Source organism: Marmota flaviventris, chromosome 14 (genome assembly GCF_047511675.1).
Source record: "Marmota flaviventris isolate mMarFla1 chromosome 14, mMarFla1.hap1, whole genome shotgun sequence".
NCBI classification, from domain to species: Eukaryota; Metazoa; Chordata; class Mammalia; order Rodentia; family Sciuridae; genus Marmota; species Marmota flaviventris.
Genome location: NC_092511.1, coordinates 53,396,434 through 53,684,791, shown reverse-complemented (window position 1 = coordinate 53,684,791; position 288,358 = coordinate 53,396,434). Strand labels below are relative to the sequence as shown.

Below are 288,358 nucleotides of genomic sequence, written 5' to 3'. Positions count from 1 at the left end.
CTTTGGGGAAGCACTTTGGACTCCATCTGTCCAGAGAAAGCAAAAATTTCCCTAGTTTACCTTGTCAGCAAAGAGATATGCTTAATGAAATTCTGCAGTGTTAAAGAATGAAATACGGTGGCATTGGGTGGCTGAGGCAGGAGGATCACAAGTTCAAAGCCAGCCTCAGCAACTTAGTGAGGCCCTGTCTCAAAGTAAACAAACAAACAAAAAGGGCAAGGGATGTGACTCAGCAGTTAAGTGCCCCTGGGTTCAATCCCTGATACCAAAAAAAAAAAAAAAAAAGAATAAAATGAAATTCTTCAGTGTAAGACCCAGATTTGGGTGCTCCAAAAGAGATTCAAAACCATCCCAGTTTAAATAAGATAGAATGTAATTTTCCTTTTACAAAACTGATTTTAAACAATTCTAGGGCTGACACAATGGCACCTTGGTTTAGGATCCAAGCTCTTTCTATTTTGTGTATCTGCCATCTAGGGGCATAGTTATTACCAAACCAGGCCTGTTTTGCCCAATGTACACTATGCCAATTACTGAAAAACCACATTTGCAAAAGAGAGAGTTTATTCATGAAGTGACCATGTATGGATATGGAAAAACAAGTCTCAAATCTGCCTCCCCAGGGATAGGGTTTGTGGACTGAGGTGATTGGGGGTGAGCTGAGAGCAGGAAAAGCAGGTTACATCTAGAGGGCTTACTGAGGTTTTCCCTTGGTTTTGAAGTCCTCATCTCCATGGTCCAAGATACCTTGTGATGAAGTCCATGCTTTGGTCACTAGCAGCAGAACAGAGGACAGGAGAAGTTCAGCACAATCTCCCTCCCTTTAAAGGCAAGAAGATCTGGAAATCACACTCATCACTTCTGCCTGTTCTCTTGCCAGTACCTAGACCTGGCCTGGGACAGATAGTTTTCCAGTAGGCTTTAGCTGGGCACCTTGTGCTCAGCTGAAAATTCTAATTCTTCCATAAAAATGGAAGAGTAGATATGGTCTCTGCCCAGGTTTTATTGTTTCTCCTCTCCCTATTTCCCAATTTTTCCTTTTCTTATTCCCAGTAATAGAAACAGGGAAATTCAGGTTGAGAACAATGATCACCTCATGTATAAAATTAACTTAGGTAATGCATTCTGCTGTCATATATAACAAATTAGAAAAAAAATAAATTAGGAATATTCTGAATTATTGAGAGTAAAGATGTCACATGGATTCAAATATGCAACATTCACACAATATCTTTCTAAAATTCAAGACTTAGAGCATTCTTCCATTAATTAAAGAACACCAGTGGAAAGCAAGTCTACTTGAGAAATGGTTTTGCGAAGGAGGAAAGTGGTAAATAGAATAGGAAAGAGTTGGAGGTCCCATTGGACAGACAAGAGGAGAATGTTCTTTCTCTCTTCATGCTGGATTTATTTTCTGTTTACATATTCAGGTACATAGAAATTATGGTCTTTCTAGCCAGGTGTGATGGTACATGCTGTAATTCCAGCCACTCAGGAGGCTGAAGCTGGAGGATTGCAAGACCAAGGCCAGCCTCAGCAATTTAGCAAGAACTTATCTCAAAATTAAAAAGGGGAGGCATGCTGGAGATGTAGCTCAGGGGTAGAGCACCCCTGGGTTTAATCCCTAATACTGTAATGAAAAAAGAAAAGAAAAAAAATTATTGTCTTTTCCATAAATAGCTAAGGGATACATATATAGTATTGGGTTTTCTTAGACTCTTTAGACTGTCTGTTTCTGAGCAGGGGTCAGTTCTATGCTCAGCTGCCATGGACTTAAGGGTTCATTCTGAATGCCTATGACCAAGCAACTCCATTGTCATTCATCCTCTGGCCCTCCCCAAGTCATCCATGAAATGCCCTCTACTGTTTTTAGCTGAAAGGAAAATCTCTGAGCTCTTTAAAAATAAATGAAATGAAAATGAGACATAATTATCTACAGTTGCAACCATAACCATAGGGTTGGTTGGTATAAATGTTGCAATATTTTATTGGTCAGCTTCTGATCTACCACATGAAACATTTAATTTTTTTTTTAATTTCAAACCCTTCTCACTCTCATTGACAACATAATCATTTCAACCACTGATCCCATTGGACAAAAGGGGGATCCTGGCAGCATCTAGGTAGAAGGGGGTGGGGAAGGTAAGTCACATATCATTGTGTTTTGTGGAGGGAGAAGGGGACTTAATAATTGACTATTTTAATATTAGTTCCAATTCATTTTTTCCTGATTAGAATCACTCAGTTAATTTAGTTCAACTCTCTGTGGCTTTGCACAGGAACACACCAGATTTCAAAACACGTGAAACAGAGGGAAGGAAGTATCTGTTTAGTTTGAGAAAACTGAATTCCCAAGTTTCACTCCCTTAGTCTGATTGGATGCCATCAGACTGAGATGTTCTTTCAACAACAAAAAAAAAGTATTTATCCTTCCCCATTGTAAAATCTATCCAATAAAAATGTTTAACCAAAGAACAGAAGAAACTAGAAGAAAGATTAAAAACGTAGGGGGAGGGAAGAAAGAAGAAAAGAAACATGCACAGTTCCCCACAAAAACCCAGAGTGTAGACCCCACATGTTGAAGCAAAGGTTACAGACCCTCCCCAGAATCTTCTGAAAATAATATTCCTCTCTTCCAAATGGAAACTGTGTAGCCTTTAAAATAAAAAAAAAATTAAAAAAAAAACCTACCATGAAAGAACATATGTGTTTGGAGTTGGTCAATAAAAAGGACCATTTCTGGGTTAGTCAGCCCTTGTTTGAAGATTGCAAGCTGGAAAGACCTTGGAGGCCTGAATGGGGGAACTTCTGCCCCCAAGGAAAGACCGAATTCAAGCCAGGGATTCTTTGGCCCCGTTTTAATAGCTCGCAGAAACCTCGGAGTGTTGGGAAAGGGAAAAAAAAAAAAACAACAACAACAAACTGAAAAATCAGCTTTTTCTTTCTCCTTCAGACTTTTTTGAGTTACAAAAGAAAAAGGAGGAAAAAAAAAAAACTCCTCCAGCATTTTATAAGGTCTCCACAAATACCAATTAATAATTTTACAAGCAAATCAACTTGTTTGTCACACAGTAATATATTCCTAAACTAACAATGACATTTTGGAGCTATAAAGATAAGTCATCAGGCTTTTTTTAAAAATTGCTTTTCATGTTGTACACATTTAGATTTTCCCAACATTGACGCACTAGCAATATCCAACATTGTCTTCTTATGTCAATTCACTCAAAAAAAAAAAAAAAAATTACTGAGTTTCTGTTATGTGCCAGGCACCACCCAGCAGCCAGGTAAAAAACAGGGATCAGATAAAGACATAGCCTCTGCCCTCCTAAAGCCTACATTCAAGCAGAAGAGATGAGTTTTTAAGCAATAATTATTCAAATTCATTTTTTTTTTAATTCTCACATTGATCTTAAACCTGGAATCAATTTGAATCTACTCTGATACAAACATGTCGCTGTCATGTGATGCTTCTATGATAGAAGGAGTCCCTGCACAGTCTTGCATTCAGGGAAAGGTATAATAACTGATCTGGCAGAAGCTCTCCAAGCCATGCCCACCCCACCCCCTTTTCAGGGCAGCTGCCCAACTTCCAATTGCCAACCTGCATCCCTTTGCCTGTGGGTTTGTATTGCCTACTGGACCCACTCTTCCAGATAATTAACACCCACCAGGAAGGAGCAGCCCTGAGTGAATAGGCCTGATGGGAGTTGGTGCTCCCTCATCTCTTGGATAGCATAGGAATATGTTTCCTATTATACTCTATTTTTCTGTTATGAAGTGTTTTCTATTATACTCTGCAAAATTCCCAAATGAGAATAAGCTTCAGTTACACATTCTGGTAACTTGCTTGATAAAGCGCTCTTCATTGGCTACCTTCCCTCCATATCTATCTTCCTTACTATCCCACAGTTGTTTTCCTCAAATAAATCTTTACTAAATCAATCATCATTTAACAACAGCTACTGAGCCCTAACAAATGGAGCTGGGGGGAAAAAAAATCCTCAACCCTTAACTCACACCATATACAAAAAGTAAAACAGATTGGATCATAGCCCTACACAGAAGAGATGAAACTCCAAAACTACTAGGATAAAATCTTGTAGTCTTGGATTAGGTGAGGTCTTCTTAAATAGGACATACAACGAAATGGGCACATTGAGCGTCATCAAAAATTTTAATTTTACTTTTGAAAAGACACAGTTTAGAAACAAACCAACAAAGACAATTAATTAAAGTAGCTAGAAACCAGCAAAAAATATCTACAAAATAAATATCTGACAAAAGGCTTGTATCCAGGGTACACACCAAGTTCTCTTATAACACAATAAGAAAAAAAATGGGCAAATATTTTGCATAAATTCTTCATAAATGAAAAATAAGCATTTGCAAAGATGCATTAGTCATTAGGGAGATGCAAATAAGAGCAATAACGAGAAGCCACTATACACATCCATTAAAATGGTTAAAATTAAAAAGACTGATAATTCTAAACATCGATAAGGATGTGGAGTGCCTGGAATTCTCATACTTGCTGGTGGGAGAACAGATACCTTAAAAAATCAATAAGGTAGGCTGGGGTTGTGGCTCGGAGATAGGGCGCTCACCTAGCATGTGTGAGGCCCTGGGTTCGATCCTCAGCACCACATAAAAATAAATAAATAAATAGAATAAAGGTATTGTGTCCATCTACAACTAAAAAAATAAAATATTTTTTTAAAAAAGCAATTAGGCTCTTTCTTATAAATTCAAATAAACTCAAAAAATTCTTATAAATTTAAATATACACTTATCATATATCCTAGAGCTTCTGCTCCTAGATATTTACTCAATAAAAAATGAAAGCATATATCCATACAAAGTGTCCATATGGATATTCATAACTGGAAAGAACCCACCTGTCTATCAGCTGGCAAAACACTAAAAAAAAAAACTGTGCCATATCCATCAGTGAGTCACTACTCAACAATAAAAAGGAGTGAACTCAAATCTCAAATCCATTATGCCTAGCAAAAGAAGCCAGATTCAAAAGGTTTAAAATTGCATGATTAATTTGTATGAACTTCTTTTCTAACAGCAAAAAAAAAAAAACTAGGATGATAGAACTAGATCAGTGGTAGTCAGGGGCCAGCAGGGGAGGGGTAGGGAAGGACTGAATGGGAAGAAAGAAACTTCTATGGGTAATAGGCATATTCTAACATACACATCTGTCAAGGCTCATCAAGCTGTAGTCTGACATCAGGGAGTTTGACACCTCAATTAACCTGACAAAAATAAAGGGGGATAAAGAAAATAAATCCCTGCCAATCCTTTCCTGCCCTTCCTGAAGTCTTCCAGTTCTTCCTGGTGTATTGTATGCAGCCTGGGTGGTTGTCTCAGAGGTGTGGGGTTTTTTCCCAAATGTAATTCCAGCTGCTAATCTTTCTAGATAAACTGCAGATTCTCTGAGGGGAGGAAATTATGGAGGACAGACTTGAGCCCATTCTGGTTTATGTTACATTGAATCTAATTGGTGCAAACAGGAGCCGCTGCAGATGTTGGAAATGGGTGAGGATCAGCCAAGTCCCACACACTCCCTGTCCCAAGACATCGAAGGGAAATCTCAAGCCAAATCTTGCCACATATAAATTTAAAAAAAAAAAAAAACTTATGAACAAGCAAATCAAGACAGTTTATAAAACTCTGTGTATATGCCCCATGAAGTCCAAGCTCTCTATCCTTTGAAGTATCTTGACCAACACCTTGTAAGAAGGGTTTATCTGAAACAGACTTGACAACATTCCAGAAATGAGATCCTGTTACCATGATGAGTGGCATTAGGCAACCAAACATGGTCCTAAACCAGTGGCCTAATTTAGGTATATTTAGAGACCAAGTCTCTGGTATTTTCCCTAAGGGTGCAGGCCACAGACTTTCTAAATTCTTTTACCAGTTAGGCAAGTGGCTCTAAAATATTTTATCACATTCACACTTTTCAAATACCTTCAGTTTTACCCAAGTGGGTGCCTATATTCATCATACAAGCTACTAACTGTGACTTTCACTAATAAAACCCTTTTCCGACATTCACTATGCTAAGCATAAATAAGGTACCAAACAGGATGGATTGCAATGTGGACAGCATTGGTGCTTACAGTAGCTGTCTGAACTTCCTCATTAGAATGGAGCTGGCCACACCGATTGAGCATTTTTGGCAAAATCTACTACCCTCCACGTTATTGCTTAAACCTAATAGCACAAACTTCATATTCTCTGTCTATCCTGAACTTTTGGAAAGTAAATTATTAACATCTTACCAAGAACATACCCTCTCTTCTTTTATATCCTTCACAAAATGTTGACTTCTAATAGATGCTTAATAACTGATGATGACTATAAGCTGAACAAATTAAGAACAGAGAGCTTTTAGAAAGGAAGGAGAAGCAGGGCATGGTGGCACATGTCTGTAATCCCAGTGGCTTGTGGGGGCTGAGGCAGGAGGATCACAAGTTCAAAGCCAGCCTCAGCTAAGTAAGTTCAAAGACAGTCTCCGCAACAGAGCGAAGCCCTAAGCAACTCAGTGAGATCCTGTCTTTAAATAAAATACAAAAAAGGGTCAGGGACGTGGCTCAGTGGTTAAATGCTCCTGGCTTCAATCCCCAGTGCAAAAAAAAAAATAGGAAGGAAGAACAGGTGGATTGGTTTAAAATTCTTCAGATTTTTGCTAGGTGGCTTCCAATCCTCCTTGCATATGAAGATATGGACACTCCACCCTGAGCTAAGTCCTGGATTCCAGACCAGCTCTTTGGGAGGCCTTGGGGGCTGGAGAGGTTTTTCAACAGATCCAAAAATAAGGAAATGGTCTGGCTGTGAAAAGGCTAAATCACTCTGTGTAAATACAACTGGGGAATTTCTGGAATGAGAAATAATTGCCCAAAGCTGAGGAATAGCCTCAAATGAGCATGACTGGTCCTGAGAAATAAGGTTCCTCTAGGTCTGAGCTGGCCATTTCCAGGAAGCTCCACATACCACCAGCTAGCCACTTCCCGGATCTTTACTTCTGCAAGTTGTCTGAGTGGTCCCGGGTTGGAATTGCTCAGTGTTGAGCCCAAAGACAAAAAGGGGAGGTAATGTGAATAGACAGAGCACCAGGCAGCCTCCAGTCTCTAAAATCGGCCTGCCACCTGACATTTGGGTCATTTTGACTTGGATCTTTTTTATGGCAGCATGACACAAGCTTTGGAATTCAAATCCTGGGCCAGTTGCTGTGTAGGTCTGTGATCTCAGGCAGATCGTTTGGTCTTCATGAATCCTAGGTTCCTTGTTTGTTAAAAAAGAAAGAAAGAAAAACAGCAAGAACAAACATTAGCAAACAAAAAAGGCAAGTACCTACCTATTGTGGCCATCCAAAATTGTTCTTTGTCCAAATCCATCTTCCTGCTTAGAATGGCACCCCATTAATTTTAAGTGGTGGTTTTAAGTGATCCAAAATGAAGGAAACGCCACCATCTGGGAAAAGGCTAAATCACTCAGTGTAAATTAGACCAGGGAATTTTATTTCCACAGTTCTGGTGAGGCAAACTCAACACCACCCCCAACCCTTAACTGGACAGGCTGCCACAGGACCGAGATCTGCTAATTAGTATGTCTTATCCTGGCACCAAAGTGAAACATTCAGGTGTAAGTCCATCACCCAGCTGGGCTCGTGGAGACTCTGTCCTGATGGCCTCTGTTGGAACTGTCAGAAGATTTTCTCTCTCTTTAAATTTGAAGCTGATAATGACCTAGATCTGGTGTTGCCAGAGTCAGCACACACACACACACACACACGACTGCCTGAGAATGAAGCTGAGATGAGAAGAGAAGCACCAAATCCTGATCCGTGAGCGCTTGGTTCAAGCTTGGCAAGAGCCACCCAAGGACGAGAGGTTGGAGTGGGGAATAAGTTCCACTTTTGACATAAGCTGGTTTGAGATGAGCTGGGTTTGTGTGTGTGTGTGTTGTTGTTGTTGTTATTCTTTTTATCATCTAAAAATGCAAATATGATGAACTCTGGAATCACAATATCTGAGTTTAAATTGTGGCTCCATCATCTATTAGCTATGAGAACTTGAGCAGTTTACTGAAGATCTCTGTGCCTCAGTTTCCTCATCGGAAAAATTAGATAATAATAGCACTGACTCCACAGCATTGTTGTGAGGTTTACAGAAATACCTCACACACAGAAAATTCTCCTTGGGCTAGGCGTGGTGGCACATGCCTATAATCCAAGCAACTTGGGAGGCTGAGGCAGGAGGATAGAGAGTTCAAAGCTAGCTTCAGCAGATTAGAAAGGCATTTAGCAACTCAGCGAGACCGTGTCACTAAATAAAATATAAAAAAAGGACTGGGGATGTTGCTCAGTGGTTAAGCACCCTAGACTCAATCCCCTGTACAAAAATAAAATAAAATTCTCTTTCTTATTAGCTATTGTATTGTTGTTATCAACATGACTTTTAGCATTAATATATAATAATGACAATTATTATTGTTATTTCTACCTCATAGGTTTATATGATTTGGGGGAATACAGCCAATGAGCTTCAGTGAGATTAAGAATTGTACAGGAGGGCTGGGGTTGTGGCTCAATGGAAGAGTACTTGCCTAGCATGTGTGAGGCACTGAGTTCGATTCTCAGCACCACATACAAATATATGAATAAAATAAAAGTCCACTGATATTTTTAAAAAAATCAAAAAAAAAAAAAGAATTGTACAGGATAGAGTAGGATGTTTAATTTTCCCAGAAGGAGGAAATCTTGAATTTTACCTCATCCAACCTAAGGTTCAATCAGGCTTATTGTCTTTTTTGATCTATTGATCAGATTTGCTGAACAAGGACATGCATAGATGTATTTAGGATATACCTTAATAAAAGACAGAACTTTGTTAGGATCTCAATAATATCTACATGGACGTAATCCAAAACTGTGGTTAGCATATTTGGCTAACCAACTAAACCAAGCCTCAACTGAAAAAGGTAAGATTTAAGTATGCTTTGGAGGAATAGAGGACATTAATCTTGAAGACACCTGGTAGAACAGTATTCTGGTGACAGGGACCAACCAGTGCAAAGCCCCTGCCAGGCATTTTGGAGGAAGAGCTGGATCAGATAGAGCAAGGGGGAGGACATCAGGATATGAAGGCAGAGAGGTCGAGGGGACCTTGCTACTTGGGGGATCTACCACAGGGCAAAGACATCCATTTTTACTCTGCTTGAGACAGGCATGCAAAGCCCGGGTTTTGAACAAAGGAGTGACACTGACTTTTGTTTTTAAAGATCCCTTCAGTCCCTGTTGAAAGCAGCAAGAATAGAAGCAGGAAAATAAAGTGAGGAAACTGTTGCCACATCCGTGTGAGAGAGAATGCGTCTCCCAGCGCGCTACCTTTATTCTCCAAGACAAGCTTTCTCCTGATAAATTTAGGAGCCATTTCTGCTGGTTGCTTCTACACAGCTTAACCGAAAGGCAAAGTCTTTCTTCCCTTTCATTCAAATTTTAAAAACAAGTAAGTATGGTCCAGAGGAAGGCTCACACCCACTCTAGACCCACACTGTACACCTCCCTCCCACAGGCCTTGCACATCATCGGGGCTCATTGGATGGAAGATGAACAAGTTGCACCTAAGCACACAGACTTCTATTTGATGGATTTTGTGGGATGGATTGTAGTACCTCATTTCATCCTTTTGCTTTTTCTATTATCTATCTATCTATCTATCTAGGCACCAGGGATTGAGCCTAGGGGCACTTAACCACTGAGCCACATCCCCAGCCCTTCTTCATATTTTATTTAGAGACAGGGTTTTACTGAGTTGCTTAGGGTCTCACTAAGTTGCTGAGGCTGGCTTTGAACCCGTGATTCTCCTGTCTCAGCCTCCCGAGCCACTGGGAATACAGGCGTGCGCCACCTCACACCGCTGCCTCTTCTACTTTATGACCAGTGACCATATGTGCAAAGAAATTAAATGAATTTCACAGGAGTGGTCAGTAGCTTCAAGGAAAGCACATGGTCATACCCCGAGAATTGAGTTCCCAGTCTCATTACCATCATCTTCTCCTGGACTTCTACTTTCCTAGAGAATCAGAAGATATGTATTGCTTGAATCTTAGGCAATATATTTGCAATCAAAGACAATGCTATATCACTGAAAGGAAGAAGTCATATTTCAATTATTTTATCAACATTTTGCCCCAAAAATCCCAGTAACTCAAGAGGCTGAGGCAGGAGAATCGCAAGTTCAAAGCCAGCCTCAGCAACTTAGCAAGAACTTTGAGGATATTAAGCAACTTAACAAGACCTATCTCTAAATAAAATTTTAAAAGGAGACCAGCCCCAGCCCAATGCTTGGAGGAGGCAGAGCAGATTGACCCCAGTCCAATGCACAGAGGAGGAAACCAACCATGCTGTAGCCTCCCATTTACCAACACATGGCTGTTCTGGCCCGCTTACATCTAGAAGTATCAGCCAGGACCAGGAAGACCATCACCAAGGTTCCTGCAAGCCTGGTTACACCAGAGGCAGGTATTGGTAATCTGCAGGAACATTACAAGATTACAAGGTAGAAACTGTAGTACCTCAGATCTGCCCTGGTAGAGGGGAAGACACACAAACAACATGAAAAAACAAGGGAAGAAAATGCTCCAAACAAAACAAGATGCTACAATAATAGAATCCATGGACAACACAGTAGATGAAATGTCAGAGAAGGAGTTCAGAACATACATGATTAGAATGATTCTGCAGCACAGAATAATATAAGAGAGCAATAACAGGCAACAATTGATCACTCCAACAAAGAGATTAGAGAGCAAATACAGGTGGCAAAAGATTATTTCAAGTAACAGAGATTCTGAAAAAAAAAATAGAAATCCTTGAAATGAAGGAAATGATAAGCCAAATTTTAAAAAATTCAATAGAAAGCATCACCAACAGACTAAATCATTAGTTACTTTGCACATATGGTCACTGGTTATAAAGTAGAAGAGGCAGCTGTGTGAGGTTTCACACGCCTGTAATCCCGGTGGCTCGGGAGGCTGAGATGGGAGAATCATGGGTTCAAAGCCAGCCTCAGCAACGAAGACACCAACAATTTCTAGAAGCACATGATCTGCCCAAACTGAATCAGGAGGACATACACAATTTAAACAGATCAATTTCAAGCAAGGAAATAAAAGACACCATCAAAAGCTTACCAACCAGGGCTGGGGCTGGGGCTCAGTGGTAGCGCACTTGCCTGGCATGAGTGAGGGACTGGGTTTGATTCTCAGCACCGCATGTAAATAAATAAAGGCCTATCAACAACTAAAAAAATATTAAAAAAAAAAAAAAGGCTCACCAACCAAGAAAAGCACAGGACCTATAAGATCTTCAAAGAAGAATTAATATCAATACTTCTCAAATTATTCCATGAAATAGAAGAGAAGGGAACCCTACCAAACTCATTATATGAGGCTAGTATCACTCTGATTCCAAAACCAGACAAAGACACATTAAGGAAAGAAAACTTCAGACCAATATCACTGGTGAACATAGATACAAAAATTCTGACAAATTCCATTCAAAAACATATTAAAAAGATAGTGCACATGATCAAGTAGAGTTCATCCCAGGTATGCAAGGTTGGTTCAATATATGGAAATCAATAAACATAATTCATTACATCAATAGACTTAAAGACAAGAATCATATGATTCTCTCAATAGATGCTGAGAAAGCATTTGACAAAATACAGTACCTCTTCATGTTCAAAACATTAGAAAAACTAGGGATAGTAGGAATATAACTCAATATTGTAAAAGCTATCTATGCTAAGCCCAAGGCTAACATCATTCTAAATGGAGAAAAACTGAAAGCATTCCCTCTAAAAACTGGAACAAGATAAGGATATCCTCTTTCACCACTTCTATTTAACATAATTCTTGAAACTCTAGCTAGAGCAATCAGATGAAGGAAATTAAAAGAAGATGCATAGGAAAAGAAGAACTCAAACTATCACTGTTTGCTGATGACATGATTCTAATTTTAGAAGATCCAAAATATTCCACCAGAAAACTTCTAGAACTCATAAATTAATTCAGCAAAGTAGCAGGATATAAAATCAATACCCATAAATCAAATACATTTCTATACATAAGCAATGAATCCACTGCAAGAGAAATTAGAAATATCAACCCATTCACAATACCCTTAAAAAATAAAATAAAATAAAATAATTGGGAATCAATCTAACAAAAGATGTGAAAGAACTATACAATGAAAACTACTAAAAAAAGAAGTTGAAGAACACTTTAAAAAGAAGAAATTGAAGAAGACTTCAGAAGATGGAAAGATCTCCCATGCTCTTGGATAGGCAGAATTAACATAGTCAAAATGGCCAAACTGTTATATATATTTAATGCAATTCCTATAAAAATTCCAATTACTTTCTTCATAGAACTAGAAAAAGCAATCATGAAATTTATTTGGAAAAATAAGAGATCCAGAATAGCCAAGGCAGTCGTTAGCAAGAAGAGTGAAACAAGAGGCATCATAATACCAAACTTTAAACTATATTACAGAACAATAGTAACAAAAATGGCAGGGTATTGGTACCAAAATAGACATGTAGATCAATGGACACAATAGAAGACACAGAGACAAACCCACATAAATCTGGCTATCTCATATTAGACAAAGGCACCAAAAACATACATTGGAGAACAGGTAGCATACTCAACAAATGGTGCTGAGAAAACTGGAAATCCATATGTAGCAGAATGAAATTGAACATCTATCTCTCACCCTGCACAAAAATCAACTCAAAGTGGATCAAAGACTTAGGTACTAGACCAGAGACCCTGCGCCTAATAGAAGAAAAAGTAGGCCCAAATCTTCATCATGTTGGCTTAGGCCCCAACTTCCTGAAAAAGACTCCTAAAGCACAGAAGTAAAATCAAGAATCAATAAATGGAATGGATTCAAACTAAAAAGCTTCTTCTCAGCAAAGGAAACAATCAAGAACGAGATAAGAGAGCCTACAGAATGGGAAAAAAATCTTTACCACTCACACCTCAGACAGAGCACTAATCTCCAGCATATATAAAGAATTCAAAAAACTGAACACCAAAAAAACAAATAACCCAATCAATAAATGGACTAAGAATCTGAACACACACTTTACAGAAGAAGAAATATAATCGATGAACAAACATATGAAAAAATGTTCATAATCTCTAATAATTAGAGAAATGCAAATCAAAACTACTCTAAGATTTTGGGCTGGGGATATAGCTCAGTTGGTAGAGTGTTTAGCTCACATGCACAAGGCCCTGGGTTCAATCCCCAGCATCACCACCCAGCACACACACACATAAAGGACAAAACCAGTCTAATATTTCATCTTACTCTAGTCAGAATGGCAATTATCAAGAATACAAGGGCTGGGATTGTAGCTCGGTGGTAAAGAGCTTGCCCGGCATGGCTTGCCTGGCATGCATGAGGCACTGGCTTCAGCATCATATAAAAATAAATATTGTGCCCATCTACAACTAAAAAGAAAAGACAAGCAACAATAACTGTTGGCAAGGATATGGGGGAAAAGGTACACTTGTACATTGCTTTGGGACTGAAAATTGATGCAACCACTATGGAAGGCAGTATGGAGATTCCTCAGAAAACTTGGAATGGAACCATTTGACCCAGCTATCCCACTCCTCAGTTTATACCCAAAGGACTTAAAATCAGCATACTACAATGACACAGCTACATCAATGTTTATAGCAGCTCAATTCACAATAGCTAAACTATGGAACCAACCCAAATGTCTTTCAACAGAGGAATGGATAAATAAAATGTGGTACATATACACAATGGAATATTACTCAGCCTTAAAGAAGAATGAAATTATGGCATTTGCAGGTAAATAGATGGAACTAGAGAATATCATGCTAAGTGAAATAACCAATCCCCCAAAACCAAAAGCCAAATGTTTTCTCTGATAAGCAAATGCTAATCCATAGTGGGGCTTTGGTATAGGGAAGAAAGAAGGAACTTTGGTTTGTATGTGGAGGGGAGTCAGGGGAGGGGTGGGGTTGTGAAGATGGGAAAGATGGTAGAAATAGGGAGACATTATTACCTTATATATGTGTATGATTATACTACTGTAGTAACTCTGAATCATGTACAGCCAGAGGAATGAGAAGTTGCGCTCCTTTTGTGTGCTATATCAAAATGCATTCTACTGTAAAATAAATAAATTAATTAATAATATATAAAAAGGGCTGAGGATGTGGCTCAGCCACCCCTAGGTTTAATGTCAATATCAAAAAAAAAAAAAAAAATAGAACCTTTGACCATACCAGATCAGAGAGATAAATTTAGACTTATTTTAAAGTCATTAGAATTATTAGCTCCTGTATAAGAAAGGCAGATTTATAAAATCCTCCTGCCTCTGTTCTTTACCTCAAGTCTGCCCTTCTAAACCTTAATTAGAAAATGCCCCGTGTGAACACATCAGAACCAGGAATTCGAGTTGACCCAAACTCTGGACAAAAAATTGGAAAGGATCATACTCATTTGGGAAATGCAGTACCAAACCGAAACAAAACATTTTTTTCTTCATTATGGATTCATCCAAAAATATTTCTATGAAAATTAATAAAAACCTGAACTCATCTGAACTACAATTGAACCAATGTTTTCTAAAATAACTGAACAAAACATTAAAATATTATCTGAACAAACCAATGCTCTTTTCTATATGCATCTCTTCTGATAAATATTTTTAAATGTCTCCATATTTTTGCTCTGGTTACTGTACATATCAAAATTGCAGAAAACATAACATTGCAATCCATTATTAACTCTTAAATTCTGACAGATACTGCTAATTGCCTATTAAATAACTATTTCATCTTATTTCTTAAAAAAAACAAAACTCAGATTTGATTAAGAAAACAATGTATCCAACTTTACTTATCTAACATCCTTTGGAACCAGGTGTGATGACATGTCTAAATTTCCAAGTATGAAATTTAAGTAAAAGTGAGGAAGAACTTCCAGGAAACATTTTTTGCTATGGACTCGTTCTATACTCTTCCATCTTGGAATTCAGACCTGTGGCTACAGCTACAGTATCATAAGATAAATTTAAGGATGGAAGCCATGAACCAGGGGTGGCAAAACAGAAACCCAGGCGGTGAGAACATGGTTGATACCCTAAACGTCCTTCCCAGCTCCAAACTCCTTTCACGTGAGAGATGAATAGACTCTTATTATGTGGGAGCCATTATTTTGGGGGCTTTCTATTATACATAGCCACATGTTTCCAAACTGATTTTTTTTAAGTTTTATATTAACATTGTAGAAAACAACTCCCTGACTGTAATCCCAGCTGTTCACAAGGCTGAGGCAGGAGGATCACAAGGTGGAGGCCAACCTGAGCAATTTAGGGAGGGCTAGTCTCAAAATTAAAAAATAAAAAAGGACTGGGGGTATAGCTCAGTGGTTCAATCCCCAGGAGAAAGAAAGAAAGATAGAAAGAAAGAGGTGGGAAGGAAGGAAGGAAGGAAGGAAGGAAGGAAGGAAGGAAGGAAGGAAGGAAGGAAGGAAGGAAGGAAGGAAGGAAGGAAGGAAGGAAGGAAGGAAGGAAGGAAGGAAGGAAGGAAGGAAGGAAGGAAGGAAGGAAGGAAGGAAGGAAGGAAGGAAGGAAGGAAGGAAGGAAGGAAGGAAGGAAGGAAGGAAGGAAGGAAGGAAGGAAGGAGAGAGAGCCAGGAAGGAGGGAAAGAAGGAAAAAGGAGAGAATGTCTGCTTTTCACTTATACATTGTATCATACATATATATACACACATTTTACTTTTTTATATTATGTTGTTAATTTTTATATTAACAATATGAATGTGTTTTTTAGTTGAAAAGCTAATTTGATAATTAATTTGGAAATGCAAAAGACCTAGAATAGCCTATTTAAGAGAAATAAATATGAAAATCTGGTTTGGTGCAGTAGTGCATGCCTATAATCCCAGTAACTTGGGAGTCCAAGGCAGGAGAACTGCATGTTCAAGACCAGCCTGTCTCAAAAGCAAATAATTAAAGAAATAAAAGGTGCTGGGGATATAGCTCTGTGCAAGAGACCCTGGATTCAATCCTCAGTGCCCCCCCCACACCAACACATACACACACACACAAACACACACACACTCACACACACACACACACTCACACACACACACATCCATATATTGAATGTTGGGACTCAACCCTTTTGCCATGCTTGCCTCCCAGAACCCTGGAAGACTCTTCTGTGGGCAATCTTACTGGACCAAGAGGAAATACTTAAACTTTTTTTTTTTTTTTTGTACAGGGGATTGCACCTAAGGTACTTAACCACTGAGTCACATTCCCAGCCCTTTTTCCTTTTCATTTTTTATTTTGAGACAAGGTCTCACTAAGTTGCTCAGGGTTTCTCTAAATTGCTGAGAGTGGCCTCAAATCCTGCCTCAGCCTCCCAAGACACTGGGATTACAGGTAAGCACCTCCAAACCCCAGGAAATACTTAAACATTCTGTGGAGGGTTAGCATAGCCAGATAACTCTGTGGTGAAGACTGCAGTCAACAAGCCCCACTTATGAAGCCAGAACTTCTAATTGGCTTATTATTATTATTATTATTATTATTATTATTATTAGGTACCAGGGATTGAACTCAGGAGCACTCAATCACTAAGCCACATCCCCAGCCCTATTTGAATTTTATTTAGAGACAGGGTCTCACTGAGTTTCATAGCACTTCATCTTTGCTGAGGCTGGCTTTGAACTCGCAATCCTCCTGCCTCAGCCTCCCAAGCCGCTGGGATTACAGGCAGGGGCCACCCAGCTCTAACTGGCCTTTAACTATTCCACTGTTAAACAAGAGCAGATGCTAAAAATTAGTATTAAAGTATTCTGAGAACATGGAAGAACAAGAAACATGCTCATACGAAGGCAGGGAGCATTACTGAAATGGTCAGATATCATATCCTTTAGAGAGCAGTCCTTAGAGAAGATGCCCAAACGGGAAAAACAACTATGCATATCTATCCATTCAGATATGTAAAGATAAATATTAAAAAACCAACTGAAAGAATTGAAAGTGGTTGCCTCCTGGGAAAGTGAGCAGGGACGAGGAAATTGCTGTAGCAACATGAGGATAAGAATCATGTGACTCTCTATTTTTTTAGTTGTAGATGGACACAATACCTTTATTTGATTTATTTATTTTTATGTGGTGCTGAGAATCAAACCCAGTGCCTCACATATGCTAGGCAAGTGCTCTAACATAGAGCCACAACCCCAGCCCTCATGTGACTCTTTAAATTTTGTGCCTGTGCAAGTTGGATAAAAACTGAAAAGAAAAAGTGAAAGAAAATCAACTAGAGATAAAGACAGCTCTCACAAAATCAATGAAGAGCCAGGAGCAGTGGCTCATGCCTGTAATCCCAGCAGTTTGGGAGAATAAGGTAAGAGGATCCCAAGTTTGAGGCTAGCCTCAGCAATTTAGTCAACTCTATTTTAAAATAAAAAATAAAAGGGGCTGGCAATTGGCAATGTATCTCAGTGGTTAAGGGCTCCTAGGTTAAATCCCCAATACAAAAAAAAAAAAAAAAAGAGGAAGAAGTCAATAGATAGGATGATCACATATCCTTGTTAGCCAGATATTCCCAATTTTCCTCTGTTAAGAGCATTTCCTGAGGCTGGGGTTGTGGCTCAGCAGTAGAGCGCTCGCCTAGGACAGGCGAGACCCTGGGTTCCATCCTCAGCATCACATAAAAATAAATGAATTAATTAAAGATATTGTATCCAACTACAACTAAAAAGTAAATATTTTTTTAAAAAGAGCATTCTCTTGTACTCTCAAAATGTCCCAGTTTGACAACTTTACAAAGAACATGTCCTTCCAAATCCTTAACGTCACCTTTTTTTCTGACATGTTGTCCTCCTGAGGTGACATACCCTGAAACACACAGTGCCACCTGTGGAACATCCTTGCAAAAAATAACAACAGCAAAAAAGGAACTTGAATCTAATCAAGTATCCTGGTGAGGTTTCCCAACCTCTGCCCTGTTGACATTGGAGGACATACTTCTTCACTCTAGGGCGCTGGTCTGTGTTCAGAGATGTTCAGCAGCATCTCCAGCCTCCACCCAGTAGAGGCCAGTAGAACCCCAACCCACAGCTGTGACAACCAAAAATGTCTTCAGATATTGCCAAACGTCCCCTGGGAGGTGAGGGGAATAAAACTGCCCTCAAACGAGATCCACTGCTCCACATCTTAAGGAGAGGAAACAGTATAGAGAGAAAGGTTCAAGGACATTAGCAAGATACATCAGCCAAATTGAGAATGTGGGACCTTCTAAAGGACAAATGACCTAGTTTCTTCATCAAGCATATGGGGGGGCTGGGGATGTGGCTCAGACGGTAGTGTGCTCGCCTGGCATGCGCGGGGCGCTGGGTTCGATCCTCAACGCCACATAAAAATAAAATAAAGATGTTGTGTCCACCGAAAACTAAAAAATAAATATTAAAAAAAATTAAAATTTTTTTAATTTTTTAAAAAATTTTTAATTTTTTTAAAAGGCTTCTTAAAAAAAAAATCAACAGAGCTGGGGTTGTGGCTCAGCTGTAGAGCGCTCACCTAGCACAGGTGGGACCCAGATTCGATCCTCAGCACCACATAAAAATAAAGGCATTGTGTTGTGTCCATCTACACCTAAAACATAAATATTAAAAAAAATTACGCCAGGAATAAGTTTTTTTAAAAATCAACAAATAATAGTTAGGTGTGGTGGCTGGCACATGCCTATAGTCCCAGTGACTAGGGAGGCTGAGAGAAGGATCACAAGTTTGGGGCCAGCCTCAGCAACTTAGTGAGACCGTGTCTCAAAAGAAAAATCAACAAATGTAATGTATGGACCTTGTTTGGATCCTGATTTAAACCAATTGCAAAAGACATTTTCCTTTCCTTTTTTTTTTTTTTTTAAACCACCTTTTTGCACACCTGGTTGCAAAAGACATTTTGACACAATAGGAGAAAATCAGGTATGAACTGGGTATTAGGACACTAAGAATCATCATCAGTTTTATGTGTGTGATAATGGTACTATGGTGACATTATTTTTTAAAGCTTTCTGTTAGAAATACATCTACCTGGTTGGGGATAAAGTAGTATGAAATCTCTCTGGTTGCAGAGGGATAAATATTAAAGCAGCAATGATTGTTAGAATTGACGGATGGGACCAACCATGGTCATGCACCATAGTCTTCTCTATATTATTGTGCATGTTTGAAATTTTCCATAATAAAAACTTTAAGTCAAAAAATGAAATTTAAGAAATTAACAAAACAGAGCTTAATGAGGAACCCGGGGACTTCCAGAATTTGTGGCTGCGATCCTGGGTCCTCCACATTCTGGGTCCTGGGTCCTCTTGCCATTTTAAGCCAAAAAGTGACCCCTCTGAAACATCAGAAGAAAGATCTTGAATTAACAGATTTCCTGGTGAGGGTTTCAATGACTCTATGACATCATCTGCAAAGTCCCCAGCAGTCAGTGCCATGGTGCACACCTATAATCCCCAGTGGCTCCAGAGGCTGAGGCAGGAGGATCTTGAGTTCAAAGCCAGCCTCAGCAACTTAGGGAGGCCCTAGCTTACTCTGCAAGACCCTGTCTCTAAATAAAATATTTAAAAAAAAAAAAAAGGACTGGGGATGTGGCTTAGTGTAAGCACCCTGGGCTCAATCCCTGGTACAAAAAAAAAAAAAAAAAGTCACCAGTCACTAGCAGACCTGGAGTTTCAAAAGCCTTGGATTTGTGGTGGAGATCCTGGTGGTAAATTCTGGCCCAGATAAATCGTGCCCCTCCTTGGCCCCTCAACTAGTTTAGGAGTCACAAGATCAACTGCTCCGGACATTCCGAATTAGGAAGCAAGTGTCTGCAGAATAAGGCTTGCGTCAAACCCCTCTTTAAGTGGCTGTGGCTTTGAGTAACTTGTCAGGAAAGTGTGAATTACAAGTCAGTATTACAAAAGTGTTTCTTTTCAGCCTTCCCAAAAACAGCCAGAAGGAGGGAAGTTCTGCATAATAAAGCAGCCGGGCATCTGAGGCAAAAGTTTGCTGGTCCTAATCCTCTCCCTCCCGCCTCCCACCTAAGTCCCTTTCCTGGGAAACCAGACGCAGCCTCCCACAGGTTCAGGAGGAAGAGCAGCAGGAAGGGGGCAGGTGCAAAGGGACAGAGGAGGGGACATCACACCTAGGTGAGGGTGCAGAGCGTGACACTGAGCAAGTGGAGTCCTGGGTTCCCACACCCCTGCTGAGTCCTGCTGCAGGGGAAGTGGAGATCTTGGTGGGGCTGCCAAGTGCCACAAAGTAACCCTTATTACAGAGAGCACTCTGGAATGCGCCCCTGTCCCCCACCAACATCCAAAAGGTCTCTGCCCTTGTTTTGGAGGATGCAGAAAACTTGCTTTGCCGCCATATGTAGATCATCACCCAGGGTGAGGGGAAGAGGAAACTCCCCTTCACTCCCACCCCTGGGCCCTACTAAGACCTCAGGTTCACTCCCTCAGCCCATGGCAAAGGATGGTCTGGCCATGAGGGTGGCCTTCCACAGAGGCCAACCTGCCCAAGTCACTGGCTCTCTTCTTTAAGGTATTGTCACAAGCCCTCATAGCTGTGGGAATAAAATCCAGTGTGCAGGACTTCCAGGAGAGGCCGTGAAAATAAGTGGCTTAAAAGGACCCTCAGAAATCACAGGAGATACAAGACCCTCTCCACCCCCAACTGATGATTCTAGAATGGACTTCTTTACAATATTCCAGGCCTAGTGTCAGAACCAAAGGAATGTGGCCTGGACCCTGGGGATTTGGGGCTTTAGGCCTGCTCCCCTGGGTTCTCCCACCCCATACCTATCCAATCCTCCCAGACCTTCTTCTGTTACCAAACGACACGCCTCTTCCTGTAAAAAAAAAAAAAAAAAAGTGTGTGGAAAAGGCAGCTCCAAATAGTGGGTCCCCCTGCCTGAGAGGAGCAGAGGATGGAGCAGCCCCAAGAGTGTGCATTCCAAAAATCCTGTTCACCTGAGTCATCAATTGAAGCAATTCAGAGGCTAGAGGCAGGGGCCAAAGAGAACCCTAGAGGGTCTAGAGTCTCAGGGAGTCTGCATTAGGTAGATGGGGTCAATTCTGGAGGTAAAATTCACATGTCTGAGGTGACCTGAACAAACTGGGGCCGGGGGTGTAACTCAGTGGTAGAACACGTGCTTGGCATGTGCAAAGTCCTGTGTTCAGTCCCCAGCATCCCCCACCACCAAGTGTTTAATTACACATACAATTAGTTTATGAATAAATTCCCCTGAGAAAATATGTATACCATTTCAGATTAAGTTATTGATTCAGATGTATTTAATTGTAACTGAATGCCTGGCTAACCATGGTTCAAGTAATAAAGGCATTTAAGTATCTCGGGTAACAAAAAGTTTGGAGAATAGTTTCTGCTTTGAAACAGAAACTGTCTTTGAAACTTTGAAATAGATCTGTCTCTGCAGTACTCCTGGCCCTTCCCTCGTAGTCACAATGGGGTCGCCATATCTCCAAGAATCACATTTGCAAACTTCACAATCCCAAGGCACAAAGGAAAGGGAGAGGCAGAACTCTTCATCAATGTATTGGGAAGAACATTTTGTTAGGAGAACAAAAATGTACTTCCCCCCCAAAAAAAAATGTACTTCCCAATAGTCACCTACAGGCTGAGTCACATGCCTACTCCTAGATAATCACAAGCAAAGAGGAGCTACATAAGCACATTTGGCTTAGAGCTGCATGATGTGACACCTGTACCCTGAGCCTATTCTCCCTGAACACAAAGCTGTTCTTCAACACCTGAACAAAACTGGGATTGCTAGCATTGAAGAAGGGGAAGGGGTGGGAAATGGCTCCTCTTAGGTGGTCGAACAACTGAAGTCACCTATGATCACCCCCACCATCACCTCCCCAGAGCAAACTATTATTTCTAATTTGAAGTATATTATTCCAGGCTTTATACCATACACATACACATACACACCAAAGGCCATAATAGATTCGGGATATTTAATAGATTCATGTGGCTTGTGGGGAGGGGGTTCTATAATTCCAGCAACTCAGGAAGCTGAGGCAGGAGGATCACAAGTTTGAGGCCAGCCTGAGCAATTTAACAAAACCCTACCACAAAATAAAATTTAAAAATCAAAAGGATTGGGGCTGTAACTCAGTGCTAGAGCACCATTGGCTTCAATCCCTAGTACCACAAAGAAAAAAGTAAATTTTGAAAGATTCATGATAGGGCTGGGGTTGTGGCTCAGTGGTAGAGTGCTTGCCTAGCACACGGGAAGCACTGGGTTCAAACCTCAGCACCACATAAAAATGAAATAAAGATATTGTGCCCACCTGTAACAAAAAAATAAATATATATATTAAAAAAAGATTCATGATAGTTTGTGTGTGTGCATGTGTGTGTTATAAACATGCCCTCCTCCTCTAGCCATTGTTCTGTAATTTGCTTCACCACTCAACAAACAGTAGTTCTCTGCAATCTACCCACATCAGTACTTACAGATCTATTCCATCTGTGTGTGTGTGTGTGCGTGCGTGTGTGTATGTGTGTGTGTGTTTTACCGGGGTTGAACCCAGGGTGCTTTGCCACCGAGCTACATCTTAGCCCACCCCTCCCTCACTCCCTCCATTCCTTTCTTCTTTTCTACCTTCCTTCCTTCTTTTCCCTTTTTAAAATTTTGCAATAGGGTCTCACTAAGTTGCCCTGGCTGGCCTTAAACTTGCCAACCTCCTGCCTCAGACTTCTGAGTTGCTGGGATTACAGGCATGCATCACCTAGTTCATTTTCTATGGCTGCATAGTGTTCCATAGCATGACCACATCACAGTGTATTTAGATACTTTCCTCTTGAAGGTCTATTGGATTGTGTTTATAGGAGTTTCTAAGCACTCCGTTTTTGCCCCTCTAGCTCCATCTCCAGATTGCTAACTGCTACAGATAACATTATATGTTCTATTACAGGGTTCTTTCAAAAAAATTATGTAAGAAAACATATCTGAAAGATCTTAACCTCAAGCCTAGTCCATAGAGAGTCTTCCATAAATAATAATAGATATAATTTTCTCAACTCCATACAAGTCACTGTGGGAGGGAAAAAAAAGACATAGACCCTACTCTCAAGGAACCTACAATCTACTTTGGAAGATGGCAAGAACATTTTTGTAATAATGAGCAACACAGATGGCTGCATATTTTTAAAATGATAAGTTATATGGTATAAATTCCAGGGTGACCGTATTGAAATTATCCTTCCAAATATCTGTCTTTTCAAATTGCCTGTGAATTTTTTGAGGGTAAGCAGCAGGCATCATTTTATAGAATAATCATGTTCTCGTTTGTATAATAATATATTTGTTTTGTATAGCTGGTGTGGGTGTGTGTGTGTAGGGGTGTGTGTGTGTGTGTGTGTGTTTGTGTGTGTTCTACTGGGGATTGAACCCAGGGGCATTTTACTACAGAGCTGAGTCTCCAGCCCTTTATTATTTTGAGACAGAATCCCACTAATCACTTAGGCTGTCCTTGGACTTGCAATCCTCCTGCCTCAGCCTCCAGAATAGCTGGGATTACAGGTGTGTGCCATCATGCATGGCTTTAGTTGGTGCTCTCTGTATACTGTTGCTTAGCACACAGTATGCATTCGATCACAATTTCTTACAAGTTCTCAGTTATTTTCAAAGCACTTGTTATGCTCGAATTCAGGACTCCCAAAAGACCACCAGAGACCAAGATCGATGTAAGCAGCAAAGAGGTGTTTATTGAGAGCTAGCTCGGTCCTCCGCGCGCACACACAGCAACTGGTGATGCTGAGAGGTCCCGAGCCCAGAGTTTGCAGCAGTTTTATACACTCTTTGGGGGAAGGCAGGGACTTCACATACATCATAGCACCTCTTAGCAAATCATCACACACTGCGGGAAAATCAAATTCTAAAACATGATTAGCACATTCACTGGCGGGAACAAGTTGGGTAGGGGTGATTAGTTACTATAAGAGGGGGATTCATTTGAACTGATTGGTTTAAGCCAAGAGGGGTGTTTAAGCTGACCTACATGGTTTCCCAACACCATAAACTACTGGGAGGGTCATCTGGCATCCCAGGTATTTCCCTGTCTCATGCTGATTGGTGGCTGCTAGGGGGTTGTTATGGATCCCCACCTAGCCTGACTGAGTCAGGGACACCTGGTGCAGCAGATCTCTCCTGTTATTTGTAGATAAACAACTTAGCAGGGTGGGAATGTGCCTAGGAGTGCTCTGTGGGTTTCCAAGGACAAAGGTCATGTCCCTTCCTTGGACAGGCTTTGCTCTGAGGTAGAGGCTGTTTTTTCACACTGTGAAAGTCAAGCATCATTTAATTCTCATAACAATCCTGTGAGATAGTTATTAAATTTTTCTTGATATCCCAAATGTGGAAATTGTGGTTCAAAATCAACAATGTTAAACACAGGGCAGGTGCAGTGGTGGCATACACCTGAAATCCCAGCTATTTGGGAGGCTGAGGCAGGAGGACCACAAATTCAAGGCCAGCCTCAGCAATTTAACTAGACCCTGTCTCAAAATAAAAAAGAAAGGGGGATGTAGCTCAGTGTAGAGAGCCCCTGGGTTCTATCCCCAGTACAAAAAAAAAAAAAAAAAATTATCCACAGTAATGGTGGGGCTGGTCTGGGACACAAGACCTTGGACCATAAAGGTGGAACCTCTTCCTATGAGGGCCACAGAAGCCCAAAAGCTGAAGAAGTTCCAACCCTGCCAAATGTCTTTTTCTGGCTCCAATTATACTCTTTCCTAACCTTCTCTTTGCTTTTCCCAACTGAGACAACTGGCTCCAATGTTTTCTTTTAGCCAAAGGGAATCCAATTCATTAGGATTTCTCTGAAGGAAGACAGAGGCTCTCCTGTTTATCCTAGCCTCTATCAGACATATAAATGTATAATATAGTCATTAAACCCAGAAATACATGATACAGTCATAACCACACACCAGCTATTAAAAAGTTCGTTACCTCCAATAAGAGACAGTCACTATACTTAGTGTTCTCTCCTCTTGGCAGGACCAGCAGAGAACATGAGCTCTCTAGTTGGAGGAGATCTTTTATTTTTGTTAAGAATCCTCATAAAAGCAGTTATATTGCTGATAAATCCTGGTATATTTATATGCTTCTGAATATGCTGGAAGGCAACCGCAAAAAAAAAAAAATGTACTGCATGCTCTTTGAGGGGAGGCAAATCAAACAATTCTCAAATATGTAAAGTAAAAACTGAAAGTCCTCAAGAGAATGAGAAGACAAGAGAGACTTGGAGAAATTATTCACAAAGGACATATCTGATAAAGGACCATTACCCCCAAATACACAAAGAACTCTTAAAAGTCACCAAGGAGAAAATGACACCTCAGCAAAGAAGATGTATAAGAGGGAAAATGAGCATAAAAAAAAAAAAAGATATTCAACATCATATGTCATTAGGGAATTGCAAATTTAATAAACAATGGACAAGCCCGGTGGCCCACGCCTATAATCCCAGCAGCTTTTGAGGCTGAGGCAGGAGGATCAAGAATTCAAAGCCAGCGTCAGCAACTTAGCGAGGCGCTGAGCAACTCAGTGAGACCCTGTCTCTAAAATACAAAATAGGGTTGAGGGTGTGGCTCAGTGGTGGGGTGCCCCTGCATTCAATCCCCAGTACAAAAAAAAAAAAATGAGATACCACTACATGCCTATCAAATGGTGAAAACCCATAACACCAATACCACCAAATACTGACAGGAATGTGAAACTACAAGAGCTGTCACTCCTTGCTTTGTTATGCAAATGTGAAATGGCACAGCCACTTTGGAAACTAGTTTGGAACTTTGTTACAAAACTAATTATATTTTTAAATTCTGATCCAGTGATTGCATTCCTTGGTATTCACCCAAATGAGATGAAAACATGTTCATGCAAAAACCTATGTTACAAAAGTTTATAATAGTTTTATTCATAATTGTCAAAGCTTGGGGAGCAACTAAGATGTCCTTAAGTAGATGAGTGGATAAATAAACCATGCCAAAATGTCGCTCGGTACTAAAAAGAAATGAGCTGGCCAGGTGTAGTGGTTTACACCATAACCCCAGCTACTGGGGAGGCTGATGCAGGAGGATTACAAGTTCAAGGCCAGCCTCAGCAAATTAGGAAAACCCTGTCTCAAAAACACAAAAAATAAAAACGGGGATGTAGCTTAGTGAGAAAGCTCTCCTGGGTGTAATCCCCAGTACTGGAATAAAACAAAACAAAAACATTAGTTTTATCTTCCTTTAGGTCTTTTCCTACATTTACCTTACATATGCCATACATATGAAATGTTATGTGTGTATTCATGTTCTCCCTGCATGATATCCTTTTATCATGTCAATAAACAATCATCCATGACATCATTTTTAATGGCTGAATAGAATTCCAGTGTCTGGCTAAACCATACTTTATCTAACCAATCATCTATTGTCAGACATTTGGGCCATTTCCAAAATCTCGCTACTATAAACAGAGCTACCAGGAACTTCCTTAGAACCATGCCCTGAACTTCTGATCCTCTTTCACAGAAGGGTGGAAAAGAACAATGAGCTATTTGCTTAGTTCAACTTTAACGCCAAATAGCCACCCCCTCCTCCCCACCCCTGATGATATTTGGTCTTCTGGAGCCCAGCTGGAGGAATCCACGGTCAGGACCTTGGATTCTTGAGGATTTGCCCCACTCCCAGAAGGAGCTTCCGAGTCTTTCCAAATCCACATAATTAGAAACAAGGGCCTAAAATCCAGGCCAGTCCTAGCCAAAACTGGGAGGAAACGAAGCAGGTCTTGGCTCCCTCTCAGCTCCCTCTCTGCTCCCTCCTGGGTGTTTCTCTTCCCCAGTACTGTCCTGTCCTCCAGAGAGGCAAACGCCCAGTGCCCCCAGCCCTGCTAACAGTTCTGAGGCCCTAATTTCAACAGTTGTGATGTCAGGCTAGGAAAGGCAAAGCTTCCAGTAACACAAACTTTCCTTTTCCTTCTCCTCTTCCTCCTTCTCTTTCTTCTTCTTCTTAATATTTATTTTTTAGTTGTAGTTGGACACAATACCTTTATTTTATTTATTTATTTGTATGTGGTGCTGAGAATGGAACCCAGGGCCTTGCATGTGCCACAACCCCAGCCTTCTTCTTTCTTTCTTTCTTTTGTAAGGGTAAAAGAAATTGAAGTTAAAGCGTAAAAGTTAAAGGGTAAAAGACCGGGTGTTGTAAAAGTTTCTAAGCTGCAAGGTCTGAGTTAAAATGTAAAGGAGGTATTGTTAGGTTTCTATGCTACCTGCAAAACCCGAAATTTCTGTAGCTGTTAAGACAATGCTTAGAACCGCCCAGTAAATATTTCCCCTGACTATTTGGATTGTTTAATAAGGGCTCTGTGTGGTCGCACATAGGCATTGCAGGGCCTGAACCAATCAGTTTGAATGTGTACTCTCCTTAGGAATGACCTATCACTCCAGCCTGACCTGTTCCCGCCAATGAATGAACCAATCATGTTTAGGAGTTGTTATTCAATTTTCCCGCGCCTCATGATGATTTGTTCTGATGTATACAAAGCCCTCCGCCCTCCCCAAAAAGTGTACTTAAGCAGTGCTCAGCCCCTGCTCGGGGCTCTGGCTGCTTTCCCTTCTTGAGTGGGCACAGAGCCCCAGCATGCTGGTTCAATAAATCCCCCTTCTGCCAATTGCATGAGTGGTCACTTGGTGGTCTCTTTCTCCGCGCGGGAACCTTACTCTTTTTCTTTCTTTCTTTCTTTCTTTCTTTCTTTCTTTCTTTCTTTCTTTCTGTTTTGTTACTGGGAATTGAACCCAGGGGCTATCTACCTACCACTCTGTACTTAGTGAGACCCTGTTTCTGCTTCAAAATAAAATTTTAAAAAGCTGGGAATGTAGCTCAGTGATAGAGTACCTTGAACTCCAGTACCAGGGGGAAAAATAAAGAAGGAAATAAAGAAAGATGTTGCTATCATGGCTTTAAATGAACCAGGAGAGATAAGAGGTGGGAGTGAATATGGGGTGGGGGCACTTTTGAGCCTGGGGGTGTCCCATAAGCACCTTAAAGTCATTTTGTCTTACACCTCCCAGCCTGGCTCTGCCTACAAGCTAGACTATTGATGTGAGACCCCAGTGGCCCCCCTAAAAGTTCCTGTGGAATACGGAATACTACTTGAATTCTCTCCAGCTCGATTTGCAACCCTGTTCCCTTTCAAATGTAGGTTCTAGAGAAAAATCATGGCAGAGAGAAGGCAGCCCTCAATGCTGTCTAGACCAAAACTGCAACAGCTTTCCCCCTAATTGGCTGTGCTTTTCGCACATTTTCCCCCTTTGCCGATGCTATGTCAAGTTTTAGAAAGTGGGGGTGTTGCAGGAAGTAGCACTATCCTTTTTGAATCCACGAGGTTGCTCTTTCCCGCCCCAGCTGTGCCCCTGTCCCTCACATAGCAAAAGACAAACTACAATTAGGGTGAAGCCTTTCTCCCAGAGCAGCAATCTGGATTTTCAGAGCTGACCTCTGGAGCTGGGAGTTTGGCAAGTGCTGAGATTTGAGAGCCGATACATCCCAACCAAGCCTTTACAGAGGGAGCAGAGTGCGCTTCAGAAGCCTATGCCCCCCCATACCTAAACCATCCCTCGAACAACCTCAAAAACGTTTTATTTTCCCCCTCCACTAATTCTTAGGGATGGCAGGAATAACTCATGATAAATGCTGTCACAGTCAATGCCTCCCACATAGGCCCCTAGTACCTTGTCTGGTGGGAAGTATGGCCTTGATTCTCTGGTTCTCTTCTTCTGTAAGCATCTTAGGCTCTTGGAACATTCCTTGGTTGCCGGTAGAGAATGTGCTGACATACAGGGAGGAAGGTTTAGGGAGTAGCCCTGAAGTAAGGAGTAACAGGAGGAGGTGGAAAGTATCCCAGTCTTCTCACCCTCTGGCAGGGGGACAACTCTGAATTTGGCTCTCCACAGCCTCCCAGAGGTCACCAGCAGGACTGAGCCCCAGCTGCCCAAAGCAGCAACCTGCTCCCACTTGTCTCTCTTCCCTACTCCTTACCTGGGCTTCCTGGGGTCACCTCCCAAATAAACTTCTTAGACTCAAACCTGTGTCTTTAGGTCAGCTTGTGAAGCCACCCAAGTTAAGTAGTGTTCTTATGCCAAAGTGCATGTTGGTAATGAGTTCCCCGGGGAGTATTCCTGTCAATACCTACCACTTGCCAAGTGCTTCCACATCACACCTGCATGGCAACTCCAAGGCCACCACCATGGTGACTATTCCCATTTTACAAATGAGTTAAGTTATTTGCCCAAGGTGAAACAGAGCTTTGAACCAAAGTGGCTTTTCTGAAGCCTATACTACCAGTAACTACTGTTACGGTCTGGATGTGAGTTGTCCCCTAAAAGCTCTTGTTAATACAGGAAGATTCAGAGGTGAAAAGACTCGACTATGGGGTGTAACCTAATCAGTCTGTCCTACTTTGAATGGTGGTAACTGTAGGCAGGTGGGACATGGCTGGAAGAGGTGAGTCACTAGGGGCCTATCCTGAAAGGGTACATCTGTGCTCTCTCTCTCTCTCTCTCTCTCTCTCTCTCTCCCCCCCCCCCCCCGCCCTTCCTGGCTACCATAAGCTGAGTCATGCATCCTCTACCATGATGCATGACCTCACCTTGGGCCCAGAGCAATGGAGTCGGCCACCCCTCTGAGCCCCAAATGAACTTTCCTCCTCTAAGTCGTTTTTGTTAGGTGTTTTGATTACAGCGATGGAAAAAACTGACTAAAACAGTCTATGCTGTCAATAGCTGCTTTAGTCAATTAATATTTGTGGAAGGAAGGGAGATGGCAGCAAGCAAACTGGACAAGCACTGGTACAAAGTGTTCATTATTTGGATACTGGAGATGGAGTCTGAGATCAGCCAAGGGAAAGGTGTCAGCATCCCCCCCAGAACCCTCATGAATCCTTTATTTCTATTCAGTTATGGATTCAAGAGGCATTATTGACCCTTACTATGTCTAAGACACTAGAATAGGCCCTAAAGAAATTACAAAGATATTTAAAGCAAATTCAAGGAGCTCAAAGCTGGGCATGGTAGTATACGCTTGTAATCCAGCGTATCCTGAGGCAGGAGGATCACAAGTTTGAGACCAGTCTGGTTAACCTAGTGAGACCCTGTCTCAAAATAAAGTAAAAAGGGTTGGGGCATGTAGCTCAGTGGTAGAACACTTGCCTAACACGTGTAAGACCCTGGATTCAATCCCAGTACTGGGGTCCAGGGGAGAAATTTACAGTCTACTGAGGGTGTGTGGGAGAGGCATATGGATAAGGTAGAAGAACCCGAAAAAATAAATTATAGGACCAGAGCTGTCATCAGGCAAAACTGATTTGTGGCCAAGTGAATTGAGCAGAGGAGTAACGTGTTTTTAGAAGACAAAGTGACCCTTGGGGACTGGAGTGGACAGCTGCTCCGGAGGCAGAGAGGCTTAAAGAAAGGGGAGAGCATGCTGGCTGGAAACAGAGATGGGAGGGAGAAAGAAAGACAAGAAACAGAACCAAGCCATAAAGCGCGGGAATGCAGGTGATTCTCTCCCTCCTCTCCTGGAGTCAAAAGGAAGGGGAAGGAAAAGGGGGCCATTGGACAAGATGGGAACCAGGAGCAAAGCAGGTTTAAAGAGACAATGACTGAGGATTATAGATACACGGTAATTGCAACTGTTTTTCAAGCCAAGACAGGCAGAGAATACAAACCACAGGCTGAGAAGGTCACCTTTCCTTCAGCTCTAAGAGGACCGATTGAGTAAGAAGACACACGTGACCACAGTGGCTCCCCCACTTGGAAAACTTGGCATCAGGAGACACTGAGTAACTGCCAGCTCCCACTGTTGCACTTGGAACTCAGCCGGGAATCAGGAGCCCCAAACTTAGGGTGTTGAAGACATTTTCCTGAAGACTTGGCAGTGGAGACCTCGCTTACAGCCCTTGTGCCAGGACAGGATTTCTTCTTCCCTCGCTTTCACCCTTCTCTCCAGTGAGGGAGTGGGCAGGCCGGACTGGTACACTGCATTAGAAGGAGAAAAAGGCCAGCCCAGTTGCACAAGGGAGATCAGGTCTGGGAAGCCCTGAGGTCTCTTTGCTCAAGAAGACCTTCCCTCTGCCAGGCACATCTGTAATCCCAGCAGCTCAGGAGGCTGAGGCAGGAGGATCGCGAGTTCAAAACCAGCCTCAGCAATAGCGAGGTGTAAGCAACTCAGTGAGACCTGTCTCTAAATAAAATACAAAATAGAACTGGGGATGTGACTCAGTGGTCGTGTCTTCCTGAATTCCATTCCCGGTACCCCCCCCCAAAAAAAAAGCCTCCCTCCCGACACTGTCAGAGATAACAGCCCTGCCACATCCCTCCAGCATGCCCCAAATACACCTGCAATCCAAACACCAAGAACATCTGCTCTGCAAACATAACTTCTAGACCTTTCCTGAGTCCCAATCAAATGGCAGCTTCAGGGCTCTCCAAATAGAAATTCCCCAGCACCATGCTTGGCAGCTTCCATTGGGCACCCAGAATTTTAGAGCTTGGGCTACAGGAAGTAGTCAAGTCCCAGGGGGTCCCAAATAGTTTTGTCATTTATTCAGTAAGACTCCGTGAACTGTTGAAGTGATGTTGTGTACCAAGAGGCCTAGGTAAGGGTCACCACGTCCCTGCCTTTCCCCACATCCCGGTCCCTAGAGCAGATGAATGTGGATATATTGATGCCGGTGGCTCTCCTTGCCCACTGTGGGGTGGGAGCAGAAGGACAGATGCTGCCCCATTTCCTCTCCCCATATCTGAGGATGTTCCTGAGATGCATGTTGTAAAGCTTCTCAGATGGTCCAATTCAGTGTTGGCCAACTTAATAACTCATTGCTTCATTGAACTCACTGTGATGGGGTTTAGGACGGGTGACCCTAAAATATGGCAACTTAGCATTTGAGAAACAGCAGAAGCAGGAAGTCTATTAACCTTCTTCTTCCCCTCTCCTATGAAACAGGCCATAAAAGAATTCTCTTTCCTGCCAGGCGTGATGGTCCATGCCTCTTATTCCAGCAGCTCGGGAGGCTGAGGCAGGAGGATCGAGAGTTCAAAGCCAGCCTCAGCAACTTAGACTCTGTCTGTAAATAAAATATAAAAAGGAGTGGGGATGTGGTTCAGTGGTTAAGTGCCCCCTGGGTTCAATGTTCAGTAGCAAAAAAAAAAAAAAAAAAGAATTATCTGACCTTCCCAATGAGGTCATCAGATCCTCATTCCAGAGGTGCCTTCCCTATGCCCAGAGGAAAGGAATGTCCTTATCTCTGAAGACACAGGGACACAGGAGAATCCAAACTTGCAGGCTTGCCATGATTAGTCCCATTTTGTCTAATTACCCTTCCCCACTACTATCACTCTTTATCAAATCTTAGCATAAAAATAGACAGGTGTGCTGGGCGTGGTGAGGCACACCGGTAATCTCAGTGACTCAGGGAGCTGAGACAGGAGGATCGCAAGTTCCTCTCACGGCACTAAACAACTCAGTGAGACCCTGTCTCTAAATAAAATACAAAAAATAGGACTGGGGATGTAGCTCAGTGGTCGAGTGCTCCTGAGTTCAATTCCCGTTACACCCCCCTCCAAAAAAAAATTACACAGGTGTCCCTGTTTCCTTGGGTGCGCATTTCTAAAGGCTCCCAGATCACATACAACTTTTTATTTTCTTTCCCCCAGTATTAGGGATTGAACCCAAGGCCTTGTGATTGCTACCCAGTATTCTACCACCTGTAGGAGTGTACCACCATATTCCAGAGACACAAAACTTACATTAGATTAGTTTGTATAGTTTTCTCTTGTTAATCTGTCTTTTGTTATGGGTGCCCCAGCCATGAACTAGCTGTGGATTAGAAATCTCTTCTCCCCTACAAATGGCTCTCGATTCTTCACCCTTTCACTCATAAATATACCACTCACACAGAAGCCTTCCTATCAGGCTGAGCTTTCAGGAGAACCCAGGCTAAGGCATTCAGGAATTTCAAAAGCTTTTGGGGGGGCTGGGTAGAGTGGTGCACACCTGTAATCCCATCAGCTCTGGAGGGAGGGGGATCACGAGTTCAAAACCAGCACCAGTAAGATCGAGGTGCTAAGCAATTCTGTAAGACCCTGTCTCTAAATAAAATACAAAAATAGGGCTGTGGGTGAGGTTCACTGGTCAAATGCCTCTGAGCTCAATCCCAAGTACCCTTAAAAAAGGGGGGAGAGGGAGCTGGGGATGCGGCTCACTGGTTAAGCACACCTGGGTTCAATCCCTGGTACCCAAAAAATTTTTTTTCCTGGATCCCGTGCTCATGCTGGTGTGGAAGGTGAACCAACCACGCTGTTGTGACCAGGCATTAACCCTGAGGTTCTCAGTACACTCAGACCAAAGGAAAAGAAGATGATCCCTTTACCTAGAGTAGACAGGCCTGGCAGGTGGGTTCTCTCCACCAAGCCCTGTTCCATTTGTTGATTCACTAGATCTCGACCTGTGGGAGGGCTACTGACTCACCAGGCAAAAATGGGAAGCAGTTTCACTAGAAGTGGGATGCTTCACACTCTTCTCACATCCACACATCAGGGCACCGAGCGGGGTGACGTGGGTTGGCTGATGTCTAAGTACCCTCGACTCAATATAGAGATCTTCAACCAAATATAGCAGGAGGCTTCAATTCCAGGCTTCAGCTCCCTCTTCCGAAGCAGATGACAGGTGAGAAAAAGAGAGGGGGTTGGGGAAGCAGGGGAGGACAAGATTGGAGTTAAAATAAACCTGAGGGGAAGGAACAGCGTTCTACAGAGGGAAAGGAAAGAAAACCTCGCCTGCACCTTCCTCTGTCTGAGGGTCTAGGTCTGACCATAAATGACTTTCAAAGTGACATAGAAAACATTCAGAAATATATACATCATGAGAGGGAAGTTGGGCTTTGTTTGGGGTAGAAGAACTAAGTTCACAATTAGGAAAAAAAATAAGAGTAGTGTTTAGTTTTTAGCACAGATAAAAAATATACCATTTTAAGTTTAAGATTTTAAACTGATTACAAAATTATTAATATTCTCTCTCTTTTTTTTTTTTTTTTTTTGATGGTACTGAGGATCAAATCCAGAGTTTCAAACATGTAGGCAGACCGAGTCACATCCCCAGTTTTTATTTTATTTTGACATGTGGGCCTCACTAAGTTGTTGAGGCTGGTCTTGAATTTGTGATCCTGCTGCATCAGCCTCCCAAGTAACTGGGACTAGAGGTGTGCACCAGGATACCTGGCATATTATCATTTTTGATATATTAAAAATGTAAGAACTAGCCAGGGGCCGTGGTGCAAGCTTGTAATACCAGCGGCTTGGGAATCTGAGGCAGAAGGATCACGAGTTCAAAGCCAGCCTCAGCAATGGTGAGGCGCTAAGCAACTCAGTGAGACCCTGTCTCTAAATAAAATACAAAATAGGGCTGGAGATGTGGCTCAGTGGCTGAGTGCCTCTGAGTTTGATCCCCAGTATCCCCCCAAAAAAATATAAGAACTATCCAGGCGTTGGAGGCACATGCCTGGTAAGCAACTTAGGAAGCTGAGACTTGCAAGTTCGAGACCAGCCTGAGCAACTTAGTGAGTCCCTAAGCCACTTTGCAAGAGACTCTGTCTCACAATAAAAAATAAAAAGAACTTGGGATGTGGCTCAGTGGTTAAGCACCTTGGGTTCAATCCCCAATACCTAAATAAATAAATAATAAAAATAAAAAATAAGAACTGGGGATGTAGCTGAGTGGAATTATGCCCCTAGATTCATTCCCCAATACTCTCCCCAGCTCCCCCGCAAAAAAAGTGAAAACTAAAACCAAAAATATATATATTTTGAGGGTTTTATTTTTAAGTGTATAAATTAAAACTCTTCCTTTTCCCCCCACTCTCCCCTGGCAGTACAGTGCTACAGATGTCTACCTGAGTGTGCAGCTAACATCTTGATTTGTGTCTAGTTACACAGCATCTTGGAGCCTGGTCAGAAGCATGAACCATGTAATCCTAAGAAATGAAATTCTACATTCACACAAAAGCCTGTTCATAATGTTTATGAACCTTTATTCACAATTCCCCAAAACTGGATACAACCCAATGTCCTTCAAGTGATGAATGGATAAATAAACAGCAGTACAGTCATGTGATGTTTCTCTGCACAGGCGATTTAAGGATGAATCTCAGATGCCTTTTGCTAAGTGAAAGAAGTCTCAAAAGGCCATCTGATTTCATTTGTATGACATTCTAGAAAGACCAAACAAACCAAAAATGGATCGCTGGATGAAGAGGGCCAGGGCCAAACGGAAGGAGGGGATTAAGGGAAAGGGGTGTGAGGGAGTTTTGTAGGGTGTTGGAACTGTGCTGTAACTGGTCTGTGGTGCAGGCTACACAACTGTGTGCATTTGTCCATGCTCATAGAATTATACACCATGAAAAGGGGTAAATTCTACTGTATACAAATTACACTTCAACCAGAAAGGGGGGGGGGGGGCTGGGGTCGTGGCTCAGTGGTAGCATGTGTGAGGCACTGGGTTCGACTCTCAGCACCACATACAAATAAATAAAATAAAGGTCCATCAACAACTAAAAAATATTTTTAAAAAAAGAAAAGAAAAGAAAGACACAGTCTGTGGAGTCATCAGTCTCAGACAGAACCTCAGCCCTACCAATTCCTTAGCTATGTGACCTTGGATAAGTGACTTAAGCTTTTTGAGCCTTGGTTTCCTCATCTGGACCTGGAGACAGTATCTCCTACTTGGCAGGTTTGTTACAGGATTCAGTGAGTAAAATATGTAATGAAGCCTGGCCTCCCACCCTGGGCATTAGATCTCATGATGACCATCCAGCCAAAGGGAACAGCATGAATGAAGTCCTTTCCCAAGAAGGATTGTGTCTGTCTGCCCTGCACTCTACCAACCCAGGACTCCCTCCATTAGCCATCTGCTCAGACTGGTTTCCTGGGGAGAAACTGATGCCATCCCCTGAGGATTCTGGGAAGCAGTCTGGGACTGGAACTTGGTGTTACTGAAACCTGACTTAAAGTCCCAACTGTTTTAGGATAGGAGACCTATATCTCTCTTCCACAGTCAGTGGCTGTGCCCCACAGCCAAACCAGTCAGCTCTCAAGTGCTACATTTTGTTTGCAAAAGGTATGCTGTCCTGCTTCCATAGACTATGATTTTATATTCTTCTTTATTTCATGGAACATAGTAGATGTTCAATAAAGGAACAAGATGTTCCGCCCTTGGGCAACTAATCTCTTGGCATTTTATTGGACTTTACATTGTTTTGATTGCAGTTTCCAATATTTTTCTTTCTTTAGTTTTGGGTGTATAGGTCACATACACTAGCTAACGTTTTGTTTTATTTTTGGTTTTTTAATTACTAGGGATAGAACCCAGAGGCACTCTACCACCAAGCTATACCCCAGCCTTTTTCTTTTTTGTTGTTGAAGCTGAACTTGAACTTGCGATCCTCCTTCCTCATCCTCCAGAGTAGATGAGATCAACAGGCATGCACAAAATGAACTGCTTAGACTTCTCCACAGACTTTTCTGTCTTTAGGAAGTTATGTGGACATATTCCTTGATTTTATTAAATAACCAAGCAAACCCCTCCTAATATTCTTGTGAAACATGATGAAGTCTAAGGCACTAACCATGTGTCTGTAGACCATGAGCAAGACTTCACTGCACTTTCATTCACTAGCAGGGTCAAGTGTGCAACGAGCATTTACAGAGCCCCTCTGCCTTGCCCAGGTCTGTGCTGGTGGGAAGGCAGGGTGCTGGGTGTGAATTTGCAAAGTACAGACACCTTTCTCCCTTGGGGCTCCATTTTCTCAGTGAATCCCAGACTCACCCATTCCAGGACCAACAACCTATGAACTTGGAAATTACATTGCAAACGGTGGTAAATAGTGCTTTATGGGGACCGAAGATAGTGGTGGCAAAGGTGACAATATGGTTGACCTGAAGAAGAGGAAGAGTTAAAGGAATGTTTTCAATGGAAGTAGCTAATGGACAAATTTCCATTTCTTTTGCTGCTTTGAGACTGTGAGGGAGTAAAAAGATACCAGGCCTCAGGATAGAGCAGGGAAACTGGGGGGAGGGGGGGCTCAACTAATATTTGTAATGGCTTAATCTTTAAATTTTCTTTAAAAATGGAATTCAATGAGACTAAAAGTTAAACTGGGGCATTAGAAGTTCATATTCATGGGTTATATTGTACTCTGTACTCTTTCATATATATTCTAAACACATGAAATTTGTTTCTTGATAATTTTTTAAGCTTTTTTTTTTTTTTTTTCAAACTGGGGATTGAACCCAGTGGTTCTCTCTCCCTGAGCTACAGCCCCAACCTTTTTGTTTTTTATTTTGAGACAAGGTCTTGCTAAGTGGCCCAGGCTGACCTCAAGCTTGTGATCCTCCTGCCTCAGCCTCCTGAGTTGCTGGGATTACAGGTGTCTGCCACCATGCCTGGCTCTCTCTTTTCTTTTTTAAGTAAACTAAACCATGATGTGGGCATTTTCCATCCTAGAAAGGGTCTTGGTGTGTTTACCTGAGTGATCGGGTTTGTCCTTGGAAATGACACTCTGCTGATTCATCCTAAGGGCTGCTGCCTATCCTGATGCTTGAATGAACAAAGAGACTGACAGTGAGATCCTGACAGCCGGAAGCTCGGGTACTTAAGCCGCCCCAAACCTTTCCTGACGGCAGGTCAGTTCCACCTCCACACCCCTGACAGAAGGCCGGACATCCTGCTGATGAAGCAGCTTTGAGCAAGTCTTACTCAAGGACAGCTCCCCTGAGAACTCTTGCCCTGGCCGAGCTGGGGAACAAAAAGGACTCCACATTTCAAAGGAAGGGGTGAGGGGAGGGGTGAATCAGCCTGCCTTTAAGGCTAAAAATAATCGGGCTTTGTAGATTTCTTCCTCCAACTAGTCTAGGCCGGAAAAAGGGAGGAGGGATGAGAGATGGGAGGATATCTGCCTCAATCTTGACAGTTAGTATGTTAAGTATGTTCTGGTCAAAACAGAGTTAAATGGGGGCCTCCACCCCAGGCTCTCTCCCAAGTCAATTTTTTTTTCTTTTTTGGCATTGGGGATTGGACCTAGGGGTTCTTTACCACTGAGCTACATCCTTAGCCCTTTTCATTTTTATTTTGAGACAGGGTCTTGCTAAATTGCTGAGGCTGGCCTCAAACTTGTGATCCTCCTGCCTCAGCCTCCCTCTAGTCATTGGGATTACAGGCATGTGCCACCACATCTCTCTCCTAAATTCAACTTCTTATAGCTAGGTCTCATCATTCCCTTCATATACATAAAATGCAATTGGGAGGAACTAGGTGGTTTCTCTTGTTCTGTCTCACAGTTTAGAGAAGAGCCCCAGCAAGCACAAGATCAAGGCAGCTTGTATCCTCAGGTGCACCTGAGCCTGGGCATGTGGCCTCTCTGTGTGCAGAATGTGTCTGCTAAAGTGGTGGGAGCCTGTGAATAACTCCATCTTCCCCTAGAAGCTTTCATAACAAAGAAGATAATGGCAGGAGGTGCTTTTAGCCTCCTTGAAGAAATCCAAGTGATGTTGCAGGCTCTTATGATCAGATACAAGCTGCCCCTGCATGCCAGGGATGGATTTTTCTCTTTCCTGGGTCTCTTTTATTTCTAGCCTGCAAATTATCTTAGTAAGGCAAAGACTCCTTGCTGCCAGGATAATTCTCCTTCCCCTCCTCCCCCCCCAAATTGGGTGTTTATAAACCTGTTGAAAGTTCTAGAAGAATGGTTTCTCTTACAAATAAAACAGAGCAGTCCAGGAAGCCTGCTCATTGGCCAGCACTTGAGCAGGATGACAGAGCTACAGCCTCCCCATGGGTCCCTAGATTGGGCATTCTTCCCTGAAGCAGTAAGAAAAATGGTGGATCTGGTCCTTTGGTCTAGTGATTAAACCTTTTCCCTACAAACTACTTTGTTTGTTTGTTTGTTTTTAATAATACCAGGGATTTAACTCAGCAGCACTCAACCACTGAGCCACATCCCCAGCCCTATTTTTTTTGTTTTATTTAGAGACAGGGTCTCACTGAGTTGCTTAGCGCTTCATTTTTGCTGAGGCTGGCTCTGAACTCCTGCCTCAGCCTCCCTAGCTGCTGGGATTACAGCCATGCGACATGGCACCCAGCCAAACTAGTTCTTCCTAAGTGTTGAAGCCCACACCATGACTGGTTCTGGTCAGTTCACCTGTAACACGGAGCTCTTGTTCAGCAGGACACAAAACTGTCACATAACCAGTTTCCCTTTTCTGGAAGCATATTCCATCCCCACTGGTTTTAAAGAAATATCACGGTCTCCAGCTTTCTCAAACTAATTGCTATCGTGAAATATCTACCCAGACCTCTGGTATGCTGCAGAAACACCTCAGCTTTTACGGAGGAGAGTTCTGAGTCAGGAAAGTTCCACGCTGGTTCCACATGAGTGAAGAAGGCACCCAATCCCCAAATGTGGACTTGGAAAGCCTTCAGGTTCCATACCCTTAAGTCTCAAAATTCACTTCTTTGAATTACAAAAAATATAAACAGCTAACACCTCCTGAGGGCATACTCTGTGAGGCCCTATGTTAAAACTTTACAGGATAGTCCCCTATAATGCAAAGTTTAGGGAACAGTAAAGCCTCAGTTTTACTTTCCTCAGTTTCTCTATGGTCAACTGAGGTCCAAAAAATATTAAGTGGAAAATTCCAGAAATAAACTCTTCATAATTTTTAAATTGTATACCATTCTGAATAGCATCATGAAAACTCTTGCTGTACTGCTCTGGCCTGCCCAAGATGTGAATCATCCATTTGTCCAGTGTATCCATGTGTTATAGGCTACCTATCCATTAGGCATCTAAGCCATCTCAGTTACCAATCAACTGTCTGGTTGACTAGGGCTTAGACCCTTCACTTTTGCCTTCAAATGTCTGATGCATGGCTAAAGGTAAGATTAAAGACTTGGCATCTCTGCCTCCATTGTGCATCTGACTCCTTTGTCCTTGAGTCACCTTGGATTCCAAGAACAACAGATCTGATTGATAAGTATTTTGCAGTGAGTTGGAAGCTGCACCCCACCCTCCTCCCCCAAGCAAGAGCAACTTTCTTAGGGAACAAGACCTTGCCTAACCAATCCTGAGACACTGATAGACCAGATCACACCTGACCAAGATCACCTGCTTTGGCAATTGTGAAAACCCTCCAGCTACAAAACCCCCATCACTTGCCCTCATTATGCTTCTATAAAACCTCAAAGACATTGTCATCCATGGAAGATAGGGCCAAGGACATAAGTCCCGTGTCTTCCCAGTAATACCCCTCTCATGATTTTCAAAGTTGGGTTTTTTTTTTTTTTTGGTAGGGGCGGGGCGGGGCGGGGGTTTGAACCCAGGGGTGCTCAACCACTGAGCCACATCCCCAGCCCTTTTTGGTATTTCATTTAGAGACAGGATCTCACTGAATTGCTTAGGGCTGCGCTAAATTGCTGAGGCTGGCTCTGAATTTGCAATCTTCCTGCCCTGGAGCCGCTGGGATTACAGGCATGTACCATCGCACCTGGCCCACTGTTACCTTTTCTGTCTCTCTCTCTTTTTTTTGGTGTGGGGGGGGGTGACTGGCCAGACCTGATTTATTGGATCCCTAGAGTCAGGCCACTGACCTAGAACTCTAGTACGAAAATGACAGCGCTTGTATTCACATAACCCTTATTTTCCTTTATAAAGGCTCCAAAGCCATTATGAAGAGGAAGAGGCTGCCCATATCCCCTTAGAAAGCATCCAGGGGTAGGAGAAGGCATTTTCTAGATTGTATCTGTAAGGTGGGTCCCTCCCCCAGCCTCCCCTCACCCTTCCAGTAGACAAGGTTGCCAGGAATCCACAGACTTGAAATAGGCCTGGTTACATTCCCTGCCTTGACACCTCAAGGAAAGTAGGACTCTTTTCTAGTTGCTGGAGGCTTTAAACACAGAAAAGGATCTTTTAAGACCTAGCAATTTAGGCAGGCCTTAAAGAATAGTTATCAAAATATGCCCAAGAGGGTGGGGGAGTGGCACAGGCCTTATAATCCCAGGGGCTAAGGAGGCTGAGGCAGGAAGATGGAGAGCCCAAAGCCAGCCTCAGCGAAAGCGAGGTGCTAAGTAACTCAGTGTGATCCTATCTCTAAATAAAATACAAAATAGGGCTGGGGATGTGGCTCAGTGGTCGGGTGCTCCTGAGTTCAATCCCTAGCCACCTCCCCCAGCAAAAAAAAAAAAAACAAAAGAGAGAGAGAGAGTTGTGGGGGGAGGTGGAGATGGGAAGCAGATCTTAAAGAGGCCCCTCAACAGGCATCATATGTCTTGAAGTTTGATTCATATGTTTAAAAATATACGCAGGGCTGGGTTTTTGGCTCAGTGGTAGAGCACTTACCTAGCATGTGTGAGGCACTGGGTCAATTCTCAGCACCACACCAAAAAATAAATAAAATAAAGGTATTATGTCCATCTATAACTAATAAAAATATTTCATGCATATATTTAAAGTTTGCATTCCAGGAGTATCCATACCCATTTGTTCTAATAATCTTTTTTTTTATTACTTAGTCAACTTGCTTATTGATTTCCCTAAATCTTTGAATAATCAGTACTATTTATTGAACACAGTGCAGGAAATTTACAGGCATCATCTCATTTAACCCACATGACCCACATGGGTAGGTGCCGCTACTCCTTCCTGTTTATAGTTGGGGAAATGATTCTCCTCTCCACTGCCGCCTCCCCTTTCCCTACACAAAGGGATGCCTTGGGTTTAGTGGTAGCTTCTCCTCCTGGGGAGTTATGGCTAAGTGCCTTCCCTTAATTAGGGTTGAATGAAAGAGTATTATTGTCACTTTTAAATATAAAAGTATAAAATAAATATTATGGTAAACATAATTTCCTTAAATTACACACTTCTGTAAGACTGAGATGGGGGAGGGAAGAAGGCAAGAAAGGAGAAATATTAGGGAGTGATATTGGCCAAATTATATTGTAAAATCATATGCATGTATAAATATGTAATTACAAATCCCACCATTATATACAATTGTAATGCACCAGTAAAAAATATAAAAAAGAAGAAAAAAGACTGAGATGCAGGAAAAAAAGACTTGAAGCAGAAATTTGCCTTAAGTGTTACATCGTTTCAGGTGAAGATCCCTTTTTTTCCCATTTTTTTATTTGTTCTTTTTAGATACACATGACAGTAGAGTTATTTTGATGTATTATACACACATGGAATATAACTTATTCTAATTAGGACCCCATTCTTGTGGTTGTACATGATGTGGAGATTTGCTGGTCATGTATTCATATGTACACATAGGACAGTTATGTCCCATTCATTCTCCTGTCTTTCCTATTCCCATAAAGACGCTATTTAATGTGGTGATTAAGCTGTTTGGACTCAAAGCATGCACTCAGGAGTTGGAACCCCACTTCTCCTCTTCCTGGTTGTGTGATATTATTAGTCACTTACACTCTTGGCCTCTGTTACTCACCTGTAAAACAGGAATAATGTTAGGATCTATCCCACAGGGATGTTGGGAGAATGAAGCGAGCTGATGCATACATAGTGACTGTCACAGAAGAAGTGACCAATACATATCATCTGCTTTTCTTTAAAAAGACAATGGAGCTGCATGTGGTGGCACACACCTATAATCGAGCTACTCAGGAGGCTGAGGCAGGAGATTGCAAATTCAAGGCCAGGCTGGGCTATTTATTTATTTATTATTGGGGATTAAACCCAGGGGTGCTCTACCCCAGAGCTACATCCCAGTCCTTTTTTATTTTATTTTATTTATTTTTTGAGACAGGGTCTTGATAGATTTGCTTAGGGCCTTGTTAAGTTGTTGAGGCTGGCCAGCCTGGGCAATTTGGTGAGACCCTGTCTCAAAATAAAAAATAAAAAAGGCTGGGGATGTAGATTCATGGCAGAGCGCCCTTGGGGGTTTAATCCTCAGTAATGTACACACACACGCACACACACACACACATACCAAAAAAAAAAAAACTACAACAAAATGCCTTCCAGCTCTTAACTACCCTTCTTTTCCTAGATTGATACTAATCAAGATTCTATGCTTGATCAAACTTTAACCAGGCTCCCATACCTTCTCCTAAGCCTATCTGTATACATTCTTATAAAATCCAGTTTGAGCCAGGTGCAGTGGTGCACACCTATAATCCCAGTGGCTTGGGAGGCTGAGACAGGAGAATTGTGAGTTCAAAGCCAGCCTCAGCAACTGCAAGGCACTAAGCAACTCAGTGAGACCTATCTCTAAATAAAATACAAAATAGGCCTGGGGATGTGGCTCAGTGGTCAAGTGCCCCTGAGTTCAATCTCTGGTACTAAAAAAATAAAAAACTCAGTTTGAGACTCTGCTGGATTTGTTCACCCATAATCTCCCATCCTTTGATGATCATTGATAGGGCTCCTCATCCTCTAGCAGCCCCAGGTGATGGCCCATCACTCTGGCCTATCTTCAGTAAGAATCCTGTTGGGTCAGTTTAGCCAGAATCCCTCCTTACTCCTGGATTTTCCTCTCAGTCATTTCCATGTACCAATCCCATTCGGCTCCTTAGTTATAAACTCCCAGTTGCCCATTCGGCATTCTGAATGGAACCCCATCCTCTTTGGAGATCTCTTCTTTCCCACTATTGCAATAGGCCTGAATGAAATTTCTATTTACCACTTTACTGTCCAGCTCTGGGTTTTCTTTCTCAGTACATACAGCTACCCTTTATCTAATAATCAGCTCAAAGACTCGGGTCATACAGTCACAATCATTATATTCTTTATATTTTAATTGCTTGAGTAGGTTATCTCCCTGGTATCTTCTTTCCCAAACATTTCTTCAGCTGAACCACTTAGGCCAATAAAAGAGCTAATCTATTTTGTGTTAATTATATCAGTTTTGGTTTCTTGACCCAGCTTCCATATTGGGGGAAAGATGGGGAAGGAAGGCCCTGTCCATAGGTCTCAGGAGCTGTGACTGTTCTCTCACACTCTCATTTGAGCCTGTCCTTCTCACCTGCGTAAACTTGATAAGAGCCTCTCTCTGCAAACCGAGTGGAGCCTGACTCTCCTATCCATAAAAAGATTGGTCTGGCATCCTGGCAAAGACCCTAAATTTATAATCATGGGCCCTGCCTCTTGTTGTGACATTTTGGATGGGTAATCACTTAACTCTCTCAGATTCCATTTTTCATTTATAAAAGCAGAATCAGCCTAGAATATTCTTCATGTTCTCTATAATGTTGAAGACTGAAAAGCACTATACCAACATGAAAAATGATTAGTCTCCTTACAAAATGCCTTCCTTCACCCCAAACGCAAGCTGGTAGGAGGGTCTGAGAGCAAAAGTCCCTAGCAAAAGAGAACAGGCCAGATGATCACAGATCAAGTTCAGAATAAAAGCGGCTGCAGAAATCCCCAGACACATTTGTTTGGGCAGAATTTTCTCCTAGAATCTTGTGGAGATGTGAGAATCCCCCAGAGTTACCTTCCCATGGGACTACACATAGGCATCCATTGTCTTCAGGTCATATAAATGGGAATCTTTGGCTCAAACCAAAAGCTTCTAATATATTAACTGATTTGTAAACTGGCCCTTTAAGAGGGCAGGATATGTCAAATGTTGCCTAAAGAACTAATAGTGCAATGTGTGTTCTATTTTCCGTGGTTATTTTGGGTCTTTTAAACCATAAGTGCAATTAAAAAAAAATCAATGCTCTCAACAAATGAAAGTCAATCCAGTTACTTAAGCTTTCCTCTGACATATATGAGCGTGGACTCTCTGGGAGTCTGGCTATAACACTGGGGCCTTAGGCAGACTCCAAGTTACTTAGCCAGCAGGTGGAAAAAAGTAGGTATCTCCAATCGTCCAATCAAGAGACTATTAAAATGTGGTTCATAAATCTCCAGTTGATGACAGCCTGACAATCCTCCGTCCTCATTGGGGCCACTCTGTGGAGCAGGGGTGGCCAGGGTCTGTCTTCTCCTCTTATTTGTAGCCCAAGATTATAATACACAAGTATCATCACAGGTCTTTTGTTTTCTTACCTGAAAAGGAGTCTGTTTCCCCTCAAAGTATGTTTGCCAGTGTACCCCTTAGCCTCAGCCTTAATCCTTTGTTCCCCTCTAGAATTCCTATGCTACTGGTCATAAGCAGGCTTCTAAGGTCTCTCCCATGAATCCTGTCTCTGCCTTCCCAAGTTGGTGTGTCAGAGGACAGAGAAGTACTGTCCACCTTTGGATCTGAGCTCTTTGAGGGTCTGTCCTGTTGCCAGGGTACCTGGGAGTAAACTGATGGTGTGGGGGGAGTCTTCTCAGGAGGTGACTGACAAAGAGCTCCCGGATCCTGGCGTCCCATCCCAGCACTACTATTGCTGAGGGGATCCGTAGCTCAGCATCCGTCACCCGCTCAGAGCACCCAGTGGGAAACTTTGCTGCCAACTCTTGGTCCTCTAAGTCACAGCTGCAGTCGACTCCTTTGCAAAATGAGAGACTAATATCAACATTATTGGGTGGTTGACTCCCTGTGAGACAATTATGGAGGCCAAGGGCCAGGTGCAGTGGCTGTCTCAGCAACATGGGAGGCTGAGGTAGGAGAGGGCAATTTGGAGGACAGCCTGGGCAATTTAGAGAGATCCAGTCTCAAAGTAAAAATATAAAGGGCTGAGGAGGTAAAGCATCCCCGGGTTCAATCCCCAGTACCCCCCAAAAATCTTATATTCTGATGTTCCAGTTCTTTCATGGTGTGACCCATACATATCCACCCCTTGTTGGAGACATGGAAATGGTTATAAAGGGTTCATTTCAGCCTTTCGTATATTAAGAAAAGTTATTTAACTAGACAATAAGGTGAAAAAGATTACAGCTGGCCTTCCTTATCCTTAGGTTCTGTGCGGGAAGCCATCCGTGAATTACTTGAGAGTCTTCTCTCAGTATGGTAGCCAGGGAGATTTAGGTTTGCATCGTGAACTATCCATGGCTCTCCCACAGCAATAGATTGCCCAATGCACGTGACCTTCATCTCTCCTCTACTAGGAAGATACCTCATAATAGCTCTGGAGATGGGCATGACCCATTGGGAACTAGACAGTCCACCTTTAACCTTTTTTTAGTGAAGAACATTCTATGGAAGGCCTTTGATGCTTCCCCATATAAATAAAGCAGACATGGGCTCCATTTTGCCATAGTGTAGAAGCTCGATCTGTATGATCAGTTTGTCCATCCTTCCCCCGCTTTTTTGAAATTATTTTTCTTAGCTTTTATTTCTCAGCCAGCCCATTCCACCAAGGGGAACCCCATTTTCACTGCCTGCATGGACACGGGTGAGAATTATGCATCCATAGATTTAACCAGTCGTAGATCAAAAATCCTTTTTGAAGCTGGGTTAAGCAGGGCACAGTGGCACATACCTGTAATCTCAGGAGTTCAGGAGGCTGAGGCAGGAGGATCTCAAGTTCAAAGCCAGCCTCAGTAACTTAGCGAGGCCCTAAGCAACTCAGGGAGACCCTGTCTCTAAATAAAATACAAAAAAGGGCTGGGGATGTGGCTCAGTGGTTAAATGAACCTGAGTTCATTCCCTGGTATCAAAAAAAAAAAAAAAAAAAAGATTTTTTAAGCTGGGTGCAGTGGCACATGCTTGCAATCCCAGACACTTCGGAGGCTGAGGCAGGAGATTCACAAGTTCAAGGCCAGCCTAGGCAGTTCAGCAAGACCCTGTCAAAATAAAAAAGAATAAAAAATCTGTAGCTCAGTGGTAAAACATCCTTGGGTTCAATCCCTAAAACTAGAAATAAAATTATTTTAAGTTTCTGTGCTAAATACATACAGACTTTTTTCCTTGCCATTATTCCCTAAACAATTCAGTTTAGCAACTATTTACATTGTGTTAAGTATTATAAATAATCTAGAGATGAGTTAAAGCTTACAGGATATACAGGAGGATGTGCAAATAACAGGCTTGAGCATCTGCAGAATTTTGGTATCAGCAGTGGTGTCCTGCAACCAATTCTCTGCAGATACCACAGGACAGTTGTATTGCATGTTCTTCCAATATCATCCTGGAGCATTTTCTAACAAATCCACTTAAAGGTTCTACAACAGAAATTCTCAAAGCATAGTGTCTGGACCAGAAGCATCAGCATTTGTTAGAAATGGTAATTCTTGGGCCCCATCCTAGATCTATTGAATTAGTAACTCTGGGGTTAGGTCCTGCAATCTGTGTTTTACTAGTGATCCGAGACTGATACACTGGTCACGAGGAAACATGACTCTGTTTGTAAAAGTGCTGTTGCAAAGTAAATGCTGTATCAGTGTTTAGCTGTCATCATAAATTAGCATAGGTACATATTAAATCATGATGCTACGTGCATTGGATCAAAGGCATAGTCAGAGGACTGGAGAACTCTGAGTGGACACTGTCAGGCCAGGCCAAGAGCAGAGGCTGCCACAAAAGAGGCAGGCAGAAATGAGGGAGGCAGGGGGCAGTGCAGCCATGTGGTTGACCAGAAGAGGGACATTAGTGTCAGGGTCTGGATGGAATAGACAGAGCTGGGATGAAGCCCTCTCAGACATACCTGAGATGGCTCCAAGCTGTCTGGGGACAACTCAGGCTTTTAGCTGAGAAGACTCTGGTCTCTGCGGGCTGACACTTCGAGTCATGAAGATTCCAGACCCAGCTGCGGGTCCTCGCTGTCCCAAGTTACTATCTGTGTTCCTTTTCTTGAAGCTAAGAGCCTCTGACGGTGGCGCTGTCATCTCTGGAGCAGGAGCAGACAGCCCAGAGCAATGAGGCCTCGTCCTGGATCCTACCCATCTTAATTTTTTCAGGCTGCTGGAACCAAATACCTCACACTGGGTGATGTGTACCTAAATAACAAAAGTTAATTTCTCAGAATCCTGGGGACTAGAAGTCCAAAATGAAGATACCAGCAGATTCAATGACTGACCCCATTTCCTGATTCTGTGTCCTCCCATGGCAGTAGGGATGAGTTAACTCTCTGGGGTCTCTTTTATAAGGGCACTAATCCCTTCACAAGGCTCTACCCCTCAATCACCTTCCAGAGGTGCCATCTTCTAAAACCAACACCTTAGGGGTTAGGATTTCAACATAAGAATGGGGAGTGGGGGGCACACAAACATTCAGACTGTAGCCCCACTCACGATCCTTCTCAGATGAACCTTCCCAGCTCTCCCAGCTTCATAGGAGTGAGGTCAGTTTCTTCTTGGAGCCAGAGGCCAAAGGACTGAGTTTTCAATCAGGGCACTGATATTTATATAAAAGGTGACTGATTAAAAATATTATTCCAAATCGGACAAGTGGCCAATGTCTATAATCCCAGCTACTCAGGAGGCTGAGGTAGGAAGATTTCAAGTTTAGGCAAATTTGCAAGATCCTGCCTTAAAATTTTTAAAATGCTGGGGATGTAGCCTAGTGACAGAGTGCTTGCCTAACCTGTGTGAAGCCTTGGGTTTGATTCCCTGTATTACAAAAACAAAAACCAAGTACTGTCTTGGGTGCTGGGGCTGGGGCTTAGTGGTAGGGCTCTCACCTCCCATGCATGAGGCACTGGGTTCGATCCTCAGCACCACGTTAGGAAAAAAATAGATAAAATTAAAATATTGTGTCCATCTACAACTTAAAAAAAAAAAAAAACTGTCTTGGTCCCAATTTCTGGTGCTTGCTAGCTTTGTGATGCTGGATACATAATTTAAGGTCTCTCTGCCTTAATCTGTGTAAAGGGAAAGTACTGCTACTGACCTTAGAAGGCAGTTATAAGAATTAAATGAGTTAGCAATGTAATAATAATATATAAAGCCCTTTGAAGAAATCTTGATACATAGTAAGCATTATAAGTTTCCTATTACTATTTTTATTTAAATTTTATGTAATATCTTCTCATTGATTAGAGAGGATATTTCATTCATTCCTAGTTGATGGAAAGACATGGCAAAAAAAAAAAAAGAAAAGAAAAAGAAACAGAGGGGCTAGGATTGTGGCTCAGTGGTAGAGTACTCACCTGGCATGTTTGAGGCACTGGGGTCAATCCTCAGCACCACATAAAAATAAATAAGTAAAATAAAGGTATTGTGTCCATCTAGAACTTAAAAAAATATATTTTTTTAAAAAACCGGAAACAGGCCGGGCACAGTGACTCATGCCTATAATCCCAGTGGGAGGCTGAAGCAGGAGGATCCCGAGTTCAAAGCCAGCCTGGGGATGTGGGTCAGTGGTTGAGTGCCCCTGAGTTCAATCCCTGGTACCTGCCTCCCCCCCCCAAAAAAAAAAGAAAGAAAAAACTGGAAACAAAAAAAAACTGAAAATAGGTTTGCAAGGTCTTTTGATCAATTCCTTGCCCTAAAAGCATATACACGCCTCTTCAGGGATCCTTCAGCATCATTTCTTAGTGAGTCAGTAGAAAGTGGTCTTGGCTGGCACCATTCACAAGCTTATATTCTGGCATGGCACTTACATCTTTACCCCCAGGTGGTCTAATACCCCAGAGAGCAATGGGTGGATGCCTTTAGCAAGGCCAACCAAACCAGTTAATAGCCATGAGAGGAACACACACACACACACACTGAAGGGGGAGACCTGCAAACTTTTGACCTTGAGAGCCATGAGCCATCCAGGGTAAGTGAGTTTCATGGCTGGAAGCCATCAATCCATCTGTCTGATAAGCCATTCAGAACAGTTTGCCATCTTCAGGTCTTTAAAGATAAATGCCTAATGGCCGGAGCTGTGTGCGGAAGCCAGGAGTCCCTGACTTCCCTTCTTGGCTCAGATGCCCCTGCTAAAAAGCCATCCAAGGAAGTCACTTAACTACTCAGTTTCCTTATCTGCAAAAAGGAAAAAGCATTTGGTGCCCTTTGTTCCTACTTATCTCCCTAGAGGTTTCTGCTATCTGTGTAATAGTGCTCAGAGGATGTCAAGAATCCTATCAAAAGCATCCAAGAGTGCAGAGACTTGAAAAATGCCTGGTGAATTTATTTTGGATTCATTGATGTTTCCGAAATTTGAATGACTGGGTGATGTGAAAGCAGACGTCAGGTCTGGCCCTGTGTATCATGTCTCTGGAAATCTGGCTGTTTAAAGAAGAGAGAACATCCTGAACACATCCTTTCTAGAAAAGAATTCTCTCAAGTATTCATACTGTCTTTTCATGGGCTTATTCCTGGCCTATTCTTGCTCACTCACAGATTAAAATAATTTATTTCATCTTCTCTGCCCCCTTGTGCACAATCAACTCGAAGTGGTGCTGCTGAAAGTGTTGCTTAGAGACTCTTGCATGATACATGGGTCTTCCAAGTTGGGTTTTTGGGGTTTGTTTTTTGTTTTTTCTGTTTTCATTTTGCAGTACGGGAGGGGGGTGTGTTGAACCCCCAGGGTGCTTTATCACTGAGCTACATCCCCAGCCCTTTTTATTTTATTTACAGGTTCTTACTCAATTGCTGAGACTGGTCTTAAACTTGAGATCCTCTGCCTCAGCCTCCCGAGTACCTAGTTACAGTGTGTGCCACTAGGCCTGGCTCTTTCTAGTTTTGAAGCCACAGGATGTGTTAGGGGTTTCCCTCCCCAGCCTTCTTTACTACTTCCATTGGAGTAGCTAGGCCCAAATTAGAGGACTGAAGGTCAACCCATAAAATTAAAGCTAAAGAAGAGTTGAAATGAGATCATTGTAGGGGTCTGGCATTTGGGATTTATCTATTCACTTTCTGTTTTATCAGACAATGACCAGGTTGACTACCATTCTCATCTTATCATGCAGCATTTATGTGTAGTGCAGGGACTGCCTTGGTGACTTGGTGCATAGATGTGCAGGCATGCTAGGACATGAAATGTCCACCCAAATCATGCCATCTCCTGCTATAGACAACTTAGTGGTTTCCCCAGCTCTGAGAATATGTAGAAAATAAACCTCAGCTAATAATTGTCAACCCTGCATGGTTTACTTCTGGAGAATGTTTTAAAAACACCTACCTCTAGTCCTCCTTCTTCCAAGTGAATCAGAATCTTTCAGGGTGGGGCCAGAGTAATGAATTTTGTAAAAGTGTCATGGTCTGACACTTCTTGCCTCCCTAATCTCTTCTCCACCACTGTTTAGTCAGCTCTTTCGGTGCTGTGACTTAAGGATCTGACCAGAACCATCATAGAGTAGAAAAAGTTTATTTGGGGGCTCATGGTTTCAGAGGTTCCACAGACAGCAGGCTCCATTCCTCGGGGCTCAAGGTGAGGCAGAACATCATGGCGGAAGAGGGTGGTGGAGGGAAGCAGCTCACATGATGAGGAGGAAACAGAGAGAGATCGCCACTCACCCGATATAAATATATACCCCAAAGTCAAGCCCCCAATGTCCCACCTCTCCCAGCCACACCCTACCACTTCACATATCCCTCAGTTAATCCCTATCAGGGGATGATGAATTCACCAATTGGGTTAAGGCTCTCATTGTCTCACACATGAGCTTTTGGGGAACACCTCACATCCAAACCATAATAACTATTCTCTCATCCCTCGATCTGCTCACTTTCACTGCCCAAGTCTCTGATTCCAGACATGGCCCAGGGCATTTGCATACGTTGTTCCCCCTATTGGCTTAAGCATTCCTTCCTTCCCTGACATATCAAATTGGAGAGCGCTCCAATGCACACCCACCTGGCACCAGCCCCGCCCCCCCCCAGCACATCTCACAACTGCATTGTACATTTATTTGTGAGATCCTTAAATTAAGGATGTGGTGGAGATTTTTTTTTTTTTTTTTGGCATTACTGTGCATTGAACCCAGGGCCTCACCAATGCTTGACAAGTGCTCTATTGCTAAGCTACACCCTTAGGATACCTACATTTTTTCTTTCTTTTTTAAGACAGGATTTTGTTAAATTGCCCAGGCTGGCCTTGAACATTTTGCCTCAGCCTCCTAAATTGCTGGGATTACAGGTGTGTACCATTGAATTATCATTATTATTATTATTATTATTATTTTGGTACCAGAGATTGAACCCAGTAGCATTAACCACTGAGCCGCATCCCCAGCCCTTTTTATTTTTTATTTTGAGACAGGATCTTGCTAAGTTCCTTAACCTTGCTAAGTTGCTGAGGCTGGCTTTGAATTTGTGATCCTCCTGCATCCGCCTCCTGAGCGGCTAGGATTACCCAGCTAGACAGTGAATTATTTATGATCAGAAATCAGTTGCTTTTTGCTCACTATTATGTCTTCCCCAACCCCAGCAAAGGGCCTGACAAATAAAAGACGCTCAACATTGGTATCAAATGTGGGAAGTGAATGGCAGGATGGAAGATGATCCAAATTTCTGTGTCACAGGTTTTAAGAGATCCAAAAAATGTATTTCTTAAAACCATGTGTCACCAAGGAAGTACTGTCACAAAACACTGAACCCCATTTAATCTTAGCCACAGCTCCCCTAGCCAAGCTTCAAAGACAAGCATCATTTGGAAAATAAAATGACAGAACTAATATAACGAGCCATATCCTGTTGAGAGTTATTTTGGGAGGTGCCGACAAAAGGAGAGTTGTATGCTGCCTTCTCAATGCTTGGACAGGGACCCACAGTTGGAGGCCTCTCCTTCACAGCAACAATGTTCTAAAAGAAGAGTCAGGTCAAATGGTACCAGCAACTCCTCTTGACTGGGGCCTCTCTGTCCATAACCAATATCTGTTTCTAAATCTAGAAGGGGACATTGACCTCGAGTTTGGTTCCCATTGTTCGTAGGCCTGTTGGAGCCGCCCCTTCTCCAGGCCTCTGACGAAAGTCAAAGCTGGTGATCCTGAGCATAGAGGTTTCCAGACTAAGCTGAAATGCACAGCAGATGAAGTGGATTTCCAAAACAAAGAAGAATCCGTATAAGGCGTGGTGGGCCTTAGATTTCAGATTCTAGATGAATAGAAACGGATTCATCTAGGGTATTTATATTTGAAAGATGGGAAGCAAATATTTTAAAACTATAAACTAGCTCTAAATTCCCTCTTTATCTGTCCTCGGCTATAAAAATGTCCTTTCCTGGGCTGGGGATACAGCTCAGTTGATAAAGTGCTTGCCTTGCATGCACAAGGCCCTGGGTTCAATCCCCAGCACCACAAAATAGTCCCTTCTTGAGAGGTAGAGGGTTCCAATGGCTTGAGCACTAAACTGCTGGAGAGTGCATTGTTATGTACTGATCTCTCACCCTGCCACAAAAGCCCCTGAGGAGGTACCTGCCTGACCCATTTATTATCACTCAATAAACCAGCTGTGTTTCCTGGACCCAAAGCTGCATGAAACTTTTTTTTTTTAATGAAACATCTACTATATATTTTTTTAATATTTATTTTTTAGTTGTACACAATATTTTTATGTGGTGTTGAGGATCGAACCCAGAGCCTCACGCATGCCAGGCAAGCGCTCTACCGCTGAGCCACAACCCCAGCCCCTGCATGAAACTTTGATGTTTGGCTTTAAGCATCCTTCCTTCCCCTCCAAAAAACTTCATTTTCATTCCATCCAGCAGCCAGCTGCAAGTGTCCCTGGGCATCTTGTGGCTACTAGGAACACCCAGGAAACAGACTTGAGCTCTGGGACCCCCACTTTACCCAAATGTGAAAGGCAGAGGACCATAGGGAAGGCTTTATAAAACACATGCCAAATCCCAGTTGGTGTCCAGTAAATGTTAACTCCATATGTGAAAGACTTCCTCCACAATGTCAAAACTTCCAGTGTTTGGGTGATCTGCTGTCAAGTGGGCAGGAAATCATCTGAGAATCTAATTTACACAGTAGTGTGAACAACTAAAATGGATTTCCTATCAGCTTCTCAGTGTATATGGTAGCACTTTCATATACTTTTTTTTTTTCCATTACTGGGAATCAAATCCAGAGACTCACATGTGCTACGCAAGTGCTGTACCACTGAGCTACATTCCCAGCCCTTTTTATTTTTTATTTTATTGTGTATGTGGTATTGGGGATCAAACCCAGGGTGAGCTTTACCACTGAACCACATTCCCAGCCCTATTTTGTATTTTATTTAGAGACAGGGTCTCACTGAGTTGCTTAGTGCCTTGCTTTTGCTGAGGCTGGCTTTGAACTTGCCATCCTCCTGTCTCAGCCTCCCAAGCCACTGGTATTATAAGCGTGACCACTTCGACCAGCCCCCAGCCCTTTTAATTTTTTATTTTAAGACAGAGACTTGTTAAATTGCTAAGGCTGGCTACAAATTTACATTCCTCCCGCCTCAACCTCCTCAGTAGCTGGGATTGCAGGCAAGCATCTATGGCTACATGTAAAAAAGAAAAAGAAAAGACAAAAATTATAGAAATTATTAACATAGAAATATTAGTGGCTACCAGGGGTAGGGATGAAGGGGTATGATAATATAATGGCAAAGTGAAGGCTCCGTGTGGTGATGGCAATGATATTGTGGTCTGACTTGATGTGTGACTGGTTGTGATATTTGACTGTTGCTTCAGTTACCACTGAGGGAACCTGACGGAGTACACATTATGACTTTGGCTTATTTTTTATAACTGCATGTGAATATACGTTCCTATCAAATAGTCAGAAAATAAAACACAGTTGGTGCTGGGGTTGTGGCTCAGCGGTAGAGCACTCACCTAGCACGTGCGAGGCCCTGGGTTTGATCCTCAGCATCATATAAAAATAAATAAATAAAATAAAGATATTGAATCCAACTACAACTAAAATATAAATATTAAAATAAATAAATAAAACACATTTGTGGGGACAGGGGAGACATTTACAGAAGTAAATCCCCAGTGCAGTATCTAAACACCAGTGACACATAGCCTGAGCCCAGATCCTGACATCTGGGTTCAGACCCTGCTTTCCTCACCTGATTCCCAACAAGAGACCTTAGGAGAGCATTTATCTCTTCTGCACCTAGTTTTCCTTATCCTTAAAAAGGGTTTGATACTATTAGTACCATATCCCATGGGATGGTTGGTGGGCTAACTGAATTACCATAATACATGGGATGTATTTAGAACAGTGCCTGCTACATAGTAAGTGCTCAATAAATATTAGCTGTTATTAATGATGATGGCATTTTGAACAGAAGGTGGGATTCTTAGGTGGTTGATTCTTTCCCCAAGCCCAAGCCCAATGCTCCCTTACCAGATGGCCTTGTGCTTACAGGGAGGGAGAATCATCTGCTGTGCTTGGAGTGTCAGGGCCAAACTGAATGAGAAGACCCCCCAACGTTTAACAAGGAGAGAATAGGTGCCAGAAGAAAAAGTATTATTGCCATCAGAAAAAAGAGGGAAGAGGAATTAGATGACCTCCTTAGTCAAAGGGAACTTAGAAGAAAAGTAGGAAATAACTTTCCAGAGTTCCTCATACCACTGATACCTGACATTTGCATCCCAGGCCACACAGAGCCCTTCTGTATCCTTTAAGCTCTTTTATGTTGGGTTTACTTCACCACCAGCTCCCATCCCCCACTCAAGATTCCCACCCTGCCCACCCTGTCCTGCCCTGTCTAATGGCTAAAGACCACATTGAGCAGAAAGGGAGGAGAAGCAAAAGAAAAAGAAGCACGTTTAGAGGGATTGATTGATTGATTGATTGATTTTTGTACTGGGGATTAAATCCAGAGATGCTCTACCACTGACCCACACCCCCAGCCCTTTTTTATATTTTGAGACAGGGTCTCACTAAGTTACTGAGGTTGCCCTCCAATTTGCGATCCTCCTGCCTCAGCCTCCTCAGTCACTGGGATTACAGGCACACATTACCACACCTGGCTAGAATTTTAGAAGTTCTTTTTTTGTGTGTGTATGGTGTTGGGGACTGAATCCAGGGCCCGTGCATGAGTGGCAAGCTCTCTACCTATATTCCCAGCTATATTTCCGGCTCTAGAATCTTAGAAGTTCTTTTTTTTTTTTTTTTTCAAGGTCAGAGTAGAAATTAGAAGTTTATTAAAGGACAGCAGAAAAGACTTCTCCCGGAGGAAGAAGGGGACCCAAGAGGTGGAATCCCTAGAATCTTAGAAGTTCTATCAACAGAAGTTTTGTATATTTTTGGTGTATTTGTTTGTTAGGGATATAATAACAAAGTACCACAGGCTGGGTGGCTTGAAGAATATAAATTTTTCTTCTCAGTATGTGGAGCCTGGAAATCCAAGATCAAGGTGTCAGCAGGGTTGGTTTCTTCTGGGGCCTCTCTCCTGGGCTTGGATATGGCTGTCTTCATGTGGTTTTCCCTGCATGCCTGTCTGTGCACCTTAAGAAGGGACAACTCCTCTTCTTATAAGGACACCAGTCACATTGGGTTAGGACCTATCCTGATAGCCTCACAGTAACTTAATTACCTCTGTAAAGATAGTCACATTCTGAGGTACAGGGGGTAGGTCAACTTTCAAACTTCAGAGGGATATAATTTAGCCCTTAATAATTGGTTAGGTTAATTCCTTTTTTTTTTTTTTTTTTTTTTTTGGCACCAGGGATTGAACTCAGGGATGCCTAACCACCAAGCCACATCCGGAGCCCTTTTTAGATTTTATTTAGAGACAGGATCTCACTGAGTTGCTTAGGGCCTCGCTAAGTTGCTGAGGCTGGCTTTGAACTTGCAATCCTCTTGCCTCAGCCTATTTTATGGATTTTTGATGATTATTTTGAATGTTCTCATGTATTTTTAATTGCATTCTAAAGTGGATTATTGCTAACATAATTGTATAGTTCTTGTTTTGGTATTGGGAATTGAACCCAGGGGCGCTTAACTACTAAGCCCCATCCCCATCCTTTTTTTTTATTTTTTATTTTGAGACAGAGTCTCGCTAAATTGCTTAAGGGTTTGCTAAGTTGCTGAGGCTGGCTTTAAACTTGTACTCCTCCTGCTTCACCCTCCCAAGCCATTGGGATTACAGGCATGGGGCCACTATGCCTGGCAACGTAGTTGTTTTAGTCAGTATTTGCACCACTATGACCAAAATAATCACCAAGAACAACTTAGAGGAGCAACAGTTTATTTGGGGCTCATGGTTTCAGAGGCTTCAGTCCACAGATGGCAGACTCCATTGCTCTGGGCCTAAAGTGAGGCAGCACATCATGGGGGGAGGCCAAGGAAAGATGCTCAGCTCATGGTGGAGTCAGGAAGCAGAGAAAGAGAGACAGGAAGGGGAAGGAGCCACAGAGACGCTGAACCCTTCCAAGGCATGCCCCAGGGAGCCCCTCCTCCAGCCACGACCCACCTGACCGCAGTTACCACCCAGTCAGTCCATTCAAACTAGGATGGACTGATGAGGTCATCACAGCTTTCATAATCTAATCAATCTACCTCTGACTATTCCTGCATTAACAGAAAATTTAGGGGGACACCTCAGATCCCCGTTATAACATTAGTCGAATGCTTTTGATTTTTATGCATTGACCAGCAACCTTCCTGAACTCATTTCTTAGATTTAATTCTTTGTTTCTTGTCTCCTTTATCACTCAACAATTAACATTTAGCTCATTCATGTCACATTACCATCTGACATTCCCTACCTTAACTAGCTTTGTCTCCCAAGGACCACCATTTCCTACAGGAGTCTCTTTTCCTTTTTTAAAGTTAGATTTCATAGACAACTATATGTAGCAGAATCTAGAGAGAAATACAAAGTCAACCAAGACACATTTTGCTTTTTAAGATGAAAGAGACTCAAATGGCCATCAGACAAAAGGCATTTGGCAAGGAAGTAATTGAGGATGAAACGGAGAAAGGGGGTGATTTGGCACATTGGAAATTTGAATGAGATTGTGGCAGAGACGTCAGGATTTGTCTTGGCCAGGAGGATAGAAGAAAGCAAAGGTGGGTGGGCATGTATATAAGACAGTAGGTCGGGGTACAGAGATAGGTCACAGGATCTCCTATCTGATGGTTTCACCTGTAGACATCTGTGGTAAGCCACAGGAGTATGGGTGAAAGGAGAGGTTGGGATATGGATGAAGACTGAAGAATCACAAAGGTTTGTTGTAGTCACACTGAATTTTTGTATTTTTCTGTCATCCTTCCATGATTAGTCATACATGTTTAACTTGAGGAATATACTATATCTTGCTTTTATCTCCATGAAAACTGGGAACAAAAGATCTTGGCCAAGAAGTTACTTAAGTCCCTTCCAGAAAGTTTAGGAGTTAAAGACAGTATCCATTAACAGACACAAATACAGCTTTCTTATTCCTCGTAGCTTGCTGCCTCTGGGAGATTGAGCTTAACTTTGGGAGGGGAATGTGAAGTCTGGGTATTTGCCTGTCTAGCAGGTCCCAAATCCACCCACTGTGATTGTGAGGAGGATGACTACTCATGCTGCAGCTTATGGGAAAACCCAAAAGTCAGCCCAGCTTAGAGAGATGATGCCAACACCCACACGCCCATTCCCTTCACCTTGGGCACAGAATGAGACCCGGGGAACAAATCGCATGCCCCTGTTGCAAGGATAATGAGATACATGCATCACAGCTGGATTCTACCTGAAGTTTGGAGCTCAGGATCAAGGGCCAGCCTAGTTCAGTCCAAGTTGCACTCCATCTATAGACCTGTGTGCATGAAAATAAAGGATTGTTGTTTGAAGCACTGACCTTCAGGATAATTGTTAACATAACTATGAGAACAGCTGACAAACACACCACTTTATATCAAAGGAAGCACACTCAAGAAAAGGAGGTGAAGAGCAGAGACTGATATATTTTTAGTTACATAGCAGTGAGTTTCTCTGCTTTATCAGGTAAGATTAATCCATTCACTTGTTTATTTATTCATTCACTCTAAGGCATCTAATGAACTATGTTTCAGATCTTGGGGATAAAACATTGAAACAGGTAGAAGTTCTTCCATATGGAGCTCAACTTCCAGTACGTGAGAGACATTAGCTATATTATATTAGCTATAGGTGTATGTGAGCAAAGGAAATGGTTTTAGAATTTCTTGACTTTGCCAGGCATGGTGATGCAGGCCTATAATCCCTGCGACTAAGGAGGCTGAGGCAGGAGGATCTCAAATTCAAGGCCAGCCTCAGCAATTTACGAAGGTCCTAACCAACTCAGCGAGACCCTGTCTCAAAATAAAATATGAAAAGGGCTGGGGATGTGGCTCAGTGGTTAAGTGCCCCTGGGTTCAATGCTTAGTACCCAGGGAAGGGGTGGGGGCAAGGGATGTCCTGCCCTTGCGTAGAGGACCCAATTGCATTGCTTTACCTCCTACTACACAGGCTGTTGATCATGTATACAATTCCCTTCCCCAGGTCCCTTTCAAAAGGGGTGATGTGCCCTGAGTGCCTATTTGACAAGCACTAAAACCACATTGTGCTTAACAATTACCCAGTCTTTAGAGTGGATAATAGCATTCCTATTGCAGACATGAGGAAACCAAGAGGAGGAGGTGGAGCAATTTGTCCATGGTTATACAGCTGGGAAAGACCTGGATTTGAACCCAGGTGTGTATGTCGACAAAGCCCTCATTCTCTGAACCATAATGCTTCTCACAAGCTTGGCATTGCCCGGGAAGGTTCTAGGCTAAAGGAAAGTATTCTTGCTGAATGTGGTGGTCACACCTCTAGTTCCAGTTACTTGGGAGGCTGAGGCAGGAGAATCAATTGAGCCCAGGAGTTTGAAGCCAGCCTGGGAAATAAGGCAAGACCCTGACTCAAAAAGAAACGAAAAAAATCCGTAATGTCAGCTAACATTATGCTGAAATCAAAATGGTGGTCTCTAAGACTACATCTTTTCCTACTAAATAAATCTGTTTTTTTTTTTCTTTCTTTTCTTTTTTTCTGGAATCATATTCCACAAACATTTATAGCTTAAACCAACTAGAAATTCCTCAAATAGCTACATATGTCAGAATATTCAATCCTGGTTAGCTCTTCAAATTTCTTATCCAAAATCAAGTCCCAAACCCACTCCAAAAAAATAAAAAAGAGCCAGAAACAGTGGCACATGGCTACAGTCTCAGCAACTTCAGAGGCTGAGGCAGGAGGATTGCAAGTTCAAGGCCAGTCTCAGCTATGGAGGTCCTGCGCAATTTAGAGAGAACCAGTCTCAAAATAAAAGCTAAAAACAAAGGCTCAGTGGTAAAAGTGCCTCTGGATTCAATTTCCAGTAACAAAAATATTTAAAAATTAAAAATATATAAATAAAATACAGTTGTCATACCCACAGCACAAAACAACTGTTCACATGAGAATAGTAATTCTAGAAGTTGGGTTGTGTGAGGTGGCACACACTTATAATCTCAGCCACTGGGTGGGCTGAAATAGGAGAATTACAAATTTGAGGCCAGACTCAGCAATTTAGCAAGACCCTCCCTCCAAAGAAAAAAGAAAAAAAATATGGGTATATAGGTCAGTGGTAAACGCCCCTGGGTTCAACTCCCAGTAACAATAATAGTAATAACAACAACAATAACAATAATAATACTTTTTCAAATAAAATTAAAAGGGCTAAGGATATGACTCAGTGTCAAAGCGCCCCTGGTTCAATCCCCAGTGCCCTCATCAATATTCCCTTAGAAGTCAACATAAATAATCAAAAGTTAAAGGTGGTAATTCCACCAACTCTGGAGGCTGGGGCAGGAGAATCACAAGTCTGAGGCAGCATCAGCCACTTAGTGAGGCCCTAAGCAACTCAGTGAAACCCTGTCTCTAAATAAAATATTAAAAAGGGGGCTGGGGCTATAGCTCAGTGGTAGAGCACTTGCCTCCCATGTGTGAGGCACTGGGTTCTATCCCCAGCACCACATAAAAAAAATAAATAAATAAAGATATTGTGTCCACATGCAACCAAAATTTAAAAAATAAATAAATAAATAAAATATTAAAAAGAGCTGGGGATGGGGCTCAGTGGTTAAGTGCCCCAGATTCAATCCCTGATACAATATATATATGGAAGTATTTAGGTTGAGCTGTCAAATTATTTGCTACTTACTTTCAAAAGGTTTGCCACAAATATGTAAGTGTAAGGATGGGGCTAGTGTTGTGGCTCAGCAGTAGAGCACTTGCCTAGCACATGTGAGGCCTTGGGTTCAATCCTCAGCACCACATAAAAATAAATAAGTAAAATAAAGGTATTGTGTCCAACTGCAACTAAATATATATATATATATATATATATATATATATATATATATATATATATATATATAGTGTAAGGATGGATGGAAACATACACACAATGGAGACAGAAGACAGACATCTTGAAAGATTAAGAAAGAAACAAAAAGAAACCAGGAGGGACTAGGGGTGCAGCTCAGTGGTACAGCATATGCTTAGCATGTGTGAGGCCCTGGGTTCAATCCTAAACAAAGCAGGGGTGGGGTTGGCGGTGGAGGTGGGTGGAATACAAAGAATTCCAAGAGCTGGAATGTGTGTGGAGACACAGGTGGGTGCGGTGGGAGTGTGTGTTGAGAACTACTGAACCCAGGTGAAGATTAGATGACTATTGTTGGAAGAGATGCTGTCTCTAGCCCTTACCTTGCTGGCATTTGAAAAATGCTAAGATCTGAAACAGATCACCCTTGTAGCCACAGTCCTGCCTAAAGCCTGAGTCAGGTTAACTCACCACAAACCCACAGAGTCTCGCCATGCTCAGGAGCTCAGGGAATGGGGCTCCAACACCCCTGCCCTTCCTCCAGGCTGCAGCATGAGATGACAATTTGAAAAATGCCTTTGACAGACAAGAGGGTATTTGTGCACTGCTGGGAAAGACTGTGGAGTGTGATTCAGAAAGACCAGGAAGGAGATGAGGCTGCAGAGATAGGGTGTTAGCAGCCTCAAGGCAGCCCAGGGAAGGTCTGGGAAATGCAGAGGAGGAGAGGCTAGAAGCGGATGGAGGCACGGGGGCTAGTCTGAAAATTCTTTAATAGGGAACAACAGGGGAAGACTTCTTAGGTCTTATTTATCTAACACAGGTTGATGTTGTGCAGTAGGTGGACAGCATCTTCCCACATTTCCTCATCTTTCAAGGAATGCAAAAGTTTCCTTAAAAACTCTCATCCAAGGCTCCTTACCTTGAAAACCAGGACAAGGACAAGTAATTTTTTTTTGTGTGCCAGGGATTGAACTCAGGGGCACTCGAACACTGAGCCACATCCCCAGCCCTATCTTGTATTTTATAGAGACAGGATCTCACTGAGTTGCTTAGCACCTCACCGTTGTTGCTCAGGCTGGCTTTGAACTCGCCATCCTCCTGCCTCAGCCTCCCCAGCTGCTGGGATTACAGGCATGTGCCACTGGGCCCTGGCAAGGACAAAGAATTTTAAGAGCTGGCATGTGGTTAGAGACATAGGAGGTAAGGGTAGAAATAGTTTGGGGGGCTTTTGCAAGTCATCCATTGACTAATGAAAGGGGGTTACAAAGCAGGTGGTGAGACTATCTGGATTCTGGTGGAAGTGAATAGCATTCCATTGCCGCCTTGTTTAGAAATATAACTGGCCTCTCAAGATTTCCCTTCAGCATTCCTTATCTCTGTGGCCTTTGTTCTTCTTTAACTGGAGGGCTGGTTTCTTGGAGCAACAAGGTGACCTGCAGAAGGGACAGAGGAAGCAGATCAATTTCTGATCTTGAAAACACCATTCATTCACAGGCAGGGACAGAGGAAGATTGGTCAGTCAATCAAAGGAAGTGGTGTTGAGCTCAACATTCCATGTTTCCAGGAAGTTTTACTCCCTTAGTGTGATGTCTTCCTCCTGTGAACTCAAGGGCAGGCTCCTCTGTTCTAATAACAAACCATCTGATGTGAGTACAGATAACACTTTGTCGTGGTTTAGATATGAGGTGTGCCCCCAAAGCTCATGTGTTAGACAATGTAAGGATTTTCAGAGGTGAAATGATTGGGTTATGAGAGCTTAACCTAATCAGTGGATTAACTCACTGATACAGATTAATTGAATGGTGACTGTAGGCAGGTAGGGTGTGGCTGAAGGAGATAGGTTACTGGGGGTGTCCTTTGGGGTTTATATTTTGTCCCTGGTGAACACAGCTCTCTCTGCTTCCTGGTTTCCATGCCCTGAGCTGCTTTCCTCTGCCACACACTTCTGCCATGATGTTCTGCCTCGCCTTGGGCCTAGAGCAACAAATTCAACCATCTGTGAACTGAGACCTCTGAAACCCTGAGCTCCAAATAAACTTTCCCTCCTCTAAAATTGTTCTTGTCAGCATTTTGGTGATAGGAGCCATAAAAACTGACTAAAACATCTTTATAGTGTTTTAGTTATAAAATATCCCACAACATTTGGGGAGGTCTTTCCCAACCCCAGGCTAGGTCATGTTCTATCTTCTATGTTCCCATAGTACCTGTTCTTCACCTATTGTAATTTTCACCATATTTTATTGTAAATGTTAATTGACTTTTCTCTAGATTGAAATGTTATGAGGGAAAGATATTGTATCCTTGGTACCTAACAGTGCCAAGCTTATAGGAGGCATTTAATATAGGCATAAAATAAATGACCATTAACTCCTTTAATCTCCAAAACAATTCTTCTAAGATGGGTGGTATTTTCTCCACTTCATTGATGAGGTGAAGAAGCTGATGAGAGACTGTGGTCCCAGAACAGGTTAGCAAAGGAACTAATTGGGAATGGTACCCAGGTCAGGCTCTTTCTACCATGTTCTACTTGGAACCAAGAAGAAACATCCATTCATTTAATTTATGAAACAGACACTTACGGGTTATCCTCCACATCAGACTCTACTAGATGCTGGGTGGAGGGACATATAAAAAAGGGTAAGATTTGCATTCAGATGCTGGAGACCAAATGCAGGGAAATGGACATACAAATACACAATTGCATTCAGCATGTTAAAATCATGGGAGCTTCTCAAAGGAATGTCTAACTCTGGGTGGAGGAAGATCTTAGTAGATTTCATTTGATCTGGGTTTTTTTTTTTTGTTGTTGTTTGTTTGTTTGTTTTGTTTGTTTTTTAAGGGTACAATGCTAGTAACAGGAGAGAGAAGGTTATTAAAGGAAAATGCTAACTTGCCTAGCAGTGCATACCTGTAAGCCCAGCTACTCAGGAGGCTGAGCAGGAGGACTTCAAGTTCAAGGAAAGCCTCAGCAATTCAGTGAGACCCCATCTCAAGATAAAATAAAAAAGGAAAAAGGAATCCAGGTGTGGTGGTACATGCCTATAATCCTAGCAGCTTGGGAGGCTGAAGCAGGAGGATCAAGAGTTCAAAGCCAGCCTCAGCAAAAGTGAGATGCTAAGCAACTCAGTGAGAACCTGTCTCTAAATAAAATACAAAAAAAGGCTGGGGGGTGTGGCTTAGTGGTTGAGTGCACCTGAGTTCAATTTCCGGTATAAAAAAAAAAAATGGAAAAAGATGGGGATGTAACTCACTGGTAGAACACACCTGTGTTTAATCCTCAGTACTGCTGGGGGGTGGGGTGGGAAGGTAAATGCCAATAATGGTTTGTGCCTGAAAAAGCTGTGTCACCTTGCTTCCCCTCTTTGCTGAGGGCTTTCAATTACTTACTCTAGCAGCTGACATCAGGATATGGAAGAATTAGTCGTAGGAGCCCAGGTATGCTTAACTTAAAAGCATCCAAGAGGACGTAGCTTTTAGCAGAGTGCTTGCCTAGCATGTGCAAGACCCTGGGCTCAACTCCCAGCATCACAGAAATAAAGACAGAAAAAAAAAAAAAAAGCAGCCAAAACAAGAGACCCATAGTGCATAGCTGAGTTGCATTATGAAGATCCCTGGAGCTTACCCCCGCCCACAGACAGACTAAAAGGTAGTCTGTGTGAATGGTATGTGTTGTGCTCAAGCAGTGCCCAGCCTTCACCATCACGCACAATGGCCCCAATGCCTCATTTAGATCAATGAACAAAACCTATTTTTGTAACAAGTGAAAGAATGCTGAGGGTTAATTGTCAGTAAAGTAAGGTGCAACTTCTTGTAAGAGAAGATTAGAACCAAAGGAAGACCACTGGTTTATAGGAGTTGTTGCCCCTGAGAATATAATAAAACAGTCACAGTATCGAGAGTCCTTCTCTCATTGAGACAAAACACTTATGGGAAGTCAAGACAAGAAAAGAGGGGATGGGGTTGTAGCTCAGTGATAGAGTGCTTGCCTAGCATATGTGAGGCACTGGGTTTGATCCTCAGCACCACATAGACATAAATAAATAAATAAATAAATAAAGTGTAAAAAGAAAGGAATATGAAGTGGTCTTTTAAAAAAAGACAAGAAAAGATTCTGTGAGCATAATATAGTATAGCAGGAACTATGAAGAAGAAAACAAAAATTATTATCATAGAAGTTGAAGTGACCTCTCAGGAGGCTGAGGCAAGATAGTCACAAGTTCAAAGCCAGCCTCAGCAATTTATTAAGGCCCTAAGCAACTTAGTGAGACCCTGTCTCAAAATAAAAAATAAAATGTAGAAATTGATAGTGGGGAGATATAACAGGGGTTCACTTGGTGCTTTGAATATCTCCCTTGTGGCTTTGAAACTTACATTTTTTTTTTCTTTTTCCCAGTCTTCTTTTTCCTGAACTTCTCCTCCTTTTGGGACAGGAGTCCCCTGTGTTTCTCCTTTGCTAGCAAAGCAATAAACCTTCTTTTTCCTTTTTCTCAAAGCCATATCCTCATTAATGGATTGGCATCGGGGACAAGGACGGAGCTTTTTTTTTTTTTTTTTTTTTTGAGAGAGAGAGAGAATTTTAATATTTTTATTTTTTTTTAGTTATAGGCGGACACAACATCTTTGTTTGTATGTGGTGCTGAGGATCGAACCTGGGCCGCACGCATGCCAGGTGAGCGCGCTACCGCTTGAGCCACATCCCCAGCCCAAGGACGGAGCTTTTGGCAACATATCTGGCATCCCAGATGAGACCTGAAAGCAGTCCCCCTCCAGCTTTCTTGGGCAGGTTTGCTCTCTGAGTAACTCCACTTCCATGCTGAGGATTCATGTTGAGAGCTGACCTCTGGAGAAATTAGGAGACAGTGTGAGTTTGCCTCAGATCCAACCGGAGGAGCTGTTTCTGTGAGTAAAGGGAGGAACTGAGGGGCCATCCCAGAAGTTCTTTTTTTTTTTGCTTCACAGAACTCCCACCTTCTCTCCCTGAACTGCAAAAGTTGCTCCATCAGTTGGTCTACTTTGAGAAAAAGGAAACTGAACTAAGGAAAGTTGTGACAACTTTGGCCATTCACATGATCCCTGCCCTACGCAGGCCTTGTCCAGTCACCTGCCATCTGCCACTGTGGACCTCTGGGCTGCTCTGATGCCAAATGCTCTTAACTATCCTCACCCCTCCTGATAGACAACAAGGACTTTGGGTTACTTCTCCCAACTTTGCCCCGTTTCAGCAGTAAGTAGCCTGGAGATGTTGTTGCCCACTTTCCATAGAAACGGAATACAGAAATTGTGGGCTGGGGTTGTAGCTCAGTGGTAGAACATTTGCCTCACATGCGTGAGGCCCTGGGTTCGATCCTCAGCACCAAATAAAAGTAAATAAATAGAAATAAAGATAGTGTGACCATCTACAACTAAAAAAAAAAAAAAGAATATAGAAATTGACAGTGGGGAAAGGTAATGTGTTCATTTGATACTTTGACTATACAACTTGTGGCTTTGAAACTTAATTTTTTTTCCTTTTTCCCAATCTTCTTTTCCCTAAATTTCTCCACCTTGATCTTCTTCTCCCTGATCTTTTCCTTCCTGATCTCTCCTCCCTAATCTCTTTTTTTCTGGATCACTTCTATAAAAGCCCCTTGTTCCTGCAGATGGGCAGGATCACAGCCTTTGGGACAGGAATCCCTTGTGTTTCTCCTTTGATAGCAAAGCAATAATCTTCTTTTTTTTTTTTCCTTTTTCTAAAAAAAACCAAACAAACAAACAAAAAAAACAAAGGGGGTTGGGAGGGGGCTGGGCATGTGGCTTAGTGGTTAAGCATCCCTGGATTCAATCCCTGATACCAAAAAAAAAAGTTAAGTGCTAAGAAATTGTTGGGTAAGAGAATATGGTGATATTTATATTTTAGAAAAGTAATGAGTATGCGTTAGAGGAAGAGGAGACAGAGGGATTGTTTAGGAGGTTAATGTAAAGAAATACCAGTGACAGATGATGAAGCACTGACCTGGGTAATGGGAATGAAGAGGAGGAGAGGGATTCAACTACTTAGGAGACAGAGTCATCAAGATCTGGATGACTAAGTGCACGTAGAGGGTGAGAAAATAGGAAGAGGAGAGGATGATGACTCCTGAGCTTCTGGCTTGGGAAAGTGGCTGGATAATGGTTGGGAGAACTCTGTGTGTGTGTGTGTGTGTGTGTGTGTGTGTGTGTGTGTGTGTAGCTGAAAAGACAGTCAAGCTTTGTAACTGTTGGTGTTGACTGCAGTCAACAGGCACAGATATCTAGTAGGGAAGCAGGATATATGTTTGTAATTCAGGAGAAAAGTTCAGGCTGAAGATAGTAATTGAGAGCCATTAATTTAAGTGGGAATGGGCAATGTAATCCAAGGTGACCATACAAGAGGAGGAGACTGACAATGAACTAGGGGAACATCAAGATGTAAGGGCAGGTGGAAGCAGCTGCTCATAAAGAAAACTGAGGGAGCAAACCGTATACTTTATAAACACTATTGGGAGCCATGGATGCTTTAGCCTAGTTGGAGTTGCATCGGTTGTACATAACAACCTGACTATGGGGAGTTAACTAATTTCTTATCCAGAGGAAGGAAGTCTGGGGCTGATGCTCAATGAAGCCATCAAGACTCATGCTACTTCCTGCTGCTTTTGTCCACCCCCCTTTTAATTTTTTTTTCTTTTTGTTGTTGATAGGCCTTTATTTTTTTTATTTATATGTGGTGCTGAGAATCGAACCCAGTGCCTCACATATGCCAGGAAGGTACACTACCACTGAGCCTCAACCCCAGCCTTTGTCCTCCCTTTTTAACAGGAAAAAAAAAAAACCAATAGTCTTCTGAGAAGTTACATCCATCAGATTAAAAACTACAACTCATTGGCCAGAATTCAGTATATGGATGTCTTACTGAATGTTTACAAGGCAAAAATGAATTTTTCTTTTTTAACTCATCGTTTTGAAATAATTTTAAACTAAAAAAAAAAATCTGAAAAAGTAGTACAAAGAATTTCTGTCTTCCCTTCACTCAAACTTTCTGATTACAGGGGCTGGGGCTGGGACTCAGCAGTAGAGCACTTTGCCTAGCATATGTGAGGCACTGGGTTCGATTCTAAGCACTGCATACAAATGAATAAAAGTCTATCAACAACTAAAAAATATTAAAAAATAAAATTAAAAACTTTCTGATTACTTCTGGGCACAGTGGAGCCTATCTGTAATTCCAGTGACTTGTGAGGCAGAATCAAGAGGAACTCAAGTTCAAGGCCAGCCTCAGCAACTTAGTAAGACCCTCAGCAACCTGGCAACACCATGTGTCAAAATTAATAAATAAAAAGGTCATGGAATGTAGCTCAGTGACAAACCAACCCCGGATTCAATCCCCAGTACCCAACAAAAAAGTCTTTCCAATTAACATTCACCATGGTGACTTTATCATTTTCTCTAGCTTTCTCATGCACACATGATGTCCATTTACTTCTAAATAGTTCAATGTGTACTTCCTAAAAATAAGAACTTCCTCTTACATAACCACAGAACAATGATCAAAATCAGAATATTAACATTGATTCAGTGCTATTATTTCATGTACAGCTTTTGCTAATTATCCCACTAATGTTCTTTATAGCAAAGAAAGAATTTTTTTCTGTTCCAGGAACAAATCCAGGATCATATATTACTTTATTTATTGAATTTATATTTTAGTTACTGGGGTTCAAGGGTGCTTTACTGGGGCTGGGGATGTGGCTCAAGCGGTAGCGCACTTGCCTGGCATGCATGCGGCCCAGGTTCGATCTTCAGCACCACATACAAACAAAGATGTTGTGTCCCCTGAAAACTAAAAAAATAAATAAATATTAAAATTCTCTCTTAAAAAAAAAAGAGTGCTTTACTATTAGATAACATCCCTAGTCCTTTTTAACTTTTTTTTTTTTTTTAATTTTGAGACAGGGCTTCACTAAGCCCTATTTTGTATTTTATTTAGAGTCAGGGTTTCACTGAGTTGCTTAGTACCTTGCTTTTGCTGAGGCTGGCTTTGAACTCCCAATCCTCCTGCCTCAGCCTCCTGAGCAGCTAGGATTACAGGTATGCACTGCTGTGCCTGGCTTTCTTTTTTTTATTGGTACTGGGGATTGAACCTAGGGGTCCTTAAACACTGAGCCAAATCCTCAGCACTTTTTAAATTTTATTTATTTATATTTTAGCTGTTGATGGACCTTTATTTTTTTATGTGTGGTACTGAGAATCAAACCCAGTGGCTCATATATACTAGATAAGCAGCTCTGCCACTGAGCCACAACCCCAGCCCCTCCTCAGTACTTTTTAATATTTTATTTAGAGACAGCATCTTCCAGAGTTGCTTAGGGTCTCGCTAAATTGCTGAGACTGGCTTTGAACTCACAATCCTCCTACCTCAGCCTCCCCAAGCTGCTGGGATTACAGTCATGTGCCACCAAGCCTGGCCTTACTTTTTGTCTTTTGAAATGATTTTTTTTAATATTCATTTTTTAGTTGTAGTTGGACATAATACCTTTATTTTATTTATTTATTTTTATGTGGTGCTGAGGATCGAACCCAGGGCCTCGCACATGCTAGGCCAATCCTCTACTGCTGAGCCACAACCCCAGCCCTGAAATGATTATTTTTAAAGGGGTATATTGTTACATTAATAAAACCAGGCTCTGTTAGTAAAGAACAAAAGGAGAAATGAAGATTGTGTAGGCCATCAGCAGCGTCTACTGCCTAGTTTCTCACCAGCCCAGAGGTGGTGGCCTGAATCCAGACTGACAGCCTTGCTTTGTTCTAACAAAACAACTTTGTGCCCACATTCCAAAAAGAGTCCCAAGGCCATTGAATTCTATCCTTTCCTCTACTAGCTGTAATTCTGTATCACATCCAAAGTGAAAGCTCTGAGGGCCAGGTCTCTGTGTCACACAACCCCAAGGTCACCCCCACTCATATTGTAGACTATGAATGATGTGCTAAGGCAGGGGCCAGCCAAGTTTCTCTGTAAAGAATCGGATAGCAAGATGTTTGGTTTTGTGGGCCAGACAGTCTCTGCTGACAAGACTCGACTCTGTGGGTACAAGGTGAAAGTGGCAGTAGACAAATGTTAATCAATGGATATGGCTGTGACCCAGTAAAAATGGACACTGACATTGAATTTCATATCATTTTCCTATGTATCATGAAATATTTTTTTTTTGTACCAGAGATAGAATCCAGGGTGTTCAACCTCTGAGTCACATATTTTATTTTTTTAAGAGAGAGAGAGAGAGAATTTTTTAATATTTATTTTTTAGTTTTTGGCGGACACAACATCTTGGTTTGTATGTGGTGCTGAGGATCGAACCCGGGCCGCACGCATTCCAGGCGAGCGCCCTACCACTTGAGCCACATCCCCAGCCCCATGAGTCACATATTTTTATATTTTATTTAGAGACAGGGTCTCGCTGAGTTGCTTACCGCCTTATTGAGGCTGGCTCTGAACTTGTTATCCTCTTGCGCAGGTGTGTGCCACTGCGCCCAGCTCTTATTTTCATTTTCTTAAAACCATTCTTAGTTGGTGGGCTATACAAAAATAAGCAATTGTCTATACAAAAAAACAGGCAATATGTCCATAGTTACCAGTTCCCACTCTGCTCTGTTTGAGTTGTCATAGGTAATGGACCTGCCTCTCTGCTACCTTACCCTAATCTCCAATCTACAATCCTACGCTGGGCTTCCTCTCCATCTTCTGCCCTCTTCCTTCCTAGGTCTTTTGTTCTGTACTCAGGAACCTTCCTTTATTCAATTCAATTCCTTTCCACTCCTAACTTACAAACTCCTTTCTTACCTAACTTTCCACTCCCAACTTACAAACTCCTTCCTTATCTAATGTATTCCCTAAGGAACCTTCTTCCTCCAGGGGCTTCTAGAAAGGATGCTATTCATTTTCCCAGGTCCCACAACCCACGGGCATGGGAAGTGCTATCGGCATTCTCCACGTTCATTGGCCTGACTTCTACACCTTTACTCTTCCACCCTCCTGCGAAATGCCCTCCCTCCTCTGAAGTTCTTATCTGACTCTTTGAACAGTGGCTAACACCCATTGAGCAATATCCTAACCACCACCAGGAGAAAGGACCATTATTATCCCTGTTTTGCAGAGACACACAGAGAGGTTAAGGTCAGGTGCTAGTAAATGGCAGACCCAGGATTCCAATCCCAGCAGTTCCTGCTTATTCCCCTGATGCTACCCGGCCTCCCCCATGACCACTGGGATAACTAGCTTTCCTCCGAGGCTCTGGATTCCGATACCTTCTGCATCCTTTAGGTATCAGGGCACACTCTACCTGGCTCATGTGAAGAACATTTGGTAGAGACAATTTGTAAAGTGTTTCTTAGCCTCTTTTTAAAAATTGTCATTCACACTAAGGAGAAAATTTTAATTTATATTCAATTTTCCCTCACAAGATTTTGTTGAGTAGGGTTGAGTTTTGGGAAGCCACAGAACATTTTAAGACCTAACATTGTTTTCCCCCTGAAGAACCATTTTTTGTTACCCTGAGAAGGCTTAGTACAGGGAAACCCCCTGGGGCTAGACACTGACATACTACCTCGAGGCCTGAATCCAGGGAGGACAGGATTATTGGAAGTGACGTCAGTGAATGAAGAGGGCTGCAGGACAGGACTTTTGACTTCATGTCAAGAGATGGGTGTGGCCAGAATTGACCTCCAGCTCCCAGGACCTAATCCATTCTTCCCACCATGGTGAAGGTCATCTCTCTACCTGGAGAGAGTGGGTGTCTCTGGGACAGGGAAAGGGGTGGCTGAAAGCAGGCTAGAGGAAGACCTTTTCGGCTTTTGACTGTTGTACAATATGCATGCGACGTCTAATTTTAAAATAAAAAATGTAATTTTAAAAATTGACCTAAAATGCAAATATGGTCATTCTTTCCCATGCTCAAAATGCTTCAGTAGCCCATCTGCCACCAAGTGAAAATCCAAATTTGTTCACATGTCACACAAAGCCCCAGGCATTCTTTAGCCTCATCTCTACCACTATCCAATTCCAACCCTGTGTCAAGGCATGTGAAGTATTGACAAGGGAAGACACCAACTAAGGAACTTTCTTGCTTTGCTGTCAGCATGCTCATAATGCCATTTTGTGTCAGGTGTCTGTTTTTCATATCTGCTATTTCAGGTTCTGAAATTTCTCCCTTACCTCTTTTTTTTCTTTTTTTCCTGGTGAATTCTTCATTCCTTTTTTTTTTTTTTTTTTTTTTTTTTTGCGGGGGTGAGAGGAGAGAGGATACTGGGAATTGAACCCACACCCAGGGGCACTTTATTTTGAGACAGTCTCACTAAGTTGCTGAGGCTGGCCTCAAACTTGAGATCCTCCAGCCCAGTCACTGGGATTACAGGCAGGTGCCACTCTGCAGGAAAATTCTTCATTCACTTATTTATTTTTGGTACCAGGGTTGAATCATGGGCACTTACCACTGAACCACATCTCAGCATCCCCCATGTGTGCGTGCGCATCACACACACACACACACACACACTTATTTTTTTTTTTTTTTTGGCACCAGGGATTGAATTCAGGGGCACTTGACCACTGAGCCATATCCTCAGCCTTATTTTGTATTTCATTGAGCAATTTAGCAAGACTGTCTCAAAATAAAAAATAAAAAAGGACTGGGGATATGGTTCAGTGGTTAAACACCTCTGGGTTCAATTCCCCCACCCCTGTACCAAAAAAAAAAAAAAAGAAGAAGAAAAAGAAAAAGGGAGAAAGCTGGGTGAGGTGCTGCATACCTGTAATAACAGCAACAAAGGAGATTGAAATAGGAAGATGGCCTGTTGGAGGCCAGCCTCATCAGTTTAATGAGATCCTGTCTCCAAATAAAAAGACCTAGGGGTGTAGCTCAGTGGTAGAGAGCTTGCTTAAAGGAAGCCTTGGATTTAATCTCCCTCTACTACTGAAAAAAAAATCCAGTTAAAATAACCTCTCCCAACTTCTGTAAGAAGACCTGATGACCTTCTTTGTTTCACCCCTGTGGAGGATAGTGATTAAGAATACTATATTCTGATGCCAGACCATGTGATTTTAGATACTAGATTTGTCACGTACCAATTGGTAACCTTGGGCACAGGACTTAACCTCTGTACTTTGGTTTCCTTTCTTGTAAAACAGGGATTCCAAAAATTCCTATCTTGGGAGAACATTCATTCATTGAATATTTGCTGAGTATTTATTTTAATATATTAAAACAGACTGAAATTCCTGCCCTGGTAGAACTCAGATTAGATTTCAGGGTATAAGTCTTCATTAAGTTTGTTCTGGGACAAAATTAGCCACTTATTTTGTAAGTAAAATGTTACTGGATCCTAGCCACACCCTTTATCTGCTTGTTGTCTAGGGCTGCTTTTGTCCTACCAAGGTCAAGGTGACTGATTGAGACATAGGCCATATGGCCTGCAGAACTGAAAATATTTACTATTCAGCCCTTTAAGAAAATGTTGAGTGCCCCCTGCCCTAGTAAGATTAAGTGGGTTCATCCATGCAAACATGTAAAGTGGGGCTGGGGATGTGGCTCAAGCGGTAGCGCGCTTGCCTGGCGTGCGTGCGGCCCGGGTTCGATCCTCAGCACCACGTACAAACAAAGATGTTGTGTCTGCCGAAAACTAAAAAATAAATATTAAAATTCTCTCTCTCTCTCTTAAAAAAAAAAAAAAAAAAAAACATGTAAAGTGCCTAAAAACATTGACTGGTAAGCACTCAGCAGATGCCAGCTTTAATTTCACCCCAAACCTTTAATGTCAGCCTTATTACAGGGTCTTAATAACATTTTGAATGAATAAATGAATAAACAGAGAGATAAAGAGAAGCCAGGAGTCACACAGAAGAAAGAGTTTCAAGAAGGTGGAAGTGGTCAGCTATGTAAGTGAAACATCGAGCACTGAAGAAAGATTGTCAGATTTGGCAATCAGATGAAATGACATGACCACGGAGCAGCTGTGGGAAGTGGTGAGGACAGGAGCTGGACTGTGGTGGGTTTAGCTGGGAACTGAAATGAGAAAGGAGACCTGGGAAAGTTAGAGACTGGACAGCTACGTGAAGGCAAGTATCACCATACACAACACGTTTGGCCTCCTACCTGAATTTTTAAAAATCTGCTTACCCCAAATATCAGGTTTGTTGAAATACTGGGATAACTAACGAATTTTCCATTTATGTTAGAGCTGTTTGGTGTTGGGTAAAACTTCAAAGTGAAAATTCAAGTCAAGAACTAGCCGGCAAAATGGGATGCAGAACTTTCAAGCCCATCATTAAGATTTATGATGATGATAAAGCAGGTGATATTGTTGATGATGATAAAGTAGTTTTTTCTGTGTGTGTGTGATCTTAATCCTAACGTGACTTTTTATTTTGGTACTAGAGATTGAACTCAGGGGTGCTCTACCACTGAGCTACATCTCCAGACATTTAGATATTTTATTTTGAGACAGACACTCAATAAATTGCTGAGGCAGGCCTTGAACTTGTGATCTTCCCCTGGCATCTGACTCAGATCCAGCTACTCATGGGACCCCATCTCCCTGACCACAGACCCCCAAGTCCCAAGCTGTGTCAGTAAAATTCCTTTTTTTTTTTTTTTTGGTACTGGGAATTGAACCCACGGGCTCTTAATCACTGAGCTACACCCCCAGGTTTTTACTTTTTTATTTTTTAGTTGTAATTGGACACAATACCTTTATTTATTCATTTTTATGTGGTGCTGAGGATCGAACCCAGGGCCCCATACTTGCTAGGTGAGCGCTCTACTACCAAGCCACAACCCCAGCCCTACTTTTTTTTTATTTTGAAGCAGGGTCTCACTGTTTTAGGGACTCAATAAATTACTGGGGCTGGCTTTGAACTCCAGATCCTCCTGCCTCAGCCTTCCAATTTGCTGGGTGTGTGCGACTGCCCTCTACTCAGTGATAAGTTCTCCACCAAAACACTCTTAGTGCAATTGGGAACAAAAGCCACTTTCCCTGTGGCAGAAAGCTGTGAGGTCCAAGCTGTCGGCAGCCATGTTTCCTGCCGTGTGGAGGAGGCCAGTCTATGGTGAGGAAGAAGGAAGTTGACACAGAGTAGGAGAAAAGAGGGCCACAGGGTCCTGAGGGCTTTCAGGTACCTTGTTGCATATGTCCCTAAGGTCCAGCTTTGTCCTCAGCCTTTGGGTAGGTTGGCATTTCAAACTTTCTTTGGAATCCTGCTTTCAATTTTGTTTTTAATTAAATGTCCTCTTCTTTCAACCTTGCTTTCCTTATTATGTAGATCTTCTTAAATTCCCCATAGTGTGATTCTAATCAATGTGAAATAAGAATTTCAATGGAGACAACAGTGAAAATCTCCCTATTGGGAATAAGCCTGAAGTAGTGGTGCCTGAAATTCCAGCAACTTGTGAGGCTGAGGCAGGAAGATCGCAATTTGGAGGCCAGCCTCAGCAACTTAGCAAGGCCCTAAGCAACTTATACAAAGGACTGAGGATGTAGCTCAGTGGTTAAGTGGGTTAAGTGTCCCTTATCCCTGGTACCAAAAAACTTTAAAGACTATATAAAGCATGCTGTAGGTATAGCTAGCTCAGTGGTACAGGGCTTTCCTAGAATGCATAAGGCCTGGTGTTCAATCCCCAGTACCACAAACAAAAAAACTGTATAAGCATATTTTTTTTGTTCATTCTGTAAACATTTTCTGAACACTCTGTATGTACTAGATTCTGATAAATATGTGGGTATAGACCTTAATTTGATCATTCTTTTCTCTACTACTTTTAGAAATATGATTTAATTGGTGAAGAAAGCTAATTAAGCAAATAGGTTCAATATTTATTATAGATGCTAAGGTAGAAATTTAGATGGGTTACATGGGGGCACCAAGAATAAAATAATTACGTAAAACTATTTCTCCATTTTTCAAGAGCTTTATACATATGTGACATTAAATCAAAAAATAGTATCAACTCATACTTTCTCAAAAACATGTAAAAGACATTTAAGATTTTGGACTCATGCATATTTTCACAAGGTTGTTTGCTTTTTTGTTTTGTGGTACTAGGGATTGAACTCAGGACTTCCTGAATGCTGGACAAGCATTCTTCCACTCTGCTATATCCCCAGCTCTTCCACTGAGGATTTTTTTTTGGGGGGGATGGGGGGTTACTGGGAGTTGGACCCAGGGTGTTTTACCACTGACCTATATCCTTAGCCATCTTTGTTTTTTATTTTGAGATGGGGTCTTGCTAGATTGCTAAGGGCCTCACTAAGTTGCTGAGACTGGCCTTGAAATTACAATCCTCCAGCTTCAGCCCCCCAAGTTGCTGTGATCATGGGTGCACCACAGTGCCCAGCTCCACTGTTTTTTTGTTTTTGTTTTTTTAAAGAGAGAGTGTGAGAGAGAGAGAGAGAAAATTTTTTAATATTTATTTTTTAGTTTTCGGCGGACACAACATCTTTGTTTGTATGTGGTGCTGAGGATCGAACCCGGGCCGCACGATACCGCTTGAGCCATATCCCTAGCCCTCCACTGAGTTTTTTAACAGGACTTCAGAAGGGAATGCTTAGGGCTCTGCATGGTGACATAGGTCTGTAATTCCAGCAGATCAGGAGGTTGAGGCAGGAAGATTATGAGTTCAAAGCCAGCTACAGCAAATTAGCAAGGCCCTAAACAACTTAGTGAGATCCTATCTACATAAAATACAAAAAAGGGATGGGGATGTGGCTCTGTGGTCAAGTGCCCCTGAGTTCAATCCCTGGTACCAAAAAAAAAAAAAAAGGTTTAATATGATCCATATCATAATATATGCTATATTTTATTAAAAATGCATATCTAAATAGAAAAATCTATAAAGGTACATACATAAAATATTATCAGGGTTATATCTGGGTGGTAGGATTACTGGGATATTATTTTCTTCTCTATACTTTTTTTTAGGGGTTGTTGGGGATTAAAAAAAAAAAAAGAAAGGAAAAGAAACCCATCTACATCTAAACCAAGAATTTGCTGAGAAGGGGATACCATTATCATGATTGCCCCAGATCAGCAGTGTCCAGTAGAAATTAACCTGTGCCAAGGAGTGCAAGCCGTATGCATATTGGAATCAGTTTTGGAAAGCTAAAAGCACATCTTCATTTATCCTTCCTGAATGAATTACAACCTTGGCCGGAAACATTGCCTCCCACTGGCATAACTGCAAGTGCAGGCCAAGGGTGTCGCCAGCGCTACAGCAACAAAGGTACCTTGGTTCTAGAATCTGGACTTGGAGCTCCTGAGTGGTGGTTCCCGGATATGACCCTTACTCTGTGTGGTCTGAATTGAGTCACTTTGCTTATCTAGGCCCATTTCCTCATTTTAAAACAGGTAGTTCCTTAATATCCTCTTGAACTTTAGTACTCTTTACCACTTTACATTACTGTGGTAATGGGACCTGCCTAGCCTGCTATCTGACACTAGTAAGCCCAAAGACCTTGGGCAGGGTCAACGACAAGTCATTCAGGACAATTTCTCTGATGTCATGGAGCAAAATGCACATTTGTTTATTTTATTTAGCAGTACTAGGGATTAAACTCAGGGGTGCTCTACCACTGAGCTACATCCCCAGTCCTTTTTATTTTATTTTTAGAAAGGGTCTCACCAAGTTGCTGAGGATGGCCAGAAATTGGGGTTCTTCCTGTCTCAGCCTCTGCAGACATGGGGATTATAGGCATGTGCCACAGTGCCTGGGAAAATGCACTTTTAGAGAGAGGAAAAAAATTTGAGCATGTGGTTTGCCATTCATTTACTCAGTATTACAGAGTGCTTACTGTGTGCCAGAGTAACAGGATTGAAGAAGGGAGGAGAGGATATGGTCTCTGTACTGCCCTCAGTGATAGAAACCAGTTGGAAGAAAATATAGATAAGCAGATAAGCAATTACCAAAAGGTCTGCAGAGGGCTCAGATAAAGGAAGGAGAGGGTATAGCACCTAGCCCAGCTAAGGGGAAGTGAGAGCAGCTTTCCAGGAAGTGATACTCAAATGAGAACAGAAGGAATGGTACTTGTTTCTGTCTTCTGATGCTATGGAAAGTGACCTACAGGGCATCTCATGTTAAACTTTATCTGCTTTTCTAGTCTGATTCATTGTTTTTCTATTCCTTTCTCCAATGCACTTACCCAGTTTTCTGTACAACCTGGAATCTGGTGGGAGGACCAGGGTCCTCAGTAACGTTGCATCCATCTGCATCCATTGGTAAACTCAAGTTTTGCATCAGTAAACTGTCACCTCCACCATCTCCAGCACCGTCACCTCTACCACTACCACTCCCAACTCCACTGTGCTACCATTAGAAAAGCGTACTGAGACTTATTTTAAGTAATCGTCAAACTGTCTAAAATCCGAGTTGATATAATGAACAAATTAAGGGATGATTATTTGCTTTCCAAATTATTCAATCTAGAGCAACTTTAAATAATTAGACTTCCCCAGTGTTTTTTAAAATGTGCTTTGGTTTACAAACATTTTAATTGCCCAGATCTCTTTGGGAACATATCTACTTCAAGAAGTCAGGCATATCAGAGACAGGATTTTCATGCTGAGAGAAGTGCAAGCATTACAAGTTCATAAGGCCTCTTTCTTTATTCATTGAACTAATCGAGCATTTTGTAGCATGCACACATCTGAACATTAAGCAGTTTAGTTGGCCATAAATCAGTAATTATGAAGGTAGAAGTTCACTGCATCAGGACCACTCATATAAAAATAGTATGCCTATGTAAATATATAGGTATCATATTTTTATCATATATTCATCTTTTGTAATGTATATGTTTTCATAAATATGTAGTATATTTATGTTTTCTTTTTTTTAATTTTTAATATTTATTTTTTTTTAGTTTTCGGCGGACACAACATCTTTGTATGTGGTGCTGAGGATCGAACCCGGGCCGCATGCATGCCAGGCGAGCATGCTACCGCTTGAGCCACATCCCCAGCCCTTATGTGTTTTCATTAGTACACTATTTTACAAATGTCCTGTAGATTGTGAAATTTAGGTTAGGGATTGAAGTATATTATAAAAATGACTACAAATTCTTCTCATCTTTTTGTTTTTTTTAATGCAGTGCTGAGGATCGAACCCAGTGCCTAACACATTCTAGGTGAGCACTCTACCACTGAGCCACAACCCCAGCCCCTAATCATTGCATTAAAAAAAAATCTTATTAGTTCTAATCAGTTATACATTTTTTTTTTTTTTGGTAGTACTGAGGACTGAACCCAGGGCCTCATATATGCTAGGCAAGTGCTCTATCACTAAGCTGTATCCATTGCCCTTTCTATTTTTTTATTTTGAGACATGGTTTCACTAAATTGCCCAGGTTGGCCTCAAACTTGTGGTCCTCTTGACTCAGCCTCCCCAAGTAGCTGATATTGTAGGTGTGCATCACCACACTGGCTAAATTCCTTTCATCTTGTGTGCATATCATTTGCAATATGACTTTACATGCTTTTCATGGAGGAGGGGAGTCTATTTTTTACTCCTTGACTCTGATTCTGGGTTGGCCACGTGACTTTCTTAGGTATGAGTTCAGGATTGTCAAGATGACAGAGTCAGGATATAAGAAAGGTGCTGCTGGAGGACAAGAGGAGGAGAGGAGTCATGTCCGTGTTTAGGATGAATCCCATTACAGTGACAACACCCGCCACTGAGGACTTATCACCATGACAAACTCCTAACACAGGTTAGGTATTTTAAAATGACTGATGGGGCTAAAGTGGGCAGTGTTCTAGGTTTCCTAAAGTAACTGATGGGGGTGAGGATTAGACATATTCAAACCAGGTATTATAAGGTAATCAATGGGAGCAAGGGGTAAGGTCAGTATAGGGAAGAGAATGCCTTACAGCTTAGTGTATAAGACACTGATTTCCAGACACTAGGGTCTTGAGCCTTTCTCTTGCTTGGCTCATTCCACTCTACCTAACAGAATGCTATCCTCACCTTCAATAAATCTGTACTTTGCCTGTTACTTGTGTGTGTCATGCTCAATTCTTTGTTGGAGGACAGAATGAACCTGGAGCCAAACTGGACACTCCAAGGATAATAACTTCTTTGGCTAATGGGATATTAACAAATAGATGCAAGCAGAGACTTAAAAAAAAAAAAAAAAAAAAGCATACATATTGGGGGTTTGACTTCTTGATAACCTGGTAACCCTGCCATACCACCATGTGATTCCACTTGAGTTGGCTTGCTAGAAGATAACAACAGATCATGTGGAGTAGAGATGAACTAGCCCAGCTCAAGCCATACTAGATCAATCAGCTTGACAATCATCACATCTGCCAATGAGGCCATCCCCATTTGGTCCCAGCTGAACCTGTCCAGGCCACAAAATAACAACAAACTGACACACCAAAGACTCATAAGAAAGAGTAAAATATTTGTCCTCTTTTTTTTTGTTTTGTTTTGTTTTGGTACTGGGGATTGAACCCCTGGCCTCATGCCTGTTAGACAAGCACCCTTCCACTTAGCCCTTCTTATTTATTTGAGACAGGGTTGCTTGCCCAAGCTGGCCTTTTGGGATTCTCCTGTCTTAATCTCTGAGTAGCTGGGATTATAGACTAGTGCCAATACCCCTGGCAAATGTTTGCCATTTTAAGCCATAATATTTATTGAAATGGTTTGCTATAGCAAAATTGAACTGATACAAGGAACATATTTTATTTTCCTTTTTTAATTTTTATCCATTCCAAAAAAGACATTTGGTTTGGGCTGGGAAAATAGCTCAGTTGTGTGAGGTCAGGGTTCAATTCCCAGTATCACCACCCCACCAAAAAAAAAAAAAAAAAAAAAAAAGATATTTGGTTTACTGCACCCACAGTTGCCACAAACATATGGTCTATCACTTCTTCCAATCCTAAAAGCTCTGATTCTCTTATATTATTAAGCTCAGCTGTTGCTTTTATGGAATAAAGGAGATAGAGAGTAAAGGTAAAAACCAGACATGATATAAAGAGTGAAAGGAATACTCAGGGGGCTGAGGCAGGAAGGATCGGATCACAAGTTCAAGGCCAGCCTGGGTGACACAGTGAGGCCATGTCTAAAAAAACAAAAAAGTAACAGAGTTGGAGATGTGACTTAAAATGAAGATGGCAGGATACTCTGACTAAAATGATAAACCATTGCAACCCATAAATTATTGATTAACTCCAAAGAAAAAAATTGTTCTATTAAATCAGAATCTTTGTGAAACTCCCTGGCACTGACCCCAGATGGCCCTGTGTTAAATTGCAAACCCACATTCTAAAATTCCCTTTCTATTAGATTCTTTAGTTTCCTCAATCTTTCTTGCTATTCAAGGTATGTTTTTATATTTTGGTAGGTAAAAATTTTTTTGTCTATAAGTGACAGAAGCCTGAGTCAACCTAGCTCAAGGAAAAAAAAAAAGAAAAAAATGAATGTAGCCAGGAGTGATGGCTCACACCTGTAATCCCAGTGGCCTGGGAGGCTGTGGCAGGAGTTCAAAGCCAGCCTCAGCAACTTCAAATCAAGGCCCTAAGTGACTTATCGAGACCCTGTCTCAAAACAAAATCTAAAAACAAGGGCTGGGGATGGGTTCAATCCCTAGTACACGCACCACCCCGCCCCCCGCCCCCAAGAAAATGGATGTATTAGATTTTGCATCTTTTTTTGGTACTGAGGATTGAATCTAGGGGTATTCTACCACTGAGCTACATCCTCCCCAGTCCTTTTTTTTTTTTTCCCCTTAATTTCGTACCAGAGATTGAATTTATGGTTGCTTAATCCCTGAGCCACATCCCTAGCCTTTTCTATTTTGAGACTAAGTTGCTTAGGGCCTCATTAAGTTGCTGAGGCTGGCTTTGAACCTACAATCCTCCTGCCTCAGCCTCCAGAATTACTGGGATTACCAGTGTGCACTACCACACCTATCCTTATTTTTTGAGATAGAGTCTCACCAAGTTGCTGAGGCAAACCTTAGATTTGATATGCTCCAGTCTAGAATAGCTAGGATTATAAGCATGGGCCACAGCATCTGGCTTATATTTTGCATTTTAAAAGTCCAGATCATCCCTAAACTTCCAACCCAATTGAATCCAGCTGCTATAATCATAGCCCCAGGGGATGGTCTCCCCATCTCCATATCTGAGTTCTGTTTTCTTTGGTCTTGGCCCATCTGTATCCCTCAATCCCTGACCTATTTTCTGGATCTCAGATTTGAGTAGTAGCAACTGCCTGTTGTGTGTCTCCATCTTGAGTGCCCAAGCCCTCCTCCTCACCAATTGCCCTAATCATGTTAAAGGCACCAGGAGGCACCGAATTTTCTAAGTCAAAAACTTGGAAAGTATCCCAGACCTCTTCATTAGTCCTAATATCTAATAGATCAAAAGGCCAAGTCATTTCTACCCCATTTGTGTCTTTGGAATTGGTTATCTCTCTCCATGGCCACTGCCACTGTGCTTTGTCATATACTGTTATTCCTGTCATGGAAGAAGAAAATTTCTTCCTAACTAATCTTTCGCTTGGCTCCCCAAAAACCATACCTGAAGTAATAAATTTATTAAAAGTGTAACATCTGAGTCTAGCATTTCCTACATAAAAAGTTTGGCTGTGTGACTTGCAATGTTCTACAAATTTGGGATACAAGCCTGATCCTGTTTGGGGATTTTTCCAGCTGATCACTTGAATGCCCAGCTCCCCATGTGACAGATAGTCTACTATTTTAGGTGGGTTTCCCTAGAAACAGCCTGAGCTGGGATACGCATTAGTTGTTATTTAGGAACTTCACTGTTGCCTGTCACTGGGCTGTGGTTAGGCCCATTCTAAGGCACCCTGCCTGGTTTGGCCACTTAATACAGTATTTTGAGGAAGGAGATTGAAATTGATGTCTTTCCTCCCAAGAGGCCCAGGGCTCCTCATGCAAATTGTTTAACCCAGTGACAAGCTCTACCTACCTGGGGTCTCAGAGTGAGGCCTGATCCAGTTACAAAACTTTCTTTCATGCCAGGGGTCAAAAACTCAAATGCCTCTAGGAGCCTGAAGCTGGAGCAGCAGCTACTTAGCAACAATCGGTTACTACCAAGCAGGAATTTGGCACTCACAGTTGCCAGATCTTTCATTTCTCCCCCCATCAGGAGGAACCACAAATCTTGAGTTTTATATAAAATATTCTAGTTTTAAACTGTCAGCTTTATTTTTAAAAAAGCAGGCAAAACCAAACTTGTCTAGGGCCTTATCTGGTTTATGAGCTGTCAGTTTTTGAATTTGATTTGATTCCCTAATCCCGGAACAATGGATGCCCACTTGCCCTACATTTGCATAACTATAGAGGCCACAGCAATGATCTGTGACTGAATAAAGATCAGCTGTGAACCTACTACAAAAGGTTCACGACTTCAAAAAAAAACCTAACCTCCTTTAGCGTGGGCTGTCTGGCCTTCCAGACCCAGCTCTTCGCCTTCTCCCCTTTCTGTTACCTCTTTCCTCTAGTTCCTAATACCAGCTCACATCTCAGGGCCTTTGTGTTCACTGGGCTTTTTGTCCTGGAGACCCCTCTTCCAGTTATCCATGGGCAATCCAGCCATAATGCCATCCTTCAAGATTTGGTCGTTTCTTGTGTGGTCTTGCACACCTGTAATCCCAGCTACCGGAGTCTGAGGCAGAAGGTTCCAGGCAACAAGTTCCAGGCCTACCTCAAAATAAAAATAAATAATAATAAAAAAAAAATTAAAAGGGCTGGACATGTAGCTCAGTGCCCTGGGTTCAATCTCCAGTACAGTCTTCCTGCAATTTCTGCTGTCTCTTTTGTTTACCCCAATCTTTAGTTACTCTACTGTCCTCTTGTGTTCTTCACATGCTTGTGACCCCACCTGACACAGTCCCTACAGGCCAGAAACCTCAAACTTCCTTCACCTTGGTATCTCCCTGGCCTTATAGAGTACCTAGCACCTTAAATGGAAATTGGAGGACTGGGGTACCCAATATAAAAAATAATGATCTTGACCATTGCATTTCACAGGATGGAAATCCATTAAAAAAGTAAATTTAAAAAAACTTGACAACCTGAAATGAAGTTGCGTGTTTAGCAGGAGAAAAACCCTCCGCATACTTTAATTTTTAAATTGATCATGTGTGAAATAGAAAGAGTACGTTTTTAAATTCAAGCTTTGACGTAACTGAGGCTTCTGATAAAGAGTTCTAGAACTAGCATGGTACAGTTACTCTCACTGGCTTTTGAGAATCTCAAGGGCCCCAGGGTTCTCTTAAAATCAGCGGAGGACGGGGCTGGGGTTTGCAGTTCCAAGGGGTGGGCAGGAGTGGTGGTGGGTAGGAAGCAGCTCCTCCAGATGAAACAGCACTTTTTACAGGAGCAGTGGCCTGCGGCAGGAGGGAGAGCAGCCACGGAGGAAAGACCCTTTTGCATAATCCATTCTTAAATTGACTGAGGCTTGTACAGTTGTAAACTGAAACTCCAGAGGCAAACCTCCGAGTGGTTACATTTTCTTAAAAAGAATGTTTCCTTCCCAGCCCTGTCAATTATTTCTTACTTTCTGTCCCCACCCCAACGCGCGCGCACACACCCAACTTTTGGTGGGGCCGCTGCGTCAACATTGAGCCTCTCTCCTACCTGAAGCGGAGACCTCAGGACACGGCAGGGCTGGCGTTTCATTCATAATACATGAACTCAGGGGAGGAGGGAGGCGGGGGCTGGGGCCTTTCATCTCAGCTATTTTAAATCCCGGCATTGCAGCCGAAAGGGAAAATGACCTGGGAGTGAACGGCACCGGGATGAAGCATTGCACGATAACGGTACAACCGAGCGCGTCAGCAGCCCGCCCGCTGGCTATTTATACCGCGCAGATTATGCAATCGAGCTCCAGCCATTCATACCCAACAGGGACGCCGCGCGCCCGGCGGTGGCGGGTGGGGGAGGGCACATTCCCGGGTGCCGGGTCAGTTTCTAAGTTTGCATCATCCCCTTCATTACCAGAGTAGCTTGGGTTTCCATTGCTGCCAGCGGGAAACCGTCTTGGGGGAGACAGCTGGGCTACAAACTCACTTGGCACACACTGGCACACACGACTGCCTATTTAAACCTAACAATAAAGGCAGCAGAGCGCTCGAGGCGCGGCCAGGCAGGGCGCAGGGCTGGGTCGGGGCAGACCGGAAGGAACTGATAAACCAAGCGCTAATGACACCCCTCCCTCCCGCGTCGGAAGTGTCCTCGCAGAGGCGGTCATTGAGAAATACCGAAGGGGCAGAGTGGGGGTGAGGCGAGGACAGGCCCTGGCGCAGCTGCGCGCGCCTCGCGGGGCCGGGAGCTGGGTGCAGCGGCGGCGGGCGGCTGCTGTTGGCAAGACAGCACACGTCGCAGGCCTCGCGGCGTCCGGCCGGAATCGCCCCCTCCCCTCCCCTGGGGGTAGCGCGAGTGGTTTATCAGATCCCACCCCCACTCCCCGGCTGGGGACACCTACACACCCAGCTCTGCCCGACCCCGGCGGCCGAGAAGGGGCGAAGGACACCAACGAGAAAGCGGACTGCACAGGAAGCTAAAATGTCCGCTTCTCCCAGCGCCCGTGCGGGCCGGGAGGGGGCGGGGGCCGCGGCCCGCTTCCGAGAGCAACAGGACCTGCGGGGCTACTGAGCATGCCCGTCCCGCCGCCGCCGAGGGTTGCTCTGGCTCCGAGCTCCGGGCTTTCCCGGCCGCCCGCGGGAAGGACGCTCCTGTGGGTGCTTCCCCCGCCCGGCACTCGGACTTGCGAGGCCGGTAGGTGGGGTCCTGCTGGGTGCTCCGCTGGGTTTGCGTTGAAGTTCTGAGCCGTTCCATAGCACATTTGGAGCTTTACCGTCTTACTCTGAGTCCACCCTCTGGATTAGATCGTGTGCAGAGCTGACTGCTCCCTGTTTTGCTGGATGTGGGGAGGGAGAAGGAGGGATACGGGTCCTTAACTCGTTTCAGAGGCGTCTTTTAAAGTCTTAATCTGTGCTGTTCCCTTTTCCCAGTTACGATCCAGTGGAGTGGACTTTGCCAAAACTCTGATATTCAATTCAATAAACGTATCCGAGTTAATTCATCCAGTATCCTCATATATTCTCTGAAGATGCAGAAATCAGATTCGCCTCAACCACAGTTAACAACTGATGGGCAGGACAAGCGGCGATCTGCTAGCATGGTTTCTATCAAAAGACCCCTCTAAGTGACAGTGACGAGCAAAGCAGAAAAGAACAAGAAGGCTTACTTTCTTTATTGGATACTAGGGATTGAATCTAGAAGTGCTTAAATCACTGAGGTACATCCCCAGCCCTTGCCCTTTTTATTTTTTGAGAAAGGGCTTCACTAAATTTTTTTGAACCTCCAATCCTGCCTCAACCTGGTGTGCTTCACTGCGCCCAGCTGTTAAGACTTTATTTATTTACTTATTATATTTTTGGTACTGGGGATTGAACCCAGGGGCGCTTAACCACTGAGTCACTTCCTCAGCCCTTTTATTTTTTTTAGAAACAGGGTCTCTCTGGGTTGCTAAGTGCCTTGCTTAATTGCTGAGGCCGGTTTGGAACTCTGGATTCTCCTGTCTCAGCCTCCTGAGTAGCTGGGATTACAGGTGTGGACCACAACACCTGGCTTGTAAGGCTTTATTTCAGGGAACAAAAAGAGGCTGGGGTCTAAAACGGTGAGAGAGCACTTTGCCTAGCAAGTGCAAGATTTTGGGTTCCATCCCTGTTGGGGGGAAATAAAGGGAATAAGAAGAACGAAGAATCAACTGAAGAGCAGGAAAAGTTGTCAGGATTTTTTTTTTTTTTTCTGTACCAGGAATTGAACCCAGGGACACTTAACAACTGAGCCACATTCCCAGCACTTTCTTTTTTTTTTTTAATATTTATTTTTCAGTTTTCAGTGGACACAACATCTTTGTTTGTATGTGGTGCTGAGGATCGAACCCGGGCCGCACGCATGCCAGGCGAGCGCGCTACCGCTTGAGCGACATCCCCAGCCCATCCCAGCACTTTCTTATATTTATTTATTTAAAAAATATTTATTTTTTTTAGTTGTAGTTGAATACAATACCTTTATTTTACTTATTATTTTTATGTGGGCTGAGGATTGAACCCAGGGCTTTGCCAGTGCTAGGCAATTACTCTATGCTGAGCCACAACCCCAGCCCCTCTTATGTTTATTTAGAGACAGAGTCTTACTTAGTTGCTTAGGGCCTTGCTAAATTGCTGAGGGTGGCTTTGAACTTGTGATCCTCCTGTCTCAGCTTCCTGAACCGCTGGGATTACAGATGTGTGCCACCGTATCTGGCAATTGAATCTCTTATCTACGGTACCTTAACTGTATAGCCCATTTCATCTTCCAGCAACTCTACATTGGGGATATTATACTGATACAAAAGACACTGAACCCAAGGCCAAAAAGAATCTAAGACCTTCCCAAGATGCTCCAGATTGAGTCTGGCACCAAAGAGATCTCAGTAGGGACTTCGTGACTCCTGGACTTCAGAATGATTTTTTTTCCATTGTCCCCCTGGCTGCCTAGCCCATGGGCTGTACCAGTCCTTCACTAGTTGCAACAGCTGGCTGAGTGAGTAGGGGTAAAACCCATCCAAGCTCCTCAGAGCTTGCCAACCTGCAGAAACTAATAATCACCACAACTGCCATGGTGCTGTACTGTGTACTCTGAAACTAGAGGGTAGAGCCAGAGAGATGCCCATTGAGTAGGTAATTTTGGTGTGAATAAATGCCTGTGTTCCTAGAAGTTCAGGAATGACTGAGAGTAGGATCTCTTTCAATATACCCAGGGAGAAGAGCATCAAAAGTGAAAGGTGAGAACTGGGTAGTTATGGAATTCAGAGGACACTTGCCTTTGTATAGGTAGTGCTTTCTCTTTGACTTTTTTTTTTTTTTTTTTTTTTTGTGGAGGAGAATTAAACCCAGGGGTGCTCTCTAATGCTGAGCTACATCCTCAGCCCTTTTTATTTTGAGACAGAGCTCACTAACTTTTCCAGGCTGACCTCAAACTTGGCGATCCTCCTGCCTTAGTCTCCCAAGTAGTTGGTATTACAGGCAAGCACCACCAGCCCTGGCTTAAGATTCTTTATGGCCTGAAAAACTGAGAAAAACACTGTTGGCTTTGTTATCCTTGTGAAACTGAAGACTTGATAAAAGCCTCACTCAGGGTCTCAGGTGGGCCAGGAGAAAACCAGAACCCAGGTGTTCCACCCAGTCTACTGCCCTTCTCACCACTACACATCACCGGAACCCAGCATCAAAGGAGTTGAACCTCAGTCTTTGTACACAGAGATCATGGATGTGATAAGCAGGAAGTCTAGGGTAAGCCAGCAGTTTCTCCTGACTCAAGGTGAAATTTACTATCTTTAGAGCACATATGGCTTTCCATATGTATATACCTTTTAGGTATTCCATATTTGAGGCACATGCTTATCTTCTAGTTTAATAGTTACTGTTTTGCTAAAATCTCTGTGAATTGTCTTATGGCACATTCACAAGTACAGAAAATTCTACTGTGCTGTGGAGCAGAAAGGGACAGGGAGTAGGTCTCTTGCTCCATGGCAAGATCCCAGAAATACTCAATAATTATGTAATGTGTGGGATCCAGTGCAAAGTGAAAATGCAGAGTCCCCTTGTTAAAAAAGTATAAAGGAGTCCAGGCACAGTAAACAACTGTAATCCCAGCAACCCAGGAGGCTGAGGAGGGAAGATCACAAGTCTGAGGCCAGCTTCAGGAACTTGGGCCCTGTCTCAAAAAAAAAAAAAAAAAGTTGGGGGCTGTAATTCAGTGCTAGAGCACCCCTGAGTTCACTCCCCAGTACAAAAAACAAAACAAAAAAACCCATGCACACATTTTTTTTTTTTTTTTAATGTTACTGGGGATGGAACCCAGGACCTCATGCAAGCTACCACTGAACTACATCCTCATCCATATTTTGTATTTTATTTAGAGACAGGGTCTCACTGAGTTGCTTAGGCCTCATTGTTGCTGAGGCTGGCTTTGAACTCACAATCCTCCTATCTCAGCCTCCCCAGCCGCTGGAATTACAGGCCTGGCCACCACACCCAGCTTTTATTTTTATCTTGAAGCAGAGTCTCCCTTAGTTGCTATGGCTGGCCTTGAACTTGCCTGCCTTCTGCCTCAGCCTCCAGAGCAGCTGTGATCACAGGCGTGGGCCACTGCATCCTGGTTTATAAAGGATTTCAAGATTGCAACAACAGAGCATGAAACTAAGCACAGATCCCCTACAACTATACCAGCTGCATACCCAGGACGCTAGTCCTGGACGTTGCCCTTATGCTTTGTAGAGCCTGGGCCCACCCAGAAAACCTCCAGCAGGTACCAAGCCAAGACAGGAAAAATAAAACTGGGGGTGTGGTGGGATGGGGTGGGGAGTTGATGAGCTCCTCACCTCTCTGTGCCAAAGTCCATAGGGCTGGCAACCTCTGGCTCGGTAACTGGTCTTCAAGGGCCTGAAACAAAATCCATCCTTCATCAGCAGAGAGATTCGCTAGATAGTTTCAGAAATATATTTGGGATTACCTTTTAACTCTATCATTTCTACAAAAACACAAACGTTTCTGGGGCATTTGGGGGGCTTATCCTTTATTTTTCTATGTACAAATAACGACTCCTTTAAAATGCCCGCTCATCTATCAAGACAAAAAAAAATTAAGACTTGCGTGAGACGGAAAAGCCTCTGCCATCAGAACCTTGGCAAAGTCTTACTTCCCACTCTTTCTGGTTGGGTTGGGGTGGCGAGGCCAGCCGCTGCCACCTGCGCCGTCCCCGCCCTCCCGGTGGGGGTAGTGGTTCCTCCGAGCACCACCACCCCTCCAGCCGCTTAACTCCATTCCCTCCCTTGAGCTTTCCCATCTTCGCCCCCAGGCGCCCCCCCCCCCGCCTCGATTTTCAGTCCTAGGGTTTGGAAAGAAGGAAGGGACAAAACGGGAGCCAGATGTGTTCGAGTCCCCAGCTCCCGCCTCCTTCATCCTCTTGGGCTTCCTAAAACCCGGAGTCTTAATCGAGGAGGATTCGGAGCCAGACAGACGCGGCGCAAACAACTCCGCTCCGCGGCTCCTTGGGGACTGGAAGCCAGGAGGGAGGGGGTAAAGAAGCTGGGCATGCTCAGTAGGCGGGACAAAGTTTTTTTTTCTCTCCCTCTCTCTCTCTCTCTCTCTTTTTTTTTTCGGTCGCAAGTAGGAAGCTTTTTGCACTCCACCACCTCTGGCCGCTGGGAAGACGTCATCGCTTCCGCCCTACTTCCTCCTCCTGTTGGCGGCGGTGAGAATCCAATATGGAGTAAATCGGTGGAGTCGAGAGATGGGGCTCGGACGGGGCGCCCTGCACCGCCTCTCAGGCGCACCTCCCCCGGCCGCCGACCGCTCCCCGGAACCGTGATTGGCCCGGCCCCCCGGGGGCGACCCCGTACCCAGCCCCCACCCGCCGCTGGACCTTTCCTGCTGCGAGCAGTCCCCGAGGCGCGCTTGTTTTTCTTCTGCTCTTCCCCACCGCGGTCCCCTGCCCAAATCTCGCCCTCCGCCCGCTCAGAGTCCCCGACCTCCGCCCGCCTAGCCCCGCGGCGCTGCGGCGCTCACTCCCCCGGCCCCTGGCTGGTGCGCCCCTTCCCCAAACCTCACCCCGCGCTCGGGTCGCCCTGCTTCCCCTTCTGCCTCCAGCGCCCCCCTCATCTCTAGCCGCCCCCCCTCCCCAAATCAGGCGATCTCCGGAGATGTGAAGAAGGGGGGGTGAGCGGACAGGAAGATGAAGGGAGCAAAGCTGCCCGCCGCGGGACAGGCGTCTAGGTGAACAAGAAAATGACCGAAGAAACACACCCGGACGAGTAAGTTCGGTCGTAGGGTGGGAGGAGGGTGCCCCACGGGACAGCATGGGGGCCGGGGCTGAGGACGCCGGCGGGGACTCGTTGGGTGAACTTGGCGTGGGATGCAGCAACTCGCTGACCTGTTAGGATTGGGGCGCGAGATTTCTCTCCTTGTTGAATCGAAGAAGGGGGCAAAAACTGTCGCGGGCAGGCAGGGGCATGCTTAGGGTCGGCAGGCTGGTGGCTGCTGCGGGGGCCAAGGGCGCGCGGGTGACCTCGGGGCGGTCCCCGCTCCCTCTCCAGGGACCTCCCTCCATTCGTGGCGGCCGGAGCTGAAGATTTGACACCCCCACTCAGGCTTCCCGGGGTCGATAGGTTTTTACGTGGTGACTTTGTGACTCGCGCTCTGCCGCTAGCCCCGCGTCCCCTTGCTAGCCCACTGGGGCCCAGGCTCCGCCATTTCGTTTTCTTGAATCGCTCTCATTTGCATACCACATTTTCATTCATAAAAAACACCGTGGAGCACGGGGAGGACCGGCGCGGGCCGCGCGGAGGTCTGGTGCGCTGGGGTCCGTGCACGAGCTGGTACACTGGAGCCGCCCGAAGGGTCCCGCGGCGCGCTTGCTTGCTTGTGTGTGTCTGTGTGTGTGTCTGTGTGTGTGTGTGCGCGCGTGTGCACGCGCCTGTGGGACGGCACGCGAGCCCCGCAGGGTCGGGGTAGCTGGAGGGGCGGATCCGGAGCGCGAGCGGCCGGGGCGGGCGAGAGTGTGCGGGGCAGCGAGCTCGGGTGGTGGAGAGAGAGAAAGAGTGTGTGTGTGTGTGTGTGTGTGTGTGTGTGTGTTCATTCGCTAGCGTGCACGCGCGTGTGCCCGGCCCGCGAGCTCGAAGGGAACAATGCTCCGGGCACTGCGCCGAAGGGGCTCCCGAGCCTCCCCGCGCGGGACCAGTGCCTGTCTCCATCCCTGGGCCCAGGTGCAGCTCCATCCTGCCTCGCGGTGGCGGGGTCGGGATCGGCTTTTCTCTGCCTGGCGGGAGGCGTTTCCCCTCTGGAGTGCGACGGGGGCGGGGCGGCTGGGCCCCGCGCCTTGAGTCTTGGGCCAGGGGTCCCAGCGGTCACCACACGGCAGCCGCTGTCGCTTCTCAGTGGCTGTGCCCGCTACCATCCACTTTTTTTCATTTTTTGTGAATAAGACGCTCTCCTTTATTGTCACATGACATCCCTCCTCCCTTGCACATTCATAAATCCGGAGCCTGCCTCGGCTCCTTTCATTCAGAGCTGCCATTAGCTAAGGTAGCCTCGGCGCCGGCTTGGGTGCTAAGAGCCTGTCGGCAGTCGCAGGGGCGCATCCCAGAGGGACACTTTCCACCGGTCCACGCCTGGGAGTAGGGACTGCGGGCCGTGAGCTCTAGAGGCCCTGGGTCTCCCCGCTCTACACCGCCACCCCCTCCTCTGTGAGCATTGAGACTCAGACGTGCAGGGAGGGGAAGTGACTCAGGGCTGGGCGACTGGGAGACTTGAAGGTCTTGCAGCAGGTGACAGAATGCTGTGTTCTAAGAAATCTCACTTCTTTTTAAGTGCCCCTTTATCCTTTGGTGTCTTGCCTGGCTGGGCAGGTGGGGGGGGGGGGCTGGTGTTTGGGAATGGGAATTTCCTTCCTGTGAGTCCCCAGGGAACTTAAACTGTAGTAACTCTTGATCTGCTGGACACCAGTCACTGGAGAGGATCCTGCCTGGTGTGCAGAACAGGGTGGCTTCACTGTACCTGCCGGTATTTCTGTTTTGGCATTTTGCTTTGCCTTCATATATCTTTCTTGAAATAGTAAAGTGACAAAAAAAGTTGTGCTTTTAGTACTGAAATATAGAGGCCTTGTCCCTTTTTGAACTTGGCCAATAAACAGGTACTTTTCTGGTCCTCATTTGTGCCTGCATACATGAATAACAGTAGGAGTAGTGAGAAACTGTCCACATGCTCAGGCCTTGGGGTCTTGGAGAGGTTTGACCATTCTGCATTAAGTTCCTTGACTCCATCCCTCGGAGCCATACAAGCCTGGTCTGTTCCTTTTCACAACAGCATGTCAGCCTTGCATCCTTCCCCATCTGCTATCCAAAGCAAAAGGTGGGATCACAGCAATAAGGAAATCTCTCCCTTTCCAGGTTTTCATCCACTGCTCCACTGCTGTGAAAAACCCAGTGGAAACAGTGGACATTTGAGGACAGGTTCTGGTTTCAGTTAGAATCAGAAAGCCCTGGCGCCTTCACCACTGCAAAAATGGCCTTCTGGGGTTTGCATTTAATGTGATGCCCTTGGCATGAGATATTAAATGCCTGGGAAGAAAGCAGCCGCATGGGCAGTAAACTGCCATTGTAGTCACTGTCCATTATATTGTTTAGTGTTCTTATGTAATGACCCATCTGAAAAATTCCTTTTAAACCCTACTGCCAGGAAGATTTCTCCTTCTGAGTTATAGAGCTTGCCATAATTGCTTTATTGTTATTGCTTTTTTTTTTTTTTAAGCCACACTGTCTGGAAAGTTCAGAGCTTAAATTATTGCTTGATATGGTAACCATATTAGCCTAGGTTTTTGCTAGATTTATTTACCCCCTCCTCTATGTGAATTTTTTTTAAATTTTTTAGTATTGATTTTTTTTTTAACTTTTAGGTGGACACAATATCTTTATTTTTATGTGGTGCTGAGGATCAAACCCAGTGCCTCATGCATGCTAGGCAAGCACTGTTCCACTGAGCCACAATCCCAACCTTCCTCCATGTGAATTTTGATCTTTTGTTTTCTAACGGGTTTTTGTAGACAGGATATGTTACTTATAAGGAGAATTAGTGACATCAAACTGGAGACTTGGGGAGATACATGTACCTTAGATAAAAGAGACTTTTTGAAAAATTGAATGGTCCAGAAGTTTAAATATATCTAGCATCAATACAAAAAACCAAAATCGTGCTTTGATTTTTAATAATATTGTTTTGTTTGATCTTTTTTGTTTTGTTTTGTATGTATGTGTTACTGAGGATTGAACCTAGGGGCACTCCATCACCAAGCTACATCCCCCCAGCACTTCTTACTTTTGTTTTTCCATCCTGCTTTGGATATTTTAGTAGCTGGGGTTATAGGCACGCTCCACCACTCCCAGTCCAGTGTTCTTTTTCATGTCAATTTAAAACTCCTCTTTTACAGATACGGTAATTCAGGAAAGCATGTTTGCATTTGTTGAAGATGATCCCAAAAGATTGTGGACGATGGTTCCATGTAGAAAATACACTGATCATTCATTCTTCTTTGATCTCACTCCAGATAGAATGCTTATGTTAATGTTGTGGTGCTGGGGCCTGTGGCATGCTAGGCAAGTGCTCTACCAATGAGCTGCATTTCCAGTCCCACTGAGATGCATCTTAAGGTTTACATTTTCACTTTTTAAAATTTTTAGGTGGACATAGTATCTTTATTTTATTTCTATGTGGTGCTGAGGATCGAACCCAGTGTCTCACGCATGCTAGGCAAGCACTCTACCACTGAGCCACAATGCCAGCCCTACATTTTCACATTTTTTAAAGATAATTTTAAAAGTCGGAATGGGAAAGTGGCTCAGTGGTAGAGCTCTTGATTACATGTTCCAGGCCTTGGGTTTGATTCCTAGCACCTTGGCAAAAAAATTTTAAAAACTTAAAGAACATCAACAACCTTTTTGAAAAGTGGTCTTTTGTACATAGTTGTGGGGGAAAATTGAAAACCACGCAATTTTGTCTGGGTTTTGTTTTGTTTGTTTGTTTTTGGTTTTTGGTGGTAGTAGGGAGTGAACCCTGGCTTCCTGCATGGTAGGCAAGTGCTGTACTACTGAGCTACATCTCTAACCCTTTATATTTATTATTTTTTTAATTTGAGGCAAGTTCTTTACAGTTTGCCCAGGCATGACTCGAATTTGTGACCCTCCTGTTTCACCCTTGCTGTAGCTGGAATTATAGATGTGCACTACCACTATTGGTTGTCTGTATCTTTCCCCCCCCCCTCCCCCCCATGTGTCTAAGGAATTTGATCATGGCTACAAATGGCTTGAAAATTCACAGACAAAAAAAATAAAGCAAGCCTCATGAAATAAGATCTAACTCGGGAGACATGGGGCTGCTGTTCAGTTTTTTTGTTCTTCTCATGATCTCTTCTCTGTAACCTACTTCTTGCTGGGAATGAATTTGTAGCTTAACCATCACTTATATTTTTGTCTATTGCTGGAAGATTTTCCATTAAAAAATATTTTAAAAACAGGCTTAATTTTTTTTTAACTGAACCTATTTCAAAAATATTGCAGGCATGAAGACTCTTACAACTAAATACCTGAGCCTACTTCTCAAAAAGATAAGAATACTTTCCTGTGAAACTGCAGTACCATTATCATACTTTAGAAAATTTAAGAATTATTCCCTGATGTCTTTAACACTCAGCCTGAAATATCTGAAAAATGTCTTTTATAACTATTTTTTCAGCCAGAGACCAATCAACCCTGAGTTAAATGCATTTGTAACATACACTTAAGGCTCAAGGTTTTACCATTTCCTCACTTCATGATCTAAGACAAGATATTTACACATCTCACTTTGGTTTTATGCAGGTACCAAATGGGAATAAATACTGCCTTTTTCTGGGTAGTATTTATAGGCAGGTGCTGTGAGGGAGGGTTAAATGAGATAGCTTATGTGGAGCTTGCAGTATCTAACATAAAACAAGGTGTTCTGGGTGATGTTTTTTGGGACAGTGAGATAGGTGTCTTACAGGCTTAGCTTGTTACATTCAGATAGTCCTGTAAAGGAGTTGTTGCCCATTTAACTGATGAGGAAGCTTATATAAAGAAAATTCCTTGCCCAAGACAGCAAATTTTTATTTTATTTTTCATTTTTGAGACAGGGTCTTGTTAAATTGCTGAGGGTCTTGCTACATTGCAGAGGCTGGCCTCTAATTTGCAATTCTTCTGCCTCAGCCTCTTGAGTTGCTGGGATTATAGATGTGAGCCACCATGCCCAGCTGCAAGTCTTTTTTATAGCACTTCACTCATTTAGCTTTCTCAGCAATCCTGTGAGAGAGATGGTATTATTATCCCCATTTATAGATGGTGAAACTGAGGTATAGAGAGGATAAATAGTTTGCCCAAGGTCTTGTCATTAGTAACGGAAGGAGCTGGCAGTTGAGCACCTCAGTAGCCTGGTTCAGGAAGAAGTGTGTTCTAACTAACCACCGTAAATTGTAGTGTCCAGTCTTAGTAAACCCAGGGCCTCACACATGCTAGGCAAGTGTTACAGTAATGAACTACATTCCCAGTCCCCAGCCTTAGTCATTCTGACCTTGGGAGTTTTCATTGTTTCCACCAGTCATGCTGTTGGTCCATAATTCTTCTGATTTGGTGATAATTTTGTCATCGCCATGATTTTTCTGACTTCATATCTAAAAATGCTTTGAGGCATAAGGGTCATAGCAAATTAAGGTGAATTTAAGTAAATTTGGGGTTGGGAATTCCGTGATTCACTTCAAGATTATAGGGGATATGTGTAAATGTGAATTCAGAGTTGGACAGTAGATCTGTGTTAATTCAAATAACCTGATACAAGTGAGACAGGGTCTCACTCAGTTGCTTAGGGTGTCTCTAAGTTGTTGGGGCTGGCCTTGAACTTGCCATTCTCCTGCCTCAGCCTCCTGAGTCTTTGGGCGCCCAGCATAAATAAAATTCTCTAATGCTAAGATAAGCAGTAGAGTGCTTTGGACTTCAGAATTGGAATCTTGGTTCATTCATTAGAAAATCCTAAAAGCAAGACAAAATAAAAAATCTTGGAAAGACCTTAAGAAGCTTGTAAGCCAGGACCTGTCGTTGTATAAATTTGTGTCTACTGCCAGACTGCCCAGCTTGTTAGGTAGTGGGCCCATACTAACCCCCATCTGCTTGGTGGCTCTCTGGATTTGTTTCCATGGGGATATTAGCAAGTATTACCTCCTTTCTGATTACAGCAGTTTCCCTTTAGCTTTCAGTTCCTTTAACCAATAAGATATATTAAAAATGAAGCAGTCAAAATACCAAAAACTGTTTTGCCTCGGTAGTCCGTCCACTTACTATTATTTTATTTTCTTTTATTATTTTTGGTACTTGGGATTGACCCTAGAGGCATTTAACCACTGAGCCACATCCACAGCCCTTTTTTAATTTTTATTTTGAGACAGGTTCTTGCTAAGTTGCTTAGAACCTCACTAAGTTGCTGAGGCTGTCTTTGAACTTGCAACCCTTCTGCCACAGCCATCCAAGTCTCTGGATAATAAGTGTGCACCACCGTGCCCGGCTCTTTTTCTGGAATTCTTTTCTTTCTTTCTTCCTTTTTTCTACAGGTGCATTGCACTCATTTCCCCCAGGCCAGCTGTGAGCCTTTCCTTTTGGGAGCTCCTTGACTTTTCCCATCTCACCTCCACTCTCCAAATAAAAATTGATGACTCTACTATTTTTCCCCTGAGCTGTATGGCCTTTACCACCATTTACAGTTGGGCTTATGCCCAGCTAGATTCTGTATCAGAATCATCAGGATTTGTGGATTCAGGGCTACTGCTCAACTGCTTAGTTTTCTAGTTGTTGGCCCAATACCATTGAATATGTTGTGGTTGCTTAGTAAGTATCTGTTGAAGAAAATAATGAATTTTAATTATTTGAAAATGCTCTTTCATTCCTGCAGGCTAATGCAATAATTATAATTGTAGCATTTGGATAACTTATGGTGTATGTAAGCTTCCTTCTGAAAAACTTACCATATTCTAGTGAAGCCCTGGATGTGTTTTGTGAAATTGGGTGCAGAACTATCTGGTGGTGATGATCTGTCTTTGGCAACTCAAAACTGTTTTGATTCTAGTCATTGTTGTGGAAACTGAGAAGATCTTGAGCACAGTAAGACAGTGCCTGTGTTTCTGCCTCTGCAGGGGAATCTGCAGAAATCACAATATTAACAATTTGTAGTAGCTGCAGGGTTCTGGTGGAGTCTTAACACTTGAAGTTGGAGGCAGCTGTGCTGATGAACTCCAGTATTGGCATAGTTCCTGTATTTCAGGCTGAACACAAATACACAACTAACAGCAGAATCCTTAGAAATTGAACAAGATGATAATAGAGGCAGAGCAGGAAGTTTTGGTGAGTTTGGATGTTTGTTCTGGCTTGTTTTTTGTTTTCTCTTAAGTAAATTGAGCTGAATTTTTTTTTTTTTTTTTTTTAAGATCCAGTCATATTGCTCAACCTGATACTTATTCTTAGAAGTGTTTCTTTTTTGATCAATATTTAAGGTTAGAACATTGATGGTTTTTAGGCATTTTCTAAATAGAAGGAATATTTTGTACCAATGGACCCAATGCCCTGTGAAGCAAACTGAACTTTCTATGTGCTTGCTCTGGGTAGGCAGGAAGAGTCCACAGCCTGACCTGCATCCCATATCAGAGAAAGGAAGTCAGGCCAGGATTAGTAAAATACATGATATTGACTGGCATAGGACTTCCTTAAGTAAGTATTAGCTGTTTCATTACTACTTATTTCCCTTTCTCAAGAGTATGTCCACATGTGGCCCAGTGCACACTTGCTATTAAATAGTGCTGATGTTTTTCCTGGTACTGTCAAGGTAGGGGACTGTTTAAAAACGAGATTTAAAGAAATAGATTTTGACTTCCTCCTAGCATTTAGCACTTATGATTGAAGAGATTAGAACAAATACAGTTAGCTTCTAAAATGTATGACTGTGGCTCCTCTGTGTATTGGGATTATGATTTTTCAAACCTAGTTGTTTCTTAACTTTAGTACTAAGGATTTGGTACAGGGACACTTTACCACCAAGCTGCCATCGCCAACCTTTTTTATTTTTTATTTTAAGACAGGGTCCCATTAAGTTGCCCAGGTCAGCCTTGAACTTGAGACCCTCCTGCCTCAGACACCCTAGTAGCTGGGATTACAGGTTGTGTGCCACCGTGCCCAGTTTAGACCTAGTGGTTTTTGTCTTAGGTATATTCCCTGTGGTCCATTCTTAAGTGTGTAAAACTTAAATCAGGTTAAGTTTTCAAATGTCTTTCCTTTGTTCATCTAGTAATACCATCTCTGTCTTTTCATTATTTCTTCCTCTTATTTCTTTTTCCCATTGCATTGCTGTGGCTCTGGCCTCCAGTGCTGATTTTTCAGATAAGCACTGTTTATTCTGCATTCGCATCCTGCCCTGAGAATGTGTAGGGAAGCCTGGTTCTCTGCTCTTCTAGGTGTGGAGAGGACTTACCCTTCTACCTATGATCTGGCAGAGTGCTGAGCACATAGTAGGCATTCTTCAAATATTTTTACCCCCACAGTACTGGGGATTGAACCCAGGGGCACTCTACCACTGAGTTATATTTCCAGCCCTTTTTATTTTGAGAGAGGGTCTTGCTAAGTTGCCCAGGCTGGTCTTAAAATTTACCATCCCCCAATCCCTTTGCCTCAGCCTCCCGAGTCTCTGGGGTTACTGGTGAATGCCACTGTGCACGGCCCCCAAAAGATTTTGAGGTTGCTCTTTCTTTCAATACCAACAAAGGGGATGCTGCCAAGGTAGTAGTAGGAACACGGGCTTTGTGGTCAGACTCTACCTCTGCTCTCTGTTGACTCGTGTCCTGAGAGTCCTGAGTTACATAAACAAGGTTCAGTCTGCTGAACTGGTCATAGGATGTTAAAAAGTGGAAATGAAGTAACCTAGTTAAAGCATTTTAATGCACACATGGTAAATTGGGACTTCAGTGGACTCTCCACCTCCGGTATGTCTTACGTGGTGTAACAAGGTACTATTTCTTGTCAAAATTTACAAGGCAGAGAATATCCAGGAGTCATGTTAGCCTCGCTGCAACCTTGTTTTGTTTTTCAGGGAGGGGGATACCAGGGATTGAACTCAGGGGCACTTGGTCACTGAGCCACATCTCTAGCTCTATTTGTATTTTATTTAGAAACAGGGTCTCACTGAGTTGTTTAGTGCCTTGCTTTTGTTGGGGCTGGCTTTGAACTCCTCCTACCTCAACCTCCTGAGTTGCTGGGATTATGGGCGTGCACCATCATGCCTGGCAGCTGGGCATTATTGATTTTAAAAAAATAAAGGCCCTGTATTACAGGGATCTGTAGGAAAGCAAATGGAACAACAGAACGTGACCTCTGACCGTGCTCCCACAAACTCCCCAAGGAGCCTTGAGCAAGTCACTTCCACTCTTAGGTATGAAGTGGGAATCTTGTTTCCTGCCTCAAAAGGTTGCTGTGAAGCCAGGTGCGGTGGTGTACACCTATGCAACAATTCAGCGAAGCACTAAGCAACTCAGTGAGCCCCTGTCTCTGAATAAAATACAAAAAAGGGCTGGGGATGTGGCTCAGGGGTTGAGTGCCCCTGAGTTCAATCCCCAGTATCCAAAAAAAAAAAATTGCCCTACTGACTATTGACCCTTTTGCTCTATGATTCTAGTTGGTGCTTTTTGAGATTTTTGTTTGTTGTTTGAGATTCTGACTCTTAGAGCTGTCTGCTGTCACTGCCCTCTCTGTGATATCATCCTTGGCTCCCTTGCCCTCTCTGCTCCATTCTTCATCTATGGTCTAGAAATCTGATTACCAGCAGCTTTCAAATTGTTTCTAAAACAAGCCAGGTGTGGTAAGTACACAACTGTAATTCCAGCTACTCAGGAGACTGAGGCAGGAGATTGCAAGTTTGAGGCCAGCCTTGGCAACTTAGTAAGAACCTGTCTCACAATTAAAAAAATGTAAAAAGGGTCAGAGCTGGTGATATAGTTCAGTGGTAGAGCACCCCTGGGTTTAATCCCCCAGTACTGGGGGGTTAAAAAGTTTCTAAAATGAAAGTCAGTAGGCTTGGTGGGGCTGAAGTTTCCCTTAGGAGTAAGCTGGCTTATGACATGTTTTGTCTAGTTACATGCCATGTTGGTGTTTCACTTTATATTTTAAGCCAAGGAATAAAGTGTATGAGGGTGTGGGAATACAGATGTAGTACTGGACCCGTTTAGTTTAATCATCCACATGCAAGTAATTTTATTCACGTTACAGACCTTCTAAAGCTGTATAAATATGAATAGTCTTAATATAATTATTAAGTCTCTCATGGAGAGGCAAATCTGTTTTTACTCAGGCTCAAAATTCCAAAGCAAATCTGCCCGGCTAGGATGGTGTGCCCTGGTTCCCCATCACCATTCTTCCTGTAATGGTTGCATCTCATTCATCTTCCTGTGAATGGATTTCAGAACAGATGTCTTTCTGTTTGTCAACCTGCTTTGAGGCCCTCACCATCCATTCTTAGATGTCTATTGTACTAAGGAAAATTAGAGGATACTAGATAATGGGTTATTTGGAGTGTGGGAGACTTTGGATCTTAAGAACTTGAATTTTAGAATGTACTTAGACCCCAATTGCAAAACAATGTATCAAGTTTTGTATTGGACAAAATAAATCACAGTGAGGGTGCAGTCAGAGCAAGAGAGTTTGACTAGCTTAGTGATTGAACCCAGGGGCACTGTATCCACCCATAGTGCTAAAGCTGTGACTCAGGAAGACCCTGCCCTTGGGGAGCTTAGGTATGAGGGCAGTATTTTTTTTTCTTTAGTCCTGGGGATTGAACCCAGGGGCACTTTACCAATGAGCTATATTCCCAGCCCTTTTAATGTTTTATTTGGAGACAGGATCTTGCCAAGTTGCTGAACTTGGCCTCCAACTTGCAGTCCTCCTGCCTCAGCCTTCTGAGTCACTGGGATTACAAACATGCTTCATTGCACCCAGCTGGCAATATTGCCTTAATGATTGCCTGATTGATTACTGGTGTGTTCTCTTTTCTTCTCCCTCCTTCCTGCTGGCTTCTTCTGAAGCTGCAAACTAGGAAGGACAGCAGCATTGGGCTTCCTATATTTGGATGGGGGCAACTCTTCATGCAGAGCCTTAAAGGTCCTACTTGCCTTTGCTGTAATCACGTAGGAGCAAGTTCTTCCAGTTGTTCTTCAGTTGTAAGAGGAGAGAGAGGGTTTGTGTACGTGTTGTACACACAGGCATGTGCTCATTCACCCTTGTGTGAATGTCTGATAGTCAAGTGTCCACATACTGCAGGTGAAGAAAAATTCTTTCAGGTTGAGTATCTTGCCTGAGGTTACAGAGCAGTTATTTTTAACCCAGGTCCTTGACTTCAGACGGAGTTCTGTAGAAGGACATTGTGTGTACATAACTTGCAAGGACTTAGTTTTCCTGTGTGAAGAAGTGTATGGATCATTCAATTTCTATTACTATGAGGCAAATGTGATTAGAACTGCCTTAGGATCCCATAAGTACTTCAAAACCGCAGGTGATGTTTCTCCCTCACATTCCTGTTCAGCTCTGTGGAGCAAGGAGCCAGTGCACATTAAGGTGGTCTTTTCTGCATTGAGATATGAAGAGCAAATATTTGTTTTGGAAAGAGAATGAGCCTCTTTCCAAAACAAATATTTTCAACCTTGTTGGGAAGCACATGTGAGCAGCGTGGCTGAGGAAGCATACTGTTAACCGGATCCTGTATGTAGCCCAGTTGTTGGAGAGGAGGATCTTGAAAGGGTGCTTCTTAAACTTGAACTTGCATTGGAGGTGGGAGTAGAGGTCCAGTAAAATGAGGATCCTAATTCAGTAAGGTATGAGATTCTTTGTTTTTAACAAACTCTCTGGTAATGATGTATCTGTGATGAAGATTTGTGCCTTCATTGTCCAGGTTTTAACACACTTGGCATTAGAAACTCATTTGCAGAAGCTCACTGGATGAGAAGGTGGTGCTTATACACTGAGAAATATAGAATCAAGTACATGCCCTTCCTCATCCCTGGCAGGACTTGTAGCTTTATTTATTTATTTTTTTAGTTGTCAATGGATCTTTCTACTTATTTATTTATTTATTTTTAATTAATTAATTTATTTATTTATGGTGCTGAGGATCGAACCCAGGGCCTCATGCATGCCAGGCAAGTACTCTACCACTGAGCTACAACTCCAGCCCCGACTTGTAGCTTTTTTTTGCGGGGGGCGGGGGGGGGGGTAGTAGGGATTGACCTCAGGGGCACTTGACCACTGAGCCACATCTTCAGCCCTGTATTGTATTTTATTTAGAGAGGTCTCACTGAGTTGCTTAGTGCCTCACTTTTTCTGAGGCTGGCTTCAAACTCATGATCCTCCTGCCTCTGCCCCCAGAGCTCTGGGATTATAGATGTCTGTCACTGTGTCCATCGAAGCTTTGATGAGAATGAACAGGAAGACTCTTTGCTTTTTATTTTTTTTGGTACTAGGGATTGATTGAACCCAGGGCATTTAACCACTAAACCCAATCCCCAGCCCTTATTTAAAAAAAAGTTTTTGGTGAAAGCCAGGAGGGCCAAGAAATCCATAACTTGGATATGTGAAATCCCCAAACTGTGGGTAATGCCTAACAGTCAGTTGGCATTCTGCACCTCCCAGGGAAAGCCTGCTGCCCTAGGAAGAAAGCAAGCTCAGCCCTAGAAGAAATCACAGGAAGTAATTAAACAGAGAAGGTCAGAGAAAGAGGAAGTGGTTGTGTTGTTTCTGATGCGAATAGCATTGTTGTTACTGGGAATCAAGATGATGATGTTTAAGTCTCTTGGAATGTGACTGCTTGGGGATTTGATTGTATTTAAATTATAGCCCTTTTAGTTTATTCTTTTAGACAGCAATCTAGTTAGGAAATGAATTGCTTTTAGGTCTTATCAGGAATCCCCACGTGCCTAAGCAGAAGTCTTAAGTGAGAGTTGCTTATAGCTTGGCAAATTGCTCTTAAATGGAATGAATGTCAAGACTATTAGAGGTTAATTTTAGGTGTCTGGAGTTCTCCCTAATTCTCCTGATTAAACACTTTAACATAATAGTTTCCTTAATTGGAATAATGATGGAATATTAGCATGCATATTAAACCATTTACCCAAATTTGAATAGGGTTAAAATGCAAATTATCCATCACTTGTCAGTGCTTACTCTTTAGGGATAATTCCTGGTGAGAAATGGAGAAGAGACTGGAATATGAATTGAAATAAGGCCTTCTATTTGAAGCAGCATTGTTGGGAGAGCCAAGAATAGACCAGAGGACTGAAATAAGTGAGAAGCCCTTTGTTTCCCAAAAAGAGATATTAAAAATACAAAAGCTTGTGATATCATTTACTTCTACGTGGAGGTGGGTGCAGTGGGACCCTCTGGTTGGGTCTTCATGAGCCTGTCTTGTTTTTCTTTTAGAGGAACATATATGAGACTTAAGGTCCTTCCCCAGCATTTAGATATTCCCAAGTCTTGGCCAACTGACATACAGTGGTTCCCAGACAAGTGGCTGGAAATCCACATGAACTTGAGGTGTTGTCTGTGAACCTCATATGCAGTGTCATCTATATAAATGTATTGTTCTTTGCACATAGCTGCATTTATGGAATAATACATTGCAATCTCATTAAAATACTACTGAATTTTCAGTGGATGTTTGTAATATATTTTCCTCAACTCAGTTATTTAGAAACCTGACAATCATCCCTAGGAAGGGGACTCGTCCCTAAATTTCTTCTTTTGAATTCTTATACTTAGAAAACTGGGAATTAGCCTTCTACTCCTAGGATATTGAGTAGATTAGGTGGGAGATGGGCAGGAAACTAGAAGACAAATTTAGGTGGAAGTGGATGTGGAGAGTTGAAAATGAGTCCATATTGCTTCCCTAGAGACTAGGAGGAAGATCTGTCTTCCAGCTTTACCTTCCTCGACTCTTGGAGTCAGCATTTATCTGAATACCTGTAGTGATGTACATTTCTTATAGTGAAAGAGAGGATATGCCCTACACTAAAAGCTTCGAATGCTTTCCAAACAGCAAAGAAGATGGGTCTCCAGTTGCCATGTGTGGTAAATAGTAGGATTCAGGAAACTTAGTTCCTGTCCCTTTTTTGCTACTAACCTGCTCTTTGGCTTTGAATGCACCATGGTGAGCATCCCTAGACTCAAGTTACCCCGCCCCCATATACACATTATTTGCTGCTGAAAATTAAAATATCACATCAAAATTTCTTTTTATTGCAACTCAAATTTTTGAAGACCAGAAAAGCTAATTATCTACTCTTAATTATTACACTCTAATCAAGCTATCCAATATTCTCTTTACATCTCTTCCAGTTCCTGAGTTTTATTTCACAGATTTCGGCCTTCTAAAGTCCACAGGAAGACTTGAGACCTAGTGGAACTTCTTTGAGTCAAACAGAAAAGTAAAACTAAAGTATGTTGAAATCGTTTACATACATTTTAACTGCACAGATTCCTTATGAATTACTGGCATTAAGGCATGAAGAGATCCCCAACACACACACACAAAGTAGAAAGAGATGCAAAAGAATAAAGACATCACAGAACTCATACATAAGCTATTCAAAAGCATCCCTAAAATTACCCCCTTCATGAAGAACAAGATACAACTTATGCCTGTATTGACTCTGTGACATAATTATTCCCTATTCTAGCATTCTCAGAAGGATCCCATCCAGGATATATGCAATAACTGCAGGTACATTTGAATTATGCTTCATGATTCACTCTGAACTCCCTTAAGATTGCTGTCTCTTTGTTGTTCTCTTTCAAGCTGGAAAAATCTTACTCTGCTTAGGAGATATCTCCATTTTGCTCTTTCTGTGCAGATAACAATGTCCAGACTCCAAGCCACTGATAGGGAAAGCCACTTCTGACCTCCCATGAGATCCTCTCACTTCTGTCCTTTGGTTGGGGTGGGCCTTCTGGCAGACATAAGGGCATGTAGCCACAAGGATTCAGAAGGATTAGCATTTCTGAGCTGACTAGATGAGAGTCCACTGAATCTTTGGGGAATTTTTTTTTTTCATTTTCAGACATCAGAAAAGACTTCTGGGTCAAGATTAGGTTAAACTTTTTTGCAATGGGTCCATTGGGAGGTGAGCTGAACCCTCAAAGAGTTGCTCCGAGGTTGCCTGAAAAAGACTAAAACTTCAATACAAAGTGAACTGAGCCATAGGCTCAGTTTTCTTATCTCTAAATTAAAGAGGTTTAATAATGAAATAATATTAAAGGACTCTTCTAGTTCCAAAATTGTAAGGAGACTTCACATTATAAAAATAATAGTCCCCCCCCCCCCCGCCTTTTTTTTTTGGTATTGGGATTTGAATCCTGGGGTAGTTTACCATTTAGCTACATCCCCAGTCCTTATTATTTTTTAATTTGAAAAGGGTCTAAGTTGCTGAGCCTGGCTTTGAAGTTACCGTCCTCCTACCTCAGCCTCCTGAGTAGCTGAGATTAGAAGTATATGCCAACACGTCCAGCTAGAAGCACGATGTATTTTTTATTTTTAAATATTTTTAGTTGTAGTTGGACACAGAACCTTTATTTTATTTATTTATTTTTATGTGGTCCTGAAGATTGAGCTCAGGGCCTCACACATGCTAGATGAGCGCTCTACTGCTGAGCCACAACCCCAGCCCCAATGTATTTTTTAAATAGAGAAAAATATTTTTTAAAAAAAATTTAGATTTTTTTATTGCTATACTAACCAGGGGAGAGTTCACTTCCTACAAGTTTGGTCTTGAGTTTTGAAGGACTTCAGAAAGGATAATGATCCAGCAACTCAGGAGGCTGAGGCAGGAGGATAACAGATTCAAGGCCAGCCTGGGCAACTTAGACTCTGTGTTAAAATAAATTTAAAGGGCTGGAGATATAGCTCAGTGGTAAAGTGTCCCCAGGATCAATTACCAGTTCCAAAAAAAAAAAAAAGAAGGATGATGGTGGCACATGGGTGGAGGGGGGAGGTCAGACAAGATAATGAAGGGGCTTCTTGTGTCTGGAAGTTTCCTCCATAGGCAGAGACACTGCACCTCCAAGTTTATGCTGGGTGAGGCCAGAGAAAGAGCTGGACAGGTTCACAAGGTTAAATCTGGGAGGATGCTGGGTGCCTGGCTGACAAAGTAGGTATTTGGACTTCCGTTCTTTAAATAGAATGGATCTTAATTTTAAGACTGCAAAGAGAAGATAAAATAATAAGTTGGTAAAACAGAACTAGTTAATTAGACTAGGGTGCAGGCTGGACTGGAGTCAGGGAGATCACTAATAATTTTGTTGCTAACATACCTGTACGGGACTTTTCTCTCTGACTTGAGTTAAACGCAGTGGACCGTAGATGAAGAAACCTGTGCTTCAGAGAGGTAGTCCTTGTATTTATTGGAAGGTGGTCAGGAGCTGAGATATCCCGTACAAAATTAACCAACTTGCTATGTAGATGAGATGTACAGCTTAGAAATAGCCTAGGTGAGGTTTTCTGGTTGTTTCAAGTATTGTTATTCCTCATGGTACTCTTCTGAACAGTTACAAATGCCCTGGCAAGCTGGCAGATGCACTTGTCCTCCATAGAGTAAAATGCTTGCAATCTGCCCACAACACTTTAGAACTGGAGAGGATCTTAGGGAAGTGACACATAAATTTTAATTTCTTCCCCATATTTTTCTCTATTGCAAGTATGTTCATGCTTGAGATCAGAATAAGATTTTTTTGTTTCTTTGTTTTTGTCATTGTTGTTTTTTGCAATACTGGGGATTGAACCTAGGGCCTTACGGAGGGCCTTATGTGTGCCAGGCAAGCGCTCTACCACTGAGCCAGCACCTTGTGTTTTTTGTTGCTGTTAATGTGAAGTCTCCTGCAATTTATGCAGACTGGAGACATCATGTGGCTAGCTCAGGGTCACACTGCTGGTGGGTGTTTGGACTATGTCATTGAGATGTCATGACCTTGGTTCCAGTCCAGTTTTTGGTGCTATATCAACTATTCATGAGATTTGTTATCCTTGAGTTATTGAACCCTGGGGAAACAGGAAAGAGAAGGTAGAGCCTCAATTCAGATCAATATGGCTGATATAGAGGTTGAATGATCAACACTGAAGAAGCCGCTAGTCTTGGTCACACCCTGTGCAAGGGTGAGATAGATGAGCTTCCCAAATGCTGTTCCTGTGTGGCTTACCTGTGGATGACAGGAGGGTCCTGAGGTGTGATTTGCACATTACCCTTTGGGTACAGGAGCATTGGGAGTAGAGGCCTTTAGCAGAAAAGGGCCTCTAGCTTGCTGTCCAGAGAGAGAGAGAGAGAGAGAGAGAGGATAAGCTCTGAGATGAACAGTTGAAACACATGTAGAGTTCCCAGGTTTTTGCACCTGGGCACCAGAAAAAAAGTTTATGAGACATTACCTATGCTTGCTCTTCCTCCCCAGCTCTCTTGCCTTCTGTTCTCCCCATGTGTTTGCTTTTGATGTTAACTGCCAAGGCGGTGTGGTCTTAGACAGCAGGAAGTTATATTTGATATGCAGGTCTCCTGGGGGTGGGGGCTGGCGGATGCCAGGACGGGAAGGGTGGCGGTTTTGGCACATTATTGTGAGAACTTTGTGCACTTACAAGCCAACAGGTGCTGTCAGAGCAAAGGGAGGGAGAGGTGACCTGCCAGTCATGTAGGGAGCTTTTTTATGGTAGCTTTTACCCTTAAGTTTTTATAAAGTCACTGCCCCACAGGTTAGCTCCAGGTAAAGTTGGGATCGTCCTTGATACTGAATCACATAGCTAGTAAATGTCATGGCCAACGGTATGTAAAAGCTAGGTGTGATGGCTCATGCCTGTAACCCCACCTACTCAGGAGGCTGAGGCAGGAGGATCTTAGTTCAGGGCTAGCCTGGTTAACAGTGAGACCCTGTCTTTCAAAACAAAAATAAAAACAAAGGAAAGGGCATATGAAAACCTAAATTTAAGAAAAATGAAAATCCCTAAACCAAGACACTATTCCTGAGAGTCTGAGTTTCAGTAGATAGCTAGGAGAACACACCCCACTCCACCATAGTGAGACCTGGTCCAGCTCCCAGTCCTACTGTGATAAATGTGATTCTTTTTTCCCCCTTTTGCAGTACTGGGGATTGAACCCAGATCCTCTCACATGCTGTGTAAACACTCGACCGCTGAGCTACACCCTAGCCCCCAATCCTACCTACTTTGAAGAACTCTTGTTTTTCAGTCAAGATTCCTCTTGGAATTAACGAGATTCATATTGCTTGTTTAGGTGGGAAACTTCTATTTCCAGAACATTTCCTTCTCATGGCTTCCAGCCCCATCCCACCCCCACTATTTCCCAAGGTTAAGCCCCACTTGCTGACCATTCTTACTTTCACAGTTAAGGGTTTCTTGTGGGCCTAAATGGTAAGGGTGGTTTGAGTATAAGTGTTTTCCTGCAGATTCCCCCCACTCCCCATTTCTCTTGTTCAGGGTCAAGCAGTCTAACAGTTAGTGGCCAGGAGAATTAGAGCCGGTGGCCCATCACCCCCTCTGGGTGTTGGGAGTGTTGTGTGGCCTGTCTAAAACAGCCCCCACCCTCCTCAACAATCTTAACTTGGACAGTTTATCAACATAACAAGAGGCTCTGAGGTCAAAGAACCACATGTGGGGCTCATTGGGATGATATGGGGGAAACAACACGTTTCCATCCTTCATTCTTAACCTGTCTCATCCCTAGACCAGCTGAAGTAGGCTCTCACTCCCACCCTCCATCCTCCTGGGTCAGTATTTTAAAAATCCAAGAGATCCTAACATGCCTTAGACTAATCAGGGTGTGGAAGTAGGCCACCCCAGCTAAACCTAGAGGGCTGCACCCGCCACCAACGGAATCCACCAGAGAGCAGCTCTACTTTTCAAGGGTCCCCTTGATTCTCCAACTGCCCATTAATTTATCCTGGTTAGTGTGTCATACAGGAGGGTGCTCAAAAGGTGACAGACATCCCATTTAGTGAGCTCAGGTGTTGTGCGGCCCTCGTTCTTTCTCATTTCAGTTTAGATAGCAGTTTCTCGGGGAGAACTACACCAAATTGACGTTACGTGTGAAGTGAGATCATAAGAGACAATAAAAAATCAATTCTAATTATTGATCCAAAAGGTCTTTTTTAAAATTAAAAAAAAACCCACACACACACACATTCTGAAGCACATGAAAAAAAAAAATCACCTCCAGCTGGCAAAAGTTACCATGTTTTTTATTATTTTTTTTAAAAAGGTTTGGCTGAAACTTTAAAAGCCCTATTAATTGTTTTCAGAAGTTTTCCTTGGTGATGTAACACAGATGCCTTTAGGATCTGAATTTAGTGATTTTAATGGCTAAAGTATAACATACAGGGTTTTTAAATTCTTCTTTTTTTTTTTGTACAACGGGGTCTATAATTTAACAGGAAACAAGACTAGTTCTAGAATTTGATTTTTTGACAAACCTTTATTAACATGGGATCTATATTTGCTTGAATTTAAAGGAAAGCAGAACTATAGGATTATGTGCTTTTACCTAGAAATGAAAATAACATTGACTTAAAACAGATGTCTCTAACAATAACTAATGCCAGGCTTTAAGAGTGTAGCTTGTCACCCACAAGTGTGACACTGCATGCAAATGTGAGGAAGGCCTCCAAATTGTTTTTAATATCTTAGCATAAAATGAGAAGGGACGTCCAGAAATGAGACAAAGTCCTACAAATCTGTGTGAATGTACTTAATGCCACTGAACTGCATGTTTAAGGCTTAAAGTGAGTTGGGTACCTTGGCGCATCCCTATAATCCTAGTTACTCAGGATGCCGAGGCAGGAGGGTTGCAAGTTGGAGGCCAACCTCAACAACCTAAGAAAGCCCCTGTACCAAAATTAAAATGAAAAAGGATGGGTGTGTGGCTCAGTGGTAGAGTGCTTGTCCAGCATGCCCAAGGCCCTAGATTCAATTCCCATACCACACACACACACACACAAAAAAAAAAAAGTTAAAATGGTAAATCATGTTATGTCATTTTACCATAATTTTTTTAAAAAGTTTTTAAAACGTATCAGGGTCAGCTAACGACTTGATGGGAACCAAAGAAATCCTTCTCTGCCAAAAAATAGAATCCTGAACACAGTTGTCTTAGGCTGTGCTCCTTGGAGTAGAAACTCTCCCATTTACATCCCTTTTACAGATTGTAGCTCCCACTCCATCCCTGCCTAGTCCCCTGTGCTTCTCTCTTCTGCTCCTGCCCCCCAAAGTCCCTTCACAGAAGCCTGAGGCAGATGGAACTTTGAGATCTGGCCAGTAATGCCCAGAGTCGTGCATCTTCTAAGGTCCTAGGGTTCACCAAGCATGTGCTTTCTATCGTAATATGTCTTGGCAAGGGGTTGGACCCCTGAGAAAGAGGTCCTGACAACCTTGCAATAGAACTGACAGCAGAGCTGGGGCTAAGTGGTGGATGATGGAGATTCCCAGACACGCAGAGCCCAGGGTTGAAGGGAAACCTCTCCACGGTGACAGCTGATACCACTGTGGGCAAGCACTTCCATCCATAGAGCTTCATGGTTCTCAAGGGCAGCAAGAATGCCCGATCTGAGGTTGTAACTTAGAAGTGTGGCACTGCATGCAAATGTGAGGAAGGCATGTGGGATGATGATGCACAACAGTGTAGTCCTCATCCAGGGGGGCATCCCACCCTCTACTCTCTGTTTGGAGATGGGAAAATTCATAATCTGGTGGATGCAATTGAGAACCACTTAATTGAAAGAAACCCCTGCAGAATGTATGTGCATGGTGGTGTGTGAAAAAGCAGCTTGTTCTTGGAAAATGCTGGACCCCTCCACCTTTTTTTTTTTTTTTAAAGACTTGACGTTTTTCTCCTTAAATCATTTCACTAGAAGCATATTGGTGTAAATTGGATCGTTCGTGTCTCAGGTGGCATACTACTAGAGTGGGAATATTAACCACTTACAGCTTTTGTGAATTTTTCAATAAAATGACACACCAACTCTTACCAACAAGTGCTCATTCTTGATTGTTGAAAATTGAGACTCATTCATAAACTGTTTATGGATTTGACACTTCTTAGCCTTGGGAAGACTTTAAGCCACCACATTTAATACCTAACTTGGGGGCTGAGGATGTGGCTCAAGCGGTAGCGCGCTTGCCTGGCATGCGTGCCACCCGGGTTCGATCCTCAGCACCTCATACAAACAAAGATGTGTCCGCCGAAAAACTAAGAAATAAAATATTAAAAAAAAAGTTCTCTCTCAAAAATAAAAAACAGGCAATCTGTGTCCAGTAGAAAAGACAAATGTGTGATGATCCACTCTCATAAGGGTGGGGTTAGGGTTACTTGTGTTGGAGGTACACAGCCCCCCCCCCCCCCCCCCGCACCCAGACTGAAATCTTAAAAATGAAGGGACTGAGAAATGTGCCCTGTCTTACCATGTGGGCCCTTCAGGTTCTGCTTAGACACACCCTCGGTAAAGAACCCCAGCTCCCATGTTCACAGTAACTTGGGTATGCAGTTCTGCTGTCAGTCAGTGAGTCCTTCTACCGAAGCATGGTCCTCTGCAGTAGTGACAACCATCCCCTGTTGTTCGCAAGTACTTTCTGCTGGCCACTATCATCCCTGTATCTCCATCCACACAGCGTGGGGCCCCAGAACTGAGGTGCTTTTCAGGGCCGCAGCCTCTTAGACACTGTGGGTATTTTGCCTCTTTGTTGCAATCTAGAGCAGCTTTGGGACTGTGGTCACTGGAAGGGCACCAGGATATTTAGTGGAAAACGAGTTCATGTGTTGGCCACCATCAGCCTCTGGATCTTCAAGGAGAAGACATCTCTCCCCTTGAAAGAAGGTCCTCCTGGTCCCAGGGTGGTTACTGTACTGAGTAGGATTGGGGAAGGGAGTCCCCTCCTGCTCCAAGGATCTCTTCACTTCTAAGTAAAAGACTCTGGTCTCTTGTATTCCTTGGGTGGTGTTCTTTGGTAGGGGTGAAGATGAATGAGCTGCTCATAGAACCCAGATCATTTCTTGAAGCTGCTCCTGGGCCACCTACTCAGAGTCAGTTCCCTGGGAGGGCTTGTTAAAATACAGATGTCTGAGGCCCACCCAAACCTCCAGAATCAGTCTCTTGGGTGTGGGGTCCAGGGAATCTGTGTTTTTGAAATGATGCCCAGGTGATTCCTATGCCTGCAAGCCAGAATTTGAGATCCACTTCCTAAATTATAATTACATCCTTGATATTCATTTTTCCTAAATGTCTAACTACTGAGTACTCAGGAATCTTAAAGGCCACCTTTGTGCCTTACTCTAGCCACCCAGCACTTTTAATAGTTCCTGAGTCTGTGTTTACACAATCTGCATTTTATGAAGTCCATAAAGACATATTTACCCAACAAGTCACCAGAGCTCCAAAGGTCAGCTTTCCTAGATTTGTATGAAAGGCACTTAACTCAAAGCCAATTAACACTAAGATAGAAGCCAATTAAGGCAAGGAAGTGAGCTGTTCGGGCCAGCATTCCATCCACTTTTGTTCCCTGTTGTAGCTTAGTTTTACAAGTCCCTTCAAGCCGGTTAGTTCACACAACTTATGCATGGGTGGCCCATTACACAGTATCCAGGTAAAAGTGCCATTTGTCATGTTCTTGTGTGAGAGTGCTGTTTAAAAGCATGTAATTTAAGTTACTATTATGTGTTAAAACTTTTGCAACTGACCAAATTGCTCTCCCCACTTCAAGCAGCAGGGATGTCATCAGAATGTTAGGGAGGACGGGAAAGAGACCTAGTCAGCCTCCAAGTTGCTTTCAAAACCTGCTCTTGGATCCTGGTGGAAGATTCATTGAAATAATGTGGGTCAGGTGCTCAGCCCAGCGCCTGGTACATGGAAAGCAAAGTTACCAAAAAGATAGCTACTGCAGCTGGTGATGATTATATAACACAAACGCTAAAATCCCCGATGAGAACTAACTCCTGCAGGGTTAGCAGTTTCAATGAAGAGCATCATCTTTATAGGTTTTTCACAGTGAAGGCACCTGAAACAGACAGCCTTAGGTCCTTCTGTGTGGGCCAAGACCCTCATCCAGGTGCCAACTGTGTGTCCTTCCTTGCAAACTCCTCCCCAAAGGGTGAGAAGGCACAGTAGGCTTAGCCTCTTTCATGTGGATCCTGTGCGTTGACTCTTCCAATCTTAGAGGAAAGCAAGATTCTTGCTCGTGTGTGTGTGTGTGTGTGTGTGTGTGTGTTTTGCTGGGGATTGAACTCAGGGCCTTGCTAGGCATACTCTATCACTGAACTATATTTCTAGCCCTAGATTCTCTTTTGGTTTTTTACTTAGATTAACAACTGGGAAAGGGAGTACTAGTATTGCTTTTGAAAGGAGGTTCTGCCTGAGGTCTGAGTCAGTGCTGTGAACCATGCTAAGGACCCTAACAGGGAGACAGCCCCTTGTAGGCTACTTACAGATCCTTTGGCACCTACACATAAAGGTACACGTTTTTGGCATTTAAAATTGTTCTTAAAACTCTTCATCAGGAAACAAAATTCTTGTCCAGAGATGTGAAGCTGTTAAACCTCTTCTGGTTCTTGGGGATGCCTGACATGGAAATTGTTTTTTGCTCAATTAAGTTAACTTTGTGGAATAAAACAAAAAACAAGAACAACAACAAAATCATAGGATTCAGATCAGTGCTATCTATTAAAATTAACAAGTCAGTCCACTTAATGTAACTCTAAATATTCTGGTAGTGGTGCTAGGGCAGAAAAAAATAAATAGAAACAGGTGGAATTAATTTTAAATTGATCTTAGTGTATCCAAAAATGGTCATTTCAGCATTTAATCCAAATTTTTAAATTATGAATGTCGTAGGTATTCTGCCTTCTTCCTGTCCTTCTTTTACTACACTTGAGAAAGGCAGTGTGCATTTTGCACTTTCTGTGCCTCTCAGTTTTCCTGTGTTCAGTAGCCACTTGTGGCTGGTGACTCCTGTGTTGACAGTGCACCTTTTGACTGAAAGACCTGCGTGTGAGCTTCACTTGGCTGCTTAGTAGCTGTGTGACCCAGAGGTAAGTTACCTGACCCTTCTGGAGCCTCGATGTCTTTGAATGTGAGAGGGGACCATGCACTCCATTCCTGGGCTGTGCAGTCAGTTGTGTGTATGTAAAGTTCTGGGTCCATGAAGAGGTGTCTGTACATGGCATCTGTGATTTTTGAGATATCCAATGTTGGTTGTGGTCCCACACAGGGTGAGGATTAAAGGATAAGTGTTTTGATGAGAGCCAGCATTTGGGCAGTTGTATGGGCCGAGGAACAATCATCCTCCAATACTCCTAGCTGATTTCTGGGGCCTGAGACTGGGCTCTTGTGTTCAAACATTGGAAGGGACCCTGGTTCTAGTTGGAGCATTCTGTGCTCTTGACCAATTCAGAGAAGAGTGGGGTGCCTGAATTTCCTAGGGGAATAGCTGGGTATCATAAAAGCAGCTGTGGCTTCAGAGGCAGGGGAACAGAATTCAAATCCTACCTCTGACTCTTCCATTGCATATTTTTTCCAAATTTGGGCTCCCTTGCCTGTCAAATGGGATTAACACTGTGAGGCTTGTAAGGATTAAATTAGATATAGGACATGAAAATGCCTGCTGAGGTGTCTGGCACATTCACAGTTTCCAGTACATGCCAGGCGAATGTTGCTGGCCTCTGGAAAGCAGTGTCAACACAAAGCCTTGTTGAAAGGGCCCAGGTTCTAGATGAGGAAGGATCTTGTTTGTCTGATGAGCATCCAAAAAGATGGCATGAACAAGAAAGGAAAGGGGCCCAAGAGGAACAACTTCTGGAACTGAAAACAGAAAATACCATCTAAGCCAGGCGAGTCGCTGGGAGGGATCTAGAGCCACTCATCTGTTTGCTTCATTGAATTCCCAAGGTTCTGGTAGATTGTAAAGATTTGTGATTGCACCCAGGAAAAGAAACAGGACAAGAGGAGGATAGGGGCATGGCCCAGGTTCATGATATTGGGAAGGTAACCTGTGTGTGCTTGCACACACGTACACAGGCCATGTCATTATCAGATTGATGTTTTTCATTTTATTGTTGTTGTTTTTTACCTTCCCCTTTAGTCTTCTGGGCTCCTTGCCCAGCTGTAGATATTTTGTTGTTGTTTGTCTTGGAAAGTAAGAATAGAGCTAGAGCATCACATTCTCCCATGTTGGTGGAGATGGTCCCAAGACCAAGGGAGCCCTGCTGTCAGAATGGAGTTCTGGGATGGTCCCTGTGCCCTGCCTCCACCTACTCCGCTCATGCAAGACGAATCCTGAGCAGTGTCTCCAGGTAGGAGGACAATGTGATCCAGCCAGAGAGAACACATACAGTTGATCTTGAGATTCAAGCAAACCAGATGCTCAAATATAGATTTGCAAAGCTTGAATGGAAGTTCACGTGACAGTCACTGTACACCAGGACTCAGCAAAAAAACGGCTTTAAATCATGCTATTCTCCCCCAACCCTATGCTGAGAGGAGCTTTGTGTGCCAGATTCTTCTCCATCTACCTGTAGCTCTCATGCCTCTATGGGCCGGGTAGGGTATATTAGAGCCCCTTCTGTTGCACATCTAGTGATGAGGACAGTTGTAAGTGGTCCTGAAGATTGTCATTTGATGGGTATTCATTGTTGTCCCTGAATTTAGACGTCCCTGAATTTAAACGTAGGTGTTAATTTTCCTGCTCTGCACTTGTGCATACACACACAGCCACAGCCACCTCAAGTTCCTGTTAAGAAGTTATTGTGATTTGGGAGTTTTTCCATTGTTAGTTCACATTATCTGAAGCTTTCTGTCTGGGGATCTGTAGACAAAAATACAGCAGCTGAATGCTCTTTTTGAGAAAGAGACTAAACTTTCCACTAGTTCAAATTCGGTATGAGCCTTGGGACAGGGAGCTGGGTGCTGGGTGGAGGCCCCACCTCGCTCAGCTCTCAGGAAAAGGGGATCTTATCTCTAAGGAAGTGGCTGCTCCCTCTGTCAGGCCATTCTGGTGGAACAGGTTAGCTCCCAGCAGGGACAGGTAGGAAAACTTGATGTTAACTATTTCTGACCTGTCCCTCTGGGCAGTAAAGTGGGCCTATGTGGCAAGCAGAAAAAAGTGAAATGAATATTCCTGCCTGCCCCCTTACTTGCCTGCCCACAAATACCTTCCCCAAAGATGGAATGTCAGGTCACCTCGGGTGTGGTGCACAAAAGGTACAATGACCCAGTTCATTTCCATGACCACATAGGCCCTTGTCACTGCTTTCCAAAAGCTCCTTGCAATCTTGGAGACAAACTTAAGTGCACAGGCTCGAGTGGGTAAAGTATTGGGTACCATTAGCAAAACCAGGCTCTTTGAAGGGTGGGTGGCAGGTGCTGGGTTTGCTTCTGTCTTCAACATTTTGATTTGTTATTCTTGACTGCTGTGAAGAGTAAGAGTGAGTTATAAGAAAGGAGAGGAGCATCAGAAAGTTTGTGGGGCGAATTAAGAAATCCTGGTTCTTCAGCATTTTCTTCTTCTTTTTTTCAATACTGGGGACTGAGCTCCGGGCTGCTCTATCATTGAGGTATATCCCCAGCCCATTTTTATTTTGAGACAAGGTCTCCATAAGTTGCCAAGGCTGGCCTCCAATTTGCAATCCTCCCTTCAGGCTCCTGAAGAGCTGGGATTACAGGCGTGCATTACTCCACCCAGCCTAAAGCACCACTGTAAAGATGAGGACATTCAGCAATAAAAGAGAATAAAATCATGGCATTTGCAGGTAAATGGATGGAGTTGGAGAAGATAATGCTAAGTGAAGTTAGCCAATCCCAAAACAACAAATGCCGAATGTTTTCTCTGATACAAGGAGGCTGATTCTTAGTGGGGTAGGGAGGGGGAGCATGGGAGGATTAGACAAACTCTAGATAGGGCAGAGGGGTGGGAGGTAAAGGAGGGGCAGGGGACCAGCAAGATGGAATGTGATAGACATAGTTATCTAGAGTACATGTATGAAGACACGAATTGGTGTCAACATATTTTATATACAGAGATATGAAAAACTGTGCTGTGTATGTATAATAAGGAAAAATAAAAAGATGAGGACATTTGGCGGGAGATAGCCAGTGGTAGAATCCTTGGGTAGCATGTGAAAGGCTCTAGGTTCAGTCCCTGGTACAGCAAAAATTAAAGATGAGGACAGGGAAGCTTGCGGGGCAAAACTCAGGTCACACATTGGGTCATGGAACAGTCTGGTTGGCCTCATTTTCCGACTGGACTCATGCCGCGCATGGAGTGGGGGTGTTGCCTGTCGCAGGAGGGTCAGCTTGGAGAATTTGAATTCCTGAGAGAGCCTGAAGGAAAGGGAAACAAGTCAATCGGTAGAGAGGCCCTGATCTCCAACAGGAGTGCTCTGGGTGGGAGGAGGAGGCTGGATAAGCCTGAGGACTTGTGGAGGAGCTCAGACGAAGCTGCTGAAATTAGTTCCGAGTGAGAAATGTAATTACTATACTTGCTCAAACCAAATGTCTGAACATTGTTATAAAATGAGGTGTAATCACAGAAAAGAAGGTTGCAGCGCTTTGTGTGTGTGTGTGGCAGTTCCATTGAGTTCAGGTGTGTGTCCTGGACTTAATTGGGGAGTTTGGGCCTGCTGCTTTGGACACCCATTCACAATTGTTTTGCATTTGTAGCAAGTGTGTGGTAAGAGGAAAAAAGAATCAGCTCTAAGCATTTTAGCTAGGAATATTTGGGATCAGAGTAAAAAAAGATCTAAGCTAGAAGGGAAACATGATTTGCACCGAAGGGCCCTCATGAATGCTGTTTGAATGATAAAGGACATTTCAGAAACTTCTGGAAATCAACTTCCTCTCTCCGGATTTTTATATCAACTCTCTACTCCACCAAGCTACAAAGTGCTATAAGAAGGCCATTTGAGTCCTGATTCTGCCATTTGTTAGTCTTGTGACTGACCCTAGGGCAGTTATGGAAATTCCAAGCTTTAGTTTTATTTTTGAAAAATGGACTGATGTGTATACAGTTACATAACACCTGTGCATAGGAAAGCCCCTGGTCAATGTAAACAAGTTGTCATTAACGTCATAATTATTGTTATGTTAATCATGTTTGTAACATGTTTATAACACATGTGTAACATAATACAGTTATATAACAACACCTGGGCATAGGAAAGCCCCTATGTAAGCAAGCTGTCAGTAATGTCATAATTATTGTTCTGATCATTTTTGTAGCAAGTTTATAGCACATGGTGTAACACAAGAAAAACATCACCAGTAGCCACAAGACAGGGGGGGATGTGAGGAATGAAAGGTCTGTTAGGGAGCAGGTGCCAGGAGCTGAGCCAGTCCAGAAATTGGCCAACAGAGACTGTTGGAGGGAGAGACTTGTTTGGCAGAGGGAGGAGGGAAGGGTGCTGTGTCTGTATGGGGCAAAGGGTGCATGGATGACTGAGCTGTGCTTAATCTGTAAGACATGGGCATGTGGTTTCCATAGGCCTACAACCTGTACCATTTGTGTGCTACATTGCTTCTCCTTGATCTTATGTCCCGAATTTCACAGGGTCTGTGGCTCCAGCTCCCACAGACCCCAGGTCTCTGCACAGTAGGGTTTAGTTCCAGCAGGGCAAAATAGTGCCTCTTCTCTTCACCATTGTGTTCAGTGCCTGGCATAATCGAGTCTCAAGGGGTATCTGCTGAATGAATAATTATGGCGCAGCATGAATGAATATTCACATTACATGTGTTTTCTTGAGAAAACTGAGACGCTGTCCTGAGATTATTTAGCATCTGATAGAGATGAGAGAAACAACTTGGTTTGGTCATAGACAAGTAGTATAAACTTGCACTTATATCTCGTTACCATGCATTTCATATATTAATATGCTTAATATATACGGTAACAATAAATAATCTTGTGAATATATTTGATTATGGATTTTGACTTTTTTGTTGTTTTGTTGGATACCACTCAGCCACATCCCCAGCCCTATTTTGTATTTTATTTGGAGACAGGGTCTCACCGAGTTGCTTAGCTCCTTGCCTTTACTGAGGCTGGCTTTGAACTTGCGATCCTCCTGCCTCAGCTTCCTGAGCCGCTGGGATTATAGGAGTGTGCACTGCACCTGGCTGATTTTTCCTTTTTTAACATGGTTGCCTGCCTATATATAATTCTTAAAACAAGAAAGTGCTACAGGTGTAACTAGTGGTGCTGAGGCCCTGGGTTTGATTCCCCAGCACCAAAAATTAAAAAAAAAAAAAAAATCAAGGGAAATATTTTTAGTGTGAGCATTCCTTTTGGAGTGGTGGTATGAACCTTGAATATGATAGTAAGCTTGCTGTCTTCCACTGAGCTATACTACAAACATTCCATTTAGCAAGTCAACTGTGCTACTGCTTCCGGAATATAATGTTTTGTGTCAGATTTTGAGTTTGGTATTCAACTGATGATGGTGACGAGTGCAGTGGTACCCAGCAAGCCACCTATGTCCAGGTCTCCCAATCCCACACTTTGATATGCTATCGCTGAGGATCCAGCAAAATTGCAGGTTCTCATTCAGCAAGACTGAGGTTGGGGGATGCTATTCAGCCTTTCCAATTAGTTCTTAGGTGCTACTCGTGCTGAAGACCTGGGACCACATTTCAGGCTGCCAGACTTTTAATTTGTCTTTAGTATTTTAAAGTTTCTTTTGGTTCTAAAGAAGTCTAGCATATCTTATTCTAAATGTTGACTTTTCTAAACCTAATCCCTTGTGGAAATAGTCATTTCCTGAGGAGGGCTGTTTGGTTTGTGCATACTCATTATAGTACTGCCACATTTTTGTGAAGCTTGGAGCTTGAACGGGGTCCACTGTGGACCTGGAGAAAAGTCTAAAGCCTTATATTTGGCTTTTGGGTATGTTTTTGGCTTTTGGCTGCAAATCTAATGTTATTAGTCTCAGTGTTGGTAAAAGTTGATCATGCCAAAACATTCTTGGCAGAAGTGTGAAGTGTCCCAAACATGGTAGATTCCATTGTTTTTCTCAGTGCAACCAAAAGTGCTCATCATTGTCTAACCTTTTTTTAGTTAATACATATTAAGGCAAATCTTCTGTAGTCTCAAGAAAATTAAAACCCACATTATGATTCTTTGCATGTCTGTGCCATGCTTATTGATTTTAATAATTTCTGAATCATCAGAGGATTTCTTTGGATGCAGCTGCTTTGTGGAATTACATTAATCAAATTCAGGCAATAATATGGGTCTGAGTTTAACTTCTAGTTTGTGTCTAGACACCAAAATTCTATCAGGAACTCTGGTATTGTGCCTTCTTAAACCTTCTCTCCTGTAGGTACTGGAGTACCCAGGAACTCAAACCTACCCACTTCCCCCCTTCTCTCTCTACACTCCTGGCTGGGTGGCATCTTGTCCAATGACTTCACATATCATCTGTGTCAAGATGACTCTTAGGTTGATTTCTACAGCCTGACCCTGCCTAGAACTCAAGCTTTGTGTCAGTTTCTCCATATGGATGTCTAACAGGCATCTACCCTTCAAAGTCCAGAAGAGAACTAATCCAACAAGGCTGTTTTTCCTCCACAGCACAACCCAAATTTATTCTCTTTGCAAATTTATGCTCTTTAACTCCCTTGGCCAAGCTGCCACAGTCTTTCACCTGAACCCTGCTACAGCACTCTGGCACCCCATCTAACTCTCACCCCTGAATAATGCATTTCCTAGAGCAGCCACATGATCTCTGTGGAAACCACATGCTGATTTCTCTCCTTGTTTAAAACCTGCCAGAAATTTCCCATGGGGCTTAGACTCTTGACCCGGTTTACGGACCTCTGACCTTGACTCAGCCTGTGTCACACACTCTGCCTGTCTCATGCCATTCTCTTGCATGCCTGGCAGTTTCTTTCTTAAGGTCTTTTTGTTTTTCTTTTTGGAGGAGGAAAAGTTTATTTGCTCATGGTTACAGAGGTTCAGTCCATGATCTTTATGGCCCTCTAATTCCATTGCTCTGGGCTTAAGGTGAGGCAGAACATCATGACATAAGGACACGGTTAAAAAAGCTGTCAGCTCATGGCAGCCAGGGAACAGAGAGATCAGGTGCAGGTGTTCTCTGAGAATCTTTGTATTGTTCATTCCTTCTGCTGGGATGCTGTTCCTCCTGCTCATTTCTTGACAGTTGTATCTGAGTTTCAATGTCAGCTCCTCTGGGATACTTTAACTGACCTCAGTCACCACTCTTGGGCCACCCACCTTTGAATCTGTGTGTAATTACCACCATCTGTTGATTTATGAGTTCACGATCTGTCTTCCTTTGCATGAGCAGAAACCTCATAGGTTGTTTTTTTGTTGTGTTGTGTTGTGTGGTTTTTGTGGTGCTGAGGGTTGAACCCAGGGCCTCGCACTTGCTGGGCAAGTACTTTACCAGTCCTTTTTCTTTTATTCTGAGGCAGTCCTAAGGCTGGCCTTGAACTTAAGATCCTTCTGTGTGTGGGTCACTGAGATCACAGGCATGTACCAGTGCACCCAGCTTCCATTTGTTTTTTATTAGCATATGCTAGTTTCCATAAAGTTTCCAGACACAGTAGGATTCTTTTTTTTTTTAAACACTCAACGATCCTACATGTTATGCCATCATCACCCAAAGTCCATAGGTGACCTTAGGGTTCAAGCTGTTTTTTCTTTTCTTTTTTTTTTTTTTTTAAAGAATCTTAAATATTTGTTGAATAAATGAATGACTTTATCTAGAATAGGAAGAATTTACAGTCCTTCACATATTACCATTTGTTCTGTACTGTTTTGACAAAATGTAACATAATAAAATACACATTCTTCCTAGAGGTTGTTTTGTTTGTGTTGTAAAAAAGGAACTTTCAGAGCATGTCACAAAGTGAGGCACTGCCAGGACAAAGCTGTTCTTTTTGTCCAAGTTGCCATGAAACCTGTCTTTAGAGTTACCTAAGAAAAATGAGCAGATGTGTTGGTTGTATATCTATAATCCTAATGGCTCTGGAGGCTGAGGCAGGAGAATCCCAAGTTCAAAGCCAGTGTCAGCAACTTAGTGAGGCCCTGTCTCAAAGTTAAAAATAAAAAGAGCTGGAGACGTGGCTCAATGGTTGAGAGCCCCTGGGTTCAATCCCTGGTACCAAAAAGAAAGAAAAAAGAGCAGATGTGTGTATGTTTTACTATTCTGCTCTGATTGCTTTACAATTTATAATCTATGGATGGCTTAGATATAAGCATGTAGTTAACTAAAATATTGACCAAGCATAATTGGCAAACACTCTTTGAGTTCTTACTATTTATAAGTTTCTGTACTTGATACTGACAACGGGAAAAATGGTATGAAACAGGGCAGCTGACCTTGTAATTCTGTTTGTAAACATTGAGTCCTTGACTTCTGGTTAAACATAGTAAACTGAACAAGTGTATGTAGCCCTGCTTCCTCCTGAAACTCTAATAAAATGACAGTAAAGAATAAAAACAGTATAAACCCAGAAACCTGCCAGAGCAATATCGGTTGATATTTTGCAAGATGGAATGCGAGTGCGAGAATGCTGATTGAGCAGAGCAGGGAAAGCTGGAATCACCTGCCAGGTGGGTGGTGTGAAGCCCGGGGTGGGGCAGAAGGAGTTTGCTACTGAGTCCCAAAGGTTGGGGTTGCAAATGCTGTAGTGAACCCCGAACACCTGAGCGAGAGGACATGTCATCCGCAAATCAGAAAGGAGAGAGAACACCACAGAATCCAGGAAATAATGTCCAGGGAGGGAAGTGTAGGGAAGAAAGAAGCTCCAGCTCCAAAACCACACACTTGGGATCCTGAAAACAGCCAGTGTAGACAGGAGTTAGGGGATGGATAGTCCCAAAAGGGAAGGCACCAAGAGCAAAAATGCTTTTTGTTCCTACTCAGAGAGTGTTCTTCAGCTCCAGCCCAGTTTGTGGATTAAATAATAACATCCATAGAAAACTAAGGAAGCAGGTAGTACTGCTTTTCCTGCAGGGCTAGGGATTGAACCCAGGACTTTGCTGGGCAAGTGCTCTACCATTGAGCCACAGCTCTCCACAGAAAGAGGCACTTTTTAATATAGAAATAAAACACGGTTGCAAGAAAGTAAATAGAACCATAGAATATTCCAAGGGTAGTTCTAAATATTTACATGATCATGACAATATGTCACCAAATCTTGATTTAATTAAAATGCCATACCACTGTTTATGAAGGAGTGGGGATGCTGGGCTTGGTGTTGTATGCCTATAATCCCAGCAGCTCAGGAGGCTGAGGCAGGACGATCACGAGTTCAAAGCCAGCCTCAGCAATTTAGCAAAGCCCTAAGCAACTCAGTGAGACCCTGTTTCTAAATAAAATACAATAGGGCTAGGGATGTGGCTTGGTGGTCGAGTGCCCCTGAGTTCAATCCCTGGTTCCAAAACAAAAAAGAGTGGAGAGAACTGTGAAGGGGCCCAGATGAAGAGAGAGGAGGACATCAGAAAGTGGCTAGGTAATGTCCGAGTTTGACATCAGAGGGTTTCACTGGAAAACTGTTCATGCCTTGTATGTGAGGCCACAAGGCTGAGGGTCCTCTATCACGTGCCTTGGAGGAGATGGTATGTCTGAAAAGTTTTGAGCCAAGACGTGGCTCCTGTCTTTTTAGGATGTTGGCGGTCTAATTGGAAAGGGCTGGGCCTGCGAATTACTAGAATCACCTTGTATTGTGAGTGAAGGACAAAGAAAAGTGTACTGAAAAGATTGTAGGAATTTAGTGGGGAGAGAAGAGATCATCTTGGTTTAGCCAGCTGAGAAAAGCTTCACAAAAGAGGAAGGAATTGAATGGCCATGAAAGGATTTAGGTTAAAAAAAAAGAAAGAAAATGAGAGAGATGTCTCAAACCCTAGCCCACTCAGTTGCCAGTGAGAAAAACTGATGCTGCTCATTTGTTCAAGATGGTGGCAGTGAGGGCCGTGTCGTTACTTTGTGCTGTCTTGGTTGATTTCTGATAGGCCCATGTCATTTTTAGATTATTCAGGAGTGAATGTAAGGACAGGAGTCTGAGCATCATCTCAGCCTAATGCCAAGAGGAGGCATGTATCAGTTTCTCTTATCAAATTGTTTCCATTTTAGTATTTCATTTAAAACAGGGAGAACAAAGTCTGATCTTTTTCTTTTTCCCTTTTCTGATAGCCATGGCTGAATTTTCTGTGTCTGAATGGTTCTTGTGTTCTTATTTAAAAGAGGAATTTGGCACACGGCGGACCTCCTCAAGCTATCTTTAGTGGGTCGTGGGGTGTAGGTGATTAAGAATGCATCTGTACTTGCTACCAACACATGGTTTTAAGGAGTGAACTGCTAGGCAGACAGGCCCACTTGGGAGTTTAGAAAAGCCTTGTGGTGTCAAAGATGTAATCTTTCAAGTGCATGGTATACCAGAGCTCCTCCCCTCAGGACTGAAGCATGGCGGTCTATTTGCACCAGAGGCCATGGGACTCATTTGTTTAAAATGCACCCACCCTTGGCTCTGGAGAGTCAGCCATGCTTCACTTGGAGTAGACAAGAGGAGGCTGACTTCACTGTACTTTGTATAGTTTGGCCTCACAGCTCCTTTGGAATACGAAAGTCTTCATTGCTCTAGTGTGTCCCTGCACAAATCCATCTCGTGCTGTGGCTCAGTTACATTGGGGTGCTGGTGCCTTAGTTCCTTAATTTTGGTTCCTCCCCAAATTTGTTCTTTTTGGTCAGAAAATATTCACCAAGTTTCTGCCATATGCTGAACAGTGTGGCGAGCACAAAGATGAGTCAGATGTGGGGACATCCACAAATGGTGTCAGTCAAGTATAGGATGTAGGGCTGGCGCAGGAGGGCTTCTATTTTTTTTTAATATATTTATTTTTCAGTTTTCAGTGGACACAACATCTTTATTTTATTTTTATGTGGTGCTGAGGATCGAACCCAGTGCCTCACACATGCAGGTGAGCGCGCTACTGCTTGAGCCACATCCCCAGCCCCAAGGGCTTCTATTCTTAAGTGTCCCAAAAGAGCATGCTGTGCTCAAAGTATTTAGTGTGGGGGGGAGGAGATTAGGTAGTGGGTAGCTTTCAGGTAGACTTTCCTGTGGAGAAGGTGACACTTGAATTGATCCTTGAAGAACAGATGTAGGTGTGCAGAGAAGGATGTTCTAGGTAGAGGACATAGTATGGCAGGCAAAAGGAGGTAAGTGGAATAGGAAGAAAGTAATTAGCATCCATTGAGTTCTCATTGTGAGCCAGGTATTTGTCTGATGCTTCAGTGACATCCAGTTTCAACCTCCTAGCAACTTTTTTCCTTTTAGGAACACTAAGGCTGGACATGGTAGCAACACCTGTAATTCCAGCAACTGGGAGGCTGAAGCAGGAAGATTGCAAGTTTGAGACTAATCTCAGCAATTTAGTGAGACCTTGTCTCAAAGTAAAACATAAAAAAGGGTTGGGGAGCTGGGCACCGTGGCAGGAGGATCGCAAGTTCAAAGCAAGGTGCTAAGCAACTCAGTGAGACCCTATCTCTAAATAAAATAAAAAAATAGGGATGGGGATGTGGCTCAGTGGTGGAGTGCCCGAGTTCAATCCCTTGTAGCAAAAAAGGGGGATGGGCTGGGAATGTGGCTCAGTGTTTACACAGCCCTGGTTCAATCCCCAATACCAAAAATAATAAGAGAGAAAACTAAGGCCTGGATGATTTGAACCCAAAGCAATCTGACTCCAAATCTCCAAACTCCATTTTAGGCCAGTTCAGGCTTTAGCTACCTCAAAAAATGTTCAAAGGGGAAAAGGAGTAGTTTGAAGAGGTAAAGTTTAGAAAAAAGTCCTTTGGGCTAGATGGGAAAATGGGCCCTGAGTGCTGAGCTAATTACTTTGTAAGCTGCAGGAATCCATTGAAGGTCTTTAATGGGGTGCACCCCAGCATAGCAGGGCCTCCAACTGCAAAAAGCATTTGAGTTTTATTGGGTGCCAGACGCTGTTCCAGGTGACTTTTCTACCCTTCTTTACTCCTCCTAAAAACCCTGTGAGTTGGGTGCTTTTAACACCCCCTTTTAATTCTAAGGAAACTGGGTGCCAGTTTAGGGAGGTTCAGTGACTTTCTGGAAATGGCATTGGGTATTGATGTTGGAGATGAACTTGAGGTCAGTGGCAGAGAGGTTAAGTCAGGCCAGTGCAGGGATCCCTGACAGAGAGTGAAGAAAGGAAAAGGGTGGATGTGAGAGTTGGGGTATAGCTGGAGGACTTCTGCCATGTTAAGATGTTGCTGTTGGAATAGAAGAGGAAAAAGTGGACATTCCTTTCCCTTCTAAACCCTCAGCAAACTCCGAAGAGTCAGATTGCAATGTTCTGCCACAGGTGGGGCTGAAGGTCTGCTCTAAGGGCAGGTGTCATGGGTGGTTTTAGTAGGGATGCAATCTGCGGAGGGTTCGAGTTGGTAAGGAAAGTGTGTGGTAGCTGGAGAGCTGGGGCCACAAACAGTATTGCTGGGGATCACTGAACACTTAGACCCAAGGTTGGATGGAATGATGGTCAAGCAGGGTGTCTTAGTCCACTTTCTGTTGTTACAACGGACTTTATTTGGCTCTGAAAGGTGGGAAGTTCAAGGTCAGGTGGCTGTATCTGATGAGGTCCTTCTTACTGGTGAGGACTCTGCAGAGTCCTGAGGCAATATTGGGCATCAAGTGGCAGTACAGAGCTTCCTTGCTCAGGTTTCTCCTCCTCCTCCTCTTCCTCCTCCTCCTCCTCCTCCTCCTCTTCCTCTCACAAAGCACTAATACGGTCCTGGGGCCCTCCTGATGGCATCTAATCCTGTTACCTCCCACGGGTCCCACATTCAAATTCCATTAACACATGACTTTGGGGATTGTTTGCAAACCTGAAATTTGGGAGATACTATAGCACAGGGACAAGGATGGGTGGTCCACAGGCTGGATACCCAAGGAGAGCTGGATGATGGAGACAAATTAGTGGATGTGGCAATTCCTAGTCACTGGACAGCACTTGCCACTAGAGTCAACCACAACCTGAAGTAGTCTGCCACTTTCCTCATTCAGAACACTATAATCAGCATACATTTAGCTAATAGAAAGAGATAGTATAATGTAAAAATATAGTGTTTTCAATATAGTGTTTTTATTTTTTATTTTCTTAGTAAAAGGAAAAAGCTGTTGGCTAGTACTTCAATGTCCAGCTCATCCTCTGCGTTTACCTTCTCCTAGCCTCCCTGTGCCCAGAACTGGGATTGGCATCCTGGGAAGTGGAAATAATAAGATCCCTCGGCAATCTTAGTAGGAAAACCAACAGAAACACAGGGAGATGTGGGACTGGGACGCGTACACAGAGGACAAAGCCCTGTCTTCCTGGTGCTCAGGGAGACCGTGGGAGGGGGCAATGAGGCATATTCTCTTTAAGTTCAAGTGAGTTAGTGATATGAAAGTATGTGCCTCCCCGTCAGATTTGGCCCAGAAGCAATTCTCAGTTTTTGTTTTATTGAGGTTGCTTTGAAATAGAGGTCTCTTAAGCCGGTCCATTCACAAGTGTTCCTGGTTTCAGACAGGCAGCGGCGGGCACAGGGCGCCAGCAGCCACCCCCTGTCTCTAAAAGCAGCATCCCTTACCAGGCGCCTGTGCGTTTTTAAAGCAGGGATTCATCTGTGCCATCCTCTTTCTCAACCTAATGATGTATAATTGTCTTGAGCTGTGGTTGGTCTATTTCTAGCAGATTAACTGAGAGGAAATGAGAATTTAAATTGTTTGCTGGACTTTTAGAAATTTACATATGAGGGAGACATCGCATCCAAAGATAAAGAGGGAGCTGTGGACACAAGGGTCTCCTAGCAGCCTCTATTTATTAGTTTTTTGTTTTGTTTTTTTAACCATTTTCCCTTTCTTTTACCACACTGGGGATTGAACTCAAGGGTGCTCTACCACTGAGATACATCCTATGACAGAGGGTCTCAATAAGTGACCCAGACTGGCCTTGAATTTGTGTTCCTCCTGCTTCAGCCTCCTGAGTAGCTGGGATTACGGGCATGTGCCACCTACTGTGCTGGGGTCTTTTCTCACCTATTGTTAATGATCCTGGATAATATTATTTTGTGTAGTTGGTTCAGTAGCTTGCCCCCAACTAGTGTGTGCTAGAGCTAGAATGGAACACATTTCCCTCAGACTCCATCATGGCTTTCTGCTCACTCACCAGGAGTAGCTCAGCAGTTGACAATGTCAATCACTAAATGAATGAATGAATGAATTCTCTGGAGAGAATACAGCCATGTACCATGTAGAGATACTTCTGTCAACAACAGACCCACATATACTGTGGTGGGCCCATAAGACTATAAGAAAGCTGAAAAATTCCTATTGCTCAGTGCCATTATAGACATCAAACTCACATGTTTGGGCTGATGCTTAGATAAACAGACCTACTACTACACTGGCAGTCATGTAAAAGTGCATAGGTAAATACAAGAGGCGTGCAGTAGGATATACCATTTAGGTTTGTGCAAGCACACTTTACAACATTGCACCATAAGATCTTCTGACAACACATTTTTATCATCTGTCCCTTTGTTAAGCAGCACATGAGTCTAGTTCATATATTCCCTGTTATGAGAGAATATTTGTGGTGTTCTCAGATGTGTTTAAAAGGCACTAATAAATCTTCCTTATTTCTGGTAAATCCCTTTGTAATGACTACTCATGCAAAGAAAAAGAAACTATGATTAGTCCATAAACAGTACCACATAAAATTGCAACTTTTAGCTCTGGATTTTGGGAGAGGGAGTAGGGGTTGGAGATTTAGTAGAAGGGGAAGATTGGAAAGAGACCACATTTCTGATCTTGAGTTTTTCACACCAGCACCATGTCTATGTGCAGAAATCTAAGGTGGTTAAAAGCTGTACTTAGGATTGTTTGAATAACCTGCTGCCTTGTTCTCTGTAGCAATAACTCTTTTCCCCAACTCCTGGTACTAAGGATTGAACCCAGGTGCGCTCTCCACTGAGCTCCATCCCTAGCGCTTTTTATTTTTTTATTTTGAGAGGCAGTCTCACTGAGCCTACCTAGCCTGGCTGGAACTTGTGATCCTCCTGTCAGCCTCCTGCATGGCTGGAATTACAGGCATATGCCACTGTGCCCAGTTGTGGTAATAACTTTCTGTAAGAAAACTGGTAGTTCCATCCTTTTTAAAGGATACAGGGTAAGAACTGATTTACATATTTTTTTTGCAGAGGGATACTGGAAATTGAATTCAGGGGCACTCAAGTACTGAGCCACATCCCCAGCCCTGTTTCGTATTTTATTTAGAGACAGGGTCTCACTGAGTTGCTTAGCACCTCACTTTTTTGCTGAGGCTGGCTTTGAATTTGCGATCCTCCCGTCTCAGCCTCCCAAGCCATTGGAATTACAGGCATGTGCTACTGCCCCTCGCTTGATTTAAAGTCTTTTGTTTTTAATTAATATTTTTTAGTTGTAAATGGATCTTTCATTTTATGTATCTATTTTTTATATGCAGTGCTGAGGATTGAACCTGGGGCCTCATACATGCCAGGCAAGTGTTCTACCACTGAGCCACAACTCCAGCCCCTGATTTAAACTCTTGACAGGCTCCTCAACCTTACTTTTTCTCCTGCTAAGTGGCAGGTAGAGTCACTGGTCCCCTTACTCTTTGTGTGCTGCCCTGCTGCCACCTCCCTTTCCATGGTTTCCACTCAACTCCCAACAGTCCATTACAACAGCACTTAGGAAGACAAGAGCTTGGGGGCAGAGAAGGGCTGAGTGTTCCCCGCATGTTCTGATTAATCCTATTCATTGTCAAGTGCAGCTTTTTGATGAACTGATTCATTACTGAGAGAGGTCTCGTGCAAATCCCCAGCTTGTATCCTGCAGGTTGGATTTCTGACAATTTCCTCATTTCAACCCAACTCCATTGTACTATTAGCCTTATGACATCCTTCTAATGGAGATCCTCACCTCACATTGTATTTCAAAATTAAGGCTTTAAGTCAGGCATGTTGGCACACACCTGTAATCCCAGTGACTCAGGAGGCTGAGGTAGGAGGATCACTAATTCAAAGCCAGCCTCAGTAACAAAGTGAGGCTCTAAGCAACTCAAGTAAGACCCTATCTCTAAATAAAACACAAAAAGGCTGGGGATGTCACTCAGTGGTTGAATGCCCCAGGATTTACTCCCCAGTACTAAATAAATAAGGTTTTAAAAACAAAAATCTTAAGAAAGCAAACTAGAACACATAGGTGGACATTTAACTCCCCTTAAGAAAGCAGGATTGTCCACATGTGAAAGTTTCAGAAGAACTTAGAGAAGAAATTATTTACAAGTTTCCAAACTTGAGTTTGCATAATAACAAATTTAAGAAATATGCAAAAAAATCACCACAATTATTTTATATAAAATATTGTGAAGAGTTCAGGAAATTATAAAAGGAGACACCAAGTCAACCAATAGAAAAATAGTTTTTAAAAAATGCTAAGCTAACAGGTCAAAAGAGCAAAATATAGTTGGCTACACACATAGTTAACCCCACAGGTTATTAAACTAATGCAATGAAAACATAATAACAACTTTTCAACTAGTATTGTCAAATGGGAAAATAATTTTTTTATTGCTGGGCACTGATAAATTCCCTGGCCCTGCACCTAAATGGAGACACGTGATCTTTACCTTTTAGTGTACCCTATCTGGAAAGCAGTTAGGTCATTTGTATTCCCCCTACCCCCCAAGTTTGACCTCTTATCAAAAAAATTCCTCTAGAAATTTAAAGACAAAATTGAGTGGTGGCGTACCTGTAATCCCAGCAATTTGGGAAGTTGAGACAAGAGGATCACAAGTCAGAGGCCAGCCTCAGCAATTTAGCAAGACCCCGTCTCAAAACAAAAAATATTTACAGGGCTGGGGATGTGGCTCAAGCGGTAGCGCGTTCGCCTGGCATGCATGCGGCCCGGGTTCGATCCTCAGCACCACATACAAACAAAAACGTTGTTTCTGCTGAAAATTTTAAAAAATATATTAAAAAATTCTCTCTCTCTCTCTCTCTCAAAAAAAATATTTACAGACACATATGTAACTGTTTTAGCATCAGAAGTCCTACTCTGGATATTGGGCCATCCCACTATAGATGCATGTATGTATGTGTATTCAGATGAGGCTGTGTCACTTGACAAGATGGACCATGTTAACAAAAGTGACACATTTATGTGGCCTAGTGGTGATGGTAGTGAGGCAGTAAATTTTCTGATGATAAAATTAATGATGTTGCCATGTTTGGTGACACATTCATCTAAACACAGCAACTCAGGAGACTGAGGAAAGAGGATTGCAAATTTGAGGCCAGCCTCAGCAACTTAGGGAAGATTTGCCTCAAAATAAATAAAAATTAAAAAGGGCTTAGGAGGTACCCAGTGGTAAAGCACCCATGCACTCAGTTTCTAGTACCCCCCACTCCCAAAAAAGAGATCAGTTTCAGAAAATATAGGAAAAACCTGTGCACAGACTTAAATAATGCTTTTAAATAGTGGCCTGTGTTGTTCTAGATGCCTTTGATGGTTAACCCTCTGTTCATCACAGCTCTGAAGTAGGGGCTCTGATGTAGCCGTATTTGCTGAGGGATGAGGTGATTCATCCAGGACTACCGAGTTCTTGATGGAGTCTGCTTTTGAACTCAGGCAGTCTAGATCCAGAGTCCATGTTGTTGGCCACCACATGTGTCACTCATCTGACCAGGTTGGACTCACTGCTGCGTCTTCACTCCAGCCCCAGCACCACGGCTTGAACTGCCTTTGACCTTGGAACCAGGAAGCATGTCCCCTGTCTGGAGGGAGCCTGGAGCGGGGATTTCCATAGCAGAGTTACTGGCCTCTGGTGATAGAGCTCTTTCGGTTTTGCCACATGATCTTGTGGCCAAGGGCTGGGTCCAGGTGCAGCCATGGTTATTTCGGGAAATATTTCTTTTCCTTTATTTTGCTGAGTCTGGCTCATCAGACATCCTCCTCTCTGAAGGTGATTTTGGCTCCTCTGCCTATACCATCAGACATTTCAGTAGGTTGATAATCTTCCATGAGAGTTATTATAGACTCTACAAATTTCAGAAAGAATCTAAACATAGAAGAAATCGGTATCTGGGTATTCATCCTCAACATTGGTTAATAAAGACCCCTCCATGATTTCACATTGTTTTGTTAGTAGTGGTTACCTCCCAGTAGTGGATCACAAATATATAGGTTACATATCCTTTATTCCACATACTTAGGATCTAAAGTGTTTTCAGTTTGGGGTGTGTGGAGATTTGGGGGATATTTGCATATACAAAATGAGATAGCTTGGGAATGGACCCAAGTCTAAACAGAATATTCATTTGTTTCATGTACACTTTATACATACAGCCTGAAGGCAAACTTATATCTAAAATATAATATTTAAAATAATTTTATACATGAACCAACACAGAGTGAAATTTCCCACTTATGTTATCACATCTGTGCTCAAAAAGTTACAGATTTTCTCATTAAGGATATTCAACCTGTATATATTACTTTTGTTTACCTGTTTTTAATTTTCTTTCTTCATTTTTTTTTATGGTGCTAGGGATTGAACCCAGGGCCTTGGGCATGCTAGGCAAGTGCTCTTCCACTGAGCTATATCCTCAGCCTCTGCTTACCTGTTTCAATAATTTCTTCAATAAACTTGCTTTTCTTTTCTTCCCCCGCCTCCCCTTTTTTTTTTTTTTTTTTGGCGGGGGAGGCGGGGTACCTGGGAATTAAACCCAGGGTGCTCAACCATTGAGCCAAATCTTAAACACTTTTTTGTGTTTTTTTTTAGAGATAGGGTCTCACTGAATTGCTTAGGGCCTTGCTAAGTTGCTGAGACTGGCTTTGAACTCAGAATCCTCCTGGCCCAGTCTCCCTAGCCGTGGGGATTATAGGCGTGCACCACTGCACCCACCTATAAACTTGCTTTTCTTAGCCAGGTTTTAAAAATGCATTTCTGGCAGGCATGGTGCTACACAACTGTAATCTCAGCTACTCAAGAGATGGAGGCAGGAGGATAGCAAGTTCAGGGGTAACCTGGGCAACTTGGCAAAACCCTGTCTCATTTCTTTTTTCCTCTCTTCCTTTTTTTCTCGCTCTTTTTAATAGCAGGTCTGGGGATTGAATCCAGGATCATTCTACCACTGAGCTACACACTCCCAACCCCCCCCCCCCTTTAAATATTATTTTAGTTGTAGATGGACACAATATCTTTATTTTACATATTTGTTTATTTATTATTATGTGGTGCTGGGGATTGAACCCAGTGCCTCACGCATGCAAGGCAAGTACTCAACTACTGAGCCACAACCACAGCGCCCGCCCCCCCACCCCCACCTGGTCCCACCCCCACCTGGTCCTTGCTAAGTTGTCAAGGCTGGTCGCTAAGTTGTCAAGGCTGGTCGCAAACTTCTGATCCTCCTTTCCCAGTCTCCTGAGGTGCTGGGATTATAGGCATGCACCACTGCATGGGATTTTTTTGGTGGTATTTTTTTTTAATAGAACAATTTTACTCCTACTTAAAAGTTCTAGCTTCTTCAAAAATCTGTGTATAGCAAAGATCTTCCTAACCATCTTTCAAGTTAGAGCAACTCCATGTATATATCAAAAAGAAATAACTTTCATTCATTGTCTGAACTTGTACCTTGTTGAGAACGATGCCAGTTTCTGGTTAATCGCTTGTTTTGTCACATTAGTTGAACAATGGGAGGGCACTACATTCCTCACCCATGAGGTAGAGACAAGGAATCCACATTTCTTTGTAGGTGTGGGAGATGTTTTTGCCTTTAGGTTGTAGAAATCTATTATTTAACAAATAATGAACGTGAGTTTTAGGTAGGTGTATGTATGTGTGTGTTTGTGTGTGTGTATGTGTCTGACAGATTTAAGCTAAAAGTTTAAATTTGGACCATGTGTTAGGTTTCAGAAAGTCTGTTTGTTTCTCTGAAAAGGATTTGTCAACCTCTTCCGCTCAGTAGTTTTTTGGGGGCTAACAGGAGAAATAATGTAGAAAAGTTAAATTCTTTCACCAGTATAAAAGAGGAAATGTAAATGGAGGGTGCTTTTTTTTTTTTTTAAGAATTTTTAGTATTCAAAGGAAAGATTGTGCTTCCTGAGGCAAGATGTTCCTTAAAATAATAATAATAATAATAATAATAATAATAATAACAACAACTCGTGGTGACACATGCCTGTAATCCCAGCCAATCCAGAGGATGAGACAGGATTGTAAGGTCAAGGTCAACCTTAGTGAGACCATGTCTCAAAATAAAAAATTAAAAGGACTGAGCATGTGGCTCAGTAGTAAAGCTCCCCTGAGTTCAATCCTCAGTATCAAAATTATAATGGCAATAATAATATCAATAAAAGAATGCTGGATGTGGTGGCAGAGGTCTATAATCCCAGCTACTCAGGAGACTGAGGCAGGAGAATCACAGGTTGAAGAGCAGTCTCAACAATTTAGTGAGACCCTATCTCAAAATTTAAAAAGGTCTGGGGATATAGCTCAATGGTAGAATGCCTCTGGGTTTAATCCCTAGTACTGCAAAAGTAAGTAAATAAATAAAGACTAATGTATCTTTTACTGCTATCTCTCTGGAAGTGGGGACAGGGAAGTGAGGCTTCTATTTTGGAGAATTGCTCAGGGGTCTGGAGGTAGATCCAGTCCTCAAGTGAAAGAGTGCTAGGGTCTCGGGAAGTCAGAACCTCTACCCATAAGATAGCTGGGCCAGGCAGGATCCCTAGGGCCCTGAGGCCTGCTGCTCCTTCCACAGGGCCAGCATTACTTTACAGAGTTCTTGGGAATGCAGAATCAACCTCCATGCACCACCTGTGGATGCCAGTGCATTCTGGGTTACGCTGTGGATACTGACTGAATTGGTGACTTACAGGGCTGCCAAGGAGAATTAGGGTGGGGGTGAAGGACTAGGTGCTAGACTGAGAAAGATCATTTAGTTAAAGAATAGGGCAGGGGCTGGGGATGTGGCTCAAGTGGTAGCGCGCTCGCCTGGCATGCGTGCGGCCTGGGTTCGATCCTCAGTACCATGTACAAACAAAGATGTTGTGTCCGCCGATAATTAAAAAATAAATATTAAAATTCTCTCTCTCTCTCTCTCTTAAAAAAAAAAAAAGAATAGGGCGTTGCTCATAAGAGACCACATTTCTCAGGGTTTGAATTTACCTTTGGGTACCTAGGAAATGTCCATGAACACAATAGGAGTTTGTGTGTATGTTGGAGAAAAATTTGCTTTTCACTCCCTCTTCCTCCTGGTTTTGGTCCTTTGTCTGCACTGGTGGAGTCACTGGAGGTCACCGAAGGACTTCCTGTCCTATTGGTAGCAGCCCCTAATGGCACTTTGTAAATCCCCCAGTGAGGAGACTGGCCATTTCCCAGTTGCCCTCATGAAAGTCCACAGTAAAACTATTCGAGGTCCTCACTGTACTCTTATGTGCAGTCACCAAGAATGGAGCCTCAAGCCCTGGGGCCTTGGCTCTTTTGCAAGGCCTGGGATCCAGTAGGAGCAGGAACCTTAGCTGGGAGCCAGGCACGGGGCTGGGTGCCACATGCGCCCAGGGCTGGCATTACCTCACCTTCACTTGCAGGGCGCTGATAATGTCTCTGGCCCCGCCCCGAACAGGAGACACGCGATCTTTACCTGGAGGGCTCCAATTCAGAGTTTCATAAGCTGTGGATTCACTCGGGTTGAACTTTTCTTCTTCTCTAAATGCATTTTATTTATTTATTTATTTACTAATTTTGTGTGCACCACTGTGCCCGGCCTTAAACGTATTTTATTAAAATAAAGTGACTGAACATAGCTTCGTGGTGAGGTTCTGGCCTGCTCTTTGTGGCCGTGTGATGCACCCAGTCTTAAGACCAAGCCTCACAGGTGAATCATGGGCTTTTAGATGTTTGCTCTCCCTAGTTTCTCAGCGTTTGGGAGATCCTTTTCTATCTAAATGTGATATATGCACACGTGTTTATAGTGAATTTTCATTTTTAGTTTGATAGTCTATACAAATCTAAATTAGGAATAATTCGATATTTCTGAATTTGTTTTAATCAAGTTTGGTAGTGTCCCCACTCTGGAGTTAATATGCACACAATGACCTAGCCTTTTCCATACGGGTCCTGTTTACTTCAAAAATAATTTTGAAGCATTTACAGGTATGTTTTGAAAACTTCAGATTCTCTTTTATTTGTTGGTATCAGTTGAATACATTGAGCTGTTGCTTTTGATGAAGTGAGTTGAGAATTGGTGTGCATGTCATTGTGGGAAAATGAGCTGTTGAGCTGCCTTTGTGGCAGTCATCGCTGGACTCCTTCAGACCCTGTTCTTTAAGGGAGCACAGCCAAGAGCCTCAGTAAGGACTGGGGAGGAGATTGCTCTGCTGGCCGATCTGCTTTTCCATCTCCTGTGACTGCGGCCCAGAGAACCCGCCCACCCACGCAAGGCCTTTCAGCATTCCCCACAGACACCCTGTCGCAGCAGGAGGAGCCCCTGGCCTCCATCTGGGGTTTTAGATGTTCAGGGTATTCACTGAATGCTTTACAATTGAAGTATTTCTCTGTAACATTACAACTAGCTTTGATTTTTTTTTTTTTTTTTTTTTTAATTTAAGGTAACTTGTACAGAGTCATGTGTGGAAAACTTCATCAGGGTGATTTTTTTTTTTTTTTTTCTGGGTGAATGGTGGCAGGGAAGCCAGGTCTCTAAAATAGACACCATAAAGGTTGTTTTCATTCCCAGGCCTCCTAAAACAGCAGAGGGCTCCAGACATGCAGGATGACAGCTGACAAACCCAAACTTGAAGCATCTTCCTTAGACATCCCAAGTGGGTTATGTGAACTCTCTTCCCTGTATAATGGGACCCATCTGTTACGATGAAGATGACACAGATTTGACAGATTCATGACCACATGAGATACTAGTTTGTAGCACCATTCTGGGCCTTGAATAATCATAAACGAGCTTACATTTGTGAGAGGAGATTAAGCATGGTAGCATGTAAACAAGAAAAATACAGATGGCATCAATGCCATGGGAGAGGACAGAGAATAATGGCCTGGCCCTTGCCTTGTGAATACTTGATTCTACAACCTGCTCTTGTTACTGTTGCAGGATGTCTTTGGGGTGAGATGGGTCCTTGATTCAGTGTGGCGAAGACCTTCTGTCAGGGGGCACACAGACGGAAGGCCTGTGCTTTCTGTTACAATATCATCCCCTGGGCATGATCTGTTGACAATTTCTGGAAAAATCAACTTTGCTTGAACATTTAGGAAGCTATTTGGGATCTCCAATGTTTTTCTTCCTCTTAAAAATAATACAGCAGGTGTCGGCATTTCAGGGCTAGGGTGAGCACCACCTGTGTCTTGTGCTCCCTGCCTCATTCTGCCATTTTGCTCAGAAGGAATTTATGACCCACAGCATTTTTCCCATTTCCAGGAAAATTAGGTTTTATTCAAGTTTCCAGGTTGTCTTTGTCCTGCTTTTTAGTGGCAGTGGGTAGGAATCCAGCAGTATTTTGACCCCTTCTCTCCATCAGCAGAGGAGGGCCAGAGGGTAATGCTGACTCCTACTTCTGTCTCTCCACCACACCCCTCACACGGGCCTGGCCATCTGCGAAGGCCCAGCCAGAGTCAACACAGGCGGCCTTTGTGTCTGGCAGCAGGTTTCACTATGGCAGATAGTGGAAGTTCCTGTTCAGATGCCCTTAGCCTCTCCAGAGGGCACAGACCTTGCCTCTTAGGTGAAAGGAAAATCTTGGGGGGTTTCTTATTTTTCCTTTCATGGGTCATTTGTCAAGAACATAAGAGGCTTTGTCAATGTCCTTTAGAGGTAAAAAGTAAAAAAAAATTATAGCAAGCCTACTGTGTGCCTAGTTTTGTTCTGGACGGGTGGAGGGGAGGGCACAGAAGTAACTAAGCAAGCAATAAGTTAGGAGCTTGGGACACTTGGTCTAATTGAAAAGAGGGGTGAAAGGCACATAAAGAGTCATACTGTAGATTAGTGCACAGGGGAAGCAGGTATTTGAATGGGGCACCTGAGGAGGTAGAACTGGTTTCCTTATCTTGAAATCTTCCTCAAGGGGAAGGATGTGTCTCAGTGAAGGTGTGGGAGGTGAGGAGGGTTTTCCTCAGTAGTAAGTAGTAGCCGCAGCATCTGCTGCCTTCAGTGGTGGGTCTCAGGAGGCATGGGGAAGGGTCGGGCCTCCTGAGTGTATCCTGTGCTGTCACGTTATTTATTGACAGTGCTGGGTCTGGAGCCCAGAGCCTTGTGCATAGACAAGTACTCTCCCACTGAGCTATGTCCCTAGCTCTCCAAACTTAATTTTGGAACTAGGGCTGGCTTTACAGAACATTTTCATTTTGCACCAGGTCCTACCAGTGACAGAAATGGTCCTGCAGATTGGTGGGACTGTCAAGGTGGTTTGGACTGGATTGTGAAGGGCTTTGTCCATCAAGCTTGAGACTGTTTGGCTTTATTCTGTAGGTTGTTTGGAAGGTACGCTGCAGCATGGTAGAAGGAGCATTGGAGGCTGGTGAGAATAGAGAGGCTGGCAACATCGTCCTGTGATGCGGGGCAGATACCAAGGCTATAATGCACGGGCCTGGTGATGGTGGCTTGGGGCACTGGGGTGGAAGGCAGAGAGGGTGCTGCAGATGGCTGCATTTTCTGGCCGAGCTGGGTCCCACATACCAACAGGAATGCAGGGGAAAGGAGTCCCTCCGCCTGCAGCAGCAAGGCAGATGTTTTGCAGGAGTGGGGCGAGGCCCTTTCCAAAAAGACCCGGAAATCTCTGGTCGGACAGCTTGTAGAAACATGCAGTGCAGCTGCTCAGCTGCAGCAGATGACCTGCAGATCAAGGTTTTTGTCAGGATTGAGAGCTTCACTAGAACAAATACTCATCCAAAAATAAACTTCCCGTTCTTCCTGTTTTTATAACTTGCCTATTTCCTCTGAGTTTGAGGCTGGTCTCCAGTTCCGTGGGCTATTAATCTTCAGAGGATCAAGACCTCTATAGAAGTATTTCCTGTACATGTTTATCTACCCAGCCCTAAATTATTTTGTCCAAATGATAAGAGAACTTTTCCATACTGGCGTATCAGACTTTTCCTTTGAAAGATTTTTGGTTAGGCACTCCAGGGAGGAAGACTGAAACCAGAAAGGCTTATTCCAGATCATAGGAAACCCAGGTCATGGTGGGGAGTGACCTTCAGTGCATTTTGACTGGCATGCACCACTCACATCCAGCTTAAAGGTGGCTTCTTTCTGGGCAGAGTCCTGATGATGACAGCAAGTGATAGCTCCAGAGGGCCTTACTGAAGGAAATTTCAAGTTCCCTATTGAATACCATGAGGGGAATATTTGCTAAAGAAGTTCTGCTCCTTTGAAGAACTCAATACCTCTTATTGGGCCTTCATTGTTTCTTACAACATCTGCAGTCTGTAAATAGGACCTGCACTCACACACAAGGCAATCGGAGTGTACCTGGTACTTATGGCTGTGTACACTGTGCACTGAGAAAAAGGAAGCCATGTTGAAGCTTGGCCCAAGTTCGGAGCTGATTGAGAAATAGACAAGTTCGGTTATGTAGGCGTGAGCGTTTTACTCATCGACCCCAATCCACCTGCCTCAGGGAGGCTTCTTTGCTCTCCTACTCTTTTGTGCTTTCAGATCCCAAGCTGGCATGCCAGTGGGTATTTTTAAAACGTAAACTTTCTTGTATGACTCTTGCAGAGAGGCTGAGGTGACCGGGATGCGTGGGTGGCAGCCTGTGCCACAGCAGAACTTGGAAGGAGGCCAGCTGCCTGTCTTCCGAGGTGGGGCTGGGATACCACATTTTCCAAACCAACACCACTGCCCATCCCCTTTGGAGATCCAGGTGACTTCATTGGAAATAACTGCCCCCAGACTACTGCCCAATTCTGTAGCCATTGGCCATCCGGGTCATGGAGTCCTTGACCTGAGCCAGTGTGAATTTTCAGTGTAAATGATGTGTTAGAGTTGAAGCCTCATTACAAAGAAAAATAATGTAAAGCATCTCATTAATAATTATTTTGATTACTTGTTGAAATCAAATATTTTAGATCTCTTGGGTCATGTCAACTCTGTTATATTTATCACTTTTTTGCTGTGACTACTAGAAATTTTTAAATTGTATGATGTGACTCAAGTTAACATTTCTGTCATAAAGTACTGCTCATCTCTGCTGTGAATTCAGCCACCAGTGCAGCTATTTTATTGATTGATTGATTTACTTACCTACCTACTCACTTTTTGAGATGCATCTCAGTGTGTCGCCCAGGCTGATCTCCAACTCCTGGACTGAAGTGGTGTCCTGCTTAGCCTCCTGAGTAGCTGCAACTAGAGACTAGCGGTATGCACTGTCACACCTGCACCAGTGTGGCTTTGAAGGAAATATATTTCCAGAGACCTCTCTTCCTGGTGGCCTGGCTTCAGGATGACCCTCTCCTAAGGTACTGGTGGGATGATGCCTCCCTGGAGGTAGAAGGTTAATCGCTTAATAAGCAGCAGACATTTCTAAAAATCCTTTCCAAAACACCTCTCCTGGATTAATTTTTTTTTCCCCCTTAGTCTGTTTTGCTGACCCACCTCCTTCCAGGAAGGCTTTTTTTCAAATTCAGCACTCTTCCTGATCTTCTGCCCCCAGTCAGACTCCTGTGGCTGCCTTTTAATCCTTTCTCCCCAGGCCATCCCAGGAACTAACTGCCCAGTCTGAACCCAGAAGCCACTGTTCACACCAGCTCCTCCCTCCCTGTCCCTCTGGAGTGGTTGCTCAAGTGTAAACTTGTACCGGGGAGAATCAGGTGGATGGGAGCTTAGGAAACTCCCTCTTGGGGAAATGCAGAAGTAGAGACCCACAACCAACCTCCCATGTCCAGCTGCTGTTTAAGGAAAAAGGGGAGGGATTCCACTGGTGCCTGAAAGCCCCAAATAATTCCCTCTTCTAAGGAAGAGATGCACGTTGACCCCAGAGGTCCAGGAAGAACCTGTTGAAGGGATGATTGTAGCTTACCAGAAAAGAGTGTCACAGTGCTGGGGGTTCTGTCACCCACCAGTGCAGCGACACCCTACCAAGACATTCCATACCTCTGTGGTCTTTTGTATGCTGAACCTTCATTGGAATAATCAGAGTAGGTCGTATTCAGTGTTTGCCGTGTACAAGCATCATACAAACTGCCTTTTCAAGCACAGTTGACCATCGTGACAAACCCTGAGGGACTTGGGTGAGATACTCTTTTTTTTTTTTTTTAATGGTTTGGGTTTTTTTTTTTTTTTTTTAAGTTATATGTGGATACAATATCTTAATTTTATTTATTTATTTTTATGTTGTACTGAGGATCAAATCCAGTGTCTCAAGGGCCCTGCCACTGAGCCACAACCCCAACCTGGGATGCTCCTGTTTCCCTGATTGCACACAGAAAAACTGCAGTTTAGAAAGATGAAATGAGGGCCTCTCAATAAATTCAATGGGCCAGGCATACAGCTGGGGCTGTGCTGCTCCAGAGCCTAGTGTTTAACCATTAATGTGCCATTGCACTGCCCAGACCAGCCCACACCTGTGTCACTTCAATTGTTTATCGTCAGGACATCTACCGCTGGCGCAGGCTGTGACAGTATACCACAGCATGGTTAGGTCTTGGTATGTTGCTGAACCAGGTGGACGGACACTCTCTAACACAGCCTTTAAAACGCTGTGCTACAGGGGCTTCTCCACATGGCCGTTGTGTGTGGTGAAGGGTGCAGGGCTGTCTGGAAAGAGGTCCTAGTTGGTCTTCCGGGTACCCTGCAGCTACTGGGTTGATAGAGAGGGGGCAGCTCTGTGGCTATCTGGCTAACCCAGGGGGGTTTTGGTAATGCTCTGGAATCAGGTTGGCTTCTTCATTCTTTTTTTTTGGGGGGGGGGCAGTTTCCCCAGCTCTAAAATGGGTATACCAAGAGAACTGCCATGCAAATTAAAGAGCATGTGGAAAGAGAGTATTCTTGGCATATCCGGTAAATGTCAGCTGGCATTTCATTAATGCCATTTAATGCCATGTGATGGATCGTAGTCATAAAATGTAACAAAATATAATCATATGGCTTGAATTTTTTTTGCTGTTTTAAGGGAAACAGAGCATGTACCTGTGATCTGTGCAGGTTCCTTTGTGGTTGAATTATCTTTCAGAGCCACGATCTCACCTTGGGAGGTTCCACTTTCATTTTGATCTCAAAACAAGCTCCTTGAAACACTTCCAGAAGCCTTTTTGGAACACTTTTCAGAAGAGAGAAAAGACAGTGCGACCATACTTAGCAATATCCTTTTTTTTTTTTTTTTTTTAAATGCAGGAAGATTTTTAAGTTTGGAAATGGCCATGAGTTCATTAGAGCTAAGTTATGTGACTAACAAGAGCAAAGTTCTCATGATGGATCCACTAAAAAAAAAAAAAAAAATTATGATCCTTAATTAGCAATAAGATTTTTTTTTTTAAACTGGCTGACTCATTCATTGTAAGACTGGCTTTGAAGGTAGTTTGAGAAGCCTTCCAGGCAGCTTTTAACTGAGGCAGCATCATCAGAACACAAGTGTTAAAAGAAGTGTTCTTCCAGTGGACAGCGTTGGCTAAGATCTGTAAGGTTGAGATTTGGGGGTAAAAATTAGTCTTCTTTTACACCTATTGTATTAAGCAATGCTGGTAACTAAGTTGACCTTTCACTTGGGACTTGCATAGCTGCTAATGGGGCCAGTAGCAGGGAAGGGCCCCTGCATCTAAAGAGTAAAAACCCAAACCTGACTTTTCACCTGGGTTGTCTTACATACTCCTGTGATACACAGAATTCAAATCTGAAAGTGTGTGTGTCAAGGGAAGGGCCCTCAGATTGGTGACCTCAGAAAACTTGGGTGAGGCTGGGCACACACTGAAACATTCCTGTGGTCCTAGCTGCTCTGGAGCCTGAGGCAGATAGATTGCTTGAACCTAGGGATTTGAGAGTAGCCTGGGCAACACAGGGAGATTCTGTTTTGAAATAAACAACAAAAAAGACTTAGGGATGTGTGGCCCAGTGGTAGAGCACTTGCCTGGCATACAAAAGACCCCAGGTTTGATCCCCCAGGACTGCAAAAATAATAAAACTGAAAAATCGAGTTGGGTGTGTGAGAAGCACTGACCCTGTGGTATAATGCTGTGGATGAAGCAGCTAGAAGCAGCACCAGTTGGGGTCCATCTGAGTAGAAGACCAATGCCTATCCCCATATAAGGCATGAGGGAAAATTTTAGGGGTTGTATCTTTAGGTTCATGCAGGAGGATGGAGTGACCCAGCAACCTCTGGATTATTTCTGGTAGGTGGGAGCAAGAGGTGCCCACAGCCTGTCCTAATGGATATCTTGAAGGATGTGGCTGCAGGAAGAGTAAAACAAATTCCAGCTTCTGCTTTCTGCTGTTGTGCTGCCTCAGGTATCATAACTAACATAGCCTGGGCCTCATTTCTCCCGTCTATAAAATGGGAATAAGATTACACTTCAGGGTTGTTATAAGGGAGAGTCGAAAGTAGTTAACATATATAGAAAGGGCAAAACTTCCACCTCTCTTGAGGCTCTGAGAATGACACATGATTAACCCCGCTGCCACAAAAAAGTGGGCAGAGGCTCACAGTTGCATATGAGAACATGTCACCAGCCACAGGAAAATCTTGCCAATTCCCTAGAGAGGCAAGGCTTGCACTCCTAGGAGAATTTCCAGGTCCTCTCTGTTTGAATAAGGCCAGCTGTCAACCTGCTCAAACAGGAGTTTTTTTGTAGCTGGCACAGGTTGGTCTCAGTGAGATGCATATTAGTTAGGACTTGGTGCTTGTGGGTCAGGGGGAACAGTCTCTGGAATACTTGATGTGAACTGCAGTCCTGGTATTGATAACAGGTTACCTTCCATCTGGATGTAAAGTAGACCCAACTTCTTGTTTTAACCTACCAGGGACTGTTTTTTTGTTTGTTTGAAGTACCTGGGGTTGAACTCAGGGCCTTGCACTAGGCAACTGTTCTACCACTGCCACAGCCTTCCCCACCCCCCTTTTTTTTGTACCAGGGATTGAACTCAGGGGTGCTCAACCACCAAGCCACTTCCCCAGCCCTATTTTGAATTTTATTTAGAGACAGGATCTCACTGAGTTGCTTAGCTCCTCACTAAATTGCTGAGGCTGGCTTTGAACTCGTGATCCTCCTGTCTCAGCCTCCTGAGCCACTGGGGTTTACAGGCATACACCACTGTGCCTGGCCAAGGGGGCAACTTTTAAAGTAAGTCCAGATATATCATTTCATCCACAAATACTCAATATGTATCTGTAAGAGATAAGGACTTTTTTATCTATGAAAATATCCATTTCTTATTCTCATCTAATACCAAGTCCATTTTCAGTTTTTTCAATTTTTTTTCGGTCTCAAAAATGCCCTTTTTCTTTTGTCACCCCACCCCCACCCCCATTAGAGCCCAAACAAGTATAATTTATTTTTAAGAATTTAACCTCGGGTAATTAAATTGTCCTTGTGTATACACACAGAGGCAATGATGCATGTGCACTTCTGAAAAGAGGTGTCTGTGGCCTTTGACTGGCTGATGTTCACAGGATGGTCTCTCTCCTCATCTTCCTTAGCTCTTCTGATGAGACCTTGACCCTGTTACAGAGGAAATGCTAACTGAGGCCCTAGCCTAGTCTGTTCAGCACTCTGCTTCTGCCTAAAGGCATGTTCCCTTTGGTAAACTTAGAATAGAACCTTCAGGCTGCTTGTGGAAAGAGGGATGAGTCAGCTCCATGGAGAGCTTAGAATTTTCTGCTTCTTTATTGGCGGCTGTGGCAGCTTTCTGGACTCCACTGAGAGCACCTGCTTTGACAGTTACCTGGCAAATTACCTGAGACTTGGGCTCTGATGGAGGGGCTGGCCAACACCAGTCCTATCTTGCTTCCCTATGTGGATTTATTCTAAGTCTCTGGGTACATAGGGCCTCATCCTCCCAAACTGCTGGGATTACAGTCATGTACCACTGTGCCCAGCTGGTAGAATTTCTTAAGGGAAAAGATGCCAGGATTGCCCCAGGTTGATTAGGTGGAAAGGATTTGGTTGATGGTAGGGAATGGCAGGAGGAGGGCAACACAAATGATTGTATGGTCGACTCCTTCCACAGATATCAGTTATCTACTACATATGCATCATATATATTTCCAACCCACTCAAAAAATCAAAATCTGTCTCATTTTTCCACAGCTGTGTGCAGGCGCTTTGCACACACTTTGTTTTGATTTTGGATGGATTTGCAGTTGTGAGGTTTTTTTTCTGTCTTTGTATCACAGTCAGGTGGTTACAGAGCAAAAAGTAAACTTCTTAATATATAAAGGCAACTCTAAAATATAAGGTTATTCATGACAGGATTGGTTTTCTAAGCAAAAAGTTTGGAGAAACCTAAATGCTCATTAATAATAGACTGGTTAAATAAATCATGGGGCTAGGGTTCAATTCCCAGCACCTAAATAAATAAGTTCATGATATATCCGTATAGTGGAATAACGTGAAGATGTAAAAAGAAAATAGATTCATTGTCTGTTCTAATACCAAAAGATCGCATAGAGGTAAAAAAAGCAAGGCCAAGAGCCTGTGAATAATATGCTGTTGGTGCTGGGGGTGCATACTTGTATTTTCATGTATCCTGGAGGATACATGAAAACTTTTTTTAAAAAACGGCTAGTATTGGCTTATTGGTGGGAGAAATAATGACACAGATGGGATTTATATGTATTTATTTATAATCAAATGTATATTTTGCATCTGTACTTACGTTGTATGGATAAATTGATGGCTTTATTATGCCCTAGTTGATCTGTTTTATAAACTTCTGACCACTGCTTATTTGTACTTCAACATCCCAGAATCTTGGGCTCTGAAGTGGCCCAAGCGAGGCTGTGACCAGCCCAGGAATGTGAGTCCTCTTCTTCCCATAATGCCTCGCTCGGCAACAGATTGTAAATATTTGATTCTGTTCTGAAGCTCATGGGCTTTTCCCCTTCCTCACCCTGAAATATAAACTGAGCTGACAGCATCTAAAGTTTAACTGTAGGGACAGGGAAGGCAGGGAGCCTGTGTCTCCAGAGCGCAGTGAACTGCCCTATTTCTGGCAGGGAACTCTGGTACGAGGGGCTGGGGACTAGCATGGCTGCTGCTCCTACCCTAGCCTCTCTGCTGACTCTTGTTCATATGTTGGCATCCTGTGCACCATATTGACTGTGTGTTTGTGTTTGTTTCCAACTTCTCCTGAGTGGTAGCAAAATCCCTTTGAGCCAAACTGGTCCCACCCTGGTAGTTTTGGAATGTTCCAATGTTAAGACTTGCTCTCCACACTGGGCACATTCTTAGCATCAGGAACAGTTCCCCCAGGGCTCATAGGAAACAAACAAATGAAATCCATGGAATTCTTTTCTCCCTCTTGAGTAGAGAAAGGGGCAGAGAGGATCTTTGGAGAGACTTAAAACAAAGGACATGTAGGACTGAGCCTTGTCTAAAACTGTTCTGAAAGATGAAATTCAAAGGTGCTCAGGATCTATTCTCGGCTCTGCCACAAACGCACCTCTGTTGTATCCCAGTTGGTGCTTTACTATTTGGTTCTTGATTCGTAGTCAATAAATAGGTGGAGGTCACATTCATTATCCACCCCCCCCCCCCTTAGCATCTAATACTTAATTTAATGAAATGGGAGAGCTGCGTTTTTAAATGGCAGCTAAATGAGAGCCAGGAAACCCTTCCCTCTGCTCTGCCCTGAGTACTACAGTGAGCACTGATGTACCTGTGTGGCCAGAGACTTGTTCTCTCTTCTGCTTTTTCTGCCTTTTCCAAACAGCTATATGCAGTGAAAAGCACATGGGTCACAACTACCCTTGAATGTTCTGTGGGACACCGGCATGCAACCTTTGCACCCCTCCAGTCTTGGGAAGGGTCAGTCTTTCTGTGGTGGAGCTCAGATGAAATAGTTAGCTAGCATTTAAGGGCCACATTGAAAGATGAGTATGTATGGCATCCTTAAGCACTCAAGTCAGTCATCAGGGATGGCAAGGCATAAGTGCTTAGGGGAAGCATGTGGACGGGGAGTCCCCAAGTCTCAGCCAACTCCAGAGTGTGTGTTCCTTCAGAGCAAGGGCCTCTGCTCTCTAAGATCCTCAGGCTCTCTCTTCTGTTCTCTCTGAGTGTGTATCCTAGACTCCCCTATGAGGCTACACAGAACATCTTTTCTTGATGTGGCAGTTTGGATACCCTTCTTCTGGTTTTATTATGACACTCTTGGGGGTCTCCTGAGAGGAAGAGGTACTTGAAGCAAGCAGGATGCTGTCTAAACATGTCTTCCCTACTCAAAATTCAGGTGAGGCCCTGGGAGAAGGTTGGGGCAGACCCATAAGCTTTCTCAGATGGTTTCTAGCCTGCTCACTGTAGTACTCAGGGTAGAGCAGAGGGAAGGGTTTCCTGGCTCTCATTTAGCTGCCATTTAAAAACCAGTGAGCCCTAACTCAGGTTCAGTGGCTTTTTTTTTTTTTTTTAAAGTTTCTGATAGAATCAAATTGTTTATGGCAAAACTAGAAAGAACTTTCACAGTATTGAGCAATATTGGTTGCCCTTCTCAGAGAGTTATTTAACCTGGCACTGAGAATTTTAGTCAAGGTAAATATTCTAGATATGGACATCTGATTTCTTGTTCTAGATTGATCTCTAATTGATTGATTTTTCAGAACCCAAAAAGGGACTCAGACCACACAGACGTTTGGGGCCCTATAAAACTATAGTTCTGGCCCCTACAACTAATTTTCTCATCTGTTAAGTGTGGTTGCTCAAGAATTAGCTATCTCTAAGGACCATTTTAGACTTCTAGGCTGCTCTTCTAGTTGTGTGTGTGTGTGTGTGTTTTGTTTTGTTTTTTTGTTGTTGTTGTTGTTTGTTTGTTTGTTTTTTTAGTTAATATCTAAGATCCACAGTGTAAAATCCACTAATAAATAGAAAAAAAATAGGGGAATATTATTTCCCAGTCACTTTTTACATGGGATTCAGATAGTGGTGAAGAGCACTTTAAATTAGCAGAATGCCTGTAATACTCTTAAATTCTACCACCTAGATGTTCAGGGAAATGTTTTTCTTTGCATTTCCCACAATGTATTTATTGCTTTTTGTGATGAAGGGGGCGAAATACAAAAGTTAGCCACCATCTATCTGTCATTGCCTTCCCTAGCGAAATCTTCATCGCCTGCTATTTCAGGCAATAAAGGATAAACTATGTTTGTCTGTTGAATAAATGAAAGAAACCCAGTTTTTGAAGGGCTTACCATATGGTTACCGCATCTTCTGTAGCAGATGCCAAAATACAAAAGTGAAAAAGAAAAAACCTTGAGAATCTCAAGTCCAGCAAAGATGATGGGCAAGTCTTAACAAGATACTGTACTTACAGTTATCATGAAATCAGAAGAGGATGTGCTAGGCTCCGTCACCTTGTCTTGGGGTCTTTGGAATAAAATTCTTGTGTGATTCTAAGTTGTATCAAGTACTTGTACATGATATAACTGTGGTTAATGTTGACAACTGCTGCTTTTCCTGCTTGCTTTCTTTTGGCACTGGGGATTGAACTAGAGTGCTCTACCACTCTACCTCTGAGCTACATCTCCCATCTCCCCACCACTTTTTTTGTTTTTAGGTATAGGAGATTGAACCCAGGGCTTTGCATATGCTGGGCAAATGCTCTATCGACTGAGCTACATGCCCAGCCGTTTTTATTTTTATTTTTATTTTTGAGACAGAGTCTTACTGAATTGTCCATCCTGGCCTTGAACTTCTCGAGATCCTCCTGCTTCAGCATCCCTAGTCAATGGCATTACATGCATGTGCTGCTCTTGTTGATGAATGTCTTTTATAAGGAAAAGCCACTTCTAACTTTGGGGTGAAATTGGCATTCGTTTTTTTGGTACCAGGGATATCATCCCGAGCCGCTAGGATTACAGGCATGTGCCACCGTGCCTGGCCAAGACTGGCATTGTTTTAGACTGGTCAGTTAGTTGAGTCGGATCTCTAAGATCCGAGGGTTGGGAACATAGTTTTCTTCCTGATCCCTTGCCCAACTTTCTTTCCCACTCCTCTCCTCTTTGGCTGCTTGAATGACTAGTCAGTTTTCTCACTTATCTGCTATCAATCCATTCCTTGTAGAATTTCAGAGCTTCAAGAGCTGGACTGGTTTAAATCAATTTCCTTGTCTAGTTTAATTTTCTAGACAAGGAAATTGAAGCATAAGGAAGTAACTCTGCCCAAGGCCACATAACTAGCTGCAACGTCAAGTTAAAGCTATGACCTCGGAGTAATTTGAAATTGCAGAATTTCTGATGCCATGAATTTGGTTGCTGTTTACATAGGTAAATGATTAAAGAGTATTGTTGAGAGTTCTTTGAAGAGATTTCCATTTGTAGCTGAATATCTCTCTAGCCATCTGACAAACAAAGATGGCTTCCACGCAGAAGGTTTGCTTTGCTAGGAAGCTAACCTGTTATCCGCGAGTTTTTCCGTAGCCAGCATCAAAATGAGCAAGAGCTGAAAACTGTTCCTAGAATTCTGCAGCCTGGAGCAGCTTCAGGTGTGATGCTGGCTCAGAGGTAATGAAACAGCAGAGGCTGAACTAGGCTGAATGGCCAATGTGGGTCAGTCTGGTCCCCGTGGTCTAAGCTTACCTTAAGGAATAAGTCATCCACCTTGAGTGGACTTCAAGTGCTGACCCTGTTGTTCAGCCTGGCAGGTGCTAATATGTATATTAAATATTCACCCCTAGGTACTTCATATATCCCTTTTCCAGGTTTTGAACCAGCCCCATCCCTTGAACTTAAAATTCCACCTCTACATCTGGGTTTTGACTTCTCCCTGCAGCCCAGGTCTCTGGAGAAGCTAGGTTTTGCCCTGATTGGTCCTCAGCACTCCTCCAGGCTTGAAGTAAAGTTGGTCCTCTCATAGCTCAGCTGGAAAGCCAGTGCCCTGAACACTTAACTTTTCCCTTTTCCTTGCTAATGAAGCCCTTGGCTCCTCCCATAACTTCCCAGAGTGATTTTACCATATTTCTGGTGTGTTTGATTTCCATATCCCTGCCCAGCCCTGTAACATACTGTGCCAAAGAAACTCAGGCTATCTAGACTACACCTGCCACTAGTTTTGCCCCCTATTTTTCCTCCACATAGGCCTGGAACAAAATTTGTGGGTGTGATGATGTAATTATACAAAGCACCCCACACAGAGTGGGCACTGTGAATGTGAGCTCCTTTGCCTTTTCCTGAGGAAACCTGGGCTGAATCCACCGTCCTAGCTCTGAAGATCTTCTCATCATAGGGTCATTTTTTCCCCATCTGTTTAGCATAATGTCTTATATGCATTTCATCAGCACAGATCTTCTCACTCTTGCCAAGCAGAACATCCCCAAATTAACCATGAGTTTTGGAGAGAGCCTTCTTTTACCCCTCCTGCCAGCCAGACTTTGAAACATGGTCTCTATAGCTTACTGTCTCAAATTCTGCTCTCAGTAGATAACACCAGAAATATGCCTCCTGCTCCTTTTCGTGACCAGCCCTCATGGCTCCCTGTGGTATTTAACAAAGGCATTTCCTCACTATATTGCCTTCTCAAAGGTGTTGACATTTCCCAGTAAGGCAAAAAGTGACCACCACAAAGACCCGTGTATATCTAAGCACATCCCAGATTTCATCTCTGCCCCAACAGCTGGCTAAGGTTACCCCCACCCAAGAGATCATAACTGAGAGCAGTTAGAATGGTTTCTATTGTTCAAATCTCCCCTCCCAGAGCCTAGCCCCAGGAGTCCCTTCACCTGCATTTTCCATTAATGCTGTGGATTCTTTTTCCCCAAATAAACAAAGTTTTCCTGCCAAAGAAAATATGCATCACAATTGGATGCAGTTATGTGTCCTGGGACTGCTCTTGAGTCCTGCCTTTCATGTTTCTGGGTTGGCCCTTGGTCTCCTTACTGCCCTGGTCAGAGGTGGAGGTGCCCTGATGCTGCCTGCATCCCCGATTTCCCAAGGCCTCCACTGCTTTCCTGCTCCTGCATGTGGCCATCCAGCCCCCTTGAGGGCATCCTTCATGTTTGTTTGCTCAGGTTCCTGAATACCTCTTTCAGATCATCTTTCACCTCTTGCTTCAAGCTCTGGGGACACACGTGGTTTCTACATAATGCACAGATGTGACTTGGGGGAGGGGAGGCCTGGCCGTAGACTCACATAGTACAGCTGGTGTACTGAACTCTGAAGTGGGGAGGGGTTTTCTCTGGGTAGTTCAGGGGAGAGGGGATGCCAAAAGACCAGCAAGCAGCCTCAGACTCAGACTCTGCAGCTTTCACCACCCACCATGAGACTGAGAGCTTGTGATTTGCATTGTAAGAAAAGCAGCTTGTTTTGTTCTGATCACCATAAGTAGCATTTAGATATCAGATTGTAAATTGGAACCTTAAGCAAAATAAAGGACCAACTGACTTAAACTTCTATGGGGGAAAAGACCTATAGAAGGTCTTCATCCCCCCAAGCATTGATCACCAAGGTCAACAGACTTTCTCTGTGAAGGTCTAGATAGTAAAGCTTAAGCTTTGGGGACCATATGGTTTCTGTCACAGCTGCTTAAGTCCGTCTTTGTAAGCTCTCATAGACAGGATGTAAACAGACGAGTGTGGTGTCTGGCCACAGTTTGCCCACCCCTGAGAGTCTAAATTCATAATGCCTACAAACATCCTCATCACTGTTTGCATAAATTGAAGAGCGTTCTGCATGTGGCTAGGCTGTATGCTAAGTACTTGTTGGGAATGATCACATTTATCCCATTCAAAACAATTGTGAGGTTATTCATAGTATTATACCCATTTTACAGATAAGGAACCAGGGTCTTAGAGAAGTTAAATAATGTAAGTAAATCCAGATATAGTGGCACACACTTCTAATCCCAGTTATTCAGGAGACTGAGGCAGGAGGATTGCAAGTTTAAGGCCAGCCTCCGCAAATTAATGAAACTAATAAGTAAAAATTGCTGGGCAGGTAGGTAGCTTAGTGGTAGAGCACTTGCCTGCTATATGTTGTAAGGTTCTTATTCAGTACTCAGCACCACAAATAAAATAATATGTAAATAAAAACAAGACTGGATTTTGAACCAAGACAACTCCAGGCACATGCTCTTTTCTATTGTACCAGCCTGCAGTGTCCACAGCATTAATACCCATGTTTGTTCCCCACTGTCACCACCATACTGGGGATTGAACTCAGGGCCTCACGCATGCTTCTGGATTTTGACATCAGCCAGTTTTTGATATTTAACAACAGCAAAAATGCAGATAATTGCTAACAGCCCTAACAAATTAATTCATAGCAATTTTTGGAAAAAAAAATAGAGTCTATTGGATCTGTGGGTTCATTTTCCCCAAATAAACAAGTTCTTTATCCTGTGCTACCACTAGGCAGTTGTGCTTCTTACCAAGGATCAGTGCTAGGGAATGACTTATGTGAAGGCCCACGGAACTCAAAGGCAGAAAGCATCCCAGCTGGTTTCTAGATTCCCAAACCCAGCAGTCTAAAGTGGTGCAGTAGAGCCAGTTCTGGAGAGCTCCTGCTCCTTAGGGTGGCCTCCCCAGGACCAACCACTTCTTAGCAGGAATGCCCATGCGGCCTGACTTGCCAGCCCATCATCATCCACACAGATTCACGCTGCCACAGGGTGGCATGGTTGGGAGAGGCTAGATAAGTGCACAGTTCAAGTTGTTTTCTGACTAGTGATGGTCATTAGCTTGCAGGCTGACCATCTAATAAATATGTTCATTAAAGATGGCAGAAACCAATTTTGGAATGTCTTTTATTATAAGAAAATATTCTTGAGAAAACTTATAGTAAAATCATTTAAAATATCCTGGATCCCATCACCTCCAGCCATGTTTCCCAAAGCTTTTGTTTAGGCTCATCAGGATGGTAATAGATGTGGGGAAGGGGGATGAAAGCAGAAGTCTGCAGTCAAACATTGGGAAACACAAAGCCAAACAAACTTAAAACTAATATATCCCCAAGGATATAGTAGTTTTCCCAAAATGTATTTGGGTTGTATATTAATGTGGAGGTTCCTATAGAATGGATTGCAAGGAACACCCTTTGAGAAATCTGAGCCCAGAGGCATTTCAAGAGTTCACATTTTGGTGAGTTACTTAATGGTCTAAGGTTTTCTAAATGGCTAGCCACAGGTTGTGGATGTAGCTCAGCTGATAGAGTGCTTGCCTCGCATGCACAAGGCCCTGGGTTCAATCCTCAGCACCAAAAAAAAAAAAAAAAAAAGGAAAAAGAAAGAAAAGAATTGGGTGGCCACATCAACAGTAGGTACCATGGTGGTTATTAAATCTATAATTTTTTAAGCAGGGGTCTTGTGTTTTGTGCATTTAGACTTACTTTGAAATATTTCATGTTTACAGAAAAGTAAGAATAGTATGAAGAACTCTTCTATCCAATTTCCTATTTGTTAACATTTTACTATATATTTGCCTTTTCACAGTCATTGTGTCTATGTGTACATACTGTTGCTCATATTTTTGTATTTTAATTAAACCCAAATCATAAAATTATTATTGTTGTTTTTTTTCCAATTTACTAGGTATTGCACAACTGAGCAGTAGTCCCAGACCTTTTTATTTTAACAGGTCTTACTAACTTGTTAAGGTTGGCCTCAAATTTAAATCCTACTGCCTCAGCCTCCCCAGACACTGGGATTACAAGACCATGCCATCACAGCCAGCTCATAAGACTCTAATGAGCTTTAGATTTATGTCTTCGAGATTCTGATAGAGACTTCTCAGCTCGAAGTTTGTTAATTTCCCCCATTTGTACTTGTTGCATTAAGGTATATCATGCTTTTCAAGTATGTGAAAGGTCATGAAATGTGAGGGAACATTTTGATAATCCTCAGAGTTTGCTGTCCTTAGGAGGAAAGAATTTGTCAAAGTCAGAAAGTCTTCATTTCAGACGCACACTCAATCCTAATCTTTCTGGATTAGTGAGACTGTAATTTGATGTTATGGGGATTGTCTCAGCTACTCAAAGGCAGTCTGCAGTTGTATTAGACCAGGTCCTTTGGGGTTGGCTGTTGGCTGTGGTGGACACCTCAGCCTGAGGCCTATTGAGGGGACACTGCAGAGGTTTGGAGTACTGGAGGACCTCTGTATTTTGTTTCTTGTGGTGGCTTGTCATGCTTTCACAGTACATCATATGGATAGTTTTTGGAATGACATCTAGTTTCAACAGTGGACTTATTGAACATACACTGGGGTTCTGGTGATGTATCTCAGTGGTAGAGTACTTGCCTAGTACATGCCAGGCCCTGGGTTCAATCCTAAAACTTCCATATGTTGGGGGTGTGGTTTGTTTTGTTTCTGTCCATGAAATCCAAGCTCTCTTCCTCCTCCAGCTGTTGTCAGTACCCCACTTTGAGCACAAAGTCAGTCAAGCAAACACTGCCACCTTACAAAGGGCTTTGTTGGTATAAGGGACTCTGGACTTGACTTACATAACCTCTCATGGAGCATTTCCAAAGCCATAAAAGGAAGCTGGAAATGGTCACCTCTCCTTCATAATGTTAACATTGAGCTCATGAACAAGGCTGGGGCTTGTGTCCTCAAAGAAAGCATGAGGAAACAATCACGACAGAGGCGTTCAGGGAGTTGATACAGTCCTCACCATGGCCTTAGGACATGAGTATCACACCTTCTAGCTGGTAGGTTAAGTCACCTTCAGGTTCATATCCCACACCCACAGTGTCACCCTGTGAATGGGGCTCCTCTTCTTCCCCCATTCATGGGCATGGCAGCTTCAAGTGTTTTGTTGTTGTTGTTCTGTTTTTTTAATTTTTTTAAAGTTGTTGATAGACCTTTATTTTATTTATTTATTTTTATGTGGTGCTAAGGCTCAAATCCAGTGCCTCACATATGCTAGGCAAGTGCTCTACCACTGAGCCACATCCCCAGCCCCTGAATATATTCTTTTATATTCTTCAAGTGTTTTATTCAGTACAAATTAGAATGTAGGGACTGGAGGATTTTTTTTTTTTTTTTTTTAGCTTAAAAGTTTTAACTTAAATAAAATTTACCATGAGAAATTTCACAGATACTCAAAAGAGAAAAATATAGCCAACCTGCATATTCTCACCACACAGGTGCAGCAATTTATTCTGATTTTGCCACTTTTTTTTTTTTTACTCTATGTATATATGTATGTATGTATGTCTAAAATATTTAAAAGAAATTCCAGATACCACATCATTTCACCCTTAGCATACTTCAGGATGCCTAAAAAGTAAACACTGATATCTAAAAAGTAAACATTTGATAAACACAGTGCTACCACCCCACCTAGCAAAATCCACCCAGGAACCAAAATTTTGACATGTCATTTTTTCATAGCTCCCACAACTGGATAACCTTACAACACAAAAATCGCCAAGGTCCTGCCTGTGCTGGTTCAACTGATGGCCTCAGAGAGAAGGATCTTGCTCTTGACTTTGAAGAAAATTATCTGGACTAGGGGGTGGGGTGAGCAGCTTGCACTTGTGGGTCCACAGACTGTGATCTCAAGTATTGAGCTGTGCTCTTTGCTTCCTGGGCATTTCATACTATCATCAATGATTGATAATCATAACTTACAGGAATTTTTTTAAACAATATTTTAATTGGAAAAAGCATCTGTCAGCTGTCAGGCTTCCAGTTTCCACTTCTGAGAAGCAGGATGTTGAATGTGAGTAATGACACAACAGGCCTATAAAATGCGGACTAACCCTCGGATGACTCATCCAGTACAATGCAGTATATTTGTCAAGGAGACTGAATCATATATGGGGGAAACCGCTTCTCAGGCAGCCAGCTGGTTCTCAGGTCAGCGAGAGACGGTCCATTTTTATCGGAAGCTTTATAGTAGCAATAATGCTGAGACCCAATACTTGGGCTCTACAATGTAGAGGAAATGGCATCGCCTGGCAGGTATGTGCTTACTGTTTACATGAACTTTAATTTCTCCTTCTTCTCTTTTGCTTAACATTTCTGGTGTGTGCTTTTACCATTTTTATAAAGGAGGAAAATCATTCTAATTGTAAAGAACTGAAGTGTGTGTATATGTGTGTGTGTGTGCGCGCGCATACACGCCTGTCCACATTCAAGGACAGATAGATAACCACTAATCTGTTGATGAACAGAGAGTTTTTATTCACTCATCCTCTTTCTGAAAACAAATGTCTCCTTAGGTATTCAGATAAAATGGTTCTAACCCATCCCTTTTATTAAGTCCTAATCTAAAAGGTGCTATCCTAGGAAACAGCTTGCAAGAGTGATACATCTTTTGGGTGGGTAACTTAGATCTTTAAAAAAAGAAAGAAAGAAAGAATAAGCAGAGGAGGGCTGAAGGAGGCGGTCTAATGTTAACTGTTGTATTATGTTGGGTTTCTTTTGGTATCTTGTCCCCCATCCACCCCAAGATGCGTGGCTTAACTCAAGAAAGCTTTATTCCCCTTATGACTGAATATGGTTATTTTTTGCAGATCGCAATTTACTCAGACTGAATTCATGCATTAACTTTTCCGAGGTGGGAGAAAGGGTAGTGGGGATTTGGTATCAACATTTAATTATAGCTTTCACATGATCTAAAGGATCATTCTGCATAATTGGAAAGCCGTGTCTGCATGTCTGACCTTCTCTATTTCTTCACTCACTAAATTTAAACAATGCCTGACTAGTTAAGGCACATATTTTGCTTATTTGAGTATATTAAACATTCCTATGTGTGTTGACAGTCTATTCAATGTTTTAAAAAGGTACTTTTGAGTCCTACTTGTTAGAGACAGATGCTATAGTTAGTTTATAGCAGTACTATTTATGCTTTCCGGGGTTGTGGGTCCAGCATGGCTGGGTCAGGACCTATAACACCACTGCCCACAAATTTACCTAAGATCTCACACTGGTGGAGCAGCCCAGTCTGTGATGGTAAATCCTGTTATCATCGGAGAGTGTGAAGAAGATCTGGAGTTTCCAAACTAGAAAAATAGGCAGTCTTTGTTCCTTTTCCTCTTTCTTATAAAACCTATAATAATGACTTGTTTTCCTTGAGGTGTATGAATTTTCAACTGTTGGTAAATGCATCCCATTTACTGATTCAGATGCATTCAGAAATTTATGTTTCTGTTTGTTTTGTGGATTAAGTGGTACACTTTTTTTTTTAGAGTGGCCAATTTGTTTTTGGAGAGAAGACCATCTCTAACTCCAAATTTCATTAATTTTGCATTCTATAAATGAAAGCCACCTGTTATGCTGTAACATGGTAATTATGGTAGAGGACAATAATGAGGAAGAACAGTATTTGAAATATGTGGGGGTTTTGCTAAGAATTTTCCTGCCCACATCTGTAGGGCTTATTTTTATATGCGTGTGTATACACATACATATATAGTTCATATTTAATAATAGCATTTGGTGATATTAAAAATACTTCAGATTCAAAGTGAGAGACCTTTTCTATTCCTTCTCATTAACAATTTTTTCTTTTAGGCTGTGGAAGGAAAGCTACTTAAAAAACATTAACTTGAACTGAGTAAAGCTCATGCTTTGCAATGTTATATAGTAAACAGGGTTCTCTTGCAGTTTTGGCAAATGCCACACTAAACTTGGAGTTTACTTCATCAAAAGTTATCTGAAAAATAATGCAAATTAATTTTGTTTTGTTCTTTTGAAGGCAGAAGAGCCTTCTGATTTGTATCCTCTGATTTCACTGATATATTAGGTTTTACCACTTCCCCCCATTGAGGCCTACAGAAAGTTATAGGCAGGGATATAAAAACACTTCTTTTAACACTCTTAACTTAATGGTATTTTCTGTGACAGTGTCTTGTTTTCCTGTGATTTGTGTCATCAACAGTCCTGTTCATATTCTTCCCAAAGCAGCATAGACCTCTCCAGCTCCACATAGGGGGCACCTGGATCACTGAGACTCAGCAGTGGTGACCACTGCTGGCTGTGGCTACTGCCCTTTGGAGGTCCCTTTGCTATTAAGCACTGTGAGCTATCAGTCCAAAGTGATCACATGATTTTTAGATCCTTCTTTCCCTTTTGAGGGGAAAAAGGATGCAGAAGCATGGTTAGTATTGAAGGTCTCATATCATTCAACTCGGAAACAATCAGTAGATACTGAGGGAGCCGGGTGCTGGGTAGTGTTAAATTAATAAGTGCATGAGATCCAGACCCAGCCCCGTCTTCACTTCAGTGCCCACCTTGTTGGGATTTATCATTATGTGTAATAGATCCCTCCCGGGGTTTTCTTTTATTCATAAATTGACTGGAACCTGCGATCCAGAGCCATCAGTTGCCACATGTATAAGAAACTTTGAGCTGTTCCCTTTTTGATTCTTCAGAAAGTAACTCTTCTTGGATAGACATCAAGAAAAAACTGTCTGGCTCAAAAGTCAGTTTGATAGTTCTGATGACCATGTTTTCTGAACCAAGCAGAGTGACATAATTTTGGACAAAAGCTTCTGTGAGACATTTCTTGTATGTGTGTGTGTGGGGGGGGGGTGGCAGGAGAGCATTTCAATCCTCTAAGATTAACTGTGGATTACCTATCAACATTTAAAAATACTCATTTGTATTTCGAGAGACCCTTTTCTAGAGTTTGCAGTGCATTCCTCTACAGACGTAGGATTTGTGGCTGTGCGGCCATGACTGGCTCCCAGGGGAGGGCTCGGCCTGCCCATTGCCTACACTCCACTGCCACCTTCATTCTCCCCCATCGGGAGTTACACGCATTCTGTCTACAGAGTGGGTGGGATTCCTAACACTTGGAGGTAAATCTTGTGTCATTACCTGTAAATAGCAACCTTCTTCTCTAGTTCAGAAAAGCACAGACTTATTGGGACATAACCCCACTCTTAAAAACAAATGGGACACAAGTTGTCAAATGGCTGTGGACTTTTGTTAGCCCTGTGCCTTCTTTCAGGGATATGTTTGCTTCAGAAGCAGGCTGACACTTCAGCCCTCTTGGAAAGAGCTTTTGGCTTGGGATGAGGGAGGTACTTCCTGCTACACATGGCAGGGGGCAGTGAGCTGTGTCATCTTCAGATCATTGAGTATGCAAGGAAGCACAGGAAGATATCATTTCCATCTCAATCTCAACCCAAGAGATGACTTTTCATTTTCAGTATTAACTCATGGGATTATAGAGATTTTTTCAGATTGGAGATGTCCGAGCTGGGTTTGGAGTTTTTTTGTGGTTTGCTGTTAAATACGTGTTCCTCGTCCCCATCCAGGAGAGGAGCTGGGTTGCCTCCTGTCATTGATCCAGCCGCGTGGGGCCAGGGTTTGACTGGACCTCTTGAATTCTATTATATGGAGCACAGACAGCATGTGTCATAGAGGCTGCTTGGGAAGGGTGAAGAGCAAAATTAGTGCCTGTGGGTGGGCATGTGTTCTCATCACATCGCCAAAGAACAGCAGTGTGCAAAACCTGGCAGGAACTTGTTCCAAAGAAATAGAAAACAGCCCCTCCCCCTTTTTTGCTTTGAGTAATATTAAAAAACATCAGTAACCCTCATGTAGAAGAAATGGAACTATTAGAAAACCCTTGTGATTGAATGTATGTGTTTAATAATCTTTAAAATTGAGGTTAGAATAGAAGAAGTAAAAAGGAACTAATCATAAAAAATGTTCTAGAGGATTCTGTCGCTTGTATTATAAACTCAGTATTCTGTATGAATATTATTGTCTGATGCCTAGGGGAATTTGTTAATGCTAACAATTAGGGGGAAATCTATTCTGTTTAACTCTTTTTCTGTTCTTCTTTGAAATGATTTTATAAGAAACACCATTTATTTTTCTCAGTAAAATCAATACCAAAGGGAACATTTGTGTTTTTCATGTATGTGAATTGCCTTGTATCCCAAGGAACAAAGCAAAGGCAACATTTCCATTTATAATTGAAGCATGAGATCCTCCTTTTATAATTCCCTTGAGAAGGTCTTACAAATTTGCTAATCTTTCCTCCGAGTAGAATATTTCTTGAAAGGATAGTGGTGATGTGTCATTTGTACAGTGGGCATTTTTTATTTATTTGGACATATGTTACCTTTATAATTAGGGGGAAGTTGATATTTTATTTAAATAGTGGTAATGTTTAATTCGTAATGTTCCCTCATAAAAACCAACATTTCTGAACTTGAGGTCCTTTAGTATACAAAATTCAAGTGGCCCAGCTGTTTAGGATTCACGCACGTGCATGTGTACTAAAAAAGCACAACACATAAGATTTACATCAGCTATTTCTAAGTGTGCATCTTAGTAGTATTGTTGTTGTGCAACAGATTTGTTTCATCTTGTGAAACTGAAACTCCATACCCATTAGAAAACTCTCTTTTCTCCTCTCTCAACCCCAGGCAACCACCAACCACAATTCCACTTTCTGTTTCCATGACTTTGACTAGTTACATTCGGGTATCTATATGAGTAAAACGAATAGTGTAGTGTTTGTCTTTTTTTTTTCCACAATACTGGGGATTGAACCTAGGACCTAACTTGTGCTAGGTGACCGCTGTACCACTGAGCTCCACCCCCAGTCCCCCAACCTCTGCTTTTTTGTCTTGAGACAGGATCTCAGTTGCCCAGGCTGGCCCCAAACTTAGAATTCTCTTACCTTACCCTTCCAAATAGCTGGGATTGTAGGTGTGTGCTTCATGAACTATCTGTGACTTGCTTTATCTCACTTAGCATAGGGTTCTCAAGGTTCCTTCCATGTTGTTGGGTATGACAGGATTTCCTTCCTTATTAAGGCTGAGTAATGTTTCATTGTATATATATATGCCACATTTTGTTTGGCCATTTATCCCTTGATGGTCATTTGGTTGTTCCCATCTCTTGTCTTATGGAGGATACTGCAGTGAAAATGGGTTCACACTGAGCAGTCTTGAGATAAGAATGTACAGTTGGTTCTCTCTGTGCAGGCACACAGGACGAAGCACTGTCACGTTGTATCCCTTTCTGTTCATCTAGCCTTTTCAGTTCATGCAGAACTTCCATATACAGAGCACTTGACTCATTTAGGACATTGCTGGGTATAGGGTGGTATTTTCATAGTGCCTACAGGGAAGTGACTGTCCTAGAGAACCAGAACAACCTGGGAGGTGGTGTTCCTCTTGATTAACATTAGTTTGGGGACCCTTTTATTCTTTACATTAAATCCCAGCCCACAGCAATGGGCTTATGACAGACTTTCCAGTAGTGTGATTGCATCTGGCCAACAGGCAGGTCAGCATCTGTCAGTAAAGCTCTCTGGTAGAAGTTGCCTGTGGTCACTTGGCTGTCATGCCACGGGCTTTAGCCACCTCTGAAGGCAGGTCTTAAAACTTGGTTGGGTTCCCTACTGCAAGGATTCTATGGTGGTCAAGAAAGCCCAATTTTAGCAGCTTAGCCACCAAGGGTCTCAATTATCTGTGAAGATCATGAGTCTTGAAATAAAATGCCTTCTAGCGCTGCCACAGTCTGGTGGGCTTTGGAAGTTGTAGATAGCTCTGGTGTTTACTAGGGGTTCTTTTTGAATCAGGTACTCAAACTGGAATCCTCTCATAGAAGTTCAAGATGTTAAAACTGTGAGCAGGCTGGGTAACTAGCTGACCTGTACAGTTTCCTTACCCGGTTCTTTTATGGCAGGAAAGTAATTGAAGAGAATGTGTGTACTGAGTGGATAGCTCTGTTTTGTTGTTGGAAGGAAATTGCCCTTGTTGGTCAAATCCTGTCCCTCTGTGTAGTCCACTTAGGAGGATCACCGTGCAGAGGGTTCATGATCCTCCTCTGAGCCTGATGCTTGCCTTCACTGCTCACCAACAGTCAGTGAGTTCTTAAAAGAGAATCTTCCAGTACCTCTGAGTTTGGGATTTATGAACTGTTTTAGTCAGCTTTATCACTGCTGTGATCAAAAGACCTGTTAAGAACAATTTTAGAAAGGAAAAGTTTATTTGGTGCTCACAGTTTCAGAGGTCTCACTCCATAGACTGCTGACTCCATTCCTCAGGGCTTGAGGTAAGGCAGAACAACATAGTGGAAGCCACTAAGGACATCTCACCAGGAAGGGGGGAGAGAGAGAGAGAGAGAGAGAGAGAGAGAGAGAGAGAGAGAGAGAGAGAGAGCACACGAGCATGGGATGAACACACACAAGCTCTGCTCAACAAGAACAAAATATGTAACCCGAAGGCACGCCCCCAGAGAGCCACACCTTCAGCCACACCCTACCTGCCTACATTTACCACCCAGTGAATCCCTATCAGGGAATTAAGGCACTGATTATGTAAAGGCTGTACAACCCAATCTTTGCACTTCTGAACTTCTTACATTGTCTCACACTTGAGTTTTTGAGAACACTTCACATCTAAATCATAACATAAACCATAGCATTAATGTGGGTACCATTGATAAATTTGCATTTAAATAAGCCATTTGAACTTGGGTATGTAAGTGCTTTGTTTTTATTGGTCAGCTTGCTTTGTAGGCCTGAAGATTTCTCAACCGTGGCAGCCATATTCCAGGGACCCCAACCTGAAGGCTAATGCAGCAGTTTAAGAATTCCTCCTTGCTTCACTTTTCTCCCCCAAATATACCCAGATAGGAAAGTTCACAGTTAAAACCTGGCAGAGCAGAGTAGAACTAGCCATTCTCACTGGCAGTGGGGTTTAATATTTTATTAAATTCATTATAACTCAGTTTTCATGATTTCTTGGTTTTCAAAGTACTTTGACAAACCAGTTTTGCCCTGGGGACTTCATAATTGTGTAATGATACTTGCACTGAGAGAATGTATCTGTTAGTATGTCAGGGTTAGAGGTCTTTGTGGTTCAAGTTTTTTTTTTTTTTCTATTTGAAAGATGTTTTCAGTTGCATTTTACTGGTGAAAGTTTTCTGATCTGCTTTTGTGTAATATTTTCGTGGCATATGTTTGCTAAGTTCACTGGCACAGCTAATGAACTGTAAGGGCATTTTTTTTTTCTTTTTTAACACAAAGATGTGAAAAGGGACCTCAAAGGTCGTTTGGCCCCTACTCCTCGGTGTGCATATGAAGCAGCTGAGACTCAGTAATAGAGTCAGGCTGTGGTACCCAGTTGTGAGGAGTAAATGGATGGCAAGGTAGGCCTCCTGACATATCCCAGAGGAACAACTTCTGTTGGTGAGAAGCCACCCAGACAGTTAAGCCTGCTCTGCCACTCTCTTCAGCCCTTGTCCCTGGTCTGTAGCTGTGCTATTACTAATACCACTTCATTTCTTATAATTCCTTCACAGTCGCTGCCTTGCCAGCAAATCTTTTTTTTTTTTTTTAAAGAGAGAGAGAGAGAGAATTTTTTAATATTTATTTTTTAGTTCTCGGCGGACACAACATCTTTGTTTGTATGTGGTGCTGAGGATCGAACCCAGGCCACACTCATGCCAGGTGAGCCACATCCCCAGCCCCTGCCAGCAAATCTTAAGGTAACAACAAGAGTACTCTTTTTACATCCTTCAGAGCAGCTAGTATGGATACAGGAACTTTTTCACAACAAAGCCATTTAAAAGAAAAATGTAGGCAGAGGTGGCTAAAGAGACTGAATTCTCTATCTGTCCCTAATGTCAGTGACCTTGAACAAATCCTTTTCCCAGGCTGGATTTACATTTTTTCCCTATGAATGAGAGTGGTTTCTCTAATTGACTGATACAAGAAATGTGTATTCCCAGGGCCTGGAGAGGTTGCCGCAGGAGGGATGCAAGTTCAAGGCCAGCCTCAGCAATTTAGCAAGATACTGTCTCAAGATTTAAAAAAAGAAAAGAAAAGGCTGTGGCTGTGGCTCATGATTAAGGGCCGCTTGGTTCAATCCCTTCTGGCCCTCCTCTTTCCCAGTCTTGGCCCAGGGAGTGAAGACCAGCCCCACATTCTTCAAGGGAGAATAGATGTCTGGAGTGTTTTTTTGTTTATTGTGTGTGTTTAGCTTTTTATCTCTAGTGAGGGAGGTGACAAGAAGCCCCAGGGGCAAAAGAAACCAAACAATTAGTAATTCTTGCCACCTGAAAGGACTCCCATGTCCAGTGGATCTGCCGGGAATATAAACAATGAGGCTTGCAAAAATCCTGTCTATTGCTAGCACGATGTGCTGACTTTCCTTCCTTCCTGTGGGGTAAATGATCATCTCCTTTTGTTTAGAAGAGTTCTTATGAAGAACTAGCTTGTAAAAGATTTTGTAGGTTCAGAATTTGGCATTAACAGTTTAGTAATTTCCTGACCTTTTGACTATGGTTTGCTTGGGACTGGTGCAGGGGGTGTTAGGTTAAAATATATATATATATATATGTGCCCTGGGTCACAGGAGAAGGAACCAGACTTTACAGGACTGTTATTGGCATCTTGTAGATTTAAAATTCAAAGTCTCACTAAATACTTGAGCTTGTGGATTTTTAGGTACTGTTTCCTTTGTTTTCTCCAATAATGAGGAAAAACGCAAAACTATTCTGAGAAAGTCATGCACAGAAGTTCAAGGGCTACAATTTAAAGCCCTGAATTGGAGATTATTAACTTTAAACAACTCCCTTTGCCATTTGTGTTATGAAGTACCAATTTTTCTATTACATGTACGCTTTAATGTGGTGAGAGTTAATTTTGTTCAGTGATCCAATATTTCCATTAACTGGCCTTTGGGGGTTAAATGTGGATCGTAAATACCATTTGTGTAAGGGTGTGTAAAACAGAGGGAAAGGCAAAGAAAATTATTGCTTTCTGGGTAAAAAGTAGGAAAAGAAGAAAGGGTTCTCTGGGGGCGGGTTGTGTTGTTTGTTTTCAGTTGTTAGTTCTTTGAAGTTCATTAACTACAAACTCCACTGAACCCCAGGCTCAGTAGAGCAGACAGACAGTAAAAGCAGGGTCATAAACCTAGATTCAGACTTTGTGGCTCACCTCCCAGGGCTCCCTTGTTTCCATTTTTTGCCTTGTAAGCACCTGAAACTCAGCCCCCTTTAGGACAGACTATTTAGTCTGTGAGAAATGGATGCTTTCTTTTTGGGGGGGCTTGAATAAAAATAAGTTCATTTCTTGAAATATTTCCCTCATATTGTCCAGTGTGGTGGCACATGCGTATAACTTCAGTTATTCAGGAGACTGACACGAGGGATTGCAAGTTCAAGTCCAACCTGGGCAACTAGCACTGTATCAAAATTTTTAAAATAAACAAAAAATAAAAAGGTTTGGGGGTATAGCTCAGTGGAAGAGCACCTCTGGGTTTAATCCCTAGTGCATGCATGCACACACAAACAAACATGTATTCCTCGTGTCAAAGTTGTTTGTGTTTTAGTGATTTTTTTTTTTTTATGAAAAACTCAGAACTGACTCCAATAGATGCCTTGAATATTAATGAATTGTTAGGGTAAAATCTTCCAATAATTTCCTAAAATGTTTTAACTGACTTTAAAATATCCATGTTTGCATTTAAAGAAGCTGTGTATAATGCTATAATAAGTTAGTATTACAATAAAACATATACACATGTCTGTTTTTATCTTGTTACTTCAGTAATTCTAACAGGTAGGACCTCTGGGCCTTTCGGGTAAAGGAAAGTATGGAGGCAGATAGGAGAACATGGCTAGCTGAGTGGCCTTGTCCAGCATATGGAGTTTATTTACCTTGGAGGGAAAAGCCTGAATCTAATTCTCTATCTTGTGTCTGTATAATGCATACCTGGGACAGAGCAGAGAATTATTTGATGGTAGGCTTTTAAAAAGAAATGTTTCTTTTAAAAAAAATATCTTGAACTTTTTTTAATTCCATGGAATTCAAATTTTTTAAAGTTTTTTTTTCTTTTTCCAAATCTTATTACAGTTACTTTCAATTCTGTGGATTTGTTGTTCTTGTTGGTAATTAGTATTAAATTCCTGAAGTCGGTGTTTTCACATTCAGAAATAATTCTACTACCCTCCCATCCTCTACCCCAGCCCTGTACTGGGAATTGAATCAGAGATCCTTACCACTGAGCCACACTCCCAGCCCTTTTTATTTTGAGACAGGGTCTTATTAACTTGCCAGTGATGGCCTACAACTTGTGATCCTCTGTGCCTCAGCCTCCCAGGTCACTGGGATTACAGCTGTGTGCCACAGTGCCGCACTCAAAAATAATTTTAAAATGCATTCTAGGGCCTACTATGAAGGTAATTTACCCACTGAACTATGGAGATTTAACCTCTCCATGGTTGACCAAGACTAGGATTTAGGAAGCATATTATACCCAGGAGTCTCCAGTTTCTGGTCCCTCCAGGTAAAAAATGTTAAGATTTGGGCTGTTGGGTAAAAGCAGAACACTTTCAAATTTCAAGAAACACAGGTGACTTTCTTTGCTGATCGCATGTGAACCACAATCAAGAAACTATCATCCCTGTGCTGCTCCATCTCTCAACTTGACCTGAGCCCAGCTGGGCTGTCTTCCTGCTGGGCACATCATTCACCTCAAAAGATAACCTGCTCCAGGAAAAGCCACATGGGAGAGTGGCCAAAGAGCCATTTTTTTTTTTTAACCTGCCTTAGACACTACTTCTAAAATTGCCTCTTCAGGTGGTGAAGCTAACATTTAAACGCTTCATTGCCTGTTTTTTAGTGTCCCAGGTTTTAATTTGAGATTATGCGTGGCAGTGGCAGCACAGCCCCGATGCCTTTATCTCCCTTATGCCCCAAGTATAGGTGATCGATCACTCGTTGTGGATATGGGATTTCTAGTATTCTTGGGGTCTGATTTTAAATGTGGAATTCAAATGTGGACAAGAAAGATTATGTTGTCTTAAAAAATCACAGCTCTGTCCTTAAGACACTTTTGATATGTTAAAGTAAAATCAAGATTTTTTTTTTTTTATTAACATAGCAAAGAAGGAAGGAAGGAAAAGAAATGTGGTAGAATCCAGTTGAATCACTCTTCCTGTGTAGGATTTGTGCTTGTCCCAGACTGTAGGAGATACACACTTAGAAGTTAATTTAACAATTTAACAATTGCAAATTAAACAATTAATTTAACAATTGCATTTTGGACAGTGCAGTGGAGTGAGTCTAATATAACTTACAAACCTTGTTGAGAAGTAAGCCAGAGAGCAGCATTTTATGAGGGGCTTTCCGGCCTGCCTACCCACTGCCAGGCCGTGGGCATCTCACCTCCATTCACAGTCCCTGTGGCTTGGCCCCCAGTGCTGGGGCTCTGTGTTGGAGGCTGCTGTAGACCACTGTAGACCGGCAGAAATTTAAAGCCTCTGGGCCACAGCAGGTTTTCCCCAGCTCTCTAGAAGTGTCAGTCAGCTCGGGGATATCAGAGGGTCTCTAATTGTCTGCTGGTATTTCTCTAACAATTTCCTCCAAGGCTCCCATGTTTAACTTCCAGCTCTGATCTTTGTTCCTCTGTGTCTTTCTTCATTTCCTTTTATTGGCCATTATGGGTCACAGGACACAACAGAAAAGAGAGACCAGACTGGTGACCAGCACACTGCCTGGTACCTTCGCCTTGGGACCGCCCAGCAGAGTCTCCATTCCACTCCTAAAGATGTCTGGGAGTGGGCGCTGTGGCTGTGCAGAGGGTGATCCAGAACATTCAGTGCACCTGCTGCACTGGCTCCTGGGGTCTGAAGGTGTAGGGAGCATTCAGAGGTTGAAAAATAGGAATGTTTACAGCAAATTGTAATTTTTTTTAATATATATATATTTTTAGTTGTTGATGGACCTTTATTTTATTTATTTGTATGTGGTGCCTCACGCATGCCAGGCAAGCACGTTACCTACTGAGCCAAACACCAGCCCTATCAGCAAATTATAAAATTTAAAGGAAAATTACAGCTGTAATTATAAAATTTAAAGGAAAATTTTATGGAGGCACATAACCTGCTAAATCAGAGCTATATGTTAAACAAAATATTGGCATATAGTTTGGTGTTAGAATCACTTGTTTCTAAATACAGGTGTCCCCAGCCATGGCAGATTTTTTTAAAAAAGGAGTATTTTTATGAAAATTTCAATAGAAAAATAAAGATTCAAGAGGCCCATGCTAATAAATTTTGACTTGCTAGGAATAATTCTAAAGAATAATCTACAAATTACTAAATTTTATAATCATTCATATTTCCAGTATTATTTGTACTCCCAGTATATGGCCCTCTAATGTGCATCAGAGAACCGTGTGTGGGTGAGGAGATTTACATGCTTTGGTATAGCTAGGTAGCATCAACAGCATAGATGCTGGGTTTATCTGAGGCATGTGAGGATGAGGATGGAATGCCCCTTACCTCCCCCTCCAAGGATAGGACTTGGACACAAAGGGCACTGGTGACCTTGTAGAATGGCAGAACTTCTGGCGTGTGGCATAAGACTACAGTGGGATTTCTAAAATGTTTTCAATGGCTTCACTCAGATTCTGAGCCCAATACAGAGTGAAGGAAGAAAATCTATTAACATCCCCAAAGGGGTCTGTGATTGTCACAATATAAGCAGGTTCTTGGATAAAATTCAGGTCCCCAGTCATTAGAAAGCAAAGACCACACAGATACACACACACACCCCTTTTAAGAATCATGTCATTCTCAAGTTCTGTTTCTGAAAACTTACTCCATGGTGTGAATAAACTTTATGTATACAACCAGAGATATGAAAAATTGTGCTATATGTGTAATATGACGTATTCTGCTGTCATGTAACAAATTAGAATTAACAATAAATAAATAGTTTAAAAATATTTATATGGATTGTGAAGATAAAAGCCACCAAAGCCGTGTTGTAACAGGGTTCCCCTGCACAGGCAAGATTTCCTACAGCAGCTCAGGAAAGCAGAGACGCAGTGGAGTGGACTGATGAGCCTGCTTTCTTCTCCTCAGGTCTGTCACTGGCAAAGTGCTCCGGCACTGTGAGTTCAGACTACCTGCTCAGGTACATAGATTTTCTTACTAGCAGTTATTAGGGTAGGGCCGTTTCAAAGATGGCTCTCCAGGTGTATTTTGTGGTTAGTATCACTGACCTTAACTATCTGTGGGGAAGCCTTTTTCTTACTTAGCCCACTTTTCAGCTTTCCTAACTGATTTCATGCATACTGACCCCCTTTATGTTTAATGTTCAGAAAGTTTCTTCTCTGCTTCACGGTGCCTGCTCATCAGGATTTGAGAGGAAGGCTAACTTCTTTGCCAGACTTGCCTGCTGCCAGAAATGGCACTTTGCAAATAAGTCTTCTACCATTTGAATCAGTGATCTTTCCTAACCCTTTCCTGTAATGGCCTAACCGAACCATATAAACAGTACATATTTTGGTAATTAATATAAAGGCCTTATTTCCTGTGGCATTAAGCATGCAGGACATGTGTTCTGCCTTTAGTGGTTTGTACAGAGCAGAAAATGTTACTGCCATTCACAAAACCACATGACTTTCCTTGTCTATCAAGTCCAGAATATGTAAATTTCTAAAACCAGAGAAATTGACTTTTTTAAAATTCTTAACTGACATGTAAAATGAATACCCACAAAAGCACCACCCAGTTTAACAGATCTTAACCTGTACCTCTGACTTCTTAACACATTTGCTTATGCTGAAATAGTTTGTTGAGTCATTTTATAGAGATCACCAGATATATATACATGCATTTCGTATCTATATACATTTTACAAACATATAATTCTATCTATATATGTATGTAATTTGATGTGATCTAAGAGCCTTCATAAATTTATAAGCACAAGGAGGACTGGGGCGTGGGGATGTGATTAAAATAAAGCTTGTGTGCCTGACTCCCTGGAGAAAGCTGGTTATATTTGGCTCAGCTGGCGTCTGGGAGTTGGGCTGGAGAGGCTGGGATCTCTGGCTAATCCCTCTCAAGGTCTGGTGAAGTGGAGAAGAATGGAAAAGAGGCCAGAGGAAGTGAGTCTAATGTTTAGCATAATGGAGAGATAAAGGAGCCGTGTAATCAGATAAGGGCTGGTGATAAGGTGGGGGCCAGGAAGAATTTATGGGGCATATAAAAGTTCCAGTCTCCATTCCTGAAAGAAAAAAAAAAAATACTAAGGGAGGGGCAGGAGCAGAGGGCCAGCTCACAGATGGTCGAGGAAGTCTGCTCCTCCACAGGTGTGCCTGCCTACAGTGTGCCATCAAACCTGGTCTTTATGACAATGTCTTCTGCGAGAGGCCGGGTTCAGAGATTCTCCTGCTGTCTGACCCAGCATCCTCAGCCCTTCCACTCTGACAACTGAGAAGGCTGGGCGGTCTGTAAACCCACTCAGTGGCCAGGGGACAGGGGTTTAAAGGGCCTGTTTCTGCAATCAAAGCCAGCCTTTCAGCAGAAGTAATGATGGCTGCAACTTATCAAACTTCTCTGGCTCTGGCACTTGACCTTTATCACTGCTTTTAACCAGCAGGGTGGATCCTGTCTTCATTTTGCAAAGGAAGAAAACTGAAGCTCAAATAGCAATTTCTTCAGCTACTGAGGAGGCAAGGCACAGCTGACCTGTCTGCTTCCTTTGTTTATTTCTGTAACTTGTCCTTCAAATTTGGAGAAAACTTACAACATAAATGCTGAGATATTTTAGAACTTCTCCTTGGGGCTGCTAGTTTGGAAATTGTTCTTTCTTTGCTTTCCTCTCCTGATACAGGCTGTTACTTGCCTCTTTTTCATATTGAGTGACCATACCACACACACACACACACAAAAAAAAACCCTGCATGTTGGAAACATAAAGCTTTTCCTTAAATGGAAAAATCTCTAGTTCAGTCAATTTATTCATAAACCAGCCAAAGAATATGCTGTTGTTTGAGTGGTAGTCAAACACCATTGGTGATGACACTGGTTGTTTGGGGGCTGTTCTGGTCGGGTTCAGACCCCAGCTCTGCACAGCTGGTGTTGGGGCCTGCCTCTGGAGCCTCCCCATGTCCCCACCAGGCCACCGTGCAGCAGTTGCCAGTTTCAGCAACACATTGTGGTGGTTATTTTTGACAATGGTAGCATGTTTTGAAAATGTTTCTAAGGCATCCCGGCAGCCTTCTCCTTGCACAAATTTAAAAAACCAATCTGTCCTTGCCCTTCCGGCCCATCCTCCCCAAACAAACCCCTGCATCTGTTTTAAACAGATGTTGTTTAATTCTTTCCAGAAAGAGGGGGAGGGAAGGTGGGAAGGGAGTTTTCCTCTCTTCTACCTTTTGGTAGTAGAGTTCATTGTCCTTGCTCTCTGGGGTGGGGAGTGAGGTGCCCGAGTAACGTCAGTCAGTGCTCCATGGATGGGAAGCCATTGGCCAGCGGCCATGCAGCTGGACCACGCAGACAGCCCTCTCAGCTCTCAGTGCAACACCTCACCCGTGGCCTGGTTTTAAATAACCAGATGCCAGAGTTGTTGCCAGTGGAGACCAAAGGGGCTTCTTCCCGCCCGCCCCAAACTCCCTACCTCACCCCACACAGAAGTCTATGCTCTGGGGAAGGCCCTGCTGGGAGGAATCGAGGCAAGAAGCTGCCACAGAGCAAAAGCAGAGGCACAGGTAGCCTTTGTGGTCTGGAAGCAGAGGGTGGGGTATTTATAAAAATCTCTAATAAATGTGTTATTTTGGGAAATAAGTTTGTGGGACTAACAAGTAATGCAAGCCTCTCTTTTTCAAGTTTGCTTCATCCCCTCAAAGGGAGAACAGCCCCCAACTACAGCACGTACAAAGTCAAACCATATTTTAACAGGAGGTGTATAGAGTTTCAGTTCTTTCAGCTCACGTTGGCCATTTCCTGGGAAGATGAACAGATAGTACACTCATCAAAGATTTGAGACAGCTGTGTTGTACACTGGAGGATTTTTAAATCCTAGGTACCCTTAGTTTTTCTGGAATTAAGGGGGTGAAGGGGAAAAAATGAATGTTCTCCAAAGTTGTTCATATGCAACTAATCTGAACACATTATCAAATATTCTTATCTCTAGGATCTCGAAGTAGTGCATGCACAACCTGTGATTTTTGCATGTATTTCTACATGTGCAATTTGTCCATTTACTTGTTAACTAAAGTATTGTGGTTCATAAGCAAATGAGTACTGAATACTTTCTTTTTCTTTTTTTTAAACAAGGATTCTGTTAACTACAAATACATTTTTTTCTTTCTTCCTTTTTTTTTTTTTCCCCCCTTCAATACCAGGGATTGAACCCAGGAGTGCTTAACCACTGAGCCATATCCCCGGTCCTTTTTTATATTTTATTTAGAGACAGGGTCTCACTGAGTTACTTAGGGCCTCAGCCTCCAGAGCTGCTGGGATTACAGGAGTGCACCACTGTGCCCGGCTTACAAAATGCATTCCTTAAAACCTGTTTTATTGTGTATGTCACCTATTCATTTCATAGTCTATTAACATATCTCATTCTAAGCTCCAGGGATATTACAGTGAACAAAAGGGCAAAGTCCTTGCTCTTAAGAAGTTCACATCCTAGTAGCCAGACAGATACAGGCCAGGCAGGGTGAGAAGATGTAAGATGTTTTATGTAGGACGGACAGGGAAGTCTTCTCTAATGAAACAATTTCCAGCAGAGAACTGAATCATGTAAGGGAATGAGTCTAGTTGTGTAGGGGAGAAGGGTGGGGAATGTTGGTTTGGTTTGGTTTGGTTTTTTGTAGTACTGGGAATTGAATCCAGGGCTGCTCTACCACTGAGCTAATCCCCAGCCCTTTTTATTTTTTATTTTGAGACAGAGTCAAACTAAACTGTCCAAGCTGGCCTTGTACTTGTGATCCTCTTGCCTAGCCTCCCAAGTCTCTGTGAGATGACAGGTGTGCACCACTGTGGCCGGCAGGAAACAGGTTTTAAGAAGCAGGGATAAATAGCCAGTGCAGTGTCCCTGAGGCATGAGTGTGGCCAGTGGGACTGAAGTGGAATAAGCAATGGCCGCATTTTGGCTTTTCTCAAAATGATCTAGGAAGCTGCTGGAGGATTTGAATAGAGTCACAGTCTAATCTATTTTCTGGGAAATCAGGCACACGTGGAAGTAAAGATTCCAATTAGGAAGCAGTTGTGATAATCTCAGTGCAAAGTGATGGCAGGTATGTTGGGCAGTGTCAGTGGAGGTGGTAAAAAGTGTCTTTGGTATAATTGGAAGGGAGAATCAAAAGAGTGGGAGCATACTAGAATGAAGAGTTTGATCTGATACATATTGATTGTGATGCCTGTGAAACACCCAAGCAGAGAACTCAGAACTCACTAAGAGCTTCCTCCAGAAGAGGCCTGGATGGAAATGCAAATGAGGACACTGTTAGCATAGAGTAGGTAACTGGAGAAGTTGGCCCCTACGTGGATGGGGATGGTTTAGGCACCAGGGATGGTTTAGGCACCGTGAAGGAGGAGAGGCAGAGAGTACCAGTACCTGGTAGGCATGATGGTGGGTGCAAGGGCAGGGTCTCTACTGACTGTATCTGGCTTCTCAGTGAAACAGGCAAGCTCATCCATCATCTGAGAGCAAGGGAAAGGAGGCCAGTTAAAAGTCATCTTGGAGACAGAGTGGACAGCTGTAGCAGGATGCCAGTTAACAGATGATCACGACTTTAAAACAAGGCTTGTTTTAAAGCACAGTAGAGGGAGTGTTCCCCACACCATGTGCGGCAGCGTGGGTTGGAGCATGGAGTAGGTAGGTGGTAGGACTTAACCAGGTCAGGTTGTGTCAGGCAATCACGATGAGGAGAGAGAAAGCACAGGTGTTAAGGTTGTGTGCTGAGGAGTGTCACGGTAGATATCGGAGCTGAAGTTGGGTAGAGAATCAAAGTGAGAACATGAGGAATGCTGAGCAGGAGAAGGGCCTCAAAAGTGGCGGTAAGAACAGGCTTCGATGCCAGGTGATCACTGGAGTCTGGAGGGAGCTACAGAGTAAGGGGGTGATGGCCGGAAAGTGGGCTGCTTAAAATTGAGGCAGGGAAGTGGTGTAGACACTGGCGATAAAGTCAAGGGTTGACCTGAGTGTGGAGCACTGGTTGGGTACAGGATGGAGTCATTGGAGGGAAAGAATCCCAGAAGCTAAGAGGCCAAGGAATTGGAAGGATGCTCATAATCAGTGATAAGACAACCAAGAATCATGGCAGGATAGTGGTAGGGAAGAGGAAGGACAGTGAGCCTGGTTGCCAGCCTTTTCAGGGATGAGAGGTTAAGGGGTGACCCATAATTGTGGGTGGAAGAAGAGCATGGTCAGGTGTATGAGCTGCAGATGAACCCAGAGGAGGGCGAGGAGCCTGCAGCTCTGCTGAGTCTCTACCCCATGTGTGGGTTTGGAGGAGCCATGCTGCAGAGAGCAGCCTGGGAGACCGAGCCACAGAGGACCTTTCACTTCATTCAGGTTAATAAAGCAAAAGGAATATTCATGAAATACCTAGAGTACTCAAATTCACAGGGACACAAAGTACAGATGATGGTTGGTGGGGGCTGTCTGTGGAGGGAGGAGAGAATGGGGAGTAAGTGTTTTCACAGATACAAAGTTTTGGTTTGGGATAATGAAAGCGCTCTGGAGATGATGGGTGGTGGTTGAGGGTTGCCCGGGGGTGCAAATGTACTTAATACCACAGAAATGTACACTTAAAATGGTAAATTTTGTACAGTAGGTACAGTTTATACAATTTTTTAAAAACCAAAGGAATGGTCAGAGGAGAAGATGAGGAAGTTAGAGGTTATTGGATTTAAGGCCCATGAACTTGGTGGAGGAGGGCAGCTGGGTCACAAGGGAGGTGGAGCCATGTGGGGTCATGGAAATCCAAGCGACTTGTCTTTGGGTGAGGAGGTGAGCAGGAATGTGCAGCTGAGGGATGTCTCTGTCCTGCTGATGGTGGGACCAGGCTCCTTCTGAGATAGGGGACAGCCTTCCCTGGGGCCCAAGGCACAAGAGGGTTCTCTGTTACTCTGCATCTTTGTTTCCTAGAATCTAGCATAGCATCTGGCATACATAAGCTCTGAATATATGATTGAATAAAAAATGAATTCTATCCAAGGAAAGAAAACATCAAGTGAGAATTTAATGGCCTTGCTGAAAATCCAAATAAATTTCCCCAAAAAGTGATGAAGAATGAAAAGAAACTGGGATTGGTCTCTGAAGGAGAAAAGATTGTTGGCAAATGTGCAAAAGAACTTATTGCAAAATCAAAGTTCTAGAATGGAAAAAAATAAAACCATAAATAAGAGCCTACAATTGTGTAAAGGATATCTTGAATTAAAATATTTCCCCATCTATATAAATGTTTCATGCAGAATTTGTGATTTGGAAGTGGACTATCTTATTCTTGTGCTAAATAAGAAAATAATTAGCTTCATAAAGTGTTAATAAGACTTGCCTTTCATTATAAACTAAGTTTACAGTGAATATCCTCTTAAGTTATTAAGTTTGTCTTTCCAACTTACAAATAGATACCAAAATATAGAGATTGGCTCACTTATTTTTAATATTTATGCCCTGAAACTGGAGAATGAGATGCTTTGAATACTTCTTCAGAGACTCACAAGTAGTTGTTAATCACTTAGGTGTCTTTTTTTAAGGTACTTCTATGTTGAGTTGATGTGTTTTGTGTTTTCGCTAAAAAATCTTGAGATGGGTTGCCTCTCAAGATTATTACCAGGCACAGATTTTCTCTTAAGTCCAGAGAAGTGCTGGCTGGTGGTCATCTTGCATTGTGAAACATGTTCTGCAGCTACCAGACCATTGTCATGCCCCATTCTTCTTGTTGTCGTTTTAGTGACAGCTATATTGTGCGTGTCAAGGCTGTGGTTATGACCAGAGATGACTCCAGCGGGGGATGGTTCCCACAGGAAGGAGGCGGGATCAGTCGCGTCGGGGTCTGTAAGGTCATGCACCCTGAAGGCAATGGACGAAGCGGCTTTCTCATCCATGGTGAACGACAGAAAGACAAACTGGTAATGGCAGACATGCAACTGTGGGTTAAATTAGCAATGACTGATTTCTTTACGTGACATCATAGCGCTCTTCACTTAACTTTTTTTTTTTTTTTTTTAATTTTTTTTCTCTGACTTCAAACTCTTGCAAAAAACTTGAAAAGTTAGAATTCTGGAGCTGCTGTCAAATTTTAAAACATAACCCTCCCTTTGCAGTAAAGGCTCTTGACCACACACCCATGTTGTGTAACTCAGATGATACGGAACCTTGAAGCCAGAGTTTTCAAAATGTAGAGTTTATTCATGGAGCTTACCCTTGCATTTGGAAAGTAGAAATTACTTAAGAATGCAAAGGCACAGAGAAAATGTCTTCTGACATTTGGCTCCTTCTAAACAAGTGTTTATCTAAAAGATACCATAGCTTTTATTTCATAAGTAATGAGTAAAGCTTGTTTGGAAAAGAAGTAACAGAAAAGTAGTGGTATCACACTTCTGTAAATAATTATGCATGCTTATAAATAAATACTTGGGAGAGGGATGATTACTTCCCAAGAATGGATGATTGGTAGTTCTTAACGCGCAGGGTGGTGAAGGAGCTGGGATGACCAGGTCTGTTATGATACAATTTATAACAGGAAGGAAAAATAGAATGTCCAGTCTATTTTCAGTTAATGGCCCTAAACATGGAAGACTACTCCTATCTGTATCTGATCGTGGTGTGTATATTCAGAAACCAACAGATGATTCGGAATGTGCAGGATTGTACAGGATTTCACAGAGAATGCAGACGGCGCAAGAATATGTCGGTCTTACGTTTGAGACCCTTTATAGCGGCATCTGTTGAGTTTCATGTGTTAGATGTACAAATTTAATCTTCTTTTGCAACCACTTCTTAGAGTTTAAAAAAAATCACACAGTAGATAAAACAATTTGTAAATGTTACATATGGATTAACAGAAATGCCATTTTCACACTTGATTCATTTCTGAAAATTGAAAGGGAGGATATAGCTAATTTTAAGAAGTATTTACGTAGGAAGTTCCCTACATAATAGTCAGATGAAGAAAACATTCTTATTTACGAAATTTGGGGAATAAAGGCAGTATAATCACACGACCAACAAAAAGTGATAAAACTGTCATTTATCTAGCATTTACCATCTGCTGAGTACCATGTTAATCTTTTGGCTAGGTTGTACCACTGTATGCTTACAACAGTCATTATGACTGAAGATATTAGGATTTAGAATGATTCTACATTGTTGGTGACCCATTTTGTGAACCACAATCCAGTATTTGATACCCCATCACGATGACCAAGACCAAACCAGAGTCACACCTTCAGCCCATTGATGTAGTTTTTTCCCTTGCACAGATTTTTATTTTTGCAAAACTCTCATCATATTTTGTGATCAGTTATATGTCTCATTTACTTTGCCCAAGCATTCTCATAATAGATTTTCTGAACCAGGTGCAGTGGTGCATGCTTGTAGTGCCAGTGTCTTCAGGAGGCTGGGGCAGGAGGATCAATGACAAGTTCGAAGCAAACCTGGGCATCTTAGTGAGACTTTGACTCAAAATAATTTTTTTTTTTTTTAAAGACTGGGAATTAGCACAGAGGTCGAATTCTTCTGGGTTCAGTTTCCAGTACCAAAAAGGGAAAAAAGAAAAAAAGGAAATTTTGGAGGGACTGAAGGTGTGTAGCTCAGTAGTAGAGCACTTTTTGTCTGAAGAAAAAGAAGGGACAGAAGGAAGGAAATAAATTTTCCACGTTGCTGATATCAGTGTGATGTTCTTTTATTTACTTGGCCATCTCCTTAGTGTTGAAAACTAAAGTTCTTTCCTTTCTGCCTACTCTGAAGAGACACCTACCTGCATTTTCCATATTTATTACTTTTGGGGGATAATTTGGAGAAGTCAATTATGTGTGCAGGGGGCTACTGCTAGCATACGAAAATTTCCTTTTAACACATAGAAAGTCATATATTTTAAATCCTTATCACTTTGATAGAATAGCAGTGGTAGCTTATGGTACATAATGAGCTCAAACAATTTTCTCTTTGTTACAAACAGTTGTGACTGTGAATTATCTATTAATGTATGTCCTTTGCATACTTTTCTATTGGGATCTTATTTTTCTCCTTGATATCTGTGCTCTCTTGTATAATAAAGATCTAATCTTCATTTGACATACTTCAAATATAATTTTATAATCTGTTGCTTTGTTTATTTTAGTCGGTATTTTTTTTCTACAAAATTTTAATAGAAAAAATTTTCACTCACCTTCTTTTTGTTTTTAGTTGTTCTGGGTTAACAAATTATCTGATGTGGCTGGAGCTCTTGCTTAATATGCACAAGGCCCTGGGTTTGATCCCCAGCACCTGGGGTAGGGGTGGGGGAACCTACTTGTGTGAAGGGTTAATGACATTTAGGTATATTTTTTCATGGAATTTCATGGTTTGTCATAGACTGTTTCAACCTAAACGGCCATTTAGATTGTCTAACCCAGCCCCTTAATTTTACAATACATTTATGAACTTGTATCTTGTTTTTAATATTTATTTTTTAGTTTTAGGTGGACACAATATCTTTATTTTATTTTTATGTGGTGCTGAGGATCAAACCCAGTGCCTCACGCATGCTAGGCGAGCAGACTACCACTGAGCCACAACCCCAGCCCCCTGAACTTGTATCTTACCTGTGACTTGTACATTATAGTTACAAGGTTTTATTATTTTTTCAAGGCTCTTAGTATGCACGGCATCATTAAACTCTTGCAACATTCCAAAGGAAGAAGATATTGTAGTAGTGGGGGACTCAGTGCTTCAAGATGTGGTCCCCTTCCTTGGTTGAAGACGTGCATTCAGTGTCTGAACCAACACTTGGAACCATTTCTTTGTCAGAGCCCGATGGGGCAGTTCCAGTCCTCTGTTCCCCCTGGACTTGCGGACCAGCTTCTGTTTGTTGCTGTTGCACGTCGTGCTGTCCTAAATGCAGGTGGCATTCCCTCTGCCACCATGTCTCCCCATCCCTCTTCTTTAGTGTATGACTAACTTCTAGGCTCCAGCTATCCACTGACACACACCTGTGTACTTGGTTGCACTCTCACCTCTCCAGCCCTCCCCATGAGGGGTATGGATTCCTGTTCCCACAGTGCGTACACACATACACACACATACTCACCACACACACACACACACACACACACACACACCCCTTCAGAGACTCAGTGACCCCTCCCTTGGCCTTCTGCACTTCTGCAGAGCAGCGTTTCTGCCCACTGGTGGACAGAGGCCCGCAGGGAGCTCTGCACTAAGAGATGGAATGGTGAGAGAGAGTGGAGGCCATTATTAGGACATGGAGGGTAGATGGATCAGAATTCCCAGTTTGCCCGCCAAGGCATGAAGTGCTCTTTCTGACTGAAACAGTGTTGTGGATGGACACTCCAATGTTGTCCAGTTTTAGGTCTCAGTGTATTGTGAAGGGGTTTTGTGGTTGTTGGTTTTAGTTACATATTGGGGCTTGTGAGTTTAACTGTCATTATTTCTGTGGGAAACAGGTGTGTTCCAGAGGCCCAGTCCCAAATAGTATTTCGGATCATTTTTATAAGCTGAGGACAAGAAAATTTTCCTGAGAAATTTTATGTGAGTTAGGACTTTTTGAGTTGAGTATTACTTTAGATGAATTAGAGGAGTTTACTCCTTAATCCCATGAGAAACCACTTTATAAAGACAAATCACAAAATATAGAGTTGGTTGATCCCTCCAGTGACTGCCCATGTATAAGTTGGTGAATATTCTCACAAAATGTTGTGGGGGAATTTGAGCCAGCAAAGCTCTTTGAAAGACAATTTGGCGGGATTTTATTTTTTTTATTTATACGTACATACATGCGTACTCGGGATTGAACTTTACCACTGAGCTATACCCCTAGCCCTTTTTATTTTTTGAGACATGATCTTGCTAAGTTGCTATGGCTGGCCTTGTACTTGAGATCCTTCTGTCTTAGCCTGTTGGGCATGTGCCAACACACCTGATTGAGATTTTAATTTTAAACCTACATAACTTTTTAACCTAGCACTTCACTAGTATCTGGCTGAGTAGACAAGAGCCGAATTCTCATATCTACTCCTGCTTTTTAATCTGTTCTAATATGTCATTTTGGCTATATGATAACATATGCTAGAAAAGGGAGTCATATTTAAAGAGCCCTGTCAGATAATTATATATATTCTTCTTTGATACTACATCAAAACTCAACCTATTGCAGTTTCTTAAATGTGGAATCTGGAACCATTGATAGGAATTTTTTATTCTCTTATATTAAAATCCTTTGGTTTTACTGGGCATGGTGGCGCATACCTGTAATCCCCATGGCTCAAGTGGCTAAAGCAGGAGGATTGCAAGTTCAAAGCCAGCCTCAGCAACTTGGAGAGACCCTGTCTCAAAATAAAATGTTTAAAAAACTCCTAGGGATGTGAATCAGTGGTTAAGCACCCCAGAGTTCAATCCCTGGTGTATCTTTTGCTCTGGATTTTTCACTCATGTCTGATTTGGTAACATGATGCATTAGTCATCTGGAAAATAATGGTTTACTGAGTTCAGCAGATCTTCCAATTGTTGACACATTTTATCCTACAATATCAAAAAATTACATTTCTTAATATCACCAATGATCTTATTAGAACACTATTTAAGATTGGGAAGCTGTCCAAAATTATGATTTTCACTTAGAAGTTCAAATTTTATTATTGGCAACAAATACCTCGAGTTGTTTTCCTTGAAGTGACAAGCTCACTTTGTTCATTTTCAAGAAAATGTCTGCCAGATTCCCAAGTATGATTAACCACGATTGGTCTGTCATTCTTTGAATAAAAACAGAAGTCCAAGAAATAAGCAGTTAGTTCAACTCTCAACCAAACCAGTCACATAAGTACTTGACTCAGTCATCCATAAGCAGAAGAGAAAAGGCAATTATAAATACTCTTTCCTTTTCCAACTGTGCATATGTGCAAAGCCAGGTTTTCTTCATATTCTTCAACCAAAGCAGCACATTGTAGCAGGTGGAATGCAGAAGCTGATGAAAGAATCCAATTGTGTGTTCTTCCCATTTCATCACATAAAATAAAGTGCATGTGTATGCAAAGGTTAAGATGTAGTGAAATAACTTTTGCTGCTTCGTTAAGGACATTCTTGAGCAAAACTATCATTTCTTACTTAGACCATATGATGATGAAGAAGGAATCTAATGGCTTTGATACAGTTGGGTGGTGCTACCATGCTATCTTGATTCATGCAACTGCCCAGCAATGACACCCACCACAAGCAGAAATGTCAACACAGTGAAAAAGGCAAAAGTGTCTTACGATGATAAAAAGAGTTTTCCCATCTTGGAAAGGGTCTGCAGATGGGGGAGGCTCCAAAGGACCTGCAGACTAAACTCTGAAAACCTTTAATGTATAAGGATGTAGGTTGTGGTGTTTGTCTATAAAAGTGACCAGTTGCAAATTACCTAAATGTTCATGAAAAAATGTAATACATCCACACTGAGGAAATACCACACAGCCATTGGAGAGAACCATTATTACCTTCCTATATCTCTTAAGACGTTGTGTTGTTGGGTTTTTTTGGTGCTGGTGATTGAACCTAGGGCCTTGAACATGCTAATAAGCACATACGCTACTACTGAGCAACAGCCCAGTCCCTAAAGTTTTAAGGAAAATAAAAAGCAAGTTGTGGACAGTTTATAGGTGTGGCTGCATTTAAACACACACACAAACTGCTGTGTATATCTGAAGAAGACAGCAAGGGAACTAGGTGTTACTCACCATAATGACAATGGGGTGACACTAGAAATGGAGAGGCCTGAAGGTGAGGCAGGAGAAAAGCAAGCAGGAGGTTCCTGTGTTCATCTAAATCACTTTTAACTCTTTACAACATCTATTTCCTGTGTCTGTTTTTTTTTAAAACTCCAACAAGAATATCTGTTGTAAAGATGAATGCATCTGAACTTTTTTCGTTTTTGCTGTAAAACTTAGCTACATAAAGATATTAATTTGCTTAAGAGGACATCATAAGATAGTATCTAATTTCTCTATCACCTAATTTAAGTGGACAAACCTTGTTTTACTTAAAATTTTCTAAGAAAATATGCATTGGGAATAATTTTTAAAGTTAGTGTCAACTAGAGACTAATTTTTTCACCCTAAAAATATGGAAAAAGAGTCTGTGTTTTTACAAAAAGTTTATTTTGAGACTTTCAATTGAGACTATTAAATTCTAAAATAGATAACATTTGTTAGTTAAAGCCTTGGTTATTTGGATTTCCCCAATTTGGAATGGGGCTGGGCTGACATTTAATCATTGCACTATTCTTAGGGGGAAATGGCCATAATTAGCAGTTTAATCATAAATAGAATCGGGTGAGTGGACTGTTGTCTTCTTTCAATACATTGTTGTAAAGTTAACTGCTTTGGGCCGCTAATGTGTGCCAACTTGAATATTATTTTTATTTCTTTACCAACTTCAGGAATGTTTATGAGGCAGCATTTAATTTCTTTTTGCTTTGAGGTATTCTTGAATTTCTACTCATTTGAACACATTGCTTATTTAAATTTATACTAATTCGAACAGGCTTGTACTTTTGCCATTCATTTAGTCTAAATTAACAAGATCACATTGTGTTAATTGCAGAGCTTTGCCAGAACAAGATCAAGGCTATTAAAACTCAGCAAAATCATTATGATGTTTATAGTGAAGGAATAGATATTGTGAATAGTTTGGTTTTATCCTGAATAAAGAATGAAGTTTATAGTCACATGATTGCAGTCCTGCTTGTTTTCTATAAAATACAATATTAAAAATACAATACTAGTTTCTTTATAACACCATTCTAGACACAGGGTGTTACTTTATGATACATCTTGAAATATTTATATTTAGGGGGAACAAGATCAATGCAAGTGAGGCTATTAGAATGATGTGAAGTCAGATGCCCAAGGGTGAAGGCAACAAGGATGAGTACAGACTACAGCCTCGTGTGATGTGCCCTGAGGAATGAGTGCGGCCCTGTTAAGTTTCTCATTTATTCAGTGTTTTCAGAGCATGTTCTTGTCTCCTTGATAACTTTGGTGTTATTTCCGCCTTAGAGATAAAAAGATGGAGGGACTTGATCTAGAGAGGAAAAGATCAGTCAAGGTTGTAGCTCAGCAAAAGCCAGTTCTGAAACTAGATGGTTAGAAATGTGGAGATTGTTCTAGTAATCTAGATGTAACGTTAACAGTCCCAGATCAGGATGGCAGCAGCTGAAATGGGGTTGATAGAAAAGATACCGGAGACATGAAATGGACTTGGTGATCAATCGTATCGGGGAAGAGAGAAAGCAGAGCAGCAAAGGCGACCGACCACAGAGATTCGGAGCTGGAGAGAGTGAGCAGAGAAGGGTTGGCATTGCCAGATGTAGGCACTTAGGAGGAAACCAGTGGCAGAAATTTCAGAATGACTGATTTTCAGCTTGTTGGATTTAAGAGTCGTGGGAGCCACCGAATAAGTCAGAGGAGGGAAAGCTGAGAGCCATTAGTACAAAGGCCACAACATGGGGCCGATCAAAGACCTGGGTCTCACTGGTGCTCCACAGTGAGGACGGGGAGAAGAATCTGTGAGATGGAGAGGAACGTGGTAAAAGGACAGCCAGGACAGGAAAGCTCACAAGAGCCAAGGGCCAGGGGCAGCAATGATGAGGTGGTCAGTAAGCAACAAAGTGTCCTCCCTGATAGAAAGGCGCCCGGTGGAGGCACAGGTGGAAGGTCTGGGTTAGCACTGTAATGGTTCCCCTGTTAGACTTCTGTAGCCAGACACCATCGTGGCTGCTCCATGAGTAACCAGCCTGTGTGTTTCCATCCTTCAGGTGGTGCTGGAATGCTATGTAAGAAAGGACTTGGTCTACACCAAAGCCAATCCAACGTTTCATCATTGGAAGGTCGATAATAGGAAGTTTGGACTTACCTTCCAAAGCCCTGCTGACGCTCGAGCCTTTGACAGGGGAGTGAGGAAAGCAATTGAAGACCTCATAGAAGGTATCAAACTTGTCACTGGGCCTTTAGTGGGTCTGTGGAAAGTTTCCAGATTCTTTTTCATTCCAGTGGCCTGCCATCGTATATTTATAGTTTCTTTGCAGGAGGGTTTGGGGGCCAGTTGATGCCAAAACTTTCAGAGCTTCCAAGGAGACTAATTAAAGTGACAATGCAGAGGAAAGGAGATAGATTTCAGAGAAGGGAGTGATCCTGATTGGTTTTTGGACTGTGCTCTGAAGCTGGAAGCAGGCACTCCAGATGTCCATGTGAATGGATTTTTTACTGTTTTTTTTCCTCCTTGTCCTGACTATTAAAAAGACTTTAGTCTGGTCTGTCTTGGCTCAGAAGTAGAGAATGCATTCTGGTGGACCCAGCTTACACCAGGTCTGTCCACTATTCCAAAATCAAAGCCTGGAGTGAACAGTGGCCACTGAAAAGGAAAGGGATCTGTCACTCCCCAGGTCCTTGGTTTGGTGTAGGCCGTTCTTTGTAGATGGTGTATGTAGGCAGGGTTAGGGTTGTAGCTCATTGGTAGAGTGCTTGCCTAGCATGTGTGAGGCACTGGGCTCAATTCTCAGCATCACATATAAAGAAATAAATAAAGGTCCATTGACAACTAAAAATATATTTTTTAAAAAGAGAGAATGATGGACTTCGTTTAAAAAAAAGAAAAAGTAAATGGTGTAGGCATTGTTACATCTGATTCTGGCCTGGAAGAGCCTTGGGCCATCAACTCTCATGATGACCATGGTTACAGTCCCCAGGTGCAGATGGACAAATTTCTGTGTTTCAGATTCAATTATCTAATCAGACAGTTAAAGGTGCTACAGCCAGAGCCCTCTGAAGAAGTATCAAGCAACATGTTAATACCAGATTTAGAACTGGGGGAATTGAATCACAAAAGAATATATATATTGCTTGCTTAAGAAATGGAACTGTTCTGAAGTATTGATTGTGAATGAGGGAGAAAAAATGCAAGTCTTGGAAATCATTTAACATTTAACAGCTAAGACAATTCTAGCTACAACATGAATCAATTAATGAAAACCATGAGTTGGCCAAAAAGAGATTAAAAACCAGGGTTTACAATGTTAAGTGGCAGATATTTTAGATGTTGATATTAAATATAGCTTTTCAATGTTTGTAGAGAATCAACCTCTGTATTATTGATAGAAGTTTGCGTTGTATCCATGGACTTTAATCACTGAAGTTACATACAGGATTTGATTCTCACACTGGAATTTTTTGTGTGTGCACACACTACCTAGCTGTTCTCTCGTAAACTAGAACTTTAAAAACTAAGTCATTCTGTGATGGAATAAGCTGGGGTTTCTGACAGAAGCCTTAATTTTGACCTGCAAAAGCAAAGGAAACTCACCTGCCCATTGCCTGGATATCTTCTAAGAACATGGCTCCCACAGTTGGGATTTAGAGGACAGTATCTGAATTTGGAACTGGAAGTGCAAACATTCAAGCTGTTTAATCAGATCTTCCTCAGTGGTGGATGAAAAGACTTACCAAAGCGAAATCCTGTCTCCACAGTAAGATTGTGGCAGGTCTGACTTGCAGGGAGTCCTAGTTCAGTGCTTTCCTCCCTCCACAACTGGGACCTTGAGGTCCCTACAGAGGCTGGACTTACTGAATGCCCCTCAGAGAAGTAGTCAGGTTCTCCTTTCCCCTCCATAGTGCTTCTTTATGCATCTGTTCTTTAGCAGCCAGTGTAGAAGTTTGAGAGATTAACTGAGAACAGTTCACAAAGTTAATGTAGGGAGCATCGGGCAAGAAGTAGTTAAAGAATAAGTTAAAAGCATTTAATTCAGCTAGGCGCAGTGATGCATACCTATAATCCCAATGACTTGGGAGTCTGAGGTAGAAGGATTGTAAGTTTGAGACCAGCCTCAACTAGATCCTGTCTCAAAATAGAAAATAAAAAGACTGTGGTTATAGCTCAGTGGTAAAGCACCCTTGGGTTCAATCCCCAGTATAACAAAAAAAAAAAAAAAAGAGGCACTAATTCCCCAGTAATTGGTTTCTGTTAGTGATTCATAAACAAAAAGGATGGAGCATACTATAGTGACACAGCCACATCAATATTTATAGCAGCTCAATTCACAATAGCTAAAATATGGAGCTAACCTAGATGCCCTTCAACAGATGAATGGACAAAGAAAATGTATACATGCAAAATGGAATATTGCTCAGCCATAAAGAAGAATGAAATTATGGCATTTGCCAGTAAATTATCTGAAGTCTTCAAAGGCAATCCTAAAAAACCAAAGTCTGAATGTTCTCTCTGATATGCGAGTGCTAACACTCAATAAGGGGGAACTAGAAGTTCACTGGATTAGACAAAGGGGAATGAAGGGGGGGGGGGGGGAAATAGGAAAGACACTGGAATGAGTCACGCCTAACTTTCCTATGTTCATTTCTGAATGGATAACAGGTGCAACTCCACATCATGGACAACCCCAAGAATGGGAAGTCATGCTGCATGTATTCATAATATGTCAAACTCTGCTATCATGTATACCTAAAAAGAACACTAAAAAAAAAATGAAGGGAAAAGGATGAAATGTGGTTTTATTAAAGTGCAATTTTTAAGTTTTAAGTGATTGAATTTAGTTTATACTCTTTGGAGACACATTTTTATTACCTTTTTCTCTTTTAGGCTCGACAACATCATCTTCCACTATTCATAATGAGGCCGAGCTTGGTGATGATGACGTTTTCACAGTAAGCTTCCTTTGCCCTTTTCTGTCCACATTAGGTGATGACTAAGAACAAAAAGGTTCTCTGTCATTGCCAGAGACACCTTACAGTGAGGCATCAACTGTTTTTGGGTGGGTGCCGTCAGGTATCTCTATCTTGTATCAGTTTCCTGAGCACTGGGTTCGCCCCTCGCTCCTGTGTGGCTGTACTCTGCTACACAGCACTGCAGTGACAACTCTCCCAGATCCAGAGTCCTTAAGGCTTCTTTGAAATCTAGAGTGATGGGCTGGGATTGTAGCTCAGTGGTAGAGTGCTCGCCTACCATGCATGAGGCACCACATAAATGTAAAATAAAGATATGGTGTCCACCTAAAACTAAAAAATAAATATTAAAAAGAAAAAAGAAATCTAGAGTGACCGTCTGCTTTGGTTTGCTAGGACAGTCCTGGTCTTAGCACCCAGAGTCTTAGTCCTGTGGAACACCTCAGTCCAGGCAAACCAAGACAGTTGGGCCCCTGCTTGGAATCTTCTGTTAACACCCTCCCTGGAGAGGAAAAGCCTGAAGTCCCCCTTTTCATTGAGTAATTCAGCATCTGATAAGAAAGGCCTGGAGGCTGAGCTGAGGACAGTGTGCTGGGGAGGAAGGGGCTTCCATGTTGTGACACAGTTTGACTTAATGAGATGTAACTGGAGATTTGATTTCTCAGCTTGCATCTTCATTTAAATCCTGGGCTTCTAGCAGTTAATTAACAAGTAATTCATTGCCTACCTACTGTGAGCTTAGGAAAGCAAATTGCTTTAGGGCAGCATTTTCAAACTCAGGGCCTTGACCCACAATAAAAAAATGCGTGACCCAGGACACACTCTTCAATGGATACCTAAAAGCAAATCACGCTTCATGCTCTGCATTCCAATTTTTTTTTCTTTCTTTCTTTTTTTTTTTTTTTTAAATTATGAAACTTATTTTAAACTGAGAAAAATTTGAAGAATAACATAATGAATACCTTTGTGCCCTCTACCTGGATTTAGCAATTGTAAATTCTGGCACATTGGCTTGATTTGTCCCAATATGTGTAATTACATATGTGTGCATGTGAGCCCACGTGCACAATTTTTTTTGCTATACTTTCCACTCAATTTTGTAAACCTAAAACTGACCCCAAAAAAGACCAATGAAGATATGTTTTTTAAAAACAATAAGGCATTTCCCTGTACAACCACAACACCATTACGATCTCTTAAGAAAGTTAATAGGAATTTCATAATTTTATCTCATGTCTACTTCATTGTTACCCAGTTCTCCCAAGACTATATTTTGTAAGCTGATTTTTATTCCATATTTTTAAATATTGGGTGCAACCTATTGAACTTGTTTCCCAGGGCACTCAAAGTTTGCAGCTGGAGATATAAAAGACACTGCTTGGGGGCCACAGTGGTGTATAACCCAAGGTTCCAACGAGACAGGAGGTTAACAGGGTAGTTTGCAGAGAGGGGCTAGACCCCCAGGAGGCCTGGAAGCTGCAGGCTGTGGACAGCAGTCTGGTCTAGAGATGAAGGGTTGGTGTGGGCTCAGAAAAGACCTCACTGGGAGATAAACCTCCCGTGGCATCTGAGCAGGGTTCTGGAAGGGGCTTCACAGCTAGGGAGCCAGAGGGGCAGAGGCAGAAGCAGGGATGTGGGCGGTGAGTTGCCTGAGCGTTGTGCATCCCAGCCTGATGTGAACAGAGCGTGCGTGGGGGTTTCAGGAAATGAACTCCCTTGTCCTTCCTTGGAGCGACTGGTGTGATGTGGCTCTGAACAGGCTTCCTCCAGTGCTCCGAGCAGATCCTCTCAACAGTTGGCATGTTGCTTACATCTGTTCTTTTGTCACGTTTCGGGAGACAAACAACAGCAGGCGGGTTAAAAGGTGGCTTCCTGTGCTCCAGAGCAAAACTGTCCTTTGCAGCTGCTTCCCAGCTACCTGCCAGAAGTGATTTATGGAATCGGGAGAGGGTGAGAGGGAAAGGAATGATGGAAGCCAGAATCCCTCCTGGTTTTGTCCTTTAATCCACAGGGGATCCACAGAGCACAGAATGCCTGGGGGGAAAAAAAAAAAGTTTAGAAACAGCCCTGCTGCTTCCAGATGTTTGGAAACTCACTGGAGAAGGAGCTCTGTTTAATGAAGTGCCTTGCACATAGGTCCCCCTGTCTATGGTCAACTGCCCTCATTTCCATTTGTTTACAAACAAGGACCTATTTATAATGGGACCTCCCTTCCCCAGGAAGAGCCCTGTCTTTATGAACCACACCCTAGGAAAGGGGGGGGGGCTTATATGCCAGGTTCCCATTCTTTCAGAGTTCCCTGTGGCCAGACTTTCTATCCCTAAATAGTAAATAAGTCTGAAGCCTAGAGCCAAGGAAATGAGCGACTGCTTTATCTGCTGTGTAGTCTACAGCTTCCCGAGTCTTGTTGTGTCCTGAGACTTAATAATTGGAAGACAGATGTTTAGAGCTTGGAACTCATTTATCAAAGAAAGGGTATAAATAATGATAAGACCTGCTCCAACTTATGACGGACCAGAATCATGATCATTTTCCAAGAGAACAGCCCGTGAATGGGAAAACTTTAGAGTTGTAACTCGAGAAACCAGGAATAGACCTTTTGTGTTTCTGCCACTGGAGCCAGAGGTTATTTTGTTTCAGGAGATTCCTTGGGACTAGGAGGAAAACAGGATATTGTGGACAATATGTGGATGCACAAGAGTATCAGCATTCCTTGATGTCCTACTGGGGGAGTGCTGTGGTTGGATATGGTGTGAGCATGTCCCTTGAGAGCTCACATATTGGAAGCCCAGTCCCCAGTGTGGCCATGTTAGGGAACAGTGAAACCTGATGGGAGGTATTTAGGTCATCGTGCGCACTGACAGTAATTTGGTTTCTGTAGGACCCCTGATAGTTTGTATAAAACAGTAAGTCTGACCCCTCCCCAGACTCTCCACCTTCTCCTTTTGCCGTGAGATCTCTGGCATATGCTCCCACCTTTATTTTTATTTTATATATATATATATTAGTTGTAGATGGACACAATGCCTTTATTTTATTTATTTATATTTATGTGCTGCTCAGGATCAAAACCAGTGAGTGCCTCACATGTGCTAGGAAAGGGCTGTACCACTGAGCTACAACCCCAGCCCACTCCCTCCATTTTTGAAATGCCACCTGCAGTGTTGCCCTCACCAGAGCCAAGCTGCTTCTGGTGCTGTGCTCTTGATCCTCCAGAACTGTAAGCTAAATAAACCTCTTTTCTTTATAAAGTAGACAGCCTCAGGTATTCCATTTTAGCAATGGCAAACAAACTAACACAGGGAATAAACCTAGAGGAAGGGGCTCTCCACTCTGCTCCCTAATGAAGGGGTTGAATGGACTGGGGCACTCACGAAGTGAGTGTGCTCACGCCTTTCCAACTCTTATGGTCAGTCCTAAGCCAGCTTGTCCCCCTCACTTCTCAGGATAGAAAAACAAGTTGCATTCCTAAAAGAAAATGTCCAGCCCAGGCGCTTTGTGGCCAATGGCCAGCACTGTTTCCTCTGAGGGCCAGATTGTAAGCAGGTCATTTGTCGTTGAGTCTCTATAAGCTGGTGAAACTTCACTCTGTGGGTGTTCAATGAATGGAGAATCTGAACCCCGGATATAGTGAATCACAATCCTAAGTTTTTAGAATTTATGTATTTGCTTTAGTGTGATCCTCAGGTTTGTTTAGAGTGGATGGTTTTGAGGGCTTCTCTGTGGGTTCATGTGGTGATCTTTAGCTGTTTTCTGTCCGTCTGTGGTTGGGATTGGAGCCCCCTGCCAGCACTGGCGCTCACCATGACCCTGGGGCCGCTCAGGCTTCTTGTCCCCCCAACTCCTTTCTCCCTCTGCCCCAGTCGTCCCTTCACAGGTCTCTCCACTCGCTGGGGGCCTTGGTTATAATGGTGGGTCCAACTGAGCACAAACACCTAGGGAGCAAAGATCTATTTTGTGTGATTACAGGAGGGCATTTCACTGTCCGGGTTATTTAGTACCTATTTATAAGCTGAATAATGTAAAGAAGATAAAACAAAAAAGAAGCTAGCATTCTGTGACAGGGGAGTTTTTGATATTTGCGAAGAATTGCCTTGCGTCCCCCCCACCCCCTTCAGAGCTGGGAAACTTGGGAGACAGAGCCCAAAAGCCCCGGAGCCGGTTGCCTCTGTTGTCCTTTGGTAAATGGACAACTGGCATGTCTAGGGGGTGCCCAGTAGACTTGTGCTCCCAACACTTAGCTCTGTAGATGAGCTGAGTCAATTGCTCCCCAGCTTAGGCTGAATTCCAGATCCCTGCAGTTGGGGATCATGAGGCAAGAGGGTTTGAGGCTGGCCAAGAAGAGAGTTGTTGAAGATGGTGGTAGAGAGAGAACGTGGGATATAGAGAACTCTGAACACTCTGAATTTGGTGGCCATCTTTATTATCCAAATCCCTATTGCTAAGGTTTGGTCCATTAAAATCTGGCTATTCATCACTATAGATTCTTTTGAAATGTTACCAGCATCTTCGTAGAGAGGATAATTTTGAAATACTCTCGGGGGGATGCAGCTGCGGTATATGCATACTTCTAGAGCAGGCTAATCCAGAATCACGGTCAAGTACTCTTGCTGTTTCAGCTGTCCTTGTGCCGAGTGGCCGGACTCTGGCTCTCAAGCTGAGGATTAGGGAAATAGTTGCTTTAAGGGAAGATTCTTGAGGGTGTATAGTCAAGGCTTCATCTTCCATAATAAGAAGTCCTTAAATAATATCTAAATCTGAAAGGCAGGAAATAGTAATGCAACTATGGCATTTTAAAAATGAAGACAGATGCCAAAAGAAAGAGCCACAAGAATTGGAAGTGAATTTCTCTGGGGAATGAGAAGCTGAGATGACAGAGGTGGGATGAGGGGCTGCTGTTTGATGTATCAAATGCCAGACTGTAGATGAGTTCTTGTTGGTTTGTTTTTGGTTTTTTTTTTTAAAGAAAGGAAGAAAGAATGAGAGGGGTTTTCTCTGGGGGGGGGGTGGCAAGAGAGGAGGAAGGATGGAGAGGCTCACCTGAGTTACAGCATCCTCATGCCCCCGATCTCAGGGTTCAGAGAGACTTGAGAGACTCCACAGGTTGTGTTCTGTGGCTCTGGGCACTTTTTAGTGGCTATCACTGTCTTCTCTGCTCACTGTTAGGAAGCCGTATAGTCATGCCCGTCTACTCCCCACATTGTGGTTGCGGAAATCCTCTGGTACTCGGTCATAGTATCACTGAGCCTGGTGGTGCACACCTGTACTCTCAGTGACTTAGGAGGAGGCCGAGGCAGGAGGATCACAAGGTCCTGGGCAGCCTCAGCAACTTAGCAAAACTGTTTTAAAATAAAAATATAAAAAGGGCTAGGGATGTAGCTCAGTGATAGAGCACCCCTGGGTTCAGTCCCCAGTACCGCCAAGGTTATTTGTAATACCTAAACACAATGTAGGTGCTATGTAAATATTTATACTACATTGTTCAGGGGAATAATGGCAAGAAAAAAATGTCTATATACATTCGATACAGATGTCCTTTTTTTCCCTAAATATTTTTGGTCTGCAGTTGGTTGGATCCATGGATGTGGACCCCATAGATATAGTGGGTCTGTTACATGGTCACCAGGTACATAATGGCATTAAAGTAAACATTAAAATGACATTTTAATTTAACATTAAAATGACATTAAAGGTAGAACCACTGGCAGGAGCTAGCTGGAAATGTTTGGTTTGCTGGGAGGCAAGGAGAGCCACAGACATGTCAAGGCCTTAGAATTTAGAAAGGATGGTGAGTTTGTCTGCTCTAGCCTCCTTCCTTCTGACATTCCCTTTGATAACTTTATTTATGAATAAAACCTGATTTTGTTAAATTTTGTTAAATGGATTTTATAGAGAGTTGTACAAGCAGCGAGGAGTCAGGAGTGACTGACTGGCCTAAGGTCCCACAGCAGGTTCTTGGTGAGGGAACCACCAACATCACCTACCAACTTTCTTAATTGAATAGTTACCTGTATGATATTTCAGCTGTTCCATTTTTAAAACAAAAATCAAATGCAAGAGTTATATTAGAGAGTTTTCTTGGTTGGATACAAGTTGGAAAGGGGACAGATAAGAGATAAACGTGTTCTGTCGGCCTGTTCCTATGATGGACCCATTGCAGGGAATGTTTTACTTCCAAGATCCCTAAAATGGCTACTCATAGCTGGACCACAGGAAATTCTGCCATATGTAAGATTTTTAAGTTTCCCCCCCTTCTAGGTTTTCACCAGCAAGTCCTTCTCAACCAGAATTTCTTTGGGGGGGTTGCGGGGAATAGGTACCAGGGATTGAACTCAGGAGCACTTGACCACTGAACCACATCCCCAGCCCTATTTTGTATTTTATTTAGAGATAGGGTCTCACTGAGTTGCTTAGCACCTCACTTTTTGCTAAGACTGGTTTTGAACTCATAATTCGCCTGCCTCAGCCTCCCGAGCTACTGGGATTACAGGCATCTAGCACCATGGCACATCCACTGCATATAATAAATTCACTTTTCTTCTGTGCACTTAAAATGGTCCCAAATGAGTCCTTCATCTCATTTTGTGTGGGGCTTCATGCTCTCAGAACCCAGCTGGAAGGGCTGTATGTGGGTTATTTTGGGTGTTTTATCATACCTTATTTTTTCCTGTAGGCAATTCTGCTTCACACCGGAAAAATGCCCTGTCTTTGCAGTAGCATCAGCTTTTGGTCATGTTTTTGCCTAGACTGGAAAACTTAGTCCTTCCTCATGCCCTGTGCTTGAACCCCTGACATCCTGTTTATTATAAGCATTTTATAACCTTTGGCCTATTCAGAGCAGTTGTCCCTAATGACACCTCAGACCCCTCATGTCCATCCCAGGTGTTCTCTAAAAAACTAAAGAATTTTGGAGTCACAAACCTGTATCCCAGCGCCTCAGGAGGCTGAAGCAGGAGGATCACAAGTTTGAGGCCAGCAACTTCCTGAGACCCTGTCAAAAAAAAGATCCAGAGTGTTGGGGAGTCAATTATTGGGTCCTAAGTGATCTTTTTGTCCTCATATTTGCAAGTGATGCTTATTTTCATTCTTTAGTCAGTGGAGACCCTGAACTGGGTTTTATAATCGTCAAGGTGTCCTTTACAGAAGCAGAAGCAGCAGGAATAGCACCTTTTCCCTTTTTCTACCTACTTCATCCCCAGCAGACATTAAAGGAAAGGTAAACCTGCCACTCGTGTAATGAATGAAGTTCATTGACTGTTTTTTCTAAGAAGACAAGTTTTTTTTAAAGGTGAAGTGAAGGTGATTCCAGAATGTAGAGTTGGGGGGGCAGCCGGAGTTCTCAACTTGGTCCTGCCATTAGTTAACTGTGACCACTGACCCTTTGAACTCAAAGCCTTTTCAGGGGAACATGTTTCTTTTTAGTCTCTCCTTGCTGGCCCAAGGGGAAGAAAGGAGTGGGAGAGGATGTGGAGTGCTGTCTGTTCTTAGCTCGGCACTGCAGTACGTGGCTGCATTCAGTCCCTGCATCTGGCCTGTGGGCACCTATCGACACCTCCATCTTCCCAGATAAAGCCAGCTAAGCAGCCTGTGCTCACCCAGAATGCGAACCCCAAACCTGCTGGCTCCTGCCACGCAAGTTTAAGAAAGAGGAAGTTTTTGTTTTGGGGAGATAGAAAACACTTTTTATGAGAGCATTATAATTCAACTTAGTATTTGGGTTCATTTTGACAAAAATCATACATGCAAATCATTTCATTTTAATCCTCATCCTCTTCCTTTTCCTCCTCCTTCCCCCAGTCTCCTTTCTCTGCTCTATGACACGTGCTTTCTTGTCCATATACACAAAGTTGACATTCCCTTTGGTAACTTTATTTATGAATAAAACCTGATTTTGTTAAATTCATTTCATATTTCTTCCCCCTTCCTTCCTACTCTTGTTCTCTTTCTTCTACTCCATTGGTTTTCCCTGATCTTTATGATATCTGATCCCCTCCCCAGCCACCGAGAAGGAAGTATTTGTTCAGTAAGTTTCAGAAATTTTTCCATACCAATTTGCTGTGTTCCTTTAATGGAAGAAAAGCCACCTGGATAGAGGGCTTTCCAACTTGTCCATTGCCACAACCCCCCATCTCCTCGGGGAGGTGCCTGGTCCCCTGTGCATGCCTGCAAGCTCCTGACTCATTTTTGAAGATCAGTTGGTCGAAGTGCTTTCTCTCATCTTTACCTTTGAATTCGGGGTTTGGGTCAAGAGTGCAGGGGAAAGGAGAGCATTAAGTTAAAGAAGAAATGCTTTGAAGATATGATTTACTTCTCCAGAGTTGAACTAGTGAAACATCTACAGGGGTTTGTTCAGAGGCGCAAAATAGGGGACTAGGGTAGAGCGCCTCCCTAGCGCAGGAGGCCCCGGGTTCCATCTCCAGCACTAAAAATGAAAAGAAAATATTTTCAAGGGGCGGTCCTCTGCTCCAGGGCTGACACAGGGCAGCACCGCATCCCTAGCTGCTGCTGGCTGAGACCCAGCACTTGGAGGTCTTGGAAGGTGGATGGGAGCTGCTTTATCTTCTAAATGACAGTAATTATCAAGCTCACATTTCATAAGAGGAGGAGGATTTTTTGATTTGGCATGCAGTACCTACAGTGGCTGAATGAAGGCAATTAAGTGTCTAAGGATGCACACAAGAGCTTGGAACTGCTCTCGATGTCAGGAAGCCCACAGGCCTTTGCTAGGCCTCCCACTTGTGTGTGTCTGTATTCAACTCACCTTTTTTTAGGGTGTAGATGATAATCCACTCTACTGATTCATAGAGCAGTACTCAGGGTGGCCTGAATCCTGGCCTTCCTGCCCCCAACCTCTGGGCCTTCCAGTGAAGTCACACTGTGAGTTTTGTCAGCATCCTTTCCTTTCATATCAACATGTCATCCAACCTCATAATTTAGAAATGTAAAGCTTGTGGGTTGGGAGTGGGGTGCTGGGGGTGGAATCCAGGGCTTCACACTTGCCATGCTAGGCAAGTTATTTACCACTGAAACACCCCAGCCCTAAAGCTTTTCTTAAAAATTGTTTTTGACATCATCATTTTTCCCGGGGGAAGAATCATCTAGGTCCTGAAGGAAATAATGTCCCAGAGTCTAGGACAAAGTCGTCTCTTTCCCCTAGCAGAGCAGCTGCCTCTCAGATCCAAACTGCCTGCTAGCTGAGACCATAAAAGAGTATGGGTCTGGCCTGTTTCCTGCTCTGCTTGCCTCTTTGAAAGAGGACACCTGGAACCAATGTAGGCCCTCAGGACAGGTGAGCTGGAGCTACCTGTTCCCAAAGACCTGTTGACACAATAGCTGGCGACTTGCTGTTGGCCAAAGGAGAAAGGACTGACCATGGGTTGTCATGTCAAGTGGGTGCTGGGAAGGGCTTCTGACTTGTGCAGGCAACCTGTACACTGCAGGCCTGTAGTCAGGGTGTGCAGGGAGCGGCAGTACTTGTCCCCTTCTGCCCCCCACTACTGGGGAATGAACCCAGGGGCACTCAACTTTTGTTTTTTATTTTGAGACAGGGTCTTGCTAAGTTGCTCAGACTGACCTCAAACTTGCCATCCTCCTCCCTTAGTCTCCCGAGTAGCTGGGATTACAAGTATGTGCCACCACGCCCAACTTTTTTTTAAAATTTCTTTTCTTTTTCCTTTTTTTTAAAATGTGAATCCCTTGTGAAAAGGGACAGATAACTGCTTTGCACCAGTTACTCCGCTGAATTTGATATGAATATGTGGCTATAAGTTTTAGTTGGCCTCCTTTAAAAATTCACAATCCCATCAGCATGTGCAGTCAGGGCAGAAGTTCTGCTTAAATCAATTCTGTCACTCTTGAACCAGTTAAGCAGCAGGCTTAGTTATTTCACCTGTACGGTCCTTAGAGGGGGAGGGTTACACATGAAGTTGCTAGAGAGCTCACACATACCTTGGAGATGGTTGGACATCTTCAGTCAACTCTTGTGTTCCTGGGACACAGAGATGTTTGTCTGCTTGCCTGTCCGGGCCAGGTATTGGGGTTGGAACCCCCAGGTACTCTGAGGCACACTGAGCTCCGTCCCTGTTACAGGCCTGTGCCACTGCACCCAGCATTTGCTCACCTCTCTAGAGGGTGGGGTGTGTCCCCTCCGTCGCTCTCCCCAAGGAGGAGAAGGAAATTGCCAGTTGCCTGCCTTCTCCTGGTCTCTGCTTCACAGGAACATCCTGTTTGAAAAAACTGTAAACCTGCTGCCCCTTGTTAGTTCCAGGTGTTGCTAAGAAAGCCACCACAGGCACAGCTCTGTCTGCCAGCTGCAGCTCTGTCCCTGCCCCCATTTGGAATAAACAGAGTAGGGAAACCCAAGGGTTTTGAAGGGATGCACATAGTCCCAAAAACACTGGTGTCATTTTGAAATGCACAGTCCTGTTCATGACGAATGCCCCAGAAGCTCGGTCAGCAGCCAGGATCCATCCTAGGTGGATAGTTTAGGCCAACCGTCTCCTCAGCTGGTCTGGCCCCTCATTCTTTCCTCCCTTCTCAAATTCCCTGAATGAGGAAGGTTTGCTCCTGGCCCAGGTGCCCCAAATAGATGCATGTGCTTCTTTAAGAATTTCTGGGTTAAACTTGGAAGAGTAGCCAAAGTAGACTCAGCCCGAGGGAGCTGGTCTCAGGGTCAGCAGGAGGACAGAACTGGCAGCTTCTATCTCCATTCAGACAATTCCCGGCCTCACCAGGAGAAACAGCCAATCCACAAGTTCAGGAAGCCTCAACCCGCTGTCTTGCACTTTAGATTTTGATTTATTGTCACGATATCTTAACATGAAAGTCACTTTTTTAAAACCAGGTGTGGTGGCACACACCTGTAATCCCAGCAACTCAGGAGGCTGAGGTAGGACAATAAAAAAGGACTGGCGATGTACTTAGTGGCATAGCACCTCTGGGTTCAATCCCCAGGACCAAATAGACAAATAAAGTGACTTTTTTGGTTTGAATTTTGGTACTGGAATTGAACCCAGGGATATTTTACCACTAAATTCTATCTCCAGCCCTTTTATGTTTTAATCTTGAGACAGGGTCTCACTAAGTTGAGGGTTTCGCAGAGTTAACGAGGCTATTCTCAAACTTGTGGTCCTCCTGCCTCAGCCTCCACTGTAATTCACTGGGGTTACAGGGGTGTGCGGCCATCCCCAGCAGGAACTTGTTTCCTCCATGTCATACTGGAAGCCCTGCCAAAGATACACTAAGGCAAGAAAGAGATGGTACAAATATCAAAAAGTAGACCAAACCATCTTTTGTAGGTAAAATAATGTACTTGGAAAAATCCAGAGACAAACTTGACAAAGCTTCTGAGGGAGCTACCTAAGCAGGGGACCAGGTGCAGGATCAGCATACTGAATCTGTAACCCTCCTGAACATCAGCACTCACAATTGAGAAAATGATCGTTTTATTTGTCATTGTATTTTTGCAGTAACCTTGAGGAAGATTCTAGCCCTGTGTGATACATGTGAAAACTGGAGTTAAAGGTTAACTTGGGGCTGGGGCTGGGGCTCAGTGGTAGAGCTCTCGCCTAGCATGTGGAAGGCCCTGGGTTCGATCCTCAGTACCACATAAAAATAAATAAATAAAATAAAGGTATTGTGTCCATCTACAACTAAAAAAAAAATAAAATAAAGATTAACTTGACAAAGATCACACACCTTATAATTAACAGAATGGCTGAAATCTGGTGTTCCTGAGCCAGGACCCTGTTATTTTTGGCATTGTGCTCCATTGTTTCTGTTCAGCACCTATCATTAGGCTGCACATTTCTTAATTGGGCACTTTTTAAATAAATGGCCATTGACACTGTCAGTGTGCAACCCAGAGGCTGGATTTCTTTAGAGGTTAATACATGTGTAGGTGGCCAGGGCTGTGCTGGCTAAATCATGAGGACAAGACCTCCCAAGAGTCCACTGTGCCCAGAATGCAGTACCCGCTTTGCTGTCCACAGTGGAGGCACTGACATTAACAGCAGGCTCTGACCTTGTTCCCTCTAGAAGCCACTCTCTTAGGAGCCTGAGGTCCCGATTCCAGAGTCCTGGCAGAGGGCCTCTGCTTTTGTTCAAAACCCTAACAGTTCAGAGAAACCCACCCAAGAGAGCAAGTCAAGTTGAAAACATGGCCACAGGCCACATGATTGCCGGAGCTTGCAGTGAAGGTGACCTGTCTGATTGCTGGGTTGGTGGTTGTCATTTATGTACACACACAGTGTGTAGAATCTTGCTCACACGCATATCTGGGTGCTGCTCCTCTGTGGCTGCCGTGGTCATAGGATAGCCAGTTTTGAGGTGCATGCGCTAGACGTCTCCCTCACCTTTCTTGGAGATGTCCTTTCATATATTTTGTGTGCAGGTCACCTCACAACTGTGGATTTGTCTGACAGCATAGATCTGAAATAAGCCTTGGCCAGCAATGGAGCCGCTCTGTCGTGCCCTCTTTCCTGGGGTTTACACAGACCTGATGTGAGTGGACACGGATGGTGTAGGCCAAGCTGGGATATACCCTCAGCTGTGCTCGCTGGAGGCAGCAGGGTGCAGGCACGCCTGTCAAGGGCATCTGGCCTTCTTGCCATTCTGTACAAATCCATCAGCAGATTAAGAGCTACTGAAGGTCCTTTCCCAGTCTCACTCACATTGACAGATGTCTGGGGAGCCCTGCATGTGACTGTGCCGTGGGAGGAGGCCATTAGGGCCAGGGAGGAGGTAGGATGGGTGCGTTGGAAGGTGGTGCTTCCGACTGGCTGATGGATGCTGGGAAAACTGGGTGTGCCTATTTCTGAGAAGGACTTCCTACACACTGTTAACCCAAGCATAAGTCACAGAAAAGAGGAGGTGGGTTAGGGTGAGCAGATGACTGGGATGCATTAACTGAATTTCTGAGAATTAAATGCTGGGAGCATGTTACAAGGGTGACATCGAACCTAATAGATGACTACAATGTAGATGTTGGATGAGAATTTACCTCTTGAGATTTGAATCACACTGAAGGGCCCTTATCTACTCATTCCAAAGGTATTTATTGAGAAACTGTTGAATTCTGAGACGTCATCCCCTTATCTCCTGGATTTGTTTAAAACAGCGTACCCCTTCTCATTTGGAGAAGCTGTATTTGTATTCATCTGAACAAAGAACCTCCCAGGGTAGGAACTGGAAGTGGGCTCACCTGAGGGACAGCAAGGAGATACATTAGGCTTAAAGGACCTTAGTTCTTTATTTCAGAGATGGAGGCAGCAACTCTTCTGATCTCTCCATCAAGTCTGTCTGTATTGCCCAGAGAGGACTATGAATATGTTGGAATCAGCATGTGGATCAGGAGACTGGTAGCAGACATCAGCCCTGAATCACATGAGCCAAATAGAAGTAGAGAAAAATCTAGAAAGATGGGTTCCCCAACATGATGATGTACATATTTACCAAGTTTCTTAAATTAACAATGGTTGTGTCCCATAATGAAAACATGGGTTTCTTTTCTTTTCAACCATAAACTGTCACCTCTGCTGGGCCATCTTCCTTCCCACTGAGCCCGCCAGTGGGAGCCTGGTGTATCGATCCCTCCCCCACAGCCTGTTGCTGCTCCCACATCTGAGAAAACATCCCAACTTTCCAGGTCTGGTGGCGGGGTTTCTCCGTTTGTTGAGCCAGCCATGTCATGTTCGGACAATCTGGCCCTTCGGGGGTCTCCTGCTGAGGCCAGGATAAACTCAAGATTGTGGGAAGTCCAGCACAGTGCCACAGATCAGGGGTAGACAGTACTCAACAATGCATGGTAGGGCTTGGTGTGTTTGTTGATTTTTGTTTTTACAGTATTGGCATTTGAATCCATGGGTACTCTACCACCAAGCTACACCTTCGCCCTTTTTTATTTTTTAGTTTAAGACAGGGCCTAAACCGCCCAGACTGGCCTCAACCTTGTAGTCTTCCTGCCTCAGCCTCCTGAGCAGCTGGGATTTTAGGAAGGTACCGCTGCACCTTGCTAATGGTTGTTTTTTAACTAACTCTTGGTTACTTCCCCTCTAAACAGACAGCTACAGACAGTTCTTCTAATTCTTCTCAGAAGAGGGAACAGCCTACTCGGACAATCTCCTCTCCCACATCCTGTGAGCACCGGAGGATTTATACTCTCGACCCATACCCCACGGACCATTACCACCTCGACCAGGTGAGCACTGGTCTCATTCCCTGAGATCACTAGGACATGTCCCCTTTCCACTCCTGCTCATCTAAATGCCCCAAGCCTAGGCCTCCTGTGTTTAACTTTGTAAACCCCCCCCCCCCCAGTACTGAAGGTGGTTTTGATGGTCACAACTCAGAGATTTCGTGTGCCAAACATCTTGCCCCACACCCTTTGTGTGCTTTGTTTGGTTTAATCCTCTGAAGCCTAGTTCATAGATGAGGCAGGGTTAGGGACATGGGGTACCTGGTGGAAGGCCATTCAGCCCACATCTGTCTCCACCCAGGGGGCCACAAGGCCTCTGTGTTCCTCTATCTGGAGGGTCTCCGGCTTGCTGTGAAAGCATGAAGCTAAAGAATGGCACACGCCTGTAAGCCCAGCAACTTGAGAGGCTGAGGCAGGAGGATAGCAAGTTCAAGGCCAGACTTATTGCCTTAGTAAGACCCTGTCTCAAAAAATGAAAAGGACTGGGGGGGTGGCCCAGTGGTAGAGTACCTTTGAATTCATAATCCCCCGTACCGAAAAAAAAAATGCTGCTCATTTGGCTTGAGCTCCCTGGCATGGCGGGCTGCAGGCCCAGTCTTGCTCAAGGGAGATGGAGCTGGAGTCTGGAATTTAATAATTCAACAAATATTTACAGAGCAGCTGCTTTGTGGAGGAGGTTCCCAAGTAGTGGGGCGTGGACTGGTGCCCATGTAAGGTAACAGGGCCACCACACTGTTTAGAAATGAGAAGAAAGGAGCACAGGGCAAGTGAGTTTTTTAACATAAAGTTAGATTTGTTTGAACCTTTTTTTTTTTTTCCCGTAGTTGTAGATGGACAGAATGCCTTTATTTTATTTGTTGTTGTTTTTTTTAATGTGGTGCTGAGGATCGAACCCAGAGCCTCACGCATGTAAGCGCTTTGCCACTGAGCCACAGCCCCAGCCCTTGTTTGAATCTTTTTAGAAAGATTTTATTGTGTGCTTTCTAATATTTTGACTTTAAAATGTGCTTTTTAAAAAAATCACTTTATGGTAGCAGTAGATGGAAATGGACTTTTTTACACTTTCCTTTCTTTGCAAAATAAAAAATAAAGAAGGCTCAAGATTTGTTCAAAATCCTTCCAGTTTGTGATTTTCCAGAGTCTTACAAACTGATGAAGAGACTCTGACAGGAAGTAGGGCAAAACTGGTGAGCCACAGCCCCTGCCCTCAAAGCACTCAGGATCTAGTGGAAAGTGATGGGTAAATCTGTTACCATCTGATCAGTTCTGGAGCAGTATTATAATGACAATGATGGCAACCGGTATCAGGCATCCTGTTTGTCAGGCACTGAGCTGATCCTCTACATGGGTTATTCCTATTCATTTTCCCATCAGGCCCATGTGTGCATCACCATGCGCAGCTTGGAGAGGTGTAGGTGATTCTGCCGGCTGCATTTAACAAAGCCCTTTTAGTGTGAGGGATCACCGTCTGGTGATACACATATATATACATATATATAATATATATGTATACACACATAACACATTATATTTCCTATATATATTCCTACATACATATATACTGTATATGTATATAAACTACACACACACACACACTTTATTTCCTAGTATCCCCTATTGCTCTCTTGTGAACATGAGCCAGAGTACAAAATGCATCTTATATGGTGACCCAGTTTGTGGATTTTTTTTTTTTTTTGGCTTTGGTTTTGGTTTTGGTTTTGTTTTCTGGTGGGGGGAGGTACCAAGGATTAAACTCAGGGGCACTGCACCACTGAGCCACACCCCCATCCCTATTTTTGAATATTAGAGACAGGGTCTCACTGAGTTAGTTGCTTAGTGCCTCGCCCAGTTTGCACACTTTGTACATAAGGAAGTTACCCTTAAAACATGCAGTATATGCCAATATCCTTATTTCTTTTTTCTTTTCTTTTTCTTTTTATGAAAAGAATCAGTTTCATGAAAGATCATGCTGTACAAAACCAGGCAAAACTAGTGCAAACTGTCAGACATCATCCTGGGGTGCCCCACTACCTGAGGAGGTTAGGTGGAGGAGACAGGTCCTGTTCCACCTGTTGCCGTGGGAGTATTGGGCTTCTGAATATTCAGACTGTTCTGTTGTGATGTGCACCCTTTCCTGTATGGTCATACTTCAAAAAGAAAAGAAAATGCTGGTCCCTACCCGTTTCATCAATTTTCCCAGTAATGGATTGAGACTCACAATTTGAAATACTTCTTTGATCAACAAGATGTTAAGTAATTACAGAAAGGTGCTCACCTCAGCAGCATATATACTAAAGTTAGAAGGACACAGAGAAGATTAGCATGGCCCCTGCAAGGGTGACACGCAAAATCTAAAAAGAACAAATTTAACCATTTAAAAAGAGAGGCCTTGGTTGAGGTGAAAGGTGCATTTTGGAGGATTGGGGTGGGAGGTTTTTATTTTATTTATTTATTTGTTTGTTTGTTTTCTTTATGTGGTGCTGAGGATCGAACCCAGGGCTTTGTGCGTGCTAGGCGAGAGCTCTACCGCTAAGCTGATCCACAACCTCAGCCCCAGGGGAGGGAGTTTTTATGGATTGGGGGTGGGAGGGTGAGGGGGTTGTTTTTCCTTTTTCTTGCTTGTTTTTGGCCACTGCTATAAAACGATGTCTGCTTTTCCCTGGGCAGCGGATGCCAAGGCCCTACCCGCAGGTGAGCTTCCCAGACGACGACGAGGAGATTGTGCGCATCAACCCACGGGAGAAGATCTGGATGACCGGGTACGAGGACTACCGGCACGCGCCAGTCAGGGGCAAATACCTGGACACCCTGGAGGACGCGGACTCCTATGTGCGCTTCGCCGCCAAGGGCGAGGTCCCCAAGCACGACTACAACTACCCCTACGTGGACTCGTCAGACTTTGGCCTCGGGGAGGACCCCAAAGGCCGCGGGGGCAGCGTGATCAAGACGCAGCCCTTGCGGGGCAAGTCCCGGCGGCGAAAGGAGGACGGCGAGCGCTCCCGGTGCGTGTACTGCAGGGACATGTTCAACCACGAGGAGAACCGGAGGGGCCACTGTCAGGACGCGCCCGACTCCGTGAGAACTTGCATCCGCCGGGTGAGCTGTATGTGGTGTGCGGACAGCATGCTCTATCACTGTATGTCGGACCCCGAGGGAGACTATACAGACCCCTGCTCGTGCGATACTAGCGACGAGAAGTTTTGCCTCCGGTGGATGGCTCTTATTGCCTTGTCTTTCTTGGCCCCCTGTATGTGCTGTTACCTGCCCCTTCGGGCCTGCTACCACTGCGGAGTGATGTGCAGGTGCTGCGGCGGGAAGCACAAAGCAGCCGCGTGACTCCGGTCCCCTCTCCTTCCCCTCCTCCATCCACAACCACATGGGAACTTCTGTATCTTCCACACTCATCCTCTCCCCTGCTCCCTTCCACTCCAAGGGGCAAGGAGAGCAAGAGGCCTCCCGGCCCCCTGGTCCCTTGAGGCACCATTCCAGCCTGGGGCACCTGCGTGGTGGACTCTCCACTCCCCAGCACCCACTGCGACAGCCACACACCCATTCACACGCTCGCCCAGTGTTCTAAGGGAAAGAAACCTCCTGCATAGACTCTCGTGTTATTACCAACCTGTAATCATGCTAACGTCTTATCCATGTTGATTCCTGTCTCTCCTCCCGGCCTCTTCCAGTTTGAATGAGTCTGCGGTGGAAACGGCTGGTTTGGGGTGGGTTTTGTAGTTCTTTTTACCAAGGGCACCAAAGCCTGTCTCTCAGTCTGGCTAGCCTGGTTGCTAGCAAGCGTCAGGTTCCTGTGGAAACGTGCTGTCAGTGCTGAAACCCGACCAGAAGTGTTCTCACCTGCAGTCAGCTGTCATGTATAGGAGGTGAGCTAGTTAACAATCTTGTACCACAAAACAATATCGCTTTAACTTTTCTAAAGCCAAATTTCCCATGTAAGCTGCAGTTTCTCTCCTTAGCCCATCGTCATATCTGCCCTCCCCCCACCAAATCTGTTGAATTTATTCACTGATGCAAAACATTTACCTATAAAATGACTGAGAATTGAGCCTTAATTTCAGATTAACTTGTGAGAATCAGGAAAAATTCCTTAAACTGCATCACAGCCTCTTGGATCAGGGCTAGAAAGGGGATTTCAGGTCTCTATGAACCTCCCCAGTTCACCCCTTAAGATAGAACTTTTTAAAATTGTGTTGCCACCACTTCTGAAAACTTAGCAATATTAGAATAAGATGTTAGTGAAGTAAGAGATTTTGCTCATTATTTTGCAAACCTAATAGTCTATTCAAAACAAACCAGTGTTCTTCGAGGAACACTAAGGTTGTGAATAAAACCATAGGAGCTCCCCCCAGCCCCAGCAACTTTTTTCTATCAAAGGGGGGCGATTTTAAATGTCATAATCGAAGAGTGGTGGGTTGCATTTTTGTTTGTGGGTTTATGTTTTTGTTTTCATTTTGGACTCAATTTCACATCACCAAATTCTTCATTTATACTTGGGAAAAAACAAGGCCATATGTAAAAACCCTTCTGATGCCTAAGTGTCTTCTCCTGCAACTCCACACCCAGACTTGCCACTTTGGGTGCATAGATGGTTAGGTCAGCCGACTTGAGTCTGCCTGTCACCTTGCCGTGCAGGAGGCTTCTAATTAGCTGGAAAAGAGTATTTTTCTAATATATTGCAAAGAATAGCCAAATCTTCTTATTGAAGAAAGAAGAAAAGTGAACAGTGGTTACCTGTACCTAGCATAGTACAATCAGAACCTCGTGGAGAACACAGGGACCAGGCTTGTCGATGCTGGCTGTTCTTCCCGCCACGATCTTCCCATGGTAATTGCCAGCAGAGGGCACAGCCTGGTCCCACTCTCCTCCCTCTTCCCCTCCCTTCTTTATTGCACACAGGACAACAGTCTTCAAGGAAAGGGACTTTCTTCCAGTCTGCCATTCGTACTGGGAAAGTGCTAGCCATGCTTACCTTCATGGGAGTGCTATCAGCTCGCCTGAGAGCCCGCCATGCTTCTTTTAGACAGATCATCAGTGTAAATACCCAGTGTGCTTATGAGTTAGTTGGTAGACGTTTTCATTTGTTGGAATGACTAGTTGGGGCTTTCCAGTGTGGAAAAGGAGCAGAGAGCTGTCCGTCTGTATCAATGGAAGGAAAGAGAACCCCTTCCCTGCCAGGAGAGCATCTAGCCAGCCTCCAATGCTGTGGAGAGACCATCTGCCCCAGCCTGAGGTGTCGCCTCGAGGCCTTTCTCTAAGGTCGCCTCTCTGCAAAGCACAACACTAATCTACTTTCGTCAGACCTCAGTTCAAGTGCCCCTATTTATTTCAGTGAAAACACACACACATCCCGGATGCTTTGTTTGTCACCTCTATTTAGTTCATTACTTGTTCTCTCTTCCCTTACCCCTTGCTGGTTTTCCCCACTTTTCAAGAGTTATGCTAGTGAATCTTGCACGCATATCCTTTTTGGTTTGCAAAGGCAGCGGTTAAGGGCACAAAGACAGCCATGGGGACATTTATGTAAATACGTCTCTCCAATTGCCACACTGCAGCTGAACAGTGTGCAGTATTTTCCCAGTCAGCTTTGCCATACTGACGTCAATCATTTGAGAGAAAATATTCAGATTTTTATTTTTGTATCTGTGGTAACAAAAACATTAACCAAAAGATTTTCTGTTCAGAAGCTTCCCCGGCCCTCCCCCAAGCTATTTGCTCACATTAACAAATTAAAGTGCCTGAAGCATAATTCATTCTTTACCTGTATACTAAAAATCCTGTTGTATTGATTTTTTTTATAATAAGCCTTTTTACCTCTGTGTAAAAAATATATATACAAGTGTATGATGTACATTTTAGTTCTTAACTTTTTTTTATGGTTTCTAATATGTATGACCAATGTAGCCATTGCTTTAAAATGTACCATGTAAATATAAACACATTCTACCAGATGGCTGGCTTTGGGGTGTCTGTCTGCCTGGAAATGGGGTGGCTGTTGAGCCTTAGCAGACCTGGGAGTTCTCCCACACAGGATGGGATGGCGTTTCCTTTGCAGAAGGACATGTGGACACCGAGCTGTTTTTGTGAGGCCCTTCCAGCCTAAGGTTATGTCATATTCCCAAGGGGAGACTGCAGCTCCGTGGGCTCCAATGCCTCAAGTGAAAGGAATGCTTCGTGTCACCGCCCGGGAAACACCCCCTCTTCCTAGGCCTGCTTCCCCACAAGAGCTCCTCAGAGGGAACAGCTGTACTTCCTCCGAGTTGTTTTCCACCAGTTCCTGCTAAACCTCAGGGGTACGAGTGTGTGTGTGTGTGTGTGTGTGTGTGTGTGTGTGTGTGTGTGTGTGGTTTGGAAGACCATTTCTCACAGAAGACAGTTGTTAAAACTGCATGACCCTGGGTCTCCTCGGAGCAGCGTTCTTGGCTCTTTGCCTTTCCAAATGGACTCTTTGGATGCTCAAAAGCTGTAGTGATGATTCCCCCGGAGGAAATAAAGCTTGAGGTCTTTTGAGGGTCACAAAGGAAAGTTTCGACTCCTTTTCTAGAGAAACAAGTAGGGTCCCTAAAAAGAAATATAGAGGGCCCCTCCGTCTTAGTTTTAACTCTTCCCTGAAGGGGTGGCTTTTCCAAGCCACCTGGGCAAAGGTGAAAAGCAAAGATTCTAGAAATTGGGGGGTGAGAGAAAATCCTGTAAGGCTCCTCCAGAGCTGGAGCAGGGAAAGTGTCCTAAGGTCATATTTGACCCTCTCCCTTCCTTCCCATTATCTCTGGTATACAGTTGAGGAACTGAAGTTGGGAATGGGTAACAAAGGTGACCTTCGGTCAGGAGAGGCAGGGATTGAGCGCGCCTAGCTGTGGAGTCCAGGCCCCTACAGAGCCTCACCCCAGGCCTCTGCTTCCGTCCCTTCTTGCCCAAGGGTTTGAAAGTGAGCTGCAGCAAGAACCCTAGCCCTCCACCACTCAGGCTGCGGTCTTTGGTGCCCATTGCCCAATGCCAGAAAATAGGCCGCTCCACAAGTCATCTTCAGCCTTCCTCTTCAGCTGTGAGGAGGAAGCCCATGTACAGGAATGACGCAGTCAAGGTCACTGGACAGTCTGCTGCTGCAAGCCAGTAGCCCTTGAGCAAGTGATATCACCCTCCTGAGTTTCTTCTGGTGTAACTTACTGGACCCACAAACAAGGCTAGAGGGGGCAGCTGCCCCAGGTCCTCTTGCTGAGCACCAAACTCACAGCAATGAAAGAAAACACACTTCATCTGATGACTGAGGAAGATGAGCATCAGGTGAGGTTCAATAGGGAGTTAGGCTTGGGATCTGGTCTCAGCACTTGGCTTTATTATAGGTGGATGGATACCTACCCTTGGCAGATTTTGGAGCTTCAATGACATGCTGTAGTAAAAGTGCCACATGCAGGAGACACTCCCAAAATGCTCGTTCTTTCTCCCCTTCCTCCTCTGTCTGTCCCTGAAGAAACAGTGGGGACTGAAGAATAAACCTCTTTCAAGGGACAGGAGGCTAATGCATGAATCATAGATATTTTTTTAAGAATTACAACCTGTTCACTCAGATTTCCTTTTCTTAATTTATGATTCTGAATTTGATTGGGATTTCTTGCTGTATGTTTATGGTCCAAGTTTTAGCCGAAGAGGTGCACTAGTCTGGGTGGATTTGGAGGGGCCTTCTTTGTGGAGCTTGGCAAACGTTCTGCTGAAAAGAGCTGGGTCCAGCTCAGTGGCACTTACCCAAGGTTGGGGCACACTGTCTCCTGGGTGCTGCCTACCTGAACTTCCCAGGCCCATGTCTGGCCTTTGGTATACCTGCCGCAGTCTGGCTGGGCACAAATAACCCAACCGCCACAAAGCCTTGCAGATTCAACTCTCACCGGCACTGCACACACCACATAGGAACCACACTTCCTCCACCGGGCTCTGTCCAATCTCTCCAAACCCCCACGAGAACTCACAGGAACTCCAAAGTAGCGAGCTACCGAGGTAGCAAGAGCCGCCCTATAGCCCGCCAGTAAAGGTCAAATATACAATACAATCAATCCAGCATCACAGCAATTATATATAGCTTAACTCAAATCATCATCTCAATGGTTCGCTGGCGTCACCTTTCAACCATCCCCTCTGGCAAATGCCAGGCATCATTCTGACTGGGCTGTGGCTCTCAATAGGCCTCAGGCTTGCTAAATGCACACACATTTTATAATGAGCAATACCCTCAGCTTCCATTTGTTTAGGCCTGAACCAGATGTATGGATTGAAGGGGGATGACCTGGGTCACATTCTGCTGACCAGATACAGTTGTGACTGCAAATCAGGGCCTGCACCATGTCCTCAGCTGCAGCAGCCACCAGGGCTAGTGCCCTGTAGAAATGGACCTCCCCCCTAAAGGGCAGTGCAGGGGTGTGGAACAGGAGGCAATGGTTTTTGTATATTTATAAGGAAAAAAATTATGAGGTGATATTTATACTTAGTATCCTTTCCCTCTCCTGTGTCCCTTCTCTTTTTTCTTTCAGAGTGGGCCAAGAATTTGGGGAGAAGGATTCTGATTATCGTATGAGGTAATATCTATAGTTGTAAAAATATCACACATTGTTAAAATATTAAAAATGGGAGTTTTCTTATATTCACTTGTAAGGGATGCTAGTAACAAAGTACCATAAATTGGATGACTTAAAACAACAGAACTGTCCCAGTCTGGATACCTGAAGTTCAAGATTAGAGCTGTGAATGAGGAAGGCTGTGAATGAGAGTCTGGCCCAGGTCCCTCTCCTTGGCTTATAGATGGCCATCTTCTCCCTGGACCTGTTCACATCATCTTCTGCTGTGCATGTCTGTGTCAAATTTTGTTTTAGTTTTTGCTTTTAATATTTTTTAGTTGTCAATGGACCTTTATTTTATTGATTTATTTTTACGTGGTGCCAAGAATCAAACCCAGTGCCTCATACATGCTAGGCAAGCACTCAACCCCGCAACCCCAGCCCTCAAATTTTGTTTTTAGAAGGACACCATTCATATTAAATAAGACTCACCCTAATGACCTAATTTTAACTTGATTACCTCTGTAAAGACCTTATAAGGTCATATTCTAAGGAATTAGAGATTAGGAGTTCTTATGACTTGAGGGTAGGGAATAATTCAGTTCCTATCACACCAAAGGTAACTGGTGTGTATACTCAACTTTTCTACAGTTGTATATATGTGTTTCCTCATGGGAGAGGAACTCATAGAATCATGAATCTTACCTATCCTGTTCTGACACCAGTTTTGGTACCAGGGATTAAACCCAGAGGCACTTAACCATTGAGCCATAGTCCTAGTTCTTTACATTTTTATTTAGAGACAGGGTGTCACTGTGTTGCTTAGGGCCTTGCTAAATTGCTGAGGCTGGCTTTGAACTCAGGATCCTCCTACCTCAGCCTCCCAAACCACTGGGATTATAGATGTGCATCACCGCACCTGGTGGGGTGGGGGGGGAAGAGGTCCTGTGTTCCATCCCCAGTACCTCAAAAAATATATATATAATAATAACACTGCAGGGCTGTGGATGTGACCTGGTAGTAGAGCACTTGACAGCACTCCTAAAGCCCTGGGTTTGATCCATAAAACAAAAAAATGGCAAGTTCCGTGGCACATGCCTGCAAACCCAGTTGCTGGGGAGGCTGAGGCAGGAAAATCAGCAGTTCAAAGTAAGTCTCAGCAATTTAGGGAGGCCCTAAGCAACTTAGTGAGATCCTCTCAAAATAAAAAAATAAAAATGGCTGGAGATATGGCTCAGTGGTTAAGCACTCTTGGATTCAATCCCTGGTACCCCCTCAAAAAAGAAAGAAAGAAAATGCTAATTTCACTTAAGAATGTTTTTTCATGAAGCAATAAATATTACTTTTAATAAATATTGGCCCTTGGATTTACATCTTTTTAACATTCTGTGTGGCAAGACAGAGCATGTATAAAACACTTTTGCTGCAGAGTTCAGTATGTTAGCATGTCTAGGTAAAGTCTTTGTGTACTTGAGTTGCAAGCTAAACTAACTGCTTTTACTTGAGCAACTGACAGACTGTCATTATGGTTAAGTTGGAATGGTTATTTAGGCAGAGGTATTTGGCAGACATCTTCTCCAAAAAATGAGCAAAAACAGCCTAAATACCTCAAGGAAATACTTGTAGTCAGTGATAAAATTTGAGCATTCAAGCAAAAATTGGAATTTTGTAAACCATATACCTGCTACTTGTTAGTAGACTTTTCTCACAGAATTGGTGGTTATACTAAGAAATGTGACTTTGGGGTTGGGGTGTGGATCAGGAGTGGAGTGCTTGCCTGGCATATTCAAATCCCAGGGTTCGATCCCTAGCACCCCACCACCCCCCCGCAAAAAAAAAAAAAAATCTCTTTTCCAACTACTTCTTTGTCTAAAGTCAGATTATCTTCAGATACTTCAACTAAAACAACATGTCACAACAAATTGAACTCAAAAGTAGATATAAGAATCCAGCTGTCTTGTACTAGACAGATTTTTAAATTTCTCAGTTTTAATTTCTAATGCAGTCTTATCAATAGCTATAACCTGAAGCTCTTTCGGGTTCTCAACTTTTCAGGATATAAAGGGATACTGAGAAGAATGGTCAATTCTACTCTTGATTCTTTTCAAGTGCAGCTTTCACCTGACCCTTCTACTTTTGGTTGCCTTCTTATTTGGACAGCTCTCTTTGTGTCTTTTCATTCTGTTTTGTCCTTCTAAGTGCCCACTTAGACCAGTAGCACAGGGCTTATCTTGCATTTTGAAGAGGTAACTTTTTGCATTTTGCAGCGTTTCTCTCAAGTGAGCATCTGTTCCATATGGAACAGTGGAGACCTGTGACCTCTAGGCCTTGAGGGCAGTCTTCCTCTCCTTTGGGCTCCACTGTCTTTCCAATGGTCCTTTGCTGGTTCTTCCCATTGCATGGAGAGTCCTCTATTCAGGCTCAGCTTTGGCCATCAGACAAAGGAGTGTTCTTAGCTCCCACTTGGGAGTCAGTGGCTTTCTCTTGTGAATGGCTGGAACATCTGCTCATCTCTTAGAGTCTCTGATAAAGATGGAGAATTCAGTCTAGTTCATTTCCAAGCTTTGAATAGTCAATCTCAGCATCCTTCTTGTTCTTCTTTTTTTTTTTTTTTTTAAATCTTTATTTTTTGTTTTTATGTGGTGCTGAGGATCGAACCCAGCGCCCTAGGCATATCAGGCAAGCGCGCTACCACTTGAGCCACATTCCCAGCCCTTTTTTTTTTTTCCCCCACTTTGGTACTGGGGATGGAACCCAGGGCATTTTATCACTGAGTTACAACCTCAGTCCTTTTTATGTTTTGAATCAGAGTCTAGCTAAATTGCCAAGGGTCTCACTTAAATTGCCCCAGGCTGGCCTAGAACTTGCAAACCTCCTGCTCCAGCCTCCCAAGTTGCTGGGATCACAGGCATGCTGTACCACTGCTGCACCTTTCCCTTTCTACCACTGTCAATGTCACTTTCTCTAGCAATTAACCATCTGATGATGATGATGCACGCCTGAAGCTAGCCTGTATCCACCCAGCCCCCGTTGCACGCTGGGAATTGTAGTCTTTGCTGCTTTTAGGAGAGGTGGAAGAAAATGAAAGCAGGCTCTGCCTAATCTAGACAGTAATTCCTACCGGGTTGCAATATGATCGCTGACAAAAGGAGTAAGTAAAATCAAATGACTTCCTTTCTTCCTGGTCCGTCTGCCCTATTCTGACTCAAAAGAAGCAAGATGGATGGTGCAAAATACAAGATTGTTCTTTTAAATGCATCCCCGTGGATGGTGTGGTCAGTGAGCATTCTACCTGGATGTTGGCTCATGACCTTGTCTTTGCTTAAAAGACTGATGCCAGGTTCCAGGTTTCTGAGAGGCTTCCCGGGGGGTGTTGCCAGGGGTCTCAGGTGTGTCTGCTCTGCCATCTACACTCATCTGGGAGTCCTTGGAAATAATATTTGTGGCTTGATGCAAAATCCATCCCACATTTTTTCTTCTTTTGTCAAGCCTGGGTAATAACTACCTCCATTTCACGCTTGCTATGCTCCATCAGTAACTATGGTTGCCTTTTGAGTGTCTTCCAAAAAAGTTTTTTTCCCTGCCAAAAGAGAGAAAATCAATCCTGTCTGCCCAGCTCTAAAAGCTGACATTGTTGCCATCCCAAAACCATCCTGCGGAAAGTACAGGGAAGGAGAAAGGTCAAAGCACAAGCCCAGGGCTGTGTTACCTCTGAGTCTCCCCTCTGAGGCCAGGAAGTTGTGGTGTGGCTCCTGCATGATGTTTTTGAATGAGTGGCTTGGCTTCCTCACCAGCTAAGTGCAACGGGCATAGAAGCTTTGCAAACGCCTGGCCCCAACTGGGGCCCAGATATTTACATAGTGGCCTTTCAGTCTGTGAACCAAGTATGTACCTCTGCAAATATTTTAGGCCTCCCTGCATGCCTGCAGGCCCCTAAGTGCCATTCACCAGCTTTTAAATTTGTTTTGCAGGCAGCGAGCCACCAAGAGGGAGGCCTGACTCAGAGCACTGGGGGCCGGGCTGTCTGCTGCTGCTGCCTCCTGCCACTGTAGACTTGGCAGGGAAGGAAGCAGTGGGTTTTACAGCTGGTGTTTTTGGTTTAAGAAAAAAGGGGGGGGGATTTTTTTAGAAAATACCTTGCATATGTAAAACGACACTAAATGTAAGAACATATGCAGGATTTGGGGACGAGGGAAATTACATGTACTGCATGATTCATGCTCCCTCTTCATGACAGCAGAGGAGGTTTTGCACTTGGCCTCTGGTATTTTGGGGAGTGTGTTCCAAATGCTCTGAAAGCAAGAAAACCCAAGTTCCTTGCCCCTTCCTCTGAAGGAGGGTCTTATCTGGGTCAAATTCAAGCAACATGATGGTTTTTTGTTGTTGTTGTTGTTTTTCCTTTCCTCTCCCATTTGACTAGTGAGACTCATTTTTCTACCCAAAACTCGGTCAGTCACCTCCTGGGTGCAGGGGGCCAGGGTGTGGAGAGCGAAAGCCACACTCTCCTCAGCCTGACCTGAGCCTAGAAATATGTGCTGGCAGAGTGGGAGGGAGGACCAGCCCCAAGCCACCTCCCAGCAGGTGCAGCAGGCCCCCGGGGGGTAGGGGAGCGGGGAGCATCACTCAGGCTGGAGTCCAGCAGCCAGGAACACACAGACTTTCTAGGATTCAGCCTTTGCAAGTTACCAAAACATTGTGTGCTGCTTCGAGGCTGACACATACCTTGGCAGAGGCAATGGGGTTTCTGCCCAGAGCTGGGAGTCCCCAGGGTCAGGCTGACCTCCAGGCTGCAGTTTGGCCTGAAGGAGAGGCCATATGTTGGGTGGGGTGGCCTCTCCATGCAGACTCCTTCCCTCAGGGTGCCAGAGTCCTAAGGAGCAGGCTGACCCATGAACCACGTCCGCAGTGTCCACAGTTAGAACACTCAGAGGGTCCACAGCAGCTTCCTCAGGTCACCGCCTGGCCTGCCTGGGATCCTTCCTCCCATTCATTCTGAGATGGGAGACTTTCTCACTCCCTTGTCTCAGGCACATTGTAAGTTCACTGTCAAGATTAGAAGCCCTCTGATTTCAAGTGGAGCATTGTACCTCTGAAATTCAAAACTCCACTTTTCCAAAGCTGTGTTAGATCCAAGTCTGGCAAAGTAGAACACCAAGTCTCAAAACTAAAACAGTTAACTCAGCTGTAAATTTCTTTTTCTTGCCTTAGGAAGCAGTTTCAAGAGTGTTTGCCTTATAATAATTTACGAAGCATAAGCTCTACATTTGCTCTGTGGGTTTTTTTGTGTTGTGTGTTTTATTTTACAATATGATGTCTAAGAAAAATAAAAAGCTTCTGCAGATGCATTAACAGTTGAGTAGCACCAAAAAGCTAATTTTGGTCCCCAAATCTCTTAACAATAGTCCCTATAGACCTGTGGTCATTCCCTGCTTAATGTAGCCCATATTTACTTGGCTCCACCAGCTGGGGGGCTTGACAGAGGCACATAATGCTCAGGATTATCCAAGACATCCCACCACCACCATTGCCAATCCCTTGCAGTTAGGTATGGATGGCTATGTGACTAATTGCATCCAGCAGGCGATACATCAAAGTGTCAATGTGTGATTCTCCTGCACCCTCTCCACCCCATCCCGTGCTGTGCTTCTCACCCTGGACAATTATAGAGGCTTCCTGATGAGGCTGCAAACCCCAAGATGAAAGCAGATTAGATCACTGAGTCATTCCAGGGGGACAGCCAACATGAGAGTGGCCTGAGTCAGGGAGTGAATGAGTAAATGAAAAAATAAATGCCGATATTTAGCGAGGATAATCCCAGGTTTGTTACCACCAGAGACCATCATGACTGACGCAGAGTGGTGGCAGTTTATATTAGAAACACAACCTCATGAGACAGAAAACCAGCATTGCCCTGGAGAAGGAAAGGCAGAAAGGGATCCAGGATATACCCATGCTCCCATCTACAGGATGTCACCCATCAGTCCTGTGCCATCTGGGCCCAGAAGTGGCTCAGCAATAGAACGCTTGTGTGAGGCACTGAGTTTGATCCTCAGTACCACATAAAAATAAATAAACAACATAAAGGTTTTGTGTCCATTTACAACTAAAAAAAATTTTAAAAGAAAAAAAGCACAGTGTTGCTCACAGATGTGTGTAGGGCCAACTGTCTGAAGATGCTCATTGCAATGTTGTTACTGATAGCAAAATATTCCAGAATGTTGAAGGAGTGGACTGCTTAAGCTCATATATATCCAGTGTAAACAGTTGTGTGGGCTTCTTAAAAATCATGCAGCTCGAGCTGGGGTTGTGGCTCAGCGGTAGAGCGCTCGCCTGGCACGGGCGGAACCTGGGTTCCATCCTCAGCACCACATAAAAATAAAGGCATTGTGTTGTGTCCATCTATACCTAAAAAATAAATAAATATTAAAAAAAAATCAGGCGGCTCAAGCTGGGGTTGTGGCTCAGCAGTGGAGTGCTCACCTAGCACATGCAAAGCACTGGGGTCAATCCTCAGCACCACATAAAGATAAATAAACAAAATAAAGATATATAAAGATTATATATAAAATAAATCAGGCAGCTCTCCAGACCCTTATCAAAAAAAAAAAAAAAAGAAAGAAAGAAATACGACTGGCCAACATGAAAAAATGTTCCACATCATTAGTGATTAGGGAAATGAAAATCAACACCACACTGAGATCTCATCTCACACCAGTCAGAATGGGAGTCGTCAAGAACACCAACAACAACCAGGCGTGATGGCTTTGCCTGTAATCCCAGTGACTCACAGGGTTGAGGCAAGAGAATGGCAAGTTCTAGGCCAGCCTCAGCAACTTAGCAAGACCCTATCTCAAAATACAAAATAAAAAGGGCTGGGGATGTGACTCAGTGGTTAAGTGACTCCCCCCTCAAAAAAAAAAAAAAAAAAAAAAGGCAAGGTTTAGCTTCGGAATCCCCAAACTAGATTTCTAGTCCAGCTTCCTTCCTGGTCCAATCTCAGTTTCGTCTGCGGAATAGGCGTAGTGATGGTGCCTGCTGAGTTACTGTGAAGATCAGAGACGACATGCGGCCCCTTAGCGCAGGGCCTGGCACCCATTAAACATTCTTGGCATCCATTCATGGTGCCCATTAGGCTATTTTTGATAAAGCCCAAAGCTCACTGTCCATTTGACCACAGGCCCAGATATCTGACAGGATCATTAAGACCATTCCTTGAAGAGCCGGTGTTGGGCCTGCTTTAAATATTTTATCACCTGGCAGCATCCTGTGGAAAGCACTCATTCGCAGCCTCTTCCTGTGCCCTCCCCAGCCTGCTATTAACAGTCCCCAAAGCCTTCTTAAAAAGCGAGCTTCTCCATGTGATTTCCCAAAACTCCTGCTCAGGAGCCAAGGTGATATGTGGCTGGGGGAATGGCCTTTTCTCCTTGAGCTCTCAGGGAGGGTGTGAGGGAAGGGGCTCCTCTTACCAGCAGCAGAAGAAAGACACACCTCCCCTCCCAAGCCTGACCTGCCTGACAGAGATTCAGCTTACTGGGGTCTGGCCCTTTTTGACGAGCGTATCCTAAACTTTATCAGCATGTTGGCAATGTCACCAGGTGACATTGGGCCTTTTATGTGAGAGTGTGGACACAGGAGAGGACAAAACTCTCAGGCAGCAGGTCACTGCAGAGTTCCTCCTTCCTGCACAGAAGGTGATCCCGGCCCTCCCCACGGACTGCATGGAGGGTCCCTGTGAGATTGTGGGGCCTGGTCTGACCCCGAGTCCCATGACCCAGAGTTTCAAGTTATCTTTTAAAAATAAAACTTTCGATACAGGGCTGCGTCCCTTACATTGGCTGGTTAGAAGGAAAATAGCACTAGATTCTCCTGCCAACCGGCAGAGCCTGGCCTTCCCTACCATATGTGCCTGCTTCTGGCCTTAGATCAAAGGGTACCCATCTCTTGGGGGTGGGGTGAGCGCACCGAGTGCACACTGCAGCTATCTATTCCTGCCTGCCCGGGGGTGGGGAGATGCCATGGAGACAGTTTTTAAGAGCTGTGCTCCTGGAACCAACGAAGGATATTGTGGGAGTGGAGGAGGGAGCTGCTAGCCTTTCAAAGGATCACGGATTCAGACCATGAGCACCTTATCATCACCAGAGACCTCTCCCTTCCCTGGCTTGCCCGTGCTGGATTCATACGTAGCCACACAGGAAGGGCAGGAGATCTACCTCCTGAATGTGACTGAGGCAGAGCCTCTTGCCACGTGGTGGGCAGGACCCTAGGGGCCTGGGTGAATGTTTGTGGAATGAATGGATGGTCAACGCTGAGGCCTTACATGACTTTCAATCACCAAATGAAAATGCAGTTACTTTTCCAAAGTCCTATTCCTTCAAAGGCAGAAGAGTGGACTCTCACTAATCCCAAAATTGCTTATCCTCCTTAGAAAGCAGAAATTCCCCCTGTCCCTCATGTCATGCCCCCCCCCATCCCTTCCAATGGCTTTCCATCTTATCAAATAAAATCCAAAGCTGTTGTCTTCTTGTATGTTTGCTTATTACTGGAGATTTAACCTAGGAGTGCTTTATCACTGAGTGCTTTATCCTAAGTCCTTTTTATTTTTTATTTTTTTTTAATATTTGTTTTAGTTGGACACAATATCTTTATTTATTTATTTTTATGTGGTGCTGAGGGTTGAACCCAGGGTCTCCCACGTGCTAGGCGAGTGCTCTACCACAGAGCCACGATCCCAGCCCCCCCTTTTTATTTTTTAACTGAGGCAGGGTCTCACTAAGTTGCTGAGGATCTGTCAAGTGCTGAGGTGAGTCTCTGCTCAAGGGTTGTCTCTGTGGAATAGCCTTCCCAGGCCTGAGGCTGAAATTCAGTGGTAGAGCATTTGCCTAGCGTGCATGAAGTCTCATTCCCTAGCCCCACAAAAAAATTAAAATTAAAAATATCCAGGGACTGGAGTTGTGGCTCAGTGGTAAAGCACTTGCCTCACATCTGTGAGGCCCTGGGTTCAATCCTCAGCACCACATTAAAAAATAACTAAATAAATAAAAATTAAAGATATTGTGTCCATCTACAACTAAAAAAATTTTTTTCAAAAAAATTTTTTTAGTTATACATGGGCACAATATCTTTACATTGTTTATTTATTTTTGTGTGGTGCTGAGGATCAAACCCAGTGCCTCATGTGTGTGAGGCAAGAGCTCTGCCACTGAGCCACAAGGGCCCTAAAAAAAATATTTAAAAAAATATATCCAGTGACTTGGGAGGCTGAGGCAGAAGGAACACAAGTTTGAGGCCAGCCTGGACAACTTAGTGAGACCCTGCATGATACAACTCTGTAAAATCAGGACATACACTGTGGACATATTTGTGCACATCTGCATAAAGACAGAAAGCTTGAAGGTGTCTTCCATGAAAGTGACAGAGGTTATCTCTGGCAGTGAGATTTGGGATGATGTCATTTTCTTGCTTTTTTTAATTATAGATTTACTGTATAAGAAAAAAAAAATTGTGTCACCAAATCTGTAGCTTTTTTTTTTTTCTTTTTGTACTGGGAATTAACCACTGAGCCACATTCCCAGCCATTTTTCTTTTGAGACAGGACCTCACTAAGTTGCTGAGGCTGGCTTTGAACTTCTGATTCTCCTGCCTCGGCCTCCTGAGTTGCTGATATTACAGGTATGTGCACTGCACCTAGCTATACCTAGAATTCTTTTTTTTTTTCCTCGTACCAGGGATTGAACCCAGGGGAGCTTAACCTGAGGCATATCCCCAGCCTTTTTTTTATATTTTATTTAGAGACAAGGTCTTTCTGAGTTGCTTAGGACCTTGATAAATTGTTGAGCCTGGCTTTGAACTCGTGATCTTCCTGCCTCAGCCTCCTGAGCCCCTGGAATTACAGGCGTGCACCACCATGCCTGGGAAAACCTAGAGTTCTTATTCACTTCCTCACTAGCCATGAGACCTCAGCAAAAAATACTCAACCTCTCAAAGATATCCTGGGAGCTGTCTTCCTTCTTTGGGGTTCTATCAGAGCCCTCTCTTTCCCACAACCAGTTTACAAGCAGCTAGAGAGCAGGTGCATCTTTGTTGTTGTTGTTGTTTTAGTTTATTTATTTATTTATTTATTTGGCTGAGCTGGGGATTGAACCCAGGCCTTGTGCATGCTAGGCAAGCACTCTATCTCGGAGCCACATCCCACCCCTAGGGTGTGTGTGTGTGTGTGTGTGTGTATTTTATTTAGCAAACACATTTTCTGCTCCTTCTCTGGTTTTCCTGCAGGGCCTCGTGGTGCCTTGTGCCCTTCAGCATTGCTATTTTTCATTACTGCAGGTGCTAAATAAGTCCTCAGTGACTGAGCTTGGAGTCAAACACATTTATCCTTGTCACCAGTCCAATTCCATGAAGCTGGGAGGGAGCCCAAGGCACTGGGAGCACCATAAATCTGCTCTTTGGGCCCCACCCATTTCTTCACTGAGCAGATGTGGTAGCTGGGTGCCAAGGCTTGGGCACCCCCTGGGCCCAGAGCAAGGAGGCGTGGGGCCAGGAAGCTGGGCCTGGAGAGGACTGGTGTTTCACCAAGCCTCCGTGCCCTGGAGGGCTGTGGGGTGTGAGCAGGCTTTTGGCTGATTTTCCCAGAAGGCAGGGATAAGGTCCCAACCAGGTCCAGAGGCAGAGGGGAAGGCCATGCCTGGGCTCAATTCTACCTTGTCCCCTTGGATCCTTGCCACCAGGAGCTGGGAGCAGGTGGCTTCCTGCTCTGAGCCTCATTTTCTCATTCACTAGCAGGGACAGTAGCCTCTCTATTTTGGATTATTATGAGAACAAAATGCCATTATGTGTGTGTAATCTGCACATAGCAGGTGCTAACCATTGTCATCTCTTCAGATGGCTTAAGGGAGGAAGGCCATCCCTAATGGAGTAGCCCCCAGGTACCTCAAAGTGAATGGTGGGAGCCCTTCCCCATTCATTGAGAAATGAATTTTATATACCTTATTCTCCCCTTTTAACAAAAGGGACATTCTTCAGGGCACAGAGAGGGCAAGTTTGTATCCAGAGCCACATAGCAGGATCAATGGTGGACCGGGTGCCAGTGCAGCTGAGTTACTATGCCAGGGGAACATCTCCGCTGGCGTCTGCTCACTCCTGTTTTGTTTTGCTTCCAGGAATTTTCCATTCCATTTGTTGAACACCACTTGTAATGAAAGCTTCCTGATGCATCTTGGGAAGGAATGTGCTAAATGGCACTATATACAAACTCCTTCTCCCACATACTGGCCACACTGAGTGCCACGCCTTCAAATAATTCTGAGACATTCTTCTCAGGATATTTGTGGCATGGGGAGGAAGCCTTGGTTGCCTTCTTGCAGCTGTGCTCCTCCAGGTTAGGAATTGGGCCATGAGACCCAGGGCTGGGTGCCCGCTGAAGGTTGAGTGTTTCTACCAAATCCTATGGGTGACTTAGGCCCTCTCCAATGGCTCTAAAAACTCACCATCAAAATGAGAGGGAAGGGCTGGGTCTGTAGCTCAGTGGTAGAGCACTTGCCTAGGTTGGCATGAGGCACTGGGTTCGATCCTCAGCACCACATAAAAATAAACAAATAAAATAAAGGCATTCTGTCCATCTACAACTACAAAAAAAATTTTGTTTTTAAATGAGAGGGAAAGTTCCGGGCGCAGTGGTGCACACCTGTAATCCCAGCAGCTCAGGAGGCTGAGGCAGGAGGATCACAAGTTCAAAGTCAGCCTCAGCAACAGCAAGTCCCTAAGCAACTCAATGAGACCCTGTCTTTAAATAAAATACAAAATAGGGCTAGGGATGTGGCTCAGTGGCCGAATGCCCCTGAGTTCAATCCCTGGTAGCCCCACCCCCCAAAAAATGAGGGGAGGGAAAGAGACTGTGGAATCTCCAGGAGCTAAACAAATGTTACCTAAAATGAGGACGTTTGGTGAAAGACATCTGAGAAATGCAATGGATGAATGGACACTCAATTCAGAAACACTGGGCCCTTGGCTTCCACATAAGATTAGGGGATGGAACACTTTTCCAAAGTCATTTCCATTTACATATTTAGTTCAATAGCTACAGTGGAAGGGGAGAATCCAAAGCCTACCTCAGGTACTCTTTTTATTTTGATTTATGCCAGTGGTTTATAGCTTTTTATAAATACGTTGAACACTCCCTTCATTCCAAATGAAATTCATGGATTATATAACCTATCTATCACATTAAAAAAAAAATTCATGTAGTATCCTAAGCCTAAAACAGGGCTTCTCAACCTCAGCAGTATTGATATTTGGGGTCACATTGCTCTTGCAAGGGGGCAGTCCTGTGTGCTGTAGCACATCCCAGGCCTCTGCCTACCAGATGCCAGGAGCTCCTCATCCCGAGGCGTGGCAACAAAAAATGTCTCCTAATATTCCCAAATGTCCCAGGAGGGCGTGGGGCAAAATGCCCACAGCTAAGAACCACTCCCCTCCAACATAAAGGAGACATAAAATAGCATGTATTTCAAAATATAAATGCTTGACATGGCTGCACAGAAGGACTTGATAAAGCAGCCAGATGCCTGTACCTACTGATAATGAACGGGTCTAGATTTAAGGAAAGTAAGGCCATCAAAAACGATTTGTACAGGAACAGAAAAATGAAAGCACAGAGAGGTAGGTATGCATGGACATTAGTATAAAAACTAGTAATAGGCTAAGTAATAACAGAGAACACTTACCCCTCCAGTAGCCCCTCCTTCTCCATGGGGGATACATCCTGAGACCCCCCCAGCAGTGGATTTCCAAAATCACAAATAATACCTAATCCTTCATACTCTGTTTTTTCATATACATACACAAATAGACCTATGATAGTGTCTGATTTTGTAAAGGAGACACAGCAAGAGATTAACAATAACTAATAATGAAATAGAACAACTATTCTATTACACAGTATACAATAATATACATATTATTATATAATACATAATATACTGTATATAATTGTAACTATTATCTAGTATTTAATAATATACTGTAATAAAGGTCATTCAAAACTTAATGGTTATTTCTGTAATTTTCCATTTAATGTTTTTAGACCACAGTTAACCGTAGAGTAAAACCATGGGTAAGGAGGACTACTACAGATAAGGGAGAGTATAAAATAACCTATTTCAAATAGGGATGATGTACTATAGACTCAAAGTCATAAATAAGCTGGGCCTTATTTAGGTTATTGCATCAAGATGGTTTTTGTTTTCTGACCTGGGATTGGGGTGTCACCCTAGTGACAAGTCTATAGTGTCTTAACAGAACTTGAGGGCCTGTCCCTTGAGAGGTGAAGGACAATGAGGATAGGTTTCAAAGAGGCCAAGGAAGATCTCCAGAGAATCAGAATAAGGTTGAAAAAGAACAGGTAACTGGAAAATAAATTATGCTAAGCTGTAATTCTTACAACCTAGATTTCTTATTATGCTACCAAATTAAATACATATATATAAACCAGGTGTGGTGGTGCATGACTGTAATCCCAGTGGCACAGGAGGCTGAGGCCAGAGGATCATGAGTTCAAAATCAGCTTCAACAAAAATGAGGAGCTAAATAACTCAGTGAGACCCTGTTTCTAAATAAAATACAAAATAGGGCACTCTTTGAGTGCCCCTGAGTTCAATCCCCAGTACCCAAAACAAATAAATAAATAAACAAATAAATAAATACTGAAATGATATATAACAATATTTATAAAAATGTCAATGAGAGCTGGGGATATAGCTCAGTTGCTTGCCTCACATTCATGAAGCCCTGGGTTCAATCCCCAGCACCACAAAAAAAAAAAAAAAAAAAAAAAAAAAAAAAAAAAGAAAAAAAAGAAATTCATTGAGATCCTGGTCTCATGCTTACTCATTTATGTTTAGTTCAGATTCTGTTCAAAGATATCTCAGATCTCTGCTAGGTATTTTCTGTTTGTTTGACTACACAGTAACTGCCCTACTGTGTTGAAATCCTTTTCAGTAAAATTCGTAATCAGGAATGTTTAATACATCAAGCAGGGAATGCACAGCATAAGTAAATTACTCCATCACTTCAAGACAAGCTGTTTCTTCCCCTCAAGTTTCTCTCTGTAGGAGGCATTCTTCTCAATTATGGGCTTTTCAATTACTTTCTTGCAACTTTTTTTCAGGATTATGGTGTTCTAAGTTATTGCTGATTTACATCTGTAGTGAGTTTAGTCCAGGGGGACATTTGAAAGTCCTGTGGGACACAAGACAATCTGGGTTGTAGGGACTCTCCTGCATACCACAGGCCATCCAGCTTCCTCCTCATCCCCACATTCCAATAGTGCTGTCAGCCAAAAGGCACGCCCACCCATTTCCAAAATGCCCCCTCTGGGCCACCACAGCTCTTGCATGATCACGTCCCAGATGTGGGGACTGCCACCCACAGCCATATTGCCAAAGCACTTACTTTGAATGGATGCAGACTCTCACGGCCTTCTGGGGGCTGGCATTTGGCATTCAATATAAGTATTTCTATCAGATCCACTACTACTGTTCTCCTTTTGACACTTGTGTGCAATTTAGATTTGCCATAGCTCACTAAATGAATCCCTCAAGTGGCATTTACAAGGAAAATGTCTGTCCCTGGGTGTCAGATCCTGGGTGTTAGGTGTATTATTTTGTTCAAACTTTACAATAACCTTGGGAGGTAGGTCTAGGCTCCCCATTTTTTAGATGAGAAAACTGAGGCACAGAAAGGAGAACTTGGGTAATTTGCCCACCAGTGAGTGGCAGAATCAGAATTTGAACCGTAGTTCTTACTCTACCTGGAATACCATTTCCCCAGATTGTGTTCGATTAAAGTAAAAGAAGGAAATAGCAGCAAAGCATATTTTATAAAGATTTTATTTACTAGGGGATGGGGGTATAGCTCAGGGGTAAACTACTTATGTAGTGTGCGACAGACCCTAGGTTTGATCCCTAGCACAAAAAAAAAATTAATGAAATTTATTTATACCCAGAGTTTTTCCAGATTCAGTCTATGTGCATTAGCTAGCACAGCCCCTGTACCACTTGACCTACATCTGGGTATGTCTGGAGAAGTTGGAGGGGAGGGAAAGTTTGGAATCTTGCCACTGGGGCTGTGAAAGATACACCATAATGAAAGAAATATTGAGCTAACCTCACCATACCCAAAATGGCAAATAGGTTTCACCTCAAGTGTCAGTTTCGACTGGCTGTGGCTGCCTAGGGACAAGGGCTTTTAAGGCAAGTAGAGGAGGTCAGTGATTTCATCAATTAATAATAATGTCTGCCCAGTAGAGGAAGAGAAAAAGTGGTAGCCCCAACATTATGAATTTATATTTTCTGCTCCCCTAAGCAGACATTGGAATTGGTTTCAAAACTGGAAATAAAAATGAAAAGTATTTTTTTTGTGGCAAATCGGTGAGTCCTAAATTTATGAGAAAACTCAGCTTCCTCAGAGTGTCCTTCTCCTGTGGTCATAGGAAGTAAGGTAGGAAGGACCTTTAAGATTATTGATACTTGTTCACTTCAGGATGATTTTCAAAAACAGGAATAGAAACAGAAAAAGGAATTTCTGGTGGCGAAGTCTAAAATTCACCAGAAAACTCAGTTCCTCAGAATATTCCATTCATGGACTCATAGAAACCCAAGGCTCAAAAGGACATTTAAGGTTATTTAGGCTGGTGGTTCTCGTGTTTGGCTTACACAGAATCATTTGGGGAACTTTTTGAAAAATTCCAATGTCTGGGTTCTGATTCAAGTGTTTTGGGGAGTGAGGACTTTTTTTTTTTTTAATTCCTCTATTAATTCTAATGCCTATCCAGCATGAGAACTACAGAGTTGGGTAAGAACCTCTTATTTTACAGACAAGGAAATGGAGACCGGGAGAAGACTGGAGGTTTTCCAGGGACACACAGTTCATCTGCAGCAGGGCAAATTCTGCCTGACATGTGTCATCTTTGGCCTACAATGGGGAAAACCCCTGGGTCCTTGAAGTTGCAGAGCTGGAGTCCTGGAGCCTCATCATTCCCATGGTCTGTGTCCCTCTGTCCCCTCAAATGAGCATGAACATCCTTCTCAAAATGACCATTTCATTGTTCCTCCACTTCCTGTTCCTAACATTTCCAAAGAGAACTACCAACTCTTTTTTTTTTTTTTTTTGGTACGAGGGATTGAACTCAGGGGCCCTTGACCACTGAGCCACATCCCCAGCCCTATTTGTATTGTATTTAGAGACAGGGTTCTCACTGAGTTGCTTTGCATCTCACATTTGCTGAGGCTGGCTCTGAATTCATAATCCTGCCTCAGCCTCCTGAACTGCTGGGATTACACACATGCGCCATCGCACCCAGCTCCAAACTCTGTGAGTCTCTTTTGCTTATCTGGATTTTTATGCCCCTTGCCATGATTCACTTGTCCTTGATGCCCCATCATAGCACTGGAAACAACAGTAAGAAGTCAACAAACCACTGTCCTTGAAAAGGTAGAGGAGAAGGAGAAGTGTGCTCGCAATTGTACAAGTCCAAGCACCTCACGGGTTGACTTAGCCACTCAGCGACATTGAAAGGATATATTATTGTCCCATTTTACAGATAAGGTCTTACAGCTAGGGAATGGGAGTCAGAAACACTTGAGCCAGGGCTGGGGATGTGGCTCAAGCAGTAGCGCGCTCGCCTGGCATGCGTGTGGCCCGGGTTCGATCCTCAGCACCACATACAAACAAAGATGTTGTGTCTGCCGAAAACTAAAAAATAAATATAAAAAAACTCTCTCTCTCTTTAAAAAAAAAAAAAAAGACACTTTATCTATTGGACAGGCTCTCTTCTTAATCAGCAATTGCTACTTTTCAAAAAAAAAAAAAAAAAGAAAAGAAACACTTGAGCCATTTCTCATTGCTGACCCTGCAGCCTCCCTGACTCCTGCAGTGTCTCCAGTCCCTTAAAAGACAAGAGTATATCGCTCCACTGATGGATTATTAATTGCAAGGAGAAAATGGCAACTATGCAGTTGAAAAACCTGACCACACATGCCAGCTTCACTGATGTGGTCTTCTGGCAGGACCACTTCATTGGAAACCAGTCCTGAGGAAACATCAGGGAAACCCCAATAGAGGAACATTCCATGAAGTCATTATAAATGGCCTCTGTTTTTCAAATATTTCAATGTCATGAAAGACAAAGGGATTGAGATATGCCTTAGTGGTAGAGCACTTGCCTTTAGCATGCACAAGGCCCTGGGTTCCATCCCCAGCATTATTAAAGAAATAAATAAATAAATAAGAGGGAGGGAAGGAGAGAGACAGACAGACAGACAGAAATTGAGGAACTGTTCCAGAATAAAGAAAACAAAACGGATATAACACTTAAATGTTGTCTGTGACGCTGAATTTGATTCTGCATTTGGTGGGGGAGATGCTCTCAAGCCCTAATGGGGCAATTGATAAAACTGGAATATGGAATATGGACTAGGAAAAAAATTACTGTATCCATGTTAAATGTCCTGAATTTGATAATTGTACTTTATGTAAGGAAATGTCTTTCTTCTTAGGAAAATACATGCTGAGGCATTAAGAGGTAAAGAGGTATGATATTTCAAGCTACTCTCAAATGCATGGGGAAAAAAATAAATATTGCTTCAGTGTTCCTTACAACAGCCAGCAGAGCGCTCAGCTCAGGTAATGAATTAAAAATATTTGATTACTTGATTAAACAATTCCACAGTCTCCTGACATTAAGGAAAACACTTTTCATAGTGGTTTTCTTGGCTTCTAACACTTCTGCTTTATTTCAGAGAAGGCACAAATAAAATTCTGATCCTTTACTGACTCCCTTCTCACTCTACTCCCAGCTGTTCTAAGGAAGGGGAAAACCCTCATGTGAATTTGTTTTACCTCAGTATTATTTATAAACCCCTTCACAGTTCCTGGAAATTTATTTGGGATTTTTATTAATCTTATTGTATTAATAGGGTCGGGGAAAAAACCGGCAGGATATGCTGAATGATTTCTCTGTCCTTTTCACCTTCTGCTCCTATGAAAATCTGAAGTCAAAATCTCATCCTACCAGATGGAGGGACTGAATGAGGCCTCTCTTGAAAAGGAATGTTGACTTTGATTTGATAAATATTGAATGCCTACTCCATGTGGTATAGACCTCTTATCCTAGATATGGTAGAGAAAAAACACACTCTATTACTGAACCAAATGTTTTGGAACTACCTCCCTATTCTTCATTGCTGAACACCGTTTCATTAAGACAGAATTACAGCCCAGTCATTTTTGGCAGGATATACCTATATTAGTCAGGGTCTAAGTCGCAAGCAACATAACCTGCCTTGGATGATTTAAACAGAAAATAAACTATTAAGGGATATTTGGGAGCTCACAGAATCTCCAGGAGGGCCACAGAGACTGGGTGGAGGCCATCCAGCTGGGAATAAGGCCCAACCACGCTGTGGGCCCTCAGAAGGGGCTCCTGCCACCTCCCTGCTGAACAGTCTCCACCACTCACACCTCTGATGCTATAAGAAGCACCCCTTGTGGCACCAGGCACCTTAGCTCAGTCCAAATGCCTGGCTAGGAAGCAATTCCTCTCAAGGGGCACTATTTGATGGGCAAATCCCAGCCACAAGAAAAGGCTAGGAGGATGAGTTACCAACTTCTTAGGAAGGCAGAATGTCACATAATGTAGAAAAGCCCCTAAATATAGGAAGAGAGTTAGTGAAGATGGTTAGTGGCCACAAGTCATGACCAATATCATGTGGGAACAGCCAGCCAAATGCAGGGAAAATTCCCAGTTTCTAAATTGTCTTGGTATTTATTAGTGAGCAGCTGCTTTTTTTTTTTTTTTTTTTTTTTTGGTACTAGCGATTGAGCCCAGGGGTGTTTAACACTGAGCTACATCCCAGCTGTTTTTATTTTCATTTGTTTCTGGGTGTTTTTTTTTTTTTGTTTTTGTTTTTTTTTGGTACTTGGGATTGAACCCAGGAGTGCTTAATCACTAAGCCATTTTTCAGTTTTTATTTTGAAATAAGGTCTTGCTAAATGGCTGAGGCTGACCTCAAACTTGCAATCCTCCTGCCTCAGCCTTTACAGTCGTTGGGATTGTAGGCATATATATATATATATATATATATATATATATATATATATATATATATATATATAAACCACCACGCCCTGCTAGTGAGGTCATCTTCTCTCCTTTGTGGTTTGAGCATTCTAAAGCTTATTCTGAATATGAAGGAGGAAAAAAAAAAAAAAACCAACCCTGAAAACTCTTGAATCTTGGTTCTAAAGTGAATCTCTGAAGAAGGGAGTGTGAGTGGTAATTATTCCAAGCACCTGGAAACATGTTGTTTACAGAGGAGGAAACAGGGCCTAGGAATGTGCGATGTGGCCCTGGCTACCCAGCTGGGCGGTTGCTGAGACCAGGATGTCCCAGAGTGTGCTTTGCATAGTAGTCCTAGGTGGTGGGCCCAGGAGGCAGGTGGGAGGGAGAAGGGAAATGAGGAAGAAGGAGGGAGGGAAGGAGATAAAGAGATCCCTTGTCCCAGATAAAGTCCAGTTTAGGGACATTTCTGCTGCATTTCCCTAACTGTTTGGATCAGAGGGATGTGAGGCATCTTGCTCAGGAGCACTCTTGGGGAAATACAGTGCTGCCCTGTGCCGCCTCCTTAGAACCCTGCAGAACACTTCAGTTCTCTAAATTCCAACTCTGTGACTTTCATGCAAATACAGTGATTTTAAATGTCACTGGTTTCAGAGCAATTTTGCGGGCTACTTTCAAAAAGGAAGGAGTGAACAGCCCTCCAGCCCTTTTCAAGCTCTCTAACTTGAGAACAAAATGTCTTGGGCAGTTGCTTTGCCCATCACTAGTTGATTTAGAAGTGCAGCCTGAGATCATTTCAACAACAGACCCCTGAGTTGAACAGGCCAGCTTTGTGGTCCAATGACTATAACTAACACAGGGTAAAATAAGGTTATCTAGTGCAGGAATGAGGGTATTGGTTTCTTCTGAAGTCAATTTAACACATGTAAAATTTCAAATATATTTTGTACAAACTGAATACTAACATTGTCATTAGCTGGTTTCAGGTTTATTTTGTTGTTTTGTTCACCGCCAAGTTCAACTTGACAGATCAACTTCAAACTAACACATCTACACATACAAAACCTGCAAAAAAATTTGGCTCCCATGTGAGCTGGCCCACAAGCCCCCTCAGCAGGACAGCTGCATAAACCATGGCATGCCATTTGCCTTAGTAATTCTTGGAGCACTTAATATTGAGATAATTTCACAGCCTGTTAAAATGCCCCCATCACTCCTGCTTTTAAAGGTGTTGTTTGGTTTCATCCAAATGGCCATTAAGATGTTGAAAAAGAAAACCATCTTTGAGGTGTGGCAAGCCCTGATGAATCTCATATTGTAAAAGCATTGAATTGTGAAGGTCACTATGCACCAACCAGTCCAGTTACTTTAAAAAAAAAATAGTGCCTCACTATTTTTTTAAACATTTTGTTTTAGTTGTAGATGGATACAATATCTTTTATTTATTTATTTTTTATGTGGTGCTGAGGAGAGAACCCAGTGCCTTATACATGCAAGGCAAGCGGTCTACCACTGAGCCACAAGCCCAGCCCATGCCTCACTACTTTTTAAAATCACAATATTCACTTTTTTTAATAAAAGTATACTTTTAATAAAAGTAAATAGTTTCGTAAACTATTTAATCCCGACATGGAAAACTAAAGGCAGATTGGCAATGTGAATGGTCTTATGGTTAAACTTGCTTGACGTATTCTTGAACTATTTATATATAGGCTTTGATAGGACTAAATATTAAGAAACCTAAAAGGAATCTGTTTTCGGGGCCTTTCAAAAACCAAGCCAGTCATCCCACTCCTTTCTTGGTGTTCTCATTTCATGTGAAAACACATAATCCAGGTCCTAACCCTCAAATATCCCATGAGTCTGTGTGAATTACATTCTTGCACATCTGAAGTACTTTCTTGCGGCTTTTTTTGGGTTTTGCTTTGTTTTGTTTATCCTACACAACTTCCTTCCTTCCTTCCTACCCTTTCCTCCCCAGGGCTTTTAGAGATAGGATAACCAGTAATCATGTCCTCCTGTAGTAGTGATGGGAGACCTAGATCCCACTCCTCCCTCAGCTCCTGGCCAGAGGAGGATGTAAGTAATAATGGCCACCTTAAACAACACTGCTATTCAGAGCATGGAGATCTGGGAAACATCCTTGAATTCAGAGAGCAAAGTTAGCTGCTTCTTAAGTAATGTGCAGCTGCTCTGCGTGGAAGCGGAGGTACTGTCTCCCAGAAGGCAACATCCCCTTGCATGTCTTAGCCCCTTGCAGGAGGCCTTCCAATAAGTTGTCCCCACTGACAAGAGCCTTCCCCCCACCCCCAGAGTGCTCATGCACTTGCCACCCTCAGTGAATCCACAAACAGAGGGCAAGTTCTTAGGAAAGCCAGGCAATTCAAATGCTTCCTTCCCAAGTGTTCTTCTGAAGGGCCATTGGGATTCCAGGAGCCACTGTGAACCTTAATAGCTGACATTCTTTCCATTTCTTGCCTTCCTGTTGTGAGTGGAGAGTTTGAAAACGCCATTGACTCATTTGTCAAGTTCTGATTTAAATCCAGGGCCTTGGGCCAGAGCGAACACCTGCTATGCAAAAGCTAAGCCTACCAAGGCAAAAGCCCAAACTGGATCAATCTCCTAAGTGTGCTTCGATCTAAATGCCAGTGGCCAACAGGCAGTGCACTTGTTCACTCCCAGGGCTTCCACTTAATTTTCTTCATGGGAATGATTTGCTGGAAACAGAAGAGCAACCTCTTGTGAGGCACTTCATATCAAAGCGCTTTTGAAACTGCACTTGGGACACCAACCACTCCAGGCTGGGGGCACTCGATTAACTCGGAGTTAAATTAAGGCACATAAAAGACAAGTGTTGTTCCTGAGGCCTCTCGAATGAGGGACAGGGTCAAGACAAGTCTCCCAAACTGATGGAGATGGACACAGAGACAGGAGAAAATGATCATGAGGTATGAGAAGCAAGAGATGCTTCAGGTCAGCTCTGGCTCTATGACCTCCAAGCTCTGAGTCATCGATCCTTTGTTTTGGGAGGGAGGACAGTAATGGGGAATGAAGCCTTTACCACTGAGCTATATTTCCAGTCCATTTATTTATTTATTTATTTAGACAGGGCCCTAAGTTGATGAGGCTGGCCTTGAACCTGTGATCCTTCTGCTTCAGCTTCTGGAGTAGCTGAAATTACAGGCTTGTGCCATTGCTTCCCAATGAGTCAATGTTCCTTACATCTCCATTTTCTCATTTTATAAAGTGAAGATGAGAAATTCGTACTTGCATTAAATGAGAATGCTGGTAAAGTACTTAAGGCACAGCACCTGGCACTTAGTGGGTACTCGATAAATAGCGATGGTTATAGCTTTCTGTTGTGTCCCCATTGTAGTTATTGATTCCTAGGGTTAATTTTAGGGCCTGATGACCTCTGTTGGCTCTGCCCACAAAAAGTCAAGGCGCTTTTAAAAGTTCAATAAACACTTGTTTAAGATGCATTCTTGTCTCCAAAAGGCAGTAAAACAAGGCAGGAAAGTGCAGCTCCTCTCCCAAGAGGAATCAGAAACAAAGGCCCTTTGAAACAGATGAGACTGGTTGGACTTTCCTTTGTAAAATGAAGGCACAGGAGGAGCCCTGTACAGTAAACCCCAGGATTCCCAAGAGTCCTTGGTGACTATCTTTTAGACACTGAGTCTTTGCCTCATTCTCTTAGAATAACTCCCAATTAGTGAAACCTTTGGACAAACATACTGAGATTCTTATCAGTTTGTAGCTGACTCCCTACAAAAATGTCCTGGTTTCTGATTCATGTTTTTCCAAGTTCAAAGGACCCCTTCTAAGACTGTTGTCTCAATTTCTGGAGGTGAATTCAGGTATCTGTATTGTAATTAGCTTCCCAAGAGATTCTTATGTATACCCAAGATTGAGAAGCACTGACCTGAATGTTGTTAGAAACCCCAGGAGAGGAAGGGGTGTAGGCAGAGGGGGGGGGGCTAGTTGGGGTGGGGGGTTGGGAGGGGAGGCAGAACACCGTGGAGACTAGGAATTCTTTAGTCTAAGTGGAAATCATTTACGCCAATATTGTCACAAATCCAAGATATCTGGGGTAAATGGTTTCCTCATTTCTCCTTCATAAATCAGCGTGGATATTCTTGGCAGGCTTTGCTCCTCTGCAGGGTGGGCAGCTGTGAGTCAAGCAAAGGGTTTATCTCCTCCTCTTCTCCTGACCTTGTCTTCCTGCCTTTTGCAGATGCAATTCTTTCCCGGGCTGCCTTGCAGATAATTATTTTAGCAGACAAGCTCAGGGCCTGAAGGATACAGGGTATATTCTTGAAAGTAATAACTCCAATGAAAGGTCTCAGCTTCTGAATAAAACCAGTGAATGGGAGTGAGCTGCCATTTGGTTTAAGTTACCATTTAGCAAATGGAGGCCTCTAAGAATTTAAGGTGCTCTCTAGTATTTCATTTTATTTTAAAAAGTGAGGGGATCTAGGGAGCTGCAAACATTTTTGTGATCTGGGCCATACACAAAAGTTTTCCAGTGTCACTGATTTGATGGTGGGGATGAGGGTGAAGGCACCATAAATCCAGACCTCTTTAGACTCTTAAAACATGGGAATTTCAGTACATTAATCTCCCCTCTCATGTATTTATTCAACAAATCCACAAATGCAACAAAACAAAGAAAACTTTCATTTAGAATGTTCAAGGAAGCCTTTCTTATTCTTTCTAAAGAAACTGAAGGAACTTTTGTTGGCGCACATCACAAATCTTACCTTCTTTTGAATGGTATGAACAGATAAAAATGTTTAAGCTTAAAAGAGTGTTATGTGTAAGAAATGCAAAGTATCATTATTTATCCAACTCTTTTCAGAGACAAGAGAATTAACCAAAACTAAAGAAATGAACATGAAATTGTTACACCACTTTTTAAAAAATTAGCTGAAATCAGAAGACAGTTTCCTAGTACCACCTATATCTTCTGTATTTGACAAAAGTAAATAATACTAGTACACAAATATCACCAAATGCACATTACAAACTGCATTCTACTTTACTTGATCTTCTCAGTTTTGATGTTGTAAGAAATGTATTTACAGGGTTGGGGTTGTGGCTCAGTGTAGAGCTTGCCTAGCATGTGTGAGGCACTGGGTTCGACTCTCAGCACTGCATATAAATAAATAAATAGATACATCTGTCAACAACTAAAAATATATTTAAAAAAGAAATGTACTTATAGCAGTTATTAAAATTAAAGTGTAGCCCAGCATATGTAAGATCATGGGTTCTATCCCCAGCACTGAAAAAAATAGGGGACTATTGGTAATTATGAACAATTGAACACTTCCACAAATTTCAGCAAGGTTTCTTTTTTTCTTCTTCCTTTTTTTTTTTTTTTTTTAAAGTGCTGGGGATTTAACCCAGAGGTGCTTTACCAGTGCTACATCCCCAGCCCCTTTTAAAATTTTGAAACAGGATCTCACTAAAATGCCAAGGCTGGCCTCAAACTTGCAATCTTCCTGTCATAGCTCCCAGTAGCTGTGATTACAGGCATGTACCATCATGTCCAAGAGGACTAACAAGGTTTCTATTATCTGATCTGCATGTGTAATGAATTATACTATCAGATAGTGCTTAAAAGGCTGGAAGACATTTGTTGTGTGTTTTAGAATAAAATAGTAAATTTAAGGGAAGCTTTCATGGTTCAAACTGTAAGAATGGAATATGCAGGCAAACAAATAGTAAGAAAATATACCTATCATCAACTGTATACTGCCTAGATAAAACTCTTAACTGGTATGGGCTATATAATTAGGTTGACAAAATAAAAGTTATTTTTTGCTAACTTTATTTAAAGGATCCTTAAAATGCTCCATAGGGTTCCTGCCCTGAACATTAGTTATCTGTTTATGCACTTATCTGCAGCTAGTACTTAAGTTTTGTATATAACATATTTAATTTATAACATATATAAAAATATATTTACCATATATGGTCATTTTATACTTACTATAAAGTTTGCCCTCTCTATCTCTGGGTTCTATATCTGGGGATTAAATCCAACACAGATTGACACTGCATATAGGTATTGTAAGTCATTTGGGAATGAGCAAGTATTATGTCATGTCATATGACATTTGAGCATCCTCAGATTTGGGTATCTGTTGGCAGGGTGTGGGGCTCCTAAAACCAACCAACCCCTGCAGGTACCAAGGGAGACTGTATATTTAAATATATGGTTGGGCTGGGGCTGGGGCTAGGGCTGGGGCTCAGTGGTAGCGTGCTTGCCTAACATGCACCACATACAAATAAATAAAATAAAGGTCCATCAACAACTATAAAATATTTTTTAAAAAATAAATATATGGAATATAACTTAATATATAGTTGAACACTCAGCACACACCCTTTTTCAAATCTCTGGCTAAAATTATCCCTGCTCAAGAAAGCAAATGCAGGGAGGGCTAAACTTCTTTCTCTTGCACTAATTTCAACTAAAATAATTCCACAAACTTCCAACTTTTGGAATCGAATTGGGTTAATATTCTAAAAATCCAGTCAAAAGATGAAGGAATTATGTAGATGTGTATCCAAAAATTTGCTCATTAGTTGCACGCACCTTGAAATACATCCTCCCCAGAAGTAGAGCTGTCGGGCAGGTGGCTTTCTTGGCCAGACTTCAAATCACTTCCATTCATGAAGGAGCTGACTTGCAGCACTAGCTGTGCTCCCTTGAGTTTAGGGAGCTAGAAACCTTGCAAGGAATAAGTGAGGAGAAAGCAACTCTGCTATGTCACCACTTGTACCACTCAATTCCCATCTGCCCAGTATTCAAGTCTTATTCTAAAAACTCAATATTGGGGCTGGGATTGTGGCTCAGTGGTAGAGCACTCGCCTAGCATGAGCAGGACCCGAGGTTCAATCCTCAGCACCACATAAAAATAAAGGCATTGTGTTGTGTCCATCTACACTTAAAAAATAATAAAATAAAATAAAATAAAAACTCAATATTGACTCAGAAGCCCTTAGGACAGTTACAGACCTTCCCTTCACTTAAATCACAAAGAGCTGCTAATCTTCCTTGGACTTCCTTTCAATCAATCCACACAAATGAATGACAGAGGATGCTTTAACCTTCCCATAATTTGCATTTGTGTTTTGAGTGAAGGATGTTTTTTTTTTTAAATATTTATTTATTTTTTAGTTCTTGGCGGACACAACATCTTTGTATGTGGTGCTGAGGATGGAACCTGGGCCGCACGCATGCCAGGCGAGCGCGCTACCGCTTGAGCCACATCTCCAGCCCCAGAGTGAAGGATGTTTATCACCTACTTGAGCATTCATTTGTGAGAGGTGGGGGTGGAGGTCAGCATACTGGAGACCAGCTCTGGGAGTTAGTCTCTAAGTGGTTCCAGCTTTCCAAAGCTTCTTTCCTTTTTTGAGTTTTTTACAACAAAGAGTAAGCAAGAAGGGTCTGCAGGAGTGGGTGGGTGGTTCATTTTTTGGAGTCTGATTATCATCTTAGCACCCTACAGCAGGGGCATGGAAGTGGAAAAGAAGCAAACCATCTGGCCCCAGATTCTGTAGGTCCAGAGTGGGCTTCAGAAACTATATTTTATATTTTTGCAATGCTGGGGCTCAACTCCAGGGCCTTGTACATGCAAGGCAGGCACCAAGCTACACCACCAGTCCTTACTTTTAAAGTTTAGATAATTATACTTCAGCTATATCATTTCCTATAGGATAGTTAACGTATTAAAGAGGAAAAGGTGATATGACTGCATTTTATTTTAGGTGCTGGGAATAAATTCAGGGCCTTGGACATGCAAAGCATCTGCTTTACCACTGAGATATCACTGCCCCCCAGCCTAATTTCATTTTCATTATACAGTCTTTTCCAGTCTTTCCTTGGTGGGTGGGAGTTGAAGGGGTAGATATGAATAATGTAGAAAGTCCCTTCTGCCAAGATAGAGAAATCATTTGGATTTCCCCTTACCCAGTCAGATACTTTACATCTGCAGATAATGAAAATTGAGATAGTAAGTACAGACTTTTTGTCACTAGCATAGCATAGAGGATTTAAACAAAAGTAAATATGGGAGGCTGGGGTTGTAGCTTAGTGGTTGAGCACTTGCCTGGCATGCATGAGGCACTGGGTTTGATCCTCGGCACCACATAAAATAAATAAATAAAACAAAGATATTGTGTCCACCTACAACAACAACAAAAACAGATAAAAAAAAAAAAAAAAGTAAATATGGACCGGCAGGATGGCACACACCTGTAATCCCAGCAGCTTGGGAGGCTGAGGCAGGAGGATCCAGAGTTCAAAGCCAGCCTCAGCAACAGCAAGGCGCTAAGCAACTCAGTGAGACCCTGTCTCTAAATACAATATAAAATAGGGCTGAGGATGTAGCTCAGTGGTTGAGTGCCCCTGAATTCAATCCCCCAGCACCAAAAAAAAAAAAAGGTAAACATGGTTCAATAGTTTTCTTTTTCCTAATTTCAGTTATAAAACAATGGAAACAAAGATGTTTTAAAAAACATTAAATTTGGCCAGGTGCAGTGGCACACACCTGTAATCCCAGGTACTTGGGAGGCTGAAGCAGGAGGATCACAAGTTTGAGGCCAGCCTCAGCAATTTAGCAGGACCCTCAGCATTGTAGCAAGACCTGTTTCAAAATAAAAAAATAAAAAGGACTTGGGATGTAGCTCAATGGTAAAGTGCCCCTGGGTTCAATCCCCTGTTCTACCAAAAAAAGTTGGGGGGTGTGGTGTTAAGTTTAATGTCCAATTCACTGAAATTTATATAATAGCTGCCTTGTTTGTGTCTTCCCTAATTCATTTACTTCTATTCTATGACTCAGGTTCCTTATAATGCAGTGGTTAGGCACTAATTTTGCCCTTATAGGTGGGTATTCCCACATGCAAATGTGTTTTCCTAAGTCCATTTCCTTAGCAAATCCACTTACCTCAGATGTAGCATTTTCCATCTTTGAATAGGCCAAGGAACTTGAGCCAGAGGGGAAAAGTGACCTTAAAATATGCCAGAACTAGCTGGGCACAGTGGCACATGCTTGTAACACCAGTGACTCAGAAGGCTGAGGCAGAACGATCACAACAAGTTCAAAGCCAGCCTCAACAACAACTTAGTGAAGCCCTAAGCAACTTAGCAAGAAGTATCAAAAAAAAAAAAGGACTAGGGTTGTGGCTCAGTGGTTAAGTGCCTCTGGGTTCAATCCCTGGTACCAAGTCCTCTTCCCCACCCCCCCAAAAATAACAAGCCCCCAAATGGTAATACTGAACTAATGTCAATGCTGGTTTCTGGTTCACTTCAGCTAGATACCCTCTTTGAGGGTTCTAAAATCAGCAGGAGTTAATAAATTCACAGTAGTCAAAGTTTGTGGTGAAGGAAAAAAAAAAAAAAAAAAGAGCATTGAGATCATATCCCTTCTCTCTATCAATATAGAGATCCTGCCACTACATGATTCTTCTGGCAACTCAGAAAAGACACCAGAGGTAACCCTCAGGATGTTCTGAGGGACTCAGGCTGTGAAAGAATAACAAGGTTCAAGTATAAAAGTTCATGAAGGGCTGGGGATGTGGCTCAAGCGGTGGCACGCTCGCATGGCATGTGTGCGGCCCGGGTTCGATCCTCAGCACCACATACAAACAGAGATGTTGTGCCCGCCGAGAACTAAAAAATTCTCTCTCTCTCGCTCTCTCCCTCTCTCACTCTCTCTTTAAAAAAAAATAATAATAATAATAAAAGTTCATTAAGGAAAAACAAAAATACTTCATGCCTGCTTCCCAGCTCTCATCGCCCCACCCAAGGCTAGTATAAAAAAAAGGGTCCAGGTCAGTCAGACATTTTCATTCTGCTTTAGTTATTTTGTTAGAAGTATGCCTAAAAGTCTGCAGATGAGCTGAAAATGTCCTTAAGAAGCATGTTACATACAGGTCTATCTAGCATTGATAATACTGTGAAAGCCACCTTGGGAAAGAAAACACTGTGTCGAAGAAAAAAAATCTCTGGTATAAATGTAATTTGCCGTCATTTCTAATTTTTAAAAAATATTTATCTAAAAATCATACTAGAAGTGAGTTTTGTCAATAACAGCACACCATGGTGAACTGAACTTGGCCTAACAACCAGCATAAAATTTTCAACCCATCTTGGATTAGCAAAAATTAAAAGTATAAATAAAAACAAAATAAAAGAAATACTATAAAAGGAAAAACAAAGACAAAAGTTGAATTTACTGTGAAAAATCTGATTTTATTTTCTGAATCAAAAAGAAGTGTATTTGTGTTAAATTTAGAATGTTTAGTTTTTCCATTCATTTTTCAAAATACTTCCCAGACAGTGCTCAGAACTGTGTAAAAGTTACCATCCAATACCATGTTTTCTAAGAAACCTTTTCTTCAAGGCATTGGCAATTCTAATTTTAAAGTAAAAGAATTTAACTACTATTAGAAATCTCAGTGACAATGAGTTTCAAGAGCTAAATCAGATTTCTTTTAAAACAGAATTAAAAAAAAAAAATTCTGAGGGACTCACACCTGACAACTCCAATGAAACATAATACCTCCCAACGTCCAAACTATTAAATGCATCACTTCAATAAGATAGGAAAATTATAAAATGGAATTTTATTGTATGTGTGTATATATGTACACACACACACGTATATATAAATACACCATTTTAACTGTCATGTTTGGTAGCAGAATCATGAAATAAAAACAAAATCTACATTCAAGGGACAATTTCGTAAATACTCTTTTTGTTACTTAAGAGTCCATCCTATTCTTTGTTGTTTTCTATTCCTGTATTTTCAAATCATGACCAAAGGCCAAGAGTCGATCTGAACTGAACAGTCAGTAGGTTCTACTGTTCCTACATACAGTAGGATGGAGCATTTCTTAAAAAAAAAAAAAAAAAAAAAAACATATTTACGAATACTTGAGAATTCAAATCCACTCTGAAAGCCACATCCCAAAATCTAGTAGACATTCTTCAAGGGCTGTTCATAGGTACTAAAGCATGTCCAGCATGCACACAAACTTACTTGTTCAAACTGAAGTAAATCAGTGAATAATACAACAGAAGTTGCATAATTAAGACTAACCTCCTTTTGTTGCTTTTTCCACAAACTTTTAAATTTTCTCATAAAAAAAGAGAGCCAATTTTTCTGATTTCAGCCACCAAAAAATTAAGCCATTTCTTGGGGCTGGGGATATAGCTCGCCAGTTGAGTGCTTGCCTTGCATGTACAAGGTCCTTGGTTCAATCCCCAGCACAGAAAAGAAAAGAAAAAAAAGAAAAGAAGAGAAAAAGCCATTTCTTTCAAATTTCAAATACATTGTTAGTGAAGAATGTTTTAAAGGAAAACATTTCCTCACAGAACCTAATACAATTTCTTATTATTTTTCAAATTTAGAAAGAACTCACGCCTGGATTTGATATTTTTTCAGACAGCAAGCAATACTGACAGGATTCATAAATAGGATTTTCTGACACATGCAGGAAAGTCTGCTAACATTCACAACATTCCAACCACTCTTCTTTCAAGCATAAAAGATGGCTGAGAATTGGCAGTTATTAGTTTTCAGTACAAATACACATTTAAACCTTAATATTTTTTTTTTTTTTTTTTTTGCCAACATTTTAAATAGTCAAATTTTATTCCACTTCCAGGGTTCAAATCAAACAAAAAACAAATGAAAATTACAACTGGCAACAAGTCCCATATGCCAATGTTATTTTTAACCAGTAATTGTAACCTACTGCCAGTAATTATTTACATGTATCTGCTTGTTTTATTAAATAAGCACTGGTCAGTTATATAAGAGAAAATTTGTAAGAATGGTACTTGGCAATGGGTTATCTTAAAGCTTCTGGAATAAATAAGCATTTAGAAAACACCAGCTCTTAAAAGCATTTTTTTTTTTTTTATCTGTAATTTGAGTTAACAAATGCATTTTTAAATGTTACTTTTCCACTGATAGATTCTGGGAGTTTAGTCCCAGGTAACATGGGTGATTTGAAATAAACAAAATAAACAAATCCCTAAGCCACATGGTAATGGAATACTATACTTGCTTTTAATATGATATGGAAACAGTTCCAGGCAGACAAAAAGAAGAAAATCTGTCAAATCAAAGTACTGTAAATAAGGTTCATTTTATATACCCCCAGCAGAAAACCTCAAAAAAATCACAATCAAAAGATTACCCACTCCCCCCACTAGGCAAAAAAATCATTTTAGTTCTGAGCTTAACATTTCCCTAGGATGTTAATAGGAGAAGATTTAAAGCACTTAAAGCTGCAGCAGTAACTGTAGAAAGCGCCACACTACAGAGAAAAGCCCTAAAGGGTTCAGGGCTGCCCACCCATCCCTCACCACCCCCCACCCCAGTAATATGTAAAAGTTTTTCTTATGCTAATAAAGGCATACCACCTACTGTGCTAAAGACTAAAACTAGCAACATTAGAGCAGTAAAGTGAAAATAGGAAGCCTATAGGATTTATCTAAATGCCTACTTAGAAGAAACAAAGCAGCAGACAGGACCCTTTGCCCCCTGGTTGTGTTTGCAGGGAAGTGGTTATATTAAACAGCCAGATTAACTCATTAAAAAAAAAAAAAAACAAAAAACCAACAAACCTTCCCCAAGGTACCAGAATAAAACTTGACCTTTTCAGTCAAAGGGCACAGAGAGGCCTCTTCATGTCCTGGAGTTGAATGAGTTCAAAGATTGGCAATAAAGGAAGAAAGAAAGCATTAGGGGTGTGATTGGAACAAGCCTTGCAGTTTATCGAACAGTCACACCAAGTTTTTCCAGGACTCGGACACCCTTTTCTTGGTACTCCTGTCGGGTCATCCAAAAGTTGTCTTTGTCTTTCATGATATCTGCTAGAACTGCACCACCCAGGAAGACCATGTGCTTTCTGCGAGGTGGGTCTTCAATTCGAATCTTAAATTTCTGAAGAAGGGATAATAAAATGTCACATAAGTATAGGGTTTTCTATTTCATGAAAATGACTTTTTTCACATATTCACTTGCTGAATCTAACGCAGGATTTGGAATCCGAGGCACAGAAACATTTAGCAATTTCTCCCGTACTCCACTCTAATGTACTTGGAACAGTTCAATTCACTCCTGTTGTCTCATTTTTAATAGCACCCCCTTTCATTCTCCAAAGCATGCTGATTTGAGCAGGGCAAGGTGGTGCATGCCTGTAATCCCAGCAGCTCGGGAGGCTGAGGCAAGCAACTCAGTGAAACTCTGTCTCTAAATGAAAGACAAAATAGGGCTGGGGATGTGGCTCAGTGGCAAAGTGCCCCTAAATTCAATCCCTGGTACCAAAAAAAAAAAAGTACACTGACTTGACAGATAAGTTACACAACCAATCACCTTACCAAGAGTCAAAATACCAGATGATGGACAATGATGGAGTCTAGTTGAGGACACCAGAGTAACACTGAACCAGCCTTCCTTTCTTCTTATTTTTTTCCACTGCTAGGGACTGAACCCAAGGTCTTGTGCACCCTACACAAGGGTTCTACCACTTAGCCGCACACACAGTCCTGAAGTTTTTTTCTTGTAAGGAAAGCTCACTTTCTAAGGTCTCAAATTCAAATGAAATGTTCTTCAAATAAACAAGGCCAAATATGGTCAAAACAAATCATGGGGATGTTGGAGAAAATGAACACAGTAACTAAGACAATTGAGAAAAGTTTTATACTCTGTAGCTACTATAATTGTCTAAAAAGGATAAATCCTAATCTGTATAGTCAACATCTGAAAGAGAAACCTTCAAATGACATAGTTATTTTATGTCACAAATTCTGCAAAAAAGACTTAAAAGTAACTATGGCATCCTGCATTATGGCTTTATGTCAATAAATAGAATGTAGGAATCTGATATTCTATGAAACAATTTACTCATTAGTCAATTCTGAGACCAACCTACTGTTCTAATTCTTCAGTTACTTTTTTGCTATTATATCAATGTTCTTTGTAAAGGGCTAAGACAGTAAATACTTGGGGATTTTCAGGTTTATGGCAGCTACACCCGTATGTAGCCAGAAGACAGCCATACACAGTATATAACAATAGCTAACACTACTGTAAACAAATGGGCCTAGCTATGTTCCAATAAAATTAACAAGGGCTGTAATGTACCCACTTCTGCTCCAAGGGAAACTAAATAGCCCCTGAAGACACACTGCTTCACTTGCAGCTTTCCCAACTAGCTGCTATTCTCCTGCTCATACTACCTTCCTAACCCTAGTTTGGTAACAGGAGTTCTTGTTCTTCATTGCTTCTTTTATCTCCCTCCTCCCTGAACTCCACAGCTGCTCTGAAACTCATTCTATCCAACTACTCCATCCATCAATTCTCTTTGTCAAAGTCCTGTTATCTATAGATTCTTGCATTCCCCCTACACATCTCCAGGTTATTTCCTCTCATACCTATTCTTGGTTCATGAATGCACATATTCTCTCCATTTCCTGAGATTCTTGGTAACTTTCTTCTTTTCTTCCTCTTATACTCACTTAGCAAATACCAACTTGGGTTATCATCTTTCAACTTTGCACCTACCCTCAAGCAGCTGAGTTGGATAGGAAAGAAAACCAACAACTTGCTTTAAATGTAAACGCATCACTAACCTAAAAAAGGGCCTGAGTGCTAAATGGCAATCCTATTGCATTTCTCCACTCTCTTTTCCATTCTTCAAGAAATCACTTCAACCTCCTCCATTTTAAACCTCTAATATTTCCATCCCACTTCTCCAAACTATGCTTCTCCTCTACCTTTGTTCCCTTCCCCTCTGCGAGTCTATTTACTATAGCCAACTTATCCTTTTAGTACATAAATCAGATCTTATCATTTCTCTACTCAAACCCTCCCAAGACATTTTTTTTTAAAAAAAGTTCCTCCCTGGATGACTTTTCCCTCGATCGATACAGGTCTCTCATTAAAAGTGAGAGACCTTATCAGAGAGGTCTTTCCTGATCACACTTATGAAGAAACATACCACCTCTCCAATCACTATCATTTTTTTGCTTTTAACCTTTTTTTTTCATTATAACACTGACATATTACTTAAACTAAAAGCAGGGACTTTATTTTGTTTACCACTATTTTGTTTGTACCAGCACCTAGAACAGTGTTTGGCACCTAGATGGAGTCCAAGAAATGTTTGCTGAATAAACAAATGATCCTATGTGATGGATTTTAAATTATATGTATAATTCAATAAAATCAGAAAAATGAGCAAAGTACTTAGACAACATGGCTCCTTTACAGTCTTAATTTGTTTAACATATGTAAGTCCATACTCAATTTAATTTCATTTTGAGTCATCTGTGAAAGATGTAACATTAGTGTTTCCAAAACATACAGTACTCCATAATATATAATCTCATTATCTAAAAAAGCTGACCAAAGACAGTGAAACAAAGCTTAGAGATTAACCCAAGATTAAATGACTCTTAGTTGAGTACATAAAATATATAGCATACTTCATATAGTCCACAGCATTTTGGTTTGTTTTTCTTTTTGTTTTTGGATACAGGGGAGGGCATATGCCAAAGAAGCATCAATTATCCCTAGTGTAAAAGTTTCTAATGTACACATCAACAATGACCAGTTAAAGTCTGTTCTAAGAGCTAATGATAGTTACAAGGATGCACAAGAACTGAACATATGATAGGAGAGATAAAACATGTAACAAATAGCCAGAAAATAACCTAAAGTCAGAATTATGATAGGCTAAGAGTAGTGTTGAAGGCCAACTACATATTCAAAAAGTTAAAAACAGAACAAAACAATACCCCAAATGGGACATTTATGGTTTCATAGTATATCAGATTCCCCTTCTGCACTTAGTGGCATGCTGGAGTCCAGGATGTGTGTTGTTGAACTAGGACATTTGGCCTGGACCTGGTCACCTCAATGCACTAAATAAGCGGTGACCTGGAGCAACACCATTCTTGGATAGAATTTACCTTGAACCATTTACTTCCAGGCTACACTTCATTGCAGTAGGAATTTGTTTAGGAAGACTTCTTGCTCCCTCTGGTGGTTGTAAAGATCCACAAGCTTCTTTACATGGTTTTAAAATATCATTAACTGTTGCATTGTTAATACTTACAGAAAGTTTTTCCACATCTCCTTTTAAAACTCGTTCTAAGTAAAGCTGTTTAAGTTCTCGTTCCAACCTTGATGGCAGGCCAGGATACATAGTAGATCCTCCAGAAAGCACAATGTGCTTGTAGAACTCAGATCTAGGAAGAGACAGTAGGTATTCATTTGGAGGTTTCAGATTAGGAAAACAGTAAGTCAGGGTTACTACTATTTATTTTCTTTAATTTTTTTTTTTAAAGGACAAAATCTTGCTATGTTGTCCAAGTTGGCCTGGAACTTCTGGGCTCAAGTGATCCTTTGGGGGCCTCAGCCTTACTACTATACCTGGTACTAGGGTTACTGTTAATTTATGTCAGCCTCAGGGGACTGCTGGGAGGATTAAATAAAATATCACACATAAACCACAGGGCTAAATGTTTGCTATTGCAACTGCTATTGGAGAACAAGCCCTCTTCACATATAAAGTATTAAAATTTGATGAAAATATTTCTAAAAGCACATGATACACTTATTACATATGTAATAAATGACTACGGTTTACATTGAGAACTTCCAGTATTTAGACTGTTATCACAGTGTTTCCCTGAAGCCATGGGGATGTGTGTGTTTACTATGAATAGCTATATTGTACTCTCATTGAATTCCCACTTTTCAATTTTTCCATTTGCCTTTTTAGTTTTCCCTTTTGTTCCTGTGCCTTAAGGCTGTCTTTCATTATTTGGCTAGAAAGATAGTTGTGTCTGCTTCTCCTAGCAGTCAGTCCCTTTTTTCTTTTTTAAATATGCTGCTGTTGGCTATGATTTCCGAAAATCAAATCTAAAATATCTTCATCTAGTAAAAGAAACAGAATCTTGATGAGAGTCTAAGAGACTTTTCTCACAATAAAGTTTGGAAGCTGGGGCATTTCCATTTTAGCCAATTCCAACTGGCTTCTCAGTTTTTACCTGCCTCCAATGGCTAAGGCTGCTGCAACTCTAGCTTTTAGAAAACCTTTGTTTCCTATTTAATTGTGGAAATAGGAATTATGAAGTTAGCATAAGCCACACAGGTGAAATGTGGTTTCATGTGATATGTACATATATGTCAGCATCCAGAATACACAAAACAAAATCAGTCGTGCCACTTTTCCTATGCAAGCTCTGTGGAAAGGGTTCTAAATTTGATGTGCTTTAGGAATGCCAGAACTTTAATCACCACCAACGGGCATGCACTCTTAAATGTAACTCTTTTTTTTTTTTTTTGTAATAATTATTATTTTTTTTTATTGGTTGTTCAAAACATTACAAAGCTCATGACATATCATCTTTCATACATTTGATTCAAGTGAGTTATGAACTCCCATTTTTACCCCAAATACAAACTGCAGAATCACATCAGTTACACATTCACAATTTTTACATAATGCCATATTAGTGACTGTTGTATTCTGCTGCCTTTCCTATCCCCTACTATCCCCCCTCCCCTCCCCTCTCTACCTCATCTGTTGTTAATATCATTAAATCAAAGGACAAAAAGATCTGCCTAAATAATTACCATGAGAATTTACCACAATTATGAAGGCCAGATTAGATTTTTTATCATCTTCTATTAGGCTTATAGTTTGTTGTAAGCCAACTACTATTTTTTTTTTTTAGAGAGAGAGAGAGAGATTGATTTTAATATTTATTTTTTAGTTTTCGGTGGACACAACATCTTTATTTTATTTTTATGTGGTGCTGAGGATCGAACCCAGCGCCCCGCACATGCCAGGCGAGCGCACTACCACTTGAGCCACATCCCCAGCTCCCAACTGCTATTTTTATTCATTTCTATTATTATCTCTCCCCAGCCATCATAAGAAAATTAATTTGGTGGTTTTTTAACTCAATAATAAACAAATAAATAAATGAATAAACACATACTTGCTTTACAAAATACCTGGGTCAATTTCTTTATAATTTGGATATAGAGGACAGCTTTCTATGACTCAAGCTCTGGGTGCAACAAAAGATAAGATTTAAAATCTTTTGATATAATTAAATAAAAACAAATTTTTGCATGGCCAAAAACACCATGTGCAAAAACCAAATAGCAAATAATGAGAAAAATACCTACAACTGTTATCACAGAGCTAAATGAATTTTTAAACACGGAGGAAAGGACTGGGGATGTAGTTCAGTGGTAGAGCATGTACTTAGAAATGTGCAAGGCCCTGGGTTCAACACCTAGCACCACAAAAACAAAACAAATGAACAATAACATAGAGAGAAAAACACACACACACACACACACAAATTCTATAGAACAGTCAAAAGCCACGGAACAGACAATTCACACACATACACAAAATACAAAAAGTGGCCCCTTCCCCAGCACCACTGTAGAGGTATATGGCAAAAAAGTGGCCCTTAAGCACATAAAAATAAGGTCAGCTTTACTCTGTTTTGGGCGGGGTGAGGCAGTAGTGGGACTTGAACCCAGGCCCTTGCATATGCTAGGCAGGACTCTTACCACTGAGCTACATCCTCAGCCCTTTAAAAATTTTTATTTTGAAACAGGATTTTTCTAAGTTGTCCAGACAAGCTTTGAACTTGTGATCCCCCTGCCTTGGCCTCCCAAGTATTCAAGTGGTTAGGGTACAGTGTACCCAGTTGTAACTTCACATTTATTTATTTATTTGATTTTGTGCTGGCGTATGGGGGATTGAATCCTCTGCTCTATTATTAAATCCTTTTATTTTTTGATTTTGAGGCAGGGTCTCACTAAATTGCCCATGCTGGCTGCAAACTTGTTCACCTGTTGTTGTGGTTCACCAGCCTCAGCCTCTAGATGCTGCTGGGATTACAAACCTATACTCCACCCTTTTTTATATTGTATTTATAGATGATCTTAATAAGTTGCTCAGGGTCTTGCTTTTAAGTTGCTGAGGCTGGTTTTGAACTCTCAATCCTCCTACCTCAGCCTCCCAAACTGCTGGGATTACAGGTGTATGCCAGTGTGCCCAGATGTAACTTCACTCTTTTTTTTTTTTTTTAGAGAGAGAGAGAGAGAGAGAGAGAGAGAGAGAGAGAGAGAGAGAGAATTCCAATATCTATTTCTTAGTTCTCGGCGGACACAACATCTCCGTCTGCATGCGGCGCTGAGGATAGAACCCAGGCCGCACGCATGCCAGGCAAGCGCGCCACCGCTTGAACCACATCCCCAGCCCTGTAACTTCACTCTTAATAATAATAAAAAAATATATATATAGAACAGGACATGGTGGCAAACACTTGAAATTCTTGTGACTGGAGATTGAGGCAGGAGGACCTCAAGTTCAAGGCCAGCCTCCACAACTTAGTGAAATCCTGTCTCAAAAATAAAAATTAAAAATAAAACAAGTTGGGGGCTGGGGCTGTAGCTCAGCAGTAGAGTGCTTGCCTCGCACATGTGAGGCACTGGGTTTGATCCTCAGCACCACATAAAAATAAACAAAAAAAATAAAGATATAAAAAAAAAAATTTAAAGGGCTGGGGATGTGGCTCAAGCGGTAGCGTGCTCACCTGGCATGTGTGCAGCCTGGGTTCAATCCTCAGCACCACATACAAAACAAAGATATTGTGTCTGCCGAAAACTAAAAAATAAACATTAAAAATTCTCTCAAAAAAAAAATTTTAAAAAAATAAAATAAAACAAGTTGGGAATGTAGCTTGGTGGTAACTCTCTCTCTATATATATATATACCAAATGCTCCTGAGTTTGATCCCTAGTACCACATTAAAGAGAGAGAAAAAATACAAATTAAAACTAGACAGATTAATTTCTCACTGACCAGAGTGATTTAAAAGTAATAAAATTGACAAAACTTGGAATTTTAAGGCTGTGGACAAAACTACTACCCCTCATATGTTCCTGGGGGAAGGAGAATTTGATGATACTTAACAAAAATATATGCATTTACATAAAACAAAAGCTTTTGCACAGCAAAAGAAACAACAGAGTAAAGAGGCAAGCTATTAAATAGCAGAAAATACAGAAAAACCATACATCTGATAAATGGTTAGTATCCAAAATATGAGCAACACAACTCAAAAGCAAAAAATTAGATTTTAAAATGGACAAAGGGACTGAATACTCATTTCTCAAAAGAACACATACAAATGAACAACTGATATATGAAAAGAAATGAAATTAAACCAGAATCACGTATCACCTCATACCTGTGAGAATGGCTATTAGCAAAAACATGGAATACAACTTTTGGTGATGAGAAAAGGAAAACTTTGTATACTCTTGGTGGGAGGAACATATATTAGTACAGCCATTATGGAAGATAATGGAGATCCTTCAAGAAATTAAACAATAGAACTAACATCTGCTTTAGCAATCCACTCCTGAATATATACTAAAGGACTTAAAAATCAATATGCTGAAGAGACAGGTGCACTCTCATGTTTGCTGCAATATCAGTTACAATAGCCCAGATATGGAATCAATCTAAGTGTCCCTTAACAGATAAATGGATAAATAAAATGTAGTATTATATGTAATATAATATAATTTCCCTTAAAAGGGAAATACGGTCATTTATAGCAACTTGGATGGACCAAGAGCAGATTATGTTAAGTGAAATAAGTCATACATAGAAAAATACCACATGATTCCACATGGATATGGAATCTCAAAAATTTGAACTCATGGAAGCAGAGAGTAGAATGGTGGTTACTGATTACCACAGGCTGTGGGTAGAAGTAGGGAGATGTTGATCAAAGGATATAAAACTTCAGTTAGACAGCAGGAATGAGTTCAAGAGTTCTATTGTATACTATGATGACTGTATTTAATAACAATATAATAGATACCTGAAAAATCACTGAGTAGTTGTTTTTGAGGTATTATGGGCTGAACCCTGAGCCTTTAACATGCTAGGGAAGAGCTCTACCACTGCTACATCCCTAGCTCTTTATATTTGAGACAGGATCTCATTAAGTTGTAAAGACTAGCCTCAAACTTGCTATCCTTCTGTCTCAGTCTCCCAAATAACTGGGATTACAAACCTGTGCCACCATAACCAGCTAAGAGAGATTGTGAATGTTCTCATCAAAAATTGTATGTGAAGTAATGTATGGAGTTAATAAATTCAAATTTATCCACTCTACAATGTATACCTATTTCAAAATATCATGTACAACAGAAAGACAATTTTTGTCAATTAAAAAAAGCATGCATGCGAGGTACAGTGGTGCACGCCCATAATCCCAGTGGCTCAGGAAGCTAAGGCAGGAGGATTGTGAGTTCAAAGCCAGCCTTAGCAAAAGCGATGCACTAAGCAATTCAGTGAAACCCTGTCTCTAAATTAAAATACAAAATAGGGCTGGGGATGTGGTTCAGTGGTTGAGTGCCCCTGAGTTCAATCCCCAGAACAACAAAAAATAAAAAGGCATGCATTTACCAGTTGACATAGCAGTCAGAATATACACATCCAACAATACAATACACATGGTCACACATATGTTATTTCTCATCATGATATTGGAATCTATTTAAATAACCAATAATAAAAGATTCATTGAGCCAGGTACACATGCCTGAAATCTCAGCAACTCAGGAGGCTGAGGTATGATGACCATAAGTGTAAGGCCATCTTGGGCAATTTGATGAGATTCTCAAAATAAAAAATAAAAGGGATGGGGATGTAACTCAATGATAGTGTCCTGAGGTTCAATTCCCTGTGCCACTCCCCTGCCCTGCAACAAGGGGGTGGGTTTCATTGAATGAAACAGAATATATTCACAAAATGGAGTACTACACAAATGGAAAAAGAATGAGGACAAACTCGATGAAATGATATAGCATTATTTAAAATATATTGGTAAGTGAAAAAAATTATAAAAAAAGTATTTAAGTATGCTACCTTTTTTATAAGAAGAGCAATAAAAAACACAGAAAGGACAAACCAGAAACTAATGAGATCATTTACCTACAAGAGAGGGAGGACTAAGGAAAGCTACTACTAGGTATATTTTTTTGTGTAGCTGATAGTGTAGACAATGTTCTACATATCAAAACACATAAAAACTGATGGAGGAATGTCAAAGGACACAGAAGCCTGCTTGGAAGGGACTCCTATTGGCCGAATCAGGAATAATGTAAGCATCACAACAGACAGCAATAAATTATAACCCACTGAGTAAAATCATGAGTCCAGGTTGATTAAATAATAATAATAATAATAATAATAATAATAAAGAAGTCAGGGCTTAGTGGTGCACATCTATGATTCCAGCAATTCAGGAAGCTGAGGCAGGGGGATTCCAAGTTTGAGATCAATCTCAGCAATTTAGTAAGACCCTATATCAAAATAAAACATAAAAGGAGGGCTGGGGGTCTAGGGTTGTGGCTCACTGGTAGAGCTCTTGCCTAGCATATGTAAGGCAATGGGTTCAATTCTCAACGCCACATATAATAATATAAATTTCATTAAAATCTAAAAAAATTAAATAAAGGGGGGTCGGTGTTGGGGATGTGGCTCAGTGGTTAAACAACCCTAGGTTTAATTCCTGGTACCAAAAAAAAAAAATAAAATAAAGAAAGAAAAAAGAAAAACAGAGTAGGAAAATAATTCCTTACACTGGAATATCAATAAAACAGAAGAAATAAATTAAAAAACCAACTCTCCACAGTCATTACAATAAAAATGGATTTAGGCAAGAAACACAAATGGATGCCAAAGGCAGAGATAGGGATGACAGAGTGATGAGGAACAGAAAATTTACACAGCCTCAATGTATTTCTCCACAAATTATTAATGAGGAAAGCAAAAACAGTAAATTTCACTAAGAGCTTAATACTAACATGAATAATAACCCTAACCTCTGGAAGTAATACCCTGAGAAGGACACATCATTTACATAGTATTCTAGCCAAAAAATGCACATCTTGAATCCAACTATAAGAAAACAGACAAACACAAATAAGAGAAATTCTCTACAATAACTGGCCTGTAGTCTGCAAAAATGTCAATGCCATGAAAGACAAACAACTGTACCAGATAAAAGGTGATTAAGAGAGCCGGGCACAGTGGTGCACACATGTAATTCCAGTGGCTCAGGAGGTTGAGGCAGAAGGTTTGCAAGTTTGAGGCCAGCCTGGACAACTTAGCAAGATTCTGTCTCAAAATAAAAGATAAAAAGGGCTGGAGATCAGTGCATGAGGTCCTGGGATCAATTTCCAGTATTAAAAAATTAATTAATTCTTATAAATTTGACAGCCACATTGTGACTTTCTAAGAGAGTACTTTTTTTTCTTAGGAAACAAACTGGTAAAGAGAACTGATGCATTTGACTTACTCTCAAATAGTTTTGGGGGAAAAAAAGAATGATAAAGCAAACATATAGAACATTAAAATTACTAAAACAATGAATGTAGACAAGTTTTCTGTAGGTATTAAATTAATATCTACAGAATACTTCAAAATAAGTACAAAGTAGCTTCTGAAAGTCAAGAATATGTTTTCTCTTATGTGGAAGTTAGAAAGGAAAAAGGAAAAGAAGGGGAGAATCTCCTGGAAAAAAGGGAGATCAGTAGGTAGAGAAAAGGGACAACAGGTAGGAAACAGGGAAGGAAAAGGGGAAATACTGGGGAACGATATTGGCCAAATTATATTGTTTACATCACGTGCATGTAGGAATAGATAATAACAAATCTCCCCATCATGTGTAATCATAAAGTACCAATAAAAAAAAAATGGAAAAAGAGAGTGGCTTCTGAGACACAATCATGTATTATGTTATTCAACATCCAGTACTATCAAAAATTTGTTTAATAACATGAGTGAGATAATAGACAACTTGTTCATTCTAACTACTGATAAATAGATCCATTTCTGATAAATAACTTGGAAACCATCATTTCTAATATACCTGGTATCAATGTCAGCCGCCTGGATTGTGTTAAATAGCAATTCAGCAACACCGACTCCCTCAACATTGATCAAATGAGGTTGAAATAAAGCTTCTGGTGCTTCAAATCTCTCTCCCCCAACTTTAATAATGCGTCCATCTGGGAGCTAGAAACAAAGAATAACCAGGTACTAGTCTCAGCCAAATATTCTCCAGAATGTCAGTACTTTTAAACATTAGTACTTTACAGTATTCTCCAGATACATTAGTATATTCTATAACTAAAATTTTTTGTTAAAAGCAATTAAATTTTTTTCTAAAACATTTTTTTTAAAAAGGGAAACTAAAATTAAATTTATTTAGATTCTTATTATTATGCTCTATTTTGCATTTTAAAAAAGGGGCTGAGGCTGTAGGTCAGTGGTACAGTGCTTGTCTCACATGTATGAGACACTGGGTTTAATCCTCAGCACTACATAAAAATAAATAAAGATATTGTGTCCATTAAAAAAAAAAAAAGTATGTCACAGCTGGGCACGATGGTGCATGCCTATTGTAATCCCAGTGACTGAAGAGGCTGATACAGGAAGATCACAAGTTCAAAGCCAGCCTCAGCAACTTGGTAAGGCCCTAAGCAACTTATCGAGACTCTATCGTCAAAATAAAAAATAGAAAACAGCACCCCTGGATTCAATCCCTGGTACCAAAAAAAAAAAAGTATGCTATGCTCCCAAATAGCAGGAATTTCTTAGAGAACTCATCAGTACATATGTGCCTGACATCCATCTGTGTACAGCAAAGCATTAACAAGCAGTATTGAACAACTACTATATTCTCATTGCTAGTATGTGTTAATGCTGATTGTTTTAAATTTTCAATACATTTGTGATTTCATACACAATAAACTTTTTTTTTTTTGGTATTGGGGATTGAACCCAGAGGTGCTGAACCACTGAGCCCCACCCCTGGTCCCTTTAAAAAAAATTTTTTTTTAAATTTTTTAAATAAAAATAAATGGGTCCGCTAAGATGCTTAGGGCTTTACTAAGTTCCTGAGGACAGCCTCAAACTTGTGATTCTCCTGTCTGAGCCTCGAGTTGCTGGGATAATAGGCTTGTGCCATCATGCCCAGCTCACAATAAACATTTTTAATAATTTTCTTTCGGGCTGGGGCTGAGTGATAGAGCACTTGCCTAGCATGTATGAGGCACTGGGTTAGATTCTCAGCACCACATAAAAATAAATAAATAAAATAAAGATATTATGTCTATATAAAATATATACAATTTTCTTTCACCAAATAACTAGTCTGTGAAAGTATTACACTCTACCACTGTGTTATATCCCCAACCCTTTAAAAAAAAAAAATTTTTTTTTTTTTTTTCGGTGCTGAGGATCAAACCCAGGGCCTCATGCATGCTAGGCAAACACTATACCACTGAGCCACATCCCCAGCCTAAATTTTTAATTTTGAAACAACTTCTTACTGAATTGCCTAGGCTGACCTCAAACTCTTCTTGCCTTAGCTTCCTAAATAGGTGGAATAATAGGCTTGCACTACCATGTCAAGCTTGGATACTATTTATTTTGCTATCTCAATACTTTATGTGTACTAATTCTCAAATAATTTAATCCAAAGAATGTTCACCATCAAAAAAGTGAACACTGACGTAGACTACTTTTTATAGGCTATTTTGTTATATCCTATTAGGATATAAATTCTTAAAAAACTGAATACAATTTTAGTTTAAACCAGTAAGATTTAAATAACAGATCCCATATCACACCATGTTTATATTTAATTAAATCAGAAATGCGAAGAAGAAACTCTTATATTACACCTGACAACTTACTGGATTGATATAAGTAACAATATATGCTCATGAATGCTGGCATTAGATGCATTTCTATGAGATATCAGAATTTTCTTTATATTCATATTTTAACAGAATACTTATTAATAAGTAATACATAAATTTATAATCATACTGTAACTATAAGTTTTCTAATTATATTTATAATTTATATTTAAAATGACAATGAAGCACAAAACAAACATATTCCTTAAAACAGTGGCTGCTGAAGTTGTTTACAGATACGTGCAGAGAAATTACACCCTATCTTATATTTGTTAACCCAGACTTGTCCTTCTTTATTTACTCACCAGTCTACTATTTTTACACTTCTATGTATTTTTGTAACCTATCTCAAATGTTTGAAAAAGAAGGGAAGATTTGCATTTTTAGTTCTCTTATCATTTGCCTTGTGCCACTTTCTTTCCAAACAATTCAGGTAAATGGCAAATAAGAAATCTACAGAAACTGTTGAGAGAAGATTTCAGGAATGAATCTCAAGGGCAAATTTGGAGATCATTAAGTTATAAAGTGGATTTTATTGTGTATTTGGAGCAGTATCATAACAAAAAAATTATAAACATTTATAATTACTTTAAAAATAACTATTTGGGGCTCATTCAAAACCCTAGTTCAAACCCAGCACTATAAAAACAAAATAAAAAGCTGATGCAGATAATCTCCTTAAATTGTTATCAATAACTATGTCTGTTCATTTTTAAACTGATTCTATATTATACACTGGATATACTTACTGTATAAGATTCAACTAATACTGTGGTTTCTAAAGCCAGTTTCTGCTCCTGCTCAATATTGTATCCCACATAACACAGTTTTTCTTTAATCATGCGAACCGTTTCAAAATCAGCAGAATGGTTGAAGGCGTATCCTCTCAACAGAAGCAGCTGGTACCAAAAAAAAAAAAGAAAAGAAAACACAGCAGAAGGTTCATAATAGACCGTAATGAGTTCTACTCTGCAAAAGATATTAATGCTCATAAAATGACCCATCAATTGCAAATACAATGGCAGTGTATCCTCGGTTCCTACTGAATATTTTGGAAGTGGGAATTTTATCTGCTTTAAGAGGATTTATATTTCATTTTCACAGAGAGTAAAAAAATTAACAGTTCATGAATAATAATTTGGTAAAATAAACTAGAAAAAAGCTTTTAAAAAGAGTACTGTTTGTGTACTTATGTTTAGTGCTTGTGAACAATCAAAACTACATAATGAATAAATACTATGTTAGTAGTAGACTTCTGTAGCCTGCAATTTGCTTATTCTATCAATGCCATGCTTATAAAATTCCCCAGATCCTAGAGAGTTTTATCTTTGACTTTCAGTACCATGTCTGGCACTATTGGTAGGCCACCAGAATTTGTTAAGTGAATAAAAATTGTTGGGATACTTGAATCTCTAAGTTTAAACTTCTTCCTCCCTCACTCTGTTTTCTTAGAGATGGGGTCTGGTTATTTTGCCCAGGCCAGCCTTGAACTCCTAAGTAGAAGTGATCTGCCTTAGCCCAAGCATGTAGGACTAAAAACATGTGACAATGAACCTAGCTCTTCATTTCTTAAGTGATAAGAAATATTAAAAAAGCAAACTACCTAGAGAAAATAACTTAATAAGCATCATAAACACAACTAGACTTTGTAAAGTCCTCTAATCTTTGTGTTTATATTCAAAATAAGATCCACAGAAACTCTGCTGGTTACCTGAGAATTTGGGCTAGAATGAGTATTAAAATTCTCATTAATTTGGGCTGGGGTTGTGGCTCAGAGGTAGAGCGCTCACCTAGCATGCTTGAGGCACAATAAAGATATTGTGTCCACCAAAAACTAAATAGTAAAAAAAAAAAAAATCTCATTAATTTCATCTCCTTACATGAAGAGGATTACTGTAAATGAGAGTAAAGGAACCCAATGTCAAGGTAAAGACTTAATGCAACTATGTTGATGCACAGTCAGCATTTCTCAATAGTAGCAAATAATATATTCTTATTAGTATACCAGAAATCACATATGGAAATCTTATGTGTATTTTTACATGAATAATGGATAACAGGGTAACTTCTCTGATGGAGATTATCTAGAATCCTTATACACTAAATTTTGTGTTAAATCAGTAAACAAACTACAAAAACTAGTTTCCATGGTATTTTCCTTTCACTTACCTTGATAAGATATCTGGTAATATCCCTCCCAGCAATATCCAGTCTCCTGGTAAGATGAGGGAGAGAAAAACCTTCATACACTGGGCAAATGTGAGTTACACCATCTCCAGAATCCACCACTACACCAGTCAATAAACCTGCACAAAAACCAGGAGGTTTTAAATAAAAAGCCCAGTCAGAAAAATCGAAGATGACAAGTTTCAATATAGTGTAGAAGTCAAATGAGAAAATTAACCAAATGGGAAAGGTCTAGTAGAAGTCAGCACTTCTTTTTTATTTACTTATTTTGCAATTTGTTTCTAATACACAGATATTAAAGTTAGTGTTCTCTTATGAGACTTTTAGTATAATCATGTCTCTCCTCCCTAAGGAAATGGAAAGAAACAAACCCTGAGACCTAGGACTGAAAAACAGAATAAATTATTAAAGCTCAGTACAATTCTTAATTTTTCCTTCCAACTTAGCCTTATTTTTTTTTTTGTACTGGGGATTGAATCCATGAGTACCTCACCACTGAGTCACATCCCTGCCCCTTTTATTTTTCAGACAGGGTCTCACTAACTTGCTTAGTTGAGTTGCTGAGATTGGCCTTGAACTTGTAATCCTCTTGACACAGCCTCCAAATTTGCTGGGATTACAGGTGTGACTGCACCTGGCTCCAACTTAATCTTTTAAAATTTTTTTTTTATTTTTTAGTTTTAGGTGGATACAATATCTTTATTTTATTTTTATGTGGTGCTGAGGATCGAACCCAGTGCCTCATAGGTGCTAAGGGAGCACTCTACTACTTGAGCCACAACCCCAGCTCCTCCAACTTAATCTTGATCACTGACTTTACTAAAAGTAAACTTCTCTAAAGCATCATGGATAACTTTTTAAAAAATCACTGTGAAAAAATACTGGGGCTTTGGATGTGGCTCAAGTGGTAGCGCGCTCACCTTGCATGCGTGAGGCACTGGGTTCGATCCTCAGCTCCACATAAAAAAAAAAAAATTAAAAAAATTGTAGATACTGCACAAAATAACAAGTTGACCCGTCAACCTGTTGAAATCATATAATTCTTTACTGTTTTTTGGACACACAGCACATTCAAAATGGTTATTTTAGAAATGTCTACTAATACTGGATGGCTAGACTACTGAGAACAATTAAGCTTGTCTAGCCAAAGCATTAGTTCAATTATTCACCCAAAACCAGAAAAACACTGCTGGTTCTACTTTATAATAAAAGAATAGCAGAGAAGCCACTTGGCTTCTCCTATGTTCTATAGGAAAACAAAAATGGCTGCAAAAAGTTAGTGTTCCACCTTCTGCAACAAGGGAAAAAAAATTTTTTTTTCATATATATGTTTTTTCTTGTGGTGCTGGGAATTGAACCCAGGGCCTTGTGCATGCAAGGCAAGTACTTTTACCAACTGAGCTATATCCCCAGCCCTTTTTTCCTTATATTTTTTAATAGAAAAAAAATTAAACCAAAATATACATTATTTATAAGTTTACTCTTACTTTACTATTTACTTATCCCTAAATAGGCTCTCTTCTTCTTTCTTATTAGTGTAAGTTTGCATGTGCTATAGTATCTAATTGTTTTTTAATAAACTTACTCAACTACCTCCATTTTTTTTTATGGGTGGGGTACCAGGGATTGAGTTCAGGGGCACTCAATCACTGAGCTACATCCCCAGCCCTATTTTGTATTTTATTTAGAGACAGGGTCTCACTGAGTTGCTTACTGTTGCTGAGGCTGGCTTTGAACTATAGATCCTCCTCAGCCTCCCAAGGTGCCAGGGATTACAGGAAAGCACCACCATGCCCGACAACTACCTCCATTTTTAAGTTGATATAATTTTTTTTTTTTACCTGTGGTATTAGGATTAAACCCAGGGCTCTATCACTGAGCTATATCCACAACCCTTTTTATTTTTCATTTTGAGACAGGGTTGCTTAGTATCTCACTAGGTTGCTGATGCTAGCCTTTAACTTGTATGTTCCCGCCTCAGCCTCCTCAGTGGCAGGGATTACAGGTGTGTGCCGCTGAGCCTGGCCTGAAAGTTGTTTTTAAGAAATGAAATAAAATTACCTAGTTGCAGACAAGCACTCCCTCCCTTATACAAAAGTAAGTGATTTTTTTTTCTCCTCCTTCAAAGGAAAAGTTTCTCAAAGCTGGACTAAAATCACCTTAAGGACAAAGAGACCATGTCTCTTTCTCTGCTATATCCTTTGTTCTAAACAGTGCAAGACACACACTACATTTCGTGAATAAATAAAGCTTCTTTAAAAATTTAACCCAAGGGCTGGGGATATGGCTCAAGCGGTAGCGCGCTCGCCTGGCATGCATACGGCCTGGGTTCGATCCTCAGCACCACATACAAAGATGTTGTGTCCGCTGAAAACTGAAAAATAAATATTAAAAAAAAAAAAATTTAACCCAAGTATTTTCTATGTATCTATATATAGTACAAAAGAGATTTTTTAAACCCAAAATGTATTTTCCAAGTTTTTACTAATCTATGAGTAAAATCAGATAAATCACCATAAAGTTAAATTCTTTATTTCTGAATTTTTGTTCTCCCCATAAGTTCCTTGTGAAGCCATAATTAGATAGGCAGTCAGTGTAGATAGGTAAATCGAGTCAGGTCAGGTCAAAGAGGCCAATTTTGAGTGAGTCTGGGAAGTTGGAGACTGTTCTCTGAGGAATCTTATCAAGAACCTGCCCCTGCTCCAACCTGTTGCCAAAGTAACCTGTCCCAGGGAGCTGCTTTAAGGTTGTTAATGTGTCCCTGTCTACTCCATCCTGGCCTTCCCCCTTCAGCCCACCTGATTCCCACCTTTTGGCCATCCCAAGGAGCATTCCTGGGCCTAGTCATATAAGCAGGAAGGAGAAAGATAAGGGGGGAAAGGCAGAACACCTCGCCTCTTGGGATACCATGATACCAGCTATGACCCCCTTCTCCCTCAAGGGAGAAGTCTATGTTACCCATTTTTAAATAAACTCTGCATCATATGCTTGCCTCCATGTGCTTCTCTAATGTTCAAACTTCAACATGTGGGGAAGCAAGGCTTGTCACCCGATAACCGGCGGTATCACTTGAGGGCATCTTTTACTTCAATGCCTAAAAGACTCCTTGGCACATATTTGATAGCACCATAAATTCTCAATAGTTCTTGTTGAACTTATAAGGCCATCAAAATATAAAGGGCTCTCTCCACATGGCCAATATCTGATTCTCAATAAACAAGAAGGCAGGGTATGGCAATACCAAGAGAACAGTAGATCTGAGACAGACCACCACAGGGATAAAGAGCAAATGCACTCCTGGGCCTTATTAACTCATGGCCTGACAGTCATTAAAAGATAGTATAATGTTTTTTCTCTTTTCTCCCACCTTCATTCATAACTTGTTAACTATTAAAAGCTTGGTACATGCCTTACCCACCCCCTTCAAACAACCATATCAGCTTCAGAGACCAGGTGCATCATTAGGGCCAAAACACTCTTGCCATGACTCTCTGACAACACAAAAGATTAAAACTGTTAAGGACTGAGCCCTTAAATTGTTATTTGCCATGATTTTGTGTTCTCTTCTATTTCCCACCCATGTGTTCTCTTAACAGCTATAACATCTCATCCTTATCACAAGACAGAGATGTTTATACAGAATGTGGCATCAGTATGAAAACCTGTCAAGACTCTTCCATGATGACCGCTGACAGTGCCTTCCTCAGAGTTAAGATGCTCTCACAGGAAAAGAAAAGCACACTTTTGAAAGGTACCTAAAGCCAATTAACATTCCTAAGCCTTAGCCTCTCCTTCCAAACAGCCCTTTCACAGGAATAAAACTCCCTTTGTTCCAGAGGCTGCCCAGTTTTTCTCTTATGAGAAGCCTTAATAAAAGCTTTACATTTCTTTGTTCTCTGTCCTGACTTGTTTTCCTTTCTAGAGTCACAAAGTCAAAGTTCCAGTGTCTGCCATCAGTCTTTCATTAAATCCACCTCAAAAAATACGAATCCCAAATGTCCTTCTTTTCCCTTTTATTCCTCCTATTTTATATCTTGACAAGTCTGATTTTTAGGCTAATCTATTAGATATATGTGTGTGTGTGTGTGTTTGTGTGTATTTTTTAAATTCAAGCCAATTGTTAAGATAATTCCATTTTATTTTCTTCTGCATAAAAAATTAAAATAGCTTAAGAGGGAATATCCTTTTTTTCAAACTGGTCTTGGGTTGGGGATGTAGTTCAGTGGCAAAGAACTCCTCTAGCATGCTTAAGACATTGGATTCTATCCCTAGCACTGGCCCCCTTCACCAAAAATTGATGAATTGCTTTAAATCTTCCTGTGCAGTAAAGCAAATAAAAGTGTATGATATTTTATTTGAGAAATAACAAATTGTGAAAATTTTTCAAAGTGTGGTATATAAATAATGTGATTTTTCTGGGATTTGTAACTTAATGAGAAATCAAATTTTTCTGGCATAAGATTAATGGTGAATTAATTTTTCTAACAGTTAAGTATTACCTACCTTGAGCATACAAAGTCAGAACTGCCTGGATGGCTACATACACACCAGAAAACTGGTAAGTTTCAAACATTACCTGAAAATGTAGGGGAAAAAAAGTGGTATTTACAAAGATGCATAATACATATTTATATGCTTTCTTCATGGTCATAGAGAGGATCAGTTGACCAAATAGAATTAAAGGGACCTGAACAGTCATCCATTCTAAACAGTTTCTCCTGCCTCTATAAACTCCTGCTGTCACAGAGCTCCAATGCTGACCATAAATTTTTGGATACATACTAAATCTCCAAGCATTCATAAGTGCTACAAAACAAAGATTTCTGAGAGTGTTATAATTAGTGGCTAATTAGTGTGACAGAAAGCTTCCTGCACTTCAACCCTTGTAGTTAAAAACAAAGAAGTATGGACTGGGGTTGTGGCTCAGTGGTAGAGTGCTTGCCTTGCACATGTGAAGCTCTGAGTTCAATCCTCAGCACCACATAAAAAAATAAATAAAGGTATTGTGCCCATCTACAACTAAAAAAATATTAAAAAACCAAGAAGTAGAATTGGGGATACAGTTTAATAGTAGAGTGCCTAGCATGCAAGGGCCCTGGATCCAACCAATTCCTACAAACAACACACACACCCTAAAATCATGAAATAAAATGAGAAGATGAAGACTTTTATTAACTGTGTTAATAAGATGGCAGATAAAGAAATTGCTTAGCTGCAGAGCACGTGGTCCCATCATTGAACCAAGCCTATAACTCCTCTCTCTTCCCCATGAACTACACAGGAGGAGGGAGTTTCCTTTTGCCCTCTCCAGTCACACTTATTCTCTGCAGCCCAGGTTAGCTGGAATAACTTGCATTTCTTTTACCAATAATCTCTAGTGAGCATGACTCGTAGGGTCACTGTCACTATGAATATCTAGATACTTACAAATTTTACAATGGATCACAATGAGAATTATATAGAACTTAAATTCATATGTATTCATCAGTTAAACAACTAGATATTCTGACTAGTATTCTATTTCCTCAACCTTTGAATAAACACCCCTCCACAGGAAAGAAAATGGAAGAGTGATGCTATATATGTGCACATACCAACTTGAAAGTCTGTTAAAATTTATTTATAAAAGAAAAAAAAAGAATAAATTAATTAAATAAGGAAAAAAATTTATTTATATTTATAAGACTATTCAAGTACTTGTGGGCTGCGGATGTGGCTCAGTAGTACAGTACTTGCCTAGCATACGTAAACCCCTGGGATAAATCCTCAGCAAGACCCCCCCCCGGCCCCACAAAAAAAGTGTACAAAACTTAATACAAAAATTAAGTTTTAGCTAGATACGGTAATGAATACCTAGTCTCTAGCTACCCAGGAGGCTACCAACAGGAGGACCACTTGAGCCTGTCCATTCAAAAAAACAACAAAAAAAAATTGAGTTTTCATTGTCTAAAACTATAAAATGTCATCTAACAGGAAAATTCTTCTAACCCTTTTCCAAAATTTCCTTCAACATCTAAATATATTCATAGAGTAAAACAAATTACGCAAAAATTGGTTCATTTACATTGCATAGCAAATAGCAAGCTACTAAGATGTAGAAAGTTATCAAAAGTTTCTACATCATATAACAAAATGAAAGAGAAACTTGAAACTTTACGTATTAGAAATGTAGCTCTCCTGCTCTTTCTTTTTTTTTTTTTTTTAAATGACAATTCTTTTTTTTTTTTTATTTTAATATTTATTTTTTAGTTTTTTCGGCAGACACAACATCTTTGTTTGTATGTGGTGCTGAGGATCGAACCCGGGCCGCAAGCATGCCAGGCGAGCGCGCTACCACTTGAGCCACATCCCCAGCCCCATCTCCTGCTCTTTCTTTCTTCTCTGCTTACCTTACTGTACTAGTCTTCTCAGTTTCCCGCTGGACTCTCTGATCTCTCTGGTTTTTAGCCTTTTCACCCCTGTCTACTCTCACTGTGGCGAACAGTATGATCCTGAAGGCTCTCAAATTTATATCTCCAGCCTGAACTCGATCTTACATCTACAACTATATCTTTGACATTTCTGCTTTGATGTCTAACGACAGCCTTAAACTTAACATATCAAAACTGAACTCCCGATCATTTGCCTTAAATTCTTAGCTGATGGTAACTATGTCCTCTAGTTACTAAAGTCAGAACCTTCCTGACAACCCCACATCCAAAGCATCAGAAAATTCCTGTACATAATCTGATCACCTCTCATACTTCTGCTGTTATCCCTGATCTTAACCATCATTATCTTTTTTTTTTGGTACTGGGGATTGAACTCAGGGGCACTCGACCACTGAGCCACATCCCCAGCCCTATCTTTTTTTTTTTTTAATATATTTTTATTTTTTAGTTTTCGGCAGACACAACATCTTTGTTTGTATGTGGTGCTGAGGATCGAATCCGGGCCAAACGCATGCCAGGAGAGCCCAGGAGAGCGTGCTACCGCTTGAGCCACATCCCCAGCCCCCAGCCCTATCTTTGTATTTGATCTAGAGACAAGGTTCCACTGAGTTGCTTAACGCCTTGCTTTTGCTGAGGCTGGCTTTGAACTCCCGATCCTCTTGCCTCTGCCTCCTGAGCCCCTGGGATTACAGGTATGCGCTACCTCTCGAGGTGCCATCATTATCGTTTGCCTAAATAACTGAAAATCTTCAAACTGGTCTCTTTTTCACCTTTGCCTCCCTATGGTATACTCACAACACAGCAGCCAAAGAAATCTGAATCAGCATTTCTTCCCTGTAAGTGCCCCTCATTTCACTCAGAGTAAAAGTGTAGTTCCCTGTTTTAGCCTACAAGGCAATCATGTTCCTTATCCAATGTTATCTCTTTGTGTTCTTCCATCAACCACACTCTGCAGTCACACTAACTCTCTGGCTGATCCCCTAATATGCCAAAATGGGGCTGGGAATGTGGCTCAAGCGTTAGCCTGCTCGCCTGGCATGCATTCGGCCCGGGGTTCGATCCTCAGCACCACATACAAACAAAGATGTTTTGTCTGCCGAAAACTAAAAAATAAATATTAAAAAAATTCTCTCTCTCTCTCTTTAAAAAAAAAAAAAAATGCCAAAATGTTCCAACTTTAAGACTTACATTGGCTACTCCTTTCTGCCTGCAAGGCTCTTCCCCTATATATCCTGGCTAATTCCCTTACCAGTCTTTGTTTAAACATCATTTTTAGATAGAGGCCTATTACCACAACCTGTCTACAGCTGCAACTGCCCACTTTCCTTAACTTACTCTATAGTTTTTCCTTTAGCACCTACTATGTCCTAACAACAACAACAACAAAAAGCCTATATTCCCCTGCTAAAATATAAACTTCACATCATCAGGATTTTGTTTATTAATATATCCCACTTAGAGTAATAAAGACTAGCATATTCAAGATGAGTATCCCTTATCTGAAATGCTTGGGACCAGAAGTGTTTCAGGCATTGAATATTCACAGACTTTACCAGTTGAGCATCTAATCCAAAAATCCAAAATCTAAAATGCTGCATAGTCCAAAACTTCTTAAGCATCATGCCATGCTCAAAAAGTTTTAGATTACATATTAGGAATGGTCAAACTGTAGAAAATGCAAAATAAGATTATTTTTATTCCCTTTATCCATAGGAACTATGGTAAGAAAAAAGAATTTTTTATTTAATATAACATCAGAAAGACACACATATGCATATCCCATCTAAAAACTTACCTCTACAATCTTCTCTCTGTTTTTGGTTGGGTTCATAGGAGGTTCTGTGAGTAAGATTTTACAATTTCTGGTATCTATGTTAAGTTTCTCTGGTCCAAAGGTATAATCCCACAGATGTTTCATGTCATCCCAATTTCGTACAATGCCATTTTCCATAGGATAGTTAACTTCTAACATTGATCGTAATTCACTTGCCTCATCACCAACCATGAGATCCTAGAAAATGATAATATCAAAGTTTAAAACCAGTCAAATTTTTATATAAAGCAGCTTCAAAAAATTATATTCCCAAGATATTTCTGAAAACTTGGGAATAATTAATTTTAGTCTTTTTGGCACTTTTCAGATAAAGTTTTTATTCCAGAAGTTAAAAATCTTTTTTTTAAGAACAATGTCTTACAAAGTTTAATCATGGATAATAAATTTTTATGTACTACATGGTTTAAATCAATAAATTGACCTTACCTTTAATATATATGTTTCCAAAAGAAGAACATTAGCACAAATAAACCCCATATTTTCATATTTTGGAGGGTTTTGTATGAGTTTTCATCTGTTTCTTTTGCTCAAATGTTCAAAAAATAAGTCCTGTGATATGTGAAATAGCACATCAGGGAAAAAAAAACTTGTAGAAAAATGCTCAATGCATGCAGCACATTTCTTTGTACTAAATATCAAAATAATAAATGTTAAGTACTACAAAACATAATTTTGAAAGAAGCAAAAATGATTATTACTCTACAGTAATGCATATATGTACCAATTAACTTGTAAATTTCACAAACTTCTCTCCAGATGTCTGAATTAAAATTTAAATAAAATTTCTACATATACTTTATCGAGATGAATGAAAAATCTGTATCAATATGAAAAATTAAAAACATAAGGAAAACTCATTTTTAAAAATAATCTCAAGAACAACATTTTCAATCTTAAAGTCTAATACTAGAAATCTATGCTATCACAGAGGAAGCATAATACTCACAACTCTTGTCTCCAGTGAATGCATATTTAAGGTGACCCACATTTAAAAAAAAAAATCAAACTTTGTATAATAAGGCTAACAATGTCCTAGAATTAAAACTTATTTAGAACTTAGGTATGTGAGACATTAAATATTAATTTTATATGTGCCGATGAATTCAATTTGGAAAATCAACATCAGAAATAGTTACTATTCATTAAATACCAGTTCAAAATACGGGAAAATGAAGAAAAGCAGCAGCAAAGTTAACATGACTTAAGACAGAGCTTTGAAAAATGTGAGTTTTAAACTTAAGAAAAAATTAGATGTAAAACCAAGGTAAAGACCTATTAAAAAACAAAACTGATTTCTGACAAGTCCACTAATGAAACACCAAAAAGGGAAACAAAGTGAAAGCACACTAGAGATGCTCATTAAAACTTCATGTCATAACCAATTTCTTATAAAGTTAATTTCCCCACAACTTAATATTCAAATTTCTTAACTACTAACTATTTAGAATCTTCAGGGGAAGAAAATGCAAAACTAAAAATTCTGTGTTTGTGAACTCTAACTAATGGCATGAATATGTTGAAGTATTTAGGGAAAATAATACTGATATCTGAAATCCATCCATACTGTTTTAAAATCCATCAAAACAGGGCTGGGGATGTGGCTCAAGCGGTAGCGCGCTCGCCTGGCGTGCGTGCGGCCCGGGTTCGATCCTCAGCACCACATACAAACAAAGATGTTGTGTCCGCCGAAAACTAAAAAATAAATATTAAAAAATTATTAAAAAAATTTAAAAAAAAATCCATCAAAACACATGATGGTTTATTGGATATTTACTTGGACAGACATGATAAATCAGTATAATATACATTAAGATCTGAATCCAGGTGACAGATATGAGCTTCACTATAACATTCTTTTGGCACTGCAGCCAGGTGTGGTGGTGCAGTCCTGTCATCTCATGGACTCAGGAGGTTGAGGCAAGAGAATCGCAAGTTTGAGGCCAGCCTTAGCAACTTAGCAAGGCCATAAGCAACTTAGGAAAAAAATACATAAAAAGGGCTGGGAATGTAGCTCAGTGGTAAAATGTCCCTGGGTTCAATTCCCAGTTAAAAAAAAAAATCTTTTAACATTGCTCATGTTCTCAAACACTGTTTCACTGTTTAATAAAATGTTAAGGGGGAAAAAGTATACTTATAAGTACATATATTATTTTTGATCATTAACAAATCTAACTTAATATCTAATTTGTTACTTACTTTCCTCTATAACAAAGATATTCTCCTTGTATTGTATGATCAATTAGATAATTATTTGTTTTATATTAGCTGGTTTATAATCATTATTATTTTAACCATTTGGAGTAAGTCTGACCTAATTTCAACAGAGTACTTAATTTTTATTCCACACAACAATAGGAATTTAAGTATGTCTGACCTAATGCCAACTTAAAATAAAAGCCTGTTCATGGGCTAGAGTTGTAGCTCAGTGGTAGAGTGCTTGACTAGCATGTGTGAGGCACTGGGTTCGATTCTCAGCACCACATATAAATAAATAAATAAATAAAATAAAGGTTCATAAAAAATGATTCAAAATTTAAAAATAATTTTTAAAAAGTCTGTTTGTGTATCTACTTCTATAACCACACATACCATAAAGAATTAACTGGGAAAAAAAATCGGGCACTGAGTATCCTCAGTGCTCTCTCTAAATATAAGACATTCTAAATGGAAGAAAATAAGTATTAGCTTATTTGAAAAATGCAAAATTTCTTGAGTAAAATTTCAATGCCAGGTGTGGGGTACATGCTTATAACCCCAGCTATTCCAGAGCTTAAGGCAAGAGGACGCCAAGTTAAAGGCGGCATAGGCAACTTAGTGAAACCCAGTCTCAAAGTAAAAAATAAAAAATCAAAAGGGATGGGGATGTATCTAGGTGGTAAAGAGCCTCTGGGTTCACATTCTAGTAGTGCTGAAAAACAAAAAGCTTAGAACAAACCACAGTGGTAGCACATGCCAATAATGCCAGCTACTCAGGAGTCTGAGGAAGGAGAATTGAGAGTTTGAAGTCAGTCTAGCAATTTAGTAAGACCCTCTCTCAAAAAAGATAAATAATCCTATGACACATAACCTTCCCTAGTACCCATTATCTTTTAAAAGTAAAAAATGAGCTAGGTGAGCCAGGCACATTGGCACACGCCTGTAATCCCAGCAGCTTGGGAGGCTGAGACAGGAGAATCTCAGTTCAAAGCCAGCCTCAACAATTGTGAGGTGCTAAGCAACTTAGTGAGATCCTGTCTCTAAATAAAATACAAAATAGAGCTGGGGATGTGGCTCTGTGGCTGAGTGCCCCTGAGTTCAGTCCCCATATCCCTTCCCAAAAAAAAGTGCTAGGTGAGGTAGCACATGCCTATAATCCCAGCGACTTGGGTGGCTGATACTGGAGGATCAAAAGTTCAAGGCTGGCCTTGGCAATTTAGCAAGATCTTGCTCAAAATAAAATATGCTCTTGAAAAGAGCTGGAGATTAGCTTAGTGGTAAAAGTACCCTGGGTTCAACCCCTAGTACCGAAGGTGGGGATAAAAAAAAAAAAAAGTGTGTTCATGTGTTCAGGGATAAAAAAAAAAAAAAGTGTGTTCATGTGTTCAGTAACTTGCCCTCATACCTCAGAACAAAGTTATAAATAATCAGAGTAGGTTTTAGGTCTTTACCATCTGCCCCACAACCATCACCTTTTACTTGAAAGAATGAGAAATCATAGTTAACTGTCTGGGAAGCTGTTTCAAAAGCACCTACACTTTACCAAAAGCAGATAGTATAGATTATACCTGATAAGCAACCTTGTGAACAATGTCACTTTAAATTATAGAGAACAGAACAAATGCAAGCTTAAACCACAATTACATCCCTACATACAAATCCTGCTTAAAAGACTTGTTAACTTAAGCCTACCCTATTCTCTACAAGTATAGCTTTTTAAAAAATCTCTTTAGGATTTTAAGACAAGTGCATGATTTTTATTTAGAAAAAATATAGGAATATTCACTTTTAAATGTTTTTGTCTATTCAAAACAAATTTTCACAAAGTTACTGCTACTAGTTAAAATATATAATTAGAAATGCCTGATATTTATCTTTGTGAAAGTTGCTGACAAACATTATATCAAAAAAAAAAAAAAAAAAAACTTGAAAATATCTACTATAGAAGTATTTAGACTATCATAGAATAATGAGTCAAATATCTGAGATAGGCCCAGCAAGCTTCTAGGTGAAAAGAAATAGGTATTTACAATGGTATTTACTTGGGGGTGGGGGAATTTCGTTTGTGGGGAAATGGAAACCTTACAAGCACTTTACCTTTTTCTTATTTATCCTCAGATAATGCTGTCAAATCTACTTATTTGGAAACAAATCATTCTTTTATTTCTCTTTTTCCACTTATGACTCATTAGCATATCCAAATTTTACTCAGTTTATTAAGTACATATATGATACCATACTGAATGCAAATACATACACACAAGGTATGATAGGTAATGTTTAATTTAACATCAGTAAATAAAGTGAATTTATCCAAATTTCACAGATCATACTGATCCTGTATAAAGCCTTGGTTTCTAACATTATGCACACCACATTCCATTTTAATTATAACATTCATCTACAGAAAAACAAATAAAACAATTCAAAACTATGTTAGTAATTAGTGCTTGTTTGGTCCATTGTATGCAATCAGGAAAGTACAGGACTTAATTAGTTGCTACCAAATTGAAGCAATGAAAAAAGGTTAAAAATTAAAGTACTTAAAATAAAAATATGGAATTACCCCCCTCCCCAATACTAAAGGGACACAAAACAACAACTACTGTCCCACCAAGCAAAAGTGGAAAACAAACAGCATGTGTGTAACCTCACTTACCATCTTTTTGTTATTCTACTTCAACAGGTCAAGAAAGGTGAAGAAAGAGAAGGTAGAAGTAAGAGTCAGAAAAGGCCTAAATAAAATCCTCACTGAAATTTTTAAACATACAAGCAACAGAGACAAATTAGGTTGAGGTCAGATGCAGTACTACTATATTTTATGGAGTTAATAATTAGGGCCAAATTAACATGGACAGTTATTACTCCTGAATGAAAATTAACTAAACAAATAATTTAAATTTCTATTTTTTTAGTCTACCATCACATTTTAGCTAACAAGACACACAAATATAAGTCTATCTACAAAGCTCAGAAATTCCAAAAAGTCAAGTTTCTTTAATTCATTACTGAATTTAAGAACTTTAAGGAATACAAATGACAACAGCAAAGATATAGTTGAGTAAGTAGGTAGAAAGGTAGATGGTTCAGAGTTGTTTGTCCAAGCTGTAGTATTCAAATTACATTTGACACTGGTCTCTTTGTTTTCTATTTGAAAATACCGTTCAACTTGAAAGTAAGAGTGAAAAGAACCAAGCCAAAAGAACACAGAACCATTTAGCAAATACTAGGGAATTTTCTGGCAAAAATGTTTTATTGGAATATCAATGAGTTTGATTTCTATCACTTGGCCTTAAAAAGCAAGAAAGTGGGCATGAAGAGATGTGTAATTATTTATGCCTATGTTGAAGAATAAAAATGGCTATACACAATGTATCTTATGTCTCAAAAATTTTATTGTTCATAAGGAATATAAAAAAGACAGAAACTAAATTAAAATTTATTTCCAAACAGCAATTTGTTTTTATTACTATTTTTAGATAAATTTCAAGCTGAAGTTCATTTATGATAGAATGCAACCAAAATGGAAGGCGTTCACAAAGAGAATGAGAAATTCCATATATTTCCCTGAAGAAAAGACCCTTTTTCAAAAAGCCTTATACTGAGTGTGCCATTTTAATTTGTGTAACATAAAAGAGGCCAGAAATTACCATTTTGTCTTTAAAAAATAAAGAACCTACATTTCCGTTTGTATTTTTATTAACAGTGTAACTCGATTCTCTAATCCCAACAGTAGAGGCCTACCAAGTAGAAAATTTCTACCACCTATTATCACCTCCCTAAATATTTTACACAAATGTCCCAAGAGGTACACCCTCATATTTCAAATGATTCATAACCTAACTGTTCACTGAATTCTTGCCAAGGACTATCCTGAAAAGATCAGCAATATTAGTGTATTCACAAAGGATTCACTAAAAAAGTCCTTCGATTCTACTGCATTCTGTATAATTTAATCCCTAAGCCACCTGAAGGATTTAAATTCAATTGGTGACCACTGTCCTTTTTAATTCTCTTCTAGTTCTTTCTTTCTTCTAAGATAATGTAATTCCCATTTGGTTTTTAATCCTTTGGGAGAAAGATCTCTCATCCTTAATGTGGAGTCTCTAGTGGTTATATATAGTGAGTAGGCAATGACAACCCGGCTTCTTTTCCTTATGGTAAGATAAACAGTGCAAGGCCAAAAGATTGGCACAGGTTCCTCCAGCACATTATGGAAAAAGTTATTTTATTAGTGAAAAGAGGGATCAAATGGGATTCACATTCTGTGTTTTCCTGACTACATAAAAAAAGTAGGGGGATCAGATCATGAAAACATGGGGGAAAAAAGACTAAAGTCCCAAAGAGACACTAAAATATATTCAATTGAAAGACATAAAATTATCAGGCTCATTGTTTTAAAAAAATTAAATTATGTAATAGGACTTTAAGTTACTGATTGTGTTTTGCATCAATGTAAAAAAAAAAAAAACTTAAGTATTATACTCTAGACACTAATGGCATTGAGCCATACATAAACAAAATTACATTAAATTAACTTCAGTTTTTGTGCCTTTGTTCAGGTGTTAGTATAAATTAAAAATGAGAAATTCTTCCCTCACCCTTTGCTTTTCCTGGCATCATATTTTAAAACAATTCAAAAAACATCTCACAGGTCTTGATGTTACTTTAACAATAAATAAAAATATTACCTTGATTTCAATGTTTCCCACTTTGGTGGTTGATCTGATAATAGGTCTTCCAACCAAAGCTGGGAAGATGTGTTCTGGAAAGTTAGAGCCTGCATATCCACACTTCACAAACTGGAAGGAAAGAGTAAAAGTGGGTTAGGATCAAGGTATTTACTATATGCATCTAAAAACATTATCTGAAAAACACCACTTTGTGTTCATACATTATTTTACACTTTCAGTGCTTTCAAACCACCTACTCTATTTCCAGCAGCATCTCCTTTCACTTCTTTCATGGCACTACTTCCTGCGTTCGAGCTTATTTATCAGTTAATTGCTTACTCAGTATCTAAAAGCCCCCACTAAGAAAAGGCCCACAAGAGCAGGGAGCTAAGATGAACATTTATTTCATGCTGGAACCTGATGTTTAAAGAAGCCTTGGCACACAGTGATCATTTTTGGCTTCTTACATTTTTATATTTAAGTAAATATGTTTAATAATATCCAATAACTTAATTTTGGGCTGGGGATGTAGCTCAATGGTAGAGTACTTGCCTACCTAACATATGAAAGGCCCTGAGTTTAATCCCCAGCACCACACACACATACACACACACACACAAAAGCAACATAATTTGGGCTGGGTTGTGCCTCAGAGGTAGAGCGCTTGCCTAGCATGAGGCACTGGGTTTGATCCTCAGCACCACATGAAAATAAAATAAAGGTACTGTGTTCATGTACAACTAAAAAATAAATGTTAAAAAAAAGCAACATAATTTCACATTCAGATAGTGTACTTCTTCAAGGGCACATCACTAATTCTAATATTTCTATCTTAGAAACTGGTATTTTAAGAGGTTCAACGATGACAGCAAAACTTAGAACCAAGGATTTTTAATATTAATAACATAATTTTTCTTAAGAGCAGGCACTGCACTGTTAAGAAAAAGACAATTAAGGGCTGGGATTGTGGCTCAGCGGTAGAGCACTCGCCTAGTACGGGCGGGACCCGGGTTCAATCCTCAGCACCACATAAAAATAAAGGCATTGTGTTGCGTCCATCTACACCTAAAAAATAAATATTAAAAAAAAGAAAAAGAATTAAAAATCATAGGGTGTGACAATACATGCCTGGATATCAGATACTCAGGGAAGCTGAAGCAGGAGGATTCCAGATTCAAAGCCAGCCTGGGCAACTTAGTGATACCTTTTCTCAAAATAAAAAGGGCCAGGAATATAGCTCTTTATTAAGAGTGCCCTGGCTTCAATTTCCATACCACAAAAAAGAGAAAAAGAAAAAAATTCAGGGTGGGAGAAGGAAGCTATATTAAGAAAGGAAATATAGCCAGGCATGGTAGCACATGCCTATAATCCCAGCAGCTCAGGAGGCTGAGATAGGAGAATCGCAAATTCAAAGCCAGACTCAGCAACTTAGCAAGACCCTGTCTCAAAATAAAAATAAAAAGGATTGGGGATGTGACGCAGATGTAGCACACTCCTGGGTTCAATCTTTGGTACCAAAAAAAATCTGTATCTATACATGATATCTGTACTGAAAATGAACACATTTTTGTCATTATTCCATAAAATTCTTTACACTGTATTAGGTATTCTAAGTAATCTAGAGATGATTTAAAGTATATAGGATATTTGGAGGTCATATGCAAATATTATGCCATTTTATGTAAGGGCCCTTAGTGGGCAGGGGAGAGGCAGAGCAGAGGAAGAGGCAGAGGGAGAAGGAGAATGTGTCTATTCCCTGAAACTAATCACCTGTGGATACCCAGGGATGGCTATGTATTTAATATTCAGAAAGAATCTATTGTACTATAGCACCAAGCACCATATACTTCTCAATTAGGATGAAAGTACCTGGATATGATACACACAGAATAATACAAAGGTGCAAATAAAATATTAATGTATCAGGGACAGGAAGCAACTATGTACAAGGAATTGTTCTGTTTGATGTGGTAAAATTTAACAACATCCTAAACTCACTGACTTTTGACTAACCCTCCAAAATATAAAATATCTTCAAATATCTTTACAGCAACCTGTTGAAAATGATGCTGATGAACCATATTTAACTATAAATAACCTGGAACATTCTGCCATCACAATTTTACTTGTCTTTTAAATGTTAAAATTATGATTCAAACAGATTGAAATTTTATGAAAAAATCTGTCTGAAATTAGGAAATTTCATATTCCCAATATCACCTTAATTTCTGTCCTTGTACTTTAAGCTTAATTTTAGAACTTAAATAAAACACACTGTTCATATGCCTTCTGCTAAATCCACAAAACCTAGTCCTCGTCAGTTTACCATTAAGCTACATATATGCATATTTCAAATATAGCTACCCATTTCTGAAAGTATAATACTGTATACATTTTTTTGGAGGGGGGTACCGGGGACTGAACTCAGGGGCACTAAACCCCTGAGCCACATCCCCAGTCCTATTTTGTGTTTTATTTAGAGACAGTGTCTCACTGAGCTGCTTAGTGGCTTGTTTTACTGAGGCTGGCATTGAACTTGCAATTCCCATCTCAGCCTTCGGAGCCTCTGGGATTACAAGCGTACGCCACCAGGCCCAGCTATACTATACAATTCTTATGGGTCACCTTTCAAGACAGAAGTTAATGTGAAATGAAGGCATATGTAATAGGTAACCTGCTTGCTCATATCCACCTCCACATTTGACAGTGGTTAATAATGAAGAACATATTTTCCATTTCAAAGAAGTGTTAAGCAAAATTCAGGAGAACTTATTCATTTTTCCACATCTTCTTAAGTAATTTATTAATGTGACCAAGAAAGATTTGAAGGAACAAATACCACAGAGGAAAAAAATAATACCTAGTAGTTTTTAGTAGTATGTTTGAATTAAAAGGAAAAAAAAAAAAAACACACAAAAATCTCTCTTAAATCACAAACTCTCTTTTGTCCTTAAATCAAAATAGAGTTCACCTGAACAAAAATGATATGAGAAGGTAGAAAAAGTATTATAGTTACCCCAACCAAATCCACATTTCAGTATAAATAAAATGTGGGCCTCCTGGTACTTACCAAAGGCTGTGTCCTTACACTGACTATACAGAAAAAGAGGCAGATTAAACCTATCCTATATACATCTCAGTCCAGGCCCTATGCCTGATCTGTACTGTGAATGGGGGGTGGGGGGGCACGGAGTTAAGAAAAAAACACTGCTCAAAATTCTTACATCTCACCTCAAAGTAATGAAAAAATGGGTGGGTCAAAAGTACCCATTCATCTGACTAAAAATGCTCACTTAACATAGATATAAATGTTCTCAAAGAAAATTAGACAATGAATGACTGAAGAGAAAATCTATAAGTTTATAAGAGCTGTTTCCTGCATATTAAATATATGATTTATATTTATTATATTATTAAATGAGAAATCATAACAGAAGTTGAAGGTGGGAGGAGGAGCCTAAAACAGAGCTTAAGTAAACCCTGGTGTACAAAAGAGACTCCTAAGGTTGACATGTCTGCCCCTCATTCCGAGCCACATACACACAGTGGAAACAAGAACATGGCACAGTGGCAAAAAACACACCAAGATTTTCTGATAATAACTGTTCGGATGGGTAGCTCATATCTTAATTCTTGAGTCTACTTCAAGTGACAAAAAATTGTCAAGTACCTTAAAACAAAAACTGAGATCTGAAACTACAGATACAAATGTAAACTCATTTTAACTGCTTTACAAAAATTTTTAAAAAAAGAAGGAAAAAGAAAAGAAGATTTGGCTTTTCAAATTAAAGATATCAAATTAAAACTATATAAGTAATAGCTTACTGAAAGCAGATGCTATCTTAGAATTCAGTGCTAGCATTCCCAAAGAGTATTTGGATACTCCACCGAAATAAGTAGAAACCGTACTACTTCACATTACTTCAAATGTGAATGCATTAATAATTCATAAGGAAATAATTTAATAATCCATTTGTCGATAACCAACAATCTGCCTATACCTTTCTTACAAAAAAAAATGACATTTAAAAATTCTAAACCATAACATGATAAAATGCAAAGAAATTATTTTTTATAGACCATTCACTTGGTTTCATTTTAAGCCTTGAAATTCCTCCCCCATGTAAATCAAAAATGACTTGGTGACTTAGTTCTCTCATTGTGTGCAAAAGGTTGTGTTTAAGAAATAGATTTTACCATATATAGTTTCCTCTTCATAGTGTGTGGTTTAAACTGGCTCTCTTACTTCCCACTGAGTCATCAAATGGTAAGAGCATGAGCAGGGAAATGTTCCCTCAGGCAAAAATGAAGAATAATCCCAACCACATCTGTTCTAAAAGTACCTTTTTCCTTTAAAAAAAAAAAAAAAAAAGGTGGGAGAGGGATTCGGGCTTATTGACTTTATATTTTTCCCTTACTAATCTGATGGTTTGGGGGTATTAATTATATAAAAACTTCTTAGGCCACCAAGATATTTTTTTTATTTATTGCATAGCATTTGCAGGATGAAAGCAAAATTTCTGATCTGTTTCTATTTCAAACATTCCTAAATTCAACATATAAATTAGCATAAATCTGATAAAGCAGGTCACAAGCAACTATGAATCTGAATTATAAATGAAAATATAATCATTCTAGCATTGTAAGCTTCTCTGTATCATTAGATCATTAGATCTTATTAAACTCTGTGCCAGTAACAGCACTTAAAAGTCTTCATTTTGTTCATAAATGAACTCACTGATGAAATCACTCAAGTTTGGTAACAGGATACACAATACTAGTGATCTAGGCCCAACTATAAAGGGACCAAAACCTAGTGCTTCACAGATTTCCAAATTCTGGCCTCCCTGGCCACTTGCAGTGACTCTATTTTAGAAAGCAGGTTTGAATGATTAAGGTTGAAAGTCAATTTTTCTTTCTTTCTTTTCTTTTCTTTTTTTGAAAAGTGTATAAATTATTGAAATCAGATGAGTTTCCCTCCCCTAGGCCACCCTAATGAGACACTAGTCTAGCTGGGGGGTAATGAGGAAATGCAGCAGGGCCTCATTAAGTTATTAAACCAACATCTGGCATATGGTCAAAACAATGCACCTACTTTTACATCATTCAATTCTGGGACTGTTAGTGGTTTTAAAAAATTGACATCTAGAAATGTAGTTCAGTAGTAGAGTGCTAGTCTAGCATGCCTGAGGCCCTGGGTTCAACACAGAATTCCAACTCATATAGCCTAAAATTTTAAAACCTAAACCCCACCTCCCATTCCAGTGCTAGGATATTGAACCCAGGGACTCACACATAGTAGGCAAGTGCTCTACACTGATCTACATCTCCAGCCCTTAAAATCTAAACCTAAAGTAAATAAGGGCTAATGAAAACACTTTAGAGTAACAACTATTTCCAAGAAGTTTTTAAAAATTAAATCTGAATAAATTATTTAACTGTAAAATAACCATTATAACTTCAGGTATCCAAACAAAACAAGATGTTCATTCATGTCCAGAAGTATAATTAGAAACAGAATATAGACTCTAAGTGGTTCCTAATCCTCTTAAATTTTCTTAAGTATCACAGCATTCCTGATTTGCATATGATTTACATATTATATCCGAGCTGTTTCTTCATTTTCAGCCAATCATGTTTATAGAAAACATGGATAAAATTTGTAAGTAACTACATCAAATACATAAATCTTTGTTTAAATTAATTATACTTTTTCATTTACATCATGCTAAGAGATCTTTTATCCTAAAGAGCAAGATTTTAAAATTATGGATTATACATAAGACTAGCAAATGCATACAATCAGCTTTCTAATGTTAGCTAAATTAATGAAACAGTAACATAAAAATTAGCTTGCAGTTAATATTTACACATTTTTTTTTTTTGGTGTGTGTGTGGTACTGGGTATTAAACCCAGGGTCTCAAGCATGCAAGGTGAGCTTGCTCTACCACTGAGCTACATCCCTAGCCTTTTTATTTTTTCATTTGAGATGGTCTCACTAAACTGCCCAAGACAGCTTCGAACTCCAAGGTTCAGGTAATCCTCCTGCCTCAGCCTCCTGAGTATTTGGATTACAGGTGTGCCTACCACAGCCAGCAGCAAACACTCCTATTCTAAATGAACATCAAAAACTCCACTGGTGGCAGCTCCTCCCAGCAGCTCAGGAGGCAGAGACAGGAGGATCGGGAGTTCAAAGCCAGCCTCAGCAATTTAGTGAGGCACTAAGCAACTTGGTGAGATCTTGTTTCTAAATAAAATACAAAATAGGGCTGGGATGTGGCTCAGTGGTCCTGAGTAACCCTCCCTCCCCCAAAAAACCCCACTGGTAGCTGGGCAAGGTGGCACACACCTGTAATCTCAGAGGCTTGGGAGGCTGAGGCAGGAAAATCCCAAATTCCAGACCAGCCTAGGCAGCCTAATGAGACCATCTCAAAATTAAAATAAAAAGGGCTGAGATGAAGCTCCAGAGTTACAGCACTTGCCCACACACGTGAGATCCCGGGTTCAATCCCCAGTACTGTAAAAAATAAGGTAAACTTCCTCATACAGAGGCTAAGGGTATAGCTCAATGGTACAGCAATTAGCTAGCATGTGTAAAGCCCTGGGTTTAATCCCCAGCACCACAAGCAAAAATTGCACATACATGTACCCATACTACAAATACAGGGTACCTCAGCTATATCCCTCAAAGAAAAAGAATCCATTAAAAAGAGAGTGCCTGACAGAGTCACAAAGTACTGTAAATTCACTTGAAAAGTATTAAATTTATATAGAGGTTCAATTTGATACTATGGTGGTTATTAAGCTTATGGGTTTTTTTTTTTTTGTGTGTGTGTGTGTGTGTGTGTGTGGTTTTGTTTGTTTTGTGGTGCTAGAGATTGAACCTGAATCTCTGCCGTGTTAGGCAAGTGCTCTACCACTGAGCCACATCCCCAACCATGAGCTCATGTTTGCTTGTAATCCCAGTGGTCTGGGAGGCTGAAACAGGAAGATCACAAGTTCAAAGCCAGCCTCAATAACTTAGTGAGTCCCTAAGCAACTTATCGAGCCCCTGTTTCAAAATAAAATATAAAAAACACGGTAGAGATGTGGCTCAGTGGTTAAACACCCCTCGGTTCAATCCCTGGTACCAAAGGGAAAAAAAAAAATTCATGTTTTTTTTTTTTAAATGCACCTTTACTGTAGTCTTTTAAAATGCAGTTTTAACTGCTAAGGTAATATATGTATGTAATTAAATTAGTTTAAATATAATAACATGCTTTGTTAAAATAAACAAAACACTGGGGCTCGGGATGTGGCTCAAGTGGTAGTGCGCTCGCCTGGCATGCAGAAGGCACTGGGTTCGATCCTAGGCACAACATAAAAATAAAATAAAGATATTGTGTCCCCCTGAAACTAAAAAATAAACATTAAAAAAAAAGAACTTTTTTCCAATTATTCAGAGAATTTATGAAGTTCTCTCCTCTCACCTTACTCTTTTATTCCTTGTCCCATAGATAACTTATAGAATTTCAAGTATCCTTCCAAAACGTTCATATATAGACACAAATTTGTGGGCATACAAATATATTTAATAAAGAATACACATAAATGGGTTCATTCTAAAACTTTTTACCTTAATAAATTTTAGACATTTCCCTACAAGTGGATCTGCCTCCCTTTAAAAAATTATTTTATATAAATGATCTGTTGCATTATAACATTCTTCTTACCCTGGCTCATTTTTTTTTTTTTTTTTTTTAGTATTTTTTAGTTTTAGGTGGACACAATATCTTTATTTTATTTTTATGTGGTGCTGAGGATGGAACCCAGTGCCTCATGCATGCTAGGCGAACACTACCACTGAGCCACAACCCCAGCCCTCTTGTCCATTTTTAACAGTTCAGAAGAACCTAGTATAATTTTTATTTGTAGAAGTCTATAACAAATCCAGTGGGGGCTGGGATGTACACAAAGCCCTGGGTTCATCCCCAGTTCCAAAAACAAACCAAAAAACAAATCCAATCAAGGGCAAGATTATGGCAGTAGATGCCAGCTCTAACCCCCCACCAACAATCCAATTTCTTTTTTTTTTTTAATTTGTTAGTTGTGGTTGGACACAATACCTTTATTTCACTTATTTATTTTTATGTGGTGCTGAGGATCGAACCACAACCCGGCCCCAACAATCCAATTTCCATAAATGAAATTGAGGATAATGAAAAGTGATAGCACTTAAACCAAATACAATTTGTTTTAAAAATCTAAAAGAAAATATAATTTCCAAAGTGTTTTAAAGTTCGACTTAAACCCACTTTAATTCATTATATGTCACATTACATACGTGGGAAGGGGGGAATCACAAAATTTGCAACACTAAAATAGAAATTACTATAGAACGCATCCAAAATAATTAAAGGGGGGGGGTGAAAAGAAATCACTTTCAAAGAGTTTCTAAATTAATGCTTTCCTCGGATTTTTACAATTAGAATCTTCAAGACTGAACATCTGTATTCTGTACTTAAAGGGGAGAGAGAAGGAGGAACTAAAACTGATTAACTTCCCCAAGTCAGTGGAATTAACACTCAGACCTCTCAAATCATCCCATGGAACATGCTCGCTGGTCTCTTCGAGGGTGCACTAGGACCAAACTATCACATGCAGAATAAAAAGCAATAGATACACTGCCGATCTGGTTTCCCTTTCTTTCAAGACAGGTAGAAGGAAGAAAAAGCAAAGAACAAACCCTAAAGAAGCACTACGAAAGGGCTGAGGCCAATTTCATGATAGCACTTCCTTTTTTTTTTTTTTTTTTTCTGCTTCCTGCCTCCCATTCGGTATCTACAACCTTACAGGAAGAGGAAGGCCTCTAGGTCTTTCTCCTTTTTACACACCGGCGAGTCTGAGAAATGGAACCCTTCTCGATTGCACAAACTCAAGTCTTTTACCCAAACCTTAGGATATTTTGGCCAAACTGCTCCGGCTAGAGAATCGAGCCGGCCCCCTCGGGACAGCAGGTGGGGGTCAGCGTCCAGTGCCGGTCTCGCTACCGCTCAGACCTGGGAAATTACGGGGGTGGCGGGTCCGGAGCCGGACCCGCTTGCTCCCACGCCCATGGAGACGGGAGGCTCCATTCGCCATTCGCCACTCGCCCCCCTTCACCCCAGAGGCCCAGACGTGCAGCCCCAGGCACCGAGGAGCCCCGTACATCCTTGTCCGGGCCTCTGGCCACCGCGGACTCCTCGCCCGGCACTTACCCCGGTTCCGTTGTCGCACACCACCACCTTCCTGCCCTGGCTATCCATCGTCCACCCCAGGGAGAGCCGCCGCCGCAGCCGCCGCCGTCTCACAACCTACAGCCGTCGCCGCCCGACCCTGGCCTCTTCCTTCTCCCTCTCCGTGGCCCCTCCTTCGGCCTAACTTTCTTCCCCCAACCGGAAGTTGCCGCCCGGCCCCGCCCGCCACTTAGAGAACAGACTGCGCGGAAGGGGCGGGACAGAACATAGGAGGTCGCGACTGGCAGCAGTGAAATCCAATAAGAAACGGCTCCTCCAGGTCGCCTGTCAGGTGGCCGCGCCCCGGTGTTCTTCACCTCTTCTATAGTTCCCTGTGATCTGCTTGACGCTAATGGCGGCCGGCGTCGGGGATGCTGCGGATCTCTCCTTAAGATGTCGCAGGAGTTAAGGGCGCGGTTTCACGGACTGCAGAAGAGGCAGGCAGGTGAAGAACACCGGGTCTGCCGCGAGGTGGCAGTGGAATGTGGCGGAGAAGCCAGCAGGAGAGCGGGGAGCGAACCTGGAGGTCCTTGATTCAATACCTCCGGTTCCATACCAGCTCTTCTTTGCCCAAACTCCCTGAGGTCAACTGAGCGAGAGTGGTTGCCTAAGTTTTCAGCCTCTTCGCTCCCCACTTCCCTCTTCAAATAGCCCCACGTTGCTCACATATCTTAAGTATATGTACCTATTTGAACCCAGAGCCTCCACTTTGACATCAGACTACCCCAATTTCAGGTGTGGCCCTGCCAGTCAAGAGTTTTGTGTTGTGGGTAAACCCAAGGTCTGTTCAAAAGGATGATAACCTCTACCTCCAGGGGGTGATTATGAGAATAAAATTTTGTGCACAAAAGCAAGCATTTATTCTGTGGCAGCATTATTATTATTATTATTATTGAACCTATCTGTAATGCTCCTGGTTTCTCCTTTTAATCAATGGATACAGACTTCTCAGGCTCCAAGACCCAACTTGTTACATCTCTCTGATGGCTTTGCTGATAACCTCCACATGTTCTCTCCCCTTCCTTGTCATTACTTTATCATGAATATGTGAATAACATTATTGTATTTATTACATTCAACAAATATTTATTGAACGAATAACATTAACATTCACATAAAAAAGTGTCATTGAGTCATTGAGAACTAGAATTCTGCCTTCCACATGGCTATACGTGTAGGACAATTAGAATAAAACTTGTATTATGAACTTCCAATCCAGTATTCTTTCTACAGTAGTAGCAGCCTCTCACTTTTCACTTTTATTAGACCAGTGGTTTTCAAACCTTTCTAAAGGCATAGAGTACTTTATTCAAATTGGATCATACATAGATCCCAACACATAATATAGATTCTAAAAGTTAACTTGCCATAATTGTAGTTGAAAGTTTGAGAGTTTAGGATGGGTATTAGGTCTTGGGAACATTTTTCCCTTTCACTTGCTTCCATAGTCCTTGAGGTACCTCTGCCTGCTATTCTATGCATTGGTTCAAAATTTCTTTGAGTGGGGGCTGGGGAGTGGCTCAAGCATGCTTGCAGCCCCAGTTCCATCCTCAGCACCACATACAAACAAAGATGTTGTGTCCACCGAAAACTGAAAAAAAAAATAAATATTAAAATTCTCTCTCTCTCTCTCTCTCTTTAAAAAAAAAATTTTTTTTTCTTTGAGTATATTGTCCTTATCTTACTTTTGTGGTCCCAGTTCCTAGCATTGTGCAGTTTTCCTGGAAGTACATTTAATTGGTCTCAGTAAATTAAAGTCAAGCCTTTCTGTATTTATTTATTTATTTATTCATTTATTTTTGGGTACTAAGGATTGAGCTCAGAGGCACACCACCAGTGAGCCACATTTTCAACCCTTTTTCTTATTTTGTTTAAAGACAGGGTTTCACTGAGTTGCATGGCACCTTGCTTTTTGCTGAGACTGGCTTTGAACTCACAATCCTCCTGTCTCAGCCTCTGGAGCCTTTGGGATTACAAGCATGCACCACTGCACCCTGCTAGGCCTTTCTGTATTCTTATACTTTTCCTTTTTATGGAATTAAGTGCATTATTTTTACTTTTTGAGAAAAAAAAAACAACATTATTTTCTTCTTATTAGAGAAACAGAACATAAAATAATAGAAAACAGAGAAAAACGTATTTTCAGTACCCTACTAAAAATTCATCAAAACACTGTGATCACGCAAAATCAGATATAACACCTCATAGGGTATATAATCTGGCGTATACCATCTACACCAAGTTCATCCTAGTTATTTTGCTTTCTTCACAATAATGTGGTAGAGGGCTTACCTAGCATGCATGAGGCCCTTGGTTTGATCACCAGTATAGGGAGAAAAAAATTCCAGAAGAAAACATGAGAAAAAAATTCCAGAAGAAAACATGAGAAAAAAATGTTTTTGTATTGATTTAAGCAAAGATTGCTTAGCTATTGACACCAAATCATGATCTACAAAAGAAAAAATTAATACTTAATAGAAAAGTAAAACTTTTAATTCATAGATCAAACAAAGAAAAGCCATAGAATAGGATAAAATATTTGCAAGTCATATATCAGCAAAAGATTTGTATCCAGAATAAATAAAGAACATTTGCAACTTGATAAGAATACAAAATATAGGCTGGGGTTATAGCTCATTTGGTAGAGTACTTGCCTCACATGCACAAGGCCCTGGGTTCAATCCCCAGCACCACTAAAAAAAAAAAAAAAAGAATACAAACTATAGCCAGCTGTAATGGTACACACTTATAATCCCAGCTACTTCAGAGCCCGAGGCTGGAGAATCGCTAGTTCAAGGCTGGCCTCACATGTTTGAGGCAAGTGCTGTACCACTGAGCTACAACCCCAGCCCCACATTGACTTTTTATTGTTGTTGTTGTTTTTTCTTTCCCCAGTGCTGCGAACCAAATCCAAGGCTTCACACATGCTAGGCAAACCACTGCGTTACATTCCCAACCCTTTTTGTTTTCTTTTTATTTTAAGAAGGGTCTTAGCTGGGAATGGTGTCACATGCCTATAATCCTAGAAGCTTGAGAGGCTGAGGCAGGAGTATCTTAGTGAGGCCCTAAACAACTCGGCGAGATCCTGTCTCTAAATAAAATATAAAAAAGGGCTGGAGGGGCTAGTATAGCTCAGTGGTAGAGCACTTACCTAATACATGTGAGGCCCTAGGTTTGATCCTCAGCACTGCATAATAATAAATAAATAAATAAATAAATAAATAAATAAATAAATAAATAAATAAATAAATGTATTGTGGCCATCTACAACTAAAAACATTACCAAAGAAAGGGCTACAGATGAGGCTCAGTAGTTAAACACCCATAAATTCAATCCCCAGTACCCCAAAGCAGAAAAAAAAGAAAAAGACAGGGTCTCACTAAGTTGCTGAGGCTGGCCTTGAACTTGCAGTCTTCTTGTTTCAGTCTCCTGAGCTGCTGGAATTACAAGCATGCACCACCATGTCCAGCTTCTTGCTTGCTTTTAAATGTTCTGTGTACATAATTACATCTCAGGACTGGAAGGAAATAATCTGAAGAGTTACTGTATGTTCTATAATTTAATAGCTTTAATTTTTCATGTAATAATCAATTTAGTTATTATCTTAACCTTTTACTGTGGAAACTTCACATGCTCATAAAAGTAAAAAAAAAAAAAGTATAGTATAATTGGGCTGGGAGTATAGCTCAATGTTAGAGTATGTGCTTAACATGCATAAGGCACTGGGTTTGGTCCCCACCACCACCAACACACACATACACACACACACACACACACACACACACACACACAAGTATGGCATAATGGATCCCCTGAGATCATCCCCTATCTTCGACAGCTATCAGCTTTCTGCCATTCTTGTATCATCTATCTCCATTAACCTACAGGTTTTTTGTTTGTTTTCTTTTCAAGATGGGATCTTGCTGTATTGCCCAGGCTGGTCTTGAACTCATGGGCTCAGCAAACTGATCCTCCTCTCTCAGCCTCCTGAGTAGCTGGAACTACAGTCATGTACCACCATACCTAGCTCCTAGCTTGTTTTTCTTGTTTGCTGGAATATTTTAGAGTATATCTGACTACTTTAAATATATTTTTCTAACAGGTAAAAATTTTTAAAAACCGTTACAATACCATTATTATAGCCAAAAAATAATAGTAATTTATTATTATCATCTAATATTCATGTTCCATTATCTCAAACATGTCCTTTATAGTGTTTTTTTTTTTCAATCAGGATCTAAATAAAATCTACAAATTGTATATGGCTAGTATATCTCTTCAGACTATTTTGGTTATAACAGTTCTCTCTTATTTTTATTTATTATTTAGTTATTTATTTTGGTTTCAGGGTGTTTAACCATTAAGCAACATCCCCAGCTCTTGTTTATTTTGAGAGAGTCTTAAAAAATTACTAAGGACTATGCTAAATTGCTAAGGCTGACCTCAGACTTGTGATCCTTCTCCCTCAGTTGTCCCAGTCACAGGGATTACAGGTGTGCACCACCACACACAGCTCTCTTTCTCTTTTAAATGCCAACTTTGGTTGAAGACTAGATCATTTGGTCTGTAAATTTCTCACATTCTGGATTTGGCTGATTGTATCTACACAATGTTGTTTTTCTTGTTCCTCTAACCTCCATATTTTTTATAAACTAGTAGTTAGATATAGAAGCTTGATTAGGTGTAGGTTTAACAAGAATATTCATAAACAGTGGCATGTGCTTCTTATTGCATCACATTTTGAGGAATATGATATGTGGGTGCCCCATGTTTAGTGATATTAAAGTTATTCAGTGGGTTCTGTTGCTGTAAGATGATCTATTTAGAGCTCTCTGTGAACACACCACTTATAGCTTCAGTGACCATTAATGATTGTTGCTTGATTGGACCAGGAAACAGGATCAAGTACTATTTACCTGACTCATAATTTCTCATTTTGCAAGATAATATGTGCTTATCTAATTAGCCACTGCAGTTACTTTCAAATAGAAGAATTATAGTTTTGAAGCTAGTTAATGGTTTTTAAAAATCAAACAACATTGGGCACAGTGGTGCCCACCTGTACTCCCAGCTAATTGGGAGGCTCAAACAGGAGGATCACAAATTTGAGGCCAGCCTCAGCAACTTAGCAAGACCCTGTCTCAAAATAAAAAATAAAAAGGGACATATGGATGCTGACACATAATGGGGGGGGGGAGTATAAAATAGAAGTTCACTGGAATAGATAAAGGTGAAGGAAGGGAAGGGAAAGTGGGTGGAAACAGGAAAGACAGTAGAATGAATTCAACAGAACTTCCTAATGTGCATGTATGAGTACACAACCAGTGAAACTCTTCATCATGTAAAACCACAAGAATGGGATCCTAATTAGAATTAGGATCTCCTAATTCTCCATGTATGTATAATATATCAAAATATACTCTACGTCATGTGTATCTAAAAATAGCAAATAATAAAATTAAAAAGGTCTGGGGATGTGGCTCAGTGATTAAGCATCCCTGGGTTCAATCCCTGTACCAAATAAATAAATAAATAACCAACAAGCATAGAGTTTGGTAGTGCACATCTATAATCCTAGTGGCTCAGGAGGCTGAGGCAGGAGGATCATGAGTTCAAAGCTAGCCTCAGCAAAAAGCAAGGTGCTAAGCAACTCAGTGAGATCCTGTCTCTAAATAAAATACAAAATAGGGCTGGGGATGTGGCTCAGTGGCTGAGTGCTCCTGAATCCAATTTCCAGTACCCAAAAAAAATAAATTTAAAAAAATGGTAAATGAAAAACAAAGATAACAAACAAGGCTGGGTTGTGGCTCAGTGGTAGAGTACTTGGCTAGCATGTGTAAGGCACTGCATTTGATCCTTAGCACCACATAAAAATAAATGAAATAAAGGTATTGTGTCCATCTACAACTAAAAATTTGGTAAATGTTGGCTAGGATGTGGAGAACCCCACCCCCCTCCCCAGGTGCAGCCACTATGGAGAGAAGGGTGGAAGTTCCTCAAGAGGCTAAACAGAACTACCACATAACTCAGCAATTGTACTCCTAACTGTACACCCAAGAGAAATGGAAACAGTGTCCACATAAAAATGTGTACATAAATGTTCATTGAAGAATTATTCATAATAGTCAAAAAGTGGAAATGGGCTGGGGATGTAGCTCAGTTGGTAGAGTGCTTGCCTCGCATGCATAAGGCCCTGGTTCAAGCCCCAGCCCCACAAAAAAATTAATTAATTAATTAAAAAGTGGAAACA

General features: G+C 41.8%; 2 protein-coding genes, 2 long non-coding RNA genes and 2 other non-coding genes across 15 annotated transcripts; 3 read left to right on the top strand and 3 right to left on the bottom strand.

Moving 5' to 3' along the window:
• Positions 1–57,204: 57,204 nt before the first annotated feature.
• On the bottom strand, positions 57,205–85,183 carry LOC139701793 (uncharacterized). Of its 6 annotated transcripts, none has more exons than XR_011704354.1 (6): positions 84,949–85,183; positions 83,798–84,009; positions 69,064–69,133; positions 62,361–62,732; positions 58,687–58,752; positions 57,205–57,262 (listed from the first exon to the last, which is right to left on the bottom strand). It is a non-coding gene; the product is annotated as an uncharacterized lncRNA (long non-coding RNA). The 6 variants fall into 6 exon arrangements; XR_011704357.1 differs by having other exon boundaries at positions 62,644–62,732; positions 84,949–85,180; XR_011704355.1 differs by having other exon boundaries at positions 57,211–58,752; positions 62,361–62,447; positions 62,644–62,732; positions 84,949–85,181.
• Positions 85,184–85,663: 480 nt separating this feature from the next.
• Spred2 (sprouty related EVH1 domain containing 2) lies at positions 85,664–207,969 on the top strand. Of its 4 annotated transcripts, none has more exons than XM_071601651.1 (8): positions 85,664–86,088; positions 90,535–90,615; positions 91,051–91,174; positions 176,838–177,015; positions 184,899–185,067; positions 187,733–187,797; positions 201,875–202,012; positions 204,677–207,969. In XM_071601651.1, exons 3-8 carry the CDS (start codon positions 91,149–91,151, stop codon positions 205,343–205,345), a joined length of 1,245 nt encoding a protein of 414 aa, XP_071457752.1. In that variant the 5' UTR covers positions 85,664–86,088; positions 90,535–90,615; positions 91,051–91,148; the 3' UTR covers positions 205,346–207,969. The 4 variants fall into 4 exon arrangements, with proteins under 4 accessions (XP_071457752.1, XP_071457751.1, XP_071457750.1 ...); XM_071601650.1 differs by having other exon boundaries at positions 90,535–90,812; XM_071601649.1 differs by having other exon boundaries at positions 90,535–91,174.
• Positions 192,222–198,055, bottom strand: LOC114091878 (uncharacterized). 2 transcript variants are annotated; one of them, XR_011704352.1, is made up of 4 exons: positions 197,936–198,055; positions 195,864–196,039; positions 194,737–194,806; positions 192,222–193,154 (listed from the first exon to the last, which is right to left on the bottom strand). It is a non-coding gene; the product is annotated as an uncharacterized lncRNA (long non-coding RNA). The 2 variants fall into 2 exon arrangements; XR_011704351.1 differs by lacking the exon at positions 197,936–198,055 and having other exon boundaries at positions 195,864–196,259.
• On the top strand, positions 204,277–204,379 carry LOC114092070 (U6 spliceosomal RNA). The gene has a single exon (XR_003582613.1). It is a non-coding gene; the product is annotated as a U6 spliceosomal RNA (small nuclear RNA).
• A 31,946-nt stretch (positions 207,970–239,915) lies between the features above and the next one.
• Positions 239,916–282,264, bottom strand: Actr2 (actin related protein 2). Its single transcript, XM_027934316.2, has 9 exons — positions 282,090–282,264; positions 272,871–272,981; positions 265,945–266,160; positions 262,222–262,294; positions 257,701–257,837; positions 256,281–256,430; positions 253,695–253,840; positions 245,822–245,954; positions 239,916–242,643 (listed from the first exon to the last, which is right to left on the bottom strand). Exons 1-9 carry the CDS (start codon positions 282,135–282,137, stop codon positions 242,473–242,475), a joined length of 1,185 nt encoding a protein of 394 aa, XP_027790117.1. The 5' UTR covers positions 282,138–282,264; the 3' UTR covers positions 239,916–242,472.
• LOC114092080 (small nucleolar RNA SNORA51) lies at positions 275,906–276,036 on the top strand. The gene has a single exon (XR_003582618.1). It is a non-coding gene; the product is annotated as a small nucleolar RNA SNORA51 (small nucleolar RNA).
• Positions 282,265–288,358: the final 6,094 nt, after the last annotated feature.

Bases quoted from the DNA above. Each gene is read 5' to 3' on its own strand.
- Spred2 (XM_071601651.1), top strand. From the start codon at position 91,149: ATGACCGAAGAAACACACCCGGACGA. The intron at 91,175-176,837 runs GTAAGTTCGGTC...TTGTCGTTTTAG, and splicing joins GAAGAAACACACCCGGACGA to TGACAGCTATATTGTGCGTG. The intron at 202,013-204,676 runs GTGAGCACTGGT...TTCCCTGGGCAG, and splicing joins ACCATTACCACCTCGACCAG to CGGATGCCAAGGCCCTACCC.
- Actr2 (XM_027934316.2), bottom strand. From the start codon at position 282,137: ATGGATAGCCAGGGCAGGAAGGTGGTGGTGTGCGACAACGGAACCGGG. The intron at 257,838-262,221 runs GTAGGTAATACT...GTTTTTGTGCAG, and splicing joins TCTGACTTTGTATGCTCAAG to GTTTATTGACTGGTGTAGTG. The intron at 245,955-253,694 runs GTATATTAGAAA...GTCTCTTCCTAG, and splicing joins GCGGCTGACATTGATACCAG to ATCTGAGTTCTACAAGCACA.